Genomic DNA, 288,358 nt, shown 5'->3' with positions numbered 1-288,358 from the left:
AAATTTGCAGGCCAGAAAGGATTGGCAGGAAATATTCAAAGTGATGAAAACCAAGGACCCTCAACCAAGATGACTTTACCCAGCAAAGCTATCATTTAGAATCGAAGAACAGATAAAGAGCTTCCCAGACAAGAAAAAGCTAAAGGAGTTCATTGCCACCAAATCACTATTACAAGAAATGTTAAAGTAGTCCCTTATTTTAAGGAAATGTTAAAGTAGTCCCTTACTTTAAGGAGAAGAAGGAAAAAAAGATAAAATATATGAATAATAAAATGGTAACAACTACAAATCTATCAATAATTACTTTAAATATAAATGGATTAAATGCTCCAATCAAAAGATAGGGTGGACAAATGGGTAAGAAAACAATACCCTTACATATGCTACCTACAAGAGACTTCCTTCAGATCAAAAGATACACACAGACTGAAAGTAAAGGGATGGAAAGAGCTATTTCATAAAAACAAAAACAAACAAACAAAAAGCTGGAGTAGCAATACTCATACTAGACAAAATAGGCTTTAAAATAAAGGCTATGACAATAGACAAAGAAGGACCAGTAATCCCACTTCTGGGTATTTATCCAAGGAAACCCAAAATACCACTTCGAAGGGACATGTAAATCTATACGTTTATTGCAGCTTTAAATTCAATAGCCAGGATATGGAGGCAACCTGGTTGTCTATTAGTAGATGAATGGATAAAGAGGTGGTGCATATATACAATGGAATATTACTCAGCCATAAAAAAATAATAAAATCTTGCCATCTGCAACCTAGAGGGTATTACGCTGAGTGGACTAAGAGAGAGAAAGACAAATGCCACATGAGTTCACTTATGTGTGGAATCTAAATAAATGAATGAATAAAACAGAAACAAACTCATAGATACAGAGAACATTTTGATGGTTGCCAGATGGGAGGGGTTTGAGGTAGTGGATAAAAAAGCAGAAGAGATTAAGAAATACAAATTGGTAGTTCCAAAATAGTCACAGGGATGTAAAGTACAGCATAGGGAATATAGTCAATAATATAATAATAACTATGTATGATGTCAGATGGGTAGTAGATTTACTTTGTGATCACTTTGTAAGTTATATAAATGTCTAATCGCCATGTTGTACACCTGAAACTAATATAATATTGTGTACCAACTGTATTTGAAAAATAAAAACATATTTTTAAAAGCATATTTACTTCCTGCTTGAAATGCCTATAGCAGTTTCTGACTAAATCTTGACTTACAGAAACATTGACAAGCAAATCACAAAAAAGTAAATGGAAATGTCAAATAAATGTATGAAAATACATTCATGATTAAGGAATAAAAAATTTTGATAACTTTTTTTGCTTATCAGTTTGGCTAAGGTTTATTTCATTTATCTATGTTCACATACCTTTTTATCATAAATATTCAAGGTTGGCAAGAAGCAAAGAAAATCAAAATAGATTCTGCAATAACTATAGTTACGAGTTTACATTTTTCATTTACATTTGTAAAATCCTTCTAGGAAGTGGTATGTATTGTAACCTTTTAAATATTCATAAGTTTTGATCTTCTGATTTTACTTATAGAAGTTGATTTTAAGAAAAAATTAGAGTACATTATATATGAGTATTTATTACAGTAGAAGTCATAAAGCTGACAATTTCAAAAAACCTGAGTATCTAAATACTAAGCATCCAAATACTTAAATTTATTATGATATGTACATGCAATAGAATTGCTGTACAGCTGTTATAAATTATGTTTTGACAGAAATTTTAGTAATATAGGATGTGTTCATAAAATAATGTTAAATGAAAAAACAAAATATGTAACTATAGATACAGTATGATCATAGTATTGTATCTAATTTACATATATACGCACAATAAATGCACACATATATTTTATGTAGATATACATATGTTTCTATGTATATAATTTACACACATGAATAAAAAATGGGAAAAGGTATCAAATATTTAACACTGGCTATTTCTCCAGTGGTAGAATTACAGATAAGTTTTATTTTTATACATTTCAAACATTTCAAAATGTGATATTATGAGCATGTGTTTTATAATGAAATACAGGACAATAGCATTTTAATGTGCCTATAACAGCTCATCAACAGGTAAAGAAATGAGATAAAGAATTTCTATCTTTGGTATAGATATCGATTTAAGTGTTTCACTTCCCTTTCAGATGATATTTGACAAAGGTATTGAAAGAATTTTCTATGGCTCAACTGACATTTGCTATGCAAGAGCAACGTTTTATTGTTTAAAAGAAATAATTTACCTGATCTAGCTATAGGCTGACTTGACTCCACATTCCCCCCTAACATAAAATGTAAGGATGGAATGCCACAACTCGCAAGATGTGGAACAAGTTATTTTCTCAGGGAGATGCAAATGAACAGGAAGAATGATGCCAAAGACAGAATTATCTCGACCAAGAATTCCTTCAGCAGTGTCTGTGCACTGGACAGTTTTCTGAGTTCGATAACGCATTAGAACGCAATGCTTGTTTGGAAAATTGTGACTGGGGACTACATCAATATCATTCCTAGCCATGCTTTTCATTTTCCTCCACTTTAACTTTTTAAACCCTAGGGGAATTAGGTGAAAAGCCAGGTCTTTAGCATTAAGCCCTCTACTCTGTCACTTGGAATTATGTCCCAGAAAACAGCTCCTAATTCCATGTGTATTGTCTTCTAAGATAATAATTGACAGATTTTGAGGTTGCTTTTTTTTCCTTGAAGCCTCTCACACTTGGTGACTTTTCCACTAATCACTAATGGAGTCCTGCCAATCGAAAGCATTTGGTGTATGATTATTGCAAGCCCTTCTTCTCCGATTAGACTGGTTCCTCTAGTGTCTCTGAAACACACACACACACACACACACACACCACACACAACACACACACACACATTCATTTCCCCATTGTATAGCTATTGTTGATTCACCTTCCTAACTTTTGTCTACGAGCCTAAATCCTGTGTATCCTGCAAGCCCTCGATCAAGCAATATTGTCCTATGAGCCGTCCCCAAGCCTCCCCTACAGTGGATTTAACTTCCACTATACCTGAAATCTACAGTCGCACCCTTAGGTCCAGACAAAAGAATGCCTGCCTTGAGTTTTGGGCTTTGGAGAGCCCAACTCTGACTCCCTCTAGATGTGGCCCCTTCCGTGAGGCAGAGTCCACAGGACTGATATAATAGCCTTGCCTGAAGCCTGTGCATTTCCTTACAGATCAAGCTCTCAGACCCTGGATATCCTGCCCCAAATGGCCACACAACTGTTTTCAGGGCCTTTAGACCTGTTTCCTGGGCCCATTCTCTTAATGGCAGACCACATCACCAGTGTGCGCACTCTGAGGCACAAGAAGGGACAGCTGTCTGTATGTACGGACTGAAGCTTTCACACATATTTGCATAGCCCTTCACGAGGGGACTGGAAAGAAAAGAACGAGTAGCCAGTAGCCAGGGCCAGCTCTCCCATGCCACCATGCTGGGTCACTCTGCTTACATCAGTGGGCCCGGGTGTTATTCTTAGGTCATTTTGCACATTTCTCTAGCTGAATACATCGTGCTTATGTTAGCTATGGAATTTGAACCACTCTTGATTAGAAGTGTGTTTTACTTTAAAGTAGCACACAAAATGAGCAAAAAGAGAAAGGACTAATAAGATGAATAACACGAAGTTTGATAAACTTCATAAGATATAATCTCACTCAGTCCTAATAACCACCTGGGGGGTTTTAGTGTTTCCCTTTAGAATTTAGAAAACCAAGACTCAAAAAACCTGAGTCTTGCCCTGGTCTCTTAAAAGGGTAGGGACAGCATCTTCATGACTCCACAGCCTATTTTCTCTTCATCCCACTTCTCATGGGTCTAACTCAACATCTCTGGAACATCCATGTCAGCTGTTGACCTTAAACAAAAAATCAGCCAGATATTTCTCCAGTAAAATGGATTTATTTGAGAACAACAAAGATTTTTCGTTTTGAGCATGCAACCATGGCAGGCCATGTGCAAGTCTGCTAAAATAAAGTAGAAACTCTCATAGTGGGGAAGAGGAAGTTGGGAGGGCTATTACAAACAAAGAGTTCTCCCTGTTGCTTCCTGATAGATGCAGGACATGAGAGCTCCCCCTTTTGGCCTCCCTACTTCATTTTAAATGAGGTTTCTATTTACTAATTTATTATACAGCTATTCTTTAAAGAGTAACCAACAGATGGATAGTTTCCTGTTTGTGGGTCTATGATTAGCAAGGGAAACATTGGTTCGGAGAGTTAGTTTCTCAAAGATTGATGTTTACAGACCAAGAGCTGATTTGAAAGACCTACCTGGTAGCATAGGGGCTGGAAATAAGGTGCCACTCTTCCCAGTCTTGGCACTAGCTAGTTAGTTGCAAGGGAAGGGGGAGAACTGTGAGTATGCTTGTTTTGGGGGGGTTGGGAGATGGAAATTCCAAAGACTTTTGTACACGTTGACCTCGCAGAGCTGAGCAATTTTCAGTTGTGCTTCTTGCTGATAACAGTTTCCCTTACCCACCATGGAACGGATCTTAATAGAAAACTCTCATTCAGGGTATAAGGTTAATGAATATGAAACTAAACCATAATATCTCCCTCTAGAGAATGAGATTTCTGAAGGACAGACATTATTGTATACATATCTGGTGATATGATGTAAGAGTCATGGGCATAATAGTCCAGCCTTCTCCACCTGAGGGGACTGAATCCCAGACAGAGCAAATGACTTAATTATTCAAGTGAACCCAGATTTCCTGTCTCCTCACCCAGTATGCTTCTCCTACAATATAAAATTCAATTTATGAATGGGCAGGCCGTTTGTGTATATATTTGAAAAATATATTAAAGTCAAATTTAATCATATTAAAATCTAATCCAATGTGACAGGTGTAGGTACTATCCTTATAGATATGGAGAGTGGGGTGGAACTGTGTACAAAAGAGAAAAAAATCTAAATATCAGGTCCTCAATGAAGCAGGGCTCTCTGGTTCTACCATGGGCATTCCTCCAAGGCTTTTGTGGTATATTACTTAAAAGAGCCTTCCAAATATCTCCCTTAGAAAAGGCAATATTATTAATAAACTCTTGTTCAAGGGAAGGAATTCGAGTGCATACCACTACTCAAAGTTATCTTTTTGTAACTAGGTTTAAAGGAATCTAGTAAATATTTTAAGAACAATGTGTTTTGTCTCAATCAATAAAGATGAAAGAGATGAGTTAGGAGGTGAGAATCAGAGTGGAGAAGGTTTCTAGTACTTTCCCAATATTCCAAAACACGTATGTCTTAATTCAATTCTAAGTTAAACAGAATGTGGAATTTATCAAAAAGAAAAAGTAAGTAAGACCAGTAATGTTGGCTTTTTATACTCAATGAATTAAAGAGAATCAAAGAGAGTTAACTCTCCTTTAAAGGATACATTTTCTTATGAAAACTGGAAAAGAACGTGTGGCACTTTAAAAACTCTAAACCCTGTAAGAAACTACAGCAGGACTATAATGGTTTTTAAACCTATTTGTCTAAAGAAATGAATCATATTTAATAAGGTTTAGATATGCTAGCTTTATCTTCCTGGAATTATAATTTGATTAGTCAGGTTTATTGAATTTTATCTGATTTTACTTGCATCTTAAAACATCTGCAAATAACATAATTTACCTGCATATTTGGCATAACAATATGCTTCTTCCTGATTTTAACAGAACTTAGTCCAAGTGTTAACCGAATCAAGCTGTTCAAAAGGGCATTTCTTTGAACACACACAGTAATTAATATGTCTAAGGAATGTTTTTCGGTTTTTCTTTACTTGTAAAGTCAGATCATTTAAAGAAGTTATTTACTACAAATAAAAATATCCCTGCCACCTCCCCATACCTTTTAAAAAGAAAAGCAAGAATCCAAGCCTCTCGAGTCAAGAGAAAAAAAAAAAAATGCCGCTATGCGCATGTGCTTGTACTGCAGAGTAAAAGCGTAACTGCAGGAGATCCGCTACTCGCTACTCGCTGGGCTACTGCCTGTGTTACGTCAGCGAGAGCTGCAAAGTTCCTTGCGGTTCTTTGCTAATGCCAAGGAGCTGAATATTAAAAGGGTGAATGTGGAGTTGTTGGTTAGCTGGGTTTTCTTTTCCTATTTCACTCTTTATTTTAAAATATCCAGGTAAAGCGTAGAGAACCAAGAGCTTAAAGACCTCAGTGGTGGAGGGGTGAGTCAGCGGGTGCAAAAGAATCAGGACTTGGTTCCTCGGAGAGACGGAGAGACGGTCCCTTCTCCCCGAAGAGAGGAAGCGACAGAACTGCTGTGGGACCGAAACCCTGGCCGCTCCCGGCCGCGCGCGAGCGGGTGGCTCTGCGTTGCGCTCCAGGTGAGTGCGCGGCGACGCGGGGAGCGGGCGTCCCTCCGGGCCGAGGTTTGCGGGCAAATCGCCCTCCGCCTCCAGGTGAGCGGAGACCCCACGCTCTCCGAGCGCCTCCCGCTTTTTTCTCCCGCTCTGATACCAGCATTCCTGCCGCATCTTGTTTTCCTTAAATATTCTGCGAAGTTACCTCCTAGTTAACAAGTGCGTTTGACCCCGTATTTATCGCCCCGAGGTAGGGAATAGGGGTTTCCGCAGGTGCTTGCTTTTAGTACCACCTGTGAACTCTTGAACTTGTGATTTTCACAGTAGCCTTTGCCCGGGGGTCCCGCCTCTGGGCCTAACTCCAGAGTCCTTAGAAGGCAAGATGAGTACACTCCTTGTACTCCTGCCCGAGTCCCTGAGGTCGATTTGCAGCTGCGGAAACCTAGGTATTCTGTGCTGACCGTGGCCCCCATCCCAGACTATCCTGGGCGTCTCCTGTCCGCTGGCGCGCGGGCTCGATTTTTACGCCTACAAAATCCGCAGTGACTGACACTTGCAAAGCCCCTTCTGCAGAGTGACGCTTCCCCCCAACCCTCTCAAATCCCCACCCGCACCCCAGCAGCCCACCGGGGTGTGGCTGGAGGCTCGAGTCCTCCGCGACCGCTGACCCTGTGGTTTTAGAATGGAGTCCTGAACCGACCTAGGTCGCGCTCAGAGCTCGCGACCTGCTGCTGGGCTTTGCTCGGGACCTGGCTCCCAGGCCCGCTTGGCTGGTCCACAAACCCGCGCGCTCTGCACACCCAAGTGTGAATTCCTCCGGCGCGAGCGTGCGCGCGGCTCTGGCCCTGAGGTCCAGGGTCGCAGCGGTTCCCTCTCCCCGGCATGGCCCTCCAGGTGACTGCGAGGCAACCTGTTCCAATAGCAACCGGGCAGATCCAGCGGTTCCCACTGGTTCCCACCGGCTCGGCTCCGTGCGACACACTCTCCAGACGCACATCGCGGGCTTCGGGGATTTTAATTTCGCCGTAAGGGCGCTCGTCATCCGGCCACCAGGCGCTGCAGTTTGGGTTTTATTTGCTTCGGATTTGAACACTGCTAGAGGCCTCGTGGTAGAGCGCTCCAGAGCAGCTTCTCAGCGGCGGGGACACAGGCGCACGGCGACTCCGCGGCTGCAGGGCCAGCTGTTCTCGGACCGCAGAGTCGGCGGGGCTCCCAGCCCGGTCCGAACCGTCGAGCCCCGCGCGGCCTCGGTCCCCAGGACTCCCGGATTACACCCTGCCTTTCTCTTTGCGCTCTTTCAGGACAAGGACACACAACGCTCCTCGGCGCCTCAGTATTGGCAAACATGTCACATCCACGTCCCCCGACCTGCGCACCTAGAAGCTGAATCTAGCGCGAGTCCACCGCAGACCAGCCCTGCTGTGGGTAACTGCGGGCTGGGAGAAGTGCCCAGATGTCAGAGGTCCCTGCCTTCGAGAGTCGACGGCAGACCCGTACTTGCCTGTGGTTTGGGGGGAGACTGGCGCTGGATTTTTGAATTCCAAATTAGGTGCAGAATGCTGAATCTTCTAATCAGGACTGATCAGACACGGCAGAAAAGCCGACTCCCGTAATTTTGGGATTGCATTTTGCAACTTGTCTCCTCCAACTTGGCTCCAAGCCTTGGGGAGGCAGGCAGTTGGAGCCTGCGGCCAACGCAGCGGGTGGAGGGGGTCCGCAGGCAGCCCCGCGCACTCCTGACCATGTCGCCTTTAATGCCCTGCCCCTTTGCAAGGCCTTCTGAGGGTTTCCAGGGCTGGCCGGGGCTCCTTCCCACCCTCGAGCTCTCTGTCACCCCCAGCCAACCCCAGCGGGCTAGGCTGTCCGGAGCCGAGACCTTTTGACTCTCTGCTTCCTCGCTCCCGCCTCCACCCCCGCCCGGGGGTGGCCCTCGAGAGCCGGGCCTTGCCCGGCCGGGCAGAGACCATGGTGTTTTTCTCTGGAAATGTCTCTGACAGCTCCAACTGCACCCACCCAACGGCACCGGTGAACATTTCCAAGGCCATTCTGCTGGGGGTGATCTTGGGGGGCCTCATCATTTTCGGGGTACTAGGGAACATCCTAGTCATCCTCTCCGTGGCCTGCCACCGGCATCTGCACTCGGTCACTCACTACTACATTGTCAATCTGGCGGTGGCCGACCTTCTGCTAACCTCCACCGTGCTGCCCTTCTCCGCTATCTTCGAGATCCTGGGCTACTGGGCCTTTGGCAGGGTTTTCTGCAATATCTGGGCGGCGGTGGACGTCTTGTGCTGCACTGCGTCCATCATGGGACTCTGCATCATCTCCATCGACCGCTACATCGGCGTGAGCTACCCCCTGCGCTACCCCACCATCGTCACCCAGAAGAGGGGTCTCATGGCTCTGCTTTGCGTCTGGGCGCTCTCCCTCGTCATTTCCATCGGACCTCTGTTCGGCTGGAGGCAGCCGGCCCCGGAGGACGAGACCATCTGCCAGATCACCGAGGAGCCGGGCTACGTGCTCTTCTCTGCTCTGGGCTCCTTCTACTTGCCGCTGGCCATCATCCTGGTCATGTACTGCCGGGTCTACGTGGTGGCCAAGAGGGAGAGCCGGGGCCTCAAATCCGGCCTCAAGACCGACAAGTCGGACTCGGAGCAAGTGACGCTTCGCATCCATCGGAAAAATGCCCCAGTGGGAGGCAGCGGGGTGCCCAGCTCCAGGAACAAGACGCACTTCTCCGTGAGACTCCTCAAGTTTTCCCGGGAGAAGAAAGCGGCCAAAACACTGGGCATCGTGGTCGGCTGCTTCGTCCTCTGCTGGCTGCCTTTTTTCTTAGTGATGCCCATCGGTAAGTCTTGACTACACCTCATCTTAGTATTTAGGGTCTTCACCCTCTTCCCCTTCTGCTACTCCAAACTCACAGTAGGGGGTGAAGAGAAAGGATCTGCATTTCAAACAGCAAAGCTAGGAGGGAACTTAGGAAAGACTTCCTCGTAGGAAAGTGAATTTTCATTCTTTCTACTCCAGTCTCATTCGTACCATGTTACGTCCTAGGGCACTTTTTCAGCTACTGTAAAGTGGCTTCCAACTGATGCAGATTAATTGGTCTTTTTAATAAGAACATCAGCTTTTCTCAGTGCCCTTAATCGTGCGTTTAGTTTAAATACATCCGTCCTCCTTCAAGTCTCAGAGTCTCCACCACACACTTAGGCAGGGGCTGTGGAATGCCACTTCCACCTCTGCTTCTATGGAATGCAGATTCTCTTGGCCTAAAAATAAGCATCATGCTTTTTCTGAACAGATGTGTAATTTTATTATCAAATTAGATTATTTCTAAGGGTTAGCTATAATGATCTGCTTATGTTTTATATCTGTGTTAATTTTATGTTCTGCATTCAGTATGTAAGAAAGTGTAATGAGCCACTGACAAGAAAAAAATGATTTTGTGTCCAAACCAATTTAAGCTTTAAGGAATTCAACATAACGTTTCCAGTAAGTACTTTTCCCTGTACTTTAATAGTAAGTATTAAAGCAAACACTACTTTTATCCAAAATCATTTGGAAAGTTGCAGATGACACTGTTTGAAAATAATACAGTAATGTTACAAATCCAGTTTTTGCAAATGCCGAATTAGCCATTGTCAAAACTAATTAGCTCATTAGCAGTATCAGCAAACTGATCCACTCGCAATAGTCATCTATGGATGAAAGGCCGTCATGAGATCCCAAAATGGTTGTTAGCTATTTTTAGTTTGTGAACTCAAATATAGACCCACACATTGGTTATCCACAAACTCTGGTAAAAGTTATGATAAACAAAAAATTATGATAAAAATTAATAAAAATCTGTTTCCGGCACTTCGGAGCCACATTTAAATGGCATGTAATTAAAGTGGTTTAATTTGCAATGCGACGTAATCTTAGCAGCCATTATTTTTTGAGGACCAGCTTTGTTTCAGACATTTGACAAGGCTTTTTATTTCATTAGTTCTCTCAACAGCTCAGTGAGGTATGCATTATTATCCTGAAATCACAAGCAGGGAGAAGGGATTCTCCAGGTTCTAAAGTTTCACTGCCTAATTCCATAGCTACCAGCCACATGCGGCTATTTAATGTGAATTTAAATTGAAGAAAATTAATATTCAGTTACTCCTTTTAAGTGCTCAATAACCACATGTGGCTAGTGGCTACTGTTTTGGACAGCAGAGATATAGGACATTTTCATCATTGTGGAAATTTCTATCTGACAGAGCTTCTCCGGAGGCCTTTTAAGTTCACTAGCTGGCCGTCCATTGTGCCTGCCCGTCCTGATTGCTTACTCTGCTCCTAGAAATACATCACAGCCTTGAATTTATTTAAATAACACTTTTTACCTGAACTACTACTACCTGCTTACCTACCTTCCTACATCCCATCTCTTCTTCCCGAAGTTTGCACATTTATTCATGCATACATCACTCATCAAGTTATTTACTGTTTACTTGTTCTAGACACTTAGGATGAACAAGGCAGAAAAGTTTTTGACAGTAAGATGTTTGCATTCTTTTGAGAGAGATAGACATAAACAAATAAATATACACTAAGAATTCAAGATTAATAAGCACTATTTAAAAAGTCAACAGAATAAGAGACTAGAGAGTATCAGGACAATGGGAGTGGGTAGTCGGGAAAGTCCTCTCCGAAGAGATGATGTCTGAGCACACACTTGACTGAAGTGAGGAATAAGCCTTGCGAAGTCTAGGAGGAAAAGCTTTCTGAGCAGAGGGAACAGCTAATGCAAAGATGGGGAAGAACCTGACCTGTTCAAGGCAGAGTAAAGAAGCCAGTGTGGCTGAACCACAGAGAATGAGGGGGAAGACAAGTTCAAAAACAGGCTGAGACGATAAACAAGGTCAAGAGAATGTAGGTTTTTTTAAGTCAACGTAGAATTTGCATATTTTTCTAATTGTGATGAGAAGCCATCCAACTGGAGGGTTTTTAGAAGATGAGTGGCTAGTCTTATATCTTAAAGGATCTTTCTAGTTACTGGGTAGAAAGTGGGCTGTTTAGGGGTGAGAGTGGAAGCAGGGAGACCAGGTAGGAGACTGGTGGAGAAGTCAAGGGGATAAAGGTTGTGATACCTCACACTCAGGTGAGACAGATGGAGGTGATGAGAATTGATCACATTCAGCACTCATTTCAAAAGTAGAGCTGACAAGTTTGGACATAGGGTGTGAGAAAAAAGAGGAATTGAAGATAACTTCCTGGTCTGGGGTCTAAATAACTGGATAAATGGTGCATTTTACTGAGACTAGGAAAACCAGAGAATGACAAGGTTATAAGGAGCTGATGGGAGTATGAAGGACAAGTGTTTATTTTGTATAGCCTATGTTGGGAAGTGTCTATTAGGCATCTAAGTAGAGATGTTCAGTAGGTGATTAGATATATGAATTAAAGCTAAAAAGGGAAGTTAGGTTACTTTATAAACTTGGGACACATCAACGTATTTAAAGCCACAGAAATGGAAGGACCCTTGAGGCATCCTGGATATTTGAAGGGTGGGAAAAGGAGGAGAACCAGTTGGCCAAAGAAATTGAGAAGGAGTGGCCAGGGAGTAGAGCATGGTGTTCCCAAAGCCAAATGGAAATGCTTCAAGAAGGCAAGAGTAATCAACTGCGTCACATACAGTTCCCAGGCCCCGTCAGAAGAGGACAGAGAATTGACATTGGATTTGGCCATGTGGAGATCCCTGCAGATATGAAGAGATCCTTTGAGGATTTCAGTCTCAGTAGAGTGATGGAAACAAAATCCTGGTCGTGTGCTTTCTGGAGAGAATGGAAGATGAAGAAGTGGCAGCAGCGAAAGTAGACAGCTCTTTGGAAAGGTTTTGCCAGGCAGTGGAGCAGGGAAATTGAGTGTAGCTGAAAGAACCTAGAGAGAATTTTCAAAGGTGGAAGATTGGCTATCGTATTTATATTCTGATAGAAATGATGGGGTAGAGAGATGCTGATGATATAGGCAAGGGAGAAGATGGGACTCAGTTCCCAAGTGGAGAGTTGAGAAATAATGAGAAAATACAGTGGAAGGAGAGAGGTAAAGCTCTCTTTGGGATGTATTTAGATCTTCAATGAAATAAGTAGCAAGATCACCTATCAGAGAGGAAGGAATAGGAAATGATGGGGATTTAAGGAGAAAAAGAAGATGCAAAATATTAATCTTTCAGATGACAGAGTAAATAGATTATGGAAATGTAATAGAGTCACCAGGAATTCTTGAGGAGTCCTATTGAGACATGACCATAAATTTAAAGTAAGACCAGTCAAGAAGGTTGTATGTTACTCATTAACAGTTAAGAAGCTAAGGATTATAGGAATTGTTGCTGATTACTGACTAGATCTAGGGGCCACAGTGAGGAGGGGGTGTTTGTGCAGAGACATAAACTGGATCAGATTAGGGGTCATATAAGAGAAGTGGTAGAAAAAGCTCGGGCGATGATAGGTGACTAGGAGTTTGGAACTTCTGGTAATGACTGAGGATCAGGGAGATGAACAGAAGAGGCTGGGTCCTGAGGTCCTCTAGGGCAGGAGTCCCCAAGCCCCAGGCCACAGACCTGTTAGCAACTGGGCCACACAGCAAGAGGTGAGAGGCGGCTAGCAGAGAAGCTTCCTCTGTGTTTGCAGCCGCTCCCCAGTGCTAGCATCCCCGCCTCAGCTCCACCTCAGATCATCAGGTGTCAGATTCTCATAGGAGCACCGGTTCTTGGTGCCAAAAACGTTGGGGACCGCAGCTCTCGGTGAAGGTGGACTCTGGTCTTATCAGAGCCTTCCTCTCGAATCTGCTCTCTTGGGGAAGATGGAGCGAAGATGTTATAGTGCAGGGGAGTTGTGGTAAGAGAGGAGCTCCCAGAATCACTGGGCTTCCTTTAAATCCTAATAATGGGGTGTGACAGGAGGGAAATTGAAAATTTATGCTTAACAGTATCTGACCAAGCTGCTCAGTAGGGCGGAAGACCCCTAAACCTACCAAATCTGTGGTACACATTTTTTTCTTGACACTGAACAAGTAAGAGACTAAATCTTCCAAGATTTGTTGACTGTATAATCAGTACCAGGCACTGAGTTAAACAGAATAAAAAGATGACTAAAGCACATTCCTGGCCCACAAGGGCCTCACAGTCTAGTTAAGGAGACAAATAACAACAGTTATCACAAGTCTTTGAGATTGGTCCTCAAAGCGGTATTATAAGTGCTAAGGAATATAGCAGTTAACCCTGTCTGGAGGCCACCATGGAAGCTTCTAGAGATGTCCCTGTTGCCTGAGCAGGGACTTGAAGGCTGACTACTTCCACTGGGCCATTAATGAGATTTTATTTGTTTTTAGTTAACTATCTTAAGTACATTTTTCATGCAAAATGTAAACAGAAGAATAAATGTGCCATTATATTATCACACAGAAGGGACATGGGCTCTTAAGTACTCTCTTGGGAAAGAGAGGTTATCAATCTGCTCTAGGCTGCCAACACAGTGGGATTAGAAACTAAAACGAGAGTAGATATGAATGTGATATATAAAGCTAAAAAGTGAAGCACCCACATGCCGAGGACCCAGCCCAAGATAACCAGTTGAGTGAATGCTCTCCATTTCATCACCAAAGGCTGTGAAAACGCTGCCTCCTCATTGCATCCACACTCCCTCCCTCACCAGCCCCTTCTCACGAGGGCCAAGTTGGTTGCTGGACTGAACAGTTTGATTGCAGATAGGAACCTGACTTGCCTGCTCTCAAGTCTAAGTCTTGTTAGTCTTGTTTTCTTTTTGTATCCCAAATGTTTAGTTGAGATTCAGAACCCTTTCATGGGAGGGAGATCACGTTTGAGTTTACCAGTCATTTATACCTTGGAGTGAATGTGTTTTTTAAAAAACAGAAACAAGTTTTGAACATGGAGATGAATAGAGAGAATATGAAGATGTTAGCCTTCAACATATGAAAGAAAGAAGCGGTGAAAATGTGCCTCACCCAGAAGCCCTGGCACCTGAAGTGTGTACATCATCTTTGCCTATTTTACCCTTTGGTCTGGAGCCCACTAGTCCCAGAGGCAGTGTGCTGGGTGAAAAAGGTGTAAGCCTGAGATTTCAGCTGAGGCTTTATTAAATAGAGGGCGTTATACAAGTCAGCTGGTTATTTTATCAGACTTCATGTGATTCATAGACCATTACTGACATATACTGACATAAGATTGTTGCCATGAGCGGTAGATGCCCCTGGAGGCCTGAGAAAGAGAAAGCATCAGAGAGAAAGGGATGAAGGGAGCAAAATTTACTTAACACGTAGTTATGTGTCTGACGTCTGGATACGTTATCTGATTTAAATATAAAATAGGCATTATTATTGGACCTGGCCATTGCTATTATCTCTGGATTGAAGGAGGCAGCACTGGGCTGAGCTGTGGCTCATGTGGACACGGAATATTTGAGAATTACATTAAAATAAAAAAGATAGCAGATGTCATGGTGGTGAGCAGCGGGAATATGTTTGAAAGAGATGTTTGAGGAAGACAAACATGGCAAGGGGCTTATCAGGTGGTAGCAGTGAGGCAGAGAATGACTCATTCATTCATTCATCCAAATTTCTTTGAGCATGTACTATGTGTCAGGCAGCTAGAGAACCACTGTAGATGAAGGCGAACAGGTCCCTGCCCTAATGGAGCTGAAAATGCACAATTAAATACATAGCAAAGTTTCAGATGGTGATATGTGAAAAACAGCAAGGAAAAAGGGCAAGTACATGTAATGACATCTAAATGACTTATGATGGCTCTGACTGTTATAGATGCCCAAGATAACCAGAGACTGTGTTGCTTCCCTGCAAGTACAAAGGGATCAGTCCCCTGAGTCATATGGAAAAGGTTGATCTCTTAGAGATAATTGTGTGGAGAGAATCTAAGAGCCATTATAATTTTAAGATAAGAGACCAGTTTTTCAGTTATTCTTGCTGTACCACAAACCATCTCAAAACTTAGTGGCTTAAAGCAATACCATTTTATGGCTGGTGATTCTTTGGGTTGGGCATGAGCTAAAGCCCAGTTCATCCAGCTCTCTGGAGTGGCCATCAGAATCGGTAGCCTCTCTTCCTCCAGTGGTGTAGGCCAGCTTTCTTACAGAGTGCAGTTCTCTCCAAGAGAGCCAGGGCAGATGCTGCCAGGCTGTTGAAGTGCTAGATCCAGAGCTGGCCCGATGTCACTGCTGCCTCATCCTGCAGTGAAAGCAGGTCACAAGGCCAGCAAGTCCATAGGTTCCAGGAAATAGACTCATCTGATGGATGAGCAACAAAGAGTTGCAGAGAGGGTTGGAGGGATTACTGTGGCCATCCTGCACATCTACCTCACAGCCATTTCAAACAACAGTTCTCTTGTAAATTGCTTGTTTGTTTTTGAGAATTCCTATATTTGGGACTTTGTGCAATGCACCAACTGAAAACAGTTGGGGTCCTTGCTTTCCTGCAAGCTTCTAATCTTCGTGGGGAGATAGTCGTTAATCAGATAACCGCATAGAAATCCGCAACTACATACAGTAAAGCGGACGTGGGTGGAGCCTTGGAAACATATACTTGGGTGAGGCTGACCCTGAGCTGGGAGGACAGATCGTTTTGCTGGGAGGGAGAGCTTGACCTATGAGCCGAGATCTGTAAAATGAAGGGTGTTCAGTGGCCAAAGGGGGGAGGGAGGAAACAGAATGGGCAAAATTCTGACATGAGGATTTTCCAGAAGGCCGGTGTGGCCAGAACTGAAAGGCTAAGGTGTAACTGATGTCAAATGAAGCTGGAGAGAGAGGGTCCAGATTAAATAAGGCTTTAGAGCCATTTTATGAGTTTTGGTTTTTATCCAAAGATGATCAGGAACAGGGATGACATGATCAAGTCTACATTTCAAAATATCAAAGGATTAGTGAAAAGAAGACTGTGGCTAGACCAGTTGGGAGACCTTTACACAGGACAGGTGAGAGGCATCTTGCCAAGATAATCCTTCTCAATGTGGTTGAAAATATTTATTTCCGTGAGCTGTCACAGGATTCTGGAATGCTCTTTTGTCATTGCCTGCAGAGTACATTTATGAGAAAACCTTTCACTGATCATAAATAGTATAACCAGACTTGGCTTTAAATTAATTTGGGCTCTTTCCACAAGATGAGTCTGTCAATGGAGATTTACCATCATATTTAGAAGAATGTACTGCAGGCTCAGAAGACGTCCACAATGAGTTCTAACAATGCTTTGAACAATAGCTCAGTCTTTCGAATCAGGCTACAGACAAGCAGGTCATTACTTTGAAGGAGACAGCACTCAGCGACGAAGGCTTTGTTGTGTTTTGTTACTTCATGGTTTCGGGTTAGGATGTGAGGACGTTTTGCTAAGGCCTTTTCCTTGTCTAGCAGGTTCACTGTCTTTTAACCCTGCTATGTGGTTTGCCAGCTGGGCATTTGCATAGTGGCTTCTCATTTTTAAATTGCATATTTCTTTACTATTTAAAAAATTTCTCCCATATTTTTATTAGTAATTTGTATTTTGTCTTTTATGATGTGCAATTGCTGTCTGTGCTTTTTGGTCACATTTTATAAATCTGTTTCTTTTTATTTCTTTTCTATTTGTAAGCTCCTTTTACACATTGAAAGTATTAATCATTATTTATTGTATATTCTGAGTTGCCAGTTTTCTCATGCTACATTCAGATATACTGAGAAAATGTAACTTTTTTATTTTCCAAAACCAATGTGATCTTTTTCATAAACAACCATGAAAACACACACATACACTTTAGCTAAATCCAAGAAAGCTCAATCAGATCTGATTGTTTAAGCAATGTCTTTATATACTCAGCCTCTTTTGGATATCTCCTCCTTTCGGATTCACCTGCTAAGTTGTTGACCAGGCCCAGAGCCTCACCCAGCCTCCTGGTGGAGTGGAAGGGAGATAGATTAGGGCCCTCCATTGTAATTTTTAGTGTCCTGCGCTGGGGAGGTTGGTTCAGTCTAGTGACTCGTCCCTAAGCACTAGTCCCAGCCATCATGCTCTTGTCCCCTGACGAGTCTGAGCCTGCTCTCTGGGCACTGTTGTCCGCCCTGATGATGCAGCTCTACTCAGTTCTCACTGCTACAACGGACCCTCAAGTTTTGTCTGAGACTCCATTTGGAGTGACACCTGATCTGCTGCCATTGGCCAGGGAATCACTTTGTCTCCTCAGCTTCCACAATCACCTTTTACAAGCTCCTGAGCCAAGTCCTCAGCCACTTTCCATCTCTGTCTCAAGGCATAGAAAGCCCTTCCCTGTGGGTATGGGTTCCTTCCATACCACACATGCGCCTGCCTAAGCCTGCTCTCTGCCCAGCCACCCTGGCTGCCACTTTAACAGAAGCAGTAGCCCTTCTGTGTCACCTCCTAAAATGGAGAATGGGAAAAAACAACTTCACTCCTACCTTTATCTTCTGAAATGTCTCTATGGTCCTTGTTTAGAGGGTAGCTCAGTGCTAAACACCCGACTGCGTCTTCCCACTGCCTCCTTACCCATTTTCCCCAAGGTCCACCTACGGGAGGTAAATATCCCTTTTTCTGGCTAAATGGGACACTCTTCTGAATCATGTCCTCCTCCTTCCCAGTGTGGTGTCCACTTTTTATGGAATCACAATGGCAAACGGATTTCAGGCAGAAAGATGAGTTTATTAAAAAGGGAATAAAGATGAGGAGTATTTAGTAATGTTATAAACCTTATACATATTTAACAACTCTTTTTCCCATTTGGTTTTTTTTTTTTTTTTTGCATTGTATTGTTCTTGTGGCTTTTACCAATATGTGCACACTTACATTTTTTAATATAATCAGATATTTTAATCTTTTTTTCATGGATTGTGCCTTCTCAGGGATTCTTCACAAGATCTTCCCCGATGTAAGTCAGATAACCCTTATTTTCTCCTAGTTCTTTTAGAGCATCATTTGTAATCTACCTGGAATTTATTTTTGTGTGTTGGTAGATAATGTCTAACTGTATTTATTTTGAAATGATTAACCAGATATTCTTAAAAGACTTATTGAGTAACCTGCCCTTTCCTGTCTCATTTGGAAAACCACCTTCGTTGTGTTAGAATCTTGAATCTTTATAGGGAGTCTCGCTTGTGTCCCATTTATCTGTCTTTTTACTCTAGCATTGGTGCCACATTGTTTTAATTATTGTGGTTTCAAAATACATTTCAATATGTTCTGGTGTAACTTACCAGGATGAATATTCTTTTTCAAAATTATCTTGTCTGTCCTCATATGTTCATTCTTCCAGGAAAATTCTAGACTTGTTTTATCAAGTTACACTCCTCCCCCACCACACACGTGGCGTTACGCGTGCTGTTACGTGCCACACACACACACACACACACACACACACACACATACACACACGTCCTGTCATGTGTTAATCATAGTGTTTTAGGATATATCAATTAATTTGAAAAGTGACATTTTTTATCACACTGAGATCTCTTGTTAAGAAATGTAACACGTCTCTCCATTTGCTTCCCAAATTATTTTTGAACTATTGTTTATGCTTTACTTTTAATCGTACTTACTAATATATGCCGGAAAACTGTTTATGACAACAAAATTAGGCAATACTGCCTTGGTATTTCAACATTAGATATGATACTGATTGTTGGTTTTAGATCAACACACTGCATCATTTCACAGAAGTGTCTGTCTATAATTTATAGAACAAATTTATCAAAAATGATTTTTTAATTTTATCAAATGCTGCTTTTCTGATATTCATTATTATTAACATTTTTGTTTACATTGATTTGATATATGCAATTTCATAAAATTATCCTCTTCATGTATTCTTGGATTAAATTCTATCTGATCAGTTATTATTCTTTTTTATGTTATTGCATTATTCTAAATACTTTATTTCTGGTTTGCATCTATATTTCTATGTGAAATAACTGTGTTTTATTTCATTGTGCCGTCTTGGTCACATTTTGGTATAAATTCATGTTAACTTCATAAAGCAAATTGGGACACTTTTTATTTTTTCTACAATCTGGAACAGTTTAAATAGCATAAGAATTATGTGTTCCTTGAAGGTTTGAAAGAACTTGCCCATAAAACATTTGGGCATAGCTCCTTTTATGGATGAAATTCTTGGAGACTGGTTTCTATTTCTTCCATGGATAGTAGGCTATTCTGATTGTCAGATTTGATAATCTTTGTTTTCTTATTTTCCATTTTCCTTCTCATTGAGGTTTAACATTTTAGCTTAAGATTCTATATGAAATTTTGTAATTTTTCCTTTCTTTTCTATCTTTCTCATTCCCTATATCATGTACTCGTGTTTTCTTTCTTTTTGTCTTCACTGAGATGTCTTGGAAGATTGTCTATTTTATTAATTTTTTCAAAGAATCTATGTCCCAGATTTATTAATCAATTTCATCTGTTTTCCAGTGCACTAATTTAATCTCTAAAATTTCTTTCTTTTATTATTTGGGTTATATTTGTTCTTTTATATTGCTTTGAGCAGATTGTTTAGTTTATGTATTTTAATTCTTTCTTGTCTAAGATTAATAACAATCACAACTGTACATGCCTCTCTAACTAAACATGAGTTCCTTCTCTTATTGTTTTGCTAGGTAGTGCTTTCATCCAGTTGATCCATATTTCCACTTTTAATATGTCCTTTGTCCTATGTAGACAGGAGAGAATTCATTGTGTTATTGTTTGTTAATTTGAAAATAATTGATATTTTTATCTCCCACTTTAAAAAATTAATTTGAAATTTACTGCATTGTGGTCAGATGATGTGGAATTTATTGAAGGTTTCTTTATGACTTAATATGTGATCAATATTAGCATACTTAATATGTTTAATGTTTAATAGATATATAGTAGCCGAACTTTAATAATGGTGTTTTTAAGATCATCTTTATCCATTATTCTTTACCTTTATCCATCATCTACTTTATTTGTCAAATATTGACAGAGGTATGGTAAACCTTCTCACCACTACTGGGAATAATTCTTCCAATTATTTCTTATAATTTTAACAGGTTTTGCTTTGTATAGGTTGATGCTGTTGCTTGATATTTAAAGACTGAGTCAATAATATTTTTATTTGAAGATAGACATTTTTGTCCTACTTATTTTTTCTTAATAGTACATTTTTAAAAATATAATATAATTGCTAATATATTTTTATTTGCACTTGCCAACATATCTTTGCCCATCTTTTCATATATCAGCTTGTATATCTTGCATCAAATGGATTTTTCATAGTCTATGTATCTAATCTGGATATTTATCTCTTAATAAGGATTTAACTAATTTTCACTGATTGTAACATATACTTAGTTTGATTTTTGTCTTCTTGTTTTGTGCTTCCTGGCTTTATGCTTGCTTGCTTGCTTGCTTCCTTCCTTCCTTCCTTCCTTCCTTTCTTCCTTCCTTCCTTCCTTCCTTCCTTCCTTCCTTCTTTCCTTCCTTGATTGATTTATTGTCTCTTGCAAAATGGATCATTTTTTTCTTTGCTTTTTAATTTTTCAATGTTTTGGAAAGGTTGTCTCCTATTTTTAATTCTACTAGAAGTTTTATTAGAACTTTTCAAAGCACTTTTTTAATCTTCATTTCTCTTACCATCAGCTACCACCCACGTTTGCCCATGTAAAGGAAGAAGGTTGGCACATTTCTATTTTCTCTTCTCCCTGAAACCTACATCTTTGGGTTAATAAAATTTGTATTTTAAATCTAGATCATTTCTATTAAATGTTTGTATTACCTATTTTGTCTTTTGTATCTTTCTATAATTTAATTTAGTAATATTAATAGCCCTCTTATTATATACTGTGATTTACTCTCCCGAGCTCTGGATGTCACTTTATCTACCATGTGGAACTAAGGCCAGCAAACTATAGCCTATTTTTGTAAATAAAGTTTTATTGGAATACAGCCATGTCTGTTTGCTTACAAATCAGCCATGGCTGCCTCCATGCTACTGTGGCAGAGTTGAGTAATTGCTACAGAGACTGCATGGCTCATAAGGTTAAAAATATTTACTATTATATTAAAGAAAAATGTAACACCAAATAAAATTTTACCAATAAAGCTCTAAGCAAAATACGTTTTCTGAGCCCTTACATGCCTGAGCCTAAAACACATGAAAGACAATTTCTCTGAGTATAGAACTCAAGTTACATATATATTTTTTTAATTTCAAAATGCTGTTGTTACCTCTTTGTCTCTTGTTATTTAGCATTTTATAAATGACTTGAGGCCAACTTGCCAATTGCTTTTTGTCACATATTCTCTCTATGCATTCATTTTCTAGCCATGATGCTTATAGAATTTTTTCCCCCGATCAAATTAAAAATGTCTCCTGGAAATTTCTAGTTTGAGGGGTTAGGCTTTTATTGCTATTTCCTGGAACCCATTGCACATTTTTAGAACACAGTGCTAAAGACAATGTCCTTCAGTAACCACTTCTGCTTTACTCTTCTCTTGGAATTCCTATTAGCTGTATTTTGGATCTCCTACGTTTGCCCCCTTTTCTTTTGCTTTTTTTTTCTCATATTAGTCTTCTTTTCACTGATTTCTTCTGACTTCCATTTGAGTTTCTCATCTGGGTTGTATTTTACCTAGTTAGCTTTAGTATTATACAATCTCTTTCGTGTTCCCTCCACTTCACTCTATTTTACTGGCACATTGTTCCGTCTTCAATGTTGCTGATATTTGTTTTACAAACCCATTAGCTCCTTAAGTCTTATGTCATTGCACCTTAGAGATTTTTCCTATGTCACTCTTCAAAAGGTAGACTTTTGCTCTGATTCCTCAGATCGATGTCTTCTCCTGAACGGCTGAATCTTTTCAAGGGAACAGTAATTCTTTTCTTTGTTCAGCCTCGTAGAGGATGACCTAGTGATAAAATTTTAAATGGGCTCTGTTTGGAACTGGGTGGGTCCTTGTCCAATTTTTTCAGACTCAGGTTAAGGGGAGAAGGAAATAAGTGTCTTCATTGTAGTTTAGATTTGCCAGAGTACTCATCTATTTTTCCACGAGGAGCAGAGAAAGGGATAGAAGGAGAAGGTTTCGCTTTTACGCAGCAGAATTTTTGTTGTTTGCTTGGCCCAGCGGTGCAGCGGCCTCTCCTCCGGATGGCATGACTGGGCCCCTGGGACCCATGTCCCAAAGAGCCTCCCATTACTGTTTGTTGACCTTGCCTGGGAAAACCAAGGGACTTCCCACCCTGCGTGGACCTCGGCATCAGTATTCTTCTCGGATGCTTGAGTATAGCTAAGATTTGTCTTTGAAAAAGACCGCTGAGTCTGCCTGTGTCCCCACTGTGTATTATTCCAAGTCTCTGGGGGTGTCACCGAGCAGCAACGTGGAGCCATCTTACCTTTACCCCTGTTCTTGAGGTAAACTGAGGACTCATCTGTTTTTCATTCAGGCCGGTCATGTCCAAACTGTAGTTTCCAGAATTTTCTCAGAGGTTCTGGCTTATAGATATTGCCCTTCTCTAGTGTTTTTAGTGGTGATGTAAAATTTTACCCATATGTGTGTTCCTTTATATTTATTAAGACTTTAGAAAGGGGATGAGGAAGTTCAGCTTGATCTAGAAGTCACTGTCTCAGCTCAGGCAACTTTTCACGTTGATATCAAGGTGTGAAGCAGAAAATGAGGGTGATCTGAGGTGCGATCATTTCCTTTGGTACCATGGCAGTTTGTGGTTCAAGATAAAGCAGTTTGAAGAAGATACCTATAGGGTCAGACAGCGACAGAGTCCCTGTATATAAAGTTCGGTAAGCTAAGCCATCTCTTCTGGCCCTGAGCACAAGAGAATTAGATGAAATCATGAGAAATATTTAACAAGTTTCTTTCTAAGAAAAAGAAATAAAGTTTATATATCTGATGTGATAGGTGATTGTCTAGTTCAAGCTGACATGACGGAATACCACAGACTGAATTTTTTAAAGAACAGACATTTATTTCTTACAGTTTTGGAGACTGAGAAGTTCAAGATCAGTGTACAGCATGGTCAGGTTCTTGGTAAGGGCCCTCCTCCTGGTTCACAGTAGCCATTGTCTTGCTGTGTCCTCACATGGACGAGAGCGAGTGATCTCTGGTCCCTTCATTTCCTTATAAGGGCTTTAAGCCCATTATGGGGGTTCCACCCTCATGACCTCATCTAAACCTAATTATCTCCCCCACACCCCTACCTCCAAAAACCATCATATTGGCAGTTAGGGATTTAATGTATGAATTTAGGGGAGACACAAAAATGCAGTCCAAAGCATAAGTGCTTACACGCCACTTATTGCACCTAATTTAATTCCCAGAACAAGCCTATATTGAAGTTGCTATGCTCATACAGAGAAGTGGAAACTGAGGGACAGCAGGGATGAGGTGACATCTTTCTGGAGCTGCTCAGCTGCCTTTCCTGGAGTAGAGGAAAGGGGTCTGGCCATGAATTAAAAGCCCTTCTTGCATGAGGTCATTGGCTTTCAAACTTCTCAGCTTCAGAACTCCTTGTTCAAATAAAATCCTACCCAGAAGCCCAACATATAAAACACAAAAATGGCGCTGTGCAGGTTGAAACAACCAGAGGACGCTTTGTCCTGGATGCTCAGCCCTTACCTTCTTACCAGCAGTGGCTGCTGAAGGGGGTCTGGAATCCAGGTTGCTCTCTGCGCTGATGGCATCTGATTCCAGACCCAGTAAATGGTATCAGAAGATATTCTGGAAGGAGTTAAGGGTGCATTGTCACAGGAGAAGAGGGGAAAGTGGACAAGGGGCACACCAGCTGTCTTACTCTGGAATGCTGGCAGAGCAGTAGTCTTTGCCCACTCTTCCTTCCTTCCTTCCTTCCCTTCCTCCCTTCTTCCTTCCTTCTTTTCCTTCCTTCCTTCCCTTCCTTTCCTTCCTTCCTTCCTTCCTTCCTTCCTTCCATGTGCCATCTACATTAAGCTTATTGTCAGGGCATTTAGTTGCCAGTGAGAAACCTGTTGCTTACAAGTTGAGCATGTAATTTGATCCATTATAATGAGAAATGAGTTTTGAAGTTTACGTGCAATCTGCAATGTGCTGTTTTTTAAAAATTTTTTGCTATCATTAAGAAATAACTAAAGGACAATCTCAGAAATCGATTTGTTAAAAGGAAACTCTAGGAGACAATGAAATCCTAGAAGAACAAACCATTCCTAAAGAAGTCATAGCAGTAGTTCTCAACTAGGGGTGCGTTTGCCCCCTCAGGGGACAGTTGACAATATATAAAGACATTTTTGGTTGTCACAATGTCACCATTGGGGTGGATAGTTTTATCAGCCTCTAGCTAATCATGCTACAATGCACAGGACAGCCCCCCAGCACAAAGAATTATCCAGCTCAAATGACAGGAGAGCCAAGATTGATAAACTCTGGCTTATATTATAGAAATTCCTAAAATCTGTCAAAATCTTTAGAAACACTATATTTAAAGCAGAACATCAATTTTGATGATTATTCAGATTTTTTTTTACTGTGTTTCCAACATCTTGGCTAGTGATTACAGATAAATTGAGATTTCCAGATGTCTTAAGGTCCCTAAAAAAGGTAATAGACATTTATCCACTATGTCTTTGGTAAAATTTGCATGACAAAATTCACTGTTTTAACCATTTTAAAGTGTCTAATTCAATGTAGCATTTAGTACATTGACAGTGTTGTGCAACTATCACCACTATCTATTTCCAGAACATTTTTTCATCCCCAAATGAAACTTGATACTTATTAGCAGTCACTCTTCATTTCCTCCATTCCAAACCCCTGGCAACCATCAATCTGCTTTTCTCTGTATAGATTTGCCTTTTCTCAATATTACACATAATGGAATTATATAACATATGGTCTTTTGTGTCTGGCTTCTTTCACTTAGCATTATGTCTTCAAACTTCATCCGTGTCGTGGTGTGTATCAGTACTTCATCTCTTTTTATGAAAGAGTAATATTTAATTGTATGGGTACCATATTTTATTTATGCATTCATCAACTGATGGACACTTGAGTTGTTTCTACCATTTGGTTACTGTGAACACTGCTCCTATGAATATTCATGTAAAAGTTTTTTTCAAATACCTGTTTTTAATTCTTTTCAGTACATACCTAGGAGTGGAATTGTTGGGTCATGTGGAACTTCTTTGTTTAACTTATTGAGGAAGCAACAAACTTTTTCACAGCAGCTTCCCCAGTTTACATACCACCCAGCAATATATAAGGGTTCCAATTTCTCCACATTCTCACCAATACTTATTTTTCTTTTTTTTCTTTTAATAATTACCATCTTAGTGGATGTGAAGTAATATTTCATTGTGGTTTTGATTTGCAGTTCCTTAATGCATAATGATGTTGAGCATCTTTTTATGTACCTTTGGGCCATTTGCACATCTTCTTTGGGGTAATAGCTATTCAAGTCCTTTGCACATTTTAAAATTAGGTCGTTCATCTTTTTGTTGTTGAGTTCTGAAAGTTCTTTATATATTTATGATACTAGAACCTTATCAGAGTTATGGTTTGCACATATTTTCTCACATTCTCTCTGCAGATTGTCTTTTCAGTTTCTTGATAGTGTCTTTTGATGCACAAATTTCTTTAATTTCATCAAGTCCTATTTAACTGCTTTTTCTATTGATTGAGTTTTTGATGTCATATCTAAAAAATAATTGCCTAATCCAAGGTCACAAAGACTTATCACTATACTTTCTTCTAAGAGTCATATAGTTTTAGCTCTTACAGTTAGGCCTTTGATCTATTTTGAGTTAATTTTTTATATATGGTTTGAGGTAAAGTTCCAACTTCATTCTTCTTCATGTGGAAATCACCAAGCACCACTTGTTGAAGAGACTGTTCTTTCCCTCATTGAATGTTCTTGGCACCTTGTCAAAATTCCATTCACCGTAACTACATGGATCATTTCTGGACTCACAATTCTCTTCTATATTTCATATGTCTACTATTCTTATGTCAGTACCACACTGTTTTGATTACTGAAGCTTTATGGTAAGTTTTGATATTGCTACTCACTATTTTTTTTATATTTCCAAAAGCTTAATGGAAACTTTCAAAAAGGCTACCTCTTTTTAAAAACAACAACAACAACAACAAAATAGTAAAGGCACACAATTCCTTTGAAATTCCTAAGTTCAAAAGCTCTAAAGATGGAAAGTTCTGCATTACTAATTTGGGGCCAGTACCTGACCTGATCAGAACTCATTTGACAGCAAACCCAATCTGAACTCACATGAATCCACAGATGCTATGAGATCTATGAAAATATAGATTTCAGAATACATAGATTATAGAATGCAGAATATAAAATTTATATTCTAGATAATGCATCAAGTTGCAGAAAGGTGTATGTGTTTATGGGGTGCTGCGCCACACCCCATTGATGGTGTCATCCAGCATACAGTATATGACCCATATTACCTCCATAACATCTCAGACATCTGATTCCAAAGATTTTGGAAAAGGAATGGTGGACCTGTATCGTTCTACTAGGGCAACACTGGTTATCTCACGATGCTCAAAACTCTGATGACTTTCTATCTTTGATTAGACAAGTATGAGGAGAAACAAGTCATCATAATATGTTTTATGTAACTAACATTTATGGCACAAATGATCTGCATTAAGCAATGTATTAGACGCTTTACTTACTCTATCTCATTTTACATCTTTCAAAACAGATTCTGTAATGAAAAATAATAAAGTGACCCTTGGCAGTGAAAAGTTAAGCATGGTTTTCCTGAATCTCATTTTATGAATCAGGAGAAACTGTAGAGGAAAGCTCTGCCCTGAATTCAAGGTCCTGCTTAGATCCTGTGGGTAGAAAACCAAAGAAAAGTTTCCTTCTGCCGTTGGGTAGCTGGTGTCTGGTCTGGCCTCTGTCTAAGGACTACTCCTCTTCCTGTCACATATTTTCTTTAAGAATTTTATTTATATAAAGAATACTTTGAACACAGACCAGTCTCAACATGGCCTCTTCTTCATATCCTGAAAGAAGTTCCATTCGGCTGGTCTTCAGATGATTCTCTGGGTTGATTGTTCTATAATTTATTTGTAATTGTAATGTGGTCATGGGAGGTGGTGAGTACAGTGTTTATCTACTCTGCCATTTTTCCTGGAACCCTCTACTTTTACAGTTTTGTTCTGCCTCATCACTCCCGAGCAGAAGCAGACCTGCCCAGATTCCCTCTCGCTTCTGTGCGGCCCTCCACAGCCAGCATAGGCTGTTTGTGATTTCCGGAAAATCCTTCTCCTTCACATCAGTTTACACATTCTAGGATGTTGCACTTTCCTCAGTTTCTCTGGTTTAAACATTGCCCCTTGGGATCATTCTTTTAAAATGAAAATGCCTGGGCCTTCCATAAGGTGCATGTATTCTGCCTCTGGTTCCTCCAATCTTATATCCTTAGTCCATTTTTGAGTTTTGTTTGTTTGTTTGTTTGTTTGTTTTTTAACTCCATAGTTCCTCATAAGCTATGAGGAGGTATTTTTTATCCTTGTTTTACCTGCCTAAGAAATGAGGCTCAGAGAGGTTAAATAGTTTATCTAGTGCCACCAAGCTAGTAACAGAGGTCCATCATGACTGTTCCTCTATAGTGTGTTAACTTCCTCAATAGAACCATGTTGATTGAATGACAAACAAGGCATTAGCCATGGCCACCGTCTGCAGCAGAAAACATAAACTCCTACACTCCCAACCCTGATCCTGCCATGAATACTTCATATAATTTCCTGGTCGAAGGGGCGAAATAGACACATGAGAGGAATTGAAGCTAGAAAAAGACCAGGACAAATAGAGGCATGAGCAGAGAATGGGGGCTGCAGGGGCTAAATTATTAACAAGGTAAGTCTAATGTTCACTGAGTTCTCAGATGTTTTTATGTCTAGTTCTTATTCTGAACTTGCTGATTAGTCAAGGAGTGTTTAGGAAGCAATTAGCATCTACTATGTGCTCGGTTCTGAGCTAAGTCTTACAGAAGATACTGAAGAAGAGGGCACATTGCCTTCAACTCTAACTGAGGAAGATAGGATAACACCCATGGAACAATAGTTATCAGGACAAGAGAACACTGCTTATAAATGCTTATGAATGCTCTAGGAATTCAGAGACAAGATATGTCAGGCAGGGCTTAGATGGTCATAGAAACCTCTGTGGAGGGAGGCAGTCTTCCACTGGGACTTGAAAGGCAGGATTTGAAAAGCCAGGCTCCAAGGCAGGAGCGAGCATGGCATGTTCATGGGCTGGTGAGATAACTCCCCCGGAGAGGGTCTGAATGCATGTGTGCGGCCATGTGTGAGGGCATGCAGAGAGGGCCATGAAAGACTACATTGACTACGCTTGGTGTCTTTTCGTAAGAGAACGTGGGGAGTCACTGTGAGTTTGGGGCAGGTGAGTGACTTGGTGGAACAGGGTTAGAATAAGGTTAGATCGGCAGTGATGGCAAGATGTGTGACATGAGAGACTTGAGCTAATTGTTTGGTTGGAGAGACACCTACAGGGGTGTGGCCGTGGGACACAGAGGGTGGTGCAGAGAGCCAGAAGATTTCAAGGCAGAGTCGATGAAAATCAGAAGCTGTGTATGAGGAAGCTGAGCAAGATAACAAAAGGTAGCCTTTTAGCTATGAATGTGGGATGGGGTCATGGTGCCGTGGACGGAGATGCTGGAAGAAAAGAATGCATGCTGGGAGGCCTTTAGCTTCTACCGTATTCAGCCTGAATTCATGATGTTTAAGTGAAACTATCTAAAACTGTGCTTTTCAATACGAAGCCTCTAGCCACAAGTGGGGAGTTAAATTTAAATCCAAATTCATTGAAATTAGGTAAAATTAGAACTTTAGTTCCTCATTCAGGCTAACCACATTTCAAGTGTGCAGTAGCTACATGTGGCTAATGGCTATCACATCAGACAGTGCAGGTATGGAACAATTTCCATCATCTCAGAATGTTCTATTAAACAGGACCGAGCCAGAGATCAGTAACGAATGCTAGCATTTTGGTGAAGAGAGCTCTTGAGATGAGAATGCTAAGTCAATGGGTCATCTCTCAAGGAGGAGGGCCGAGGGCATGTATGAAATTGAGAGAAACAGGCAGAAGAAAAACAAACAACACCCTGAGGTTGGAGAATTAAAGGAATTCAACATAAAATCAACTCAAGAGCAATCGTGAAGAGGAAGTGGTGCAAAATCCATCTGAAGTCAAACAAGGCTGTTAGTGATCTGGGGTCATTGTGGTGACCATCAGACTCGATGGAGGAAGTGAGGAGAGATACAGTTAATATGCTTGAGACAGGTGGAAACTCAAGACGAGGTACAACATCCAACAGAAGGAGGCTGGGACACTTCTGGGCATCTGATTAGGGCTCTGAAATGCTTCTGGGAGAGAGAATAGGAGCCAGACCAATCATATCTTATCATTAATGTGTCCCTCTCAAAATCCCAAACAGAAAACTAGAAGAAGGAATCTGGGGGTTGGTTGAGGACAGCCGGATGAAGAGGGTGCCTGGGAAAGCCTCAACAGTTGGGATATGGATAAAAGAAAGGAGGCACGAGACAGGGATTTTAGTTTGAAGTTCAGGGGGCAGGGGGGAGGGTAACGGAAGCTGTGAGTGGGTTTGTGGCCGTCGTCTTCTGAGACTGAGATTGGAACAGATGCTTGAAGCGAGAGGATGTTTCAGCTCGCTCTGTTCACTGTTTGCTCTCCTGTCTTTCCACTTCTCTTCCACAGGATTCTTCCTTTTGATCTATTTCATTTTGATTTGCTTTTTCTAATGCATGAAACCTTAACATTTATGCAGTGTTACTACCTAGCTTTCTAAATTTCTCTAAAACCGTTGCAACTGTGCACATGCACTTATTATTTGTTCATGTCAGTGTCAGTTTTAGATTGTAAGAGTGAGGTCTGTTAAATTTGCGCTCTGCAGGGCTCATCATACTCCTATGTACATATAGGCAATTGATTTGATACTATTTCGTTATAAAGATCAGTAATTACACTCATATTTGAAGAGCTGGCTTTAAAAATAGATATATATAGTTGAGTATGTGTGTGTGCTTGTATGTGTGTGTATTGCCCACTCCACTGATCAGAGATAATCAGTCTTCCTTGCCACTAGGGTAAAGAGTTGTTAGACACTGATTGAATTTTGTATTTTAGTTTATTATGGGCTGATACTAAATGCTTTCTGTGCACAATTTCATTCAGTCCTTGCAAACATTTTGAGTAATAGGTATTCTAATTCTCATTTCAGGAGTGAGAAAATTGTGGCAGAGGCTGGTTAAGAAACTTGTTCAGGGTCATGCGGCAAGTACAAATGACAAAGTAGAAATTGGAAACTTATTCTCTCTGGAGCCCAATCTCATGCCCTTAATGTCCTCTGTGTTCTCAGGCAGTGTGCTAAAGTGACCAGTCTATTCCTGCCATCATGACTGGATTGGCCACAACTGTGATCATGCCCACATAAGGATGTGTTTGCTCTCTACAGTCATAAATCTCTTCTCATTCCTGAGAGGTGGAAAAACGGTTTGGGGGAAATAACACAAATAACACCTCCTAGTGTCAACCCAGCCTCAATGAGGACAAAAACGCTTAGCAACTCTTTCAAAGTATCCAAGACAAAACTTGACCTTTAAGCGGTTTCTCTATTTAGAGTTAAATTTGTCTTTGACAAATACGGTTTGAATAAATCAAGACCTCCTGTTTTAGCTATTTAACTGGGAAGGTAATATTTCCAATCTGATTTAAATTTTTTCTTTTGCCAAATTCCACAGGGCAAGACAAAAAAAAAGGCGGAATGCTGAAGTTCAGGATAAAAAGAAACTTCCCAGGAAGCACATTGGTACAAACCATAGCTGTGGTCATTGTAAATATCACTTTTACTTTCCAAACCAAAGTCTAAGGTTTCCATGGTAACTGCTTGTACCCCAGCTGGTTTGCATCATGTTTTCTGTATAGAAGCCAGTGGAATGGAACACAGCTATGTCACAAAGTTCAGGTGTCACTATCAAATGGATCTCTCCTGGGGCAAATACCAGAAAGAAAAATATTGCATGCAACATCCTCTCCCACCCAACCACCACCTTCCCAAACCCCTGCACTTTGCTACTGTGCTGACCAAGTGCCCAGAGCATCCCAGAAGGGACTGTCCTCTCAAAGTCAAACCATCGGCTGCGTCCAACTGTGACTTCTCTCTCAAACTGTGCATTGGAAGGGAATTAGAGCTGTGGCTTTTGATTTTCTAATGTTGCGTCCGTCGGAGTGTTCTTGGGCAATAGTGTTTCACAAGGGTCAGAATGCAGATTCAACAGTCCAGGCCAAGTGCAAACTGGAGAAATTGCATATTGCCTTCCTGTGACTCACCCAGGTTTCTGGATGGAAGTGATTTCCCAAGGTCACTGCAAAGCATAGTACAAAGGTGTCTTGTATGGAAAACATATGGTATGAAGGAGCGAGTGAAGTTATGCTGAGGGTCATGACTTTTGTTTCTTTTCTCACCCTTGACCTTGGCAGATGAGCCTGCCCCTGAGAACTTCTCTCTGATCGATCGTGGGACAATCATAGGAACATGTGCCTTTCTCTCCACCACACCCTTCCCACCACCCCCGCCCCAAGCTCCACTCCTATTTTCTAGGCGTAGTGAAGAAACTAAGGAAGAAATATGCCTCCTTCCACGAAATCATTTCCATTTCTTAAAATAAATCCCAGCTTTCCTATTCTGGGAGGCCACCCCAAAGTGGACTAGGCTCTCAAAATATCTTTTATTTACTTTATGCAAGAAACATGTTGGGCGGCAGATACCAGCAGACCATGACTCAAGGTGAAGACCAAGACGTAACAGAGCCCAATAAGAGCCATGATCATTACAGAGGCATGGGGAGAAGAGGTTGTTTTCCATTCTGGGGGCAGATCAAAAAAGGCTTCATAAAAGAAGTGACTTAACAAGCATGATCTGTAGCCTGTTAATATAATGAGCATGCACATAATTATAAGGTCAGTTTTAAATACCTCTGCATGCAAGTCTGTCTGGATATCTCTTTTGATTACAAAACTCTTGAATGTGAAAACCTGGTTTTTATTATACTGGGTTGACTATCTGATTTACTTAGAGCTGAGAGCATAGTGAGGGTCATCATGGCCTTGACTCTGCCTTCAGACACAGAAGGACAGATTGCAGGATCCACAGGCAGTTCGTGTGAGGGGGCGGCTCTGTGCCAACAGCAAGCATGCTGCGTCCAGGGTGGGAAGCATATTGACAGCTGAGTCCAAATCTACCAGAATAGGAGATTGGCATACAGTACTTCATCTTTTCTACCATTTCTTTGATAGTAATGGCACTTACATCTTAACTATGATTCAAACTTTTGAATTATTCTGGTTCAGAGGTATGACGTTTGAAGGTTCACACTAGCTTTTTGTGTGACTCTGGGAAGGTTATGTCTCTCCAGGAATCAACTCTTCATCAGCAGAGTGACAAGGTTGGCCCTCAGTGATCGTCTCTTAAGCTCTCTATTATACGCTACAGGCTTAACGTGAATAAGTCTAAATCAGCTTTGAATCCTCAGTACAGTAGTAACTGCTGAATAAATATTTGTCAGATTAAAGACACTCAAAGTCCAGTTCTACATGTGAAGTGAAAAGACTGTTTTTAATGAAGATGAGGAGATCTCGATCTGCTGTATGAAGAGCAGAACTCAAAGGTTTGAGCTCTACCTATCACAGAGACTTGGAAGGTGACTTGGATCTTTAAGCTGGTCCAACTTTGCTTCTTTAGATGTAGATTCAGGCAAAGACTAGCCTAGGCCTGGTGTTGTTAAAATTTAAATAAAAAAGGGAAAAAATGCAAGTATGCAAGTATCTAAAGTAGTCAAATATGGCCTTATAAACTACAGAAAGTTTCCAAGTTTCTTTTGGTGCCAGAAAAGAAAACATGGTGTGAAACATCTGTACGATTGAATGCCTGTCCTGGTTTGTACTCAGTTATTGGCTTCACTTTACACAGCCCTGAGAAATAGGAGTCTTGTGACCAGTATAGACAGCCAACGAGAACGACTCAAGCCAAAAAAAAAAAAAAAAAGGAGAAAAGAACAAAAAGAATCTGATTTGTCCTAATTCTATGTTGTAGTGCTTCTGTAACTTAAAGATGCTTCTATTTCCCTGTCCTCTGAGTGGCCTTGACAGAATAAAGTAATAGGGTAGGAATCAAAGCCAGCAAAGGCAGGAGATGTCTGAGCCATAAATACATCTTCATACCTGTTAGCTCGTTGGGATGGGCGTTGGCATAGCCTTTGCAAGATTGTTTCATAAAGCAAAATTTCTTCCTGTCCTTTAAAGCATCCCCATTATGGATGTCAGTCAGCCCTCAGGCTATCTTGTCGAGTACCCAAGGGCTATTGTAGACTTTAATGAGACTCTTACCACTTCTCCCTTTAACTGTAATTTTTTTTCAAGTAGATCCACACCCCACCTGAAGCTATTTTAATTTTATGTAATCAATGTGAAGCAAAAATAAATAAAAACCTTTTTAGAAGGGGCTGAAAAGATGCAGACAGATGCCTGATAAAAGAAGGTGAATTCTACGTGCTTTTTTCCTATTCTCAAAAGATAGGCATTTTCCAGTATTTGTGAGCTGAACCATTTTACATATGCTTTTGTTTAATATTCACAGTTGTCTTAGGCATAAGGAAGCCAAGGCCCATTGCCCAATTGGGAGTGGCGGAGCTGGGATTCAAACCCAGACCCTCTGACTCTGGAAGCAGGCACCTGCCCTGTACCACTCTGTCTTCTGGGGCTGGTCATTTGCTTCCCTGCAGCTCTCTGGAACTATCTGTAACTGCATGAAACCTGGGGTGATCCGGCACTTATCTTTGCTGTCACCCACCCCAAACACGACTGCTGGCTCCTCCTGCAGAAGACAGAGAAAAGTAACCCCTTTTGAATAATGACCAGAGATTCTGTTTGAAATTTCTGAGATCTCTTTGTGGTTTAATCTGCAAACTTGGCATTCAAAAAGCTACTCATTTGCTCTTATATAATGTACCTGCAGTTTTAGACAACAGGAAGTGAGCAATGCCATGTTGGTTATAGCCATGTAGCCACAATGATTTGTGACGCTTCTCTTCTTAATGGGATTAATGAGAGTTTTTAGTAACTTTGCTGCAGTTATATATTTGCTACTGTTTTTAAGAACTATGGATCATGAGAAATTTTTCTCCTAACATAGTGATACAGTCTAGCAAGTATTATTAGCCCAAGGACTCTGGACCATTTGATTGGCTTTCTCTTCAAAGATATGGGATCAAGAAATGTAGAAAGGGACTTTTGCAGTATGAACACTTAAAATGCTTTGTCGGCTGGAGCCATGAGGTTGGACTCACTGAGTAGGTCAGCATCCAGTTCATCGCCCCATATGTGGCTCCATTAAGGAGTGAAAAAAGCCCGAGTTCACGAATCAGAACACTTCAGGTGAGTTCCAGCTCTGTCACTACCCACTGTGGGCACATTACTGAATATCTCCACAAGGATCTGCATTTCTTGCCTGACAAATGAGATTTGTTTAAAAGCTGCTTCAATTACCTCAGAATAATATTGTTGGAGAGTCATGTGAGGGAAAAGATTTGAGGGCTATAAAAAGTTAAGTGTTATAAAAATGTAGGATCGTCTTGTTACATAGACGACAGGGTGTGAAGAAGCCTTAGCTAAAGTGGTAGCCAGTCTGTCAGTGATGAGGTTAGAACAGTGCGGTCGGTGGACAGGTGCCCAGTGGCCAACAGCTTATCACTGGTCTGTGACAAGAACAAGTGTTCAGAGACAGTTATAGCAATATGACAGTAATTTTATGTCTGTTGAATATAATAATAAAAATTGGACCTTGTACTTGCTTTTTTATTTCATTTTTAATCATTTAATTTTACTACATTTAAAAAAGTACTAGTGGGTTGGGAAAAACTTGGCCCTTCAAACGGATGACACAAGAAGCTACCACATGTGAGATGTCAAAAGACCAGGAGACGATTGGGAAATTACGAGTCTACATGTTGTACCTATCCAGAGAAAGGCCGACAGGAAGTGGAAAACATGAATCCATTCCCACTGGATGGGTTGCTTTCTCTCCCAGATGTTTGGTGTCCTGTAGACACAGAGGATATGCTCTAATGTCTGACCTTGGAGACTCACACAGTATCATCAAAAGGAATAAGGGTCCAATGCATAGGGCTTCAACTGCTTTTCCTAAGATGGAGCTGAGGACCATGGGGCTCATGGCTCTTTTCCTGGGCTGATGGGACCAGGTTGGAGATAGCCTCGAGACAAAATAATATTTACAAGGGGCCGTGGTCAACTGAGGAAGGAGAGAATGCTAATTTCTATGTCTGGACACATCAGCAGTGGCAGACAACCTGATTTTTGTTTTGATATTGATATTTATAAATTGGTATAATTTAAAAATATATCTTAGTATCGAATAGGATACACACACACCCATCTCATTTTGGCTTTTTATCCATATGTATTCCTCCAGATGAAATTTAGGATTGTCTAGTTCTAAATAAACTTGGTTAGAATTCTATTAACTTATACATTAAATGAGGAAAATTTATATCTTTACAATACAAAGACTTCCCATCAAGAATGAATCACTTCATTCAAGTTGTTTAATTCTTATAGCTTTCCCTTTGGTTAATCTATACATTTCTTGTTAAATGTTTCCCTGGGTATTTTATATTTTTATCATCACTGAGAATAGAATTCTGTCCCCCAATTACATTCTAATTCTAATTATTGCTGATATATAAGAAAGGTATAGATTTTAATATATTTAACGTTTAAATAGCTACCTTATTGTTCATTTATTACAGTTCTAATTCTTTTGGGTTATCCAGGTATAAAAAATTATTCATCTACATTTACTAACTCTGGTTCTCCTTTCCGATATGTATAACTCACCTTTTTCTTGGCTAATTGCATTAGCTATTATTTCCAGAACAATGTTAAGTAAATAAAGATATCTTTATTTATTGTTGGAACAAACTGCTGGATCTTCCATATCGCAAAAACACAGAACATTGAGGCTCTGTGCCCTGCCTCTTCCTCTCCATTGTTCTTCAAACACTTACTGATAGAAGTAAAATCTCATTCAGGTGACTGTGAAAGACACCTCGGAAGAAATATGCAAGTTTAATGCTTTGTCTCTGCTTTGCCTTAGTAATCTGGTACAAGAGGAAGATGAAATTGAGGGACTTGTTATATGTCTCATTAGAAAGTTCCTACGTTTTTTATTATAATTTCTTAATTGGTTTTAGGAGAGTCCCTAATGGAGTCACCACCTGGCTACCTAGTTAGGACTGGGTCAGAGCAATTGCCTCAATTTTACAGCCCCTGATAGTGCTCTGCCTCTCAGGGAGACAGCAGGGTGTCCTTCTGAGATCTTTACTTTGTATTTTATATTTGATTTCAATTCAAACCTATATTCAAGGTACCCACCCCTGACAAGCAAAAGGGAGGCAAGATATATCCCTTGGTTCTATTTCCAACCCATTCGAAAATAGAAGGCGATCAGAATTCTCAGGAGTGGACTGGGAGTGGACTTGCTCAGCTGGGAGGCTGGGCACCTGGTTTCCATTGTGACAAGGTCAAGGGAAACCATTAGGCATTAGTACCACTGAACTGGCCAAGCTGGAGTCACCTCTGTTTCCCCTTGGTATGGAGTCCAGTTAGGCTTAGATGTGTCAGTGTTAGAAATAAATGTAAAATCCGAGAATAAAAGAGGCCACTCTTTCCATCTGCTTACTCTTTTTCTTTATACAACTGCACACACACTAGTGCTATAATTTCATGAATGTGCATAAATGTGATCATGCAATGGATGCGGTTGTGCTGTTGGGTCCCTTCTCTCCAGGACTGACATGTTCATCCCCCTGGAGCTGGGAGTGCTGATGGCTCACAGCTCAGTGTCCCCCCACTGGTGATCACCTGCTGCTGTTGGGAGCTGCTTCCCTTCTGGGAGCAGCCCATGTCCAATGCCTGGTCTTCATCCTAATTTGGGACAATTGTCCAGGGCACTCCCAGTTCCACTGGGATCGGCTGAGGCCCAGTTTGCTTCATTTCCCACAGGCGTGATCCTGAAGGCTCATCCCATAAACCTCCTGCAGACAAACCTCAAAGTTGACTTTCCCATAGTCTATATCTCAGTCCACTTCCTTGACCTACACAATCTGCTTGAAGTTTTAGTGTCATCCTTGTGCTTTTTTTAGAGGGGGGAGGCCCAGCTGCTCCCCATCTCTTATCCTGCGCACCAATATCAGCCTCACTGACATCTCCCGAGAAAACAAGTGTTCACAACCTGTTTTGTCGCTGCTTGCCTTTTCCCTCTGTTCATTTAGTTCTCTAGGAAAGTCATCTGTAGTCTATCACGTTCATTCATTCCTCTGTCAATGGACACTTACTCAGTTTCCAGGGTTCTTCCTCCAAATGGTTCACGTTGTTTACAGAGATGCTTAGGTATATAGGTGCTTTAGCTTCTATGGGATAGACTTCTAAGTGGGGATTGCTGGCTTAAAGGGGATACATGCTTTCAAATTTAAAAGATGTTGCCAGCTAACCTTAAGACTGTTACACCATGTCACCAGCAATGCGGGAGAGTTCCCTGTTGCTTTATGTTCCCCCCTGAAGATCAAAGGCTTAATCTCTGACCAGGTCTTTGTTCAGGTCCTCGTCATTTCTTGCTGTAGACCCTCCTTGTCCCTTCCCTGTTGAAGGGGAAGAGAGTTTGGTGAGAGGAAGACAAGGTTGATGGGCTTGAGAAAGTCCCTTGGCCTCCAGGTGGCTCCTTCCTCCAAATGGATGAGAAGTACGGAGTGTAGACCAGCAGAAGCTCTTCTCCTGCTCTAAACCACCAGCCTGGAGCGCATGGCTGCACAAGGCAGGGAGCCCACAGTGCAGGGGCTGGTCTGCTGCCAGTGCAGCCCAGGGCAGTGAGAAGGAGCTCTGGAGGGCAAAGTTGGGGCAGGGATGGGCAGGGGAGGAAGCTGCATGCAGCATGCGTCCCCCATAGGGTTCTCCTCACTGCGGGTAGAATTATGCTCTTGTCTCTGAAAACAACAGGAAGAGAACTGGCATGTCGCTGATGTGCCCAGGCTAGAAAAGGGGAAAGACTGATGTGACTCTTCTTAAATTGAGGAAAATCCATCTAGGATATTTGGGCACACAGGTGTACCTCCTCCAATACCCAAGACATCGGAGGTGAACTGGCAACCCTGTGACCGCTACACCCTCTCCAAACTGGCCGTGATCAGCGATGGGTTGTGGTTGGGAGCTCGTTGCCAGGCGATATGTCTGCCTGCCTGGCTGGGTGCACGGTGAGAAGTGCTACAGACTGTCTCTCCCTGCTTCGGCATCATCCGCATCTCCTCTCTTTGGTGTGTGAAATTAGGCTGACCCTATACGCTGTTATTGTAACACAGAATCGTTATCTCTAATAAGCATTTTATAACTCAATCTATTTTTACCAATTGTTTTAAATCTTTCTTATTAGCTATATTAGGCATGCTATGATTTTAATCTTCTTAACGTCCATGTGAGAGGTTGACAAGTCAGCAGGATCTTGCCATAGCTGCCAAGGATACATGATTAGGTTACAGAGACTCATGCTCCAGAGCCTCCCCTCCCCCCATCCCAGACTCAACTCTGGAGCATTTTAAGAGACCTCAGTCCCCTGCAGTCCAGGAAGTAACAGTGTATCAGTGAGAACAAAGACACTTATGAAGATCAATACGTTGGGCTTTCATCGACTCATTTAATTTTGTGAAAATAAATAAATAAAGAGGAAAAGTGTATGTGTGTGTGTTTGAGAGACAGACAGGCTGACCCCCATCTGGGTGTCTACCGCAGAAACCCTAGTCAGTTTGAAGAGGCTGCAAAATCCTAATTTAATATTCTGAAGTAGTTAACACAAAGTCCAGTGGGAAGAATGTGGTAAAACTTGGACCATGCTTTTTGTAGGATCATCTCAGAGTAGGAAAATAATTGGGGTTTTGGCAGCTGAGATGACTGGGCAGAATAGCTATTTCTCAGTTAATTCTGTAAGTAAGCTATCATCTCTGCAAACTCTTGCCATAGCTACACCGATGAAGATTCAGCTGTGCCTTCCCTCTAGCCAAACCATGTTTGGTTTTACCTTCTGTTAATTCTTTCTCATTTTGCGTTAAAAGAATACTGTCTGGGTCCAGAGCTTCAGCCTTTCAGGGCTATTTCTCAGTGGTCCAGATGCATGTCATTCTCACACTCAAGAACAAAGGCGTCCTGATGACTAAGGTTGGGGTTCTGAAGGTAGCAGAAGAATTCACAGCCAAGTTCCTCCAGGTCCTTCCTTCTCTTTGAAAGAAAGGTATCCACGGCTGCCTCCAAGGTTCAAGTGCAGGTGCAGATGGAATGAGCCATGAAACATCTTTTGCTGATAATGGTCCTGAGTGTTGATCCAGTCTTCCACCTCCCAAAAGGGAGCCAGCGAGCTCTGCCCAAGAGCATCCTTCGTGTCTGGCAGGGACAGCTGTGGGTGGGAGATGATAAAGTAGTGATTCTCAAACTTTAGTGAGGAAGCTAATTGAATGCATAGATTCCCAGGGAGGCTGGGGCAGGTCCCTGTGGTTCTGACACAGAGAGCTGACTTGAGTGTATTTTAGGCTCACTCCTTCTCCCTGCAGTACCCCAATCCAGCACACCCTCAGCATTTAGGAACATCGAGACACCGTTTCCCCAACAAACCTGCCTCTGCTCAGCTTGTCTGCACTGTAGATCAGGATTTTTGGTATTTCCTCTGAAGACGCTTACCAGGAGTATGTGGGATTGTCTATAAATGGAGTGGCGTGTTGTGGAATTGCTGATCTTTTTCTAGGCTTAAATTTTCTGTTAGGCTGGTCTTCTGAGTCCCGTCACTGCCTCTTTGGCCATGTTCATAATAAACTCCAAATGCAGGCTCCCTATGTTAGAAGTGAGATCAAGGAGTATGTGACTTCTAGCTGCATTTCTTTCATAGGTGATTCGACATTTTATCATATTGCCTATTGTTCATTTGTTGTCATTGTTATTTTGTTTCTCCATTTATTGAATCATCCATCTTTTCCTTGCCATCTTTTATAAGGTGTAATTTATAACATATTTTTAAGTGCCAAGGAAAATTCCATTCAAATTCCATTTATTAAATACAAGATGAATCAGAATCTTTGCAACATTGTCCTTTGCTTTAAGAACCCGCATATCTCTTCCTTTTCTCATTTTTTAGAATGTTCTTCAGTAACCGTCTCATCTCCCTGTTCTTTTGCCAGGCAGCTCTATTTTATGGATACTACTAGTAGTCATTAGAATTTGCCTTGTTTTGTGGTCATTTTCTTTTCAAACCTATATTTCCTCCTCTTGTTACATGGCTTTGGATCCAGCAGGGTGTAGCCAGTCTCTGGTTTTGCCAGCAAGTACAGCAGACAGGTTGCTGGCGGCTCTACAGGTCAGTATGGATGATGGTTCAATTCCCAACTCAGGTGACAGCTGGAAGGCACTGCCATTCCTGGTGTGTTTCCAGCTTCCAGTGATCATTCATGCAGTGTGGCTCTGCTATACTGAGACGTGATGCTTTAGCAAAATTATCATGTGTCAGACACCATATACCTGACACACGCTGCCCCAAGTATACAGCCCAGTAAGGCAGGTGCTGTTATGATTCAACTTTAAAGGAAGAAATCGAAATGAAAGAATCACAAAATGAAGTGATATGGCTCTTAGAGCTGGTATGTGGCAAAGGCAGGACTGGGATCGGGTCCTGGGCTCTAACCCAGGATGCCTTGCATGTGGTTATGACATGTTTCTAGCTAAGGTAAGTGCTCACTAAGAAATAGAATTGATTGCCATTTCCGCTGTTGAGGTCAATTGACTATGAGGCCACTGACCACAGGGACTTGCAGAAATGAAATTCACACTCTATGACTTCGTTTAGTGGAGAAGTGTAGTCATTCTGAAACCAGGAGGACTTCATCATATCGTGGCCATGCCTGTATCGCTAGGAAAAATGTGTGTATACATAAAGAACAAAGTCAGGTCCTCAGCACCCCAGGCCTTCTGCCCTCAGCTCTGCATCCGTAAACCCTCCCTCCTTCTGCCAGCTGATGCAGCTGGAGATAAGCACGTTTGTGTTAAGGTAGTAGTGATTGATGAGAGACTTAGGCTTTCCCCTTCAAGGCATACCATGTTTCTGTTTGTTTGTCTTGTTTTTTTCTTTTTTGTTTGTTTTTTTTAAAAAAAAAAAACAAATAGAGAAAGGAAAAAAAATAAGAACAAGAGAAGGGAACTAGCATTTTTAAGCTTAGCACTAAGTTTCCTGGTCTTCCGTGAGGACTTTGAGGCTTTTGTAACTACAGGCAAGTGAAAGGTATTCATTTAGACACTAAACTTTTTCCTCAGCAAAAATGGAAGGCAGCCTAGTGATAGGAAATCCAAGGCAGTGTTTTACTACTTGTGAAGTAAGTGCTGTTATGATTTTATTTTACAGAGGAAAAAACAGAGTCTTCGAGAAAATAAATATGTGTCAAACTTCACCCAGGTGGATGAGCGGCAGAGTGGAGTTTAAATCCACATCTGTCTTATTCCAAAACCTTTCTGTTAAACCTCCACATTTTCCATAAATAAGCTTTGGCTTGCAATGAGACATGAAAACAATAGCCATGGCAGCATCCAGTGGCAATTCTTTGAAATCTCAAGTATTCTATGATTTATTGTCATATTAAATCATGATGATAAAAATGTTAACATTTATTTAGTGTATACTACGTGCCAGATGCTGCGTTAGCGTGAATCATCTCATTTCATCCTCACAGCAATACCATGAGGGGAATTCAAATCTAACACTCTGCTTTACGAGTGAGGTTTAGTGAGCCAAGGAAATTGCTCAATCGTGCACAGCTGTGCCATGGGTGCACAAAAAGCCTTAGCTGTAAGCAAAGCACTGTATGACGTGCTAGACAGCTCCAAAGATCCTGCCGTCAGTCAAGTGGGCAAAGCAAGGCAACATAAGCTGAGTGTCAAGGGCATGGGCAGACCAGCACTATGGAGGTTCAGACCGGGAAGACATTACAAGACATGAGCACAATTTCTAGGGACCATGATGCTTTTAAGGGCTCATGGAAATGTTTTAATTTCTTTAAAGTCAGAATTTAGAAATAAACCTTTAGGTCAAAGAAAATGTATTAATATACAATATAGTCATCTTCATATCAGCAGAAGCATAATTATCATTTTTAATATTTTGTATGAAAGAAAGGGCCCATGAAGTCAAAAGTAGCTAAAGCCACGAAGGTTCTAAGGTGGCACTGCCATTGCCTCCTAGATGCAAGGCACCCCGAGGCCTCGTGGGGTGGCAAAGCCATAGTGGAAGGAGCTTGGGTCCCTGACTATGATGTGCAGGAGAGCTACCTGTAAACTAGAAACATTCAGCTACCAAGTGGAAACAGATTCAAAATATCATCCCTTGAGATGACCAACTTACTCAAATACTCTAGCATTCCTTATTTCATTTTCTTAGGAAACACAGTCTGAGGTTATACAGTCTTATGACTACACAGTCCGAGGAAGGTCACAGAAGGAAATTGAACTTGAGCTGAGCTTGACAGCTGAGATACTGGCTCAGCTGGAATGCACCCTGTTTTCATTACCTCCATGATGAGAATAAGGCCAGCTCGTAGGTGAGTTGGCCATTTCCTTACAAAGACGAGGTAAAGACCACTCTAGACAGACTCTGTTTCTGATACAGCCAGTGGCCAACTCAGCACTGGAACGCTGGAGGAATTCAGGAAGTGTGTTCTGTGTTAGACTGAACCATTGCACCATGGAAAGCTGTTTCTGTGGTTAGCCAAACTCGTGCCCTCGTGCAACCACGTGTGGAACTCAGAAGTGGGTTTTCTGTTTTAAGCAGGTATCAAATAGGCAACCAGCTCTGTGCTGAGCATTGATCAGGACACCTGTGGAGGTTACAGGGAGTTGGGAGATTTGGTTCCCTCCCATAAGGACCGTTAAATCAGGATAGGGAGTCTAAATTACCTAACATTACAATTTGTATGTAATTATGAACTAAACTTTGTGTTTTTTTTTTCTAAAGAAGCAAAGGGAGTTGTGTGAAGGCTGATGTAGTTAAGGAAGACGTTTTGAGGAGCTGACATTTGACCTTGGACTTAGAGAATAAATAGGACTGAAGTAGAAGGGATTAGAAATTTTGACAAGAATGGCTGACAGCTTGCGGGTGGAGTAACGGGGCATTGGGGGGTGAGAGAGCCTAGGATGACCAATGCAAAGTGCTCATGGTCACTTTGCAGGTAAAGAAGAGGGCACAATTAGGAAATGAAGGACATCAGTCTTCCTCTTTGCCTTCCACCTTTTGTAAAACAATGAAACTCTCACTTTGGTGTAGAATGGAAGTTCGGTTGAAGGCAGGAAGGAGAGGAGAGAAGGAAACAAAGGTACAGTTGGAAAATGGAAGACAAGCAAGGGGGTGGGGAGTGTTGATTCACAGTAGCCCTCAGTGAAGGGATCTCATAAAACCCTCCTAAAGAAGGTGGTCTCTCCTCTCCGTCCCTCAGCATAGAAGTGGGGGCCCAGGCCCTGAAAGGTCTAGCAAGCTCGAGGTGAGACATGTGGGGGCCACCGGCTTCTCTGCAGCACGCAGGGAGTGCTGCTTTGTCCAGGGCTCGAATTCCAAAAAATCAAATGCCAACAAAACAGAGCTGGCACATTGTTACACTGGTAATTCGGTTCCACGCTGTAAATCTGCCAGTCAGCTTAAGAACAATCGCTGATGCAATTGAAACTTAATGTCCAATTGGAGATGGAAGCCACCCTCTCTTTCTGTGGAAGATGAAGCAGCAAGCATACTCGTGGATCAGAGAGCCTTGCTTTTCCCCAGAAATAAAGATGGGCTCGTTTAACATGATTTCTACCTGTTCTTTTGCAATTAGTGTTTAAGTGACTGTCTCTGGGTATTAGTCACTCCAAGGAAATGAAATGATGCTATGGTAATTGGCCATGTGGATTTCTTCACTTCCCTGGGAATTTCACTTGGCTCAAAGAGCATTTTTTACATAGGCCTTGTCTGCGTTCTTTATTTAGCTAATTAGGGGGCATAAGGGAATAAGCTGGCATCGGATTGGAGGGAGAGAAGAGAAGGGGCAGCATGTTACACAGGGAAGATCATTTGGTTGAAACAGAATATCTGAGTTCTAGTCCAAACTAATAAATTTTCTCTTCTATTATGCTCTTATCTTGGGCAGCCATATTATATACATTATCTCATTTAATCCTCACCAAAACCCTGTGTTATGGGTATCATGACTCCTTTACAGAGATGAGAAAAATATAGTTCAGAAAGCCTGCCCTGACTAAGCTGGGATCAGAACCCTAACTGGCCTTAATTCTCAGGCTCTGCTGTCCGTCATTAGTGTCTTCGTACTAAATAGACCTGTGTTACCTGGAACAAGTCACTTCACCTCTCCCTCTTCACTTTCTTTAACTGTTTGTGACTCTGTGAGGATGCTGACTCTTCTGGAAACTAAGTGCTTTTCTTTCTGTACAGATGAATCACCCTTCCTACTGTTCCCTATTTTATTTTGCACCCTATCTTTTTTATTCTGCTTTTCCTCTCTTTCCTACACATTCAAACTAGAGCTGGTGTTAACAGGTGTGGGGGTCCAGCAAGGAGGGGCAGGAGAAGGAGAGGAAAGCAGATCTATTCGTTAGGCACCCTGTTTTCCATCCCTGAGCATGCTTTCTCCCAAATGAGCTCAGAGCAACACGGTATGAGAAAAGCTCAAAGGCTTAGGGTGTAAGGATTTTGTTTCCAGTTCTGCCACCATCTAACTGTGAGGCTTTAACCAAATCATGGTCTTATTGCACTCTGGGTCCTCGTTGCTACATTCGTAATCGTAATACACATCAGGGAGTGGTCGTTTCCTTGAAATCTCAAAAATGTACAAAGGTCAGGTGTAAAATCACTTATATCAACCGATGCAGAAAGAGCACTCGACAAAATCCAAAAAACATTTATAATAACAACTCCCAGAAAACTGGGAATAGATGGGGGAATTTTCTTAATTTGATAGATTATCTACAACAAACCTATAGGTAACATTAATACAATGGTGAAAGAGTAAATGCTTTCTCCGTAAGATCAATAACAAGGCAAGGACGTCCACTCTCATTTCTCTTATTCAACGTAGCTGGAAGTTCTAGCCTATGTAGTAAGGCAAGAAAAGAAAAGATACAGATCAGATAGAAAGTAATAAAACTGTCATTATATGTAGATGATATAATATCTATGTTAAAAATTTCAAGGAATCTGTTTTTTTAAAAAACTTCTAGAACTAATAAATGAGTTCAGCAAGGTCTCAGGATACAAGGTAAACCAAAAAAAAAAAAAATTTAGTGATAAGTGATAAGCACATGTGATAGCACACAGGCACCAAATTAAAAATATAATACCATTTACAATTGCTTATAAATATAAAATACTTAGATTTAAATCTAACAATGTATGTACAGTATTTGTATGCTGAGAACAAAATGCCAATGAAAGTAATCAAAGAAGATGTAAATAAAGGAGAGACATATGTGTTCCTGGATTCAAAAGAGTCAAGATATCGATTCTCCCCAAATTGACATACAGGTTTAACATGATCACTGTCAAAATCCTAACAAGATTTTCTTATAGTTATATACAAGAGTCTTCTAAAATTTATATGGAAAGACAAAGGAACTAGAATAGCTAAAACTACTTGGAAAAAAGTTTAAGTTGAGAGGAATCACTCTATCCAATTTCAAAATTTACATGCGACAATAGTCAAGACTCTGTAGGTTGGCAGAGGGATAGACACACAGATCAAAGGAACAAAATGGAGAACCCAGACCCACACAAATACATTTAACTGGTTTTTGACCAAGATGCAAAAGCAATTCAATGGAGAAAAGATTGCCGGTTCAACAAATGGTACAAGAGCAACTGAACATCAATAGACAAAAATTGAAACTTGATCTAAACCTCACATTTTATACAAAATTGACTCGAAATAGATCATGGACTTAAATGTAAAACTTAAAACCATAAAACTTTGGGGGAAAAAAAGGAAAGATCTTTGGCATCTAGGTCTAGAAAAGGCTTGACATCAAAAGCACTGATCATAAAAGGAAAAATTAATACACTAGATTTTATCAAAATTAACAAAAAAAACTTCTCTTCAAAAGACTCTGTTAACAGGGCGAAAAGATAAATTACATAGTGGGAAACAATATTTGAAAACATATATCCAATAAAAGACTGGTGTCTAGAATACATAAGAAGTTCTCAAAGTTCAACATTAAAAAAAAAAAAACTACAAGTAGAACATAGGCAGAAGATACGAACAGACATTCTACTGAAGAGAATATACAGATGACAAATAAGTACATGGAAAGATGTTCAGTATCATTAGCCATTAGAGAAATGCAAATTAAAACAACAGTTAGATATCATTACACAACTGTCAGAATGGCTAAATTTAAAAAACAGTGACAACATCAGATGCTGATAATGATGTGAAGATACTAGATCACTCCTAAATTGCTGGTGACAATGTGAAATAATCCCGACACTGGAAAAGTTTGACGATTTTATAAAAATCTAAACATGCAACTACCATACAACCTAGTAATTACATTTCTGGGCATTTATCCCAGAGAAGTGAAAATTTATGCTCACATAAAAACCTGTACAGGAATATTTATAGCAGCTCTCTTTGTAGTAACCCTAAACCATAAACAACCCAGATGTTCTTCAAAGAATAAATGGTTAAACAAGCTGTGATACATTCCTACTCAGCAATTAAGAGGAAGGACTTATTGATACATACAGCATTCTCTGGATGAATCCCCAGAGTATTATGCTAAGTGAAAAAAAAAGCCAATTCCAAAATGATTACATACTTTATGACTCCATTGACATAACATTCTTAAAATTTCAAAATTATGGAATTAGAAAATAGATTGGTGGCAGCCAGAGGTTAAGGAGAAGGTAGAGCTGGGAGGTAGTAGAGGTGGTGCCTTGCAGAGGGAAACGTTCTTGATTGTGTCAACGTCGATACCCTGTTGGTAATATTGTACTGCGGTTTTGCAAGATGTTACCACTGGAGAAAACCTGGTAGTAAGACATCTCTCTGATTTCTTACAACAGTCTGTGAATCTACGGTTATCTCAAAATGAATTTTAACTTTTAAAAAATTTGGCTAGTTTTTTCTATTTTGCTTTTTAAATTTTTTAGTAGATTTATTGAGATAACGTTGGTTAATAACATTACCTAAATTTCAGGTGTACAACTTTATAACACGACATCTGTGTGCTCTGTTGTGCTCCCCACCCGGTCTAGTCTCCTTCCATCACCTTACATTTCACCACCTTCACCCTCTTGTCTTCCCCCCATTCTCCTTCCCTTCTGGTAACCACCATTTTTTTGTCTGTATCTATGAGTTTGTTTTTTGTTCATTTGTTTTGTTTGTTTACTTGTTGCTTTTTTATACACCTGTTGCTTATAGAAGCTGCATCTTTCCAGAATCTCAGTGTAAGAAAGCCACTCTCTTTTGTCAGTGTTCATGTATTGGTGTGTGCAGTGCAGGCATGATTTGGTAAGGTGGTAGGTGGTAGCAAAGAAGCAGAGAATGTTTGATATATACCTTAGAGAAGATGGTGAAAAGTCTAAGAAAGGAATGTTTATACTATCCAGCTGAGTGAATATGAAGTTGTAGGCCAAAGGAGATCAAGGATATTTAATCAAGAAATTACCCTTAGAGAGGAGATTTAAAGAATTTTCTAAAAGAATTTAACCAACTTTGCAGAATAAAAGAAACTGCTAAATTATTCCATCTCTCCTAATCTTTTTCACTTAAATAATTATAGTATCTGTTTTATAAAATGACTGTGGAAAAATTAAATGAAAGGATGCATGTAGACATGCTAATCATAGTGCCTGGCACATACAGAGATTAATAATAGTTAGTTATTATTTTTTTACAGAAAGTTCCCTGCACGCATTGTATTGAGGTATAATTTATATACAATAAACTTCATTCTTTTTTGCTGCACAGTTCTGTGAGTTTTAACAAACAGATACAGTTGTGTAACCTCCAGCACAATGAAGGTATTGAAAAGTTCCATCATCCCCAAAACTTTTTCATGCTCCTTGATAGGCAACCTCTCTCCCTACCCCCAGCTCCCGGCAACCACATCTATTTTCTGTCCCTATAGTTTTGCCATTGCAAGAATGCCATATAGATGGCATTCAGAATGTAGCCTTTTGAATTTGTTTTCTTTCACTTAGCATAATCCATTTGAGATTCATTCATTTTATTGCATGAGTCAGTAGCATATGAATATAAAACAAGGTCTTTGATCCACCTGGAATTAATTTTTATGTATGACACGAGATTGGAATCCAATTTAACTTTTTCCCCATTTGGATAAACAATTGTTTTAGGACCCTTTATTGAAGTATCTTTCTTTCCCCCCTAATCTGCAATGCAATGTCTGTCATACATTAAGATTCCATATAAATGGGACTGTTTCTGGGCTCTCCATTCTTTTCTCTGAATCAGTTCGTCTATTCCTAAACCAATATACAGCACTAGCTTATTTTATAAAAACATTATAATATATCTCGATATTTAGAAAATTGAGTTCCTTCATCCACCATCTTCTGTTTCAAAATTTTCTGGCTATTCATGGCCCTTCACTTGACTATGAAATAGTCTGTTGATTCTCATTATAGATTAATTTGGAGAGAATTGATATATTTGCAATAATGAGTCCTTCCATGATATAACTCTGAGGGTTAAGTTTATATGACAACTTAGCCATGGGATGTCCAGATAGCTGGTAAAAAAACATTGTTTCTGGGTGTGTCTATGAGAGTATCTCCAGAAGAGACTAGCATTTGAGTCAGTAGACCTCACCAGGGCAGACGGGCATCAATCATCCAATCCATTAAAAGCCTGAATAGAACAAAAAGGTGGAGGAAGGATGATTTCACCCTCTGTCTTTGTTCATGAAAGATACTTATCTGTCGTTATCATTTCTTATAATGTCTTTATCTGGTATCAGGATAATGCTGACTCCCCTCAAAAAATAAGCTGGGAATTATTCCCTCCTATATTTTGGACGAGTCTGTATGTAATTAATACTATTTATTACTTAAAAGTTTGGTAGAAATTTCCAGCGAAGTCATCTAGACCTGGATTTTTCTTTGTTGTAAGGTTTTTAACTGCACATTGAATTTCTTTTGCAGGTAGTTAATTTATTTATTTCTTCTTGGATAAGTTTAGCAGGTTGTGTCTTTCAAGGACTTTGCCATGGCATCTAAGTTGTTGAAGTTATGATCATAGAGTTATTTGCAGAATTTCCTCACTATCAATTTTTAATACCTGTAGTTCTAAGTACTGCTTTAGCTTCAACCCATATTTTTTTAATGTTATGTTTTCATTTTCATTCAGATAAGAGTTTATAGATTCTTTGCAATTTCCTCTTTGATTCACGAGGTATCTATAAGTGAATCGTTTGCGTTCTTAGATTTGTAGATTTTTCAGTTATCTTCCTGTAATTGAGGTTTATTTTAACTCTATTATGATCTGCAAACATATGTAGTATATTTTCAATTATTCTAAAATTGTTAAGGTTTATAGTCTATCTTTGGGAATGTTCCATGTTCACTGGAAAAGAATGTATATTCTGCTTTTGTTGGGTGGAGTGTTCTATAAATTAGGTCAAGTTGTTTGAAAGTGTTATCCAGGTCTTTTATATTCTGACTTATTATCTCTTTACTTGAGAGGAGTGTTGAAGTCTCCAGCTATAGTTGTGGATTTGTCTATTTCTTCTGTCAGTTTTTACTTATGTATTTTAAAGCTCTGTGATTAAGTGCATACACCTTAAGGACTGTAATAGCTTCTTTAAAAAGCAACTATGTAATGTCTACATTTTACCCCTTGGATGAAAGCTACTTTTTCTAACTTTAATATAACTCCTCCAGCATTGTTTTGATTGGTATTTCCCTAGTGTATCTTTTTCATCCTTTTACTTTTAACATATTTACTTTATATTTAAAATTAGTTTCTTATAAACAGCATATAGTTAGGTCTTGCTTTTTAACCATTCTGATAATTTATGTGTTTTAATTTTTTTAGTATTTACATTTATATAATTATTGATATGTTACAATTAAAATATACTACTTTACTAGCCATTTTCTATTTATTCCATCTTTGTGTTTTTAACTCCTTTTGCCTTCTCTTGGATTCATTGAGTATGTTTTATTATTTCAATTCATCTCCACTATTGACTTATTTATGCTTCTTTTAAAAATTTTACTGGATACTCTAGCATTTACATTATACATCTTTAACTAATCATACTCTTCCCTCGAATAATTTTATATGTTACCACTAATGTAAGGACCCTACAACAGTATACTCCTAATTCCTTTCTCCTATTCTTTGTGCTAATATTGTCATACATATTTACTTTTACAAATGGTATAAACATACGATATTTGCTATATTTGCTTTAGTCGGTTATATTTAGAACAATTGAAAATAAGAAGAAATAAATTTATATTTACTTTCACTTATTCCATTTCCAGTGTTCTTCATTTTTTAAAGTAGATTCAGATTTCTACCCGAATAATTTCCTGTTACATATCTTATATTGCGGGACTGTTGGCAATAAATTCTCTTAATTTTCATTGGTCTGAGAAAGTATTCGTTTTTGCCTTCACTTTTTGAGAGATATTTTCTCGGTATGAAATTCTAGAGTGACTTTTTTGGTCAGCACTTTAGAGAAATCATTTCTTTATCTTCTGGCTTGCATTATTTCTGATAAGAACTCTGCTGTAATTCCTATTTTTGATCTTCTATATGTAATGGGTTTTTTTTCCTGTATGTGTTCAAAATTTTCTCTTTGTCTCTGGTTATCAGCAGTTTTTGCTGTTTTATCGTGTTTATCTTGCTTGGCTTTTTCCAATGTTTTAAGGGTGACAGGGGTCGTTGCCTTTCCCACATGAGTTTAAGGCTTTTGTTCCGCTGAAGATATAAAAAAGAAGGGTCCAGGTAGTGTTCTATGCCTTTCCTGCAAGGGCTACTGTTACCTTCCCCAGTTCTCTGGATAGTCTATTTGGAGACACAACAGTGTGTCCAAATTGATACATCTGTCAGGCAATCAGCTGAATCTTATCATGGCTTATAACAAATCGATGGCAAGGGTACTAACAAATCACCTTTCGTTGCTTGCTGTCTTTCTGATCTCGCTTCCCTTTCTCCTCAGTCTCTCAGCCCTGGGAGTGGACCTTCCAAATAAAGCATCAGCACTTAATCCTTATGTCAATCCCAATTTAAAGGGAATAGAGACTTTGCTCATTATTTTTCAGCTTTCTTCTTTTCTAATAGATGTATTTAAGCCTGTAAATTTTCCTCTAACTACTGTTTTGGTTGCATCCTTTAAGTTTGCATTTATCTAACTTCTGTTTTGGTTCAGGTCTCAGCACTGACTTTTCTCTCCCACTGTCAGAATCCATACTGAGACTAATCCCAGTCTCTAGATTTTCATGGAAGGCCCAGCCCTTTGAGGGTTCCATGTTTCTTTTGGGGATCTATGTTTATATTCCCCCCCAATCTTATGCTCACCTGAGACCTCATCTTCTGTCCCCATGGTATTCATAAAACCCATATCTCTTAACAATCAAGAACAACAAATGCCCATAAGGCAGCTTTAGGTTAGTATTAGGTTAACATTCTTTTTTCAGCTACCTCATGTTGCTGGTCTTGGAGAAATTTTTGCTATCTTGCAACTTAACTATGTACTTAAAGAGGACTTATTAAGTTTTATCCATTATATCTAAGTGCTCTCTTACAGGAGGGTTTTCAGTATATCTTGCCTGTCTTATTTCCAGAACTAGAAGTCTATATGTGATCTTTAACTCTCTTTAAGAGTATTATTTTCCTATCTTTTACTGTAGAATTTAATCCAATATGTCTTGATGAAAATTTGGTAGTAAAAATTTTTGATATTTTGGCCCATATGTCTAAATGATATTGACCAATAAAAGGAATAAAACACATACCTTTCTAAATAATGAAAATGAATTAAATATATAAAGGTTGGTTTTAAAGGAGGAAGCTATCCAACAGAGAAACTCTGGGTTTTTTCTTATAATCTGAAAAAACAACATTCATTATTAATTTAGATCTCACTGAATCCCATCTATTAAAGTTCAGTTCAAGAGATAAAAGAAAAGAGATACATTTGAATTTTTAAAAATTTTTAAGTGACAATGACTATTGTTATGTAAAAATGATATGTTGAATATTAAATGACAGCAACTTAGAAAATACAAAAAAAGAAGGTTAAAGGCCATCTAAAATTCCACCATCCAGAAATAACCACCATTATCATTTGATCACACTCTAGCTATCTCTCTAAATTGGAAAATAGATGAATGGATGGATGGATGGATGGATGGATGGATGGATGGAAAGAAAGAAAAAAAATTTTAAATGATGTCATACATGCTTTTTTTATTTTAAAATGTTAAATTTAATTTATTTAGCAGGAGAAAAAATACACTAAAGCTAAATCAAAGGAATTATTTAATTTAGGGAATGTTTCTACACTATATCAGGTAGTAATCATTAAAGATATTCTTTTAAAGTTAAAGAAAAAAAGATCATAAATTCATTAAGTATATACTTTTTGTTAAGATAGGCCAGACTCAAGATTTATGTGATATGATCTAATGTTAAAATTTATCAATTGATTCATTATTTTAGAAATATTGTGCTGTCCAAACAAAACACATCTGTGAGCCCCAGGCTATAAAACTTGACCTAATGAGAATCAGGAACATGTCACTTCTAGAGAAATTATTCTCCTGCTCAGAATCGTATTAAAATTTCAGTTCTCAGAATTGCCCCTCATATTGTCTAGGATTTAGAGTCCGGTCTTAAAAGACCTTTACGTGTAAAATTGCCTTTTGTTTTTAATACTCCATTGCCCAGTGGTTAAAACTATTAGAATGGAGGCAGAAGGGGAGGATGACGCAGGAGTGGGAGCACCAAAGGCAGAATAACACAATTTTTCAGAGGTTACCTCTGGACTCATCTGATCAGAGTCCAGTTTCTTAGCTTCCCATTTCAATAGATGACATTTTTTTTCTTCCAAAAAGAAAATACATAAAATATATCTAATTTATCAAATCAGACATTTTTGTTTTTTCACAAAGGCATTTATCTTCCAAAGTATATTTATAAGAATGTTCGTAGCTGTTTTACTTATAATAGCCCAACGATAAGAAACAATACAAATATCTGTCACCTATTAATTGGATAAATACATTGTGTTTAATTCCTACAGTGGAATACAATACAGCAATAAAAAATAAACTACAGTTACATATAACAATATGAATGAATCACACAGACACGATGTTGAGTGAACAAAGTCAGAGTCAACAAACTGCGTGACTCCATTTCTGTGAAGTTCAAAAGCGGGTAAAACTAAGCTACAGTGTTAGAGGTTGGAAAAGTCATGACCTTTGTGGGAAGTGTTGACCGGGAGCAGGCACAAGGGAGCCTTCTGAGGTGCTGGAAATGTTCTGTATCTGTATCTCAGTAGCAATTTCCTGTGTTTATATATATGTATAAAACCATTGAGCTGAACACTGAAGATTTGGAAACTTTACAATCTTAAATTATATCTCGATTTTTTAAAATGCAAGAAAGTTGAGAGTTGACCCCCAATTATGTGCTCCCATGGCTTGACAAAAGTTGTGTGAGTGGGCTCTGAATGGACTTGAGTTTAGTGGCAATGACCAGAGAGATTGGTACAAGGACCAGTTTGTCTTTAGATAGCTAGATAGTGACCACCCCCCGCCTGCCCCAACACACACACACAGACAAGATCAGCCTTCTATCTCTGTTTGTTCCTCAAAAGCCTCACACAAAATGATGACGAACAAGTAAATGCCCACAGAGTGAGTCTATGTTTGTTAGTGGACTTGGTGTTTGATATAGAATGTCTTGTATGTTTTCGAAGCATTTCCTTTAAATTCATGTTTTCATATTAGTTAACTCCAAAAACTGGTTGACCATAGAAGCATTTGGATGAAATGATGAAAGAATAAAATGTCATGCCAGGTGAATCATAATTTTTTTTCAGGTACTTGTTCAAATAATTGGTTAATCACAGTTTAAATTAAGTTGGCTCTTTTATTTTACTTTCAGACTTTTTGGGGTCAGCGAAGTAGGGAACATAGTAGTTAAAAATAATTGCAAAACCTGCCATCCAAGGAACAAAGATATGTTGGCCATACATTGTTACAATGGAGTGGGTATGTCAGGTTTGGAAGGCAGACCTGAAATATGGGTTCTGGTCTCTGCTAAAGTCTCCATGCCACCTCTCTAATGAACTCATTGATTTTCTGCAAGGCTGGGCATATTTTAGGCTGGTACATGCTAGGTCTACTTTGCCAGTGTATCTTGGGAGAAGGTATTAGTAACAGCTTGTCTTATTTGAGATACTTTAGATCATCCCCAAAATACTCAGTTATCTTTAACTGAGCTTCTTGAAAGATTTCCTACCATTTTCTTCCTTAGCACACTGCTGGGAGATTCTAACAGATGGTTTCATTCAGAGTATACATGTAGCCTCTCTCCCTAGTGAAACAGAGTGGCTGTTTTAAGCTTGTTGCCTGTCACCAACTCTTAGGATGGAGCAAGGAAAAAATCCACAATCATGATTACATTCAGTAGAAATTGCAGTGGGAATTCAGAAATGCAGTGTGAAATTAACCCAAAGTAAAATTTGCCTGAATTACTAGAACTTGTAGAACCATTTTTTATAAAAATTGCTTTGATCCTTGAGATGACCACATCTCAAGCTGGTCAAGATTTTGGCTTTATTGACTTGACCTCTGACTTTAAAATATTAAGTTTAAAAAAATATATGTGCACATGTCAGTGGAGCTCGATTAAGGGAAGGGCAGAGGGTTTTCTACAGGAGATCTCCCTCTTAAAACCAGAGTTTCACTGCTGTGCTGAAAGTTGGAAGCTGAAACATGAAACAGAGTGTAATAATCTAGGAAAAAAGTTTCATTAACTATCGAGTAAATCTGATGACCAAATTGCTCAAGAGACTTTGCAAAAATTATACAGCTAGCCATTTACAGAGGTAAGCCATGACCAGGATTGCCACTCTTTTATCTTTGTTTGAGTAGGTGACACAGTTTTGCATTTTATCAGGCTAAATCAGTGGCCATAAATATGTCTCTCAGTGGCCATAAATGTCTCTCAGCCTTCTGAGGGAAGAGACCATCTCTGCCTTTTATGAATATAGCACAGTGTATAATAGAGGTAGGAGAATTTAAGTGTACTATATTACTTCACTAAAGTAGATAAGATTTTGTGTTTTTACAAATGGTTATTATCACTTCTTCCACGGGATCTTCCCTATTCTCCAATAAAATTGCAAGGCAAGTATCAGTCTAGCCATCTGGGGGCAGGATGACATGGTTCGCTGAGAAATGGAAATGAGTAGTCCCCAATCTTAGAGTCTCTACTGTTTCTTGGCTCATGGAAGCTGAGATACCAGGATTCTGGTTCGATTTTCTCTACTGAGTAAATTGCTTCCTTTGGGGCCTCAGAGTAATCAGATAGCACTTCTCAGAGATGCTGGGCCTTGGAGACTAGTGGGCATTCACTATGTGGCCAGAGTGGCATGTGAGGGAAGAGGAAAGGCTATGCCAGGCAGAGAGGATGGCATAATCCAAGTCATGAAAGCCAAGAAGGCATGTTTTACAGTAGTTCAAGGTGGCTTTGGTATATAGTCCATTTGGGAGATTAGTGACTGGTAAGATTGGAAATGCCCACTGAAATAATTTAACAGTTATTTACTTAACACTTACCATATGCCTCACCTCATAGGAAATGATAGGGATAAGATGGTGAAAAGACAGAGCTTACAGATCAACAGAGAGACATCTGAATTGCTGATTACAAACAGAGATGTAAACTTTCTTCACTAGGGAGTGGGACATGCCTAATTGCAGGAAATAATCCCTTCATAATTGTGGGGACTTGCCTCCCAAAGCGTTCTAGATGTTTATAATGGAAAAACTAATTAAATATTGTTTTTTAGTTTTTTAAATTAAATTTATGGGCATGACACTGGTTATATTACATTCAATATAATATATTACATATTTATTATAATACATCATCTGTATGTTGCATTGTGTGCTCATCAACCAAAGTCTAGTCTCCTTCCATCACTGTATATTTGATGCCCTTTACCCTCTTCGGCCTCTCCCAACCCCTTCCCCTCTGGTAACCACCATAGTGTTGTCTGTTTCATATCCTACATATGAGTGAATCATATGATTCTTGTCCTTTTCCATCTGTTTTATTTTGCTCAGCATGATATTCTCAAAATCCATCCATGTTGTCACAAATGGCAGTATTTCATCTTTTCTCATGGCTGAGCACACCTTCTTTATCCAATCATCTGAAATATTGTTTTTAAAAATGTTAAAGCATGAGTTAACAAAGACCTGGACTAAATAGTAGCAACCAGAATAATGTACGGCCCAAAATCTTGTACGAGAAAAAAAAAATTGAGTTTGTTGCCTATGCATGTAGAGGTCGAGAAAGGGAAGAATCACAGGCAAAAGATGTTTCGCATCTTAGTGAATAAGAGAGTGAGCGGGACACCTCAGTGTGTACTTTTTTATTAGGAAAACCTACTGAGCAAAGGAAGGCAGCAGGAGAAAATGAGGTAAGTTTTAGAGTTGCATTTTATCAGATGTTTGTTAGATTACAACCTTATAATATTACATAGGCAGCTGAAGCAGGAGAGGGGACACACAACAGCAAGAAGTTTTGGTCATCAGTGTGAAAGTCATTTGTGGAGTCCTGAGAGTGGCCGAGATCAATAGGAGACAAAAGGCAACAAGTAGAAGATCAAATTCAAAACTCTTTGAAATGACTGTGTTGTACATTTTCGCAGTGTATATAGTAGGAAAAATAGGTGCCAAGTATTCAGCAATAGGGAATTGGTTTAATAAACTATGCTAAATATACGTAATGGAATACTATGCAGCTATAAAAAAGGGTGAAAAGATCTTTACACATTGATAGGGAAATGAGTACCAAAATGTATTAAGTGAAAAAAGCAAAGTGTAGAAATATATAATATTATACTGTCTTTTGTGTAGGAAATATAAGCAAATAAGACCATATAAACATAATTTCTTAGATTTGCATAAAAAATTGGAAGAATAAACATGAAAATAATAAAATATTTACCTGTAAGGGTTGAAGGGGAATAGATTAGATGGAGTCTAGGTGTATGACATTTCAATGCATACCTTGTTATATTGTTTTAATTTTTGAACCAAGTAAATATATTAGCTATTCAATGAATTCACTTAAAAAATAGGGAAGTGCAAAGTGCATAACCCTGTGTCTAGCATAAGGGATCCTGAAACTGGTGATTTCCAGAGAGGAACAGGAAGGGATGACGGAGAGAATCAGTTATTTTGTGAGGCCTTGAAAAGGAAGGAGGGAACAGAATTTACAGGTTAGGAGTAAAAGCGGGTGGGTCTTGGCCTCTTTGGTGGATCTCTTTCTCAGTACTCCCCAGACTCTGTTCTCTGGCCAGGCCACCCTCTCTCCTCTTCTGAATATTCTAAGTATGTTCCTGCTTTTGTTCATGCGACATTCTCACCAAAGGAAACGCTCTTCCCAATGTTTCCCATCAACACAAATCTTCATTCATTCCTTTGTTCAATAAATATCCAGGCACCTCTGTTCACTAGGCACAGTGGCAAGCCCCACACCCGAATGAGGCACAGTCCCTCTCCTGAAGGGGTTCACTGTCTGTGAAGAGGGACAGACACTGAGGTTAATAATGTAGCATGGCATTCTGGAACAGCTTCTTGGGTAGGTGGCATTGACCCTAAAGAGTGAAAATTAGTAAGCACTGATCAGGGGTGAGATTCCCTCTGGTCAAATCAGGAAGAATCAGAGTGATGCCGCAACTCATTCTAATTTAATGGCACTGATCATTTGAATATCATTAATTTCTTAAATTAGTATTTTTAGCCACCTATGTGCTCTGTCACCTACTTGATTCTTGTATATACATTGTTATTGGATTGCTAAAAGTAGCCCCGTGAAAATAGCTATGGTCATTTCATCTTCATTGTATTTTGATAAAGAAGGGAGACCTGGAGAGGTAAGTGGTTTGCCCAAGGCCAAAGTTAATTCCTCTTAGGAAGCTATGCTTAATAGAAGGAGGTTAAGTTTATGATATTTATTAAGGAAAATAATTTTTGTTCTGAAATCTATTATAAATCTCTTTCTTCTTATATTGGTTTCACTTGATTATAGGATCTTGAGGAGCCAAAGGGTTTCTGGAATTTTAACCTTGTTCAGCAAATACATTTATTTTTGTAGCATATCCCCTACATAAATTTCACATCAGGAGCTAAATCAAAGTCCAGCCCTGTAGGTCCTCAGTAAAGAAGCAGATAGTCACACACTTGAGCCCGTCCCTCCTCCGTCCCATTCATCTGCTCTCCACACTCACGAATGTCTGCCCCCTCCCCATCCACTCTGGTGACCCGAGCTGGTGGGCTCTGCCTGTTTCTCCCTTTACTTCTCTCTAGTGGAGTCTAGAATGTCACTCTCCTTTCTGTGGACCCCTAACATATTCATTCTCTTTTTCCAGTACTTTCTCTTGGGCCAACTGCACATTCTCTCTCTTTCATCCTTCAGGGCATGTGGCAACGTTATGTGATGACTGAACTCTCAGTTAATCCGGAGTAGAGAGACTCAGGGAGAAACCCAGGATTTTTTGGCAATACCAGCGGTTCCACTTAGACATGACATCTTCTCACTAATTAATAGCACCCCTTTTCAATTGTGAGTTACTATCTGGATTCCCAAGCACCATCTGGAGAAGAGCCTGGACACCTCAGAGTTTCTATTTTTATCAGGCTCTGTCTGGCATTGCTCTTGCATTCGGTTAAACCTGAGCCAGAAACCACAGAAAACTTGAATTGGGCCCTTATTTTCCACCTAGGGCCGCTTTATTAACTTGATAAAGAGCTTTTACACCCTCTTAAGTATCTTACTACAAGGGAGGAGCAAACAAAAGCCTGTTTTCATTTTCAAAATAAACTCTTTAGCATAAACACTCAGCTTCTGGGGCCAGTTTTACTGCATCTGAAGGAAGGCCGCTGTAGGAGAAATTATTTTGATACAGAGTCAGGAGGCTGAATGAATTGCAGCCCAGTTAAAAAAGGAGAACAGTAAATAACTCCCCACAGTAGGTCACACTTGGGATGGGGGGAAAGCAGAGGTGGGGGTGGGGGTAGTGGGGACATGGTAGAGAAACTGTTTGGATAAACATGCCAGCTCATTCTCTGAACAAAAAAAGACTGTGGCCACTCGCGGCGAGGCCAAAGATGTAGAGACTAAGAGCTGGGGTTCCCCAGCTGGCTTGCAGGAATTCAAATCCACTTCTTCTATTTCCTTCTTCTGTGGTGTCAGGAAAGTTACTTAGCCTCTCGTGCCTGTTTCCTCATCTGTAATAATATTTTACCTCTTAGGATTTGGGGGGAATTAAATGAGATAATACATGGAAAGCATTTAGAAAGTATCAGGCACATAGTGAACATGCAATGTGTTAAGTCTTGATTGATCTAGAGTCTCGGTTCCCTTCTCTACAGCAAGGAACTTGCCTCATTTTTAAAGTGGATTTATACCCACCTTGCAGATCTCAACCAGAAAATATTAATTCAACGTTAAATTCTTGTCCAGTCCAGGATACTTTGGAGAATAAAAGTACTATAAATAATTTTGCTGAGACAACAGGCATGAACTGGTATACTGCCCTGGGCACAAGAAGGTCACTTTAAGAGATAAGTAGGCAAAAGTGACCCTCATTTTCAGTGGTCACAATAAAGTGACATCTAACAATCTTTTAAGATTTGATTCCTAGCCTAAAATAAGCATCTGACTCACCAGTGACATTAGAAAAAAAATTTCAGAGCCATGCCCCAGATCTCCAGAAACAACGTCTATGGAATCTTCATCTAGTCAAGTCTTTTGTCTATTTTTTTATTTCATTCTTAGCTTTTTATTATTGAGTCTCTTCATATATTCTGGATACAAGTATTTTCTCTGATATTTATATTCCATATATTTCCCCGGGCTATATTTTGTCTATTCATTTTCTTAATCTTGTCTTTTGCTGAGCAGAAGTATTAATTTTAATGAAGCTTGTTTATCTGCTTTTATGGTTATTGCTTTTTATTCCTCTCTGGAATGTTTCCTTGCTCTAAAGTCTCTCAAAGGTATTTTGCTATGTTTTCCTCTAAAAGCTTTATAGTTTTAGCTTTTATGTTTAAGTTCATAATCCAAATCAAATTATTTGTTGTTTGTGGTATAAGGTATAATCAAGGTGCTTTTTTTCCATATAGGTATCCAATTATTCCTGCACCATTTGTTGAAAAGACTTTCTTTCATTGAATTGTTTGTACTTTTGTTGAAAATCAGTTGACTATGTGTGTGGTTGATTCTGGAATCTCTATTCTCTTCCATTTATCTATTAGCCTACCCCTACACTCATACAATACAATTGTATCTTCGTAGTAAATCATGATTTTAAGTAACATAACTTATCCAACTTCGTTCTTCTTTTCCAAGTTGTATTGGCAATTTTAGATTATTAATATTTCCATATAAGTTGTTATATTTAAATCTTCTATTCATACATCAAGTCTGAAATTTTTCTATATTAAGATTTATCCATTTCACCTAGATTGTTTAATTTATTGGCATAAAGTCCAAATAAATTCACTTATTATCCCTGGGCTCAACATAGATTCAGGATCACACATGAACAGACATATTAAAGGTGAAACCAGCTAGAGTGGAGACCTTTTTCCATACTCTGGGCTTAATTGAGACCCCAGAAAAACATAACTTAGGAGCAGGGCTACACTAGCCCTACAAGTGATGACAAAGCCTAAAGACAATGCAACAAAATCAAATTGATCTGCCTGTCAAGTCTTCTTACAGGGACCTGCCCTAGGCTTACACAGCTAAATATTTGACCATGGATTCAAGGGACCCATCTGCAGATTGCTGGGGCTTTCCTGCACAGCCTTCTTCTCTCTGGACCCTGCCTTGCAGATTTCATTCATCTCACTATCCCTGAGTAATAACCTGTTTTCTCCAGAGAGATGCTCTCTGTTTGAGCTTCACTTCCCTGTGCCACAGTTTAGAAAATGCCCTCAGAGAGAAAGCCAGGTGAATGTGAAGCACATCTCCTGCTTTTTCTTCTCTCAAGGATCAAAATCTAAATGGCTTTACACAGGTGCTTTATATGTGTCCAGTTCTGTCATTTTTCATGCCAGGGTACTATGTCGTTCATTCCCTGTCACTATGCAATAGTTGGAATCCAATAATAAACTTTTGAACAACTACATACATTAAATAAACAAATGGAATGTAGATAATGCTCAGGATTTTTTTTTTTTTTAGCTAATTAAATTCCATTATTGAAACTTGGTACCATATAAGACATTGTTGAGAATCATATGTGAATAAAGTAAAAGACCTTCTCTGAAGGATCTCCCTGGGCAGGGAGGTAAAGCAGAAAGAAGCATAACGATTTGTCATACATCAAAGGTTAATAAAATACCAATAAGATGAAAATCAAAATGCTCAGAGGAGCGCAAGGGGAGAGTTTAACTTTGACATGGAGGTGGTGGTGAGTCATGTTTTGGAAAAATTTCTTTAGAAAGTAACCTTTCATTTGAATATTGAAGAATGGTAACCTACATAACCCCAAAAGTATTCTTTTTGCAAACTTTAGAATATTTCATAAGCTTTGTATCTTTTTTTCAGGCAGATATCATCCTAGCTCTATTATTCATTAGACTCCAGATAATCGAATGAGTAGGCTTTCCCTATATCCACATTAAATGACATGTCAAGGTAACTGAGTTATTATCTCTGTCTGGGGAAATAATTTGGGAATGAAAAATGTCCTTAGAACTAAAGTAAATGAAAATAAGCAGGAGGTCGGTGGAAGTTGACAGGACTTATGACTTGTGTAAGCAAAGGGATAAGTATATTTGCATCTGCTTAATATAGTAAGAGTCCTTTTTAGAACATGTTCTTGCTATATGGGCTAATAAAGCTATGCTTTTCTGAGTGAGAGAGGTTCAAAACTTTGCACATTCACTCAGCTAAAAGAGCAGATAATTTGGAGCATCGCTAGAAGTTATTCAAAACTAATTTACTTGTCAGTGCAGATAACTGTTTGTGTCTGACTTTAAATCAAACAGACAGCCAGTCTGAGAACCTGGAGACATCTTTTATTCCTCTGTTTCATTTCAGAACCTTGGACATAGTGAACGGTTAATGATTATTTATTGAAGTAATCATCATGTCTTGACCATTTTTCCTTTGAAATTCCCCTTGAACCTCTTTCTTCCTCCATGTCCTTAATCAATACTCAAATACAACGGTTCTTAGACTTTTTGGTCTCAGGCTTCCTTTACACTCTTCAAACTTGTTGAGATCCTTAAAGTATTTTTGTTTATGTGGATTACATCTGTTGGTGTTGTGTTAGAAATTAAAACTCGGAAATTTTAAAAGTACTTATTCTTTTAAAATAACAATAATAAACCCATTACATGTTGACATAAGTAAAACATTTTTGTGCAAAGAAACTATGCTTTCCAAACTAAAAAGGAATAGTGAAAAGAATAATATTGCTTTACACTTTTGCAAATCTCTTCTATACCTGGCTATAAAAGACAGCTGGACCCTCAAACCTGTTTCTGAATTCAATCTGTCGCAACAACACATATCGTGTCACTTCTGGAACATTCCACCATACTCTCGCAAGAAGATGACATTGAAAAGGCAATTAATTAGCTTCGGTATCATTATTATGAATGCATTTCCCACCTTGCAGCCCCTTTGGATGAGAGCTTTGAGAAACAATGTTCTAATATGACTCTATTTCACATTTGACTGTAGTCTCATCTCTATAACTATTTGCTCAGTGAGTGAATAAACCTCTCCAATATATCCTGAACATATCTGCCTTAAAAACAAGACTATATCCAAGAGTTTTCTGTGATCACACAATGCAGAAGCTACTGGATTATCATTGTATCAAATTACATGCCTTTGTCTGATTTCCTGGGCCTCCTTTCGTCTCAGCCCACCCTTTCTCATTTAATCATGTTTCCACTCAGATTGATTGTGATCATCTTTTTGCCTGGTTCCCTGCACTCAAAACGCCCTCCCCTCCCTTGTCTCATAAGTCTGCGTGTTACCTATTCACCGAGGCCGCCGATAGGGTTCATTTGCACTGGAGCCCATCCTCTGTGAATACTTTCACTGACCATCCCCTCTGACATCTCCATGGCATTTACGCCATGACTCGCTGGTGGATCTCTACGAGTCTTCGTTCAAAATGGATCCAGGAGGTCAGAACGAATTCTTACCTCTTTGTATTTCTCAGAGCCTGAATGCATTTGGTCTTCAAGCAGGCTGAACTGAAGAGCAAACTCGCTTAAGAGTTTTAGGTAATAAATAAACTCTTTTTATAGTTACATGCTTTCACTTTTTAAATTTTTATATAGAAAGTATCAAATATACACAAAAGTAGAGAATAGTGTAATGAGGCTGCTGTACGTATCATGTAATCTAAACAATTATAAATAGATAAGTAGGCAATTTTAATCAAATTCCCACTCCACTCAAACTCTTTGGAAGCTAACCGTAGACAGCACATCACTTCATCTGTAAATATTTCACTATGTGCCTCTAAACAATACTCTTTTTTTGAAAACTCTAACCATCATACTGTTATCATTTCTAAGACAAAAAGTCAATAATAATTACTTATTATCAAATATGCAGTCAGTGTTCACATTTCTCCATTTTCTTACAATAATTTTAAATTCCTTTTCTGTTTTTTGAATCTTAGTGATCACATTTATTAGAAAGGTTGGAGAAAAATAAAAATGCCATTTAGCTTAAGAATTTGTGAGTTAACAACAAATCAACTCATTTCAGAGTAGAAGAATCCTTGGTCATTTCTTAATACCAAAATTTCTGCAGGTTTCTCTTTTGAATATCTTCTACATTTAAAGAAGCAACCATACAAAGTCTCCTGTTTTCCACACAGGATGAATTCTTTGTTTCAGCCAACTCTCAATGGAGGGGCAACTAGTACAACACCATCTCCCCGGACAAAGAGCATCGGAATATTCCGTTTTCTTGATTAGTATATCTCTTCATATGTTTCTTCATCAATTTCTATAGTAATCACAGTTTCTTCCACATCTCCCAGCATCATATTTAAAAGCTGATCATAAGCATGTAATCTACCTCGACGCTCTCTGTCATTTCTCCTTTTCACATAAATTCGCTCACCTAGGCTGAGCCTGATGAGATCCGAGGGCTCTTCTGTGGTGTCAGTAGTTTGTTGCTGGTCCACGTCTTCTGCCATGTTTCCAATTTTAGATTCTTTTTGTTTGAATTGAGATCCAAATAAAGTCAATGCATTATGGTTGGTTTTATGTCTTTTAAGTCTTTTTTAATCTACGGTTTCTCCCTTCTTCTCTCTCTTTTTTCATTTTCCTTGATTTTTTTTTTTAATTTTTATTTGAACAAACAGTTTTCCACAGTTTGAATTTTGCTGACTTCATCCCTTTAGTGTCATTTAATATGTTCCTTTTCTCTTTGTATTTCCTGGAAATTGGTCATTAGATCCAGAAGGCTTTATCAGATGTTTGTTTGTTTGTTTAAAACTAATGCTTAGATGGTGTGTACTTCCATCAGGAGGTACATAATGTTTTATTGACTCTCTATTTAAGGTATCAGTAATGATGACCATTCCCTAAATTCATGAATTTGCTTTATTAATTAGTTGCAAATAGTAATGTCTGTCATTCTAATTTTATTTACTGTTAGCTGGAAAACAAAGGAACAAATTCCATTAACAACTATTTTACAAGACAAGAAGAATAAATACTTGATTCTTTACTTACCAATTTAAAAAATAGTAAGTGGTTATTTAGCTTCCTTCTAAGGCAATTAATAAGGATCTACCCAACCCCACCTCCAGCATAATTAAAACTTATGATTAAAACATATTATCAATCCTTATTGGGATCATTAATACTTCTTACATCCCTATTGAGCCTCAGACTATAGTAACTTCGTCCAGCAGTAACTTCCTCAGGTTGTTAGCTCACGAGTCCTTTTGACATCATCCTGTGGTCTCACGTGACCTCCTGCTTGTGTCTGTGTTTGTCTGTCTGCCCAGACCTGGAATCAGCTGTTCTCTAAGAATCATTGGTTCTTTTTAGGGGGAAACAACATTTAAAGAACTAGATCAAGTGGGGTGTTTATTACAACTGCATTGATCATTATTTCCATGTCTTTTTAGTAGTCAGATCTAGGAAATATGATTTTTTTAAAGATAAAATACACCATCTTTTTTTCCAGGTCACAAATCATTAGTATACAGTATATGAAAGATAATAGGTTTGCTTTTCCATTATTTATATCTCTCATTCTTTTTTCTGTCATTGCATTGACTTAGTCTTGTAAAACATTGTTTATTCATTTTCATTTTACACATCTTTGTCTTGTTCATAATAAACATCTATAATAATTGATGGACAGAAAAATTACTTCTCTCAAACAAATTTGCCTTAAAGTGAGGGATAAATTCTACTTAGGTTTTAGCACACTATGGCCCATAAGTCAAATCCAATCTGCCTCCTTTTTTTGTATGGCCTGTGAATCAAGAATAATATTTACATTTTAAATGATTGAAAAAAATTGACAAAACTATACTCAAAGTAGAATGACTAAAATATAGACAAAACAAAATATCTATTGATAATTTTTCAGTTAAGGAGTAAATCAAAACTGTATTCACAACTTAGAAAACACTGAAATTTGAATTTCATATAATTTTCATGTGTCACAAAATATGTATTTTTTTATTCTTTTCAATCATTTCAAACTATTTTGGTGCCTAAATACAAATAAACTAATTCCAAAAAGAGAGTCACTATAAATTTTTACATTAGAAAGTTTCTAGCAATTTCTTAATAATCAATTCAATACTGCTTTGTTTTTGTTGCCTAAATCAGGACGTAATTCTGCCTCCGAAAATTTAGCAGTAAACAACCAGCACTGCACAGCGGTAGAGAAACCAGACAGTTAGTGGTGCAGATTCTCAGCAAGTTCAATATCAGGGAGTTCAGTATCAGAGGGTACAGTGCAGGATCTGGAGCCAGGCAGAGTTAAGTTTGAACCCAACTTTATTTTTACTGATGTTACAGGATCATGAAGCTTTAATACCTTTAGAGCTTTAAAAACAAAACAAAGCAAAAAAAAAAAAAAACAAAACTATGTCTAACTCCTAGGAGGCATTTCATCTAAAACAGATAAAAATAAGAGACAAAGTGCCAGATGTGGTAGAAAGGCCAGATGTTCCTTCATGAGGAAGGAATTCTAGTGAGAAATGCAATATAATAAACACATGGCCCAAGCTCAAGCCTGGACACAGCGCAACTTGGAAAAGCACCAATTATTTACCTATCGGACTCAACTTAGTCCAGAAAAATTCTCAAATGAACAAAAGTATACCATTACTTTTTGTAGCCAAAATTAGATATTATCAGACAACAGGCTGTTCAAGAAATGTTAATACATGTCAATGCTAATATACCTTTTCCCCAAAACACTGAGAGTCAAAGTTCTCTCAAAATACAGAGATCTCAGAGCAGCTGCTCTGAGAAAATGACAGGTGACATACCTGGCTGATCATTGTCTAAGGAGATGATCAAGTGCACAAGTCATCAGGGAGCTCATAGGTGTCCAGAGCTGTAGAACCAAAACAAGGATCCCAGACACATCTCGACAGGAAGATACACTCATGAATAGGCAGAAGGTCTGATTTCTGACCTCAGAAAGTATCTCGGAAGGTTCAAAATAGACAAGATGAACACTAAGAATGAGTAGCATACCCTAAAAGCAGATTGAGAACTAATATATATTGAAGAAGAAATAGTCCAAATGTAATGAATGCTTCTAGCCAGGAACTGTACCCACAAATGTGAGGAAACTGAGGCACAGAGTAGGTAGGAAACTTGCCCTGGTCAGTGGACTAGCAAATGAGCTATCAGGGTTTCCCTCCCAGGAAAGGGCATATCTTAATATGTGTGTGCCTCTTAAAGTGCTCCTAATGCACAATTTCTTTATTGCAATAGTAAAAAGGAAGTAAGACATTCAGAACAACCAACCTTTTCTCCATAAATGATGTTTGCTTTCTCAGGATGTTCTAAAGCTTCAGGATAAGAATGCACCTTAAAGAGTTTTTAATAGGAGGCTTTATGATGCTTGAATCCCCAGTATGATATCTGAGTAGTTATGCATCCTATCCTAGATACTTTCAGTAATGGGAAGGTTAGCTTCCAGGGCAGCCCAAATCCGTCCTACAGCTTTTAGCCTTTGGTCAGAATTCTATGCTAAACCAATATGCTAGTCTCCTAGTTGGCCTCCCTGCCCCTAGCAGCCTCTCTCTTCAATTTTTCTTGATAAATGTAAGTCTTATGAAAAAAATTAAGAGAATGAAAACCCGCCAAAGCCCCACAGGTTCTAATACGTTCCTAAGCCAGCCACTTGCTGACACTGATATCTGTCTTGAGATGTAAAGTGTAACAAACTTCTAACTCACCGGAATTGAATTGGAATAAACAAAAACAATGACAATCATTATTTTCAGCTACAAACTATGGTAGCTTCTTTCTCTTCCCATGTAAATTTTTCTGAGTGAGACAGAGACAAATAGACAACTGGAGCCAGGTAAAATTCCTGCTGTTTTGACACTTAACTTAGGGAATAAACACAGCTGTGCTGGATTTTCTGAAGAAGACTATTGTTCCAAACAGAAAGTATTTCTATCCAGAAAATACTGTTTGTGCTTTCTGATGTGTTCTGAATCAATCACCTAATTTGAGCAAATACTGGGTGGACATTTCAGAGGGGAGTCACAACAGTGGAGGACAACCTTTTCTTAGAAACACGACTGTTTTGGGTAACAAGAACACACCATGCAACAGGAAATAGTTCTATTCAGGCAGCTTCGGATGCACTTGTCTCTGTCTTTGGTTTTTCTTCACCACTTTCCATGTTTATCCTCTAGGGATCGTCACTCCTGACTTAGGCCGTTCAGGTTTTGTAAAACTTTCTGAACCGTTGTCATCACGACCACTGGAACAATAGGAAATTCATGATGCGTTCCTAGTCTTTGGAAAGGCTGTTTAGTGGACACACTGCCTTCTGGAAGACATATATTTATTACTTAAGATTAAGCTATGGTATATCAAACACTATAATCCTAAACCACATCCTGGTGAACTGAAGATGCTGTATCACTCAGTCAAATTAATAATTTCTCAAATGTCCAAATCCTGTTGATTATAAATTTCTACTTTTTTATAGTACTAATTTTTGAATGGGCACTTGAATCACCATACTCTACTGACTAGTTATCGAAGTGTATTTTAAGTCTTCTAGACCTGTGGACCTAATAAGTCCTAGTGCAGAATTTGTACTTGATCTTGAATTCAGTAAAGAGTCATTGAAATGATTCCATCAAGGAAGATATGGAAGATATAAGATCAGGTTTGTTTCCTCAGAATCAAACTTATATCTCTCTGGCCAATCTGTGAGCAGTACGTTGGAAGTAGATGAGACTAGAAGCAAGAAGCTCAATTAATAAGCTGAAACAGGGTCTTAGCTAAAGATAATGGTGACCTGAACTAGGATGGATGATGACAAAGGTAATGAAGGTTCATTGGTCTTGACTGGATGATTGGATATAGTAGACGAGGTAGGACAATGAGAGGTTGAGTATGACAGTGGTTTTTTGGCTAGCACAACTTAGGGGAAGGGATTCCATCTACTGAGGGTGGAGCAGAGAAGAAAGAGTAGGTTTTGTGAGAGACAATGAGTTCAGTCTGATTATGTTAAGGCTGAAATGGTTTGGGACCATCAGAAAAGATATTTGATAATAGTCGTATATGCAGAATTGGAGCTCAGGAGCCAGATATGGCCTAGAGATAGAGATTTGAGAGTCGTCAAGGTCAGGAAGGAAATTGAAGCCATAAAATGGTTGAGCTTCCCTGACCTTTATCTTTCCCTTAGAGTATCAGACAGTTCTCAGTTGAGACTGCAGAAGGCTTGGTTAAGTTGGAAAAGAATGACGATGTCCCCTGCAGGAAAAACTGAGATTTCTCAATATTGCATTTATTATGAAAGATGGAGGCATGGTCAGTTTTTTTTTCAAAGATATCTATAATCAAAAGAGTGTCATACTCTGTTGCCTTTTAAAATTAAAGAGTAAATTTCTCCGATCTCTTTCTGCATTTTAAAACTAGTTGGCCCAGTTGTATTTAGAAGCCATATTATAGCTTCCAAAAAGACACCTTTTATTTTGAAAATAAGCTATGAAATGCCTATGCATATATGTTATGCCAGTTTTAATACCACCCACTTTTAATGGAGGTCAGGTATTCTGCTGGTCTGGCCCAGCTTGAGCCTAAGGCTGGGGAGAAGTAACAGGGGTCCACACACAGTCTCCATCCCAGGCAGGGGAAGAGGTATGCAGGAGCTGGAAGTAGAGAGCAAAGTGTTATTCATACTCTACCCTAAACTCTCCCCTAAAGAGCTAGATGAAGTTCCCAGAGGATGGCTACAGTATCAGGGGACATGCCTCAGGGTGACCTGGTGGCCAGTGAAAGGACCTGGTATGTCATTGCCAAGTAGGGAATTACCCAAAGAACTCAGATTTGGCATCTTTACCAGAAGTCCAGAACTAAAAGTTCATCTGTCTGCTACCCTGTTCACCTCTTATTGCATAAGCTCCAGCCAACTTACCCATGTCCTGGCTGGCAAGATTCTGGAATGGAACCTGCCTTAGCCTTTAAGCTGAATGTGAGGGGACAGTGCCCTGAAAAACTCCCATGCTGCCTCCCAGGGTGACCAATTTGAGTTGTTTATGTCACTGCTTCAGATTTGTAGTGTTGGACCTGAAATGCAAATCTCACAAATATGAGAGGCTATCATATCTTAATTACAGCCTTCAACCTTTCCTACAGGACCCCATAAAGTGTCTTTATAAGTACTAGAAGTAATAATTTCATGAAGTGCCTGCGACTTAGCTGTATAAAATTATTTGTAGAATCATTTTGTTTTTATGTAAACATGAGTGTCTTGGAGATCAGGAAGATAAAATGTTGGAATGTGAGTTAAGACAGGCTTTCTTTCTCCATTTAAGAGTGTATTTCCAGCTGTAAGTAGTTGAAGCAGGAGTTTTATTCAAAATGCCATTGTCTTCCATCAACAAATGCCACCTATTAATTCAATAAACATTCATTGAAAATTGTTCGTCAATGAGGGAGATAAAAATAAAGGATAAGAAGTAGTGTGTGTCTTTAAAAAGACTAAAATCACGAGGATTGAATGTGTTATTCATTCAACAGTCTTTGTGTGAGCCTACTATATGCTATAAACTGTTATAGGTGTTGAGGATACAGCAGTGAAATAATAATACATAAACCTCCGACTTCAAGGAGTTTATATTCAAGAAAAAGGACAAAAAAGAAATACGTATAGAAGATGGTGATAAGTGCTATAGAGAAAAGTAACTAAGGTTAGATGCTTAAGGGAAACGGCGAGAAAACAAGTTAGACTGCAAAGGAGGGAGTTCATGAATGAGGCAGATTTGAACATAGCTTCGAAGGTAGGGAATTTGAATAGATTCAAGTTTGATTTGCTGCAGGGTAGAGGGAGAAGTCACTGAGAAAGGAGCAGGAGAATGAAGAGGAGAGCCACATAAGCTAAGACATAGTCACCTTAGTGGATTAACACAGTTACAGCGAAAAGTCTACCACAGCAAGAAGAAAGTCTTGGTGTTGGAAATTCACAATTCAATTTAAGAAGCATTTATTGGAAATATTCATAGAATGTAAACTCCAAGGGCAGGATTCTTAATGCATTTTTCTAACTATTCTATCTCCAGTATTTACAACAATTGCCTGTCTCATGGAAGGTGCTAAGCAAATTATTTGTCAAGTGAATAAATAATGTCAGAGAAGGATGTGTAAGGCTGGTGAAACCAAATGATGGAGGGCCTTGAATGATAAGGTGATGAGGTTGAACTTGATCTTATCGGCAATAAGAGGATAATGCACAACTCATATCTTGGCAGATTTCACTATTAGGAGGTTCCCTTAATATATTACTGAGACCCTCGAAAAACTTCCCTTTTCTTTAGTTATTTCTAGGAATTTTTCCTCATAGCTTCATTCACTTTCTTGCCTTTGTGTCCCATTCCCTTAAAGATGACAAGATGGCCATTACCTCTCAGGCCCTAGATGTGCATATGTGCAGCCCCCATATTACCAAGAAGCATGGGAGCTCTGGGCCATGCTGTGCTCCATGCAGAAGAAAAACAAATGCTGTTCCTACTCAGTGCACCCCACTGTCGGTGGGCCTCGGAGTATTGCATATGCCCCTCCACAGGTGTGTCTCATGACAATGGCCCTCGGCTATGTCCTCCCAGCCCTTCTTTTCCTCCAGCTCAGACACAAATCTCCAGATGGACATCAGAATGTCCTCCCCAAAACCTAACCCAAAACCTTGGGTTTCCTTCCTTCTTGTCTGCCCTCTTCCCTTCTGACCAACTTTCCCCAGGGTCCCTCAACCATCCTGCCTGACATGGGCCTGTTTTCCACTTTTCTGTTTTCCTAGAAGCATATGCGTTTACATGAGGAAGAGGTAGTAATGGTTACTTAGTCCAAATCTTTTATTTTGCAAATGAGGCTCAAGAAGTGATTCACCCAGCTTTTCACAGCCAATTCTTTTCTGATTCCTGGTTCTGATCTCTCCCTTGATTTCTGAGCAGGAAAGTGGCACCATCCTGACAAGTCTTGCAGGGTGATGAGTAGAGCACCATCAACCTAACAGTAAGCAAGGCTGTAAGTGAAGAGACCCTTCCAGCTCTGCTGCCTCAAGGCAGGGGTGCTGGGAATGGGCGTGGAGGCGAAAGGCAAGTCTGAAAGATGTTTCCAAGGAAAACGTCAGCGGGGCTCAGTGACTGCTTGGAATGTAAGGAACAAAGAGGGAGGAAGTCAAACACATGTTCTTTCAGGATCTGAGGCAGGCCCTGCCCTCGCACGGCGGCAAAAAGGACAGCCTGGGCCCCTGCCATTGTAGAGCTTATTTCATACTCTCGAGGATGAGACAATCAAAGAAAACAAGTAAACAAGAAAACTTACATGGGGTGGGTAAAATGAGTGCAGGGATTAAAAGGTACTAACTCCCAGTTATAAGACAAACAAGTCCTGGGGATGTAATGCACAACATGACTACAGTTAATAATGTTATATGCATACCTGAAAGTTGCTAAGAGACTAAATCTGAAAAGTCTCCACCACAAAGAAAAAAGGAAAAAATGTTTTGAAAAAGAAAGAAAACTTACAAACTATATGTGCTATGAAAAATATACCACGCTAACAGGTGTGTGTGTTTGAACGCTACTCTTCTGTAGAGTGAGTGGCTGAGGAAAGCTTTTGTGTAGCAGTGATAAAAAGATGCTTCAAATGTGAGACTCGTGTGACAACGATGATCTAAATGAAAGTGACAAAGTTTGGAAAATAAGCTGGTTTATGAAAGGAGATTGCTTTTAAGGGAACAATGTATAAAAGAACATGATGACTTAATTGCTAGCATTTTCCTGAATCGAATCTGGAATTTTTGTTAACTAAAGGGGAAAAACTGGTACTATCTTTTGAAAATGTTTGAATTATGCATTCATTTCGAAAGGAAACACACATCACTGGGAGCTCTTCCCAGGAAATGTGCACGGTGAGTCTATCAAGTTATCATGGGTGTTTTTGGGCTGGACGTGCGTGTTCTGGGAGGCCCGGTCCCCATTTCTAAAAAAAGAAACGCAGTTTGGGGCTTTGGTCACTGGTGAGAGAAGCCTTTTGAAGAGCTTTACTTTAGCAGCTTGGACTCATCCAAGGTGAAATCCCCAGTTCTGCAGAACTGCGCCCGGCCAGACAGACAGATCCTGTAGTTTCCCACTTGCAGAAGTATGAGGTATGAGAGAATGTCTTCCCGACTGACCTTGTTCCTTGCATGGGTTGGAAGAAGCAGTGGTTCTTGACAACAATAACCACAGGGCAATATAAACCAGTCCCTGGATAAAGGGAAAAGGGACAATGCTCCCATCCCTCACTGGACAGTCTGAGATGCCTTGGGTTTGTTCTGTTCAGTGCAGTGTACCCAGCACACAATAGGCATCTTTTCCTGTACTTGCTGCACCCTCTCACACCTCCATCCTTCCTCGACTTGACTACTATTCAAGCTTCCTGCCAGAAAGTTCAGAAAAGAACCAACATGTTACCTCTGACCAGAGAGCAACCGTATCACTTCCCTCAGAGGTACAGGAGAACTGTGCTATTTCAAGCCCTAGTTAAATAAGAGAAGAATAGAGCAGGTCCTTCTAAAGAGGTGTTGAACTAACATCTTCTTGCCATTTGTAACCTTGATGCTTGCATCAGGACATAAAGTAAGGTCTGCCAGCCAGAGGTGTAGCTCATTCTCAGGAGCTAGGAGCCAGGCTTAGCCATCTTCGGTGTCCCTAAGACCACTGTGAGAGGCCAACAGAAACTGAAGTCCTCTTCTCAGGAAAATGAATCCCTGTACATGCAGAGCACACGTGTATTTCAGTGCATGGGAAGTCTATCCGTGAATACTGTGTTGAGGACCTGGGATCCTAGTGCATCGTTAACCTAGTCAGCGTTCTTAGAGATTCCTAACCACTATTCCAGACAGATAACCTAAAGACTACTTACCTGGCTGAGAACTGCCGCAAGGCGGCCCTTGCATAAACCTCAGGAGGACTCAAGCAAGTTACTATGACACAGCCAAACCAGCAGCCCAGTGCGGAGGCATCTGGTAGACTCTAGGACAATTAAACTCAGGTCTATGTTTACACTCCGAATCCTACAGGTGTCCCCTGGGGTTTAGTTCAATGGGGCAGAGTTTTCTTCCCAGCAAGAAGATGCCAACTGACCTGTTATGAATGGGGCTTGGCACTAGACTTCCTTGGCCTGGGGAACTGGCTGCCTATTCGTGTGACAGTTTGTGTCTCTCTTCCGTCCATTGGCTATTTACCAATCACATTTGGACTGGTACCACAGACACACGGAGACTCCATTGGTTGGACAAAGAGAAACAATTAAAGGTTATTTTCTCCCCTGGTCACATACCATTAGCTTCTCCTTTGGAGTTTGCATTGTTTTAATTGGAGTCATTTAGACTTTAATTTTCAGAATGTGATACCCTGCAGATAAGCCCTTCCAAGGGCAACACCCACTGTTCTTTTTCTAGTGTCTGAATAGCACATTACGACTTTTTAAAAGATGTAGTTATTTATGATGCTACTATCCTCCCCCTTCTTTCTCATTATCTCTGCAAAACTTGTGTTCATCCTATGACAATAGCTAGACATATTGCCATTAACACTACCCATGCCATTGTGGCATTGCTGAATAACACAAAGATCAGGAGCAGAAATGGATGAATCAGAGAAGAGTCTGGCTCTACTCCTGATGGGACCATGAATCAACCAGGTGATTTTGCGGAAACCACTTCTCCTCCTCAGCCTTACTATCTGCATTTATAAAGGACGGACTGACAGTGCTTTCTGCCAGTCTTTACATTCTAGCATTCTGTGACTCTGGCTAATTAGAGTTTATCATAACTCAGTGTCTCTCATAGTTGTCATAAAGATGCCACATTTTCAGGGAGGCGGAATGGAGCTTGGAAGCTGGGAGGCTAGGATGGAGGAGATTGACTCATAGTTTTCTCCGGCCCTACTGAGTCACCCTGATTCTGAAAGAGTTGAACTAAAGAGGAAACTTCTAATTACGAGTGCTGGGCTAGAATTTTTGTCTTCACTGTGTTTTAGAGTGAACTAGAGCACTGTGGAGAAAACTTACTTAGGAGAACGGCATTAGCAGAAAAAAAAAAATGGTTTTCTCTCGTACTGAGGTCATTGAGAGCAAACTTTGCTGTAACTTTGTACCTAAAATGTAACTATAGTGGCAAAGCTGGACAGAAGTTGTTAAGGAGCACCATGTACCTTCAGTGACAAGAGAAAGAAGAGTCCCTATGCTCAAGTGGACAATTCAAAAATCTGGTTCTTTCTATGAAGCATGATAAGGAAAGTTGGTGTTAGCTACCAGATATCGCAGCGAGGGAAAAAGACAAAATATCACAGAGAAAACCAGAGGATTAAACAGAAACTGGGCAGAAAAAGGGAAAGAAACAACAGAAGGAAGTGTCAGCAGGAAGAGAAATACAGGGCTACAGCTGTCAGGCTGAAAAGGAAGCCAGGCCACACTGTGAGATGGAGTCATGGAGAGGACAGGGAGATGCATTCATTCATTGTCAGTCAGTTAGTGAGCCATTCATTCACTCAGTAAGAACTGACAGGATGCTTTTGAGATGCCAGCACCGTGCTAGGTTCTGGAGCTCCATAAATGAGCAAAACTGACATGGTACCAGCTCTGATGGAGTTTACCCCCTAAACTTCAGGTCAGAGGTGCCAACCCCTAAACCAGGCAGGTTCGACCTTGGTACTCCGTGCCATGATGGGCGGAGGAGAGGGGGAAGCATGGCCCGTGGTTGCCTTCTCATTCTATAAAGCATCATGGTCATCATTGAGAAGGGATCTGAGAAGTGGTCTTAGTCACTTTTTCCACTTCTCAGATGAAGTTTGGAAATGCATCCTTCCAATTTAGCTTCTACCAACTTTACCACCCTCCATACACTATCTTCCTTCCCAAGAGATGTATCATTCCAATCTACTTTTAGATTCCATAAAGGAACATAGGCCCTAAAATCAGATTGTTCGATTTCAAATTCCAGCTCTATCGGCAACCATCTGCCTGAGTGACCTTAGTTAAGTTATTCAACCTCATTACACCACTGTTGCCTCATTTGTACAATGGGGATGTTGTTGATAGGAGTCATATAACTCTTGATGTTGCTGATGATGATTATTTTGTATTTGGACCGTTTAGCACAGAGCCTGGCTCAAACTAGGCATTCAATATGAGTAAATTCTATTATAATTATAGGACAATGTTAAGAGTTTTGGAGCTAAAGAATAATACTTTCTCACTTAATAACCTTCGCAAAAAAAAATGTGTGTGTGTGTGTGTGTAAAAAGTGTGTGTGTGTGCGTGCGTATGGTTTAATTCCTTTCGAGATATTGGAATAATGAACTGAAGTAAGAGGTATATGCCTCTCGGGTAGATAATAAATGCTCCCCATTGACCACCACACTATTCTGTCTTCTTTGCAGTATTTAAGTTTAATCTTTGTTTACATTTATAAAATCCTCTACTAAATTTTAGGGCACTGTTTGCTACAGTGGATTTTAAGGACACCCATTAGTTTGTCATGACTCTGATGGGTCTGTGAAGCAGAGAGAAAAAGGAAGACATAAAATCAAGGCCTTAGGCTAAAGCAAAAGAAAAAAGTTACCCAGAGAATAAGGACCACTGGACTGGGCGTTCTAGATCCCTTTATCCATCACTATATTAGTACTATAGCTATCGAGTTTGTGACAACCTCTTTAATCATCATGTTTTAATTTGGACATTGAGTAATTGAATAAGAGAATACCTAAGACTGTTCCCGCTTTAAGTTTCCATGGGTTTATTATTCTGCTACCAAGAGTTATGTATAGGATGTAAAGAGGCCTGAAACGTGATTCCTGCTGTGTCGATTCATGGATAAGACTTGAGTAATAAAGAGGATGAGAAAGGGCATTTTAGACTTCAGGACTCAACTCGAGAAGACAAGAAAAATTAGCAATGACTTGGAAAAAGTTTGTAGTGACTCTGATTAGAGTAAAATATTAGTGTTAGAAAGCGAGATTAGATTCAATTCTGTGGAGGATCCTGAATGTTGAGCAACTGGCAAGCATTTTATAAGCATTTGGCAGCCATTGGAGTATGTTGAGCAGATGAGTATACTGTAACATCAAAAGGCATCATCAAAGAAAAATATAGATGCTCCTCAGCTTACGATAGGCTTACATCCTGATAAACTTATCATAGCTGAAAACATCATAAATCAAAAATTCACTTAATACACCTAACCTACCGAACATCATAGCTTAGCCTTGCCTACCTTAAATGTGTTCACGACACTTACATTAGCCTGCGATTGGACAAAAGTATCTTGCTACCTCTGCCCAGCATCACAAGAGAGTAGCATACTGCATATCATTAGCCCAGGAAAGGATCAAAATTCAAAATTCAAAATGTGGTTTCTACTGAACGTGTATCACCTTCTTGCCATTGTAAAGTTGAAAATATTAAGTCAAAACATCAGAAGTAGGAGGCCATTCTTAACAATCTTAATAATTTTAATAATTGAAAATCACTAGCCAAAAGTTGGCAAAGCCAATATTTTGTAAATTTGGGATTCTCATTAAAATATACAATTCCAATGTTCAGAAGGGAAGGAATTTATAACTATTTAGGATGTGTCTGTATAATATTGCTTTAAAGAACAAATGGAGTATTCAGATAACCTCATTTTTATTTGGATTATTTGAATGAATTCCAACTTATTTTTAAATTCAGGCAAAACGATTTGCATACATAGCCTAAGTTTCATGTTCTCATTGTTTAAAACTACATAGCAGGCATCAAGGGATGTTTTATCACTGACACCCAGTGCAACCCTACCCACTGGGCCTGCTCTCGTAACTGATGTTGCACATGTGGACCAGTGAGAATGGTCTTGGAGAATATTACACAGGGGCTATATTCTTAGGAGCCAGTCGGTAAAATGTGAGACACTCTAATGTATTTGGAACTTTTAAAATATGTAAAAAGATGTTTGTTGGTTTGTTTGCTTGTTTTCCTAGCCAACTGGCCTTTTGGCTTGCAAATAATATGTATGAATCTGTGTGTTTTCTTCCAGGGTCTTTCTTCCCTGATTTCAAGCCCTCAGAAACAGTTTTTAAAATAGTTTTTTGGCTCGGATACATGAACAGCTGCATCAATCCCATTATATACCCCTGCTCCAGTCAAGAGTTTAAAAAGGCTTTTCAGAATGTCTTGAGAATTCAGTGTCTCCGCAGAAAGCAGTCTTCCAAAGGTGCCCTGGGCTACACCCTGCACCCACCCAGCCACGCCCTGGAGGGGCAGCACAGGGACCTGGTGCGCATCCCTGTGGGCTCAGGAGAGACCTTCTATAAAATCTCCAAGACGGATGGGGTCTGTGAATGGAAGTTTTTCTCTTCCCTGCCCCGTGGATCGGCCAGGACTGCAGTGCCCAAAGACCGATCAGCCTGCACCACGGCCCGGGTGAGGAGCAAAAGCTTTTTGCAGGTCTGCTGCTGCACGGGGCTCTCGACTCCCAGCCATGGAGAGAACCATCCAACTCCAACCATTAAGGTCCACACCATCTCCCTCAGTGAAAACGGGGAGGAAGTCTAGAGGACAGGAAAGGTCAGAAGGAAGGGGAGATAATCTTAGGCACCCACTCCACTTCCTACTCGAAAGGCCAGTTTGCTCTTCCTGGATGACAAGACAGGACCCGCAAACCAGGGACCATCTGGGAATGGGTTGGGGGTCAGGGAGGAGGGAGGATGTCACAACCGTCCAGTTCAAAATGAGGATAACAGCACGTCCTTGAGGCTAATGCTCTCTCGGGCATCCTCCGAGCCGCTCTCTACGTCTGGCCCTTTCAACGAGAAACACCATGGGAAACAGAATTTCATACACAATCCAAAAGACTATAAATATAAGATTATGATTTCATCATGAATATTTTCAGCACACACTCTAAGTTTGGAGCTATTTCTTGATGGAGTGAGGGGATTTTATTTTCAGGCTAAACTTGCTGACAGCCACGTTGGGTATTTATGGGGAGAGGTCCTGGAGAGGAAGAGCCCTTAAGATGGTGGCCGATATCCAGGCACATTATTTTTAGAGCAAGTTTTAAACTTCACCATGTCTGATACAGCTGATATATCTATCAGCTCGGGGGAACTTGACAGTGAAATTTACCTTTTGTTGCAATTTGATGGGATACTGTTCTTAATTCCTTCTAAGGATGAGAGTGGAGGGCAACTCATTATGTCTTTGAACCAATGAAAGCGTATCCTCTATGCCTGGTCTAGAGAGTGTTGAAACAATCAGTCAGCGAAAGTTTGGCTTTTCCTAATGGAAGACAGTAGAGATGAGGGTCATTTTTTTAACTGAACTGCTAGGGGCAAAATTCCACTAAGTAGTTCCGAGATCAGATGGAGGAAGGCTTCTCGTGTAACATATTTAAAGATCAAGAGGTTGGGGTGGGACAGGTGCTAATTTCATGCTAAAGTAGAGGCTGCAAAATTACTCCACAGCCTTTTTAATATGGTCTTGTAATGCCTTTCTTGGTAAATCACTCACCTTTTCTATAACATCATTATGAAAATCCATAATTTATAGCATTTTGAAAGGCACATCTTGACTTCTATTTTTTCTCAGTGATTCACTATCGCGTAATGAAGTTCAAGGTTCCCAGTGCACCCATAGCATGTTGGAATGAGCCTTATAATCCAGATGAATCTTTTCTGAATTCGAGAGATACGTATGCTTAGCTTTGAACTGATTAATCACCAAAAATCCGTCGAAAGCAGAAGTTTGCAAAGAGTTTTTGACAGACATCCGCTTATTCTGGTAAAATACCCAGTGGCCATTCACTTCACCTCTTCCCACTTTCTATAGGGACTTGCTATTTTTGCTATATGTATACCAAATTTTGGTAAAGTTCAATAACTCGGTTTATTACTAAAGATGAAGATGCTAAATATATGTAAAACTTACAATATTTTTCACATTCCACAATAAGAATTTAAAATAAAATTTATGTTTTTGGATTAATTCTTGACTAAAATCACTGATCTAAAACTACTGACCATTTTGGTGGCCTCTTTCCCCATATTTGAGTAATTTCCTCTAAGAATTTTGGAGCATATTGTAGCCATTATTTAACCTTCATGGCAAAGGTAGTGGCCCCATCATCTTTTCCTTCTTTCCTTGCAACAAAATGATAATTTCCTTAAATCCTTCTGAAAAGCTAATATCTTTGCACACTTACGTGGAAGGTATGTTTGCATGCAGATTTGAGTTGGTTTGTTGTTGTGTTTGGATATAGAATATTTCTACTTTCTCAGCCCTTTCTGGAGAATGTCTTCTTTTTGATCAGATAGACACTCTGCCTTATGCTCATAATTTGGATTCTGGCATTAGATGTTGGCTGGATTTTTAGACTCTTCTGGTCTGTCTGCATGTCCCATAACAGCTCTACCAGATGTGGGTGTCCTATTATGGATGTAGGCACCAGGGAAGGACTTGAATATGCAAACCTCGTTTCTCTTCTGCCTTAATAGGAAAGACAAGTTTCATTGTTGAGAAGAACTTCTTTTGGAATCTGAATTTTAAACAAAAAACAAAAAACACTGTTGCCAGGCTCCCCCTTACAGGAAGAACATCCCTGCAAAAGAAAGGTAACAGTTTTTCTTCAGGATATTTGGCTTCATGTTTGAGATGATCTTTAAACACCTTTACAGACAAATTTAAATGTTAGATATTAGAAAGCTTAAGATCACCAGAAAGCTAGCATTAATGCCACTGCCAATCAAAATAAACAACTGGAGAATCTTTCCCTCCTCAGATAAAAGCCATGACAATTGTATTCGTGTAAAACTATCCATAAATAATTGTCTACTACACTCTTCTCCAACCCTACTCCCTCCAGGGAGGCAAACTTTAACATTTTTTTCCTTTCCCATAACATGATATTATGTGTAAACATGCCAATTTTACAAGAAATTGATAATGTCGCCCAAGACTTAGTCAAAGTGGGATAAACAATATACAAGTTATTTTTTACTCATCCACAAAAATCTCTGTACCTTTGAGCATGCCAAAAAACTATCTAAAATTGTCACAGTTAAACAAGTGATTGTCATATTTATACTCACATGTTTACTGCTTCTATTTGGAGTTTGAAGAATTTACCCAGAGCAACAGTGGTCAAAATGTCTTCTCTGATATGTTATAAAAAGTAGTTGCTTTGGGATTGTCTAAACATCACAAAAAGTCAACTTGACATTATGGGATAGGCAAAATCTGAGTTTCTTCTGCAATTCAAACTGCATGCATTTAGAGAGACTTGGAATCTCTTTATTCAAAAATGTCCCCTAACTTTTGCAAGGATTTCAGAAAAGTTTTTTCACTTGTCACAGTTTTCTTCCTTTTGCCTCTGTCATGTCTCATCCAAGGCCTCTTCTGCCTGTAATCACTCAGAGTATGCTAACACCCTCCCAAATACTAATGTTTCTAACTCTCTCACCACCTACTTGAATTGGTCCATCTATGGTAGACAGTGATATTTGGGTAAATAAGTATTTTCTTAAGGCTTTTTTCTTAGGTGCTACTGCGTGCCTGGCATCTTGTACCCATTGCTGCTAAACCTCATAGCAACTCCACTATTCATATTGTAGAGATAAAAATCTGATAGTCACGAGTGATTAAGGACTGGCTGACGGCCAAGGAGGAACTGGGATTCAATCCCAGGTCTCCCTGAGACTAAAGTCTGCAGAGTTTTAAACAGCATCCCTGCCTCATAAACAATGGAGGTAAAAGCTCCCATTCGAGACTGGGTATGCTGAGAATACTAAACCGTACCGAAACATTTCAATGTTTTGTTTCTTTGGGATTTGCCTTCTAATTAACCTTGGTAAATATGCTGCCAAATCTTCATTCCAGCTAAACCTAAGAGCAGGTCATAAATGAAAGGGTTTGGTGCCAACAATTCTATCAGACTGCATCATTTTCTCAGGGATCGTGGGCTGCAATGTTATCCAGGCCTTGCAAGAAGGATGAACTGTATCAAACTGGGAGAAGATGAACATATAGGAGAATGCAGAAGAGGCTGCATTGGCCTAGAACAGCAAAGCACAGTTGTGGATATGAAATACATTTGTGTAGCGTGCCAAAGTTATTGATTACCAGTTAATTAGCAGACTTTCAGGAAGTATATCCTTTTCTAAAGTAAATAAAAACAAATACGACATCACTTTCAACTGTATTTCAACGTTTTTTTGTTGTTGTTGTTTTTTGAGTTGGAGAAAGAGAGCAGGAAGTATAGGTATTTCACCAAGATTACATAGAGCTCAGAGAGTGTGTCAAACATGTGAATGTCATGTCTGTCACTGTAGAGACATAGTTCAGAATGCTGATCTCCAGGCAGCCAAAGACCTAGACAATCTTTGAAAAGGAAGAATCGGTTGGCAGCCGTGGCTACTTCTTAGATGGTATCACTTTGCTCCTGGGTTTCCTTTCGCAGGTGAAAGCTTTATGTCCTGAATATCTCGGCTACCCTGTCTCTTCACAGTGAACCATCACACAGACCTCCTAGCCCCGTGGGTTCTGTGGTTATGGCCTGGGAGTGAGAACGTTTTAAAGAGTATTTGCTTGGGAAGGTAATTATTCAGTCTTTAATCACAGCTACTTAATCCCAGCTTGACATACATTCTCACTTGTTTCTGGGGCTGGTTCTGCTCATGTCCTCTTGCCAAAAGAGATGCTGCCTCTGCAGAGGGAGTACTTGTTGACTTAATTAACAGCTCTGCTCATCAGCAAAGGGAGAAGGGAGCCCAAGCCCAAGCACATGGAAGGTAAACTCTGCAAGCAAAATCAGGGTGATGAAAAAGAAGGCAGAGGTGGTAACCATGGAGACAACATGAGAGATATGCTCACTTGTTACTCTGATTTCTTTTTACACTACTAGGACTTTTAACCATGAAACCACCCGAACACAGCTCCAGTTGAACCCAGTTGGAATACCATTGGCATCTGCTCCTTGACTACAAACTGTGCTGTGGAGCAGGGCTGAGCCCAGGCTGCTGTGGGGTCCACCGTCTTCAAAAAGCAATGGCTACAGTGGCCTCCTGGCCTCCAAAGTCCGTGCAAGATGAGTGAGTGAAGGTGACTGTTGTGGGGCTGGGCTGGCAACAGCAAGTCAGGATTTCAGCAGAGGACACCCAGCCCCTGGCCAGTGCTCCCATCAGTGTTACCTCTTTCATAATCCCCCAGACCCAAATGTCACGGGGCTGAGGATGGACCTGATCTGCTCTGTGCAGGAAAATGCCATTTTTCCTTTGCTCCTGCGACATGGATTACTGAGTCTCTCACCTAAAAGGAAGATTATGGAAGTTGGGGTAGAGGCTGTTGAGAAGGAGGAGGAAGGCTTACCATGGACATTGCTCAGAGCAGGATGGATGTTTCAGAAATACATTGCTGCAACTGATAAGCAAGGATGTGCCCTAAAGCTGATGCTTATGCATTTCCAAAGACAAAGTACTCGTCTTCCCTTTTCATGTGGCTCAGGTGTTATCACATTACTTTCCCCCATATCGTAGTTAATATTGCCACGTTATAAGCTGGAAATGATTATGAGAAATACAGACTTAATTAGGTTAAAAAAATCTAAGAGCAAATTTATACTGTATTTGGAAAGAAAAAATAATAAAAGCACTATTAAAAAGCCTGAATAGAGTAGGCGCATTCGGATAAAATATTAAAGAAGTGAAGACAGAAAATCTTGATGTGAGCTTAATATTTCCTTCTATCTATACAATACTTTACACTTGTTAAAGTATTATCTCAAGTCATTACTGAGTATTATTCCATAACATAGATTATCTGTACTTAGCATGTGAAGAAATGGGGAGCAGGTAGGGAGAGGTTTAAGGATTTCTTTAATAGCCCCAAATCCAGCCTCTAACTCCTTTTCTCATGAGCTTCCACATCCCCAAGGTCCATTATATTTCTTGAGACTCTGACTTTCATATTTCACTCATTCATCTCTTATCTGTATTTTCAGCTCAATAGGTACATTCTCTCCTGTTACAGTTCTGCCAGCAGCTGGGCAGTACGAGATTGTTCTAGGAGCCGAGTGCATATTTATCTATGCTTCTCTCATTGGCTAAAAGACAAGCCAATGTAATTCTGCTCTTTCTCCCTAGATAGGCAGCAATAGAGCTAAAGAAATAAGCAGGTTAGGGGGCTCTTGGCTTGCCCTACAGGGTGACGTGTAAAGCAAAGCCAGCAGTGATTGACACCTTGAGGACCTCAAGAATGCAAAGGTCTCAAAGGGAGTTTCAGGACACTCCTTTCCCAGGGACCCCAGGGGTCATTGTATATGCCCTGACCATCACCATCAGCAAGCCACTCACTTTCTCTCCCGCACCAGGATGCGCTTGGCACAAAAAAATACAGAGGCACATACAGTCCCAAGCTTTTAAACTGGGTGTATTCCAAGCTCATCTGTGGCAAGTCAAGAATGCATTCTTCCAAGAAGCATTTATTATTATAAATGAGGGAAGGGAAAGATGCTTCCAGATGAACCAAAGAATAAAGATCTAATTAATGTATACCAGGGGCTGGCAAACTTTTTCTCTAAATGACTGGATAGTAAATATTTTAGGCATTGTGGGCCAAATAGTTTCTGTCATATCGTCTTCTTTTTCTTTTTTTCTTTTCTTTGCGGGGGAGGGAAGGGACAATCCTCTAAAAATGTAGAAATCATTCCTAGTTCACAGGCATGAGCCAGATTTAGCCCATGGCCATTATTTGCCATCCCTAGTCTATTCAGATAAGGCTAAGCAGTGGATTTTAACGTTCAACATACAAGCATCTTTTTCTTTTTTTTCTTTTTTTTTTTTTACTATGCCATGGACAGACACATCTCCACTTGAGTACCTTAATGTTCCCAACCCGCTCAAGTTGTTAGGTAAAGTGACAAGTTCATATTCACAGATGGAATCTGCTAATATGACCTTTCCACCAAAAAGATACACTTTGGTATATCAGTGATTTTCTACATAAGCATCAGGGAAACCCACCACTCCCTCCCACTTCTGTATTCTGTAGAACAGGCGGGTCAGCAGAGCCCAGGGCAGTCCACAGGGGTCTCTCAGCTCACCACCTCATCAGTGATATCCCCCCGCACAACCTGGTCACCTCTCAGAGTGACAACCAGCAGGTGCCATTTGACCAGGGCCAATGTGAAGTCCCTCCCGGCCCCCTACAGCCTGCTCACCCCCACATGCTTTCTGGCCACACGCGGTTCCCCAGGAAGGCCCCCCAAGCACAGTCCGCTGCCCAGGGGCCTTGGAGGGCGTGCCCTGGAGCCCCCTAGCCCCGAAGTGGGGCACAGAAAGAGGTGCTGAGGGCAGGGCCGTCTTCCCACAGACAAACACTAGTTTTTCACGGGTTTCTTCTCTTTCTCCTTTTCCTGTTTCTCCTTTTTGTCTAAGTCAGGGATCACCTAACTAGATTCAAAATGATGTTACTATAGGAAAACGTTTAGCCCTCCCTGGGGATGACGAAGCCTTATTCCTCGGAGCCAGCACTTTGTTGGCGGGACCTCCTTTCCTGTCCTCTCTCCAGTGCTGACAGGCAGTAAGGCAAGGGAGATGTCCTCGTGGCCTGGGGCCCGGCCGGCTTGAGCCGGAGCCTGGGATGGTAGTGGGTGCAGAACATAGCGATATGGAAGGACCTGGAAGGATCGAGGCCAGTAATAGTGCCACTGCCTACGCTGGGCAGAAAGAGGAAGGGTCGGGCCACCGCAGTGGGGCAGCTTCTCTTCCCTTCTCCTGTCCTGTCTGTCTTGGTCCTTTCTCTTTCTTCTTTCCAGCCTCTTTTCCTTACTTCTTCCACTCTTTCCATAACTTCACCTTCACTTCTTGTGGGCCAAATAGTTTCTGTCATATCGTCTTCTTTTTCTTTTTTTCTTTTCTTTGCGGGGGAGGGAAGGGACAATCCTCTAAAAATGTAGAAATCATTCCTAGTTCACAGGCATGAGCCAGATTTAGCCCATGGCCGATGCTTTCTCCAGTGGGTGCCAGTTCCCGTGGGGCACAGTGTTCCAGGTGTAGGCCTGAGTGACAAGGCGGGGCTTCCCTCGGCACCCCCATCCCCTCCCCGCTTCGGGCATCAGGCTGGCACAGCGAGCTCAGCCTCCAGTCAGCCCAGGGCAGGAGACAGGCCTGCAAGGTGAGGGCGCACGCAGGGGCCTCTCCATGGACTTTTACCCTCGGCCATATGGCTCTCTTTCTGTTCTTATACTGTTAGCTCCAAATGAAGGGTACAAGCACGTGTGCAGCCACATTCAGAACGAGCTGGTGGTCAGGAGTGGAGTGGTATTTGCCCCCTTCCCCAGATGTGCACCTCTGCTTATCAGCTGCCACTCTCACACCCTGGCAATTTAAAGCCCTCTGACAGTATCCCGAGCCCCACAAAGTCACCTTCTCTCTCTCTTCTTCCTTACCCGTTGTCTCTTGCTTCTGTGGTTTTTTTCCCTTCCATCTTCCTCAAGCCTTGACTAACCTTGTAGAGTAAACTTGGTTTCGTGTTAGCACTAAGCAGTGATTAACCCCTCAGGAGGCACAGCCCGCTGGGTGAAGCTGCTCCTTCTCTCCGGGTGTTCCCGCTCCCTGTCCCTGCCCCACAGGTCCATCTGCTCCTGGAACTTTTTCGCGGGCCCCCTCTATCCTCTTATCATATCCTTGCACTGGAGCCTTTCAACTCCAAGCAAAGGGTCTTCCCCTCCCAAACGTGCTCCTGCTTCTGCTGACACGGCCCCCACACATTTGTGATTGCCTCATGGTAGTGCGCTCGGACTATGATAACAAAGGACCACAGGCTGGGTGACTTAATGTATTCTGTCACAGTTCTGGAGCCTGGAAGTCTGAAATCAAGGTGTAGTGAGGGTGGTCTTCTCTGAGGCCTCTCTCTTTGGCTTGTGGATGGCTGCCTTCTTCCTGTGTCTTCACATCGCCTTCCCTCTGTGTGTCTGTGACGTAACCCTCCCTTCTCGCAAGGACACCTGTCGGATTGGATCAGGGCCCACCCTAATGACCTCGTTTAACCTTAATTACCTCTTTCAAGGCCCTATCTCCAAATATAGTCACGTTCTGAGGTCTTGGGAGTTAGGAATCCAATGTACGAAATTTAAGGGACACAATTCAGGCCATAACACTTTTCTCTCACTTTCTCCTTTTAGCTCATAAAAATTTATCCACAATTCTTTTCCTAGACCAGAAGGTCAAATTCAGCCCTTCTTGATCAACTTCTCCAAGCTCTTATAGCAATCGTCTATAAAACGCATTTGGAAACTAATTTTGTACACTTTATTGTAATCTTTCTGTATATCCATTTTTTCACTTTAAAACATACTGTACACTGTACCTGTATAGGTGCTGTCTTTTCAGCAACTGGAGGGCATGAACTGTCATATTATTTTGTTTGCCCATAGCAGTCCTCCGCCCTGGGTGGTCATATCTAAGGACCAGGACCCCTCCTGAGAAAGAAGGAGAGGATGAAGAATAACAAGGGACAAAAGCCAAGCACTAGTTATAAGCATGGGCTGGGAGACCAGATCCACAGGCTGGTCTAAAGGTACCAGACGACCTGCCAGGACTTCCAATACCAGGTGACTCACTAGCTTCTGAAAAGTTACGGGGAGATTCTCATCAGGGGTGCAGAGCACAGCAGTGGGGATCCCAGCTTAGTACCATCATGAGTCAGGCAGATCACAGGATCCCCCAAGAGACATCTGTACCCAGGAAAGTAAAACTCCATCACTGAATGAGACAGATCCCAGACCCTGAGATCAAGGTGAATCAGCAAGATGAGATCAGGAACCAATGGCAGAACCTAGTCCTGGGAGATGGGTCAGAAAGAAGCACATGGGAGGCTGTGATCACATGGCAGGATGGGGTCCCAATCCAGCAATGGGAGAGGACATGCTGTTTCAGTGACATCCACCTTACGTCAGGATTAGCTTGGAAAGTGGGTGCTAAAAGCCTTCCTTTGTCTCACAGCCTAAGAGAGTAGAGGAGAGGAAGCTATGCTAACCACATCGGCTATGAGGATGTAGATGGCCATTTCCTAATGAAAGGCATTTGAATTCAGACCTTCCGAAGTCGGCCTCACACTAGACTGCCTAAGCCCTCAGTGACTACGATGGTACAGTCTTAGCTTCTGCTCCACCTGCCTCTTGGTGCTGCTGCCCGTTCTGCATGGTCTTAGGGTATCTTGGCCTGGTCACCTTGCTTCTCTCAAAAATTCTGTCTCATTTCTGTTTCTTCAACCAGCCCGACCCCCTCATCACAGACAAATGTACTGCCACATGGTGTGCTTCCCTGACTGCCTTAGAGCGATGTCTTCTCTTCTGCCTGCTTTCTGCTGAGAAGCAAAGAGCACTTATTCTCATGTGGAAGAATCGAGACTGCTCTAACTGCAGAGCATCTGCTGTCTTTGTCTTGCTTTTTGGGCAAAGAATAATGCTGCTTTGGTTTCCTGTCCCTTTCCCCCGCCCCGCCCCCACCCCCACAGGGACTCCCATATTGGAAGTGTTTCTGGTCTATCATAAGGGAACCCCCTTGTTGTCTAGAATAATGTGGTTCACCAGCTTCAGTCCAATCTAGAAATTACAAGAGGAAAAATCACGTGAAAAGGCAGGGCCTATAAAAGTATTAAATATATTTAAGCCAAAACCATCCAAAAACATGTTCAAATGAGTGTAGCAATGGTTTATTGATTTAGCCACTAAAAAAAAACTTGTCTCTCTTCCTCACTGTGGTCCCCATTTCTTTTGCTAAACCCAGCCTTATCTTTCATAATGAAAAGATTTCAGCTCTGCAGCTTGGTAATTAAAGTCTCAAGGGCTGGAAGGCCCTTGGCCCATTAATCAAAAGCTGAGCATCAGAATGAATGCTTCTGGGTTCAGTGCCTCTTTCACCCAGCCCTTGTGTCATAGCAGAAGTGACAGTCATTGTAAAGAGCAGGGAAAGAGGAAGCATTGATGAATGGGGAGGCAAGCGAGCAGCTTTAATCAAAAATAAGGATGCCAGATTCAGTCTGACAAATAGGAAGGCTATTAAAAAGTAAGCCAATGAAGTATTTTTAAGAGCAAAACAAGCAAGTATGACAAATATTTAAATAACGATTTGTCGTTAGTTTTCTATATACTTTCTTAAAAGGGTTAAACATTCATTGGGGATCCATTGAATAAAAAGTAAGTGGGGTCCCATGCTTGCTGTTGTCTCCAGCAGCTCAGCAGACCCCCTGCCTCCCTATTCGGAACATTACACACAACCCCAATACCTAAACTTCAGCACGCACATGTGCACTGACATTTTGCAACAGAAATTTTGCTTCAGCCTTTAAAGCCTGAATCCGAACACATACTATCCTCATCAGATGTGGAAAATAGCTCTTTTTGTCTCTGGGGCATAACAAGTCACAAGCAGTGCGCACCTATTTAACCCAACATTGCAGACAACGAAATGAGTCCACTCCAGATGATGCACCGTGGTGAAGGATTCAGAGATAAAGCTGAAATTGTAAAAAACACATTTTTGGAGCATCTACTATGTGCCAAGCCCTTTGCACATTTTGCTATGGTAAAATGTAAGATCTTACAGTTCCATTACAAAAGAAATGTTTTCACAGAGAACTCGTACGGTGATATGGGTCCGAGAAGAGCAAAGACGGTAACTTTTGTAGGGACTTCAAGGAAAAGAGAAAGATTTCTGTTTACCTCTTCCTGGAGTTCACCTGTGCTGGCCACCCAGCTTGCTGAACCTCAGCCTGACCTTACCAGCTTCACCCGGAGCCAGTCATAGGAGAGGATCTCGTGGTGTCTTGTGAGTGATGTTTGGGAAGAGCAGTGGCCTGGGAGCCACAGGCCTGGGCCTCACTTCAGGCCCCATCTCTGTACCTAACTAAGGGATGCTGGACAAGTCATTCGGCCTCTCTCGGTCCCATTTTCCTTGCCTGTGAAATGGGATAGGCAAATGGAATGGAGTTAACTGCATGAAGTCATAGTAGGTCCCAGGAAATGCTAGCACTCTTTCCCGCTCTGCATGTTCCCTCCCAAATGCTATGCAAATAAAACATTATTATAAATTAGATCACCTTTAAGGGATCTTAAAGCACCGAAAACACCACATGCAAGAAACAACAGAATCAGTCTTTTTGTTTCCTTCGCTCTTTCTCCTCGTTAAATTTCCAAAAGTTGGTCATCACCAGTCCAAGACACAAACTGCCTTGTCATTAGAAAGGAAGTACCAAATGGGGGTGTTGTAGCATTGTTTAGGTGCTATCATTCCTAGATTTAGGGTGCTAGGCACTGAGTTCCAAGTTCTAGTTATTTCTCCTCCCTCCACCCCACTGTGCAATTTTCTTTGGGTTAGAAATAACCCCGCCAGGACATTTGTTTTAATTTTTAAAAATCAGACTCATCGTATTACTCTGAAGCTTTCCACCAAGCTCCCAGACAAGGGTAGCAGGACCAGCATTTGTGATCTTTTTTGCCTTGACTACTTACTTGGCATAGGAAGTATTTTGTTATCATAGCTGTTTTTTGAAAGACACTGTATAGAATGCTGTCATTATATAAAAGATGTGTGTGTGTTGGTAGAACCAATAGTATGAGAAAGAAATAATTTTGACCACGGGAAGACACTAGAGCATTTGAAGCAAAGCTTGGGTTTAGAATCATCTTGGTGAATAGGGCTAGGCCATGCTTGGCCTGGGTAACTGTCAGGAGTAAGTGTTTACAAGACAAAACAACAAATTCCTAGGCATGATCCATAAGCAGTTTTAACTTCAGCTGGAATTTAAACCAATATCACGGGAACACCAGCTCGCAGTCTCAGTTCCAATTTCAAGTGCTGCCTGTGAGAGCCTGACATTTCTGCAGACCCCTTCAAATGATCTCCAGGACCCTCTGGTCAGGTGGCTTGACAGGAAGTCCGTAGCACACGCCCAGCTCATCGTGACTCAGTCTGCTGAAGGCAGTCAGCCACACCGGAAGGCTGTGTTTGGCAGGGACCTGACACCATCTCCCCGCCAAATGATCTCTCGTGACTCAGGATCTCAAACTTGTTTTAAACGTAGGGGAAAAGTCATTTTAGGGGATGAGGTTTCTGGCCCAAATCTGCTTTGTATAAACACGGTCTATGTCTAGTTCAATCTCCTGGGTTTCGAGAAGCAGCTGCAGAGTTGTGGCGAAGGTGAGCGAGTTGGTAGTGGCCCAAATTAAAAAGAAGAGTTTTCTGTTCTTTCGGTGCTGGGAGAAGGACAGCAGAGCGTCACCTCACAGGAAGCAGAAAGCAACGGGGCTGGCGAACAGGGAAATGTGTGGGCCTCGATTTACAAAGAACCCGCTCTACCAAGTCTGAACTTATGAAAATGGATACACTGGATTTGGAGTAAAAATTCTTACTCTTCAGAAGGATAAAATTTTGGTCATGTTGATGCGTGATGCCTAGTATATTAAAAGTATTAATATCATTCATTAAAGATCAATCTGCTTGACTTTTGAGGGGACATACACCCACTGCACGAAGGCAGCTTCATGTCCACGATGCTGCACTTATGACCCATTGAAGAAGGATATCCGGCCCAGCCCCCTTTCCGGCTACCACCATTCTTTGCATCTAATTCAGGAGCCTGTGTGTCTTCCCTGCCACATGGATTTACTTCTTTACCAAGCATTCATCTAAGACACAAATTTGACATTCTACTGTTGTCAACACTAGGGCAAAAGTGATTTAAGGACTGTGAGTGTAAAAAAAAAGGGAAAACAGGTTTGGGAGACAAACAGCTCAATTTTTTGAGAGTCGGCTTAGTACAACCTCCCCTGTTGCTTTCTTAAAAGTTAAACACTAAAGTTCCCTTCATGTCCGTCAAATCCGTCAAATTCTAGGACATCCACAGAAGTAGAAAAAGTCACACTGCAAAACAAAATCGCTTTCTTCCGAGGGAAGCTGCCGGTGCACACAGCGGCCCTCTCACTCATTTATCCATCTGCAACATCAGTGAGGCTCCAAGCACAGGTCCGGAGGGTGGAGAAAAACAACGGTGAACATATGGCCCTCACCTTCAAGGCCCCTATGGTCTGCGGAGAGCACGGCCAAGCCAACAATTACAGTAGAGCGTGGTACGCGCTGTGACACGAATATTCACTCAGTACCATGGGAGTTTGGTGGATGACACCCGGCCCAGCCTCAGAGTCAGGCTTCTCTCAAAAGTGGTGACCTCTGAGTTGGATCCTGGAGGACGAAATGGAGTGGGACAGAAAGAACTGTTTAGAGCAAGGCAGAAATGAACATGTGCAAAGGCCCAGGGGCTGCAAACTGCAGGCATGTGCTGGGATTTCCTTCTCCCCTAGACGGTCAAGACCTAGAAGGAAGTCGGCCTTGCTTATCAGGGTTGCCACTTGGCTTTGAAGGCCCTCATCCCTCACATTCCCGGCGGGCAAACCACACCTGCTTTTCTTCTCACTCTTTTTTTAAGACAAGCAACAACCAAGGAAGTGCCAGCAAATGATGATGAGTCCAGGGGCTCTCCTGACAGAGCTCCCATGTTTGGCTTGGCTGAAGATGGAAAGGTCTTGGTTTCTCAGTCTTCTGATTCTCGAGGCTTAGCGCAGCATTACGATGAGATGGCTAACCCAAAACAAAGTCTATTTCTTTCTCTTCATTCAAAGAAATATTTGCTCGAACATGAAGAGGCTAAGCCATAAGAATAACCAAAGGCTTGGAAGTCTTAAGAAGCAAACCTTACGCAATGTAATTTGGTGTTCTTAAAATTGAGGAATTGCTTTTTTCAAGAAAGCGTTGTACAGTAAGTCCTAAGAGAGATTTTTTTCTTATCCCTCCTCCCCCACAAAAATAAATAAATAAATAAATGCAGAAAATAATTGGATCACTACAGCTTTCACATCGTCCATCATGAAAGGGTCAGTATCGTACGCTCTGTACAATACGAGAAAGGTTACCTGGTAATTTATTATAGACTAAGAGCAGCAGAGGTGGTGGGAGAAACTGAAATAAAAGCAAAGGCCTTGGAGCTACTCCTTGACAACCGATGAACAATTAGGGAGGGCGTGACTTGCTGGGGCAAAGGGAAACAAATTTAGAGGTTCGTCTAGTCTGTGAAATTAAAACTATTTTAGTAAATAAAGCCGATGTCATTAAAACATGAATCCCATGACATTTCCTGGCTTACTGCAGCTTTTCTGCTTGTCTTCTTATTGAATCTGTTCAAAATACAAACACGGCATTTCCACATTGCCAGAGAAGCAAATGTGGGCTGACTAGCCGATTTTAGCTGCTGTGCTTTTCCTATAACCATTATGATTGTGGCGGCAAATAAGATCTCTGTGAGGTACAACTGCTAACTATGTCCTGTTTGTGAACCACGCCTTCCTTCTCCGGGTTTTGATATTTGGGCGGCCTTACCACCTTTCCCTCCATGGTACAAACAAAGTTCCTCTGTATCGTGCTAAGATTTGGAATGTGTTCTATGCTATAAGAGGGAGAATATTCTCCTAAGTCAGAAAAATATGCTTATTCGTGTGAATTGTTATACTTGAATTTGCTGCAACATTTTGTATTGACGCATATATATGACACCCAGGCTGACTGCAATAGCTTCTAAAGCATTTAATTCCTTTTAAATGAACTCAATATCTTTGGGATGTGCTGTTTAAGTGTTTCCGAATTTTCTATATGCCATTTTTACAGATCCATTTGTTTATGATGTGATGTGGTGAAGAATCACATTGGTTGTGTTTTGTTTTGTTTTTTTTTTTGAAGAAAATTAATGTATATATTACTAACATGATGAATACATTGTTGAAAATATACTTTATGGATCATGCAACCCACTGTTAAAAAAGAATATATTTTATTTGTTTAAAAAAGTGACTGTTCAAATTATAAGCATTATTCTTCTAAATATGGATGCCATAAAATTTAAGTATTACTCAATATTGATCTACGCTCTCTAATAAAATATTTTAAACCTCTTTCTTTAAATACATAATGCCCTAGTTCTTCAACCACAAGAAGTTGTTAATATGTCTGTTGAGAAGTGGAGTGGGCAGCTCAGCGAGGAGAGCTGGTGTCTTTGGCCTGCTGAATAGGGTAGATAGTACGTAAGGTATGCTGGCTGGCAACATTCAGGGCTCAGGTAGGAGCCCAGTACGACTGCGGTATCAGGTTTAGAGGCAGCGGCAGGTGACTTCTCTTATTAACTCATTTATTTTTCACTTGAGGATATAGACTCTGGAAAAGAGAGAAGGTGAAGATATTATCAGTGTCGCCATTCACTGCTTCTTATGAAAGTAGAGAAATCATTTTAAATAGATGGCTATAATGACATTTAGGCCACATCTCTGCTGTGAATTCTTCCATGGCTAATATTTACCATGGAAAACCCTGTTCCAACTGGTTCAAATACATCATCTCATTTAATCCTCACAATCCAATAAGAAAATGCTAGGAATCAGTTAGAGTGCATTTGGTTGGAAGTAACAGAATACCTAAATAAAAGTGGCTCGCACAATAAGGAAACTTATGATACTATTATCAATAATTTGGCAAGAAAGCATTCACTTCTGCCAAAATCCTCTGGAAACAAACTCCCCGGGTTTGAGTCCTAACCAGTGATATATCAGCTAAATGTTCAGCAACCATCTCTCTGGGAAAAAATTAAGCAAACAAAAAACACAGAATTTATGGCACTTGTCAATTCCTGTGGTGTAACTTCTCTGACAGTGACCCATATCGAGCGGCCAACATGACGTCACTGAACACGGTGTTAAGGAGAGATATACACAATCGCTCTTTACGAGCCAGCTTCAGCACACTACCCCTCCCTTCTCCTTAGTAGTGTGTGGCCTAAGCCCACCTCTGAGTTCATTTCTTCATCTGTAAAATGGGCTAACAATAGTACGTTCCTCATTGGATTAATACACGTAAAGAATTCCTTGTGCTTTGATCACAGTCAGTTACTATGGTTGTTATTATTGTTACCATTAATATAGGCACAAAGCAGAAACTATCTCAGAATAGCAAAAGGGCTCATCTTTACTCAGTTCCTAGGGCAACAACTCTTCTGAAATATGTGTGGAGCATGTCGATCCTTTCTCAGACATTACACAGCACTGACCCGTCGCCCCCGCCCTCATCAAATTCGTTAGTCTCTGTTTCAGACTCCAAAGTTTTTCAATGACAATTCTGTTTCTTTGTATTTTTACTTTAACCAAAGTATTTAAAGATTCTATAAACCGATTTTTTCAAAGAGCCTCTTAATGCCAAGTCCTTCTGCCAGCCAACGATTATTCTCTCTCCTGTTTATAAATGCAAATTGCCTCCAACAGAGTTTACAAAAAATAATTATTCTGTTGTGCGGATGGACAGAAAAATCACTATCCCCATGCTCCCTCCTCATTTTGTTATTGTGTTCTGATACATATGCTCTTTGCAAATGTAATATATGCACATATTAAACTGAGTGAGTAAGAATGCCACAGCATCGTGGGATTGGGGTAAACTTTGGGGTTCTGAGTGCTACCAACCCAGCCTGCAGTTCTCTTTTGCAGGAACTATATGTATGAGACAAGAACCAAAGGGAAACAAAGGACAATGTTTTTTAATCCCCAGGAGAGCTCTGTTTCCGCTAAAGGTTTCTCATACCCACTTGCTTGATTCTAAAATGTCCATGTTTGAAGAGCAAACTCCGACATCCCCAGCCACCCAGCTCTATGAGCCAGACACCAATAGGAAATCTGAAATCGAGAGCATAATTATGGCCATAACTATTTTTGGAAGTGAGGCCCCAATCATAATGCAGCGAGATGGGAAATGGGCGAGGAAGAGTGGAATCCTGCACGCTAGGTATATGAGGTCCAAGAACAGCCGGCTAAAATACACATTTCTCTTCAGTCTGGCCAGTGGGAACTGGGGGGTCATAAGGACAAAGGACAACAGTGAAACAAGGGCAGCTTCTTCCTCTCTACGGGCAAAGGATAGAAGCAGATGTTCTTCCCGCCCTCCCCACATAAACACCACACACAGGTATAAATTAGAAAGCAAGGGTTCCATCAACCTCCAGTTCTAGTCCCCAGAGGTAACCACCTTTACCATTTTCTAGTAAATTCATCCATCCAACACATATCTATTGAACACCTCTTATATATCAGGCATCATCTCACAATACATTAATGAACAGAGCAGGGGGAAAAAAGACTTGACCCATAAGCTTACATTTTAGGGCATCTTACAGAAATACTCTATGCACATGCAAACATATGGGTCCTTTAAATTTCTTTAAAATAGCAGAATGAACCAGATATTCTGATTGGTTACATTAGATGCATTTTTAGAGGTGAGTCACTGAACAATTGGTCAATCCCTGGTTACCTTAGATCTGTGAGGTTTTGCTTTAATGAACACCCCCACAAAGTTAATAAGCCAAGTCCAGTCTCCTGTTCTTTGGAAAGTTAGTTTGATATTATAAGTCCTACAAAAAGACTTAGAGAGCTTATTTTAGAACGTCTAGCCTTTTTAAGAGCCATAAACTTATTTTAATGGTATTTCCACTGTTTAAAATATTTTTGGAATTCTTTAGAGATGGCTTATGTAGTCAACTTATGTGTGGTACCTCCCCTAATAAATCCCATGTTACTTACTTATTACCTCAAATAATACTAGCCTAGACCACCACAGGTCTTTCTCAAACACAGAGGCAAGCCTTTCGGCTGAGGGGATGACTTCAGAGAACCCTTCTGTTTGACTCTGCGGGTGACTGGTGCCAAAGGCTTGGCCAGATGCTCCGTAATCCTGTTAGCCAAACACAAACTGGGAGGGTTGAACCACTATAAAAAGTCATTCTGAATAAATTTAGTGGGAAAAATTAGGTCAATGGTTTTCAAACTTTTTTTTTTTAAAGTGCAGTCTTTCCTTTGGACTCTTACCCAGAAGCCCAATATGCAAAACAAAGAAAAGCACGCAGTTCTGGACTGGTGTAAGGAGTAGGGCAAAACCTCAACCACTCAGACGCCAAGACGCCACCACCAGACACACGCTCTCTCTGGTGACCCCTGAAGGGTCTCTACACCCTGTAGCAGGGTTTAAGCACCACTGAATTACATATCCTTCTGGGGCAATGAGTATCTCACCTTCCCATAGACCTGGCACATAGCGGTCAGTCAGTTAAGGTTTCTCAGGAGAAGGAGGGAACCAGGTGGTAAAAGGCTGTTGGGAGTGAGATATTTCCTCAAAGAGTTCAGTGTTTAAAGAAGCTTAACAAAGGGTCTCTAACCAAAGATAATTATCAAACGGGGGCTCATATCTGCAAGAACAGTTTCCTGAAGGTTGAAATCCAAAGCAAGCACAAGTCTATGAAGCATGCCAAGAAATTCAGAAGGTGAGCACTAGCTCTCTCTGCATCAATAATGTAGGTGAGCAGGGGACAGGCCCACGGCCTGGCTGAATGGTTCACTGATAACTGAGGACAGAGGAAAAGACACTCAATTTCCATTTTGTTCTCTTCTTCTCCAACAGAGAGAATAATCTATTTAAAAACTAGGAAAGTAATGCACAAGTACTTAAGCAGAAATTCATGGGAATTATAGCCAGGCAGGTGGATGGTCAGGAGAGGCCTTGGCTCAGGAGCAGCGGCAGCTCTGGGGGACCTGTGGAAGAGGACGGTCTGGGACCAGGTCTCTGAGGGGCCCAGCACCCACCTGAGCAGGGCCTGAAGAAACCAGTAAATATAACCAAAGAGTGGCAATTAGTTAACACTCGTTGACTACTTACTGGGGGCAGGTATTATTCTAAATGTTTTACGTATATTAACTCACCTAATACTCCCAATAAGTCCATGAAGTAGGTTTTATTGTTTCCTGCCTTTCACAGAAGAAAAACTGAAGAATTAAGGGTTTGCAAAATTTACATAGCAGTTGGTGGCAGAGTTACGATTCAAACCCACAGATGCTGGGTCCAGACACCAGCCTCTTAACCAATATGCCATGACGCTTCTGGAAGACACGCTATCAGTTTTATTGTTGAAAAAGCTTCATGTGGGAGCACACGGCTTGTATCTGTAGGCAAATGAGCTTTGCGAGGGGCCACCCTGTGGGCAGCGCAGGCTCAGGGCACGTGGGTAGGGGTGCTGCCCAGGAATGACACAGCCTGCGAGAACAAGAGGAAACTGCGGTACTCCCAGGATAAAAAAAAAGTCCAAACTGAGCCTGCCCAGCTTGGTGTCTCCAACTTCTCCAACCAGACTAAGCTACTCCTCGGAATGGAGAGAAGGAAGGAAGGTAAGTGAGAAGGAGCCACTCTCTCCAACGCGGGGAGCACACAGGAAGTTTGGAAAGGACAGGGAAGCGAGGGGCCTTGAAGTCCAGAAAGAAGCAAAATTCAGGGCAGTGTGAAGACCTAGCGATACAGCACAGTGGAGGGGCTGACTTCCTGTGAGTGGTCTAAAACCGGGAGATATCCCAGGTAAAGAGTCAGCAACTCCGACATTCGTTTTGTGACTCCAAACACGATTATGTGACAGGTAGGTTACACACACAGCGCAGCCTGCTCTTGACAGCCAACTTTAAAGCACATAGTAGGTATGCTCCTTTGACAGATAAGGAAACTGAGGCAGAGCAAGACTGAGCACCTGTTCGCAATTTCCCAGCTGTTGAATGCCAGAGTCATGTTTCCTCTGCTGCTAATTAACCTCACTTTTTTTGCAAACAAGGAAACTTGCTGCAATGCAAAATACTCAAATGCGACCTTAATTAAAACATTGCTTTTAAAATTCTCCCTGTGTATAATTAAGCTTTTAATAAAATGTTTAATGTGGCTTCTCTACAAAAGCACATTTGCAACCCACAGTTGACAATATTCTCTGATTCCAAAATTAGGACACGCGGTTTTCAAAACAGGACAGGATATTTAGATGTGGGGCATCTCTGGACACATGGTTGCTTAATTTCGTGGGTCCCCAGTTTCCAAAGACAGAACAGTCAATTTAACACTCTCCTATGCTCAACGACATTAAGTAGCCCCTAAACTAATTCCACGATCCCATGAGAGAATTGATATAATCCAATTTCCTGACTTTCTGATAAGGAAGCCAATGAGAGACGCGACACCAATAACATGCGGACACCAGCATGGAGGCATTGAAATGATTTTGCCTTTTGCAGCTGGAAGTGTCCTATAGGACTCAGATCTTGAAATTCAGATAGTAAATATTGCTTCCAGAAAATTTTTCTCCTAGAACTCATCTCAGGAACATTCTTTTTAATTACTTGCAAAAATAGCACCCGACTTAATACCCTCGTCTCCTGTTAGCTGGTAATTGGAGAGTTGCTGATTTAATCACTGCTTGCTACCCACAAGAAGGACAAGAGGAGTCCTGTCACATTATGACACATATTTAGTAAGAAAAAAAAAGAGACAAAGAGACTGTCCTGTCCAGGCTCAGCGCTCTGTGGACACTTGGGAATTCAAGGTGTGAGGAGGCATCGTCAAGCTGTGCCTGTAGTCATAAACTTAGAGGAGAAAATACTAGAACAAATCAGAAAAGATAAGATTTTCATGCCTCAGGCACAAGGTTCCTGTGCTCTGCTTTGGACTGCAACCACCTGAAAAATAATCAACAGAAAATGAAGAAAAATTACGCTGATTGACAAGCGTCACTTTCCCACTTACCTAGGGTGAAAAGCTGTCTAGACTGGCAGTTGGGTCCTCATCCTCCACCTTCAGAGGCCTCACTTTGGAAGTGGCAAGAAATTTGTGAAGCCAGGGTGAGTCCTCCCCCGACCTAAAAGACCCCATTCCAGGGTCGCTGCCCTGATGGTCCAGAGATTGCCTCCAAATATTGCACAAGCCTCTTTCCCAGTCTGTCCACTCAAGCCCAGGCCGTAGTCAAGGAGGCTGTGCGCAGGGCAGAGCCTGGATCTGCAGCCAGGGGAGTCAGACACAGCCACACGATGGAACTGGAGGTAGAAAGGGAAAAGGGAGCTACAGGCCAGGGGCGGGCTCTCCAGCACAGATTCTCCTGCCTTCCACATCATTCCGAATGTATATTTTCATGGTAGGAGGAAGAACATACAATTTATTCTCGTTATGGGGGTGGAAGTCAGTCTAGGCAAAGATGTATATATTTCTTTAAGTGGAAATGTTGGGGTTGGGGGTACATCCTTCCAAACACTTAACCATGCCAGCCTCATGGAGAGAGAGAAGACCAGCACAAAGCCACCTGAGACAGGAACAGAGCCAGGGGAGCTCTTAGTCCAGCTGAGCTCTATTTCCAGTCCTTCCACCCCTCTCAGGGGAACTACCATCCCAAGCCTAGAGGCACACAGTCCAGGACCTGCATATTATTCTAAGGGCTTCAGTTCAATAAATACTTACAATTAACCTATGACATACACACTACTATTGTTCTCCAATTTACAGATGAAGAAATCAAGTCACAGACAGGTTAAGTAACTTGCTGAAGCTCACACAGTCAGCAAGAAATAGAGCTTAGGCTCAACATCTGGTGGTCTGACTCCAGAGTTTGCCCTCCTAATCACATCCATCTATTATGAAGTCAGTAAATAGGACACAGAACTAATTCTTAATAGCTACAGAGTTTTATGTTATATGTTCAGAGCCTGAGTTTCTTAACCAAGGCCCATTGTTAGATATTTAGGTTATTTCCAATTTTTGCCTATTTATAAAACACTTCCATAAACAGCTTTACGGCTAAATCTTTGCACATATCCACTATCACTTCCTTGACATAATAAATGGAAGTAAAATCTCTGGTTGAAAACATATGCATATTTTAAAGTTTGATACAGATGACTGAGCTGCTCTCCGGAATATTATGTAAATTCACCTTTCTGCCGACAGTGTTCACGAGCACAGATGTTCCCATGCTCTCACACCACTCATTCTAGTGTCACCATTCTATCTTCTTTTTCAATCTGACGGACCAAAATGGCATCTTGCTATGTAAGTGTATTTCATTCCTGAGAAGGCAAAACATTACTACATAAATTTATTGACGATCTGTATGTCTTCTTTTCTTTTTATATCCTTTGTCTATTTTCCCCACTGTAGTGTTTGCCTTTTCTTATTAAATTGTAAGAACTCTTTACTTACTAAGAAAGCATATTACATATGCTGCAAATATATTCTAAGTGTTTTTTTTTTTATCTTTAAACTTTGTCTGTATTGTGCATTTATGTAATGTGCTTCTATTTTGTTTCATTTTTTAATTTTAGGCAGTCTGTGATTTCTCACTCGGATTATGTGTGGAGAGGCCTTTACCACCTCATAATTTTCAACTGCATTTTCTTCTTATTCTTTTAAGTATTTATGAGTTATATTTAACTCTTCTCTTCAGTTTGAATTTTGTTTTGGTTTATGATGTAATGTCAAGCTCTAAATTTTTTTATTTATTTTTTGTAAATAGTTACCTAATTATTCCAACAAATTCCAGCATCTGACTTCCAGTTCTTACTGCTGCTTCTATAAACCCACCTGGAATAAAGGAGATAGGCTTCCAGTCCCTCAGAACTTTGATAGATGTGTCTTTTCTCTTTTGCCCAGAAATCTTTGAACTTGATTTATCCCAGTGTTACAATAAATACTGAATCAAGAAGCCACTTCATTTATTTTCCATTTCCAATTATACTCAGTTGTCTCACCACCCACACTCAACAGATTAGCTAATTCATTGTGCTCCAGATGTTTAAAATGTCTCATCGCCATATAAAATTTTATATTTTAACTTTATTTTTCTACTGATTCGATGCCTGAGTCCATATAGAAATCATGGCCTTACGAAATGAATCTTCCTCTATGCCTCTAACAGAAATTATAGAATATGAGTCAGAACGGGCCCCATTCTCGTCTTCTCCTGCTCGTCCAGGCACCTGGGCCTTGAGTCTGCTCCTCAGCAGCCAAGCCAGGCCATCCTGCCTTTCAGAACCTCTAAAATTGGAGCAGACCAACCCTAGCCATTCATGAGTCACACTTTTCCAAAGCTCTGTATTTCCTTCCAGCCTCGGAATTTGATAAACAGAAGCAATTTCAGAACCATATGTGAGTCTTTGCAGCAGCTTCCAAAACAAGCTCTCTTTCCTTTATTTGGTCGAATATCCCACACGTAAGTGGGGTTCGAGACTACACATTTCTAGTACCGGCCATGGATCATAATCAACATTTGGTGTTTCTCAAGAAGAATAAGTAGACAGAAAATGGAGAGAAGAAAAAGGAAAAGAATTTATGGCTTCTCTTTCTCCAGGCTATTGGTAAATCTAAAGGAGTGCTCCTGGGAACTACGACTCATTTAGGAGATATTGCCCAAAAATGGGTTAATTTGTACTCAGGGTTCGTTTTGTCTTTGTTTTTGTTTTTGTTTTTCATTTTCCACATTTTCCATCTGTGCAAATAAAATTTGAATTAAGCAAAAACTGTTAACATTTTCAACTGCATCTTCATACTAATAAATCAAATTCTAATTCCCCAAAATATTAAGTGCAAATCCCTCTACAAATTTTACACTATTGCCTCAATTCATTTTCTGGTTAGTTGGTTGAATGATTTTAACATGGAAAGCAGAGAACATTTTATAATGAATCCGAAACTGCTATCTTCTTCTTGGAGGCAGGGATGGGGCAGGGGTAGGGGAAATTCATGGACTAAAGTAACTCCTCTGTCATAAAGGGATACTTACTGTGATTACTTAAAATTTTTAGTAAAGGGAATTGTGACTTTTCTAGTTCTCAAGTCATTTCTGAGGACCCTTATTCCTTGCAGTGTCTCTTCCAATTAAATTTCATTTTCAATATTTCAGAACTTCTCTTCATCTTCTTCTTGATCATTGAGTCCCTGGTACCTCAAAACCAAGTTCAACACATGCTCTCTCCAATGACACAGTTTCCGCTCTGACTTACAAACAGGTCATTATGCTCTAAATGTTTGTGTCTCTCCAGGGATGGTTCAACATATGCAAATTTATTAATGTGATACACCACATAAACACATTAAAAAATAAGAATCATATGATCATATCAATAGATGCAGAAAAAGCCTTCAACAAAATACAGCACACATTTATGATCAAAACACTTAACAAAATCGGTATAGAAGGAAAATATCTTACTATAATAAAGGCCATATATGACAAGCCCTCAGCCAACATTATACTTACTGGTTAAAATCTCTAAAATCAGGAACAAGGCATGGCTGTCCACTATCACCACTGTTATTCAATATGACATTGGAGGTCCTAGTGAATGCAATCAGGCAAGAGAAAGATATAAAAGGCATCCGAATAGGAAACAAAGAAGTCAAACTGTCACTATTTGTGGATGACATGATTCTCTACATAGAAAATCCTAAAGACTCCACAAGAACACTGCTAGAAACAATAAGTAAATACAGTGAAGTTTCTGCATACAAAATCAACATTCAAAAATCCATAGCGTTCCTATATTCTAATAATGAAGTGTCAGAAAAAGAAGTGGAAAAACTAATTCTTTTGCAATTGCAACAAAAGGAATAAAATACCTAGGAATAAATCTAACAAAACATGTGAAGGACCCATATAATTAAAACTACAGGACCATATTAAAAGAAATCGAAGAAGATACAAAGAAATGCAAAGATATTCGTATTCTTGAATTGGAAGAATCAACATAGTTAAAATGACCTTATTACCTAAAGCATTATTTAAAGTATTATTTATTGCATTATTTAATGCAATCCCCATTAAAATCTCATCGGCATTTTTAAAGAAATAGAACAAAAACATCATTAGATTTGTATGGAAGCACAAAAGACCCCGAATTGCCAAAGCCATCCTGAGAAAAAAAGAATGAGGCTGGAGGCATCACTCTGCCCGACTTCAAATTATACTATAAAGTGACAGTAATCAAAACGGCATGGTAATCAAAACAGTAATCAAAACAGACATAGAGACCAGTGGAACAGAATCGAGAGTCCAGAAGTAAATCCATATTTATATGGGCAAATAATTTTTGACAAAGAAGCCAAAAACACACAGTGGGGAAAGGAAAGCCTCTTCAATAAATAGTGCTGGGAAAACTGGAAAGCCACCTGCAAAAGAATGAAACTGAACTGTTGTCTATCACCACACACCAAAATTAACTCAAAATGGATTAAGGGCATGAATTTAAGACCTGAAATAATAAAATATATAGAAGAAAACAGGAATTAAACTCCAGGACCTTGGACTTAAAGAGGATTTTATGAATTTGACCTCAAAGGCAAGAGAAGTAAAAACAAAAGTAAATGAATGGGACTACATCAAACTAAAAAGCTTCTGCTCAGTGAAAGAAACCATCAACAAGGTAAAGAGACAACCATCCAAATGGGAAAATATATTTGCTTGCAACTCCTCCAACAAGGGCCTAATATTCAAAATATACAAAGAACTCATGCAACTCAATAACAACAACAACAACAAAAAAACAAACAAATAATCCAATCAAAAAATGGGCAGAGGATCTGAACAGACACTTCTCCCTAGAGGACATACAAATGGCCAAAATTTATGAAAAGATGCTCAGCATCGCTAGCTATTAGGGAAATGCAAATCAAAACCACAATGAGATACCATCTCACACCTATTAGAATGGCTATAATCAACAGGACAAGCAATAACAAATGTTAGAGAGGATGTGGAGAATTAGGAACCTTACATACACTGCTGGTGGGACTGTAAATTGGTACAGGCACTGTGGAAAACTGCATGGAAGTTCCTCAAAAAACTAAGAATTGATCTACCATATGATCCTGCAATCCTTCTACTGGGTATTTACCCCAAGGACTTGAAAACTCATATCCAAAAAAATGTTTGCGCCTAATGTTCATAAAATGTTTAAAAAATAATTTAAAAATTTTTTTTAAATATTAATAAAAAATAAATGTTAGTGTCTCTCAAAACATTTATGAATGCCCAAGGTGATGTTTTTAGAAGGTGAGGCTTTTGGAAGGTGATTAGGTCATGAGGGTGGAGCCCCCAAGAATGGGATTAATGCCCTTATTAAAGAGGCCCCAGAGAGCTCTCTCTCTCCTCCCAGCATGTGAAGACACAGCAAGAAGTCAGTAGTCTACACCTGGAAGGAGGCCTGCACCAGAACCCAACCACGGTGGCACCCTCCTGATCTTGGAGTACAGCCTCCAGAAACTGTGAGAAATACATTTCTTCTGTTTATAAGCTACCGAGTCTTGTTAGAGCAGCCCAAATAAACTAAGACATAAGGCATCTACCATTTATAAGAAGCACTCTACAAAATGGATGACCACAAGCCCAGTCCCAACTCCTCATTCTAGAGAGACATATAGTAGAGTGTTTGATATCATGGCCTTCGGTATCCAACTGCCTGAGATCAGATCATAGTTCTGCCTCTAATGGACAGTGAAGTGTCTACTCTGTGCCTTAGTTTCCTCATCTGGGAAGTGTGATTGATAATAATAACAACTACTTAGTAGGGTTATTGTAGGAATTAAATGAGCTAATATATGTGAGCTTAGACACATAGGTAGCCTGACATATAAAAAGCACTATATGAGTATTTGCTATCATTCCAGTCAGTCTCTAAGTAGAAAACAAATTCCAAGGTTGTCTAAGCTCTGTGCTGCTTCTGTTCCCTTCTGTCCCAGATGCCACCAAGCCTGTGTCTCAGTATCTATCTTCTATACCACGCCTCTCTAGAAAGCCATGCTACTCTGTGAGTTCAATTTCTGGACATAACTAGCTTATCAGGAACATAAACGTCTATTTTTTTAAAATTTCTGTACTACAGTAGTAACCATCTAAATTTCTTCCTTCTGGAGTACCAGATTAAGAAATTGTCTGACGGCTTAAAGAGAATATAAAGAAATAAAGAGATGAGGGAGATAAATGCCAGAGCCTTCCCCAACTTTAAAAGCTGGCACTCTGGAGCTCTATCTGAGCTGAGCCCACCAAGGCCTTCAAATGGACTCTCTGTTTCCCCAGGGCCAGATCTCTCCTCCTTCTTGGGAGGAAACGCCCTACAGAAAGTGATTGTCCAGGCCAACTCACTGTGGTCCTGGAATCAATGGCTTGTCCCCAACAATACTACTTCTTCCTTCAAGAGCTTCCCTACCACAAACGCCCGCTCTCTTCTCATGGGAATTTATCAAAGACAAGAGCATCTGGTTCCACACCGGCAGGACCAGGAAGAACAACACTGAACTTGTCACAGGTCCCTGAGCAGATGCTCCCGCCACCCTGCAGTATAGGTGAAGGCTATGATTCTATTGAGAGTGTGGTCAGGATCCAGAAAACTGGCACCCGATTTTGTCTACAGCTATTCCTATGGGGCTTCCAAGACTTTTAGGCAAAAAGGACGAGGAAGTGACAACTAGTCACTAATAATGAGGATTTGGGCCAAACCCCTCTGTGGTCTCCTGCCAAATCAGTCATGACGTTCCCTGCTTAAAATCCTCAGATGACTTCTCATTGCTCTTAGGATGAAATACAAAGTCCTGAACAAGTCCCCAGCTGAACAGGCCTCCCTTCCCCTTCACCTCGCTCTCTAGTCGCTCTGCATTACCACGCCTGGAACTCACCCACTCCCTCCTGCCTTCATCTAGAAAGCTCCTCCCTCTCTACTCTGCCTCTTTCTACTCATTCTTCTGATCTCAGCTTCACCTCAACCCCAAGACTAGGTCAGATCCTCTTAGCATACGGTCTGGTAGCATCCCATACTTCTTGGTGGCACTTGTTAAATTATAATTATATAATGAATTTGTAATTATTCAGCCAATTTTTGTAATTATTTGTCTTCCTGTCTAGTCTGTGAGCTCCGTGCAGGCGGGGACCATGTCCATCAGAATTCTTGTAGCAGCATCTCTGTATCTAGTACAGTGCCTGTCACATAGCGATAGCTCAAAAACATCTGTTGACTGGTGAATAAATTTAGTGGGGTTTCAGTTTTAATACTAACTAAAGAGTTCTTTTCTTCCCCTATTCTGGCTTTTAAATGTGCTATCCTTCTTGTAAATGACAGTCTCAGTCTCCCTGAATGACTTGAACATTCTCTTAGGCCTCCCTAACCAGGCTTACACGAACAAGCACTGAAATACAATCAGCCAAGCTACATTATTTTATTCCTCATTGTCATTCTTAAACCACATTTTCTGTTCCAATTCCCATAAATCAATCTGTCCTGCTCTTCCCACAAGGCATCAGCCTTGACCTTTGAATTGGCTGCTATTTTTCCTAGAAAGCTCTTTGCTCTTAAAAGAAAAATGAATGCCATTAAATCCTCCCCGTGCTTTTGCAAAACTAAACTGTGCAGAATATGTCTTTACTGGTAAGCCCTGGATCCTGGTGCCAGATCAGATGAAACCACACTCTGAGGCCTTGGTGTGTGAGCAAACCTCACCCCCAAACCAGATGATCTCCAATAGCACTTCCAGCATTAACGCTCGGCAATTCCATAGTTATAAGATTACTCACAGGACCAATGGATAAGAGTTAGACAAGCCTTTGGAGTTGGACAAATTTAGATTCTAATTCTGGCAGTCATTATCAGATATGTGACCCTGACCAGTCTGTTAATCTCTCAAAGCCCGGATGCCTTCCTCTGAAATAAGAGGATAGTAACACATTTCACAAAGTCACTGGGGGAATAAAATGCAATGGTATTTGTGAATGTTCAGAACAATTCCTAGTCCTCAAAAAGGTAGTTGTAGATGTCAGAAACATCATTATTTTTCTGGGCCATTGTCATTATTTTCCTCGTCCCAGGTCACAGAGGCTCCATCCTAACTCCTGTAGGAGGTCTCGGTAGATGCCTCCAGAATGACCATGGGGATGGGCTGCACGAAAAAGGAGGAGGGGCCAAAACAGGCCTATTCGTAGGAGTTGGTCCTTAAGGATTCATCCATTCAAAGATATCATCTCGCATTTAGTTAAACACAGCTGCATTAGTCAGGGTTCTCCAGAGAAATAGATCAATAGGATGTATATATATAAAGATTTATTATATTATTATAAAAGGATCTATTATAAGATATTAACTCATACAGTTATAGAGTCCGAGAAGTTTTACAATCAGTCGTCCGCAAGCTAGAGGCCAAAGAAGGCCAGCGGAGTAATTCACAGGCCTGAAAGCTGAAAAGCCGATGGTGTAGATTGTAGATTCCAGCCTGGAACTGAAGGCTTGAGAACCAGGAGAGCAGAGGACAGGAGAATATTGATGTCCCAGCTCAAGCGATCAGGTGGAGAGAGCGTATCAAATCTTTCCTTACCTTTTTGTTCTATTTGGGCCCTCGACAGATTGGATGAGGCCCACCTGCCATCTGCTTTATTCAGTTCACCAATACAAATGCTACTGTCTTCCAGAAACACCCACACAGACACCCCCAGAAATTATATTTGACCAAATTCCTGGGCACCTATGTCCTACTCAAATCGACACATAAAATTAACCATCACAAAAATAATTACAAGCATTAGGTTATATTTTTTTTAATTTTCAGTTGGGATTTAGATTTTATGATACCTGAAATTCTGACTATTCTTTTTTCTTTTAACCAGTAGTATTTATGCCATGTAGAGAGAGTTTATGAGAAATCAACACAGGGATTGTTGATCAAGTAGAGCTCACAGAAATAACTTGGGCTGTCAAAATATTCTAATAACTAGTTGCTCTACCTCTAGGCTTATTGTCCTATATAATCTACCTGCACCCTCCCACTGCATCTGTTTCATAATCTTTCCTAGATTCTTGTACTTGCTGGAAATGCTTGATGTTCCTTGGTTTATAGCTGCATCACTACAATCTCTGCCTCCATCTTCACAGCCCTCTGTATGTCTGTCTTCTCTTTTCTGTCTCTTATAAGGATACTTGACATTGGATTTAGGGTCCAACCTGATCCAGGATGATCTCAAGATCCTAAGCTAATAACACCTGCAAAGAACCTTATTCCAAACAAGGCACTCACATTCTGAAAATTCGAGTAGACACATCCTTTAGTGGGGGATACTATTCAATCTACTACACTAATTTTTCTGGAGTATTGTTTGGAAGGCAAATCTTCACTATAAAGTCTATAAAATTAATTGCAGACTGGTTTTCAGTGCCCTCCACAATCTTAACTCAGCCTGCGTTTCAATCTTATTTCTCCTTTTTTCTTTGCAATGAGTCAACCCTTCTCTCAGAATTTTCTACTCATTGCCAGGCCACAATTTCCTTTTCCACATGCATACATAGAAAACCCTCTCTTGTCTTTCTCGTCCTTGTGACACCTATTAAACCCCAACTTCTCCAAAAACGCTTCTCTGATGATATCTGCATGAACGGTATGTACTTGTTTGTACTTTCCACTTGAGGGGCTCTTGTACTGCCTTTTGATAGCTTTTGTGTTAGTATTTCAGCAGTTACTTAAATTATAGTGTTATTTAACTTTTTGTATGTTTCTATTTTGTCTCCTCATATTTTAAGTTCTTTGAGGTAGGACAACCTTTGCTTAAATTCCTAGCATCCCTTCCCAACCTTTTTTAGTTTGATTTAAAGAATGTATTACTCAGGGTTCTCTAGAGTGAGTGTGCATGTGTGTGTGTGTGTGTGAGAGAGAGAGAGAGAGAGACAGAGAGAGAGAGACAGAGAGACAGAGAGACAGAGACAGAGAGACAGAGAGACAGAGAGAGAGAGAGAGAGAGAGAGAGAGAATTTTTTATTAGGAATTAGCTCATCGATTATAGAGGCTGAGAAATCCCAGTATCTGCAGTGGGCAAGCTGGAAACCAAAGAGAACTAATGTTTCAGTCTGAGTCCAAAGGCCAAAAAAGACCAAAGTCCTGACTCACGCATTCAGGCAGGAGGAATTCCCTCTTATTCAGCCTTTTTGTTCTATTTATTCCTTCAACTGATTGGATGAGGCCCACCCTCACTGGAGATGGCAATCTACTTTGCTCAGTCTATTGACTCATATATTAATTTCATCAAAAAATACCCTCACAGATACACCCAGAATATTGTTTGAACAAATATCTAGGCATCCTGTGACCCAATCAAATTAACACATAAAATTAACCATCACAGAGAGACACATAGGGGTAGCAATTAGTCCCAACTCTGTTAATGAATAATGCACCACAGATCCCTAAAGTCAGAGACTCGGTAACTTGGAACCACTAAATCTTCCTGCATGGTTTCTCTAGCTACAATTTGAGTGAGATTTTTTCCAGAATCCCCTCTTTGTAATGGGAGGCTGTTGCTCTTCCCCTAGAGGCTCCTGAAACAGGAGCAATGAAATAAAGCAATATTTATTAGCAAACCAAATAACAAGGTAGATAACAGTTGGTCTCTTAGCTTCCCAACCCATATCCCACATGCAATTAGCTCTGAGGATTTATGCTTGAGAGAGACTGAGGAACCAAACACATAGGTTCCAAAAGGGATGTTTTAAGATCCCTTCGAGCGTCATTAAATTTACACTGATATACTACATTTGAAAGATCACTTTACTCTAGTAAAACATTCCTAAAACCCTGTACTTCGCACATAACACATAATAAATATTGTTGAGTCGGTGACTGCAGAATATTCATTTTTACTTTTATGCTCATAGTGTTAAAATATTTTTCTCCTATAAATGTAATATTGTATTTCATTTTATCATTTGGGGAGGTTTCTAGAGGAGATGAACACTTCGATCCTATGATCGACCTTACAAATGAAAATGTAATGAAAATAAAATAAGCTCTTTCAGTCCAATAATCTATCTCCCAACTGCCTCTACTTCTGAGCTATACATAACGTCTTATCTAACACCACCTTTTTTTATAGGCTCAAAAATGTTCTCCTGTGACATCCCCCACGACCTGATTCCCATTTATTTTAGGATAATGTTATCCTGTATCTGTACCTATGAATCTCCAGCAATAATTTAATTCACTTTAAGTAAGCATTTCTTATTCACTCATTACATGCTGAGCACTGGGCTATCCTGATAAGCTTATTTATCAGGAAGCTGTCACCATAGCTATATCTGTCCTCGTCTGGCCAGGAAAATAAGCATCACGCTAAATAATCCAAAAAGGAATATAACGCAGAAAATTAGTTTGAAATGCGTTGTACTGGATGGAAGGGTCAGGAATAAGGGAGTGAAAGGGAGACTAGGAGAGCAAAAGAGAAAGAGAATTGTCACCCAAACATCAGGGAGTTGGCCTGGAAGCCCCGGCCCACACTAGTGCTGAGCTGCTTGAGGCAGGGCCGGTGCTACAGGAGGAGCCATGCTGCTGGCTCAGGCCACCAGCAGCCGAGGACATGGTTACCAGTGAAAAGTCTCTCTGCTTCTGGAGCCTGCAGTTCCTCAGCCACCCTCCAATGCTGCTGCTACTGTCCCCATGGGTCTGTCATTGTCCTGTGTACCAGATCTGCCAAGGACGCAAGGCTTTGACCACCAGCTAACACAGATAAGCTGGTGTTCATGCAGTGTTTGCGCCTGGGTTTGTCGGCTTTAGCAAATAAAAGTACAGGATGCCAAGTTAAATTTTAATTTGACATAAACAACAAATAGCTTTTTAGTGTAAGTATGAGCCAGGAATAATAAAGTTCTTCATCTCTGACTCAGGAGGCTTGTGTCTTCTGCCAGATGCTATGAACGAGTAACAGGCTAACTTCTTAGCTTGAAAGGAGGGTAGAGCCAGATGGGTAATTGAGTAATCAAGGTGTCGTTTCATAAACTATATAAACATCTAGTCAGTGTACCGTAGACTTGAAACTAATAAAATAAAATTAAATGCTTGAAAAAATCAAATCCCAGACCCAACCTTAGGCAGCCCTCAGCACTAGGGCCCTCCAGATCTCCAAATCTGATCTTCATATTCAAACATGCTATATAAATTTCTGAAGCTAAATAATCAGCACATTCCCAAATCCAATTACCCAATTCTCTTGTAGAGAGGAATCTGGGGACGAGGCTCACACTACAGCATATATGTACACATCGCCAGTCATACCATCAACTCTAGAAGAAAACTACTTCAAACAAATTGAAAATTTAAGTGAATTCGTTGGCCGAGTCTTTCACTCTTCAAATAATTGCTACTCCGTGGTACAAACCACCTTAGTTTGCAGACTCTTTAGCCTGATTTCAGTGCTCTTCACAATCTGACCTCAAGCTCCCAATAGAGGTTCTAGATCGTTTGACTCAGGTCCAAGTACAGCCAGTACATCTGAACTGAGCTCAGCATGGGCTAGACCATACCAAGTGTGGCAGACAGAATTCTTGACTGCAAGCCACAGAAACCAACTCTCATGAACTTGAAATTTATTAGAAAGCTATCAACAGGCTCGGAGAATTGGCAGAAAAGCTGGAGAGAACCAGACTAATAAAATGAGCAGGATCCATCAAAGGAATCCAGGCAGAAACATGGATTAGGTGGTGGCACAGAATCAGTCAGGCAAGGACATCATTCCTGACTCATTCCTGTGCTGCCACCAACAGCAGTTTTCACTAGATAACCAACCATCCCTATGCTAGACCGGCGATGCCACCATCATCACCTTGAACAATTTGTCAGCTCCTTTTTTTTTTTTCCTCAGACTCCATGTTTTATTTCAACAAACATCCCTGGTTTAAAAATAATAAATAAAAAAAAGCTGGAGGGCGGGGTTCAACATTTCATCACACTCAACAGGGAGCAAAACTCCCACCCAAGAACTTGGAGCCCCTTCTGAGCCGTCTGGAGTCTGCTAGCTCCAAGGCGGAAAGGAGCTCAATTTTCTAACATTTGTTAGTACGAACAAATATGTTCGTTCTCGTAGAGGCGAGGGCTGGGTCCTCAGGCAACAAGGTCCTGGGCTCGGGGCTGCTGGGGCGCCAGACCTGGAGCTGCTGCCGGGCTGCGGGTGCTCCGGGGGCTCCGGGACGTGCGGCCAGTGCAGGGACCTAGAACCTGTAGTTGGCCTGTGTCTGCCGGTGGTACTCTGCAAATTCAAAGTTCCAGGCCGGCTAAGCTTAGGTTGTGCGACTGCATGTATCTGCTGGGCAGGGAGAGAAAGAGTTTCTGGCCTTTTCAGCTCCATTGGAGGGCAGTTGTCTTCCACCGAGACTCACATAATTTATATTTCCCCCATAATAAGGAGAGAATTGGTTTAGTTACCAGAAAGACAAATATGACAAATGGGGATACCAAGGGTATGACACGAATCTCGCTCTAAAGTAATTTAGTTCTCAATGCCCATGACAAAAAGAAGAAGAAAAGAAGAAGAAGAAAGGAGGAGGAGGAGAGGAGAGGAGGAGGAGGAGGAGGAGGAGGAGAAGAAGAAGAAAAAGAACTATGATCTTACCCCTAGAGAACTAGGTAGAAGGACTGAAAGAACTATGAGAAAAGGGAGAGATTAGTGCGAGCCGGAGCAGCCAGGAAGGTCTCACAGAAGAGCTCTGTCATCATCCAGGATGAGAAAGACAGGCAGACTCTGGCAGGTAGAGAAGAGATGGAAGGAAGGTACTTCATGTGGAGTGAAAAATAATAAAAATTAAAAAAAGGAAATATGTAAAATATAAGAATGAGCAAAAGCTGTGTAGGGATAGCGGAAGGCCTGGCCGGGCCGGGAATCTGTGGTAAATCGGCTGCAGGGCCCAGGAGGGAGTCCAGAACCGACGTGGGCTTGATGCAGGCGGCAATGAGGACACATGAACGTTGTAGTCAGGGAAATTCTACAGTAAAAACAGTGATGCTTCAGAAAGATGTATCTGGCATTAATGGGCAGAATGGGTTGGACAAAGAAAGCGCAGACATTAAGGTCTGTGTGTTAAGGGGGAATCTCTTTTTCTGAATTTATGTTAAAATACCCACTAGCATAATACTTCTGTCCTCCTTCCCCCTCGCCCCACTTTGGCTGCAGGTGTGCTTAGTGCATTTGGATCTAGAAGCTGAGCGTTCAAGGCTCAGTCACTTTCTTTAGCTTTCACTTGGGAGTTCTTCTTGGCTCCTCCGTGCCCTAAGTTTCACAAGAGGAGGCCCCTACAGGGATGCCTGTCATTGTCAATGCCACCTGTGACTGTGGGCAAACCTGGCTCATTCAGGAATGCCCTGTGAGCCAACCTTTTGGGCCTTCAGACCCAAAGTCTTATTCCTGGTCCTATCTTTTTTTGGTCCAGAACTCAAGCAGGCAAAAGTAGATGATATCTACCAAACCCCAAAAACATTGTGCTGAAGGGCAATGCATTAACACAAGAGGAATATAAGGAACATTTGGATCACAGTATTTATGACATGGATCTGCGATTAGGATTTGAAAGGTGTGGAATTTGGTGATAGCTAAATGACAAAATGACTATGCAGCCTTCATTTAGCTTCTCTGAACCTCAACTTCCTCATCTGCAAAATGTGACTAACTCCTGATCTCATCTCTCAGGACTGTTATGATGGTCAGGCAGCAAAGGCTGGTTTCCATCACTCAGTGCCTGAGTCTCCCTCCCTCCCATGAGCCAGAGACTTGGTCAAAGTAGGGACTCCACGATGGCCCTCTAAATTACTGACGCCTCAAAAGCTGGCATTAGGAATGTAATTGCAAGTAGCTTCTGCACTTTCAGCGAAAGAACAAAATTGTCTTCAAAACAGAGTTCCTTTTTGTTCTGGAAGAGTCCACTGTGAGATCTGTTTAGTTCTGCAGATGTTTCTGTAGATGCTCTGGACACTGGGAAATAAGTCACACACAGGTGCTTCATCTCAGATGCTTAAAGTGTTTCATTCAGTAAGTTCGCTTGGGTAACTTTGGAGCATGACCATGCTTGCATCTGTGAAATCCAAAAAGGTTTTCCTTAAATTTTTATTTTGACTTTCCAATCCTTGACAATTATCATTTGCCCTTAAGAAATGTGTGTGTGTCATTTTGTCCAGGCATTTGCTCACCAGCAATAAGAACCTGAGCCTGGAAGGCAGCAGGAGAAAATTTAGACTTGGTCTTCTCTGGAGGAAGGATTATAGAAAAGCCTTCATGGAAATTTGTGCAAAGCACACAGACCTAGACTGTTGGCATCATGCACAAGTAATTATTTAGAAGAAAATAAGCTACAGTTTGAGAAATCTCTAGCATGATTGCCTTATCTGGGCCTGGGGATAGGATGAGAGTCAAGGTGTCCTCCTCAGGAACTGGGCTACAATAGTCAGTCATCCTGGAGAGGAGTTAATCCTGGGGCAGTTAGAGGAATCTGGGCCAGGGGAGGTGACCCAGCTTGGACTCTGGGCAGTAGAGTTGCTCCAGATATAGGCACATCGTGACCAGGCCAGGCAGGTTTGGGCCTGTTGTCTCCGAGATCAGCCGTCTCTGTCCATTGTTGTAGGTTATTCTCAGCTCTTTGGTTAGCCCTGAACTTTCGATCCCCATGCGGGGAGGCACAGCTTGGCCGCAGTTGTGCTGGAGGGAAAGAGGAAGGACGTTGCTTCTTGTAAAGGCCAGAGTGGGGGGTGTCCGTGGGAGTCACAAACAGAGACAAGAGTTCCCAGCAGAAGATGGGCGTGTGAGGCAGCAGCATGAAGGCGAGTGAGGAGCCAAGAAAGCTGAGGTGCTGGTTCTGACAATCCCAAGTCAGTGCCCCGGGGAACCCTCAGAAACAGCTCTGGGAGAATGCGGTTGACATTTTCAGGGCATAATGTTTCCAAAAAATGTTAGTATACAAGAAGTTTAAGTAATCCCGTTTCGCAGGCTCAAGACGGTGAGACTGAAAAGGTAAAAGTGTGAGGCACTGCACTAAGCACTTAATATATTTATTGATACCACGTAATAATTTGATTCTTACCACAACGCTACGAGATTGTATTGCTATTCTTATTATACAGGTGAGGAAATTGAAGCTTAAAGGCGTTAAGTAAGTCGTACAAGGCCACGTGCCTGCTAAAGGGAACAGCTGCGACTCTGACACAGACATGTCTAACACTAGAACCTGTGCTCCTGACGACCACGCTGGGGTGCATGCTGGAGCAGATCTTTCCTCAAAGGTTCCAGGACATCGAAGTCAAAAGGACATGCAGATCAGAGACTTGGCCAGGATTCTTGTCTAGTAAGTCAGAGAGTGAAATTGCAACAGGCCATCGTAACTGAAGTGAAACGCCTCACACACTGAGAGCCCGTGAAGCTGGGGACATGGAAGGGAGTGACTGAACTCACAATGGGAGACAAGGGCAAATGTGGGGTCGTGCTGGGCCACCTAGGCCAGACATTGTCTTGAGCCATCCTATTTGTTCTCTCTCCCCATTGAGATAGGACTGAGACTTTCCTGGTTTGCCAAGCAAATGGCCTTGCGATGGTTAATTTTATGTATTAACTTGGCTGGATTGGGGGTATCCAGATATTTGGCTAAATATTATTTCTAGATGTGTCTGTGTGGGTGTTTCTGGAATTAATAGCATTTGAATCAGTAGACTCAGTAAAGCAGACAGGCTTCCCCAGTGTGGGCCTCATCCGATCCACAGAAGGCCTGAATAGAGCAACATGGTAGAAGGGTGAATCTGCCCTCTCTGCCTGGCTGAGCTGGAACATCGGTCTTCTGCACTCGGCTGGGACTCACACCAATGGCTCCCTTAGTTCTCAGGCCTTCAGACTCAGGCTGAAGCACATCACTCACTTTCGTGAGTCTCCAAGTTGTAATGACAGATCATGGGATTTCTCAGCCTCCGAAATCATATGAGCTATTCATCATAATAAATCTCTTTCTCTCTCGATAGACATGAGATGTGCTCCTGTATTGCTTAAACTTTTGTCATGTGCATATTTTATAATAAATAAAAGTGTTTAACCTCTTTAAAAGAAGATAGAATACAAAAGTCTTTAACAACTGGTCATTCCCTATAAATCTTCCTTCCCAGAAGTTCCCTCCCTTATTCAGTACTTCTCTATCCAGGCATTTTAGAAATGTGTGGAAGCAGGCTTTGTCTGGTTGGGTGGGTGGGTGGGTGGTTGGTTGGTTTGTTAGATCTGAGCTGTCAGAACAACTGGGAGGAGCTTCTACTGGCACTCTATGGGTGGTTATGCTAATATCTTACAATCCAATGGGAGATTTCTGCACAAAACACCAAAAGTGCTTGTCTTGAGAAACTCCAAATTCTGTTTTAGAGCATCAGTTCTATTTCTTTTTGCTCTGGCTTTTGGTCTCAGCCTTTCGCCATTATTAACCATGGACATACAAGACCGCAGCATCACTTGCTTCTTGATACACAAGTGTACAGATTTCAGACAAGAGGAAAACACCAACGACCAGGCTATTGAACTGAATCTGTAAGTGCTCAGGTCACCACTGACAATGTGCATGGCTAAGCATCCGGGAAGATGGCCAGCCCCACTACATTATGTGACTGGCTCTTGTTAAAGCAATCCAATCCATGTAATCATTTCAGCACTTGCCCATTATGATGATTGAAAAGTAAATGAATTAAAAATCATCCATACCAAATTTCAGCCCAATGAGAGATTCACACAAAAAAGAAGAAATTTTATTTCCTAATAGAGCAGCAATAATACACTAATAGTCCTTTGACCTCAAATGTAGAGTCACGGGACAGGAAGTCAGGACACTTACAGAGAGAATAAGATCATCCCAACCCAGAAACTTCCTGGTAAATACCACAATCGATATCCCACATTTTCAATAAAACAGCACACACAACTTATTCTATTATTGAAAGACTATCATCCTTGTTGTCAGGAGGATATCTTCCACAGTCTCAGGTCTGCAGTCTGGCTATTTTTAAGTGAACCTAAAACTGTAATATTACTGGTTCCCCTGATACATTCCACAAAACCAAAAGAGGCAGTTAAATTAAATTCTGAAGCTTAATTTTCTATTAAGCTTAATTTTCTATTCCTAGCCTCCTCATATTACCCAAAGAGGCTTCTATTTTATTAGGGAATACTCATCTATAACGCTCACTCCTAAATACATTTGCATATGGCTCTGTGGACACTGATGGCCTCCAGGGGCTCCTTCAAAATTACCCTCAACTTGTGTCTGAATTTCAGTACTCTTCCTGGTGCTGCCTGAGGTTGGGATTGATAGCAAGAAGGAAATGTCCACGGAGGGGACAAAAAGGAGGGGACATGGTCCAAGGAAGGCAGGCAATCCCGTCATCACAACCAGCTCATAAGAGGGAGATGGAGGCTTTCATTTCTCCATGGCGAGCCCCTGACACAGAGGAGTACGGTAAAGACCCACAATTTTCTCCTCAAAAGCGTCTGAGATTTCTCCCACGGTGAACTGGCTCTGTGGTAGACAGCACCTTAATTAGAATCTCACCATTGTAATCGTCCTAGTTCAGTGACAATCTTATGAAGAAATGCCACAAAAAGAGACAGGCTTCATCGTTTGCTTGAAATTCTGTTTTTGCCTAGGGACATCTGGCAGCAATCATAATTTACTCATTATGACTGAATGAATGGTGTTCTATTTCCTCCCCTATATGCAAACCTCAAATGTGGCCATTAGAGGAAGCAGAGTTCTCACATGTCATCCAAAGCTGCTCTTTGCCAAAAAAATGTTAATCCCTATTTTTAAGCTCTTAGAATAATCTCATTTTAGGATTTTTTTTTTTTTTACTCTGGACTAGCTTTTTGATAATTTGCATCACCTGTTTTCCTTTAGAGACAATTTATCTTCTCTCCATATAGTTGTCTCCAAATCTCTTATTGCTTTGTTCTTGGGTCTCTATCTAATGTTCCTGCTCATTCAGTTAAGAAGGAAGCAGCCCTCACACTAACTGAAGAGACAACCTACAAAGACTAGTCTGTGATTCTCAACCTCGGCAGCACATTAGAATCACCTGGAGAGCTTTTTAAAATCCCAGTGCTCCATACATATGATTATATGATTCCATTTACATGACATTCTTAAAAGCGGGTGGGGGAGCATGGAGGGACAAAGAACAGATCAATAGTTGCCAGAGTCCGGGGCTGGTGGTAAAAATGGGGAAATCTCAAAGGACAAACCACAGAAATTTGGGGAGTGTTAGAATTATTCTCTGTCCCGATTGTGGTGGGTGTTATGAGCCTATGCATATGTGAAAACTCATAGATACATACATCAAAAAAAGTGAATATTACTGTATATATTTTATTTTAAATCCCAAAGCCCAAGCCATATCCAGACTAATTAATTCAGAATTTTTGGGTGGGATCGAGGCATCCATATTTTTTAAAGCTCTCCGAGGGTTTCCAGCGTGCGGTCAAGGTTAAGGAACACAGATCTATGTGAGTAATGTGTGTTTGACATGGAAAGTTGTTGCTTTGTCAGCAGCTCACTCCCCACCTCTCAGAGGCACTCTATCAGTCAGGATCCTCCTGGCACAGTTTTGGGTGGGAGGTAGGTTTTTTGCGATTCAATTCTCAAAGAGAAGATTTTCCTTATGAAGAGTGCAGATTTCTGTCTCTGGAGCCCCTTCCCAATGCCCAGAAGCAGTTCTACATAGAAAAAATAGGGTTCTGTGTTTCTGGAGTATTCCATATGCATTCTGGTTCCCATTTCCCTAACCAAAAAAGAGAAAAGACATTAAAAATTGGCATATATGATCAGAGACAGACAAGAGTTTTGTGATGGCTAATTTTATATGTCAACTTGACCGGGCCATGGGGTGCCCAAACATTATTCTAGGTATTCCTATGAAGGGGTTTTTTGATGAGATTAACATTTAAATCAGTGGACTGAGTAAAGCAGATTTTTTTCCCTCATGTGGGTGGGCCTCATCCAATCAGATTGGTGTTCCAATCTGACTGGAACACCAAGGCTGACCCCCTCATGAGTAAGAAAGAATTCCTCCTTCTTGCCTGTTTTCAAACTGGAACATCAGCTTTTTCCTGCCTTCAGAATACAACTGAAACATCAGCTCTTCCTGGATCTGGAGCCAGGCAGCCTGTTAGCCCAATGGGCTGGAACTACATCATCAGCTCTGCTGGTTCCCAGGTCTTTCGACCTGGACTAAAATAACACATCAGTTCTCCTACTCTCCATCCTAGGGACTCACCCCGCTGATCTTGAAACTGGTCAGCCTCCATAATTGCATGAGCCAATTCCTTTAATAAATAGGTGATAGACGAGTAGATGATAAATAAATAGATAGATAGATAGATATTAATGCATATATTAATACATACATGAATGTATGTATTTGTATACAGCAATCCTCCCCTATCCAAAGCGGGCAGGTTCCAAGACCCCCAATGGATGCCTGAGACTGCGGATAGTACCAAACTCTCTCTCTAGATATACTATTTTTCCTATACATACATACCTATGATAAAGTTTAATTTATAAATTAGGAGCAGTAAGGGATTAACAACAATAACTAATAACAAAATAGAATGATTATAATAATATACAGTAATAAAAGTTATGTAAATATGGTCTCTCTCTCAAATTATCTTATACTGTCTATACTCAACTTTTCCCTTAAAGGAAGCATTTTATGGCTTCTCTTTGACATACTTGAACTGCCAGCATCACGACCCTTGCACTTTGGGGACATTATTAAGTACAATAAGGATCACTTGAACACAAGCACTGCAATACCATGACGGTCAATCTGATAACCAAGGCGGCTACTGAGTGACTAAGGGAGGGGTGGGCAAGCGTATACAGCATGGAGACACTGGACAGAGGAATGTTCTGGGCAGGACAGAGTGGGACAACACGCGGTTTCATCACGCTACTCAGCACGGGATGCAAGTTAAAAATCATGAGTTCTTTATTTCTGGAATTTCCTATTTAATGTTTTCAGAACAAATATTGTGTGTTCTAAACCCACCAAAAGTGAAACCACAGCTAAGGGGAGATTATTGTATGCATGTGCATATGTATATGTATGTGTATATGTGTATATATATATACATATCTATACCTCCTATTGAATTTGTTCTGCTTCTCTGGAGAACCTGACTAAAACAGATTTCTTAAAATTTGGAGCCAACGGCCCGGTAGGCCTAAGCTGCACCAGTTTAAAGGTAACTAGAAGCCACTGACATTACACTTTTCTAGAAATACCACAGATGACTTACAGGCCCTATCATTATGCACTTCTGTTCTTAGGCACTGCCTCCAATCCTCGGAATATGGACCTCACCTGCTCATATGCCCCTACAGAGCACTACTCAAAAATTAAGAGCAGAAGGGAGAAGAAGTGAGACCTTTCACTGCTTTTGCCTGGAACATGGTGAATACGCCCTCAATGGAACAAACTCAGGAAGGTTGGTTCAAGCAGATATTTGATTATTGCTTCCATTTCAGTTGTTTTGTTTCCCCCCTGGAAATATCTGAAATTCTGAGGTTGGCTCTCTACAATTTTCAGTAGCTATTATCCACTCCCGCATCATCTCGTTTAAAAGTCCTTGTACTTTTCCTCTGCATTGCAGACAAGATGAGAGCGTTTGTTCTCCACCTCAGTGGTTCCATTGTTTTCTGTCCACCCTGCGGTTTGCTGCCTTTGGTGTGGATAGCAATTCAGCCGTTGCATTTTGTAATTGCTGTGCGATCATTCCTTAATTTACCCAACTCCTTTCTTGTCTCATCCTCTTATATCTCCATGGTGGCATGTTCTCCTATAATGAATTTCTATCCCTTCATCGTGGAAGCCATGTCTTTCTGCATCTTGTTATGCAAATGTTTCCCTAAAATGTTCCTCTACTGCTGCAGGAGGTTGTTTCAGACTTTACATTCCATTCAGACATTCAGGAAGATATTACCTCTCTTTTCTTCTGCAGAAGGATTTCATAAGCCCCATGACGAAATGTTTCCTGTTGCTTTATTCAATAAAGAGAAGATATCCATCTGGACTCAATGTTTACTAAAATTCAAGATGTGTGGACTGTCCTTGGCCCTAAACTCTCTCCACTGGGGTGCCGACTGAATTTTATTCGCAAATATGCAGCTGGAGAGTAGTCAATGTACTCAGCTTCTGGATCAATTTTTATGTCTAGGAAGCTTTTATCTGATATGATTCTGTTAAGTAAAAATGTAATCAAATTTTATTTCCAGTACCTGACTCTCTGATGCTGTGAATAGATGAAGCACATATAAAACTGCAATCCCTAAAATGACCTAGTCCTGAGCTCTTTTAACCTCTGATTCTCCAACAGAATGCTTAATTATCGGGGGGAGGGGGGACAAGAAAGGGGTTGTTAAATTCTTCATGATGCAATTGCATCCTTCCATCTCCTTCCCTCTTCTTTACGCAGTCTGTGAGTGGAAGCGGGACAGGTAAAGTAGAGGTAAAGACAGGAGGAGGGTGCCCAGCAGTAAGAAGCCACTCAGTGTAACATTTTTCATTCTTTCTTTCACTGGATAGTTAGTGAACATCCACCCTGTGCTTGGCATTCTTGCAGATGGCGAGGGTGCAGTAGCGGACAAAGCTCCCTCCTCATGTTCTATGTTCTGGTGGGTATAGGGCTGATGATGACCAGCTAAAAAATGTATCAGATGGGTAAGTGCTATGAAGAGCAAAGGGCTGGAAAGTGATGGGGGGCTTAAGGTTTTAGGGAGGGCATCTCATAAATTGATTTTTACCAGGTTTTCCCCCCAAATTAAATATTAAATAGAATCCCAGTAGAGAAAACACAAAATGTCCAGTTAAAAGGGCTCTCAGCTTCCTTTTGTCCCCCTCAAGGGTCCTCGGTATGTCCACAGGGCTTCAAGGGACACAGCTGGAAACCCACTAAATGAACCCATGAGGTAGATTTTCAAAAATTTTAGTCAAATTTTTAATTTTTGAAACAACTGATAATCATTCAGAATGGAGCTAGTTCCGAAAGTGGATGAAAAATCTGGGGAATATCATTCGGATTCCAAAAAAAATGAGAAAAATTTAATTTAGTAAGACTATCTTTTTATGAAGTTTATAAACTGTTTTGTGTTCAGGCAAACCTGAGTTTGAAGCCCAGATCTGCTACATAATACTCATGTAACTATAGGCAAAATATTTACACTCTTTGGGCCTAATTTTTTCCATCTGTAAAATGGGAGTAAAGAGACATTTTACATAAGAGGAAATACACATAGCCAATGAACATGTGGAGATATTCAACAACATCTTGTTCAGAGAAATGTAAATCATAATTACTAGATGCCATTTTACACCAATTTGATCAGGTAAAAATCAATTTATGAGATGCCCTCCCTCATCTTGTTCAGAGAAATGTAAATCATAATTACTAGATGCCATTTTACACCAATTTGATCAGGAAAAATCTGACAATACCCTAAACATACACACACATGCACACTCATACACAACACAACTCTCTTAGACAACCCTCAAATCTGTCTGAAGAAGTTCATGTTCCTCCCAAAAAACTAGGTAAATGCACGACAATATTTTATTTCTTCAAGATAGCACCGTAATGGATATGAGAAGTATTTCAGTCACTAATTCAGTCTCTTGATCAGTTCTGCAGCATATTTACTGAGTATCTACTATAAAAAAATATCACTACTCAACTAGATGCAGTAAGGTATATAAAGAAGGGAGTTGAGTGTCTGACTCATGGAAGATGTGACAACAAACAGAAGGAAGGGAAGGAGGATAAAGAGGAAGGGAGAGAGAAGAGAAAGAAGAAGGAATTTTCATATACTGCTGGTGAGAGAGGAAATTGATTTAATCACTTTGGAAAATAGTTTGTCATTATCTAATAAAGTTTAAGATGCATACGTCTACAACCCCAACATTCCACTCCTAAGTAATCACTCTACAGAAATATATCCTTATGTATGTGCTTCAGAATATTGTTTTAGTAACATCGTAGTTGGTAATAGCCTCAAATTGGAGAAACAAAATGCCCACAAAAGAATAGTTAAAGTGCAGCATGTTTGTCTAGTAGAATACTATACAGCAATGGAAATAAAAGCACTACAGCTACACACAGCAATGATGACATGGGTGAATTTTAAAAAACATAATGTTGAACAAAACAAGCTAGACAAAGAAATATTCATTCTGTACAACCCCATTTATAAAGCTCAACATCAGGATGCATATATAAAGGATAAAATTATAAAGCAAAACAAAGAAGGAAACAAAGGGATTATGATCTATGTGATGGTTAATTTTATGTGTCAACCTGCTTAGGCTGTGGATCCCAGATATTTAGTCCAACACTAGTCTAGATATTGCTGTGAAGGCATTTCTTATATACGAATAACATTCAAATCAGTAAACTGAGTAAATCAGATTGCCCTCCATAATGTGAGTGGGCCTCATTCCGTCAGTTGAAGACCTTAATGGAAAAAGACTGAGATGCCCAAAAGAAAAAAGGAATTCTGCCTCTAGACTGCCTTCAGAGTCAGCCTGCAGCGTAAGTTCTTCCCGGGGTCACTACACTATGGGCCGGCTTGCCCTGCAAGTTTCGGACTTGCCAGCCCCACAATTGCATGAACCAGTTCTTAAAATCTCTCTCTCTCTCTTCTCTCTCTCTCTCTCTCTCTCTCTCCATATATGTGTGTGTATCTGTGTGTGTGTACATGTGTGTCTGCATCCTATTGATTCTGTTTCTCTGAAGAACTCTGATTAAAACAATCTAGAATGGCCTTTGGGTTGCTAGAAATATTCTATATCTTGTGACTAGTGGTATTACACAGATGTACACTTCTCAATAATTTATTAAATTGTACATTTATATGTACTCTTCTATATACATACCATGTTTTACAACAAAAAAGTTTTATAAAAGTATTTCTTTCCAGTTAGCATTGAGAAGTTCACAAGAAAACAAAAGAAATTATGTCTAGCACCCAATGGCATAGCTTATAACCAGATAGCTAGGGAGTCATAGAATAACCAAATGTCATTTATGTCATATTTTCTTCCAGTGATTTATCTTTAACTCCTCCCATTCTCTAAAAATTTGAATCTCCTTCTTATGGATTCCTACAGTACTTTATCTATACCTTATTCTACCTTTACGTGTCTCCTCAATTAGACTCAGCACCTTAAGGGAAAGACTTATGTCTCTTTCATTTTTGCACTTGGGAGCACAGCAGACAGTAGGAGCTTAGTAATAATTTCTCAGATGAATTAATGAACCAGTTCATTAATAAATAAATGACAATTTTCAGAATAATGGACCCCAAAATAAGATTTGGTATGGTTCTGAATAATAAAGGAATAGTATAGACTAGAATGATCCAAAAATTTTAATGGAAAAGATGGGTCTTCTGCTAGATTCTAAAGAATGGTAGAATTTAAGCAGGAAAGCCTAAAAGATAGGCATTTTCTTCATAGTTTAGAGAATTTGTAAAGACAAGTGAACGTGGAAGGCTCACAGAATAATGGGGATATCTGCAGGGATGGGGTAGAACATACGAACTGAGAAGTAGAGCAAAACTGGTCAAATAAATTAATCCAAGTAAGGTGACTGAGTCTCATTCTCTGTGAAAAGAGAACCAATTATTTTTTTCTATCCTTTTTACCTTACAGGAAGACTCCAGTTTCAGAAAGGGGAATCTGCAAACTCTACACCTATTTTTGGAACTGTAATGCAGTTCCAAAGCTACTGATCAAAGCTACTGAAACACTAGATTTGCTCTTTTGCTTTGGTTTTCAGCCGGGGAGAAATGTAATTGTTACTAAAGCATTAACGGAGGACTTTAAAACAGAAACGATCCTCTTAGAATAAAGGCCTTTGGCTTCCATCATGTAAGCATGGGACCCAAGCTCTTACATCGAATTACTGGACACAGGAAATAAAAGGTTAAGACCTCAAAATTGGTTAGATTGAGTTTTGTCCACAAAGTTGAGTAATATTTTTGAATTACTTAAATGGTTATTTTGACATCAAGTAGACTTAACCAGTAACAAATTAGACTTTCACTTTTTGTGCTCTGAGTTTTAGTAGAAAAAAAAGTATAACCTTTACGATAATGCCAGTAATATCATAGAGAGATTGACCCATAATTTCTGTCATCTCTGTGCCATTGTTCTGTACAAAAATGTCCTCATTGCTTTTCTTTTTTCTTTAGATATACATGGACTTCTAATGCAGCTTCACTCTATAGCTTTTTTCCCCTTTAGTTTATCACATTCATAAAAGAAAGATAAATCAGCCCTCCATAATTGAATCTTATGTTAACAACAACAAAAAAAAGAAAATAGAATTAAGAAAAAGCAGAGAAAATGGGAGATGAAGAAAGTGTCTAAACAAATGATTGAAATCGTGGGTAATTTTCTAGCTTGATTTATGCTGCTTTTAATTGCCGATTCCCAGGAGCCTCTTCTGCTTGTTCTTTAATAGAAGAGGGGGTGATCTATGCCTCAACCCGGAGCGAACCTGAAATGATGAATGGCATGGGCATTCAACAGCTAGGCTCTGTGCATGTGAAGGAAACTTGCCCTGCCTAGGCTGAAAGCTTAGCTCAGTTGGTTAGTAATTTTCATAAAGGCCAGAGAGCACAATTGGAGTGCATTTGAATGCCACGGTGTCACTTCATCTACTTCAAAGGATGGTATGTGTGGTTAATTCTTTGTCCTGGAATTCATAGAGAAGGTTTCATACCTCTATGCAAAACTGAGGGCAAAACACATTTGGAGATCATTATTCAAATGTAAGATGTAACAGCATGTGTTCCCTGATAGAAAAATAAAATTTATTTTAAAAAATATATAAATATGCAAAAGTACATCACCGCTCATCCTACTACACAGGATAACCACTGTTAATTTGTTCACATATATTCTTCCAACACTTTATAGGTGAAGATGTTAGGGACTGAATGTTTGTGCCCCGCACCCCAAATTCATACACCGAAGTCTAATCCCCAATGTGATGATATTAAGAGCCTTTGGGAGGGATTAAGGTTAGATGAGATCATGAGGATGAATTCCCAGTGTGGGATTAGTGTCCTCATAAGAAGAAGAAGAGACTAGAGCTCTTTCTCTCTCTCTACGAGCACAAAGAAATGGTCACGTGAGGACACAAAAGGAGGCAGGTGACTACAAGCCAGGAAACAAGTCTCGCCAGGAATCAGATCAGCTGGCACCTTGAAAATTTTGCTGCTGTTATTATTCTCATTACTACTATGGACTTCTCGGGTTGAGCACCACCAGATGCAGCTGGAACTCGAAGAGAAGGTCAGAGAGACAGAGGGCAACGTAGCGGGAAGAGCAAAAAGGAAGAAAAACCAGAGAGAGAAGCGTATTCCAAGACAACCATCTGCTTCCATAAGGACTGATAAGCAACGTAAAAGAAAAATCGTCCTTAGCCCATTCTCGGACAGAACCTTTTGTGTGATGTAATTCACAACTCATTCTGAAAAGAAATAGTATTTCTGATCAAATGCTTGAGCAATTTTCTGATAAATTTTAATGAGATTAACACTTGTTCTGGGAAACCAGTCTCTGTGCTGTCAGTCAAGTGCAGTGGCCCTGCACCCAGGGTGCGGGTAAAGTCCCAGGTTCATCTCAGTGTAATCATTAACAGTATGTCCTTGCTCTCTCAGATATGTGCCAGATGGGACAATAAATTCCTTGGACAAGTATTCTTTATATATTCTAACTTTTTGTATACAGTTTAATAATGATTATCTAACTATTCTATTTTCCTTTAAATAGGCCTTACAAAAGTGCATCTTTAGAATATGTTAAAGCCTTCTCCTTTGCAGCAAGATTAAAATAAAACCTTGACACATGTTCTTAACCAAACTGTCAGAAAATATTTTTTACTTGACAACAACCTGATAGGTAAGAGAAAAGGTATCTGGTCCCATCCTCCTGTATGCTTGTGATCCATTAGAAATAATTGATCAGCAATGAACAATTGGAATTTGAAATTAAAAATACGATAGCATCATACGTCATTAAGGAAATACAAACTATAACAATGAGAAAACACTGCCATGCCTACTAGAATAACCAAAATCCAAAAACACTAAAACACCAAGTGGCGGCAAAGATGTAAAGCAATAGGAAATTTCATTCATTGATGGTGAAAATCAAAACAGTACAGCTGCTTTGGAAAATAGTTTGGCTGTTTCTTACAAAACTAAAATACTCTTACCATAAGACTGTAATCACATTCCTTGGTATTTACCCAAAGGAGTTGAAAACTTATGCCCCCACAAAAAACTGCACATGGATGTTTATAACAGCTTTATTCATAATTACCAAAACTTGGAATCAACCAAGATGTCTTTCAGTGGGTGAATGGATAAACAAACTGTGGTCCATCCAGACAATGGCATATTATTCAGCATTAAAAAGAAGTACACCATCCATGGACAATGGACTAGTGGTTACCAGAAGGGAGGGGGGAAATAAAAAAATAAAATATTTTTTAAAAAAAAGAAGAAGTACACTATCAAGGCATGAAAAAACATGGAGAAACATTCAATGCATATTACTGAGTGAAAGAAGCCAATTCGAAAAGCCTACATACTGTATGTTTTCAACTATATGACACTCTGAAGAAGGCCAAAAACTTATGATGACAGTAAAGATCAATGGTTGCCAGAGACTTGGGGAAGGGGAGGAAGGAACGACTAGGTGGGATCCAAGGAGTTTGGGGTGGGGAGTGGGGGGGTGGGGGCAGTAAAACCACTCTGTATGATACTGTAATGTGGATACGTGCCATATGTTTGTCAAAACTCGGAATGCAAAAACAAGGAGTGAACCCTGATACAAACTATGAACTTTACAAATAATATATTAAAATTGGTTCATTAGTTGTAACCAAGGCACTACACTAAAGCAAAATGTTAGTAATGGTGGGAAACAGGGGTAAACGAGCACATGGGAAGTCTCTGTGCTTTCTGCTCATTTTTCCAGAAATTAAAACTTCTTTAAAAAAAGTAAAGTCTATTCATGAAAAAAAAAGTTTGCTTTTTTCTGGCAATGGACTGTGCCTGCACATCCTCCCAGACTCTTCCTTGCATAAATGAAAACTGAAATGGACAACAATGGAATATTATCAATAATCTTTTGTAGACTTTCTCTTTTTTATAACTGTATACTATGAAGATTTTTCTAAAATACTAAATATTCTACAACACTATTTTAGCTATACTGATTTCCATTTAGAAATACAATAACTGATTACAGCCAATTTCTTGTTTTAGATATTTAGATTGGTCCCAACAACTGGTAAATAAATAGTACTGTGATAACATTCTTTCAATTACATTCTTTCAAACATGAGTGATTCTTTGGTTGAGATAAGCTCTTAAAAGCAGAACTGTTTCATAAAATCAAATGTATAGCTAAGGCTTTTCAAATTTATTGCAAAATTTCACTCCTACCAGTCTATTCCCTCACCAACACTGAGTATTATCATTATGTCAAATTGGTGCTAATTCCATAGGCAAAAGATACCTCATTATTGTTAGTTTTAATTTATGTTTTAATACTAATGACCTCAAATATATTCTAATATGTTTTTGACCATCTAGAATTCATTATGATTTAACTGAAAGGTATTTTTAAATTTATTAATATATTAAAGAAATGTTAGCCAGGGACTCAGTTTTATTTTTTAAAGACCTACTAAATCTCTGAAGTACAGACTCACATATTTAATAATGATAATTAATTTTTTAAATGCTTTTAAGTGTAAAACAAGAGGATTAATCCAATTTCTTCAAAGAATTTTAGATTTATAATTTCCAATTCTGTTAGTGACTACTGACTTAAAAAAAAAAAAGTAGCACTTACGAAGCATTTCTGTATCAGTTGGAAATTTTTTAAATACGATTTTGTTATAGTACATCTAGTAGGAAAAAATAAATCTACAGGAAGACAGTAGAAACAAAGGAAATGGCCAAAAGCAGAAAGCTACTTCTACCCACAGACCTTTCCATTCACCACCACAGTGGCGAGTCTCTGCTAACTGGTGTGAATGAGCAGTGATGCTGTGTAGAGCTGGCCTGGATTCCTTGAAGTCTTAGAACCATCCCCCAGAATGCAGTAGAATAAGAAACTTCCATTTTACTTTCTTTTGAAACCCACCACCCTGCTACTAATAGGCTTATAGCCAAATCCTTAAAGTTTTAGAAAGAAGATGGCAGAAATTTCAACAGTTGATGAAAGATCTCAGTACCTCTCTGAAAGATGAGAAGTAAATGGAGGCGGGCAGCCGACAAATCAGAGGAGAGCAACCATGGCCTTGAACTCAGTCTGCCCAGCAAACAAGGAGGATGGGGCTAGAAATGGGGCCTTAATGGAAGGTCTGTGTATGTCACAGTTCACCATCCTTACAACCACCCCAGAGCGAGCAGAGAAAGCATGTGTCTACATAGGTCTCCTCCCAATATACTACCAAAGAAGACGGAAGGAAAAACAAAACATAAACCAGGGATGCTCTTTTTCAAAATACACCGGCTGCCTTGCTGCCTTCCTCAACCAAGGATAATGACAATTCGAAGGGCATCCCTGCCTCTCAACGATTTAGCAGGTCACTTTTTGTCAATTTTTTTATCGCCTCATATTTAGATATGAACCAGCAATCCAAGTTTTCCAGACATTTGAGGAAAACCTACACCATGAAAAAGAGAGACAGATCAAAATAAATCTACTAGGTCCAAGTTTTCATGAGACTTGATGCCTCTTTTATTTCACCTGCTACAAACTATGAGCACAACTGCGAGTGTGTTTGCAAATTCCCAGTGAATAGCTGGTGCTGCTTCTATAAAGACTCAGAGAGCCAAGATATCAGTCAGTTTTAATATGTCGAGTCTGATCATAAACAGAGTCACCCAACCAGAGGTTTCTACTAATATCCATGACTAATACTAGAGAGCATTTCAGTTTGCTAAGTACCTCAATACTTCACTTCATACAAATAATATCAGAGTAGTACTCGCAAAATGTTTACAAGAACTGGACTCACATCGAGTAGCTGCTTCGAAGTTTGGGGGCGGAAGTAAATGCTATTATTCAGAACTCAGTGAAAAGCAAGAGTAGTTTGGCTGCACCTGTGCGGAGAAACTATAGTATGACAAACCTTCATTTCCTTTCCTTAAGGTTTACATACTGCTACCATTTTAATCATGGGAAACAGGCATGGAGTGAGATGCTGGTGAAGATTCCTTCAAGTTTCATAGAGAACTAAGCCACCACACTCCCATGATTACATTTGTGTCCTAGGCATTCAAAATGATGGGCATTCCTGCCAAAGGCCATTATTTTTGAGAGAAGCCAGAAAATGTTATTCCTTTGACCCTTTTGATTTATCTTCCTTCCCCTAGTTCAGGGTTTTATGGTGCTGCTTTATTTTGCTTTCAAAAATAGAACCTGAAGAAGTGTCCAATATGTTTCCTTAATGTTTTATAGCAAACAGTTGAAAACAAACTCTTGTATTGGTAATTATTAGTGGACATTGTGGAGGTTTCTGTCAGTGCTCAGTATAGCTGCTGCTAACTTGCTTTCAGTGGAATGACGAGTTCTTGCTTAAGGCTGGTGCACGCCGCACAATCAGGATACTATTTATTTACACGAAGTAGACATATTAGAATGAGTTCTCAGAAAGAAGAACTGAAAGACACAGGCTCCAGTGTCTCAATTCCAATCAGAGAAAGCGAAAGCAACTTTTGGAGGCCAGGAGAGAATACAATTCATGAGTCACTCCTGCCTTGCAATTGCTAAGTAAGATATAGTAGTAGAGGTATCATATTTTTAGGATATGAAATTGAAGCGAGTAGTCAGAGATATCAATGGGTGAGCATAAAACCTGGCTGAATTTCAGCCCCGGCCATGACTGAGGGTGTTGCTGACATTGCTATCAATGTCTGGAACCAGGTCTCTTGTGATTTCAACAGGTTCCCACAGAAAGGACATGAGACACATACTAGACACTCCTCTAACACACAAGAAATCCGCCTGAGATCAAATGTGACCCAGTCTGTATCCTTGACTATGATCAACCTTTATCAAGTTGGAGAGGCACAGGGGGAAACCCTTCCCCAACTGTTAACATTTATAAATGATGCCCACAACTCCAATTTTTATCAAATCAGTGCTATCAGAGGCATGAGTGTCAATGAAACATAATATAATATCTTGTTGCAGTTCAGCCGTAATCATAGTCACCAAGGAAAGAAACTTCCAAACGCTGATTTCTCAGCTCTTCCTTAAGTCATAAGGAATCCGTTCCAGGTGTCCAGTGTGAATGTACTTCCTATGAGAAAGGCAAAGTCTTGTGGCTGATAGAAGGGACAAGTGTGTTCTCACACTCTAACTTGAACTCGACCCTAACTTATTAACTCAACATTGGTCTGGATTTCTAGAACTGTAATTTAAGTTCTATTTGTAAGTTCTAGAGATCTACAGGAGCAAACAATCCAAATTATCTGTGTGACCTTTTTAATACTAAAACAATAGTGGTTAGCAAACTAATTTACTACGCTTAAAAGCTGGTTATGATGAGGAGAAGCGAGACCACGTAACCGCAGCCATGACTGAGGCGGGTGTCAATCCGAAGGCCTACCCTCTCGCAGATGCCTGCCTCGCCAAGAAGCTATTGGACCTCGTTCATCAGTCACGTAACTACAAGCGGCTTTGGAAAGAACCAGTGAGGCCACAAAGCCCTCAACAGGAGCATCTCTGGGTTCATTGTGATGGCTGCACACACTGAGCCCCTGGAGATTGTTCTGCACCTCCCGCTGCTGTGCGAAGACAAGAAGGTGCCCCACGTGTCTGTGCGCTCCAAGCAGGCCCTAGGGCGGGCTTGTGGGGTCTCCAGACCTGTCATTGCCTGTTCCGTCACCATCGAAGAAGGTTCACAGCTGGAGCAGCAGATCCAATCCATTCAGCAGATATGGAAAGGCTCTTAGTCTAAACCAGTGGCCTCCGCCACGCTCTCCCACTGACTCCTCCCCCCGGGTTGTGTATCACATTTTCTGTTAGCATGTAGTATTTCCAGCTACTTTCTATTGTTATAAAATATAGTAGTACTAAAACTTAAAAATAAAAAATAAAAAATTTAAAAAAAAAGCTGGTTATAATGAGCATTCTGAGAAGCTTTTAAATGATTTCATATTATCGAAGCCTGGAATCAAAGCTCTGAGTCTTGTGCAATCCTCCCTGAAATGTCAACGAATCCACACCAACAATTTCTTGTGTTTTTATGTTCTGCCAAGAAATAAGTCACAAGACTATGAATTTTCTATCGGCAGAAATAAAAATTAAGCCTACTGCAGTATTGAAAAGTTTTTCTTGAGATTGCATTAAATCCAGACCAAAATCCTGTGTGTTTTGTAGACACATCTGCACTAATTACAAATTTTATCGGGTGATATAGCGTGAGCTTCCTGCATAACTGCATTTTTTTAACTGTATCCCTTTCTGACAAATGTTTTTAGCAACGTCTAGAATGCGAAGTAAACACTTGAGCTGTATGACTTGGTTCTCCCTGAATCTCCCAGAAATTGAGATGAGATACTCAACATTTTAACAAATTGAGGTCTGCAACAGGAGCTCCAAAATATGAGTATTAATGCCACAGCGCCATGCCTCGGTTCTCCTTGATGCTGCAAAAATTTGTTACTTTACACACAGCAAGTCCATTTGCTACTAACAAACTAGTAGCAATGCTCTGTGCTATGAGCTTTAAGCAAGAAAAATGGACTTCATTAGAGCTATAACAAGTGTAGACAGAAATATGCAAACATTAGTGTCCTTGTCTAAGGGCTAAAAGTGTGACCTCTATTTCTCCTTAAACTTCAAGGGATCTGCTGCAGTTAGTTTCTGCCATTTTGCTTCCCGAGAGCAAAAGGGTATCTTTTGTTTTTATTTTTAGCCTCATGGCAGGGACATGGAAGGCACTAACATCCCTGGATAGCCAGCATTCAAAAAAGCATCCACATGTTGGCCCTCATCATTTGGAGCCAGCTTCAAAGCTCCAGAGCATCTTCCAACTTTTGAAAAGCACACCAAGTTGTATTAAGTCTCCTTCAGAAAATTTGTTTTCAAAGTTTTGTAGCTTCTCAAATGAAGACATTAGCATATTTTCTTTGTCCAACAGCCCTAACTATGGCGACCCTTCAAAGAAGCTTCTAGACATTGCTGTCACTCACCAGGTGGACAGCACAGGTGGAAGTGGTTGTTCATCCAGTTCTCAGGGAATCTCCAAGGAATTGACTCTAGCTGCTTCCCTGGAAATTGAATTACAAGAGCAAACATGCTTGGGGCAATAAAATGAAGGTATTGGCATGCTTTCTACTTAGTCATCAGCCTAACAGACATCAGCTAAGACCCTGCAGTATTGGATTGTAAGCTCAGTTATTTCTCTCGCCGCAGTAGCCTAAATACTTCCATGAATCCCTACTAGCTTCTACTATGAACAAACAGAATTACGGGTATAAAAAGTGATACATTCCATAAAGGTAATAAACAGGGGGTGGGGTATGAGAGAGAAACATTTGGGGGATCAGGGAGGGGCTGGGAAATCTGGCTTGAGTCACTACAATGGAAAAAGCTTTTACTCCAGCTTCTATATTCAATCCATTTCATTCAATGCAATTAAAGAGGAGACTAGGTCACCTTCAGGAAAGACCTCGCAACATTGTCACAAGTATATATTCCTTCCAGCCTTCTCCCAAAAGTCATGTAACCCTAACAAATGCACTAGGAAAGGAGACTGCCCAGATTTGGGGGTATTATAAGACACTGGCTTAGAACCAATGCTTATTCCTAAGGACTTGAAACATCTCTGTGATCCACAAATCAATGTGGGGCATTATAATGAACGGCAAGCTGACCAGTGGAATTTTAGCTCAAGTCTAAGTCACAGGGGCCCAGTAGGTCCGAAGCCCTTCCTCACAGTCATTTCTTCAATTCCCGAATGTGCAATTAGAACAATTCTCACATCGGCTCTCTGGCCCATAAGGTGAGAGCTACTATGGCAGGAAGGACTAAGCAGAGTCCCAGAAACATCCCCTCTCTGCTTGGATGGTAAACCCAAAGCGTGCTACATCCTGAGAGGAATTTGCAGAATTTGGTGCCTCTGACAGACTTGAAGGAAGAAGGACTAGTGATACCACTTTTTTCTTCTAACAGGTCTGTTTGTCCTGCCAGGAGGTGGCTAGATCTCGGAGAATGTCAGTTACTGTAGGCTTAAATGGGTGTTGGCTTCTAGGGCAGCTGCTGCTCCACGTGTGAAAACTTGCCTGGAGCAAATCCAAACAACTCACAGCATCTCGTGTGCAGTGCTCGACGTAGGTGGCAGATGCTTGGTTTTCTCCATGCCGGCTTCCAAGGACTGCCAGAGGCAATCCGCTTTGATTGGCGGAGCCAACAGTACACCTTCAAATTTGGCCAAAGGGTAGAAATATTGATAGTCTTGACATCCCACAAAAATCATGCTGGCCCACTGTACTGAAGACATTACGCAGATTGGACATGATGCCCAAGAAATACCTAGCAAGTACCTTCGCTGCCCTAGTAAGAAGACAAATGCAAACCAGAGGATGAGACATGAGTCCTGTGGTCAAAGCAGGTGTCGGGATACCCTCTCCACAATGAAGACACATCATTGCCCCTTTTACCTCTTGCCACTGGGGGGGAAAAAAAGATGATAATGCTTAGCAAGTCTTTTTTTTTTTTCTTTTAAGAAGGGAACATGTCACATTAAATGTGCTGTTCTGATCCAGCAGGCGTCTGGTTTTGAGTAGAGACCAGAGGCCAGGGGGGTGTCTGCAGCAGGCCCAGGCACCAGAGCAAGCTGCTCTGTCGCTTGCCTCTAATGACCCAGAAGATCCATCATGCATGAAGTTTCTATGGAAACTGACACTGTGGTATGAAGCCTGTGACAAGCTTCAATGGAGGAGTCATAGTGCAGAACCTTAAGGTTTATGAGCAAAACCTTGTCCTCATCCACAAATAAATATTCTCCTTTTGAGAAATGGCTTCTGGCTTTCTTCTGGGCCTGATAGGGACCAAATACCTAGCCATGGGATAGCATATGGTTATGGTCCTGAGCGTCCCATCATGAACCGGTATTATCCAATACACTGAGTCATAACATCAAAGATGCACATTTCCAGGTAGAAATGGCACAGGTACTTGCATGAGCAAACATCTCAGACTCCCTTGACATTTGCTCCCATTCAGTCTGTTCTTAGAACCTTGTGCGGATTTGCTTGGGACTCATTGACTGAGAAGGGAAAAGGCTCTGCCCTTGTTTCAGCTGGATCCGTACAATATGTGCCCCTGCAATAGACTGCTGCTTACTATAACCCACTCAGGAGTGTCTCTGAAAAAAGTCAGGAAGAACACTGATCAGAACATGCATTGCCCTCTTTGGAGAGGTAGCCAGTGGCACAAGTCTACTCTGGTTCACGGGGAAGGGCTGATGGCTTGGTGGTTGGACAGGGACTTAGAAAGAACAGGTTTGGAAAATTGGTGACAAGGCTGTCTGGTGACAAGACGTATATGGGTGGATCTCTGAGAATGAGCATGGGGTGTGGAGATATATGTATCCCATATGAATGCTAATTATAGGGCATCACTGCAGTGGAGGTTCTTAATAATTTGGTGAGAGTCAGCGACCACTTTCCCAGCCACCCAGCTCTTTCTCTATATGTGCATGTGCAAGAGGCTCTGGTGTTGGAGGTGGAGGCTGTCTTAGTGAGTCTGTGCTGCTATAACAAAATGCCATAGACTAGGTGACTTAAACAACAAAGATTCATTTCTCACAGTTCTGGAGCCTGGAAGTCTAAGATCAAAGAGCCAGAACATTCAAGATCTGATGAGGGCCCTCTTTCAAATTGAAGATGGCCACCTTCTTGCCAGTGACCTCATGTGGTGAAAAGACAGTGAGCTAGCTCTCTGGCCTCTTCTTCAAAAGACACTAATCTCATTCATGACGTCTCCACCCTCATGACCTAATCACCTCCCAAAGGCCCCATCTCGAAATAGCACCACATTGTGGATTAGATTTCAACAAATGGATTGGAGGCAGGGGGCCACAAACATTCAATCCACAACTGGGGCTATGCCTGAACCCACTAACATGGGCTTCTCTCCACCAAGGCTGACAGAGCTGCTGTCACTGCCTAACCTGTCAATCATAGAGATCTGTCTTATGCCACCTTTTCCTGGGAAGGCCAAGCAGCTGCTTGGCAGCAGTTCATTATATTGTGAATTTATTGTTTAGGTTACAGAATATTCCAGGAGGACTCTAACTAAATTTGGGGAGTAATAGACATCACTCAGAGATGGATGCCATCCATAATTGACTCCCAGGAGGAGGTGCTCTTCAGATTTCGGGTTCTCCTCAAAGTGGGGAGGAGGCCAGAGTCACAGCAACTTTATTTACATGAAAGATCATTGCGTCTGATTAGGAGGAAGCATAAAAAATGTTTTTGTTGTCATTCAGCAGTTCAAATGTGTGTAGAAAGCTGTGTATGTGGCTACTGAGTACCCAAGAGGCAATTTGTAATATTACGCTTTTATCTTTTCCAAATCACACTTCATATTCTGCTCTGTGAGGCTAGGACTGGAACTCTGCAAACTAAATTTCAGCAGGCTCCGTTAGGTTCCACCAGAGGGACCAGGAGAAGGAAACTAGAAGGCTGGCGGAGGAAAAGGGCCACGCGCTGTCCGCCCACGTTCCCCGCACGCCCCACGGAGCCCTGGCATCAACCGCTCTGCTTCTGTCTTCTTTCCAAATGTCCAGAACCAGCCACGGGTGGCCCCTCGTCAGAGAGCGAGCCCCGGTCCACAGAGACGCCCCTCCAAGTTCCTGTTTGCTGATGATCTCACCCCCTCCCCTTCCTCGCCAGGCCCTAGATGTCATAGCTGCTCCCTGCCGTTGTTTCTGGCCGAGTGTCACCTTAGTTCCTCCTTTTGGCCTTGTCACTTCTCCAACTCCTGGTTAGTTCTCTGTGGGGATTTTCTCTGTCGAAGCAACGAATATCGTTTCTGTTTTCCCACCTGGACCCTCACAGATACTGAACAAAATATATAAGCATGTGACTAAAAGACCACGAGCACTATGCAAGGGGGAAGGGTTGCTTCGGTGTGGCGACCTCATGGGTGCTCTGTATCTTTCTCCAAATATTTCTAAAGTCCTGGTATGATCGGTTTCATAACTCTGAGCCCTTTACAGAGGACAGTGTGTACCCTGTGTACCAGGGCAAGCTGTCCGATGCGTAATTATAGGTAAGGAGGTCAATTTATGTAACTCACTGATGGTAATGCCAGACGGGAGGGGACAGAAGGCAAGCACTAGGAGAAAAAGCAAATAGAATATTGAGAGATGCTATCGAATGGAGGAAAAAAATGTTTTCTGGTAACAGAAAAACGATCCCAGCACTGCGTTTTATTACATTAAACGCTCTGTCTCTCTCTTTTTCTTTCACTGCCATTTGGAAGTGGATGGAGGACGCAAGTAAACGGGTACTCCCAAGAGAAGCTGCGTTTCCAGAAGCTCTCTGCGAGGCAGCCTGCTGATCTGGCTTGACCCTTCGTGGGGGCAGGACTGCAAACATTAGCGCCCTCTGTTGGTCAGGACTCTGAAGATGCATGAGTGTTAAGGGCTGAATTGTGTCCTCTCCAAAATTCATGGGTTGAGGTCTTAACCGCAGTATCTCAGCTATGACCTTTAAAAAGGTCATTAAGATTAAATGAGGTCATTTGTCTGGGCCTTGGTCATTTGTGGTGTCCTTATGAGAAGAGGAGATTAGGACACAGACATACACACACAGAGAAAAGATGCTGTGAGGACACAGGGAGAAGATGGCCATCTACACGGCAAAGAGAGAGAGGCCTCAGAAGAAACCTTGATACCTTGATATCAGGTATCTTGATATCAATACCAGAACTGTGAGAAAGTAAATATCTCTGATTTAAGCCCCCGAGCCTGTAGTATTTGTTATGGCAGCCCTGGCAAACTCATGTACTATATCTTTGATTATCATGGCCAGTGCACTCGATTTAACCCGTCCAGAAAAAAAAAAAAAATGCATGTTTTGTTATTGGACAGGGCTGCGGCCCCAAACTCTACCAAGTCTCCTGCTCTGAGAATTGGGCTGGATAATGAACTGCAAGGACTTGTCATCAGGTTGCCTCAAGTCCGAGGTGGACTGGCTTTCTATTCCAAGAATGAGCAACGTGAGGCAATGTGGCAGAAGGCGCCCAGCTTTGGAGTCAGGCAGATCTGGTTTCAATCCCAACTGTGACACTTGTTGCATGAGAAAGCAAATCAATTCCTCACGGATTCCTTTCCTGTAAAATAATGATACTAATATTTACTCTACTGTTATGGACTGAATGTTTGTGTCTTCCCTCGAATTTATACATCAAAGTCATAACTTGCAGTGACATTCTGTTTGGAGACGAGGCCATTAAGGAAGTAATAAAGGTTAAATGAATTCATAAAGGCAGGGATCTGATCCAATAGAATTAGTGCCCTTGTAAGAAGAGACCCTAGAGACACCGCTCCCCCTCCAGCCCTCTGTCTCCCCTCTCCACCTCCCTCCAACGACGCACGCTGAGGAAATGCCATGTGAAGACATAGTAAGGAAACAGCCGTCTAAAAGCCAGGCAGAGAATGCATACCAAAAACCAAACCAGCTGGACCTTGATCTTGCACCTCCAGCCTCCAGTACTGTGAGAAAATGAATTTGTTTTTTAGCCACTCAGTCTATGATATTTTGTTATGGCAGCCCAAGTTAACTAATACACCCATAGAGATACATTAAGGGTTAAATAAGAGAACATCTAGCCATCTAACCCAATGTTAATAAATACTAGCAGTGCTTATTAAAAATCTGAGATTAGCAGTTAGAAGTGAAAGGTGACTTTATTTTCTAATGGCCAGAGTTACTCAAAATTGAAGGGGATGCCTTGCAGATGTGACTGCCAGCATGGAGAAGTTCAGGCATAGGCCAGAATACCTTTAGGGGGCATTGACACAGAGATGATTCAAGCATTGAAAAATGGTTGGAGAACACGTCTTTTCAGCTTCTTTTCAACCCCAGGGGTTTTTGAAAGTTTGCACTGGGATTTTAAAGTCTTTCCATGCAGACTTAATATTCATTTTCTCCAGATAATAGACACTCAAATCTATAAAGTGATGGTCAATGCCATAAAAAATTATCAGAAAAGATGTCTTTGTTGAGCTATCCTCCTGTGTGTGTGTGTGTGTGTGTGTGTGTGTACGCGCGCGCGCGCTCACGTGCGCGCTTGTAGTTTTGAAAATTCCTGCTTTTGTATTTCTCTAATCTCGGTGTAGCAAATTTTTCACAGACTGCCTGTGTGGTGATGGTAATATCACATACACATACACACAAGGAAAAAGGCCAATGAAACAGTTAATCTGTGACTTCCTTAACTACCTGCAACACACCAGGGCTGCCCTAACAAATCTCCCCCTTTTTGGCTTATCACAAAAACGTCTTCCCCACCTGAAGTTCTGCATGAGTGTTAAGGGTTGATTTTATTATTTAGCAACCGGGGGTCTTAGTCCAGCGGCCACATCTTAGCCCCAAACGTGTCTTGACATCTTCCTCCTGCAGGGAGACCACTGCACAGCCAGCGCATGCCCATCACCCTGTCCTGGTGTGCGCCTGCGGGACATCCAACTTAGGCTCTCATTCTGGAATCCCCCTCACAGGACAAAGAATCATCACCGCGAGTCAGACTTACGTATTTTTCTCCGTGTGGCTTCTTCTCCTTTATAAAAGCCACAAACAGAACACTGTACTAAGCAGAACTCCATCGGTTTTAGTGCCTCTCGTATCTATAACCCGTTTGGAGTGGTGATTCCTTCGTACGTGACTTGAACACCTTTGAATTGTGTCAAAGATGGACAACTGTGTGAGGCTGGCCGCTGTCAGCCCTAGATAATTGCACGGACCAAATCTGTTAGAACCTTGAGACTGAGAACCATGAATTGTGCTTGAAGCGCCCTCTGGTGGACAAAGAGAATGCTGCCTCTTGGTGTCGTCAAAATTGCTTTTAAAAAAAGTATTAAACTGCATTAAATCCATTTGATAAATAAATTTAATCAAGACAAGCATACTGCCTTGTCTTCCAAAATTAATCAGTAAGTTTATTTAACATTATTTAAGTACAGGTACGGGATTAAAGACACCTTGGGTTTGACTCCCAGCAAAGCCATTTTCCAGATGTATAAACCCAGGCAAATTATTTAAACTCTCTATGCCTCGGCTTCCTACTCTATCAAATATCTCATTTTATTGTTTATCGTTGTGATAATTAAATGGGTAAATATACCCAAAGTGCTTAGAACAGAGCCTAGCACTAAAATAAATGTTAATTCTTAATCTTAAAAGGTGCTGAGAAGTCAGGTGTCTGATTGAAAGTTACCTTATCCAGAAATCTTCTTTTGTTAACCAAGGGCCCTGCTTTGATCAGTCCCATAACGGCCAAATTCTCTACCTCTGAAACTGACACAAATAATATAAATAAATAATAGTAAGTGTCTGAGTAAGGCTATTGAGACAGCAGCATTCTTGAATCAAATAGATAAAAAGCCAACTATTTTTCAGGGAGTTATACTACCAAATGAACAGCCGGCCCAGACTAAAAGGGACTGTGACCGTTCAAGACTTAAGAAGATTCTTAGGCTGATTTGGGACCCAGTTGATGTAGCTCCTCAAACAACCTGCTCATGAAACCCCAGCCACCGCCCCATTGATTCATCTTTTCTTCTCATATATTTTTTATTGAGACGTAATTCACATACTATAAAATTCATCCATTCAAAGAGTACAATTTGGTGGGTTTTAGTATATTCACAAAGTTGAGTAACCATCAACACTAATTCCAGAACATTTTCATCACCCCAAAAAGAAACTTTGCACTCATTAGCAGTCACGCCCACCTTCTCCCCTCCCCACAGCCTCGGAGGGGTACTAATCTACTTTCTGTTTCTGTGAATTTGCCTCTCCTGGGCATCTCATATAGATCGTACAATAACTGGCCGTTGTGTCCGGCTTCTTTTGCTCAGTGTAATGTTTTCAGTGTTCACCCATGTTGTAGCACATATCAGAACTTTGTTCTTTATATGTCTGAATAATACTCCATTGAATGGATATGCCACATTTTGCTTATCCATTCAACAGTTGATGGACCTTTGGGTTGTTTCCACTTTGGAGCTAATATGAATGAGTAATGTGCATTCATGTATGTGTTTTTATGTGGACATATGTTTTCAATTCCCATGGGTATACATACCTAGCAGTGGAATTGCTGGGCCTTATGGTACCTTTATGTTTAAGCTTTTGAGGAACCACCATACTGTTTTGCTTAGTAATTGCACCATTTTACATTCCCAACAACAGTGTATGAGGGCTCCAATTTCTCGACATCTTCGCCACAACTTGTTATTGTCTTTTTGTTTATAGCCATCTTGGTGACTGTACAGTAGTATCTTATTGTGGTTTTGATTTGCATTTCTCTAATGAATAATGATGTTGAGTATCTTTTAGTGCTTGTTGACCACTTTTAGATCTTCTTTAGAGACATGTCTATTCAAGTCCTTTGCCGATTTTTGAAAATTGAGTTATTTGTCTTTTTCTTGCCGAGTTTTTTAGAATAGAAATGTTGCACACTGCATGTTTGGGCACAGGAAGCCGGAAATAAGAGAGGACTAGGGACCAATACCAGAAAAGTGGCAGCTGAATGTTTAATGAGCAAATGGTGGAACTGAGGCGTGGGGTCAGGGTCAGTGACTAGGTGTCAGCTTCAAAACACAAATGTGGTTGGTGGCATTAAGGGTCATACCTGAGCCATAAAAACCACAGTGGCCAAGGTTGAGTAGAGCAGAGCTTGGCTTCAGAAGTCCGTGGCCCCCTGTCCAAGCACCTTTGTCCAGCTGACACACTCTGATCTGAGTCTGTCTGCATCGGGAGGTAATTTGCATATGGTGTCAGTCAATAATCAGGAGAACAGAAACGGCTCTGGATGTTTAGAGTAGACTGGGGTTTCATGCAGTGAATTGGTTACAAATGTGTTGGCAGAACTGGAGAAATACAATAGGATAAGGGGGTGGGAATTCTCCAAAGACCGGACAGCTGCTACCTGAGCTGAAGCCACACTTACTCCTGCTATGGTTTCTGAAACTCTGTCACTGTAGCTTCAAGTGACACTGCCAGTGCCTACCATCACTTGATACTGCTTCTGTTTCCTGAGCCAGAAACAGAGAGAGGCTGCTCTCTATCTTGTGTTTTCTGGTTTCCCACAAGTGCCTTCCATTGACAGACTTTCCCTGGAAAGCAGTTAACAAGGGAGTCTGCAAATGCAAATTTTGGACTTCCCGCCCCCAGTAAAACAGAGGAGAGACAGAGGGCAGCAGCGATGCTGAGCACCAGCAGACAGCATCTCACACACACGTTGTGCTCTTATCGTTCCAACCGGCTAGAAGACTAGGGAAAATATTGTTGTGATGGACACCTTGCAGAGAAATGTGGACAAAAGAGATGCCATTACATCTGTTCTCACCTAGTCACATGAACTGATTTTGATCCATCCTGGAGCAAAGAGGGAAAGTAGCTGCAGAAGCTGTTTTCCTGAAAGTCTTTCTGAACACAAGCCAGTAAGGCCCAAGTGATGGAGCATAACAAATCTGGAGGATCAGGTTTGTTGGACTGTGTGCCAGTGCTTAAATTCCTAGGAGCACGAGAAGCCTGCATGAACAGCCCACGTTAGCTATAAGGATACGAAGGGTCGGACCCTTGTAGGGATCTGAAGGGAATCAAGCTGCCAGATCATAAAAGTTAGGTCTGTGTCAGAGCAAACCAAAGCCACCTGCAAATCTAAGTGTGCAAGGGAGCCAGGGAGGAGACTGGCGAACACGGGCAGAAAGAAGCGGACACAGAGACGTCTGATTACGAAAAGCAGGAAGGGGGCCGCCCACGAGCCATCTCATTTTCTCACCTCGGATTCCTATGAAAATGAGAGCTTTATAATCAAATTCTGTGGAGTGAGGGGTTCCCCGGAAGGGTGAGCTGTTGGCCTAGAGTGGGGTGCTAGTGAATTTCTCCTCTCTTCTCCACAGGGCTCCTTTCCACCACCCCCATCCAAACCAGGGGTGAGCGGCGGGAGACAAGCTCACCGAGATCACGCCCCTGACAGGAGAGACAGGGCTCTTTCCCACGCCTGCGCACCTGCGAAGCTGCAAGAATTCACAGACCTTACGCCTGCTTGCCCCTCTGCCTGCACCAGAGCACAGCGAGGGAATTCCTGGGATGACCTGACACGCGTCCCTCTAAGTGTAAGAGATGCACGAGACATGGAGACAAGCGGGACCTGCTTCTCGCCGAGATCCTTCTGCCGCAGGAGGCTGGCTGGAGCAGTCCAGAGCTGCAGGATGATGGAGAGAGCAGCAGAGCACAGGACACGAGAGTTTTGTAATGCTCAGTAAACACCACAGAAGGTGGCCAGGCCGAAGCTGTCTTTGAGGTGCCCAGCCCAGGAGGGGGCCAGCTGACATGAGGGGAGGCAAACCCAGAGGCTGTGGGGTGCACTCCAGAGGAGAAGGGCTGGGGGAGAGTAGGATGCCAACCAGGTAGTGCACCCCTCCACGTCAGGAAACGGGGTGGGGTGTTTTTCCCACGTCCCCAGCTCAGTCTCTGAAGAAGCCACACCTGAGAACCACAGAAGAGCCAGAATTTGAATGCCTGCCCCAGAGAAAGCCTGCCACTGTTGCAAGCTAGTGTTAGCCAGGAGCAAACTGTAGCAACTAAATCAAAAAAACACTTTTTAATCCTTTCCTCTAAGCTCTCTTCCCTCTATCCCTTACATCACGATCCTGAAAACAACAGAGACAAAAGGAAATGAAGGAAGAAAGAGGAGAAATAGAGAAAGAAGTGACCGTGCTTCTTCCCCCACCACGGGTCCTGTTGTGGACTGAATTGTGTCCCCCACCCCCAAAAAACTCGTATGTCAAAGTTCTAACCCCTAAGACCTCAGAATGTGACTACATTTGGAGACTGGGACTTTAAAGAGGTAATAAAGTTAAAAATGAAGTGATTACGGTGGGCCCTAAACCAATAATAGAGAGTCCTATAAGAAAGAGATTAAGACACACACACACACACACACACACACACACACACACACACACACACACACACAGAGGGAAGACCCCGTGAAGACACAGGGAGAAAATGGCTACCTATAAGCCAAGGAGAGAGCCCTCGGGAGAAACCTTGACACCTTGATCTTGGACTTCCAGCCTCCAGAATTTTGAGGAAATAAATTTCTGTTGTGTAACCCACTCGGTGTGTGGTACTTCGTTATGTCACCAGAGCAAACGAATTCAATCCCTGAACCACAGACCAGTCTAGAACTAGGAGGGAGGGTAAAACTGAGATGGATGTGGAGTTTGGGGTTGGTCCTTTTCATTGTGAAATGAGGTTGTAGCTAGCAAAATGAGACTCGTTTCTGTTACTGAAAGCAGCCTAAATGCTATAGGTGCTGCAGGAGATCCCGTCAAAGGGCAGGAAGCAGGTCGCAGAGCCCGTCTGACGGCTGTGACGGAGGACAGACAGCCCGTTCCTGTTTGCGCCCCGCGAGCTCAGCTGTTCAGTGAACCTGTTGCACTCAGAAGAGTGTAGTGTCTTTCTGTTGCCTCTTTCTCTTCCGAGTCTTTCTTCTCTAATTATATATTTTCAGAAATTCTTTGGCTCAATTTTTCTGATTCCCAGAATGCTTTCAAAGAGAAAGGAGTCTTTAAAAGGCCATAACTTTTAAGAGCTGAATGTTTTTATGTCATTTCTGAATTGTGAGTATTCACCCATCTGAGAGTAAACAGGACATCACATCTCCACAAATTTTTCGCCATCAATTTCCTATCGGAACACCTCTTCTGAGCTATTTAAAGCCCTAGTTTATTGGACTATGGGTTCAATTTACAGAGCCATTTCAGGTATAAAGGCATCTGTATAAATCTGGACAGCGGTATACTCCCAGCCATGAAAGAAGGATGGTGCTAGCTCACTGGTGATCAATCTCAGTGACATTCCCTGGATGAAATGTATCCTAGGTCACAGTACTTAAGGCTCTTCTATTATGAGTAACAGATTCTGGTTAACTTTTGAAAGGGGAGGAGGAGTTTATTGGGAAACATGGAATAATTCTCAGAATCAAAATAAGAATTAAGGAGCCAAACCTAAGGAAAGCTTGACCCCAGGAACACACGGAGCAGGAATGCCCTGAACTCGTCCATGTGTGCTACGTTACTGTGACTCAGCTCCAGGGACTTCCTGGTTGGAAGTCTGCGTCATCAACATCAGAAAAAGGACGACAGGTAAAAACTAGGAGAGATGAGTAGACTTTGGTTATTAATAATGTATCAGTCTTGGTTCATTAAATGTAACAAACGTACAATAATTGTGTGAGATGTTAATGTTAGAGAACACTAGGTGTGGGGTGTATGGGAAGACTCTGTACTAACTTCACAGGACAGCCACAGGAAACACCAGAACAGGCTGCCACGGACCATGAAGAGTCCAAATCCTGTTGTGTCTGGTTGGCTCAATGACAACACTGCTGTAAACCATTAGAACATGGGCCACCTGTAACAGAAAGACCATCTTACCATAATGAGACTTTGGCCCCTAGTAATCAACTTTTTTAGTGACTCTTGTTAAATCTACACACCCACTTTATATTAATACGTAACTCTCCAAGTCATCCATTGCTCTCCTCATACACAGAATACAGCCCATATTTCTATGTAGCTGCCCGGGTGCTTGTTTAGGAGTGGGTTTTCACTGACCTTGGTGTTGCATTCTGTTCTCTTTTCATGCTGTTTCAAGGACTTAGAAACTTGCTCTTGCACAGCTCGTACACGGCTGCCACCTAATGGGAAAACTGTGTAACTGCCAGAACCAAGTTTTTAACTCTTCATTCCAAACTCTCAACAAATATTTTGTCAGCAAAGGCTGAGGTCTTAGGCCTGTCATCCAGGAGGAAAAGGGCATGGTGAGAGCAGATAGGACCCCACAGTAAACTGGAATTAAACATTTAAAGGCAAGCAAGTGAAAGACCACTCACTCATCTAAGTAAGAACCTGAATGACAGGATGCCAATTCTGGAATGGGTGGGGTGTGAAGAAGATGGAGAACTGGAAATGAGGGAGAGGACGAGCAGGAAGAATTCCAACGGAGTAATCCTTTGTGAACATTATAACATTTCAACAAGTAGCGCCATATAAGATATGCAAATGATTCACTAAGAACTGATAGAAACTTCTTGGAGAAGGAACAGACAGACCAGAGAGATAGAACACCTGGTCGCCTTGGTCTTAAGACAGTTTACATAAAAAGCTCACGTTCAACGATCAGTTTAGTGCCTTTGGAGTTGAACTGGGCCTGAGATATACAGAGAATGGGCCTCTGAGAAACCACTCTGCAGTAGCCGATTTCTCTATTTTTTTCTTTCTTCTATTTTCATGTTTTAAGACTCAATTCTTTGTGAAATCTCTCCCATTCCCTCAATTAGCTGCAACCTCCTGCTTGTGTGTCTTGCGGGTTATAGTTCCATCACAACCCTAATCACAATTATTTGTGCCCCTCTGTGGTGAGACCTCATTTGATCCATTTTCTATTGTCTTAAACATGCCCCAAACACCTGGGTTTAGTGGAGATCCACAAACTGTTCACTAGAGGGAGAATCATGGAGGTGTGTAAGTATAATTCATATCACACTGCCCTTTCCTCTCTGTCATGTAAGCCCCCAGCGAAGGGAATTTATAGATGAACACTGAAGACAACTGTGTTCAAAGCGAAGGCCATAACCAAGAGATCTCTGAGATGCCAGAATCCACAGTCTGTCATACATAACTGTACCACTTTGAGAATCAATTCCACATTATTCTTAAGATAAAAGTGGTAAGATTATCATCAAGTGGAGAGACACCTGGGCCTTGCAAGTAATCTTGTAATTAATCTGAGGGTGGCGACATAATAGCATTCTCCCTCCCACTTCTGTTTCTATCACCCCGAATTTCCTTTGAGGAACTACCTCTTCCCTAGTGTGGCAGAGACGACCTCTCTTGCTGTCCTGCGTCACCTCTCATAGCATAAGTCCAGAACATTTTTTTTTTTTTTTGCCTAAAGTTCCCCTTCACACCAGGCATGAGAATAGGATGAAACAAAGAAAGTGAAGGGGACAGGCATGTTTGGATAACAATAAGGACACTAGTGTGAAGCAGATTTCATTTAGATAACATAAAGAATTTAGTGAAAAAAAAACCTAAGAAATACAAAGTTGAAATCGGCAGACGAGGCCTAGGGAGGAGAAACCATTTTTATAACCAAAGCGGCTCATTAGATCTACTGATGCATCTGCCAACCTCAGTACCGGGTCCCCACCCGATGGGGTCTGGCACATGATGTGGACTGCCAGGGAGCCACTGCTCGGGAGGCCCTTCACCGTGATGGGCTGTTCCCGTCCTCTGGAGCTGGTGCTCTGGATGCGGACAGATGCAGGGGCTGCTGGCTGGCAGGGTTGCTACGGTGGGAGGTCAAAGCTGGGGTTTGTTCGACAGGTAAAACGGGAGGGCACGGGTTCAAGAAAATAGAAAGAACTAGTAAGAGAGCTAAAGTGCCTGCCATGGGGACCTAGTAAGATGCTAGGGGGAGGCTAATAGCTGGACGACAACCGAGTCGCAAGATTGAAGGTGCAGGGTGTCAAATAGTGGGTGTCGTGGGAGGGCCGGTCAGATAGGAAAGCTGGTCAGACCGGATGATAAAACTGAGAGCCCATCTCCCTACAGGTCGGCGGGACGCCCAGTCTGTCCCAGCAGGTGGCTAGCCCTTCTCGGACAATGCGGTCCTTGACTACATTCTGGGCTCTCTCCCCTCTTAGTATGTAGGCAAAGATAAAAGATGCGTGTCTCCAGCAGAGGGAGTGCAACCCCACGAATGAGTTGACCTCTGGTAATAGGCTTACTGTGAACTCGGAGACCTCTTGAATTGCTGAGGGTAAAAATGGTGAACCTTTGGAGTGATAGGAAAAATCAAGGGAAATAACAATCAGAAATGGAAAGTCCACTGTATATCGAGTCTTCTCTAGGGACGGATGGACCCTGAAGAGCTGTGAACAGCAGAACAGTAAGTTTTCCCCTCCTGCCTTCTTCTTGCCCGGGTTCCACACTTGGACCCTATTAAGGGTCCCCAGAGTCACAAGATAAAGCTGGAAAGAGCCAGTCCTGGGCAAGGTCATTCCTGCACGAGTGCAGCCCACTTCCCTCTGACCTCCACCCCATTGCCATCACACACAACAGGTTGCCAGATAGTTCTGTGCTGTGGGATGAAGTTTATTGGGATGAGGACTGTGTGTAACTACAGCACAGCTTAGCTGCTGAAGCTCATCACATAATCTCAATGTAATAAACTATATGAACCGTAAATCTTTACATAGCATAGTGTCTGGTCTTCAACCCCCCAAGTGTTCCTTCCACAGGCCCCTCACATCATGTTCAGTCCTGTGAGGAGGCCACGCTCCTCACTGCTAGGGGTGGCACCTGACTCCCCTTCCTCACATCAAATCTTCATAAAATGACAACATAGCCGAGTCCCTTTGCTCCTTTCCAAGCTGTTTTCAATAGGCATCATTTTATTCACTCTTGCAAGATTCTTATAAAAATTATGCGTAATTTACGTATATACTCATTTGTAATTTTTTCATCGAATCAACACCATTTCCCGAAATCTTGTATATAAAACTTAATGTGTTTAAATTATTAGTTTTCCTTTGCATTTTTTGTTTTTCTCTAAACCATTTTTCTCTTACATCTGTTTTATAGGTCTCTCCTTTCTTCTTACCTAGAGTCCATATATCCCCAAATTTGTGTTGGCTTCATGAGATCACTGTATTCTCTTCTGCAAAGCTCATTTGTCCACAATTTTCTGCCATGTGTCTGCCTACCTACCTGCACAGCCGTATTCTCTGCCGCTTCCCATCTCTCTCTTCCCCACACCTTCTAGGTGGGAGCTTCTTCATAGTAGAATAACAACGATTAAACACGTGGCCACCAGCCCCACTGAACAGGTTCAAAGCCTAGTTCTGAGCAAGTTGCTTAACTCTGCGCTTCTGTCTTATTTGTACAACAGCAAAATAATGGCATCGCTTTCTGGGTTGCTGCAAAGATTGAATTAATATGTGACATACACTTAGAGCGATGCCAGCACTTAATAATGTTAGCTATTATCGGTGACCTTGACCAATGCACTTTAACAATTGACACCATCTCTGATGTCTCGGAGTTCTGTGATCTCTGCAGTCAACTAAAGACCTTTGCAGACATCAGTCTTCTATTTCTATTTCATGAGAGACACTCGGGACACTATTTCCATCGTTCCTTTGCAGTCCTCTGCTCTGCGCCATATGGCTTCTTGCCCTTTTCGATCTGGACCTAAGCTGAGAGTAAGGCTGGGTAATGACATCTCTACCTTGCAGAGAATATATAAAGCACAGAGAAGATCAACAACTCTCCAAAAGACACATGCCTAATCTCAGTAGCGCCATCAAAACTTATCTCCACACCTGTCGATGGGAAAGGAAAAATCTGCCTCTTCTTAGAGTAACCATACTACAGAAATTTGCCAGAGAATCTAACTTTCAACTCATGGCAATACAAGACTAAAACACTTCCTAAAGGATATGTATTCCGCTTTTTCCAGATGCTCGAAAATCTTTGGATTAAATCACACCACCAGAGTTATGTATCTGGCTCTGTTGTTTAGCCACGTGGCACTCATGGGACTCCTCCGTCATTAGAGGACCTGCCCTCTGGCCATTCTCCTCCCTGCTCGGATGGACCCAAGCCCACTGCCAGTGCCTACACGGGCCTCCCTGTTGGGTCACCCTAGGGGGTAGAATTCACAGCTGGTGTGGACGGCCCTCAGAGTATCTGCACGCTAGGAGCAGGGCAACACGTGCCAAGGTGTCCACGGGCGTGAGGCCCATCTTGGGGTGGGATGAGGCCAAGGTGGTAGGAGGAGGATGGGCTGTGGACCTGGGATTTCTAACTCTTGTCGTAGGTCTTATAAATGTTAGCATGAACTTTGTGCTCCTGCCCATATTGCCGCTCCCGCCCACACACTGGACGGATTCGATTTTCCTGCATCACGGTGCTCTGCCATTGTCCTAGTGAAGGCCGCGTAAGAGCCAGCTGTAGGCACACAACTCTTGATTACTGGGGGTCCCCACATTTGCCCATGGGACTGAGGGCCAGGAATCTCTGAATTTCTTCTCAAGTACAAATTTAGCTTCTGATCACTATATTATACAGTCACCTGGCTCCGTCTCCTATTTTGTGGCTGTCACTAGAATGCTCAGATCTCCCTCAGAACTTGCCACCCTATGGCAGGTGGGTTGCACTAAACCCAGTCAGGCCTTATCTTGTTTTTCCTACTGTTATTTTCCCTTCACTCAAACACTCTGTTTACAACAGCCTGGTATAGTGTGTATGTTTTTGTAAATCACCTCATATCCTATTCGGATAGGGCTGGACAGAAAGAAAGGAAAAAAAAAATTTCATCAACCATACGATGGGCCCGGGGAGGCCCCGCACACACCCTCTTCACTCTGTTCGCAGAACCAGCAACGCCAGCACCAGGGAGCCATGGGGACCGAGCGCCTGGCCTGGCCTCGTGCCCGACATGCGCTCGTGGCACTTGCTTGGGGTGGAAGAACATGTGCTTTGTGTCCCAGTTTCCTACAAGCTCCTGGACAGAGGTCGGGATCCTACTCAACACGCATTAGTCTCCCATCTTCCATACCCCCATATAGCTTGAGACTTTTCCAGGGGAATAAGCCATAAGGACGCAGAAAGCCTGGGGGTCACCCACACTAGCCTATATGGCCCCACCCAGTTCAACACCCGATTCGGTTCACAGCTCGCTTCTGGAGCCCTCATAGCCTAAGATACAGTCTATGAATTTCTGACACTTAGCTCAGCCATGCCAAGCTCTGTCAGGGTTCAGATCTCAGTGGTCTGGACATAACAACCTGGGCATGCAGGAAAAACTTGTGAAGCAGGACAGTCCCCAAAACGAGGCCGAAGACGCCCGCGAATGCTTCAGGAAGGGAGGTTTTGCTGGAAGGCCGGGCCAAGCAGCTGCCTCCTTGAACATCTGCACACAGACACACCCCTGAAACGACCACATTTTGCTTTATTAGGTGTTCCATGGTAATATAACACAGAGTGCTTAAGGAATAATAAACACGAGACTTGTTTTTTTACCATAATTATTTTGCCATTAAGACAGTGGTTACAAAAAAAAAAAAAAAAAAAGTACTCTTCTGGCTACACACATTATCAGCTTTAGCACTGAAAGTTCCTCCATTCATGGGTCACAATCACAATTCCAAGGATTAAAAACCATCTACTGTTAAATCCTACACTGTTTTAGAGCATCAAGTCACTGCAGTTATTCAGTTCTGAGACACTGTCGATTTATTTTAGCATTTACATATGACGTTCATTTAACAGACACACAAAGCAAGCCAACAGGTAAACATGCTTACACAGCCTGCGGAAATCTTCAGGTTGTAAGTTGTTATAAGAAAACAATCAAAGTAAACAACCAAAATTACCAGGACCTGGTACAGGAAAAACAGGAAGACTCAAGTGAATACTAAAGAGCTGCGAGTGTTTCTTAGAATTGAAACAAAATTTTTTTTTCCAACTGGTTCAAATTTTCTCTAAGTGCAGGTGAGAGAAAAAGCAAATATATTAAGTTAACCAATTATTCTTTAAAAGTGCAATTTACTTTTCAAATAACAAATAAACAACAATAACAACAAAAAATAAACCCCAAAGGCAAAACGTGTGGAGACCAGTGGGATGGGGGATGACCTACTTGTTCTCTGTTATGCTTTTCAAGAGCAGATCTGGTTTTACACAAGCCCGCAGACACAGTATCGCTTCGGAGAACCGGTAAACACGCTGAGAAGGAAATGCGACACAAATCGGCAAAGACAGGAACCGGCACAAAGGCAGTGAGTGGAAAGGGTCACTGAGAGGAAGGACGCTGACACGAGGTCGCCTCGGTCTCTAAGGGGCCACATGTTTGATTTGTAAAGTTTTTCCCCCAGAACAGCTCTGACGTGACGTATCACTCATTAAATAGATGTTTCCCCTTGCAAAGTAAAATGGCCTTTCAGACTCCAACGTCCCAAGAATTGTCTGAGTTTAGAAGGCCTCCCTGTATTACATGCTGTCTTTTGAAATAATTGGACAAAATATATATATATATATGTTTTCCCCCCAAAGTGAAAAGCCCCAGGGTATTCTGCAATCCCAAAAGATACTTAGCTGGGAAACAGCTGGTTGTCGGGGGCCAGTCTCAACACCTCTGAGCTGGTGACAGGCTTGAGCCTGGTTGATTCACTGTGGTTTAGGGGCTCATTTTTCAGATGTGTCTGTGTCTTTACCAGTTAGCACTGCACAGAGGAAAAACTCTCACATCCTGTAGCCTCAGGCCTCTGTAACATCTCGGCACTGTCTGAGGGTCTATTCTGAACTCACGTGTGATGGTGTAGGTGGTAACTAGGTCCTTCCTGGCACCCGGGACGCGTCTCAAAATCACACGCATCCTCGCAATGGTGGGTGGGTAGCACCAGTCTTTTAGGGACTAGGACAGTGGGATTACTCGGTTGTGATGACAAAGCTCACATCCTCCCAGGCAGGTTCTTATGACCACAACAGAAATGGTAGACCTGGTCATTTGAAAAAACAATGGGGGAAGGAGAAAATAACAACGCCTCAGAGACAAGGGCTACAGGAAACACAAAGAAAGAGACCGATGTGTGAAAATAGTCATGGATGAAAAAGCTAGAGAGAGCTCAAGCTGGCTCAGAGAAGAGGCGAAGTGAGGAAAAGAGAATCGTCCAAAGATTTAATCTGCAGCAAAATCTAGGCCAAAAAAACCTACCCTTTATCAACAGTTGACCCAGCAGACTACGGAATGGTGATGTGGGCATTCTGGAACCTCACAGGAGGGACTCAACGAGTTTGCCAACCACCCTGAATCGGCCTGATGGTTACGGAATTGCATCATTAGGATGTCCAGTTCAAACCCCTTGTTTTAATAGTGAATTAGGCTTTCCAATTTAATATTAAAAAAAAAACTCTCCCCCTCCCCCACCACCCTTCTCCAGCCCCACCAAAAAAAAAAACTTTTTTTTTTAATTTAAAAAGAAAAAGGCAGCTCTGGGCATTTCACTTTATCTTCCCCCACAACAAAAAGGAAGGTGATAAGTACAGCAGAGGTTGGAGATGGAAAACACCCTCGGGCGAGTTGCTGCTTCGCATGTCTGAGTGTTGGATGCAGTCCCATGTGTGGGGTTGGTGGACAGACGTGGTGTGATGTTCGCAGATGTGTAGGGAAGTGGGTGAGCAAAATCAGTGACTCCGGGTGAGGGACGGAGTGCGGGGCCCAAGAGGGAGCCCCATGAACTGGCTGCCCCACAGTAACTATCACAGGCTCTTAAAGAAAAAAAAAGGAAGGAAGGAAGGAAGAAAGTCTCAGAATGTCCTCAGATGTCCCATCCCCCATCCCCCATCCCCAAGTAGACTGTGGCCCAGGACCTCTAGCCCAGGCTGGTGATGTTGGCACGGCCACCAGGGGGCGCCACGATGCGCTGGGTGGTGCGGCGAGGGATGTTGTCATCAATCTGAGCGCCTGTAGAGGAGAGAGGAGTGAGGGTCAAAACCAGTGACAGGAGCTCCCTCTTTAAACGGGAGTATAATACAGTTTGAGAGCAAATGGGCCAGGCCCATCCCCCATCCCCTCAAAAACTCACCAAAAGCTTAAACTACAAAGAAGGGATGGGCTTAAGATGGCCAAAGAATCAGACGGCACACATAATTCAGTCCTTGCAGAAGCCAGTTAGATCCGTTACTTGAAAAAGTAAAACTACATGTAAAATAATACTATGTTTCAGGCTTTCGACTGACTCATAGACTACAACCTGTCCCTATTCTCATTAGTCAAATTGAGTGTGGCTTTTCTGAAGGTATGGCCCTCTCTCTGGCATTCAGTTCCTCTGATATTATACAACTGTATAATCAAAAGCAGAAGGAACGACGGTTCCTTATACTTGAATGGACTGGTGACACAAGATAGCATGGACACAGTAAATTTTTTGAAAATTGGTAATCCATACCATGGCAACATTCTAAAAACCAATATATCTAACCAGAAAAAAATCTACCTGATTAACTGTTTAACATGGCATAGAAATCTGAATACCTATCTGTGGCTTGGAGCTGGAAAGGTGGAAGGGTTCTAGTCATGGGCCAAATGAAGGACTGGAAGGAAGTTTCAAGTAAGGAAGTTCTAAAATCTGGACCCTTTCCTCTCATCGTCCCTGACATCACATATTTTATCCAAGCAAATGGCTAACAATTCTCAAATGACTCTATTCTAAGCACCTTACACGCATATTAACTCATTTAATCCTCACAACCCCATGAGGTAGCTATTACTATTATACCCATTCTACAGATGAGACTGAGGCACCGCTAAGCAAGCATCTGGACTACGAAGTTAAGCTGTTGAAAGTTAAACTCCAGACCTCATAAGATGAACTACTACCATATACAGTTGACCTTGAACAATGCAGAAGTTGGCGGGGGGCGGTGGGAGGCAACCCCCTGTGCATTCAAAAATCCACATATAATTTTGACTCCCCAAAAATGTAATTCTGGTCAGCCCTTTGCATCTGCGGATTCAGCCAAACACAGATCAAAAACAGTATTTTTGATCTGCATTTGGGAATCTACAGTTGAGTTTGTGAAAACGTTTTTGATCCACGGTTGGTTAAATCCACAGATGATTCCACGGATGCAAAGGGCCAACTGTATTTATTGAACAAATCCTCATTTAAGTGGACTTGCACAGTTCAAACCCATTTTGTTCAAGAGTCAACTGTACTGCATATGCAGGGAAGAGAAGTCCTAAAATACCATCATATGCTTCTTTAGGACGGCCACGGGACATCGAATAAAGGTCCTCTAAATATACTGGGTATTCCACATAGCATATGCATCATGCCATTACATGTGATAGAAACTGATATCAAGATTATGAAACCCAATCGGCCATTTGCCGTGAATTACATCTCTGCTGATATTAGTATTTCCCACTTGGGAACATGGGAATGCCATTCATTCCTGCTGCTTCTCCTTCTACAAAAGGGATTCCAGACTCATCAGCCCCACCAAGCATGGCCTGCAAGAACTGGGTCCTCAGCAAACCATAACCATACCAGACAAGCTGAATCCAGACTGGTGCAGGTTCCGGACAGGTGGGGCCTGCTGCTTGGCCGGAGACGTCTTAGCCGAGGAGGCTGGAGTGACTGTCTTGGGTGTCACAGACACTTCACACACAGGTCCGTCGTACAGGCCACGAGGAACCCCTCTCAGCTCCGCCAGCTGCAAAATACGAGAGCCCCTCGACTTAGGCCATGTTCACAGAGGCTGCCTCCCTGACAACACTCCTGATGTGGCAGGCCTGTGACGTCTGGGAATGGGGGGCTCATCTTATAGAGGAGTACAGCGGGGGCAGATGTCGGCATGGGGCCAGCCCCAAGGCTCCAGGCCAAAGCTTCCCATAAGGTAGGTCATGGGTAACTGATTACTCTAAAAACTAAGTAACATTTCTTACTATTTTCCCCCAAGACACTTCCAAACATGTTATGAAGAAGATCTGGTCTCATGTTTTAAGATCTGGCCCCAAACTTTCTTTCCAGCCTCTCTCCCTCTAATTCCCTTACAGTGCCATCCATCCTGGCCTCACAGCCCCCAAGCTCTGGTGCTACATGTAGACTGTTCACCATGCCTGAAGCACACTGTACATTTTCTATGCTCATGACATTTTCTCTATCTAATTTCCTTATCTCCCTTCTCTGACCTGTCAAATGTCTACTTAACCCACAAGACCCAACTCAAAGTGCCCTCTCCCCATGACACATTCCCCCATGACTCCACAATGGTTCCTTCCTGTGAACCCCATCACAGCACATGTCACAGTCTCACTTGATTCTGGCTAGCTGTGGACGCGCCTGACTCCTCCGCTGGTATTCTGGGCTCCAGGAATAAAAAGACCATGTTTCCTTACCCCCAAATCCTCCGTACTCATCTTGATGTTCTGACTCAAAGTGCTTAGTACGTGTTTAAGAAAGCGAACTTAATCCATGACAAAACGATCCGTAAGATCAGAGCTACTCACTCTGCTCCTCGCCTTGATACGCTTATAAACAAAATCGGGGAAGGGCTTTCGAGGGATGTAGCGCCCAGAGCCTTCGGTGACGTGAAGGGTGCCGTCTTCTAGGACAATCTTCCCCTGGCTAATGACGACCAGCGGAGAGCCGCGGCACTCCATGCCTTCGAAGATGTTGTACTCGAGAGCCTGGAGGAAGGGAGCACAGTGAACCCCACAGGACACGCCCGGCCGTCCAGTCTGGCAGCATGCACTCCCTGACAGCGGACGAGAGAAAGGCCCAGGGCTGCAGTCCCTGTCCCAAGTGGCCACACCAGCAGCCACTTAATCTCTATGTCTTCATTTCCCTGTCCAGAATATGGAATAATCTTTTACCACCTCTCGAAAACTGGGGGGCACAAAAACTGAACAGAAAAATTGTATGGAAAAGCGTGAGGGTTTGTAAATGCCACACAAATAGAAGGAAAAGATTCCGCGTATTAGCAGCGACTTTGTTCTAACTCGAGCTCCAATCAAGTTCAAATGCAAAGGCCCTCTGTGACCGAGTTCTAAATTTAACTTTGAAATGGGTCATCCACAGTAGGTTTTCCCACTGGTTTGCCTGGTTTTCCAATCCGTTAACGATGTGGTGAAACTGAAGTCTCTAAATGAAAGGACTGTGGTGATTTAAGAGGCACGCCTTCAATAAGATGTTTGAGGTTTAATTTCCCAAACAACACAGCAGTCCTTTTGGTTTCAAGCTTTTCAGGGTAAAAAGAGCGACCTATCTGTGGGCCCTCTGGGAAAATATACTGGGTCTCTATAGGCAGTGAGTTTGTTTTTGGACAATAAGGCAACAGAGACCCGGGGCACTGTGTTCCACATTAAAAACTCCATGTGTCACAGCCCCATCTCACAGCTTCGGCTCACCCAGGACTGTCCCTAGATTCCAGAAGGCCTTCTGCCTGACCCGCTCGCAGGCACCAATGTCTGTGCTGCGCTCAGGACTGGACCATGAAGCGGAGGCTCCAACCATGAAAAGTGACTCAGGCTTCTGGGGGAATTCAGGCCAGGTTATCGGCACTAAGAGTCAGCCTGTGAACAGACAGCTGCAGCAGCGCCCTGCACTGCAGGATAACGTCTCTGCTCAGCGCGCTGGCTGGGAAGTATGGAGAGGCCCCGGCTGGCTCCTCGGCTAGTTCAATGTCAAAATGCAGAAGTACTGATTGAAAATGGCAATGAAGGGCTGTCAGCACCGCTCTGAAACTCTGAAGAGTCATGTGGAAGCTACCAAAAGGAATGAGGCAGAAAGACACTTGAGAGGAAGGCAGGGACTCTACATGGGGACTCCCAAGGCCCAAGTGTGTGTCCCCAGCGCCTTCATCGATTCTAGGACACTCCTCCCTGAAGTCAGAACGTGTCTTGCCGCAGATGGACCTGTGCAGTGGCCATCAGTGTAGACTGAACCAAGTCCTTCCAGGGGGACATGGGTTTGTTTTCCCCTGTAGCCAAGGGGATTTCCACACTAAAGCCATTTTACATTAATCTCTCAGCTGCAGGTTTTTCTGGACCCTGCGGGCATCAGGAACTCACACCTCCAACCTGCATGAGCAGCAGCTTTCAGTTTATATTCTCCAAGGAGACATTTTGTCCTCTCTGAACCCAAAGTCAAAGTCGAGGCGCATAAGATATTTGCCACCCCTTCTACATGGCAGATTCACCTCTCATTTACCCTACACTAAGCACAAGCTTGGTGGCACAACACCTTTTCACGAGTTTCCTAATACTCTCGTCTTGGGTGTCTTTTCCTTCATGGTGGTACATAAACTAATGGCATCTTAGATTTGGTGAACTCCAGAAGCTGTTTGCCTCTGGGCAAATCATTTGAGCCCCGCCGCAGAACTTCAATTTCTCCATCTGCCTCTCTCACAAAGCTTTGTGAAGATGACAACATAGAAAGCATCACATGTGTGTAGATCCCCATCAGGGAAATGTCAGCTGTGAAATGACGTTTGAAAGGGTGTGCATCACCCTTTAAGGGCTGGATGAAGCCCCATCTCTGCCATGTTACTCCACAGCTAACTGTCCATATTTGGACAAACTGCTCTTAAGCCCCGCTGGAGTAACGGAGACAACCTTCGACACGCTGCCATCTGCTCTGGGTCCCCACCCCACATCTGCCACTCGCCAGCTGTGTGACTCTGGATAAGTCCCTTACACTCCTCCAAGCCGCGGCTTCCTCATCTGTAAGAGGAAATGGCCCACTTCGCAGGAACGATGCTGAGATCGCAAAAACTAAGAGGGACAGAAGCGTTTAGCAAGCTGCTTGGCACAAAGTAGGCATTTAGAACATGTTCACTCATTCATTGTTTTTACTGCACCTTCCCAACAGGATTGCAAGCCTTTTCGTGTCAAAGAATTGTTAAGACACATATATCAAGTTTAGTTGCCTAAAAACTGATCATTAACACCTAGAAGAGCTTTGGGCCAACACCCATTTTTAATAAATGGAGGGAACCAGCCCCATGACTCTAAGTGACTTCAAATTGACAGGTCCAATGGTCAGATCTAGGTGTTTGGAGCCTCCTCTCTGTCAACCACGAAGGCAGTCAGGCTTCGTCACTCACCAGGTATAGATATTTTTAACCTACATCCACACGGGTTCCCTAAAATTACTCATCTGGCTGGATGCCTGGAAAATCCAAGCAGAGGCTTAACAACAGGGCCATCAATAATAGTTAGCTAAGTGCTCCAAATTAAAGCTAATTAGCCCTGTAGTAGAAAATACTGTATTACATGGGAAAGCCTCCTATTAGTATTCTCCCAAATGATTGATGCTGCATAAACGTGCTTAGTGTGGGCTCTTGAACACAGGTGAGGACGGAAGTTAGCATTTCCCACATGGGGTTGCCTGGAGTTAAAGGCAGGGCAATGCTATTGCCTGGAAAGGTTTGGGTGGAATGTCTGGAGGGCAGAATCTGTCTTCCCGAACCATCGCTCCTTCACATCCTCTCTTCTGCCAGGTTAAGGGCTCCAAATGCAAGCTCCCTGGCCAGGTCACCTACAGCTTAGATAATGAGTCCAGTTCCTCCTCTGTGTTACCTCTGGAGGAGACCCTGCAAGGAAGGGGAAGAATTCTCTCCATCTAAGTCTGACCAAGAGGCTGTATATGCAGTCTGGCAGGGAACAGCCATGGACAATTTTGGGTTCTAATTCTGGCTCTACCGCAAAATAGCTATGTAACATTAGACTGGTCACTTAAGCTCTCTATGCCTGAGTTTATTTATCCTCCCAATTGGGATAATAATATCATCCCTTTATTGAAAAGGCCAAATGAAAGAATAAATTGGAATATGATGTTAAATGCCTATGAACAGAAGGGTTCACTGGGCTAGGACCCCTGCCTGTAAAGAAGCCATCCTGGATCCCCAAAAGGTTTTGATCTAAGTTACAAGTTGGCGTGGCCGCAGGCTATGCTGCAAAGCTAAGCAAATCAGTGGGAAAAGATGGGGAAACGTCACCTAGAAATAAATACTGAGAGCTGAGCAGCCTTCCCGGAAGGCATCCACCATCCTGACATCCACAGGTGCCAGCAGAAATGAGAGGCGAGCCCCTCTGCCCAAATGGGAGAGGGCTAGGATATGGCAAAGGGCCCAAGGCTGTGCCAGAGAAATGCCAGGGGCCCACTCCTGAGCTGTCATGACACCTCAGGGAGATGTGAGAACTCGCTGGTCCAGGCTAACTAGGGTGGGCAACCTAGAATCAGATTCCCTACTGAGCCAGCTTTCAGTTTAGAACTTGGTCTAGAATATCCTCATCATTCATTAAGAATTCACTTCGAGATTCATATGAGTTCCTGACATAGAACACTTCTGCCCTACGCCCATTTCTTTTTCAAAGCTGCCCCTTTGTCCATATTCTTGCAATATTATATCTATATCAATATACATAGATATAGCAATATAGATACACAGACGTGCACACATAGTTTTTCCTATGAAGAACCAATGGTATCTAACACCTCTGCCCAATGCCCCGGACCTCAGCGTCACAGGACACTCAGAGACATTGTTTAAACCCTGGATTCATTCTCAGCCAAGGAGCCTGACACATGACATGAAGTCACTTGCCCAGAGTCCTATTAACAAGACGGGGTATCCCCAAGCTCTGTATTCTAGCCTGAAGACAACAGATACCCTAAAACTGCAGATCCTAAAATCATGGTCAAAATGGCTGCCAGGGATATTTCTTCCATTTAAGGATAAGTCTAAGTCAATTAATTCCTTGAAGACAATAAAAGCAACTGTTATTTATAAGTTGCTATACAGCAACAATGATATGAGAAAACAATGGCTTATAAGAATAAAAGTACCGGTGGGCATCTCAAGAGTAAATGTTTGGATGTTTCATTTAAGTCCCTTGCACCAAGCACTGCCATGAGAGGTGCTGCATCCAACTATAAAAAACGGGATGGTGCCTGACTTCTAGAAGTTTCTGATGTCCTGGCATGATACGGGAGGCTCTAAAGGTCTACCAACAGAGACCTCTATGTATAAGACAGTCTCTGGAACTCCAAAATGATGATAAGAGTGACTTATTATCAGTCTTACTGACCTCAGTAAAGGAAAAAAAAATTTTTTTTTTTTTTTTTTTTTTTAGCAAATTGCAATTTATAATATATCCTGGAAAAAATTTCACTCCTATCAGGGGGAATTCTTTTCATAAATCCTGAGGACTTTTCTGTCTCTGTCTCTTTCTGCGATTGTGATTTGTTTGGATTGGGTCCATGCAGTTAACAGGCCTTACGCTGTTGTGGGTCTTGGCAGAGATGGTTTTCACACTGTCGGGGTCCCAGATGACCAGGTCAGCATCGGATCCCACGGCAATGCGGCCTTTTCGAGGGTAAAGGTTGAAGACTTTGGCTGCATTGGTGCTGGTCACAGCCACAAACTGGTTCTCATCCATCTTTCCAGTGACCTGAGGAGTATAATAAAGTACCAAAAAGTTGAAGTGGGGAACATGACTTAGCAATAAAAAGAAAACACACTTTTGATACAACCTAGATGGATGTTAACGGCACTATGCTGAGTGAAACAATCCATCTCAAAAAGTCACACACCATATGATTTCCTTTATATAAACATTCTCAAAATAACAAAGGTAAAGAGATGAAAAACAGACTAGGAGCGACACAGAGATCCCTCTCAGGGTAGGGGTGGGTGACTATAAAGGGGCAGCATAAAGGAGGTCTTCGTGATGACAGAGGACATCTGTATTTTGATTGTGGTTACATGAATCTACATAGGACAAAATGACACAGAACCATACACACACACCGCACCATCGTCGATCTCCGGGTGTTAATGTCGTACTGTAATCATGGGAGATGCAACCAAGGCGATTAAATGGGGGAAAGATACATGGGGGAGGGAGACGCCTTCTCCGTCCTATCTTTAAAACTTCTCTTGAATCTATAATTACTTCAAAGTGAAAACTAAAAACAAAAAGCTGAAGGGGCTGCAATGCCTTCAAGAAACAACATTCGGCTTGAACGGCTGTCCTTTTCAGAGATACACGTACAGACCTAAGGCTTCTGGTCCAGCCCACTTAGAAGGCTCAGCCCCAGGTCTGGGTTTCCGCAGCCATAGGTGCCAATCACGTTTCCTCAAGTCCTTCTTGCACTTTCTCATCTCTACCACCTGTGTTCCACTCTCCTTCAAATGCAAAATTTGAGGAAGTGACTGCATATCTCTGAGTTAGGAGATGCACTCAAAAGCCAGCAGAAAAATGGGCAAAGGAAATCAGTGGGTATGAGAGAGAGAAAAAAATACAAATGGCCCCATTAGCATATGAAAAAATATTCACTCTTATCAATAACTGAAGAGATTAAATATAAAATAAAATTCCCCAATCAAATTAGCAATACTTTTGTGTTTTTTTGATAACACCAATTTGGACCCGGTAGAAGAAACTGAGAACATCATATACTGCTGGTGGCATACAAACTGATGCAATCTTTCTGGAACTTTGACAATATACATCAGAAGTCTTACATGCCCTTTGACCAGCTATACCACTTCTAGAAATTTCTCCTATAAACATAATTAAATATGTGTCCAAGATGTGTTTACAAGGATGTTTATTCCCAGTAACAAAATCAGAAATAGCATAAAGAACTGCAAATGAATTACAGTCCAGCATTAAAATGGAACAACAATCTGCTATTAAAAAACAAGCTTTTCAAGTATATTTAAGGATATGGAAACTTTTTTATGATATGTTGTTTTAATAAAACAGCCCACAAAATAGTATGTATGATGCCAATGTTATTTACACACTCACACACATACATATAACATATACACACTTGTGCATTCTTGCATTGGCAAAAAATGAAGACGTTTGGCCAAAAATGATGGTATTGTAAGAAGTTTTTATTTACTTCCTTATTCTTTTTGAATAAAGATCTATTGTTTACATAATGTAAAAACTTCATTTTAAAAAAAGACAACCTGTTCTGTTAATATGTTTTATAACACTGAAAATGGAAAAGCCCAGAGATCATTGAAGATCTATGTAAGTTCAAAGCAGACCTGCCCAAAGCCTGTAGTGGGGAAATGCTAAGCCCAGGGAGCCCTAAAAGACAGTTTCAAGGAAATTGAGTCCATTTTCAAGTATAAGATTAACTGAGAAAGTCATCAGGTTGCTAAGGAAGCTTTTTCCAGACTGATCAAAGAAGAGTCATGTTTTAAAGACTCTGTGGGTTATTTTTTCAGTGTCTACTGATCCACAGATGATAATGATAGGAAATACAAATGGAATATTTAGAAGGAAATGATCTATAAGAAATGGTCTTGGATTCCCTAACGTAAGAAATATTGTCACGCAAGAAGTACTAACTCCTAGAATTTTCTCAACTGCCATTTCAAGGCCCGCATGCGACCTATGACCCTCAGACAAGGAGGCAGGGGAAGGCTGAGATGAACCCATGAGTGAGACCATGCCCCTTACCACAGCCTTGTCCCAGATGACGGACATCCGCTCCTCAGTGCCATTGGTGCCTTCAGGGATCAGGGTGAAGTTGTCCTTCCCCACAGCCTTCTGAGCAGTGTTGAAAGTACAGTGGGCACTGCCAGTGACCTGGAGATCTCCACTGGAAGGAAAGCATAGGACGGCTTTTAACTAACCTTTGACTTCAAATCATCACATTTGAATATATTATTTTTAATGTGCCAGGCCACTGACAGTTTTTAAAATAACCTTTCCTCCCCTCAAGAGATAGGAAATTTGGGAAGATGTGACATGATACTGAAACCTCATTATTATGCTGTTCCTCTGAATCTATTTCGGGAGGCATCTTAAGGGGGTACAATACACCACACACGGTGGAATCCTTTTGATACCCTATTCATCCCCATTTCAAGATGGCTTAGGTTTTATTCAGAACTCCCCCAAAATGGTGTCAAAGTGATAATTCCCTGTTCCTACTTGTCGATCTGAGTTTGGAGAGCAAGGGTCTGTTTGTTTGCAAGCCTGCTTTCGCCCACCGTGTTGTAACCCCCCCAGGTCAGCTGGGTCTAAGGAAAGGTTGAGAATAGGAAGTGTGAACAAGTCACCAAGACTCACCAGGACAGCAAGGAGTTCAGAAAGTCTGGAGTGGTAGGGTCGGGGCTCAGGGGTGGGGAGGTGACAAAAGCAGCAGCCTTGGCCCAGTTCTTACTCCAGTAGTGGGAGCCATCAGTTCCCAAGCTGGCAGTGATGGGCTCGCCGTACACCACGGTTCCTGGCAAAAAGAACAACAAAGCTGAATACGGTACAATGGGGGAGAAAGGAAATCGCCCTCGTTGGAGTAGCTACCCTCCCGGCAGCATGCCAAGGGCTCTCACCAGCCCTTCAAGGAAGGCACCAGCCTCACCTCACAGGTGAGGACACCGATGCCAATGAGGTCAAATACTTCCAAAGTCAAGGATCCAATATGTGCTCCCTAAGATTTCACCTTTGGACCCTGCTCTTCTAACTCAACACACTCTGTGTGGTCCCAAACAGTCTGCCTCCTACGCTGTTGATTCCCAAATCCATTAATAATCTCAGACTGCATTCAAGTACCCAGTCCCCAGCGCCACATAAACTCTTATCTTTGGGTGATCCGTGGCATCTCAAACTTAACCTTACTGCTCACCGAACACTCCCCCTGCTCTCCTGACATTTCCCAGTGCCCCTTGCAAGTGTCTACGTCTGGCTAATGGGCTGAGAGAGGAAATCAGATGTGATATCGGTGGGCTGGAGCATTTGAGAGCAAGTACTAATCTGATTAAGCGACAGCCTGGGTCCCTGAGTCATCACCTGAAAGGAGCTGCCCCTAGTCCCACCAGATTCACCGCCAACTTTGTCAGAGTGAAAAATAAAGGAGTCTGCAGTTATGCTACTGAGGTTTCAGATTTTCCAGAAGCCTGGTGAACTTAACTAATACATTGCCAAGAAAGAACGTCAGTTCCCTGGTGCTCTGTCTATTCCTGTGCCAGCCAGAAAGGTGGGAATCATTTACGCCCATCCAGTAAATGCCAACGCTTTAATGCCTTAAATGCATCCTTTCCTTTCCATTCCTCCCCTTAAATCAGGCCTTTATCATTTCTCCCTAGCTCATTCCAACAGAGCCTCCCAGTTAGAGTTTAGATTTATATTTGTTTTCCCAACCTTCTTCCCACCTCTCCATCCGTACATTCTCCATGACACTTCCAGAATAATCTTCCTAAAACATAATCTTCCCTAGGCCATTCTCTTGCATAAAATCCTCCCAAGGAGCATTCTGCCTTCAAGGACAAAAACAAACTCCTCTCTGACGTATCTGATGGCCTTCATTGTCCAGCCACCTATGAAAGCTGATCTCTTTAGCATCATCCAAAACTCAATCCCATTCTCCACTCTGATAATCCAATAATCACCCCGTTTTGAATTTTTTGATTCTCCACTAGACGGAGATACCCTGAAGAAAATGAAATCTGCCAGCACACAGGAGGCACTCAATAAATATGTGTCAAATTAATTACTGGGTGTACTCTTTTATTAATGAACCGTATCAGAGCTGGAATTTGACCTCGGGCCAGCCTTCCTAACACCAGGAATTCAGCTCTCCTCACCTCCTTCCATCACAAACATCCGGTCAAATGTTCCCTTTTCTCCAAACACAGGGCCCTCAGGGCCAAACACTTCTCAGTCAGGAATGTGTCTCCTTTCCACCTCCACAGCCTTTCCAAGGTCTTATCTCTTGATAATAACCCACAACACCCTCTATGCTGCAGTTGCCACTCAGGGCTGGCTCCTCGGAGCTGCCCCCTCCAGCCTCAGGAATTTCACAAAGGAGCCACTGTTTAGCCAGGGAGTGTTAGAGGCCACGGCAGGCAGCTCACTTGAGGAAACCAGTAACAATCCTGAAGCAGGAGGGAGGGCTCCGAACAGGAAAGCCTACCCCAGAAGGAAGCCCCCGGCGGGGGGAAGGGCCAACGCTCAGCATCACCTGGGAGGCCTCCTGGCTTCCTGACCTACTCAAAGCCTCCCAGGTAGGATTTGGGGAGCCAGCTGGGCAGCTGCACAAACCACTCCTCTAGCTCACCCCGAAGTGGAAAAACACCGCATAATGAGCAGGCCTCTGCTGCTGCCAAGTCTGTTTATAAAATGCAAATGGCTGAGCAGGACCCGGCCTGGGCTCTGGTTCTCACAGGACCTCCGCTCCCAGCTTTTGGTTTGAGTACCAGTCGGAACTGACTGAGCCGATGGTGGCTCTTCTGCCCAGCCAGGTCTGGAGGTCCCGCTGGCTATTGTCTGAGCACACAGAGAGTTTGGTGCCAGTCATTAGGAAAACAAAGGACTTGTAACCCTAAAGGTTTCCTGGTTTTGTCAACATAAAAAAAAGTTCAAGAGAGCAGAATTGCTTGGAGGAAAAAGAGCAGCTTGCTGGTCTTTGAAAATCCCTGGACAAGCACCAACGGTTTCCTGACTTTCCTACAACCTGCCGCTGCTCATCCTCTCTCTGACTTTGGAATCTAGGGGACAAGGAGGGGCTGGTTCCTGGAACCCATCCTGAATCCCAACGTGTGAGTGCCCTTGCCGTGGCCTTCATCTCACTCTGTGAAATACAACTGTGATGGGGTGGGAAGCTGGTGCCCAGGGGCTGAGTCCTGTTCGTGCATAGAACATGCATCTCACCACAGAGGAATGAACTCGGCCTTCAGCCTCTAGAAAACACAAACTGGGTTGGAGCTTCAAGGCCACTGCTGACCAGAACTGCCTCCTCCTTAGACGAAGGCGGAGCCAGGACCCTTGGGCCAGGGCCAAGCTGAGATAAGGGCATTTAGAGAAGAAGGAAGGCATCATTGTTGCTTCGCCCTGTTCAATTCCAAGGAATTCAGAGGTCCTTGCTGTCTTTTGGTTTATTCCTTTTCTTCACCCCACAAAGGCAGGGCAGGAGTTAAACCACCCTATGGGAGACCCTCGCCTCCAGAAGAATGTGAGTCCACAGGTGGGGGCTGTACTTCCCAGCACCTATGGCCTCCCCAGGATGCCTCTCCTCGTTTTATAAACGCTGTACCTGAGGGGACCGTGGATGAGCTTCTGACCTCAGTCAGGCCACAGACACCACTGAGCTGTGCACCAGAAATCATCACCACTAATAATAAACAACCATAGAATCGGCTTAATTGGTCTTTCTGCACTCCTCTAAACATACTGCTGACACTTTCTTGGAGGAGGTTAGACCTTCATGATTTTCTTCTCCAGGGAAAATTCTAAACTGAAAGATGTGACTCAGAGCCAGCAGCTGGCAGGCCTGGCCCGGAACTGCAGGAGCCTTGGGGGCGGTGTTCATCCACAACAGGCCTGGGGTCTGAGCGCATTCGTGAGGAATAATAAATGGATGGCTGGGCTGAGAAATGTTTGACAGCTCTCCCACAAATGAGAAGCAGGACAAATTCAGAGTAGAAACAATGGAAAATCAGGTATATGTTTTTCAAAAAGCACAATGAAACACTGACTAGGACATTCTCTCTCTCTCTCTCTCTCTCTCTCTCTCAAACACTGACTAGGACATTCTCTCTCTCTCTCCACTGCCCCTCCTCTCAGAGAACCTGTGCCAGAACCCACCAGCCAGGGCCTACCCATGGGTAACCATCTTAGACTTTGGTATCAAGAGTGGTTCTAGAGAAAGAGAGAATCAAAGTTTTCTGAATAGGCCGGGGTTTCAGGAATTGGCTCTCTGATCTGATCTGATTTAAGGACACTAATGACTCATTTCCAGTAGTACAGAGAGCACTGACAGTCCATGGTGTGTTAGGGCAAAAGCGAAGCAAAATATGTCACCATAGGATACTCCTAATCAAATACTTATTACAGAGGCAATGATTGGGCTGACCATGTGTTTTCTGAAACCTTAGAATATTTTTGTCAATCTGACTATAACAAAATTGGCTGGTTGTTCCTAATTATGCTGGACAAAGTGGGGAAAGAAAGGATGAGCTCAGGGCAGCCCCAGTGCCACCCCACCCGTGACCCCAAAGTTTCTGTCTGCCCTGATGGTGATCCTTATCTGCAATAGCCTGAGTTCAGATGGCTGAAAAACAAACCCAGTAGCTCATCTTGCCAAGTGTCTGAATTACAATGCAAATTGAATTCCCAAAGTCTCACTGTCTGCTTTTAAAGTGAGGGCATTGATTGGGAAAGAATGCCTCAAGGAATGACAGCCTTGGGGCCCCAGCTGCAACGCCAATTCCTTAAGTTATCTCTCGTTATCTCTCTCTCTCTCCACACACACACACACGCACGCATACTTGCGCACACACCACCCTCTATATATGTTTCTGTTGTTTCTTTGAAGAGCCCTGATTAATAACAGATTTTGATGAGATTTTATGATATTCATAAGCCAATCTATATGCCACTCTCTGGGTTCAAAATGACTAGGTTGTGCATTAGCTTAACACTGAGGATTCATTCCCAGGTTGGGATGGTCCCCATGGCCCCAGGCCATGTGCTTCTAATTTTTCTGAATCACTTCTATTGCCCTACAGGACATAGGAAGTCTTGTCTCAGTTTCGGTTCCCATTTCTGCATCTGGGTGACGCGGGGGGTGGGGGGAGTGGTAAGGAGGAGGACGAAGAAGATTGTCCACCAGATGAGGTCACCAGGCACTGCCTACATGCCATCCACACAAGGAAGACATCAGCAGCCATACTCGGTTTCACATGTGGACAAATGCAAGCTGAGGGAGCCATTCCAGAAAAAACCCGCAATAGACTCTCAGCGGAAAGAGAGCTGGCCGGGAGTCTAGAACCTTGTGTTCTGCTCCCCATGGGCTGGATGTTCTGGAGCAAGATTTTCAATTTTCACATTTCAGTGTCTCTGTCATGATATGAGCCCATTAAATCAACCAATGTCTAAGTTCTTTTGAAGAGTAAAAACTGCTCGAGGTATTCTGATGCTGGCTGTGATGTCATTTCCTTCTCTGCAGGATGGGGTCGATGACACGCTGCCCGGCTGGATGGCACAGAATGGAGGCAGCATGGGCAACGCTGTCTCTGGGGCAAGACGCATGGCTGTTGTGTTGGATCAAGCAGGCATGTGGAAATATTCTCATCTACACTTTACCTCATACCCTCGCTTATCCGAACACCTCCTGCCTTCAATCAGGACCAGCAGGTCTCCAGGTGGGGAATACATGGGGATCAGCAAGAGAAGGAGATGTAGGCTTATGATCTGCAGAGAAATATTGGGTCCTGTTCCGCAGCCTGAGACAGGCGGGGGTGTGTCTGTAAACAGTGGCACTTCCTCTGTGTTCTTACCATACTTGGCTGCACCTCTTTGCTAATATTTGCCATTGTGACTTTCTGCGCCTGTGTCCCGCCCCTGCTAGTGAAAGAGCTGAGGGCTGGGACCATTTCTTGTCTCCCACACAAAGGCCTGAAGTATCACATCATAAAAGGCAAAGTAAATAGGGAAGGTCATGAATTAATGAAGGTTCTCTCCAATTCACAGATGAAGAAATGGAGCAGCAGAAAGTTGGCTGTGCCTCATTTGTGCCTTTAGGGGCTAGAAGACCCCACCTGAAGAAGCAAAGAATCCTTAGCAGGAAACTCTTACCTTAGGTCAGGAGGCATCTTTTCTAACCAGCCCTTCACTCGCTACTCATGATAATAGCGTGTACCGTTATGATATATATCTTTATGAATGTTCTCTCATTTAAGCATCGCCATCGCTCTGTGACATGAGTCACTGTTGCTGCCCTCCCTTTGCAGATGGGAAAATGAAACACAGAGATGATACAGAACTTGCTCAGCATCACGTACTAGTGCACAGTGGACCTGGGGTTTGATCCAGGACAGGATATTGATCCTGGAGCACTAACGCTTAATACAGGCTTGTATTGTTTTTCTTCTCAGTCAGTACCACCCACGACCGTGCTAGGTGTCAGGCTCCCGTTTACCAGGTTTGTTGAGGAACTAAACCCCAACACACACTGACAAGGAGATGGTCACAGTGTTTCCCATATTAAAATAATCCCGAGGCATAAAGTCAGACGTTAACATGGATGGATATTCATGGCCTGACGTCAGATGCGTTATGATCAGAGCCCAATTCCACCCTTCGCCAGCTCTGAGCTTCCGTTTACTCAGCTGCAAAGTAAAACAAAGTACAAACCCCCGGCCTGCGCTGCCCACGTTGCTGCGAAGCTCCAGCAAGACGGCAGGAGCCTTGAGAGCCGGCGCAGCAAGCTGGGGTTTCACATTCTTGCTCACGAGCAGCCAAATGCACTGGAAATTCTTTCCTAACAGCTCAGGTTCCTCTAAAGCGAAGGCTTTAAGGACTACAGAGTGAGAGCTGGAATGCAAGAGCCACCCTGAGAACCACGGTGGGGGCGCGGCTGGACTCGCACCTGGAAGGTTCTGGAGCAAACAGCTGAAACAGTCCCTTCATTGTGCCCACCCGCCAATGCTCACAAAGGACCAAAGACGTAAAGGCAACAGAAGGACATTATCAGGCACTGAGTCACTGGGTATTTGAGTGAGACTGGACTCTGTAGTAACATGTTCCAGCTCCACATCTACAGATGGGGAAACTGAGGCACTGAAAGGAGAAGGGGCTGGTCCAGAGCCCAGCGTTCTGCAACCCAGACCCGGGCCAGCTCCGCCTGCTCCGATCGGGGTCTGGTGAGAGGCCCAACTCCTCCATCCTCCAATTTGGGCAAGTGACAGTCTGAATCAGAAAACAAGGCCTCAGTTTTTAAATTATGTCCGATTGCTTAGTTATATTAAAATTATGTTAAAACATTTAACTTTCTATTTCTTATTATCATCTGGATACAGTATGGTTGTTAAAACGAACAAAAAAGTAAGTTTCCCCTTAACTTCTTTTCAGACACTGTGCCCACTGTCTCCATGTTGCACGGAGCAACAGTTCTGTGATTACTGTTGAGTGCTGTTGCCCAGCCGTATTGAAAATGGGTACCTGGGTGTGACAGAGGACCCGGGTGAGGAAGGGACACCAACAGTCATCATCCACAATGTCTCCTAGAAACAACTCAAAAATTTTGAGCAGATGATGTTATTTTAGGTGAATGCTCTTTTATTTCAAAAAGGCAATTCCCTCCAGCTGCCAGGAGAGGGCAGACTTCCAGGAAGATGGCAAGGCCGCAACCTTTTGATTCAGAGCCTGGGGACAAAGGCCCCGGGAGAGGTCCAAGGAACAGGGCCATTTCCACCCTCCCTTGGGACCAGCCAACTCAGTGGTCACTGAGGTCTTGCACCAAGTCACCCACCAGTGAAGAAATCCTATAGTCCTCCTTATCCATGTGGCTTCCATCACGCAGAAAACTAGAAACCGAACCACAGAGGTCAAACTGCTCCCTTCTTCACAGAGAAAGGACAGAGAGAGAAAGAGATGAATGGAAAGAAAGAGAATGAAAGAGAGACCGAGAAAGATCCAGAGACCAAGAGAAAGGGGACAGAAATCAAGAGAGAAATGGAGACGTACAGAAATGGAGATCCAGAAAGACAAGTGTCAGGGGACATAGTGGGGAGAAAGGAAGAAGGGAGGGAGGGACAAAGGTCCTTTTATGATATTCATGTTCACATCAAGCCAAGAGCCACCCTCAAAGTCCACTACTGGTGACCAGGCTCTCTGTGCACAAAGCTACACTCCCAAGCATAGAACACGTGGTGTGATCATGCAAATTCATGGCCAAGGGCAGGATACAGCAGGGCTCTGCTGCATCCATAATGGATAAGGTGCGCCGCAGAACAACCTCTGGAAGCAGCACCGGAAGCTGCACTTAGTAAATTAGTTTCTAAGAACATTTTCCATGGACTCCCAGTAATAAGAGGGTCGGCCTCAGCCCAGAATGTATCAATATAATTTAGCAGGAGTGACTCGAGTACTAGGAGGTCTAGGCTTGGCGGGCCCCAGAGCAGCATCCACCAACCCATGCCCCCACATGGCTCTCTCTTACTTACCCCAGCGGAAATCACTCCCAGCCACGAGGGGAAACACATTTTGCAATAGAAAGTTCCCCAGAAGGATGACTGACTCTGTGGCGGATGGAAACTGACATCATCTGTGTATGTGCCCTGTTTATTTAGACTGCATCGAATTAAATCCAACCTTTATATAGAAGGGGGGTGGGCAGGAGAAAAATGTGCCTGCCCACCCACTCTTTGCTGTATGCGGCTTTAAATAGATGCTAACAAGGCCGCAGCGGTGGAACAGAGAGAGAAACTGGAGCTCCCTGCCTTGCTCAGCTGTAATTAGGTTAATGCTGGAACGTGATGAAAGCAGCCCACTTGGCATGAGGTTCTGGAAAAGGAGCCCTCCTCGCTTTCGAACCTGCCTGCAGTTAGAAGCCAGCGACACTTACCCTTTTTCCGGGCCTGGGCAATGACTTCGGCCGCGCTCTTGCTCATCACCTTGGTGACGTACAGGGGGCAGTTGGTCTGGTTGGCAATGGTAATCGAACGATTCACGGCTTCAGCCTCAACCTACAGAAGATCATCTGAACATGAGAACTGTGCCCACTCCACAAGTCGATCTTTACCCTCCACCCGCCGAGAAAGGCTGATGAATGAGAGAACACCGTGTCCTCAGGTGCTACCCTGAATGGCACTGCAGGAGGGATGTGACCTGCCTAGTGTCACTCCACATTGATTGGTCGAAATCAGGGGCCATTCCTTCCTGGCCCTTCTGCCTGGTTATAAGTCTGGTCGGCAGGCCTGCAGCATCAGCATCAGCCTGGCGTTTAAGAAATGCAGATTCTCGGGACCTGCTGAGGACTTAGCAATACCTCTTGGGTGTGGGACCCAGAAATGTGGGTCTTACCTACTCTTCGTGGTGCTTGTGCTTGCTAATGTTGGAGAACCACCGTTCATGGAAACACTGCTCTCAATTTGGTGCATTCATTACAGTTGCATGGTCTCGAGTCATGACCTTTAGTGATGTGATTTTGTGCTAGGCTTCAGTCCGATGCCCACAGAGGAAGCCAGCACTACCCAAGGAACAATGCGGGCTCACAGCTCTGGGAATGGAGCAAGCAGCGTTTGTGTAAACCAAGGGCCCTCTGTGTGTGAAACATGACCACGGCCAGCCGCAGACTGGTACGACCTTCGGCACGAGATGCGAAAGAGTTGCTCTAAGTAATAATCTGATTCTTGAAACCCGATGCTTCAGTGGATGAAATTTCAAAGACCCCATGTGATGACTGCTAAATAAATACCTGATCAGGTAAGACTGCTTAGATCAAGCTGTATCTTACAGAGGAATCAGCCAATTGTGTTTAGAACAGGCGACTGAAAGAACAAGTTACAGAATGACAGAGCTCAAGAAGTCATTTGCTCCTTCCCAAATCCTAGCAAGAGGCTGGAGCTTCTATTCTTTGAGGCAAGGGGCCGGGTCTACTTTTTTTTTTGTATCCTCCACACCCCAACCCCCACAGTTCCCAACGTAGTGCTCGGTACACAGCAGGTGCTCAAGAACACTTACCGAACAAATACATGACTTCATTTTATGTGATTGGTAAAGCTAGGCTGTTCCATAAGGAGCTGCTCTTTTTCACAAGAAATGACTGGACCCCTAACTGAATCGTCTTAGCTAACCGTGTCTCTACAGGAGCTTGGCCAAGAGCGGAAGTTCTCTAATTGCATTAACTGGTAACCTAATTTAATAAACTAAGACAGTCCTCCCGTCCCCCGTTTGGCCTTTCAGGCATCAAATACGTAAAGAGAGATGTCTAGAACTCTAAAACCAAACTAATGGCTCTTGAAAAAGCTCATTAAACATCCAAATGGTTTTCATTCCTGGAATAGCTGAACCATGGCTCTCTCTCTCCTTGGCTCCAGCGACAACCGCAGTGCCCCTGGCCTGGGCAGCACAGAAGGGGGACCAACGTCCTGAATCTCTGCGGTCACCTCAGAAGTCCACAGTAAAGTGTGAAAAGGACTCCACTAGAATCCTCATCGCTTCCCGCTGGTGCCGGTGACTTCCCAACTTACTGTCCCAACCCAGGCGTTCTGAAGGCAAACAGAGGCCCTATTCATAACTACCCAGGGGGGATGGACCGTCCCGGGTGAACTGGAATGTGTCATTGTCCTAATTAGGGAGTAAACGGAGCGAAAGTGCCAGTTCTATCGGGGTCATACCCTGGAGGACTGGCTTCCATGAAGATGCTTTGGACTGAAGAATCCGGGTCCCAGGGCCCTGTCTGGATCTGCTCATCCACCACTGTGAAGTGAGTTTTGACCCCTCCCTGGCCCCAGCCCCGCACAGGCATAGAGCAAAGGCAGGGGCCGAACTACAAGGTCACCTCATGGACAGAGAAGGTCATTTAAACCCCAGCTCTCCATATTCCACCCAGGACCATGCCAGGGTCCACATTTTAACCCTCTTTGTGTATAAGTGTATGCCTCTGACATTCAATATGAACCATCTTACACAACCTGAGTTCTGCTTTAAATACTATTGCTTTAAAATATTATGAAAATAGTATTACAGTTTAAACGTAAAAACTTATTTTTATTTGCTTCATTATAGAGCTATCGGGACGGGGAGTCATCAAGGCTTACTCTCTGATTTTAAACATAAGGCACCCAAAGGTCCAGAGAGAAAAGCAAACTATATAGGAACACTCAACAGTCAGCACACACACCACCGCCAGTACGCACACCAGCAGCAGGACACACAACAGTATCAGCACACGACATGCCTTTACAGCCCAGTCCTCCGACTGTCTGCATACCCTGGTCACACTTTTCTGCCAGGCCCAGCTAGAGCACTCAGTAAATGCTGGCTCTGAATGGGGCTCACAAGGAAAAGCAAGCAAGCACCCTGAGGGCCATGCCATCCCTCTGCGGAGTCCTCGTGACTCAAACATCTGACCCCAAAACTCTTTAAGATTGAACGCAAGACCAATCCACCCTGAGGAGGGCGGGGCTGAGGGCCACCATGGCCTGTTCCCTCCTTCCCTCTCCAACAGCTTTATCCAGGGAAACTGAGTTACAGTGGTCACCAAGGCCAGCCTGGAAGGGACACAAAGCCATAGAAGGGAATCTTCAGGGCATCTGTCTAAGTGAGATGGTTTCTACATGTGTGCACACATGTGTGCACAGCACTGCATTGTTTGAATGTATGTACACATGTACATGAGTGTGATCATATGTCAAGTATACGTGTGCACTTATGTCTGTACATGTGTTTGTATACACTTCTGCATAAAACCAGCCTCAGGTACTGTTAGCATCACTACTGAAACTGTCTCCCTCTCTCTTACAAGCTGCCTCCCTGAATCACTGTCTACCAGCCACAGTCATAGCACAGGGCTCCCTGCAGCGAATGCAGGGGCCTAAAGAAATCACCTTCAGCCTCCTTCACCCTCGTGCTAGCTTCCGGCTCATGCCTTCAGGATTTTAGCATTCATGGGAAGGTCAGATGGTTATGAAAGGACCTATATCCCATGGCCTGGAGAGGACCATACAATACTGAGGAGGAGAAAATGTCTCCAGGGCGTCAGATGGTCTGATGGTGCCCTGGTGTGCATGTGTATGTCTGTGTGTGACTCAGTATCTGTGACTTGTAAGTGTGTGTGTGTCTGTCTGTGTGTCTGTCTGACTGTGTGTGTTCACAGTATGAAGGGCAGAACAAGAAAGTGTAAGTCCTCAATGTGTGTTAGACATTTTCCAAGTGGTTTCTATCTTCACTTTTTTCTGTCTTTCTTACATTATTTTTGCTTTTTCCAACCTCACTCTTTCCTCAAAACCTGAGAAGACTCCGTGGATGCCGTGTCACCTCGCCCTCACCACAGGCGGCCTACTGGGGGCACCTTCACTGCAACCCTTGTGAATCCATTTTCTCCTTAGGGGGAGCAGAACACCTGCACCCATGGGCCCCAACGTGCACACTTCCTGGATTCAGCAGGAATATCCCAGTTCTAAAGAAGTTCTGTGGTTTGGGGCCCTGGTCCCATTCATACGCCTCTTGTTAAGCATCTCCTTCCACTTGTGTCTGGAAGGAAAATTCCTAATTTCAGGCTACATCCAGTTGCCTGATGATTTTATCTGCCTTTCTCTGCACTCAACCCTCTCCGCTACTTCTTTCTCATAATGAGAAAATCTGTTTGCCCCCAGGAGAATCCTGAGCATTCTCTTTGCTTGGAGCCACCAGGTCCTCAAAAGCCTGACCTGAGCCTTTTGTTAAGGAGCTAACTCCTGAGAAGCACTGAAAGGCCACAAATTCTAACTTAGAAAAAGTTACTGTGTCACATTTGATGTAAGCACCTTCTAACTTACAAGCCTCGCCACCCAAGACAGTGATGACTCAACCTTTGTGCCAATAAGGCCCCTATTCTTAATTTTCCTTCCTTGATTTTGAAAGATTGTCTACCAAACTCTGCTGACTATGTTATCATCTGTGCAGACTCATCATGGGAAAATTCACAATTATCTGATGCTTTTAGACATTTAGAAGCACTTTCAGAACCCCATGACTATGTTTTGGCGACTGGTGAGATTTTGGAGGCTCTAAGTTATGAACCACGAAACCCGGACTGCAGGATGCTGATAAAACGCTGTTGGTGCCTCACCAAGAAAGGGCTGGAGAATTAGAGACAGAGAGGGGAGTGTTCAGGCTGAACAAGCCACACCGCTTTACCCCACGGCTCAGGCTACCCCTTCACTTTGCTTGAGTAGACACACACGTAGGTAACCTGTGACTTCTCATAAGGACCAAAATCAGCATCTGAGAAGCCCCATTCTCAACAGGCAGGAGGGTGGGTCCTATGTGGCTCTGGCAGCCCAAGGGACATGCATTCCATTCAGCGATGTTCACCTCCTCAGGCCGGCTCAGCACATGTCCCTCGGGGCCCGTGATGCCCAGATCCAGGATCCTCTGCTGTTCCTGCAATGTTTAAAGAAAGCCAGGCTGTCAAGGTGAGCACTTTGTGTGTCTGTGGGTGTGTATGTCTCTGTGTGTGACTTCAGGTGGCTATGACTGCTGGAGACCTGGGTTAAACTTACTCAGGTAAGATGTGAAAATGGCGTTGCTAACCACTCAGCCTTCATCTCAAGACCCCATTAAGAGAAGGTACCCTGTTCTCAGTCCTGCCTAAGCTATGGCGAATCAATCACGGCCTCCCAGGCACATGGAGCTCCTCCTCCGGGATGCTACAGTATAACCGTCTATAGGTAGGCGTCCATGCCCCACCCCCACAAGAGGTGCATCGGCATCACAGCACTGAGAGAAATGACCTGTCTGTGAAAAGGGAACAGGCTGTGTGTCCTGCAGAACACACTGGGAGGCGCCTGCGTCACCGACATTCATGCTGTCGGGGAGGCTGTCCGTACACCACCCAAGGAAGCTCACGCCAGGTTCCCCTGCTTTTCCAAACCTGGGAGCGGAGCTCCAAAAGTCCCTTCCCTTTCTGGAGGCTGCCTCTCCCCTTGTGGGTCATGCAGAAACGACAGAGGGGAAGGCATCGTACCTCTGCGATGATGTCACCATTCTCTGCGTGGACTTGGGCGATGGCACCGATATCCCGGATCACGCTCAGCACTTCGTAGATCTGAGAGAGGAGGGGAGCGAGAGGAGAGACAGGGACGTCCATCTCCCTGTCCGCAAGCCCGCCCTTCTCCCTGTCGGCCACAGGGATCGCAAACAGCACGCCTCGGCTACTTCTGTGAAGCCCTGCTCTTCTGCCGTGTCCCAAGGGCAACATTTCTGGCCACATGGGGCAGAGCAGGATCTCTCAGTAATTAACAGAAGCAGCATAACCTAAAAGGATGTGGATTAGGACTGAGAAGCTCACGGATGACAATGGCTCTGAGTACACCTCTCAGCCACGCCGTCCATGGCGGGCCAACTCCAGAGCCTGGTGGAATGGAACGCCGGCGCTGGGGGCCAGGGCACTAGGTTCATTCCCTCCCTAAAGGTAACGTTGCATCAGGGACTTCATCTGCCACCATTTCCCATGGAGCTGAGAGAGGTATATATGCTGGAGGCAGCTTTCAAGACAATAGCAGTGGCCTGAATGTACCAAATGTCCGTGAGCCTGCTCAGAAGAGCCAACTTTTCTTACCTGGGAATCCGTTAGCTGGAAGCGATCTTTGAAAGCCATGTACACGAGGAAAGAATTTACCCCTGGAGGACAGACAAAATAGGGAGATGTGACTTTAGTAGATAAACCAAATAATCTGGAAAGGAATGTGTGTGTGTATATATATATATATGTGTGTATATATATATATATATACACACATCCATGAGAGAGAGGAGAGAAAGAGAGAGAGAGAAGAGGAATGATAAAGCAAATGGGGTAAAATATAAACAACCTGTAAATGTAGGAGTAAGGTGCAAAAGTCCTTTTTAGTATTCTTATAATTTTTCTCTAAGTTTAGAACTATATCAAAATTAAAAGTGGCTTGTATTTGTATACCCATACAGATATACGGCATTATTCACAATAGCCAAAAAGTGGAATCGGCCAACTGTCCACTGACAGGTGAATGGATAAACAAAACGTGGCATATCCGTAAACGGAATATCATTCAGCCTTCAGCAGGAAGGAAAGTCTGACACAAGCTGCAACATGGACCAACCCTGAGGACATTATGCTAAGAAAAAGACAAATACTGTAGGATTCTACTTCTACGTCAAATTCATAGCAACAGAAAATAGGATGGGGTTTGTCAGGGCTGGGGGAAGGAGGGAGTGGAGAGTGAGCGGTCGAATGGGTACAGGGTCTCAGTTGGGGAAGATGAAAAGTTCCAGAGATGGGTGATGGTTACACAACAATGTGAAACGTACCTAAGGCCACTGAACTGAACGTACACTCAACAACGGTTGAGATGGTAAATTTTATGTGATGTTATATTTTACCACAATTAAAAGTTAAATATTAAACAAAAAAGTTTATCCCAACTGTTGGGACTTCATGAAGAAAACGAATTAGAACATCCTGTTGAGAAGATCTATAATATAATAACTGTCTTTTCTTTGGTAAACATACTGTCCTACATGCTGATTTTTAAGAAATGATTTTAAATAAGAAACATTCCATGAGTGGGACAAGCAGATGTCACAATTCTCATCCTGGCATTTTAGAGTTCTTGCCTCCCTGGGGACAGGACCAAATATCTCTGCCTAACATCCATCACAATTGTAAACAATTGTACTGACAACCTTCTGGTCTGGGCACTTAATTCAAGCCACTGGGCGTGCTGGAAGCTGCCTAAATTCAAGCCCCAGGACATCTCAGCCCTTCTCCCCCACTAGGCAACAGTTGCTATGTGGTAACCTCTTGGCTGATTGTGAGTAGATTCACAATAAGTATCTAAAGTTAAATGTGGGTATTCTTAAAAGTGAGAAAGATTAAGCTACTTTCTTTTACGGGGTACTTTCACACTAGAAAGAATCTTAGGATATCTAGTCCAATAACCTCCTGTGAGGAATTTTTTTTAATCCGAGACTCATAAAATTTAAGCGATTTGTCCAAACTCATACAGCTAGTTTGTAGAAGAATAGAGAAATGAACTCGAAACTATAGATTTTTATTCTGGGCTTTTTCTACCATATCTATGCCTAGCAATTTCCCTCCTGTCATTTTACTCACAGTTCATGGGACTTCTGAGCTTAGAAGTCTCCAAACCCTAAAGCAATAGGTGTTTCTTTGACAATTACGATCCAGTGAGGTTAACTTGTGACCCAGGAGTCAAGTCTACAGCCAAGTTCGAAGGGACCCCAGAAGATGATGTGATTTGGCAAAACCACCTAACCCCCAAGGTTCATGTGGACGAGAGGGTCCCAGAGGCACCTGAGGTAGTCAAGATTCCTCCAGCCTCCCTGGAAATCTTTCAGAACCCAATCCCTGGAATCTTACTCCCTAAAATAGCCCTATGGACCAAAAGAGACCCCTCAAGTTGTCCCGGGGCTTCCTCAAATCTGTCCTGGTTCTCCCAGGTTTGGCAGGAAGAAACTCCCCAAATCCTCTACTCCAAGTCCCGGGCACTCTCCTACGACCGCCCAGAATCCCCACCAGGATACGCATTTTACCTTTTGAGGGCAAGTCACTCTCATAGCCCCTAGCTAGGGCGCAAGGTTCTCTCAAACCAATAAACTGAAAGCAGATGTTATATAGGAACAGATCCCTGGAATAAGGCTCAGATTGGTTCTCATATCAGCGAAAGCTTCTGTTGTCGGACTGGGTTTGGCCCCCTCCAATCAGCATGAACTGCAGCCCAAGCCTTGTCTCCTTAAATGGCCAGGATGAGGATCAAAAGAGATTTAAAAGCATCATTCACAGAGCTTGTCTCCAAGGGCTGTGCCAGCTCATAGACTAAGGATACTGGGTTGGTGCAACCTACCGTGGTCCTTCACCAGAGCTTCCATCTCCTCTTGGATACCCTTGTGCCACTCGGTAATGTCCACGTGCAGAGAGTAGTCACAGCAGGACTTGCTGTCGGCCCATTCCCTCCACTGGTCAAAGGCGGCCAGCAGGCTTGTCCCAGGCTCAGGCACAACATGGTCAACTAGAAAGGAACAGATATTTGTCGTCATGAACAGAAGCCTCAAGGGCCACAGGCCAGCAGCTGTTTTCTCAACAAAGCTTCTTGGGTTCAAAGTCCAGATGGTGATCTCTACAACCAGCTTCTAAGGATCCACTTAAACCAGCTGACTACCCAAGAGAGGGAAAGCAGAAACTTGGCATGGCGTGGCTACTCCGGTGAAACCACGCATGAGTTGCCCAGATCTGATTTCCCAGCTCAAAGTCCCTGAAAGCACACACCTCGGGCACATTTCTCAGACAATGAGTCATTATGGACAATGGCGGTGTCAAATGGCCAGGCAGAGCTGCCAAACCGCTCTTTATGCTGATAGCTGCTTGCAAGGAGACGCCCCCATCAGACGGCGAGGAACTTGAAGATGTTGGACCCGAGCCATGCAGACCAAGCCTTCAGAGGTCCCCAGCATATCCACTCATTACCACTCACAATTCTGCAGCATAATACCACTTTGTAATTTAAGGGAGAGCTTTCATCTTAAGAGTTCAAAGCATTTTAAAACTGTGGTTATTGCTATATTATTTTTGAGCTCAGCTGATATGAAGACAGAGAGGAGTCAGGCTGACCTGGGTTTGCTTCCTGGCTTAACCACCTACCGGCAAGGTACTCCTGGGCCAGCTACTTAACTTCCAGTACTCTAAGTTTCTGTGCTAGTTTAAAACAAGGATATTGCCTACCATATACATTTGCCTACCATGTCCATTAAATGAGACAGCATATCAATCGAAAGTTGCTTCCCTATTTAAACCTACTGATGGATTCTCCTTGCTCTTCAGATATAGATTAAAGTCCCCAACAAGGTCTGCATGATCCTGCCCAGCTTGGCCCATGACTGCCACCACAACATCACCCTGGACCATCTCCCCCTCACGCTCTGCTCTCCCAACACACCAGCTGCCTTTCACTTCCTACGATAACATCCTGCTCCCTTCTGCCACAGGGCCTTTGCACATGCTGTCTCTCCTAGGTCTTGGAGAGCTCTCACCCAGTTACCACGAGAATAGGTTTACCAGAACTATTAGTACCTATCTTCTGCACAGACACTAAACTACAAACTGAAATGATTTGTCCAAGGTTAAAACAAATTTGTGCAACAAAGATAAAACCCAGGACTCTTGACACCCTAAGCAATGAATCATTCTCCTAAATAAAATATTAGATTTTGTACGGCCAGGTAAGCAGTTCTTAGCTAAGAAAATGCCAGCCCAAGCAATGCTAGTGAGCTCAGATTTCTAAAATGGATCAAATCTTACAGATGCTGCTAAATGGTAATCAACTAAACTTGGTTCCATATGTCTCAAAAATATAACATCCAAGCTAAATTTTCTTTTGACAAAATTTACTTTTTATAAGTAGTAGTATACGCAAGTAAGTGGGTACAAACATAGCTGGTGTAATATAATATTGTCTAATGAAAGCAATGACGATGTGTACTTCTAATAAGAGTCTGTTCCGCCTGCAAGATGCTAACACAGAAACCCTGACAAAACGATTCTAATATCTCTTCTAAAATTGCGTCCCCTGCCTCCTCAAGAAAAAAAAAAAAGAGAGAGAGAGAGAGAGAGAGAAAACATGACTTTGTAGTAATCACAGTTTGAACAGAAGCTCCCGACCCCACAGCCCCTGACGTCATCTCCTGCCCTCCTCCAAATCAGGATCTTAAACCTTTCATCAGACCCTGTCATTCTCTGATGAAATCCTTCAGTTGCTGTCCTCCATTTTAGAGTAAAATTCAAACTCCTCTGGGCCCTGCGGACCCAGCCGTGGCTCACCTCTCCCACGGACTGTCATCCGCCCCCTGCTCACCACCATCAGGCCACGCAGGCTGTTTTTCACCCTCTGACCTAACCAACTCCTCCCCACCTCCAGGTCTTTGCACAAACAGTTCCCTCTCTCTCTGGAAATCCATTCTCGTCACTCTTTACTCAGGCATCTCCTCCTCCTCCTCCTCCTCCTCCTCTTCCTCCTTCACATGGGGCTAAATGTCACCATCCCAGGGTCACGTCCCCATTTGCAGCCATTTCTGTATCGGTTTTCCTAGTTACTATCTGACTCCTCGACTAGGATGTACACTCCCTCACAGCAGGGAGTGAGTGCCTAGAAACAGTAAGTGCTCAATAAATGTTTTAAACAAATGAATGACTGTTCCCTTCCAGCTCATATTTCACCCTGCAAGATGAGGTCAAGCACAGAAGGAGGTATCCTCCCGGGAACACAACCAGATTTTCCTGCTTAACCCCAAAAGTGTGTAACAACATCTGGCGCTATGCTCCTCCAACTTCGGGGTGTAGAAAAGTTATCTGGAGAGCTTAGTAAAACACAGGTCCCTGGCCATGACACCCAGGATTTCAGATTCCATAGATCCGGGCTGGGCCTGAGAATCTTCATTTTAATAAGCTCCCTGGGAGCTCATGAGTCGGCCCGGACCACCTGAACATCACTAATTAAGTGTAAATCTTTTCCCATGTGTCTCCTGCCATCTCCACTCACTCATCCCCATTTTACCAGGAGGGACAACATTATCACTTAGGAAAAATATCGGGTTTCCTAGCTGTAATACTGTGGCTTCCCTCCGTATCTACAAACAGCTCCTAGAATTATGAACTCGAAAATTCAGGAAACACACAAAGCTAAAGGCTTGAGGGAAATAAACATGTTTCCTCCAAAAGCTAATGACACTCAGAGATGTGTCCGCGAAAAGCCTCCACATGTTTTCCCACAGTTCTCTTTCCATCACCGGTCCCCAGGGAAGGGCTGCTCCAGGAACAGAGCAGAATGTCATTCTCACTTCCGGAGGAAGCAGAGATTCCCCACTGAGGACACAGCCTGAAAACGACTTGCACAGAACTCAGGGGCTTTTTCTCGGGTGACTTTCCTAAGCTACCTGTCCCTGCAAGAGCCTGGCTTTTGCCTTGCAGCTGACTTCTCTCCACTCATGTAAGACATGAGGGAAAGCTCGTCCACCCAACCGTCTAACAGCCATGTGGAAAGAGGATGGCCTTGGGGGTCAATGGGCCCCAAGTTCTGATTCTGGGTCTTGCTGCAGCACTCCCTTGCTGCACGGATTCTCTGAGACCTCTAGTTCTTCATCTATGAAACATGGGCATGAAACTACCTACCGTCCAGGGCCGCAAGAAGTTTAAGAAAGCGTGTGTGAAAGCAACATGGCTGCCACACACTGAGTGTTCATCCGTCAGGATCAGCCACTGTGGTTTCGGCGGTAGGCCTGTGAATCTGTTTATGAGGGAGCCAAGAACATGCTGGGGACACTGTCCTGAACTCAGGAATTACGACCGGTATCCAGAAGTGCTTTCACCAGAAGACACCAGCTATTTCCAAAGGGCTGTTTTTACTTCCCTTAAAACCGTCAAAGGACACTAACTTTTCAACAGCTTTATTGAGATATAATTCACACATATACAATTCACCCATTTAAACTGTACAATTCAATGGTTTTTTAGTCTAGTCACGGAATTGTGCAATCATCACCACGATCTACTTGTATGACGTCACCCAAAAAAAAAAACCCCGGACCCATCGGCCGTCCCTCCCCATTCCCTCCTGACCCTACTATTTCCAGCCCTACGCAATCACTAATTTGCTTCCTGTCTCTATAGATTTGCCTGTTCTGGACATTTCATATAAACAGAATCATACAATATGTGGTCTTTTGTGTCTGGCTTCTTTCACTCTGCATAAGGTTCATCCACGTTGTAGTGCGTATCAGCACTTCATTCCTTTGTGTTACTTTCAGTGGTTTTGGTATCCTGTTTTTATGTTTATTGGATATTGGCAGTGAATGTTAAGCCACAGAGTAAACAGGCTGCTCCTAGAAAATTCAATTATAGAACTCCTCTGGAGTTTGTAGTGTTTAAAAGACTCTACTTTTTAAAAACTTTTTATTCTGAGGTCATCGTAGATTCACATGCAGGAGTAAGAAATGACACAGAGAGATCCTAGGACCCACTGCCCAGCCTGACTTCAGCACATCACAACCGGGAAGTCAACACTGACATAAACCAAGACCCCAAGTTTTAAAAGGCCAGTAGCTGGTGTGTCTGATCAGCTCTCAAAGGGCCCTTCGTATTTAAAACACAGAGATGCCAGAGGTCATCGTCACAGGCCCGGCTCTGGAACTGAAGAGGCGAAGCAGGAACCATATTCTGAAAGTCTGCTGCAGGATAAGCATGTGGGGCAGAAGGAAGCGGGAGACAGCCCTTCTCCTTGGTCCTCCACCACCGCCTCTCCGAAGCATCACACACAGTCCCATGCAGGGGAAGTTCCAGAAACTCCTGTAAGTACACACACCACCCTCACTCCCTGGGGTACTTACTCCATCGAAATTGCCCATCTCCTATTTCCCGTTCCAGAATTATCACTGCCTCTTTCTCTAGTCTTGAATTTAATTGTGTGCAGCAGCCTCTCCCCTTTTCATCTTGGATAAATTAACAGACTTGAATTAAGAGCAAACCATCGGGGAGATGACAACATACACCACTGCTGGCTTATCTATGGTGCTCCCAAGCTGGCATCTACCCAGTGAAATGCCAGGAGACCTTTCTCAACAGGGAGAGGCTGTTGTTGGTGGACAGATAAGAGCCTTTGGGAGACAGGCCTGCCAGTTAGGATAAGATGGTTTTGTTCTGGGAGGCGGGGGGGGAGGCAGAAAGAGAAGAGTAATTAGCTGTCCCTGGGAACACATGAAGTGCCCAGAGGAGAGGTCGTGGAGGACAGACCAGGCTCAGACACCTGAGGATCTGGACAGTTCTGCCCATTACTCATCATGTGTTTTTGGACAAGACATTCAACCTCTCTGGCCTTCAGAAGGCTCGTCTGTAAAATGGGGCTAACACTCGTATCTCGTCCTTAGGGTTCCAGTGAGGTAAAAATGAATTGACACGGGAACTACACAAGAATATCTGCTCCAGGGACACGGTCAATAAACACTAGCAGGAAGACAGTTATACCCTTTATAAAGAGAGCAACCCCACATAAACCCCTGTGGGAAGTATTCAGGGGCCCCTAAAGCACATGCTGACAGGGCTAGCTACTCACCAAGTACAGCTGATCCTTGAACAACACGGGTTTGAACGGTGTGGGTCCAGTTACATGTGGCTTTTTTTCAATAAATAAGTAAATGTATTTTCTCTTCCCTATGATTTCCTTAAAAATACTTTCTTTTTCTAGCTTACTGTAGTGGAAGAATACAGTATATAATACATATAATATACGAAATGTTTTCATTGCTAATGTTATCAATAAGGCTTCTTGTCAACAATAGGCTATCAGTGGTTAAGTTCTGGGGGAGTCCAAAGTTATACGTGGATTTCTGGCCGAGAGGGGGGCGGTCAGACCTCTAGTCCCCATGTTGTTCAAGGGACAACTGTATACTGTTTTTCCTGCAATACAAAGAAGTATTTTCCTAAAAGCTGAATCTAGAATGTTTTTGCCTGATTTTCTCATCTATAAACTGGCAAAAAACAATGTGCCTCACAACATGTTTATAAATGTTTGATAAGAAGGTATTTGTAAAGTACAAAGTGCTGGTCAAATCGGCCCAATTATCCTTCGTTGTCTCTTCACAGCCCCATCGAGCAGGAGGGCTGGCACACAGAAGGTGCTCAATAAGCACGGGAGAGACCGAACATCAGTCCCAGGAACACATGGCAATCTCGTCCACCTACCAGAGACCTCGCTGTAGCCAGTTTTAAAATCCCAGCCCTCCTGAATGCTGGCGAGGGGCCCTGCTACCTTCGGTTAACGCCAGCCAAAGAAAGAGCGGCTAACTTTATTTAGTGTAAGTGTAATTGGTATACTTCGAAGATGAGAGTAACAGTAAAAAATAATTCACATGTATTGAACACTTCCTATGTGTCTGGTACTATTCTGTGCATCTTCCATGAATCACCTCCTTTAATCTTTACACCAACTTCCTGAGGTCAAAGCCAGTGTTGGCCTCAGTTTTCAGCTGAAGATGCTGAGGGATGGTGAGATTACATAACCTGCTCAACATTACTTAAAATGCACTCCACAGAGGGCCTGGCAGACAGGTGTGCAACATTTATACCACCGTGCTTCGGCCAAGTCAGCCCTTGGGAGAACTCTGGAAGATGGTCAACAACGTGTCTGTCCTTAGCTGATGTGACCACTGCTGGGCAGCCGCGGACTGTGACCCCAGAGCCCCTACTCTTAACCACCCCTGCTTGAGAGAGAACAGGGAGTGAGGGGTTGAGAAGTAAAATGCGGCCTTATCCCTTTATTGTTTATAACTACAGCTAGCAGTTCAGTAAGTCAATAAACACAGAGGAAAACTGTATAATTAGCAAAACGATCACAAGCGCATTAACACACGCTCCCAACTGCTCAAACCTTGAGGCACTTCGGTAATCCCCTTATTTCTCTTTCCCACACTTTCTCTAAAGTAATCTCGCTGTTAAAACTGGACAACTATATTCATATAACCCAAGCTGAGCTCTAAGCAATTGTTCAGCATCCAGCGATCACTGCTAGAATCATGATGCCAGAATCTGGCGGGAATAGGGGCTGAAGCAAGATCCAGTAAGATATATTTATAAAACAAACAACCTCTTATGTGAGCTGATATCAGCCAACTTTGGAGAAAACAAAGAGGCAGAAGATATGAACTATGCCCTTAAAATATTTAAAATCTAGTTGGGGAAAGAATGCATTAAAACATAACATGAGAAATGATTCTATTTGATCTTTGGGCTCTGCTCTCTTCCACTTGGCCTCCCCACCAACCCCTGAAGAACTGAATGCTATTGACACCCTAATTTCTAGCCTCCCACTCCCTCTTGGCCCACTTCAGCCTTGGCTCCACCCTGCCCCGCAACATGCTCCTGGTTCAACCTATCCCTGTCCCCACCACCCTGACCGCCTTCCGTGGCCATGTGGCGACTGCCCACAGCATCACTGCCCCTCCTGCCCACACCCACCCCAGAACCAGGACAGCACTCAGCAAGTCTGCCTCCGCCCCTTGGAATAATGTTGCCCTGGCTCCTCCTTCTCCCTCACATTTTCAATGCTGGTGTCCCCACGAGCTCTGTCCTACTTCATTAGATTCCATTCACATTTCTGACATTTATTTAAAAGGTCTTGAGCTGGGGATCTGAACAGGGGAATGGCAGGTCCTTCTCTGACTGGCCCACATGGGACTCCTGATTCCTCATTTTTGTCGGTCTTTTCTTCTCTCATTCCTCCCAGGCATATCCTCTTTTCTTCCTCCTGATCTCCTTCCTCCCAACTCTTCTACTTCCCACCGTCTTCTGCAGGGCATCTTGGTCCCATCACTCATCAGTTGATAGATTTGGGAACCAGAGCCCTCTTCAGTCTCAGGCAAATCCCCATGATGAGCAGCTGGAAGCAGCGGGGGAAACCCACAGGATGCAGCATCTCCCCGGCTTGGTTCCTGCTGCACGAAGGGAGCTGCCCATCCGGAAGCCAGGAGTGGGAACCTGGGGCTGTTCACACCTGCAGCCCACGCCCCCTACCCACCAGCTTTCCCTGCCCATGGGCCTGGGCCTGCTGGAAGGAGGTTGCCCATTCCTTCCAGGATGCTGGAACAAGACTCTGAGGAACCAGGAGTCAGAGCCAGAACTGAAGGTGGGAAAGGGGAAGTGGGGAACAGGGCAGAGAGAAGGCCCAGATTCCAAACTCAGTGCTACTTCTGATTCTAAAGATGACTTTGGAAAGGTATCTTCAGCTTTTCACATTTTCACAGTTTAACTCAGGCATAACCAGAGCTCCCTGCTTTAGGGAAATATATGTACCCCTCCAGAAATATTTTTAAATGGGAATGGGATGATTGAAGCATGTTATAATTTCATACCACTGATTGCATTTATTTGACAGCAACGATATCGACCTCACATGGGTATGCAGCTGTTTAGTGGTTCACAAAGGGCTATCGTGTGCTTTATCTCATTGGATGCTCCAACTAGATGGCAGGGCAGGTTCACGATGCTCGCGTCACAGATAAGAAAATCGGGGCCATGAGACTCACCTGCAGTCATGCAGACACTAAGTGACAGAGCTGGACCTAAATCTACCTTGTTTTATAGCCTTTCCTAACCATTGCCTTCTTGGTATTTCTATGAACGGCACTCACCTCAACCTTCTATACCTAAACTCTTTTCTATCATCGAAAATATATGAAGGTTCACATAACTGGACAGCTAATGACCTTAACCCAATGGACAGAGCGGGAAATAGCCAATGCGAGTCAGTGAAAGTTAATTTGGGGCACCAGATAAAGAGCTTGTCAAAATGTCAGCACCTCATAAAACCCTTTTCTTCGAGGCTTGGGGAAGCTTGCACATGGCCTCCTTGCATGCAAGATCAAAGTCCAGGCTAATGAAATCTGTGTGTGGAGATGAAGGGTCATTTATAATGTGTAAATTCTAACAGTGACAAACCAAACATTGGGCAGAAAGAAACCCTCTCCCTGACTCATCAAAAGCAGCCGTGGAGAGACTGGGAGAGCAGAATGCCCATCTGTAGGCTGCATGGGGTCAACCTTCCCAGGGCAGGGTCCACCAGCATCAACCAGCGGGCAGGCGAGGGAGGGCACTTCACCAGAACCGGCTTTACGTGAAAATCAGCCTCTGCAGCAGGATTCGGTAGTTTGTTCTCCACTCTCCTCAGACTGTTGGGCGGCTGAGTAGTTCACTGAGGAAGATGTTGTCAAACCTTAAATAGCAGCAGCACTGTCTAACCACCAGAAGTGCTTAAAAGACTTCAGTCGCCTACGCACAATGACACAACTAATTGCCCAGGAATCTCGCTTACTGATATAAGCAAGTCTGGCAAACTACTTGAAGAGATTGTTAGTGGCTAGAATCAGGTTCAGACCCAGGGACCCTAAGAAATTGCTTTATCTTTTCACTGATGAGGAATCTGAGTCCCAGGGAAGTTTCAAGAGTTGTGAAAAGACACATAATGAGATGTGTCAATACCGGAATTAATCCAAAGTCTAAATCCAAAATCTGTACTGCTTCCTTTATTTTTTTTTTTTTATAATAGGAGAAAATATTACCTATAATCCTGCCATCTTACCAGTGACTATTAATCTTTTTTTTTATGTCATCCAGATCCGCCATGTGCATATATTTTATGTGGGCATAATCACAGGGCACGCTAAGTTTTAATTGTCTTTTTTCTTAATACCATACTGTCTTAGACTTCATAATTCAATTTTTTTATGTAAGAGCTATTCTTGGGGGAATCTACTACAACTTTCTTAACCATTACCCAATGTTGAACCTATAGATCGCTTCCAATTTTCCTCTATTATACATAATGTTCTTATGAACATAATCACGTAAATAATTTTTCCCCTATTTTAAATGGTTTTCTCTAGAGAGGGTTCTAGAATTGGGATAATTAGATGAGCTATGGTTCGTAATACAGATGACCACATTGCATTCCAAAGTGTCGCTACTTTATGCTACCACCAGCAATGCATCTGGATATCACCCCAACTACTGCTGGTATTTTCATTTTATTTGCTTACTATTTAAGGAGTTTAAAAAAAAATGAAACAAACAAACAAACAAACAAAACGCTCTTTCACTAGAGTAGGCTATCTCTGTTTCAGATAAATGGCCACCTTCCAGAAAGACCCAAATAGCGGACTGAGTAATCCGTGACAAATCAGATCAACCAGCTGCACATAGGAGTTACTGACAATTTAGCAGAAACATGATTAACTTGCTACATCTGCCATGTTAGTTCTAGCACCCTCTCGGCCTTCCTCCAGCTTTGCCCACCGAGCCCCACAATGATCCCCACCAACGCCGCCTTGTTCGTCGGACAAGATGTAGTCCAGGCAGCACAGACATAGAGGGAGCCCCGGGCCCTGGGCCCCAGGTGGACAGAGAGATGCTGTGCTTTGTCTCAGCTCCTTGTATGTTCACAGGCACTTAAGAGGAAGTGTCATCCCCAAAGCAGAATGATGAAATCATGGCCGGGGAGAAGGCAAGGAGAGCCAAAGGTGAAAATCCCAGCCAAACTCGTTAGAATACAAAGCTTTAAACTTCAGGTCCATGTACAATTTCTCCAAGAGATGTTGAAATCGTTGGCTAACTGTGGGACAGGGTTCTGTTTCCTGTAATCAGAGTAGGAGTCTGAAAAGGAGCCAAGTTTATGGCATCTCATATCCATGCATCAGTGGGAGAAACACAAAGTTTACCTCAGGCCAGCATTTCCACCCAAATTCCTCCTCGAAGCATCCTGAAGTGCTGGGGAGTGACTGGTTGCTCAGGGACAGGGGCTTCACACACCCTCCACTTGCCAGCACTCAAACTGCCCTACTCAGAAAGCTGGGCCTCAACTCCACCTTCTGAAAAGCTGACCTGAAATACACTCTCATCCACGAAAGGAATGTAAGAGAACCGGAAAAAACAGTGCTGTGTGAGAATGGCCCCCCAGTGCTGTCAACTGTCCACGCGGACTGTGCCGGAAACAGAGCATGACGAAAGCCCATGGGGAGTGTACTGCAAGGCTCAGAGCTTGTGGCTCCTGCGCTCACCTGCCTGGGCGGAATCTGGGCTCCGCCACTGACTAGTTCTAGGAACTCAGGCAAGTGACTTAACCCCCAGTGCCTCAGTTTCCCCATCTGCAAAATAAGAATAGCAACAGTGCCTACTTCATAGCGGAAGGGTTAAAAGTGAACTCTGGAGTCAGACTGCCCGAGCTGGCATCCAGCTCTGCCACCCACTAGCGATATAACTTCAGGTCCTTTACCCTCTCTGGGCCTCAGTTTTCTTATGTGTAAAAATGGAGATAATAATAGTACCCACTAACAGGGTTGTTATAAAACGGTATTTGTAAAAGGCTTCCAACAGAACCTGGCACAGTTGGTCCTATACAAGCATTCATTAAGTAAATAAAAAATAACACTGGACTACTTGAGGATGTAAGGCTGTTTGACCCAATTCCCGGCACCAAGTCCCAAACGTTCACTTTCACACTGAGGTATAGTGCGAAGGGAGTCAGCACTTGGGGGGCTTCGGGGGCACAGAACCTAGGAGGCCAAGGGCACCCTCCAGTGCTGCTGTGAGCCAGGTGGCAGAGGCAGGGCTCAGAAGCATGAGAAATAACAGGTGTTGGAAGGAACCAGACAAAGGTGCTATTAAGAGGAGGAGGCCCAAAGCCCCTAGTGCTGCCACAAGAAAGGCATGGAACTCTGAGCCATTCATCTAGCAGAAGTCCCGAGTTAAGACCAAAACAAGCAGAACAAATCTGTCCTGTTTACACAGCAAGGAGGCACCGATGGCAAAATAAAAGACAGTAAGACACACCCGTGAACAGACATAAATGCAGACTTCCACCTCCCAGGAAACCTCCCCCGATGCCCCAAGTAACCCCTGGACAGCATCATGGAAACAATCCCATTAAATGGAATATAGTAAGAATGAATAAATTCATCCCCCATTTTATTATGAATCAAATGCAAGAAAACCTGTCAGTCGGAGTGGAAATACAAACTAATCATCATTAACAGAGTTCATGTAATTCCAATTACAAGCAAAGAATCCTGATCTACCCTGAAAACATCACCTCAGTTCAGTCTCCAGCAGGCCTTTAGAATACTGAAACTCTTCATATTTTAAAAACTGCCTAGGGATACGGGAGCCACAGGCTGGGGTGGATGACCTGGTTCTCTCTTTTCTCTTCCCACATGGGGAGGAGAGAACCTAGCAGGAGATGCGTTTCCTAAGAGTTGCTGGCACAGGGCAGCCCGAGGCTCCACAGATTTCCTGAGCAGACCCTCCTGCCATCAGCATCCCTTACCAAGGAAAGGCCCTGGATGTTGCCCAGGGAGTGTGTGCATGTGTGCGCACATGTGTGCACAGGTGTATGCAGGTGCATGTGTGCACGCGTGTGTAACCTGTGAGTGTGACAGAACTGAAAGGCTAGGAGGTGAGCTTTCAGGCCTCCGGTGGCTTTCAGGCTGCTTTAAGGAAATGGAGGCATCCCAGCTTTCACTGCAAAGTCTGCCATAAAATAAATGTCAGACTACAAACCAATTATAGAAAGAGTGCAGGAAAGTCACGAACAACAGACTTTGCAGGAGTGCGGGACAACCTAAAAGGACCCGACATGCCGCCAGGTCAAACTCAGCTCTGAGGAGCTCCAATTTGAAAAAGGGGGTGGGGGCCAGCTGGCTGTGTAGGCCAAGATGAGGTGGCTGGGAAACATGTGAGTAGTGATGCTTCCTCTGTTTGTCTCGGCTTTCGGTTGCCTGGGACTACCAGACCACAGATTCGGTGCAGGCCTGCCAAAAAACAAGAGATCACAGGGCTGTGTGGAACATCACAAAAAAAAGAAATGACAATCACACCACAGGCTTTCACGTGCAAAGACTGGGTTCGTCGCAGTTTTCCTTCACGATGGCTCCCTGTTGGGAAGGGAATCCAGAGAAACTCAAGGACTTTGCAGCTTCCTGATCAGAGAGCGACAGAAGCGCATCCATAATGTTCAAAACTATGTTAGAAATGCTCCAGCCAAAGCCCCAAGGTCATTGTCAACAACAGGAAAAAACAAGGAACAAATTAATGAAACAGGGTTGTTTACATTCCTGGAGAAGTAGATAAACAAACTCTATGATCTGATGACAATAATCCTTCTGTGAAAACATGGACTGAAATAAATGATGTGAGGTTCACACTTACTATATTTCGGGACATCGTATATGGACACACAGCAAATCATATCATAAAGACACGGGCGCCTAGTTCAAATAAGAACTGATTTATATACAGGATTCTAACTAACTAATAAGCAACTAACTGTTCCACCCTTGCACAAAGAATGCCTCTGGCTCTCAAATGTCCTGCTCAGCAGCATTTGTATAGATGGTAAAAAAGTTATCAGCTATCTGACTGGAGCTCGACCCAGAAACAAAAGCATGAGGAGCCTGGTCTCTGTTCTGTTTATTTCAATGTTGCACAATTCTCTTTGCATCCCCTCCAAATAAAGTTGGGCAGGGAAGGAAGAGTTGGTGATGTCATATGTTGACTGGAATATCTAAAGCCAACATAACTGACGGGTGTTTTCCTCCTAGGAACCTGGACTGAATTCAAAAACACAGCATAACATCTCTGGAGTCTGAACCATGGCCATCATGCTATCATGAGCTCGCTATCTTGGCTGAGGGCTAATTGTTCAATGGGTCTTTTTTTCCCCACTGGATTATTAAGCCTAAATAAAAAGCCAATGTATCTGGACAATAAGGTTTAAGTCTGATAAGGGACCCAGTTGTTCAGGGAGCCTTTAATGACCCTTTCCAACAGGGTGGACAGTTGAGAGCTCAGGTTCCACAAAAAACGCCAGCCCGCACCGCGGGACATAAATTCAAGCACTTCCTCACATTATGTTCTCTTCCTTCCCAGGAATGACAGGGGTAAGAAATAGTAACCCAGATGCAAAGGAGCGCTCCAAAGGGACTTTTCATTTTATAAAATCCCTTTAAGTGCAAAAGTACTTAAATGCCAAAAGATTTGGAAAACCAGAAAGAACAGAATTATCCATTATTCCATCACCCAAAGAAAATTACTATTAATATACTGATGTATGTCTATCCAATCGTTTTTCCTACCCACTTATACACACATATATATTCTTTACAAAAGTAGTATCATAATTTTATAGTATGTAAATTATACTTCAAAAAAGCTCTTTAAAAAAGTAGTATCAAATCAGACATAGTGACCATGGCCTTTCTTCCATCAATATATTGTGAATATGTTCATATTAGTATTTTGCATGATGGTTTCCAAAAAACACACTGTTTTTTCTTAGAGATGGCTAAAATTCACTTAACCAAACACCTATTTTGATCATTTAGGTTGGTCCTAATTTTTTCTCATCATAAATAATGTTAGAATGAACATCCTTAAAACTAAATGTTTGCACATTGATTATTCTGGGTCAAGGGGTATGAATGTTTCTTGTTTATAAATATTTTAAGCTCATTAGATATTGTCTTAATACCCTCCAAAAAGGTTATACCAGGGTAAACACCTACCAGCAGGTTATGAGTGCCCATTTCACTATAACCTAGCCAACACCAGGTATTATAACTCCTTTTAATATCTGAAAATTTAGTAGACAAAAACTTAGGTCATTGTTATTTCATTTTGTATGTCTTTTATTACTCATTCAGTTAAATATTTTTTCATGAGTCTAAATAGTAGAATTCTTTCTTCCTTTGTGAATCTTGTTCGTACCCTTTTTGTATTAAAGTGCTCATCTTTTTATCAAAATGTTATGATTTCACATTTCAAATGCATCAGTCCTTTATTATATATTGCAAATCTAATTTCCAACTTCTCGTGTTTCTTTTAATTACTTTATTCTACTGGTGTTTTTAATTTCTGTATAGTCGAGCACCTCCATCTTTTCTGATTTCTCCCTCTGATGAAATATCTAAATTATATGACTTTTCATCTGTTATTTTCTTCTGGTTCTCTTTGGCCTTAGTTATTTAAATTTAACTTTAACCCATCTTAAAGGTATTTTGGTACAGGATGTGAGGTAAGGAGTTTATCTTTCTTTGTTCTTCGAATGGTTAACTATTCCAGCATAATACTGTGACTAGGTCACCATTTCATCATGAGTTTGAAATGTTATTTTTTTCATACACTAAATCCTTAGATACAGGTGGTTCCACTTAATGGATTTTCTACTTTATCCTATCGATGTAGATGTCTCTTCTGGAGCTAGTGTCATCCCATTTTATTATATTTGTCTAACTTTTTAAATATCCAGCCAGTAGTGACCTCCTGCCCTTCTTTATTATGTTCTTTTTAAATGTTTTCTTGGTTCTTATCATTTGTTGATTCTTCCACTGAACTTCAGAATCACTCAGTCCAGTGTCAACAAACAGAACACCTTTTGAGGTTTTGGTTGAAATCACACTGAATTTATAGAATTTGCTTCTTTATAGTATTGGGTCTTTCCATTCACTAACATAGCATCTTTTTTCACTTACTGTCTCCTCTCATCTTCCCATATATAAGAACATATTCTTGTAATTCCAAGTTATTTTGTATTTTGTGTTGTTATTGTGAATGGGTTTTTTAATTATTTTTTCTTATTGGTTATTTCTGACATATGGAAAAACTATTGATTTTGAATATACATATTTTGAAACTGGTCATCATAATAAGCTTTCTTCTTAGATCCAATATTTGACTGACAATTCCTTTGAATATTTCAGGTAGGTAAACTATCTAACAAATAACAATCATTTTGTTTTTCCTTTCAAATATTTTTACTTATTCTTGTCTTATTACATTGGCTAGCCCTTCCAGAACAATGGAATAATAGAATAATGGAGATAATCACTGGCATTCTGGTCCCTAATTCATCAGAAAGGAAGAACTTGAAATATTTGTTGAGTGCTAGTGCTCCTGCTCAAAGTCCACGGCCCAGAGACCTGGTGCAAAACATAAGTTCAAGGCAAAGCAAAGACAGCAGTCTCTATACATTTTCCACAACCCAACAAAATGCCTTAAGAAACACATACAATATTAGATACTAAAACAGACCAAACGAAGACAATGCTAACATTTCCTGTGATAAATGCAAGATTTGACAGGGAGGGGACTGGGGTAGAGATGGTCAGATGTCAGACTTTTCGTTTGTCCCGCAGTGAAGGAGTGTTCAAAGCATGGTGGCCCTGGAGCCCAGGGGGCAGCCAGCAGCTGATTTCTTACCTCTGTGCTGCCTCTGGTTCTCTCAAAAGCAGAGAGGCAGATTCCCTCACTCATTCCTTCACCTTCTCTTCCTCCAACTAGATCCATTTCCCCCTCCTCCAGGAAACCTTCAAGACTATCTAGATAGAAGCTGACCCCTTGCCCTTCAGACCTGGCAGAGTACTCATCTGGCTTTCGCCTTCTCCCTGGCACGACTTTCTAGAACACAATGACAACCTCACTATCCAAATCTGACCACCTGACTTCTCACTTAAAATCCACAAAATTGCCAAAAAAAGACTTCCATTCAGTCAGAGCAAATTCCTCTCAGTTAAGGGTGGTTATAGATCCTCACTCAGGGCCTGTATCTTCCTACTTTCACACAATGGTAATGATCTCAAGCCATCTGGTCCCCCAGCAGAAAGACCTGAAATGTGCGGTTAAATGAGGGAGGGCAGCAACCACAGGCAGGTCCACTAAGAGCGCTAATAAGTGAGAGAAGACAGGAAGGGAGGAGGCAGGAAAATGATGAAATGGAGACAAATATTCCCAATAGCGAGAAAGCATTTGGGGGCGGGGGGTTTAAAAGCCCAAAACTCTGAAAGGAAGCGTAGTACTATAACAAACTCAAAACAATAACTTTGTGTCATCAAGAAAGGCTTAAATGACGTTTCACTCCCTTCGCTTAGAAAGAACCATGCACTACTCCTGGAAAGGTAATTTTCTTTGTTTTAAAGGGTAAATTTTTCAGGAAAGGGTCAAAGAGGTCTTTTAGGAAGGAAGGCACTTAACATTTATTAAGTTCCGGGTACATGCTTGATACTTTGCACACTCTACGAAATTCAAGTTGCACGGTAACCATGAAACATCATCTTACAAATCAGAAAACTGTGGCTCAGAATTACCATGATTCAGCAATTCCACTTCTGGGTACAGACACACAAAAATAAAAAGCAGGGAGTGGAACAGCAGTATTATTCACAATAGCCAAAAGACGGAAATAAACCAAGTGTCCATCGACAGATGAATAGATTGAAAAATGTGGTATCCACATACAATGGAATATTATTCGGCCTTAGAAAGAAAGGAAATTCTGACACATGCTACAACATGGATGGACCTTGAAGACATTAAGCTAAGTGATATAAGCCCACCACAAAAGATAAATACTACATGATTCTATTTATATGAGGGACCTAGAGTCGTCAAATTCACAGAACAGAAAGTGGAAAGGTGGCTGCCAGGGGCTGAGGGGAGGCAGAATGGAGAGTTAGTGTTTAATTAGTATGGAGCTTCAGTTTTGCAAGATGAAGAAAGTCCTGGAGATGGATGGTGGTGATGGTTGCAGAGCAATGTGAATGCATTTACTGCCACTGAACTGCGTACTTAAAATGGTTAAAATGGTAAACTTTATGCCATGTATATGGTTACCACAATTTTAAAAAATGGGCATGGGGGAGAAAACTGTGGCTCAGAGAAATGAAAAATATTGCCCAGCTGGAAAGCAGCAAAAGGCAGGTAGAACTCAAACACCTGCCAGGCCACACGTGGCCAGGGGTCCCTCAGCATTGTCTGTGAGACACTGGCTGGACTGTGACAGTAGACAGAAGGGACCGAAGACTGCAGAGGAGCTGAGAGAACAGGCAGCAGGGGCTGACCCTCAACCACAGTGAACGGTGGACGCCACTCGTGCCTCGGCTCTTCCCACTAAACCTCTTCTTTTAAATACCCAGCAGTATTGATTTACTTATAAATGTAAACCATACCAGACTCTTACTTACCAAATCCCACAAGCTTCAATCCATCTACAATCCATCCACTCCTCTGTTGGCTGCCACCCCACAGTCAGGCTCTAGGGCAAACCCCGACGGGCTGGCAAGTCAGCTCACTCAGGGAAGCCTCCCCTGACTCTCTCAGGCAAAATTTAAAGATTTCTTCTTCTCTGTTGCCCCTGAACCTTAGTATAGAAATTACCATGTCTTATGGTCATCTTTAATTTGTATGTCTCCCCAATAGCCTGCAAAGTCCCTTGAGAACAGGGAGCATATCCGCAGTTCTCATGCCTAGACCAGGAACTTCCACGTGGCCTAGCAAACACCAGCCGAGCACATGGGTGACGGAGTGAATGAACGGGGGTTTCTTAGCAGTGAAAACGACAGTGCTCATTAACTGTGTTTAAACAGAGCAATGGCTATGATGCGCACGGAAAGTGGCCACATCCTTTGCTCTCGCTGTCAGCCACCATCATCCCGCATCAATGCAGCCTCAGCCGTCTAGCACAATGTTCTCAGCTCTCAGCTCTATCAGGTGCTAGCCACTGTTACACCCCAAAAACATCCGGAAACAAGGATGGAGTCACCTCAAAGCACATGGACTGAAATCACGCTTCACACCTGAGGTCCCCCTGATGACAAAGGCCCAGCAATATGCCCAGCAGGACCGGTGCTGACCAGGGAGCCAGAGGGCCAAGGTTTCCATCCTCCTTTGGCCTTGTGATTAGTTGGGCGGCCTTAGGCAAGTCACTTAACCTTTCTATTCTGCAATTTCCTCATGGGAAGTGGGGGATATTTCCGGCCTTATCTATTTTACAAAGGGAAGGTCCCTGGAGAGAGCAGCTATAAATGCAGAATGTGATGAGTGTGATGAGTCCTCTTACTCTGGCCTATGGAGAGGGCGCATGGCCACCCGAGGCAGGAACGAACTGGCCTAGGAGATCCCTAGCACTAGGCCGGGAGCATCCGGGCCTGGCAGGCTACAGTATGCTATGTCAGAAGATGGACACTGGAGCAAAGAGGCAACAAAGAACTCTGCCTAGTTCCTTCCCTGGCCCAGGACCGTTTACCTGCCCACCTCACCAGAAAGCAGAATGAAGAATGGTCATAAAAGACGGCAAAACAGGACTCACTCTGGGCCACATGGTAAGAGGGAAACAAGTCTGGAGGGGACAGAGGCAGCCATTCCAACTAGCTAGGGACAGGGAACCCAGAGAGAGGGCTCCAGTGGTTGTTGATGCAGTGCTGGCTGATTCTTGCTTCTCTGGAGCACCCCTGATTTCAATTCTTTCTCGTCACTATGAACATCCTGATACTTTTCGCATCAGATGTCTCCATGCAGGATTAGAAAAACATACTCAAAACCGAGTTCTCATATCATAGCTCAAGATAAGTGTGACTAGGAGTGAGTGAATGAGTGACTAGCCTTAAAATAAAGCCTAAAGTCAAAACCACAATGACATACTCACTCTCCCAGATGGCTGTGATCAAAACAATGGACGATAACAAGTGTTGGCAAGGACGTGCAGAGACTGGAGCCCTCTCATACACGGCTAGTGGGAATGTAAAACGGTGCCACTGTGGAAAACAGTTTGGCAGGTCCTCAAAAAGTTAAAGATAGTATACCATAAGACCCAGCAATTCCACTCCAAGAGAGATGAAAACATATGTACACACAAAAACTTGTCCACAAATGAACATTATTCATTCACAATAGTCAAAAAGTGCAAACAACCCAAATGCTATCAACTGATCAATAGACAAGCAAAGTGTAGTACATTCATACAACATAACATTATTCAGCCATAAAAAAGGAATAAAGTACTGATTCATGCTATAAAATGCATGAGCCTTGAAAACGTTATGCTCAGCAAAAGAAGCCAGACACAAAAGGCCATATATTGTAGGATTCCATTCATATGAAATATCTAGAATAGGCAAATCCATGGAGACATCAAGTCGTAATCTATGGTGCTTGGCATGGGCTGAGGAACAGGGAGTAGCTGTGAACTGGTCTGGAGTTCCTTGTTGGGGGGGTAAGAAGGTTCTGAAACTAGATGGAAGGGACACTTATGCAACTCTGTGAGCACACTAAAAACCGCTGAATTGTACAATTTAAAAGAGTGGATTTTATGGTATGTAAATAATAAATTTTTAAAGAGTCAATACAGTTTGTGTAGCCAACAGATAACATAAACAATGAACGAATAAATGAATGAATGCCGCAAACCTAAGCCAATACGACTCTGTTACTCAGCATCTTTTCTTGAGGAAATTCTTAAGAATGAGCAAGAAGAATAAGCTGTTTTTGCAAATTGCTTGAAGGACAAAGAGAATGAAGAAAAGAAAGGGCCAAGCCAATACATGAAGAAGGAGAACAATCAGAAAAATCACATTTTCTGGCACAATGATGGATGTAAAATCTATTGGTCACTAGAGACCACCTTTAACTGGCAAGGAGACAATGGAAGTAGGGGATTTATGTCAGAGAAACAGAAATTTTACACAGAGCATGGCTTCTGGATCACGTGACTCTCTCAGAATGCAGACACTAAAGTTCAAATGCCTGTTTGCATAAGCCAAAGGACCCAGAAAATACAGCTGAGTGAGAACTCTCCAGCCCCCTAACACAGGAGAAGCTATTTTTTTTATTGATCAGCTTTTCCAGTCTGTCTTTCATGAAGAGGTCTTGCCATTTAATGAAAATCCACATTTCACCACAAAGATGAGAGCACCTTCCTCAGCTGTTCTCTGGAAAGTAAGCTTTTTCTTAGACATGAGTTTTGCAGTGAGTTTCACATCACCAAGCACTCACTATCGGTAATGAGCTACAAGGCACAAAGCAGCAGTAGTACACATATAAACATGCACCACGGGAGAAAAGGGCACAGAAGTGGCCTCAGTCCTACCCCCAAGGTCACGCCACCTCCTGGGCCTTAGGTTCTCCACTGCAAAATGAGGAGATTGCAATAAACAATCTCTAAGTCCCAGGCACAGGCCTCATCCAGAGCTTGCAATCAGGTGTCAGGCTACCATCCATTCCCCAGTAATAAAGAGTATTGAAGCTTTACCTGCTTTTCAAACCAATCATTATTTAAAACTACCTTTTTCTATAATATAAAAGGAGAAACAATCAGAGATCTTGGATCTCCCACTAAGCAGGATATAAAATTCAGCAAAGCAAATCTCCCTTTTCCAGAGTAAGCTGGAAAGTGCATGTTCACAGAGGAGTGGGGAAATAAACAGAGCTGAAAGCTTTCAGCAAGAAATTCAGGTGATGGTAAAGATGTGCCTCTGCAACATCGAAAAAAGAATTCAGAGCTATGCTGACCATTTTAATTGTTTCTTGATGAAAGAAGAACAAGAAAAAAGGTGTATGATGAAATGAGAGGGTTGCTGAAGTCAATCACACAAAAATGCATTTAGCCCTTCAAATATCCAGTATCCAGGAGTCATGATAAAAAAAAAGTTTTGACCTGTCAGGAGCAAAAATGGGCTGAAGGGCCTACCCAACCCTGTACCCACCGTAAAGGTAACTGCCCAAGCCCTGTCCTACCCACCATCTCCCTGAACCCTTACAGCAACCCTATTAGGCAAGAAAGGCCAATCCAGGCCCTTCTGACAATTGACAAAAGCAAGACAGAGACGTGGGGCAATGTGGCTGAACGAATAAGCAGCAGAGTGGAGACCAGAATTAAGGTCTCCTCATTCCTAGCTTCATGAAGATGTGTCGTCAAGAAGTTTAGGCCTCAAATTCTTTCCATTACACCTCATTCTTCCCCTTGGATCGTATCCATGAAGGAAAAAACAATGCACAGAACAGCAAACCCAACTCTGAGAAATTGTTTGATTTTCCTCCCTGTCCCTGTGCCTCCTCAAAAAAATGCCATCTGCCTGAGGTGTTTCCCAACCAGAGAGCGGAGCCTAATGAACCTCGGTGAAAGATGAGATGCAGACAAGAAGGCCTTTGAAGCTGCGTGCGTGACGGAGCTCAGCCCAATCTGGCCCTCGTGGAAAAGGGCTCCTGGGCCTCCCGGAAAAGGCATTAAGTTCAGTCGATGAACACATGACATCAGTTACTCCTCCCAACTGCTCTCCAAATCCCCCTGGGAGGCAGGGGGAAATCTCGGTCATCAATCCAGGGCTTCTGTTGGGAGACCAGAGATAACACACCACCATCTTGACAAGCATCTTCTTCCCCTACTGGGTACAGCCTCTTGCTTATTGACAGCTGTTGACTATCTGATCACTTTCCCCCATTACACTACAGAGAAAAAAAATACTTTGAAATTAAAGTTGGATCAAAGGGCAGAATAAAGCTCGAACACCAAAATCTTTCTGTTTCTTAGAGATGGATCTAAGCCCAACACCTGATCACAAACTCCAGGTGGGAACTATATCTGGGATGTCTGTGAAACACCTGGCACAATGCTGGACACAGAGCAGCATTCACGAGAACACTTTTGCATTGTTAAAAAGCAAACAGTGCTCCTCTACCCTGTGATCTGTGAGTGCCGTTGGCCAAAAGCTTGGATCAGAATCCCAGCCCTAACTCTTGCAAGCTTTGTGGCTTTAGGCGAGTAACCCAGCTTCTCCGGGCTTCCCATGTCCTCATTTATGGCATGGGAAGAAGCTCACCTATCTTCAGGGTTGACATAAGGATTAAAAATGGTGTGTATAGGGCTCTTGTGGCACAGATCCCCAATAAATGGTATCAATTATCTGCTCCCTGCAAGTTACCTTTCCTTTAACCATCTCATGGGCAGAGAACGGAGCCACGCAGCTCCTCTCTGTGATTCCTTGCACGTCAGTGGAGGGGTATACAGAGAGCGGCCATGGGCCATTCCCTTTCAGAGATCATCAGAGGACAAAAGAATTCAACACAAGCCTCTAAAAGGAAGAGTGATATACACATCTGGGTTTACCTGGGATGACCCTGGTTTGCATAGTTGTCTTGGGGTAAAAATTAGCAACATCCCCTTTCACTCTCAAAAGTGCATCCATCCGGACAGAAACTTAAATGCCCATCCTACTTATAGAGCTGAAGCCCCCATCTAATGGTGTAAAATGACACTTAAAACACACATCACCAATACTGGGCCCAAGCTGCAACACTCTGCTGGGTTTGCATCTAAAGCACTAAAGCAAAAACTGCATTTCCTCCAATATACTAAGTCCAACCCCTCCCGCTTGGCTCAGAGTGGCCCCCAAATATCTGTCAACCCCTAGGGCATAGTCTTCCAACTCAACTCTCTTCTCACGTTAACTATGGATCTGTTCTTCCTGCCTTTTTATCCCCATGATTTGTGTAGCCAATAAACCAGGACAAAATAAATAACAATAATAGAGACTGCCTGCCAGCTGAAAGAAGCATGAGCTATGCAGCTCGAAGAAAAAGCAGCTGTTTGTCTCTGCCAGAACTGGCCAATAATGGATCAGGGATTGGCGCTTTTCATCTGAGGGGTGCAACACAGTCCTCTATTTGATGCCACGAAAGAGGAACAAGTCACGCGCCACACCTGCACGAAGGAGAGAGACCTGCATTCTGCCAGGACGGTCACGCCACCTCTCTCTGGGTGGTACGCGCTGTATGACTAAATGCTTCCTTAGCTGACATACCCACTGGGGGAAGATTTGTCACCAATGCTGCCAGAGGAATGGCCCCAGGCCATGCGCTGGCAGCTCCGCGGCTGCAGGGCTATGGGGAGGAAAAGGCTGGTACCCGGTCAGCGAGGAACACAGACCTCTTTGAAGAGACCGTAATGAATCGATCCGCTGGGAGAAACGGAGGGGTCCGGGTTTTCCACAGCACAGCAAGGACCAATTATAAAGTTGGCCTCATTTGAATTCCTTTTTTGGCTGACAAGTCAAATCTAGAACAAGTTATTGACTTGACGAGCTGTTTCCTGATGACACTGCTTTGCATCTGCGGGGTCGGGTGTGTTGTCAAGAAATTTAGGCCCCAGATTCTCTAGCAATTATTTGGAGTGGAAAAAGATAAAGTGAAAGTTTTTATTTTTTTGTATGAGAAGCCAGATTATAGAGCTTATTACACAGAGCTGTTTTTCCTGCTATGTTCAAAACACAAACTCCATTACATTGGTTTGAAGATGAAGCAAGCCTGGAACTCTCTTCCCGATCTCACCAAGTGTCAAGAAAGGAAGATTACTCATCTGGAATCGGTTAGCATATGACTGCATCCTTGGATCAGGAAAGATGACCATTAGGTATAGGTAGGCAGGTAGGAAGGTATGAAGACAGACAGACAGACAGCTATTAGAAAGATTAGATAGATGACAGATATTAAATAGATGATACAGATTTAGATATAGAACAGACAGTAGGTTAGATAGCTAGCTGTATAAACTAGACAAGATTGATGATAAATTGGATATATATGATAGATTAGATAGATAATTGAGATAAACAGATAATAGACAAAACAGACAGATGGACAGATTCACACATGTACCAAAAGTGTCACAATAATCATTTTCAAATAATATGGCACAAGCACTCTCACTTACTTTTCATAAAGTCCTAAAAAATAGGAATCTATCGTCACCGTTTTGTAGATGTGGCAATAGATATCTAGAAATATATTAGAGGTTCACACTCAAACAGAAAGTACTAGAAAGAGAAAATAAACTTAGATCTTCTGATTCTTGGAACATTCCCAACCTGTCCTGTAGTGTTACTTGCAATCTCATCCTCTGCAGCATGGGCCAGTAACCTTCACCCAGCTGGGAAAGAAGCTGGGACAGAAGATCCCAATGGTTGCCTTATGAGCCTATGATTCCATGTTATTACCAGGCGCTTTTGATTTTTCCTTCGCCGGCTCCCCACAAGGAAGGATTCCAGTGCTGACCTATCATTAGAGGGAGATTAGGTCATAAACACTATTGATTCAACCTAAAGACTGTAGGGTTTTCTCAGGGAAACCAGCACAGCAGGTGGCCCGCAGAGCTGGGGCCGGCAGTCCTGTGCCAGCCGCATTCTGCCTTCCGCACTCCCTCTCCTGCACCACCAGGCCTTATTCCTGGTCACCACCTCTCATCCCACTAACTTCAAGTCCTAACCGGTGCCCTATTTAGCCAAGTGAAACCTCGGGACCCCACGAACAGCAACTGAAGGAGGAGGCTCTTTCCGGTGACATAACTCTGCCCACCCTGCTTCATAAGCTTCTGGAGGGCACCTGGCTACAGAACCCACCCACCCCAGGTCATAACAGTGTAATCCTCCTCCCTTGGCAAAGAAGACAGGTCACAGCAGGCAACAGAGGGCAGAGGTGTGACACCTCTAGTTTTTAAAAAACCTTGCAGACATTCAGTTTCAACAGAAGTCCAACAGTTGGAACAAGCAAAGAGATCCGTGGCTCTTCATGCTGGCCGTCCCCTAGAAGCTTAAAACTACCAACACCCAGGCCCACCAGAAGTTCTGTTCTCTGTACTTTGCGAACACTCCCCAGGGGATTCCAGTGTGCACTTGAGGTTTGTAACTAATGCCCTGGTTCGCTGTAAAATTCCCTCCACCAGAGAGTCAGCCTCGGCCACAGAGACCCAACCCCCGCCGAACCCTCTCTATCATTAGGGGAACATTTAGTCACAGTCAAAGAAAGCTGCCTCCCAAATGGGTTAACCAGAAAGAACTCTAATTTCTACTCACTGTAATGCCCCTGTATCATTACCATGGCAGTTAAGACAGACTAAAAGCAAAGAATTTGGGTAAATGGCTTCACCCAACAACAGCAGCAAGTCAGAGGCAAAGCCCTCAAAACCCAAAGAAATAAATAATCATTTTCCCAAGAAGAAACAGGAAGATCTTTTCAAAGACAGAAAAAGGGAAAGAAGGGGAGAAGGCCCCAAATGGGGCCAGAGCTATGGGCAATAGGTAGAAAAATGCAAGTCCCTTGGCCAACCACCACCCCCTAAGACAGTCACTTTTCCTTTAAAACACTATGTACCATTAACTTTTTAAAGACAGAGTATTCACCTATCACGGGCTCTCATGAAAAATAAAGCAAACCAATGCAAACCTAGGTAGGGAAAATGAAATGAGTCTCTGTCCTGGTTTCTGTCTTGAACAGAAGGAGGAATATTAAACAAAACCACTGAAACCTGACAGTGTGGTTCGTTTTCTTAAGTGACTAAGTGGTTATGTCCTCTTACTAATCAACTCTTTTCCCCTACAGTTCAACATGGGAGCCATGCAGAGACCGTGCTTTGAAGTAGTTTCCCAGCTGTGCTTCCCCAGGCCCTAGGATTCCCCAGAGGCGAGGGGCTGCCCAGAGCGGGAAGACAGGGAGAAAAGGAGTGAGGATCTGGGCTCTCCAACAGCCCACCTTTCCAGCCAGGGCAACTCTGCTTTCATCAGTCTTACCTGCCAGGTAGGGGAGTCCCAGGTAAGGTTTCATGTGAAAAAAAAAGTGGCCCCAGGAAAATAACGTTAGAGCTATCAACAGCAGAAGGAGCAACGGGGTCAAAGCTTTTTGGTCCAGACTCATTCGGCTGCTCATCAGGAAGCCAACACGGGCAGCTTCCACGTATGCTGGGGGGTCATATAAACACAGAGAGGGCACGACCTGTGAGCTCCAGAAGTCTCCGCCCAGCTCACTCGGCCGAGACACAGAACGAGGGCAAACCTGGACGTCAGAGTGTCATGCAGGCTCTAATCTAGCCACGCGGAACCCTGAGTCCGTGGGATGCTGACCACTGGAAGCCTGACCCTCACGTCCAAAGACTAGAAAGATTTTGTGGAGCCCCACATTTCCACCTCTCCTATGACCTCTCCTGACTCTAGCAGTCACTCTAGACAACAGGAGTGACAGGAAGTTCCCACAGTCTGCACATCCTGGTCTACGAAAAGTCAGAGGTAGGCTCTGAAGACATCTAAGTACTGAGACTCTCCAAGCTCTGTGAACAACATGCACAGGCAGAGCCAGATCTGGATCAGAGAGGATGCAGATGCCGTCCTACGAGATGAAAACCCATCCCCTACGTGGAGTGGGGTGATGTCCAAAGCTGCCAGCTCGCAGGCCAGGAGCCAGGTAAGAAACCGCTAGGCAGATTAGGATAACTGCCTCAATGTCCATAACACAGGGGGTAAGGACCCAAACGGGAATGTCCTTGGATATGGAAGGACCTAGTAGGCCCTAAATCCAATGGGCTAAAGGCTGACAAATCGAGCCCAACCCAGCAGCCTGGATCATGAGAAAAGCATTTAGCAAAGTGTGCATGCCGGGCCTCCAAAACCAGCTGCGCCATTTCTCAGGATGCGTCATCTTTTTCACTGTCTTCCTCCATTCTGCTCAGCACCAGGTATTAGGTGACAAGGCCGAAATATCCCTCGGAGTGGACGGATTCTTCCAGTCCTGCCACTCGTGGTCAAGATTTGCACCGTAACACCTGAGCAAGCCCAGTCCCGTGGTGTCTGCTGGAAGAAGGCGCACGTGTCCGTAGGCGAAATGCGTGACCTCGCCCTAGGGAGAATGAAGGAGGAGCAGACAGGAAGAGCCACTCCAACAGCCATCGGATAACGTGGCTTTCTAATCGCCAGACCACGGGCAGATCTTGTGGTGACAACTCTGGTCCTGGACTTTGAAACTTTAGTTTGATGTGGTCAGGCTTTTTTGTAAACACTTTCTAACCCGAGTCAAATGAATGATGCAAAGGGAATAATCAAAGTATCAATTACAGACACATTCATATTACAGTGTGTGTGTTCACACATGTGTACCCATCAGAAGCAGGGAGCAAACCCAAATGCCACATGGATGAAAAAATGACAAGCAGTGGATGTGCCACAGTAACACTGAGCCACGTCTCCTCAGGAAAGCCCGGCCAGCAAGGCGTGGGAAGCCACTTCCCCTGTGTCTCGGTCCTCCTGCCTCCACAGGCGAGGCTCTCCAGAAAGAGCTGGACAAGCCCAAGGGGTTTTAGGGAATGACCACTGAGCATGCCATGGTGCTCGGTGCCACTTCTCCAAACAGATCTGACCCTATGCACTCAGAGGCAAGGTTCTCACAGGAGGACCAGCGTGAGAGCTGCCATTCCCACCACCTTCCAAAAAGACAATCCAGACGGAGCACGTGGTCCCCATCCCTGACTGCAGGCTGAGGCTTGAGCTCTGGGCAATCCCCTCCTGCCTCTCTCCCCCAGTGCTGCAGTGCAGCAGGTGGCTCACTGCAGGGGCCAGGGGGCTGGGCAGCAGGAAGCGGGACACTGCTGAAGAGGCAGCGAACACAGTTAACACCAGACTGGAAAAACCCTCCTCCCACCCAGGATCCTCAGTCTCCTAGCATCACACTCATATGAAGCAGAAAACCAGGTCTCATTAGTGTATTCATTCGTTCATTCATTCGAAAGTAGATATTAATGGCATGCCCCAACAGTGACACTGCTGGGCGGATGGGGCATATTAAACAAAAGAGGCAGAGGAGGCTTGATTAAACTGTAACACAGAATGAATGTCACAAGAGCCATGGTATGTCACAAAAGCCCAATGTTTGTCAAGGTAGAAAGCAGCAGTAGATAACAGTGAAAGAGGCTGAGCAGGGGCTTTGGAACAGAGGTGGCATCTAGGCTGGGCCTTGAAGGGCTAACAAAGATTCCTGGGGGGAAGAGGAAAGAAGGGAAGGGTATCCCTGGCTTAGGTGACCTGAGTCCAGGCTGGGTAGCAGCACTGAGCTGAGTCACAGAGGGCTCTGCACTTGGGCTGCATTCTCTGAGCAGAGGGGAGGCTGAGGGCCTCAGGGGAGGGAGGAGCATGGTCAACACTGCGCCCTGCCGTGCGGGAGAAGAGCCTGGGCTGCAGAGACAGCGTATTAGAGCAGTGAGACCCCTCAGAAGGCTGGGAAACGGCAGAAGTCTGAGTCAGGGGCAGTAAAGGAATGGTGTGAGGCAATACAGACAAAATTAACTCGGTTCAGCACAGGATGACCCTGTGGGTTCGAGCCAGCATGACCATGAGGGCAGCCCTCTCTGGGGTCGGCACCAGGAGAGAGGCAGGAATGTGGGAGAAATGGCAAGTTTGACTGCAGCTGGCTACATGGAGGTGCCCGAGGCACATCTGGGAGCCACAGCTAGAAGATAAGTGACAAGTCCTGAGTTCAAGAGAGAGGGCCCTTCCAGAGCTGTGGCCACAGTCTGTCTTCGCCTTCCCCGTGCTCAAGTCTGACCTTGATCCCTGCTGTATGGTGGCCCCGAGGGGAGGGGAGGAAGCCCCCTTGGTGGGGCTGTGCCCTGGACTCCACGCCCCCTAGTAAAAGCCTTGAGTTCAGGTTAGCGGACATGACAGTGAGGCTCGCATCTGAGCTGTGGCTCCTGGTCCTTGGAGATGCAGAGTCCAGATCGGCATGGACCTTCGTACTTTCAAAAAAACAATTACCAGATTCAAATGCAGATTCATGGGTCCCACCCACACTCTCTACTACTTTAATAGGTTGAGCGGGGCCCAGGATGCACCCCAGGTGACACCAGGGTACACAGCCTGCTGACCAGCTTGCAGAAGCCTGATCCAAGGAAACGTTAGGGTCAGATCCGCCTGCAGCTGGAGCCTCTTTTTTCTGTCTCTGCTGAGAACGTAGAGATGGGAGGGCCTGGGGGACTCTACAGAGATGGGAGGTTGCCGGCACCCAATACGAGATGGAATAATAATAACTACCACATCTGAGTGCTTACGACTATGGCCAGGTGTTGTTCTGATGCCTCCGAGTCGATCTTTGTAACAATTTTCTTCATTTTGCAGATGACGTGACTGAGACTTAAAGTCAAATCACCCGAGTGGCAAGCAGTGGAGCCCAAGCCGCAGGTATATATTCCATGCCTGCCACGGGCACTGAAGCACAGGGTAAGTGTTGGCAAGTCACAGCCTTCCCTCAGGCCTCAGTCTTCCCCTCTATGTACTGGAGAGAACCATTCCCACTGGCTTTCTGGAGACTCTGGGTCTTAACGAGTCTGATGATCGTAACGCCCCCAGGAAGCCAGCAGCATTTTCCCCAAGCAGCACCCCTGCCACGTCTGGGACGCCACAGCCGGTCTGGGTACCGCCGGCTGGGCACGTCTGGAGCTTCTGCCCACCCATCGCTGGATGGAAAGGGCAAAGGGCACTCCTTCTGCCCTGTGCTGTGTGCTCCTTACAAAGGTCTCACTGTGCAAGTCTCAATAGGAGGCTCTGTTTGGCGGCAATAATATTATTTCCTGCTGCTGCGTCACCTCCATTTTTAAACTGGGAATATTCAGCTGCATTTTCCTCTGCAGGCAGTGCCATTTCAGACCGATATGAAGCTTCCAGGTCCCATAACCTGGGAAACACACAGCAGGGGGCAGGTGACATAGTTGAAGAAACTGAGAAAGACGGGCAGAAGGTAGTGACGGCTGCACTGTACTAATTTACTTCACTTCAGTGGCTTGTTTCTGCAGGTTTCCACTTAAATTTCTTCAAAGTGTCCTAAGCATTTATTTCTGGCCTCGATACTCATTAAAGAACCTGCAATCTCATTGAAGGAACAGGTCATAGGTTCCAGTGAAGTCACATTAAACGATCCTTTGCAAAGCTCCCTCTCTGAAAAGAGGGCCCTGGCCACTCACTCACCCGAAGCAACACAGACTGTATGATCAGAACGCAGGAAGAAACCCTGATTTCCTCATCCGCATTCTACCGCCCATCTCCTGAGGGAAGAGCAGGCTAGTGGAAATTCTACAGAGGTCGGTAACCTTGGGTAAGGTTATTTGCAGAAGTAGTTAGTATTTTTCTCAGGCTGTAAAAGCAGTGAGTTTAGGGTGTGAAAACTCTGACCACATCCCTGCCACCTCTGATAACTTTTATTCTTCGGGGTTTGCTCATTTCATCCCCCTACTCTTTAACCTAACTGACTACGTCGCATACCCCACGTTATTAACATGTGGTTGCATTCTGTCCAACTGAGCCAGGGAAGGCAGTCTGACTTTGCAAGTCTTTTTCATTCCCACCTGCCATAAAGCCATCTGCTGACTATTCCGAGTCCCCTGAGCCAGGGTATTCCGAGTCCCCTGGGCCAGGCGCTAGACTCATGAAGATGTCCCTCATCCCTAAAAAGAAGGAACCACCTGGAATAAAGGGAAAGAAACCCACGGCCGCTGAGAAAGAAGGCCGAAGAGAAAGTCAGAGCACTGGCAAGAAGGGATGTGCCCACTGGGTAAAGGTGGCAGGGGAGGGAAGGCAGAAAAGGGACCAGAAGCAAGAAAGGGGCCATAGAATGGGACAAGTGTGATGAGTGCAGAGGGACATTCAGGAATGATAAAGAGGAAAAACAGACTGATGGGGTCTCTTGAGTATGTCTGAGAGAAAAAACAGAGCTTTTCTGTATTTGTTGAACGAAGTGCCTCTGATTAGAGGCTCTGTCTCCAATCTCAGTGAACTGCCAGTGCGGGGGCTAGAAAGGACATCCGGTGACATCTACTGCAAATCATTGCGCAGATGAGCAGCGAAAGCCCAAAGAAGTGAGGTGACTGGTCCAAGGTCACTCGGCAAGTTAGTGATGGAGGGCAACAAGAACTGAACGCTCCTGGCTGGGTGCATTTCCAACAAGAAGGGCTCCCCGCCAGCAATTCCCCCGGTGACAAACGTCACTGACCAGTCACTTGGGAACTATTAGTCGTGGCTTACTAACACTCTGCGACCAATCCAAGGGCCTACAGGGCCCCATGTGAACTCCAAAACCAAGGCAGATTATAATCTTGACTTCACCTTCCAGGCTGATGCCAAACAGTCTATGTTTCTCCAAGTTCCAGTGTGACTCCACAGCTGGTGGAATGCCCACTGGTGCCAAGTGACAGACTCCACTGACCAAACAGCAGGCCAGCGTCTGCAGGTATATGTAGAGAGCCCCCTTGAGAGTGGTACCCTAAGTTAGAAGGTATGCATCAAGAAAGAAGTACTAAGGCTTAAACTTGGAGGCTTTTTCTGGACAATGATGAGAGAGCTGTTATTAACAAGTGGTCCCCGATCCTTCAGACACTCAGAAGTCCAGAACTAAGAAAACATGAGAAGGTGAGTGTGTGATTAAAATGCAGGGAAGCTCAGACTAGAAGGGATGGCTGGGCAACATTCTTATAGGTGGTAGGATAGAAAAAATTAAGCTTAGAGACAAACCCCAAAGCCACAGGTAAAGAGACCATCATTTTGAAACGTAACCAGTTAAGATAGGTTTTTCTAAAGCATTAAATAGCTAAGTTCCTTCTATTTTGATCCTCTTCAGAAATGAACTGCTGGCTCTTGAGACAGACTTTATGTTGACTTTCACTCTTGGATGAAATCTTTACACACACACACACACACACACACACACACACGTCTCTGGTGTGAGTGTGTGCGTGTGTGTGTGTGTCTGATGGGCCACTGTGCAGCTTGCCTAGCACTTCAAAAACAAAATATTTGTCAAAGGGACATTCAGTAGGCATGCTGGAAACAGACCATTTGCAAGCAAACTCCTAATATGTGCTATGACTCCAGGAACTATATTTTAGATTTGGCTACATGAAAAGCATAAATCCTTCAGAGCAAGATACGAAGGGCACTTTAATGGCTTGCTTTTGCGTGTCTGTACTCCAGTTGTTGGTGGGAGCAATTTTCTCATCTAAACGACAATTAATATTATCTGTGGATCCTTCGCCAAGCAGGACTGCCCAAACCCAGGCCAGGAAGTATTATCCCCATTTGATTTTCGATCAGAAGAGAGATTCCTGGTTGAACATTTGCCACACCCCATCCTCATTTCTAGAAGACTCATCCCTCAGGAATGTTTTAAAACCAAAATCAAATACTTACGAGTAAAGGCTCAAAATTGATAGCTCTGGAGATTACCTTAAATGCTGTGTTTTCAAAATAACCACAATCAGATCACAATTCAGGTTAAAGGGAGACAAAAGTCCTGAAGCAGGGAAAGCAAGAAGCCACTCCTTCTATCCTACCAAAACTCTCTAGAACCATATTCTCAAGTGCAACAAGAGTACTAGGAGTTGGACAGAAAAATGTAAGGAAACAAGACAACCACTGGCCCACCCCTACCCCCTTATGTGATAGATCAAGCCATCACTTGATTCAGCAACTTTTAGAAGGAAAGAATCAAACAGCACGGACTCATTTTCAAATGATACAGGCTCCCGAGTACTAAGATTATTATTTTTAAGCTGTCTTACTGATCATGGTGGTTCCCCCAGCCAGGGCTGCTTTGGTGCCTTGAAAGAAGTCATCAGCAGAAGTCATTCCCTGGTCAGGCATCTGAAAGCGGGTGTGGACGTCGATCCCTCCAGGAATCACCATCCTAGAATGGGCCTCGATGGTCTTCACCCCTCCTGGCACAATCAGGTTTTCTCCTATTTGCCTAAATAAACAGGGTGGGTGAGAATGGTGATAAATAAAATGTCTCCAAATCAAATGGGATCTGACGGACATTTCCACCAAGCCCTAAACTATCCTTCCCTATGTTCCCTAGACTGTTCCAGTTACTGCGATTACTTATAATACGTACACTCCCCACTTCCTACCCACCAACTATGAGGCAATGCAGCCCTTACTAGAAAACAAAATTTAAATAAGGTATCAGAGGCCCGATCAAAAGGCTTAGTTACTAGAAAACCCCTAAGATCAAATGATAACAAGGACCCAGGATATTTACATAAAATGCCACTACACTTTCTCTGTAACACACACAGTTGAGCTAATTATCCTACAGCAATTTTCTCCAGAGCTGTTTGCCTTTACAAACATGTCTTCACCAGATCCTTTGCAATTTAGAGACAATAGGAGTGTGGAAGGGTGGAGGTAGAGCAAAACAAAGCAAAAAAAATAAATAAGTAAACACTATGATTGAAACTATTTAAAATTTTGGAAACGTGGATTAGCAACTCAGGTAATAAAGGCAGAAAAATTAATATTTATTACGTTAGGGGATGTGGATTCATTTCCAATTTTTTGAAAAGGTCTCTGTTACATCTTTCTATCAGTTTTTTTAAAAGGAAAAAGTAATCAAGGAGGAGTTGATAAAGTTGAAAAACAAATTAGTGATGACTAAAAATAGCACCCAGGCTTGCTCACTTCTAGGCCAGTGTCTTTCTGGTAGAACAGAGGAAAATGGAACAGGCAAGTCATGGTATTTGAGAGCCTGGAGCTGAGACTGTCACAAGCAAACACACATGGAGAAAACATTAAACATGAAAATGGTAAGACCTATTTTAGGTTCATAAATCAGGATGTGAGTTTCCAGGCAACAGACACATCCACTCCAGTTTTCCACTCCTCAGGACTGGTTTACTGTAGCACTTGATGAATGCTGCTTATTCAAAAGATGTCATTTGCTACAGTGTTTGTCTTTAAACAGATGTGCTGTTTCTCCAGAACCCTATGAGCTGTCCCAGTTGGAAGGGCATGAGGACACTGGTATGCACTCAGCTCACTTAACCCTCTGGAGTCCAAAAATACCCTAATGCAGTAACTGCTCTGTTGTTAGTAACACAATACACAATAAACACAAGGGCAGCCTTCTTGGTGTTTGTGGGCACTTAAAGAATGAAACGTAAAATTCCCTCAGGATGAGGCAGTAATTTGTCAGTGTTATTACTTGGTAATTAATTTGCTGTCCTTTGGCCCCAAACACTTGGATTCTTGATTCAGAAAGCAGATGCGCTATCTTAATAGAATTGCAAGCCATCCAAACAACAACATTCAAAGAAAACCTTTAATATATTCAATAGATCATAAACCAAATAATTGAGCTAGCAATAAGAAGATATTGTGTCACCTGGGTTAAAAATAGTAAATTACATAAGGCCTAAGGAAATGGGTGTGCATTTAATTGTGGCTTTCGAATTCACCAATTACCACATTCAAAATGGGCTTAAATAGATACTAAGTCACTCTCTGAAATCACAGAAGATTGATACTATGTGTGTGAATTGTAGGTAATGCTTAGGAATACTGGAAGGTACACATCTACACAATGAGTTACACTTACTTGATCAACCCATCTTCCATGTATATATCTGCATAGAATGACTGGTCATCATTAACGATTTTACCTCCTTTGATCAGAAGACGATCACTCTGAAACGAAGACGTAATAAGGTCACAATGCATACCTGACCCATGAGAAACATAGATAAATCAGCTAAAGACATATTTTCACTATTCAAAAGTGATGCTCAAAATGAGCCAATTTGGAAAGGTTCAATGACAAAGGTGAACCTGTATGGTGGCAACCTATTCATCACCCAATGAGTCAGAACATACTGGCAAAGCTCAAAGTTTATCATAGGTTTAAAAGAAAAGAAAACTTCTTTCCAGAAGACAATACTTTTTAAATGTCTTTAGGCTAAACTTCATTTAAAAAAAAAAAAAATACACCCACATGGAGGGAAGTCAATTCTTGGCAAGGTTTGTGTCGGGAAAATTAACCAAAAGTCTGTTGTCATGGGAAAGTCTACACAAACATACTTGGTTCCTCCATAACAAGTTTCCAATTCAGTATGTTCTTTATATTTGCATTTCTCTTTAAAGTAAATCACAAAGAGTGTAGTAAAGCAGGAAAAACATTTCAAATGTGCACCATTTTAACTATTAAGCTGTTAAGAAAAAGGTGAAGATTTATAATTAAGTAGACGAGATGGCAAGTTCTCAAATCTAACACCACTATAGACTGTTGATACACTTATATTTTAAATGATGCAAAAAAAACCTTGACAAGCACATATGAAGACCAGGAATACAACCAAAATGTCACTTTATGACTCATCTCTATGCCAAAGGCTGTTGATGAATGAAATGTTAAAATTCTGCATTCAATGTATACACACCTGTGCTATTCCAGAACAGGTTGAAACATTGTAAATTGAACCACAAATTGCACTTTTAATATGCAAAACATTTCAAAGGCTGGCATTCACTTTGACAATGGTTTACTCAAAATTCAGTTGCAAAACAACATTCTAGGGAAGTACTATTTATATCTAGGGAAGTACTATTTATATTTAGCACCTACCAAGAAAAAAATTACAGCCAATTTGTAATAAAAAAGATTTATAAACTATGAGAGACCCAGAGAATATATACTTATATATAAATGCAAACATGGGGTTAGAAAGTGTTTATTGTTTCTCTAATATAATGAAAACCAGTAAGACCACTTAAATTTTGTACACTGTAGGGTACAAAGTCATCCTGCCATAGGCTTTGGAAAGTCTAGTTGTTGGAAAGCCAACAACTCTTGTAGTTGTATAAGATAAATGTAAAGACCTTTACAAAATCCTATGTGTACACCATGTCAAAACAAATCTATGAGGCAGATGGCACCAGATTATTTCCATGACACAAAAAGAAACTGAGGCTCAGAGAGGTTAGGCCACATAGCTCTCCCTCTCTCCATCAGTTCCAGCCTTGGCAGGGTAAATATTGCCTGGGAGGCAAGGAGAAGCCCTGCCCTTCACCACCTGCTCCCTTAGTAGCTGAGGTACCTGATCCCGCTATCACTGTGAATTCCAGAGCCAACACCACGCCAAGAAAAAAAAATGAAACATCACAGTCTGGTTGGGTCTAGTGCCTTCCAGAAGGCTTCTTACATAAGAGGCTGGCCGTGATGATCGACGGAGGGAAACCATGCTACACAGGTCCTACATAATGCAACCAAATTTTTTAAAGGGTAGAGGGGGCGCTCTTTCAAAAATCAGTCTTGTTTGCTTTTTAAATTTTTTCTCCCCACAATGTCAAAACGAAACTGCCTTTTTCATTCACGAAGACAGCAAATTATTTGAGGCTCGCAGCAGATCTGCTCTCCACCCCCACTCCCCAGACTCTCTTCTCCCATCAGGAAACACACGACGTCGGGTTCCCCCGGCGCCCGGCCCTTTGGGATGTTGGGTCTTTAGCCTTCCAGAAAAAGCTAGTACCCACCCTCGCTGTAGAACTGCCTAGCTCATCCTACAAAATCCACCCGAGCACACGCCCCCTCCCCTGTGCATTTTGTTTCCACATCTCTCTCCTGCGGATGGGTGTGCCCTTGTGCATCCAGAGGAAGCTGGGGAACCCGTGGCTACGGAGGAAACCAGAGCGAAAGCGCGCCCTCAAATCCAGCCCTGAACACATCACACTTTTCAAAGATTCTTTCGGTCTCTGCCTCAGCTCTGGGTTCTCTACCCAGCAGTCAGCTGGCCATTTGCAATTGCACATCATTATATAACAATGAATTTCCCTCGCCTTCCTCCCTTCCTCCCCAGGATTTCACTTGGGGTGTAGAGAACTAGGACTGAAGAGATTTTTCCAAGAAAGATGGGGAGAGGGTTGGGGGCAGGGGAGCGGTGGGAGCAAGAACCTGTGTTCATCGCTGAAGCAGCGCCAATTCATCACTTAGATGTTTTTCTTGTGATTTACAAACTAATCACTGGAGGCTGCAGAACTGCGCGGACACCACCGGCCACGGCGATCATTGTCTGGCCGAGGCCGGACCGGGCCATCTGCTCCTCGCGTCGTGCAGCGCCATTACCTCCCCGATCCTGTCTCGGCGTTGTCCCCAACGCCCACCCTTCCAGCCTGCTTTGTTGCACCAATAAGGGACAGGAAGACACAAGAAAGCGAGCCCAGAGCCTTACCAGGGTCCCAGCCTCCAACCAGAAGGCGAGAACACCAAGAGGGCCACAAAAAAAAACGGTCCCTGGTCAACAAAAAGCCAACGCCTGGCCCCTACCCTCCTCTGCTCATCACTGTGTCCCTGTTTTTCCTTCACGTTTCCAAATTATCCTGGTACGCCCTGCCCTTTCAGCATCCCTCTGCTGTCATTACGCCTCCAGGCGAAACCCGCTCGTTTTTCTAAAGAGCTGGAGGAAGGCTCCAGAAAGCCCTTTATGGTGTGGGAGGGAGGCACAGGGAGAATCCATTTCCCATCTCCCCAACCAGCTCCCAGAGTCCAGTCTCGCAGCACGCAGTCCAGAGAACAATATCCGAGCTTCAACCATGCATATTCAATCTGGCATCCATTTGCTTACACCCCGCAGGCCAGCACTGCAGCATCACGCTCTGACAATAAAAGGATACAGCGGATCTGGCGCGCTATCCAGGACGACCTTAATGCACACACGCTCCTATTTTAATGCCTTACAAATCATGTGGCTTATAATTCTATATGATTGCGTCTCCCACCATCACGATCGCCTTTAGCAACGGGGGGATGGGGGGAGAGTTGGGTCTCTCTTCCTCCCTCTCCTTTTAAAAAATTCCTTCGATGCTCTGTGCCACAAAAGGTATGCAGGCCGACCGCAGATTTCCCAAGTACCAAACTCACCGTGATGCGTGGAATATTTTTCTTCCCCTGATAAGACATCTCTCTCCTGGGAAAAAAAAGATAATTTCAAGAGGGCAGCTTTAAAGCAAAAATTGCCAGGAAAGAGACTTGGTATTTTTTGCAGTACTGAAAAAGGTGCAACCGCTTAGCTGGTCTTGCTGATAGCGAATTCCAGGAACGTAAAGGATAAATGCAATCCTCTGCCTTTCTTCCTCTCCTCCAACACAGCCCCAGCTAGGGCGGAAAAAAAAAAGAAAGAGAGAGAGAACGGGAGGGAAGGGGGTGGAAATAAACTACAGCAATAAAAGCCTCGGTTCAAGTCGCCCACCGCGGCGCATGCGCTACCAGCCACTCCCTTTCCTCTCCGGCAAAAGCCATCCGCTTCGAGAGAGACGAGCTCTGATTGGCCACAATCGTGGGATATGTAAATGATGCAGGCGGGGAGGGGAGCGGCGCGAGAGCGCGAAAATGCTGCAGTGTGCGGCGGAGGGCGGCGGTCCCTGCCGGCGCCCGAACGGGGAGCGCGCCTTTCGCGCCCTTTCTTTGGGCTGGGGCATCGGGGATCGTGGCTGGCGGCAATCCCAAATGCAGCATCCGCAACGCAGGGCCAATGGCGGGGTGATCATTACGGACAGGGAGAGCCCAACCCGGAGTCGGTGGGCTTCGGTGCAGCCCGGGCGGCACGCACCCGCTCGCGCGTGCCCCGGTGGATGCCCGACCGCGCGCCAATCCGCGGAGGCCGCCGCTGCAGCCCCGCGTGGGGTGACTGCGCGGAGCCAATGGCTTCGCTGGCGGCGAGCGCGCGACTGCACCGCCGACCGGCGCCGCGCCGCCCGGGAGGGGCGCCCGAGCCCTCCTCCTGCCGCCCTCGCCTTTCGCGAAGGCTCGCTCAGCCTCCGCCCAGGAGTCGACGAGGGAATTCAAATGGCAGCGAGCGGAGGGAAGGGAGCGGGGAGGGCTCGCCGCGGCGCCGCCCAGCCCCAGAGGGGGGAGTCTGGACGCGAGCCTGCGAGTGGAGCGGCGCTGGGGCGTCCCGCGGGGCTCCCCGGGGGCGGGGAGGGGTGCGGGCTCGAGGCGAGGCTGGAAATCTAGCCTGCGGTCAGGCGCTGGGCTGCAAGCATCCGCGCGGCCTGGCACCTGGGAACTAAAAGTCCGAAGGCTTTCCTCCTCTGAGTAGGGAAGGACGGAGCCGGGGAAGGCCGCAGTCTGCTGCTGGGGATGGGAAACCCTTCCCTGAACAGTCCCTTTGTGTTTTCGGGTCGCAAGGAACTTGGGGGCTAGGGAGAGTAGCAGCCGCACGTTGAGGCAAAAAATGGCCCGATTTAGGGCCCTGTTCTCTAACACTCATGCCCACCTAGGCCATTTTGGGGACATTTCGCTGGTGCCTGCAGATCTGTCACGGAAAAGCTGTTAGGATCACAGCACCCAAGGAGCCCAAAGAATAGACAGACCCTCACCCACATAATGAGGCAGAAAGCGAGATGAACAGGAGATGCAGGAGGAATGAAAGAAAGGAAAGCTGTTCCAAAAGAAGGGGAAATGGAGTCATGGAGAAAACCTCCCGGAATCGGAGTTTAAAACACGGAGTCCTCACTCCCCAGAGATCCTCATCGCACCTAAAACGGCATTCAAGGCCTCTCTTGGCTCTAGAAATTGAATAGGCCTAAGATCCCTCGGCTTTGTCACGATACCCGTGGGGCGAGGCAGGAGGGGAGGGAGCTGGGGAAGCTGGTCCAGTGGATCCCGAGCAAGCTACCATGGGTCATTTCTTTGAAAGGTTGTCCACGCTGGTGCACAGACTAAAATCAAAGTCTTGTGACTTTGGGCTTCTCTGCTTGAGAACAAACAATAGAATCCCCTACATTGTCGAGGCCCGCAAGCAGCCCTGAAAAAAAAAAAAAAGGATATGTGTAATTGGCTCACACTTGCTCAGCAAAGATTAGCCAGATAAGTACAAAATAATCCTGGGGCTATTGTGGGCCTATGTTCTGATGTCTTTCTGCATCTGGCCACTTTGGATAGTTATCTCCAGAAGATGTGAAATGCATCCTTTAACTCCTGTAAATTCTAAATTCCCAGAAAGGAGCTGTGAGGCATGCAGCAAGCTTCCAGGCTGGTTAATTCATTCAAGTTCCAATTAGCTATGCATCTTGAAAATAAAATAGAAGCGCCTTTTCCTCTAACATGTGATGTGCTAAGAACAAAGTGAGTTGTTATCAGCAAGTATTGGTGTCAGCCTCTAGGGTTCAAGTCGCAAGTTTGAGAAAGCATAAAATGGGCCCTTCTACCTGGGAAAGCCAACAGCATGTTTCAAATTGGGGGGAGGAGAGCAGAGCAGGAGAGTGGCAGAGGGTCTAGTGTCCTATTAAATCATAAGAAAAATAACACTTGGCAAGCAAGTAAATAATAAGATTCAAATTAATTTAAAACAAAATGACTTCTAATTATATTGTTTGTTCATATTTTTGTTCTGCTTTCCTGCTCCCGAATTGTTTGATCTTAACAAATGTAACTATCTTGTTATTTATCAATTCGCCATTGAATATTTTGCTTTGCAATAAAAGCTCCAAAGAGTCTTTGTGTCTTATTTCTATAGCCATTGATATGAGGTTCCTAGTCCATGATAATTGACATTTCCACTCATAAAAATCAGAGATGTAAGGTTTAGATTGATTGGTCTGTTCTGACTAGATACAGCCTAAGAGTATTTGGCACATAGAAGATAGCAAATAATTTTAATGGATCTAGGAAAAGAACTGTGTACAATCTGCATTTCTTACCATACTTATTGCTCAGTGCAATGAAAAAAATAGACTTGTTCATATACACTATTTTTTTAACTCTGTCTTTAGATAAACACTCCATGAAAATTTCCTGTAAACTTTCGAATCATTATTCCTCTACCATATATTTGAACCTAGTCTCAGGTATGATTTTTCTGATTTTTTAAAATAATTAAATGCATGTCAAGGATGAAAAAGCATTGTATCATGGCCTATTCCATACTATGGCACTTTCCCATACTCCTCCCCCCACACCCAGGGAGGCAAGATGTGGTGATTAAATGACGGTTTAATGAAATGGTTCTTTCCAGGGCATTCCGGATGTTATAGGGGAAGGGAGAACCCGCCATAAGCATGAGGAGTGAGTTCTACCCAGGTATCAGACTCCGACCGCAGCCTCATCTGCAGCTTCATCTTCCATCCCTGACACCCATGCCCTTATCCCCATGCTCAGGGGGTGCATGTAAACTCGTACCGACACACACGCTGCCCCTTCTCAAATCTGAGCTCTGCCATCGTCTCTGACTGCTATTCCTTTCACCTCCCTCTTCCCTCAACACTTTCTGTAAACGTGACCTTACATATCGCCTTCTCAATAAAGTCTGTCCCTAAAGCCTTAAGCACAATCTCCTGTATTCACCTCTACTGTAACATACACCCTGCCATATGTAATCATCTGTCCATTTCTTCTCTCAAAGCATGACTCCAAGAAGCTCAGAGTTTTGCATATTCCTCTTTTTCCGGGAACCAGCATACTGTCTGATTCATGGCAGGGGCCCTCAACATTTGGTGAATAAATAAATGCTGTCGTTGCTATGGCAAGAGAAAAAAAGATTTTTCCAAGTCACCACCATGGTGAGTTTTGATGGCAACAATAGCCCCAACTCAGGCATTTCTCTTAGCACTAGTGCCTTGCTGGATCTTCCTTCTTGGCAGCTCAGCTCATCTCCTGCAAGTCCCTGAAACCAAGAGAACCTTGTCATCATGCAGCTTATTATTCCTTGCATGGGTGTAGCTGCCTGAATTTTAAGCTATGTCTCACTTAAATAAAACTGCCACATACCAACAAACCTGAGAAAACACAGGGAGAGAGCATCCAATCCTAAAATGAACTCCAGAAGCAACTCCAGTAATTTTTTCTCAGCACCACTTGCTTAAATCGTTCCCTCTCCAGCCACCCATTATTTTTTGGACATGCCTACATTATACCAGTTATCATACCACTCACAGTATACTATCCTGACCTATACCATGAGTAGGTGAGCATCACTTTTCTTCCATTTAAAAGTGGAGCTCACAGAGACTAGGAACTCTTTCAAGGGTCTTACTCATGTCTGTCTTACCCTCATACAGGGCCCGACAGGGATGCATGGGTGGGTGTCTAAGTGATGACCTCCAGTCAGGATTTTTAAGATGTTTGCATCATACGGACCTGCCAGGAACTGGGGGTGGGGAGACAGAGTGCTGTCTCTCCAGCGCTGGGGGGGGGACCGGCTGCTTTCAGTTCCTCAGCACCCTGCACAGGATGCGTCCTGTTCTGGACCAGACTCACCACTCTGCTGGGTTTCATGTTCCCCCTTTTGGGAAGCAGGAGTTACCATTTCTGCTTCTGAGGCCCCGCCTGAGCCTCTGCAGAAGTGCGACATTCAACATGTCACAGAGTAGGGAAGCTCCAAAACAGAAATTGCTGACAGAAAGAACGGAGCCTAGATGTGGCAGAGAAAAGAGACCCCCGAGGCCCCACATTGCTGCAGGACTGACAGCAAAGGCTGTGGCCTCAGCTGCAGCCTTTAGAGGAGTTAAAGTTAATGCAGTGGAAATGGGAAGATACTGAATTCCTTACCAAAAACTGAGGGCATTGTCCAGGACACTTGAGCTGGAAGTGATACCCTCTTCTCTGCAGATGGAGCCAGGCCATGACAGCCATTTTCTTTGTGCATGCAAACCTGAAGGGACAGAGTCTGTAGAGCGACAGCCAAGGGCCGCTGACGCAAGTCTGCCCACAGCCTTTCCCAGTGGGTGCATCCTTTACCGGGTATGAAGTGGTGACCGATGAGAGTCAGGAGTGACTGGCCCTCTGAGCCAGATGCCTCTTGTGCTTAAACTGAAAAGACTATTGGTCAACTCAGTGGGAGCTGAGAAAGCATCCTGAAGAAGTCTTGACTGCATATGGACACGAGGCTCATCTGTCCACATCCGCCAGGGCACAGAGGAAAGCGTGCACTTCACAGAATCTGGTAGACTTGGCTTTCTCCTCTTATCTCGTTAGCACACAGCCTTCCCAAATGCCCCTGTGTTACTTACCTTGCACATCATCCATCCTCCGTGTGACCACAGATTTTCCCTGGGGTTTTTCTGCAGAGCGGAAGACAGCATCTTGCTCTGGCGGTCATACCTCAGGCCCGCCCTCTGGTGGCTAATGAGAAAACTGCACTGGGTCCCCTCTGTCCTTATCTGGAGGGTGACTCAGGACTAGGAAAGGGCCTCGTTCCAGGGTTCCTGGGTCTGAATCACCAGTAGTGATTTTGGCTCTGCGTTAGAATCATCTGGGACTCCAGCTCAGATCTTCTGCTCAGACTCCCCAGAGATAAGGCCCAGGAATGTTTTTTAACTAGTCTGCCTCTGTACTACCACCCCTAGCCTCCTCCTTTTACAGACGAGAAAGCTAGGAGAACATGGACAAAAACACAGGTCTCACCTAGGACTTTTCCCACTTCCCAAAGTACATCAACAGCCCTGCTTTTTACCCAACGGGAACATCTTACAAAAAAGTGGTAAATATTATAATCATAGTCCTCTACTTGTCTGCCTTCTAGTAAAACACTCATGTAGTCAGTAAGGAGAGAATCAGCATTTAATGAGCACCTACTATAGTCTAGGTACAGTGCTGAATACTTCAAATACATCTTATTTAATCTTCCCCAAAATCTTACTAGATAAGTCTTCTTACCTTTATTTTATAGACGGGAGAGTACACCTCAAAAGAACCTCCTGTTCCAGGCCCAGAGCTGGACTATAATGCAGATCTGTGTGATAGCCTCAAGCCCAAGGGGCTAGTCCATTAAATGGTAAAGTACTTGTTTAACAGGAAGCAGGACTTGCCTTGTGAAAGATGTGGGCCTAGGATATCTGTCATCTCTTTCTTTACCTCTTTCACAGTTCCTGGCTGCCACACGAGGCTCCTAGAACTTTCAGCAGTCCACTGGGACCTGCACGTGTTCATTCTTTAGACACTTCATTTTGTCCCCAAATTAATTCTCCATCTCTTTCTTCACCGGAAACATGATCGATTAACACTAAAGTTTAAATGAGCTATGAACCCTTAATGTGCTTGTCCTATGCTAAAAGGGAAAGACCCTGATTGGCAGAATTTCGGACGACAAAGCAGGCTGCTTGCAGAAATCAATGCCAGCTGTTTATCAAGACTGCCGTCCTGTCCAGCCTCATCCTGTGCTCCCAGCACCACGTACTCTGCAGCTCTCGGTTTCCTTCTGTTTCCTCCCAGTGCTGTCTGCTGCTGCTGTTCCCTCTTCTCCTGGCTCCTTCTCATCTTTCGATGTCCTCTTCGGGGAGACCCTCCCTGACCACCCTATCTGAAGTCCAGCCACAGATTCTCCAAGGAAAATCCCCTATCCTTAACAGCAACGATCACAAGTTGACAGTACTTTTATGTACGTGTTTACTTGGGTATTTTTAGTCTCTGCCTCTCAATTGCGAGCTCCCTAAGCCACCTTGTTCTCCACTTACTTAGCAAGGACCTCATGACACTCAATCAATACACAGGAGCTGAATAAGCGAAGCAAGGCAGAGCCTCTCCAGTGACCCCATGTGGATTTCACCCCGGGCCTGCCCACCGAGCTAGCCCCTGGCCTAGGTGACCCAGGCCTCACCTTCCACCTCTGCCCCCCCTGAAGTAAACCTGTTTTAAAATGTCAGATGGCAAGAATTCACCTTACTGGATTGGGTCATATGGCCTGGGGTCCAATTATCCACGACAGAGAATGCAGACCCCACTGGGATGTGTCCCCCAAAGCATCAGGCCTGACATTCACAAAGCTCAGCCCTGCCTGCAGCTCCAGCTTGCTAACTGCAGTTGGAGTCCTCTGCTCGGCCCATACTGCAGGCTCAGGCTCCACCACACCCAGGAAACATAGCAGAATAGCAGACCCTCACCAAGCCGGGACTTCCTTGATTCAGAAGTTGCGTCAGTTCCAAAAAGGGTCAAGAAAAAGTGTGAACTATGTGCCCAGAGAATGTAAACTATATGGCAGGAGTTTGTCTCTTAAAAGAATTGGCCATGTTCAAACACTGGGGAACTGCTCACTTATTCAAAAACCCTCCGTGCCTTTTGCCCATTCCTTCAGACAGGTTTGCTAGAGTCCTCATTGGGGAGATTTATTAGCTCGTCTATGAATTCTTGGAAGTCGTCCCATTCGGATAATGTAAAGAGTTAAAGAAGCTGAATTTCCCCTCACTCAGATTGGTCTTCCTTCCTAACTCCCCTCTCCCCTGTCCGCTCTCCATTTCTTTGTAAGTTAGTGGGAGTTTATCCCCCATGTGCCAGCCCAAAGAGACTATAGGGCTGTCAGGAGGTTATCGCACGCTCCTCACACTGCCACTCCATGTGCTACAAGGTGTTATGAGCGGCAAAGCCATGGGGTGATAGCACATGGACACCGAGTGCTTCACCAGCTCCGAAGAAACTGTGCTCCTCTGCCTCGAGCCTGGGGGCCCTGTGCCAAGAGTGCCGCTCATCCAAAGACTGACCACCACCCCACTTCTGAGCAATCGAGTCTCCCTCAAGAAACAGACTAGGACCTCAGGAGGACACACAGATAAGGAAGTCATTGAAAGGATAAACGACCAACTGGAGTTGTGCTGGGAGCAGGTTGCCCATTGCGTATGTGGTCCTTCAAACCAGAATCTACATCTTTTGGACATGCTATCAGTCCGGGGAAGGAATTAGAGTGTCTGCATTCGTCTGTGAGACTCAGGAGTTCCCTTCTGTTCCTCCGGAATTGAGAAATAAAGTTAAATTGGTGAAATGGACACTTTAAGGTGATTGGACTGAGAGGAAGAAAGTAATCTCCGGGGGCCTGTCAGGAGTCAAAGTCAGGGGAGTGCCCTTTCTCCCTCCTCCTTTCTCCTCTCCACTCGAGACCACTGTCTTCATCTGAGGTGTCACCATCTTTCCCAGTTAATCAACTAGGGCCCTGCTTCTGGGTTTTATTCTGTCCTGAAGTCAGGGTACTTTTTCAAAAGTGCAAATCTGACCATGTTACTCTTCTGCTTATAATGTGTTAAAGACTTCGCAATACCTGTGTGATAAAGTCCAAAATCCTTCGCGTGGTCTCCAGGCTTTTTGAATACTCCAGCCCCTGCCTATTTCTCTTGCTTCCCTTAGTGCTCTCTGCGTCTCTGTTGCACGCTCCATACTGCAGCCACATCAAACTTTGCGTTCCCTGAATGCGTCGAGTCGTTTGTAGCCTCTGCGTCTGTACTCACGTCTCTACCTCTCCCAGCGCACCCATCTCCTCTCTGACGGCTCGCACTATCACCTCCTCTGCGGCCATTCCTGAGCCTTCAAGTAGGCTGACCACTCCTTCTGTTATGCACCACAGGGCCCGATACAGACGTGTGGCTGAACGCCTGAGACAGTTTCCTGCACTGTTTCTTTATACATTTTCTCCTCCTCCTAGACGATAAGCTTCTTGAGGTCAGAAGCTATACTTGCCTTCTTCAGCACAGAACATAGAGCCTTGCATATAACAGGCACACGACGAATTCTGAAAGAATGGAGGAATGGGTAGATGGATGGGTGGATGGATGGATGGATGGATGGGTAGGTAAAGAATAAATAAATGAATTAATGAATAAGATCCTTGGACAAAGGTCCTAGTTATGAAATACTGAGACTTAAGTCTAAAATGAACTTCCAGGGCATAAAATTCATAGCCGGTCTGTCTTGGGCCCCATCCACTTAGTTAAAGTTCCCAGGAGAACTGATGGGCACTCGTGACAACCATTCTTTCCAACTAGAGGAGACCATGAAACTGTCGCTAAGGTCTGGGTGCCTCTTACTTGCTACCAGCACCACCCTGTACTCATATATTAGGCCGTCTCTGGGACACACTCTCTATGTTACAGAAACGTCTAGAATCTTCAGACATATCTCCAGATACTTGTCCTTAATGGGAATGGGATAGGAGAGCCTAAACAAAGGACACTTTCACAGCACTGGCACTCTGCAGTGTGACAAATATCCATCTTGGGTGATATGGAGGAAGTTAAGATAGGCAAAGGCAGGATGATCAAGTTGACCTGGTGAAATGTTCTTTCAAGTCAGTATTGAGACAAATGCTCTTTATCTTTCTTGCTTCCTCCCACTATTTTTCTTTTCTTTCTTTCTTTCTTTCTTTTTTTTTTTTTTTTAGTTAAATGAAGTCATCTGGCCGTTTGGCCTGCAGAATGTCAGAAGTAGTCATGGCCAGGTGGATGGCCCAGGTTGTCACCAGAACTTCAGGTGACCCCTGGGGAGCCAACAGTGTGAGCCCTTCCTTTTCAGCCCCCCTCGGGGTCAAGGCCAAAGCTGAGAGACAGGATGTGAGCCTCACGCAGCACCTTTCCTGAGTCTTCCTGTGCCGGGGAGGCCAGGTCTGCGCATTTGTAAGATGACCTCCGAATCAGAATGGAGAAGAGCAGTGGGAATCTGCATTTCATTCTTTCTGAATTTTTATTCTTTTTTTTCTTTCTGCATTTTAGTTTTGAAAGTTTCTATTGACATTTTTTGAGCTCACTGACTCTTTGGCTGTCTAGTCTATTGGTAAGCCCATCAAAGGTATTCATTTTTGTTACAGGGTTTTTATTTTCTAGAATTTCTTTTCGACTCTTTCCCACAATTTCCACCACTCTGCTAACATTATCCATCTGTTCTTGCATGTTTTCCATTTTTTCCAATAGAGCCCTTGGTACATTACTCATAGTCATTTTAAATTTCCTGTTCGACAACTTCAGAATCTCTGTCATGAGTAGTTATGCTCTGTATCTTCAAACTATGTTTTTTTGTCCTTAACATGCCTTGCAATTTTTGACTGAAACTGGCCACGATGCACGGGGTAAAAGTACACAGTGCTCACTCCAGTGGTGGGCTTCTGCTCCAATAAACTCCGGTTCTCTGCATTAGCCTGTCTCTCCAACTGCAGCTGCAGCAGTTTGCCCTGTGACTTCACTTATCTCATGGATCTAAGAAGAGTTGTTGATTTTCAGTTCGTTCAGCATTTTTCTTGTGAGAATAAGAGTCGTGACTTCCAAGCTCCTAACATGTCAGCCTTCTCATCTGATCCCACTCATTAAAATATGCACAGCACATATAGACAATAAATGTAAATAAATGCATGTGTATGAATTTTTTTAAGACTCTAGCATAGGATATACACCAACATTTTAATAGCATTGATATTTATGAGCAATTTCTGTGTGCCAGATAGTGTTTTAAGCTCTTCACAACCATGATTATTCTACTAATGTTATAATATATTACATAATTACTATTAATAATAATCGATTGAAGTAATTCATTTAAATGATTTAATTATTTAAATAACTATTTAAATAGTAATTTAATAATTTAATTAAATAGTTATTTAAATAAATAAATGGTTCATTTATTCCTCACGACAATCCTAGAGAAAAATAAGAGTGACTTCTTTATACCTTTCTCGATGTCTGAATTTTGCACAATGAGCATATATCACTTCTATAATAAAATAAATAAAGATATTGTCTTTCAGAAAAACAAACAGGAATGCAAAGCAGCCAGGGGAGGACATCACAGAAAACTTTTAAGTCAAATCTAAACTGCTCTTGTATCATCACGTCGCTGCTCGTCTCCATCAAGGGCTATGGCCCATAGACTCTATCTAGAGAAGACTTGAGACCAGCATTTTGCAAACATTTGGACCAAGATCCTTAGCAAAAGTACATTTTACATCATGACCTAGCATACATACGTGTCTATGCAACTAGAATACAACCAAAAGTCTTCTTTTTTCGTAACTATAGTGGGTCTCAACTCACTACAGTGATTTTGCGACCCACTCACCCCAACTGAAAGAGTCTTAGACGACTCTAACGAAGCAGTAACTGGTATAACTGACGATGTGACTCTAAGGCCCTCTCACTGACTTTTAACTAAACTTGGTGTCAGGAGTTTAGAGGGTTATTCTACTTACATATTTTGACTTCACAACTCATCTGCCACAGAGCTTGTACTTCTATTCAGGTGGCCAATGTTCAAAACTGGAGAAACCTCATAGCCTTTTGAAGTTCTGGGGTACCATGCAGCAGGCAACCGCTGCAAAGCTCAACAGCTCCTGGGACCATTCAGTTTTATGTGTCATCTTGGCTGGACCACAGTACCCAGATATTTGATTCATTGTTATTCTAGATGTTTCTGTGAAGGTATTTTTAGATGAGAGTGACGCTGAAGTCAGTAAACTTTGAGTAAAGCAGTTAGCCTCCATTACGTGAGTGGGCCTCGTCCAATCAGTTGAAGGCTTTAAGAGAAAGGGACTGACTGCCCCTGAGAACGAGGAGGAAATTCTGCCAGCAGCACCTTCAGACTCAAACTGCAACATCAGCTCTTTCCTGGGTCTGCAGTGTTTCAGCCCACTCTGCAGACGGCAGGTGGACATGCCAGCCTCCATAATCACATGAGCCTATTCTGTAAAATAATTTTTTCTCTTTATATGTGCACTGGTTCTGTTTCTCTGGAGAACTCTGACAAATAAAGTGATTGAGTTACAAAAGATAATAGCTTCATCTTATTAGCATACTCTTTCAGTTGCCTTCTCTGCTTGCATGCTTTGATGAAGCAATCTGCCACGTTGGAAAGACGCATCTAACCAGTAAATGAGGGCTTGCCAAAAGCCAGTGAGGAAGTGAGACTCTCACTCCAGTAACTCATGAGGAAATGAATCCTTCTGACAACCAGGTGAGTGAGCTTGGAAGCAGACTCAGTCGAAGTGAGAGATGACTGCAATGCTGGCTGACATCTCGATCACACAGCTTGTGAGAGACCCTAAAGCAGAAACTCGACTAAGCTGTGCCTGGAGTTCCGATCCACGGAAACCTAGACAGCGAGTGTTGTTTTCAGCCACTAAATATTGAGGTAATTTTTCATGCAGCAATAGATAACTAATACATTATTAATAGTAATAGTAGCATAAAAACATAAATCCAAAATTACCATTATTAGCATTGGGAATAAGGGTTTTTTAATGTGGAAAAAGCCAATGGAGGTTTTTCAAATTAGCAAATACTTGTGAAACAGCAAGAATTGGGGCAAAAAATCTAAATATCTATTTTTCTAAGTGTCCAAGCGATTCTCATACCCAGCCTCCTTGGGAACCCTTGACATGACCCCATGCCCTTAGTTCCATGAAGTTATTTCCTAATGAAGGATGCTAAGCCGGGGGCTCTGTTGCTCTGGGCAACCCACTGGACCACTATTTCCCAGTGTAAATGTACCCAAGGTGGCATCCAAATAAACACTTTTATTGGAATAGTTTTATGTTTATTGTGCTAGTTGTTGTTATTGACAACAACTAGCATGTCAACCCCATATTTTTACAGATATTATTGCTTAGACCAAAGTTAAAGTAAAAAAATATATATGCAGGTTACTTCCCCTTTCTTCTCCCTCCCTTTGTTCAGGACATGTCCTGGTGAGTATTCAGTCAGTGCACCCGGCAGGAGTGGAAGACAAGGGGGAAGGCATCCCAAGCTGAATAAATGGCTCCCGTGACCAGGATATCAGTTGCATACAAGGGTGTTGAAAAAAATAAGTAATAATATTGAGGATAACGGAAGTCTCATCGCTTAGTGTCAGAAAAGAAAAAGGAGAAAGCTAGAATAAATTCTCCAGTTTGGAATTGGAAGGATCAGTTTTCAGTATACAGAGACATAGAAAGATAAATATATAGATATGGATGTGTGTGTCTACATGTCTGTCAGTATTTACACACATACATATATTTCCTAGCCCTGTCCAATGAGAGAGCTCAGAAACAACTCAGCAGCACTAGGCACATCTAGCACCCTGAGCTTCAGCCATATCTGATTTACATGATATTTAGATGAAATTTTGGACTTTAGACTTTAGCACTGATGCTAGAACAAGTTAAGACTTTGAGGGCTGTTGAGATTGAATAAAGATATTTCGCATGAGAGAGGGACATGAATTTTAGGGAGCCAGGGACTGAATGTCTGTGTCTCCAGAGAATTCATATATTGAAATCAAATCCCCAATGACTAAGGTAGGTTGTCATGTCAAAAAAGCATAAATCATGAAGAAACACCAAACCGGTCCAAACTGAGAGACATTCTACAAAATAATTAGTTTGTGATCTTCATTAAGTGTCAAGAAAAGTCAAGGAAAAGGGAACTGTTCCAGATTGAAGAGTATAAAAGAGACATGAAAACTAAATGTAAATCCTGACTTGCATGTTGGATCCACAAATGATGTTACTGGACGACTGGCAAAGTTTGAGTAGAGTCGGGATTAGGTGGTACAACTGTGTCAATGTTCATTTTCCAATTTTATGGTTATAATTTGATTATGGAGAGAAGTGCCCTTATCTTTTAGGAAATATATGCTTAAGTATTAAGGGGTAATGGAGCATCATTATCTGCAACTTATGCTCAAATGATTCAGAAAAAAATATATGGTCGTGCTTGTATTAGAGAGAGAGAGAGAGAGAGAGAGAGAAGCAGATGTGATAGAATGCCAATAATGTAAGGAAACCAGGTGAAAGATATACAGAAATTCTGTACTATTTTTACAACTGTCTTATTTTTTTATTATTTTTAAAAATTATTTCAAAATGTAAAATTAAAAATAAGCTTAAGAGGCAGAAATCAATTTGTCTAAAATATTAAATAAATGATATGAAAGACTGTGTGCAGATATTGGCAAAAACTGACTATCGTTAGGGACCCAGCACTGAGTCATCCTGCAGCTCCTGAACTTGCCTTGACTTTGCAAAGCTGGGGCGAATCGGGCTCCACTACTGTGAAAGTGGAGAATCCAGGCCATTCTCGGGCTTCTCCCACAATATGTGATTTGGCCCTAATTATCCAAATATTTAAGCAGTAGTGAGGAAACTATTGCCTTCTATAGGAATTATGTCTGAGACCCACAGCTGTAAACAAATCTATTTGTCACTATTCAGAAAATCAATTTAAAAATTTTTCTATCAAATAAATATATCCTTAATATCTATCATAACCTTCATTTTTATGCCTCTCAGCGATGAAGGGACATCAGGCTTAATAGACATTTTCTCCCCTCGGGGGCTGGGCCGGGTGGTGGTTCATCCTCCTCACCATCCTTTCACTGTCTTTCTCATCAACAAAGCTGCATTTAGAATCTTCACCATTTTTCTATCACATGCAGACATTTCTCTTTTGTTTCTACTTTGCTTCTTTTAGACTTATCGTCTAATTCTTCCTTGTTCAAACCCAATTTACTCCCCTTCACACATCTACTATTCACATCTTGCTCACCTAATCATTTATTTTTGAAAAATGTTACTCATAGAGCACTTATCTGGAGAGGCAGAAAGCTATCTGAACTTGTAAAGACATTGCGCACGGCTGACGGCATTGGGTGTTAACCTGAAGTTTCTGTCGTCGAAGCGGAACATGCTGGCACTATGTCCTGGCACATTCATTACAAGGTAACGTGTACATGTTACCTTGTACAAGCTCATCTTGACCAGCCCATCTAATTAAATAATTAGTTTCCATCGAATTCATAATATTGACCTATATGACCCCTACACTGAAAAAAATCCAAATCTCAGTATCCAATTTTGCATAAACAGGCCTGAAATCTAGTATATATTCCCCTCATTTGTTTTTTACCATAATCTCCATACCTATATTCTGTAAAATGAATTCAGGTTTCTGGATAGAAAAAAGTCATGCCATATCACAGGTAATATTTTGGTTTCTTACTATATGCTAGTTCCTGCTCTAAAAACTGTATATGTATAACACATTCGATCCCCCTAAACAACCTTAATGTTAGGGACTGAATGCTTATATCCGCCAAAATTCATCTGCTGAAATCCTAACCCCCAACATGATGTTATTAGGAGGTGGGGCCTTTGGGAGGTGATGAGTTCACGAGGGTAGGACCCTCATCAATGAGATCAGTGCCCTTAGAAGAGGCCAGAGAGCGCTCTCGCCCCCTCTGCCCCGTCCTCCATGTAAGGACACACAGAGAAGTCGGCTGTCTGTACCTTGGAAGCGGGCTCTCGCCAATACCTTCCAAAGTGACACCCTGATCTCAGAGTTCCTGCCTCCAGAACTATGAGGAAATAAATGTTTGGTGTTTAAGCCACAGCAGCCCAGACTGGCTAAGGCACCTAAAGACTTAGACTTTGACAAAGAAATAACCAGTACCAGATAAAATACAGGATGTCCAGTTAAATTTGGATTTCAGATAAACGATGAATAATTTTTTTAGTATAACTGTGTCCCAAATATTTCATGGGATATACTTATACTAAACAAAGTAAAAAAGTATTGAGTGTTTATCTGAAAATCAAAATGAACTGGATGTCCTATATTTTTATTTGCTAAAACTGGCAACAATACATAGAAAGGGTAGGTAAGTTGGCCAAGGTCACACGGCTGGTAAGCAGTAGCAACTGCCAATATAAAGCCAGGCAGCTGACTCCAGAGCTCACACTTTTATCTCATGGATCTTTGAAACAGTTAAATGAGATAATCCACATAAATGGCTTAGCATAGTGTCTGGCACCTAGTAAGGATAATAATATTAATAACCAGTATTGTTGTCATTAGTAGTCCTAATATTTCCAACTCTAAAGAACACTATCAAGAAGTAAAAAGACAACCAACAGGATGGGAAAAAAGTATCTGCAAACCATAATCCTAATAAGGGGCTAGTATTCAGAATATATGAAGAACTACAACTCAACAAGAAAAAGACGAACAACTCATTTCTTTTAAATTGGCACAGGACTTGAATAGACATTTCTCTAAAGAAGATATACAAATAGCCAACAAGTACATGAAAAGATGCTCAACATCATTAGTCATTAGAGAAATGCAAATCCAAACCACAATGAGATACCACCCCACACACAGTAGGTTGGCTATAATCAGAAAGGCAATAACAAGCATTGATGAGGATGTAGGGAAATTGGAACCCTCACACATTGCTAATGGGAACGTAAAATGGGGCAGCCACTGTAGAAAACAGTTTGGCAGTTCCTTAAGGAGTTAAACATAGAGTTAGCATATGACCCAACAATTCCACTCCTAAATATATACCTAAGAGAATTGAAAACATATGTCTACAAAAAACCTGTACATAAATATTCATAGCAGCACTATTCATACTGGCTAAAAAGTGGAAACAACCCAATGTCTGAAAAAGTGGTATATCCATACAATGAAATATCATTCAGCCATAAAAAAAAACCATATTACAACATGTAATAATACATATTACGACATGGCTGGACTTTGACAACACTATGCTAAGTGTCTTAGTTCAGCCTGCTTTAGCAGAATGCCACACCATGGGTGGCTTAGGCAACATTTACTTCCCACAGATCTAGAAGCTGGAAGATCAGGACGTCAGCATGATCGGGCTCTGGCGAGAGTCCTTCTCCCGGCTCACAGGCAGCCGTTTACTCATTGTATCCTCATATGGTGGAGAGAGAGGGAGGGCTAGCTCTCGATCTCCTTTTATAAGGACACAAATTGCATCATGGGGGCTCCACCCTCCTGACCTACTCACCTCCCAAACGCCCCTTCTCCTACCACGATCCCGTTGGGGGTTACGGTTTCAACATGTGAATTTTGGGGGTACCCAAACATGCAGTACATTAAGAAAATTAAGTAAAAGAAGCCAGCCGCAAACAGCTTCATATTGTGTGATTCCATTTACATGAAATGCCCAGAATAGGTAAAACCATAGAGACAGAAAGCAAATTAGTGGTTTCCAGGGGTTTTGAGTGGAGAGAATAGAGAGTAACCACCTAATGAGTTTCCCTTCAGTTGATGAAAATGCCTTGAAAGTAGTGTGATGGTTGCACAACTTGTAAATAAACTAAAACGACTGAATTGCATCATTTAAAGGAGTGAAATTTTATGGTATGTGAATTATATCTCAGTAAAAAAATGCTTTATCAAAACTCACTCCTTTCTTGAAGTCCACCCTGGTTCCACTTACCCTTGGAAAATACTCTCCCCGCCTTCTACCTAAAAATAAAACCCATCCACATCTCAAGTGCCCTCCCTTCACCTTCGATCCCATTAATGGAGTTACGGTCTCTTCTAGCTGCAAGAGAAAGCCCAGACCATCTCGGAGCAACCACGGGCACCTCTGCACTTGAAGCCAGTCGCTCCTACCTTGTCAGGGAAGCACAGCGCCCCTCTCTACGAGTCCTGCCCTCCCACTGGGCCTTCCTCTCACTGAGCAAACACGATTAGCCTTGGGGAAAGCAAATGAACTTAACAAATGCACGAGGGCCCTCCCTGTACCTGCCTCCCCAGCAAACTACCCATCTTCCCTAAGGACACCAAGAGGAGATCACCCCACCCACGCCCACCACCTCACATCCCCATCTCTCACCTTCGCAGCACATAGCTGCTGCCACCCACCCTGAGCCAAGGCTGCTCGTACAAAGACCGGTGCCTGATGACCAACCAGTGGCCTCTCAGGCTTTACTCTACCTCATTTTATTCTGCTTTGGACACTATTGACCATCCTGCACCTTCTGAAATTTCCTTCTCTCCCTCCCTATCTTAACTTTTATGATATTAATTAACATAAAACAGCCACTAGTTAAGCACCTGCTAATACCACGCACTGCACTCCCACCAACTCTCTTGGCCAGGATTTATGCTGAACGGTGCTGCGGAATCAGGATTGTCTCTATCTTCTCATGTGGCTCCAGAGCCAGTAGATCAGTTATGCTGAGGCCCGGAATTCAATAACTGACTCAGCCCCAGCTCCAGCTGGCTCCGGAATCGGTGCTCTATCTACCATGCCACCACCCTCGCCTGCAATTGTCTTATTCCTCTGACTGACGTTGCTTAATTTTTCTGGTCATTTTGCCACCAGACTCTTCCTCCCTCTCTTAAATTCTTCCCTCTCCTGCCAGAACAATCTTTCCACAACAGACACCCTCCAGGAATGTTTCATCAGACCTGCCAAGAACAGGTAAACCTGAGTTATGTCAACCAATCCAGAGCAGAAAGAAGAAAAGGCTCTAAATTCTATAAAGTCAGAATAATATTTTAACAGTAAAACTTGGGGGACCCATGTAAGAAAAGAAAAATCTACAACTACATTATTTAAAATATTACAGGAAAAAATCTAGACAGAAATGCTACCATTGGCACTCCGCCCCCCATAAGCTATATGACACCTTAGCATGCATGGCCTTCCCGGCCCTCCACCATCTGGCCTCAACTGCTCTTGCAGCTGCATTCCCTGATGGGTCACTCTTTCTTGCTCCCTCCATATCCCTTGACCCCACTGGGCCTCTGTCTATTCAAATTCATCCAACAAAAATATATCGAGCACGTCTATATCTCCAGCACAGGAAATATAAAAGTTAAAGGAGACGTGACTTCTGCCTTCAAGAAGTGTATAATCCTATGCTGCATCTATTTGGATTATGTTTACTGCAATATAACTTAGGTCTGTTGAAACTATTACTTAATAAAAATTTATCACTTAAAAAAAGTTTATAATCTAGGTGAGGAAGACCAATATTGAGCAAGTAAATAATAACAGCTAACATTTATGTAGAATTCCTGTATACGGGCACAGTTTTAAGCATTGACATCTGTACAGCAACACTCTAAGATAGGGACTATTCTATGTTAAGTTACTAGATAAGGAAACCAAGGCACAGAAATGTTAACTTTCTCAGAGATCATGCAACAGGAAAATGGTCGAATCAGAATTTGAATTCATTTGGTCTAGTTCTGAAGTCCATAATCTAACTCCTCTGAGTACCCCCAGGACTATGGCTATGAAAGAATTAAACAGCAATGTGATCAAGAACTGGGACAAGGAGAAGAAGTGTCACATTAAGGCCATGATATCCAATACAGTTTCCACTGGCCATATGTGGCTACGGACCGCTGGAAATGTGGCTAGTCCAAACTGAGATGTGTTGTAAGCATAAATAGAACGTGTACCAGATTTCAAAGACTTAGCACGGAGGGATAGCAACAAGATGATCAAATAAGACTCCTTTCGCTTGTTTCCTTCCTCAATAACAATAATTTGACATCCATCTACAGACAAAAGGGCCCTTGCGAGAGTTGCGGGATCCAACGCCATATGCCAAGGGATCCAGGAGGAGTCTCGCCCACCTGTGCATCAGGTAATAGGTAGACAGACCTCAGTTCCAGCTATGAACTCTGCAGTGGCTCGTGAACCAGCTCCAGCCCCTGTCAGCCACGGGCCAGGAGTCCCTGGAGAACACTGCCTTAGATAATCACTCATGAGTGAGAGCCTTTATGGAAACCCAGGTTTCCAGTAAAAGCATCCAGTACACCACTGGAGAAAAAAAATATGAGTTTGGATGCACTGGAGTGGGTAAGAGGAACAGGCTTGACCTGCATTATCCCTCCCTTAAGGCAGCACAGTTCAATGCCAAGAGCCCTTTTTGGTCCATGATTTCTACCATGGACCAAAAGTGAGAATGTGTGAGTGGGCACCCAGATTCCCCAAATGTGTGGGATACTGCCACAGTGGCCCATTTCTCTCTCACCCCATTCAGAGTACTAAGTAATGAGCTGAATGCGGGAGGGGGGGGCGGGGGGGCGGGGATTGGAAACGCTGAGAGAGCAGCAGATAGGACACTTGCAGGACATTAAAGTAGAATATGGATCCTACTAACTGCATCATGTACTCTACCAAGAAGCCAACCCAGGAGCCACTGGGGATGCCTCACTTGCAGATTCTCTCAACAGGCTCACCGATATCTGTAGTGCTCCGAACACCTCAACCACACACCCCACCCTGTGACCAGCTTCCTGTACATGCTCTTGACAGTGGCAAGAGTGGTGAGAGCAAGTTTTGGTAGACAGCTAGTGAGCACCCACAGACAGCTAGTGAGCACCCGCAGACAAGTTTTGGTAGACAGCTAGTGAGCACCCACAGCCTAAATCTGTGGGCCAGGAGGAGATCACAAACTTGAGATTTAGCTCCACTCTTCGAAAAGCAAAAAAGACTCTATCAGCACGTGGCCTGGTACACTGCAGAACTGAGAGAGATACAAGCTTAAGAATTCTGCCACAAGAGGGAGCAAGAAACACGAAGCAAGTGTATCCATAGAAGAGCTGAGAAGCCTCTGAATCACTAGTAAGGCTGACAGAAAGCATTTCTCTCCTAAAGTCAGCCGGTAAAGACTAGAGGAGGTGACTGATAATTCAAATGTGAAGACAGCAACCCAAGTCTTCAAAGGACATGAAAAATCAAGGAAATGTGACACTACCAGAGGATCACAATCTCCCAGTACCCAACCAACCCCATACGCATGGAGATCTGTGATTTATCCAATAAAGAATTCAAAATAGATGTTCTAAGGACATTCAATGAGCTACAAGAAAACACAGAAAGACAAATTCTGGTACTGATGAATACAATGAATAAAAATTTTAAAAATGCAATAAAGAGCAGCAACAACAGAATAGATAAAGCAGAAGATATAATTTGTGAATTAGAATACAGAACATTTGAAATTATGCTGTCAGAGGAGAATAAAGATAAAGAATGAAAAAGAGTGAAGAAAGCCCATGTGATCTATGGAAAACCATTGAAGAAAATAATCTATGAATTGTTCAAATCCCAGAAAGAGAAGAGAGGGAGGATGGGGCAGAAAGCTTATTTTAAAAAATAATGACTGATACTGTTGATGGGAATGTAAATCGGAACAGCCAATGAAAAAAAGTATGGAGATTCCTCAAAAAATTAAAAGTAGAGCTATCATATGATCCAGCAATTCTACTTCTGGGATTTATTGAAGAAGATTAAATCACTATCTGACAAAGACATCTGCACTCCAAGGTTTGTTGCAGCATTATTCACAATAGCCAAGATATGGAAACAACGTGCCTGCCTATTATTGAATACACATGGAAGATGTGAGATATATATATATGTGACTATAATGTGATATGTGTGATATGTATGTATATATAAATACTATTCAGCCATGAGAACGAAGAAAATCTGGCCATTTGCAACAACATGGATGGACCTCGAGAGCTTTATAATGCTCAGTGAAATTAGATGGATAAATACTATATATCACTTATATGTGAAATCTAAAAAGACCAAACTCATAGAAAAAGAAAGTAGAATGGTGGCTTCCAGGGGCTATGGGTTGGGGAAATAGTAGAGATGTTGGTCAAAGGGCACAAACTTCCTGTTATAAGATGAATAAGTTCTGATGACCTAATGTACAAAATGGTAACAATACTGTATTATGTACTTGAAAGTTGCTACTAGAGATCATAAATGTCCCCACCACAACAAAGAAATGGAAATTATGTGAGTTAATAAAGATCTTAACTAATCCGAATGTTGTAATCATTTTGCAATATATATCAAATCATGATGTAGTATACCTTAAGTTACACAGTGTTACGTCAATTATATTTCAACAAAGCTGGGGGAAAAAGACTTAGTATGAAAGCAAAGAATGTAAAAGATGTCATTAATAATTTTATACTGATTGCATGTTGAAATGACAATATTTTTGGATACATTTGGATTAAATAAAATATATTAAAATTAACTTTACATAGTAGTGTTTTGGGTTTCTTCAGATAGATACTCAGAAGTGGAATAACTGGCTCCTTCTTTGTCTCTTGTTACAGCCTCTGTTTTAAAGTCTATTTTGTCTGGTGTAAGTATTATTACTCCGGCTTTTTTGTATGTTTGTTTGTATCCATTTTCATGAAACATCTTTTTTCAGCCCTTTACTTTCAGTCTGCGTGTCTTTTGATCTGAAGTGAGTCTCTTGTAGGCAGCATATGTAAGGGTCTTGTTTTCTTACCCATTTGGCCACCTTATCTTTTGATTGGAGCATTTAATCCATTTACATTTAAAGTAATTGTTGCTAAATATGTAGTTATTGCCATTTTATGTGCATATTTTTTACTTTTTTTTTTCTTTTTTCTTCTTCTCCTTAATGAAGTCCCTCTAACATTTCCTGTAATACTGGCTTGGTGATGATATACATATAATGGGATATTACTCAGTCATAAAAAAGAATGACAACTTGCCATCTGCAACAACATGGATGGACTAGAGAGTATTGTGCAAAGTGGAGTAAGTCAGACAAAGATAAATATCCTATATGGAATCTAGAGATCAGGATAAACAAACAAACAATAGAAACAAGCTCATAGATACAAAGAGGATTTTGATGGTTGTCAGATTGGAAATTAAGAGGTACAAATTGGTAGTTACAAAATAGTCGTGGAGATGTAGAGTATAGCATGGGGAATACAGTCAGTAGTATTGTCATAACTATGTATGGTGTCAGATGGGTACTGGATTTATCGGGGTGATCACATCATAAGTTATGTAAATGTCTAATCACGGTGTTGTACACCTGAAATTAATATAATATTGTAGGTTAACTATAATTGAAAAAATAAAAATATAATTTTTTTAAAAAAGAATTGCTTTGACTTGTGAAAAACTTAATTTTACATATTTCTTTTTACTTTTTCAATGTGGCTACTAGAAAGTATATCTATGTGGCTGTCATCATATTTCTATTGGACAGCACTGCTTTAGATAAATCCTTTCTGTAGGACTTTCTGTGGGGAACTTCAATGTAAAAGTGACATTTAAATTGCTACCTGAAGTATAAGAAGGAGTCATTCATGCAAATAGGTGGGGAAAGAAAAATCCAAGTAGAAGGAAGTGACAATACAAAGACTGAGCGATGAGAAGGAGATTGCCATGCTCAAGGAGTAGAAAAGAATCTTGAATGACTCTCAGAGAATAATGAAGAGGATGAGCAGTCTAAATGAAGTTGGAGAAGAAGGCAAGTGCCACAAAACGAAGTCTTTGAGAAATTAAAACTAAAGCCGGAACTACTTTAGGCAAAAGAATGACACGATCTAATTTACATTTTTAAAGAATCACTCTAGCTGCTGTGGAACAGATGTAAATCAATGGTGATGATCAGAAAGCTGTTACTGTGGTCCACACGAAACACGATGGTCCCTGGGACTAAATATTAAGAGTAGAGATGAATGGAGAAGCGTCAATGGATTTGAGATGTTTTACAGGTAAACCCTACAGCTTGCTGATGGGATTGAGATGAGGGAAGAGGGGCAGGGAGACACCATGGATGTGTTCTGAGATTTTCGACTTATGCAACCAGGTAGGTGGTATCATGCATTGCGGAAGACCTGGAGATGAGCATATTTAGGAAAACAATCGAAAGTTCTATTTTGGACATGTCAATTTGAAAATGTCTATTAAATATATAAGTGAAACTGTTGAGTAGGGAAGCAGATAAGTCTAAGTTGGACATATAAATTTGAGTCATCAGCACATGTAATTTAAAGTCGTGGGATTGGATGGCATCATCTAGGTAAACATAGAAGATTTGAGCCTGAGTTGGAGTCCTAAAGCACTCATTCCAACACTGGGAAGTTTCAGAGATGGAAACTCTTATCACAATAATACTAAGATGAGCTTCGCCTTTTTCAATTTCATTCTCTCTAGTTTTCCAAAGGCAACATGATGTCTAATCACATCATGGCTCCAACACCTAATGGAATATGTTCTCGTGTATCCTTATGTTTTCTGGAATTGTCTAAAGTAGGAGATTGAGGTTATAACTATGTGTGTTTTCAGAGATTAACTCTGTTCTCAGGACTTCTTCTCTGTTCTTACCAGCTATCTTCAGTTAGACCTGCTGTGATCTCTATGCAGTATCATCCTTTAAGAAGCAACTACTTTGAAATCCCAATGTTTTCTTGAGCCTATGTGGAAACATAACTAGAACCAAGTATACTTCGTTGCTTGTTTTGAGAAATGTTTTTAAATTTTGAAATCTTTTCTAAATTAAAAAAAATTACCTCACTGTTATTATTTAGAATATTCTAAAATAAAAGAATGCCCATTTATAATATTAATATATTTAAAGACGGATCATTGGCTTTAAAGAAAAGAGATTAGAAGATCCAATTTCTAAACACATAGTTATATTGTCTACATTTAAAGATGATGAAGATGAAACTGACATACCAGAAGTTTCTTTCAGTCACTTTTCATGTAAAAGAAATGTTATTTATGTTAACCTGTAATGGATTTATTGTTATTTTTAAATAAATAAATTTTTTCAACTCCCAGTTTTAATTTCTAATATGGCAAATAGAGAAATATATAACCTACAGAAACAAAGGCTCTTAGATCCTTAATAATTTTTAAAAATATAAAGACATATTGAATCTAAAAAGCTTGAGAACCACCAGTTTAGAGGACAGATAGAAGAGTGTGAGTAAGCAAAGAGAAATGAGTGAGAGGCTGGTGATTAGGAGGAAAACCAGGAGGTTGTGGCATTCCAGAAGGCAGAAGAAGACTGTTTCAAAAACAGAGTTAGATAAATGGATTAAAGATAGCACTTAAATATTAGCTCTAATGCTGTTTACTTCTTCATGGTACAGTATTGGCTCAAAGCCCGCTCCCCAGCACCAAACTCAATCTTACGCATCCAATTGCTTTAAACATAGCCCGAATAAGCATATTTTTAGCCATTTAGAGCCCGCCTGCTTCGCATATCCTGTAAAACTGTACCCAATATCTGCTAGCCATGGATAAAACAAACCTTGTGACTATAATAGAAGCCAAGCTGCTGCTGCCCTTTAGAGCCTGTGACCCAGAGACACCCACCGTGCTACACACTTAAGCTCCTAATTCCCACCCTGTATGATGTCCCTTTCTCCCAGGAGTTCTCTTCTGGGTGTGGCCCACACCTCTGTCCCAGGAAGGTGTCCTGCTGTAAGAGACTTTCCCCTCTCAAGCAACTGTCAAAAGTGCTGCCCAAAAAAACCTGGCTGTGTGCTACTGCCATCCTGGGGTCATGTTTTTTTCCTTTACCAGCTCTGATACCCTTATGGGCAGGGTCATAAATGACTGGGTTGTGGATTAAGACAATGACAGGGAAGGTTCACTGAATCCACTACATGGAGGATACTACGACCTTGACAAGTTTCAGTAGAGATAGCAACCATATTGGAAAGGGCTGAAGGGTAAGTCATGGTATCACAAACGTATAATAACTCTTGCAAACCAAAAGAAAAAGGTAAACATTTCCACAGAAAAACAGGTAAAGATTATAAACAGGCTATTCACAAAAGAAGCACTATCAATAACCAGTAACTGTATGAAAAGATATTTTATCCATTAGCACTTAGATAAAGGCAAGTGAATATTGAGATACCATTTCTAACCTATAAGATTGGTAAATTTTTAAAAAATTTATCAAGTATTGGTGAAATCATGGGAAAACAGATATGCTCTTATATGGCCGATGGGAGTGTAAAATGGACAGCCCCTTTGTGTCCATTTCCGACATTATCTATAATAATGTTAAATGTGCTTACCCCATGACCCAGGAGTTTCACTAGCCAGCGTCTACCACAAAGAAACACTCACACTCCTGCAGACGAGAGTGTGCAAGATGCTTCCAGTTTTATTATCAATTACAACTGGAAACAACAGAAAAATGGCTAAATACGCCAATGTGTGTTCAAACTGCTGGACAATGTAGTGATTAAAAACACATACTCTGGAGTCGAACGCCTAATTTTATATCCCAACTTCATCACTTACTGAGCACATAACCTTAAGCAAATTACTTGGTCTCTTTCTGTCCCAATTTCCTTATTAAAATGGAGACAATAATATCCACTCCCCAGGGTTATAGAAAGGCCTAAATAAGTAACCACATGTAAAATAATTAGAATTGTGCTTGGGACATGGTCGGCACATAATAAATATTAGCAATTATTAGTATCAGCAGTTAAAAGAATGTGTTTACATGAATTAATATAATATATATATACTAACCTAAACCTCTGAAACACAGAGAAACAAAAGAACAAGTTGCTGATACATAGTGATATCATTTATGTAAAAAACAAACACACGTGTATGCACGCATACACACACACATGGAAGCACATAAATAATACTACACATTTTCCCCAAGGACATATACACATATAAATATGTAAAAGAGGTCTAAAAGGTGACAAAGGAATGAATAAACCTTGGTTATGGTTTATCCAGGAGGAGATGGGGCCAGGATGGGGAGGGTAGTTAAAGCGTGCTTTTGCCATATCTCTATGTTTAATAATATATTTCTGTGTGATATATATAAGTTCATTTTTAAAAACAGTGAATGGGAGATGAAGAAGCACAGCAAATATAGGTAAGTCTTTAGAAAAGTTTGGTAAGAAAAGGAATAGAAAAATAGTAGGATCCGGAGGGGATTACAAGGTCAACAGGGGATTTTGTGAGTTTTATTGTTGTTATTTTATAACGGCGATGCTAAAAGACTTTGTATCCTGATAGAAATTATCCAGTAGATGGTGAGGTGGTAGACAGTGTCTGGATGCGGGGAGTGATGTATTCAGGGCATAGAGGAGCCAATAGCCACAGGCAGAGTAGGGACCTTCCTTCTGCTGTGAGCTGCGGGGAGGGGAAGGCAGTGCCAGTGACAGATGACAAATTTTATAGCGAGAAATGAGCAGGCTCCTCTCTGAAGACTTGTTCCTCCCACTATGTCTTAGTGAATTAACTAGAGTCATCCAGTGAGAGAAGGTAGATGGAAAGGCGTGTGAAATTTGAGTGGAGAAGAGAAGGTGTGGAGCATTTGTCTTTGCACCTGAAAGGGTGAATGTCCATTTGTAGGTTGTGGGACCCCTGCTGTACAATAATTTCATAGTCCATACTTAATTAGGATGTGACCGAAAATTCCGCTGACCAGTTAAAGGTTATGTAGAGAAAACCATTACAGAGCGATAGTTTTGCTCGTGTACTAGATAAGCTAGGATGGCTGTGACGACGCAGTGATCAGGGCGCTCACTGTTACTGGATGCATTCATGGTCAGGAGGTAAAGCTGATCCTTCCCGGAAACCCTGCTTTTGCTGATTCTCTCACTGAAATTGGAGGAGAATGAGTGAGCAGAGCTGTAGATGATAGTTTTTTGCAGGTGACTTTTTTCTAGCCATCTTCATTACCAGCTCTGGCATAATCATATGCCCCGTAAGAAATGTAGTTGATTTACATAAATAAATTTTTTAAAATCCAGCAGTGTAATGGACAAGTTTTGGCTCCACTGCTTTCAGTGATTGTAACTATAACTCTGAACATGCATCCAGCCTTGAAAAGGCCTTGGGCCAGGGACCCCAGATAGAACACTTTAACTAAAATACCAATGAAGCTCATACAAATACAAAAGGGCCCAATAAGTCTGTAAACCTAAGACCAACAAACACCTAAGGCCAGAATCTTGTAAGACTCTTAGGTCCACTATTGCCAACTAATATTGTTATATTAATCATTCCTTTTTATGTTCCATATTTCTGATGCTAGGACATCTGGGACCATGACAACCCTGGAGAAGCTGCCCCTCCCAGGGCTGGTTAATTTCTAGATTCCTAAACTCTCCCAGGTGTGCACCTTTCATATGTACACCACTCAATGCAGAGCCCATACCCCCTCTACCTTCTCGTTGGAACGCTTAAACTCAGGGCCACTATCCCCCTGCCCGGATCACCCCAGGGTTAGATACCAACTAGGAACAGTCCCTGTGCCCTTAAGGCCCACTAAAATTCTCCAGACTAGCCAATCCTATGCTTGTTGGCCCGACCTTGCCTGTTTCTTCCCAGAAACTACAACAATGACTCTTGGCCATGTCTGCTCCTCACTCCTACTGCCTTTTGACCCCAGCCTTCCCTGTGTTGCCCTGCATGCATGCTCTGTCTGTTTCTAGGGATATGTGAGTGTGAAAACGTCATCCTTCATGACAGTCATTTCTATCCATGTCTGTGTGGTCTTACCATACCTGCTTAAAATCTATCCCAGTGATTTAAAACAATTGCCCATACTGGCCTGTGAGGGGTCATATCTCTTTATGCAGCAGAGATAATAACTCCCAGAAAGAGACTGTGCAAGAAGGGACAGGTAAGGAGAAGTAAGAGAGATGCGATTTCAACCACTGCTGGTCTGGCAGCTGATGACAGGCTGCCTAAGGCAAAGTGTTCACAAATCTAGGTCAAAATTAGAAAAATATGACAATACACTTACTTAATTTGTTATAAAGTTCAATTTATGCATATTTTTTAAATTCTAAAGTTATTTTCTCTTTAATTGTTTTGGTACTAAAATAGTCTTCATTTTATAATATTCCGCAGTAATTTTTTTACCAGTATCCCTATTTTGGCGACAGAACAATTTGATAACCCTTAAGTCATTCCCCAAATTTATTTTTGAAATTTAACTGAAGTGTACAAGCCAAAGTCTGCAGCCTAATCACCAAAAAATAGAAATTGGACAAGTGGCTGGCGCCTGAATCAATCCTCGAACTGTAAGCCTAATGAAAAGATTCAATTGCACACATGGTCAGGGAGTGGGGCCAAAGACAGTCACACACTCCTCTGCCAAAAACATGGCTCCTGAAGGGATCTCACCTGAATTGTAGGTAAATCCAAAGGAAAAAATAACAAGCTTATGAAAAAACTATTACAGGACCAGAGATAAGAGATATCGCCCTTGGAGCAGGCAGAGTTCAGGAAACTATTTGACATCTTCAGGGGAGGATAGAGAGATATCTCTAAAACAAACAAACAAAAAAAGATGTAAAACGCCACAGAATATAAGCTTATCACCTCAAATCCTAATTTTAACAGCTTTAGGAGAAACAGAAAATAGTTGCCAACAGCTGGCCTGGCATTCACAGCGAGGCCTGTGTGTTCTCCTGTTGAAAGTAAATTTCACAGAACATCAACATCAGACAAGACCACTCGGTGACCGCAACGGATCGAAACAAAAACAAGATCCCTCCATAATCACATCTCATAAAATATAAACATTGTTCAAATCACAAAATTCCAAACACCCCCTCTTTTAACTAATATGAGTGCTTGCTACTTATTTACCAATCACAGCTTTGGCTTCAGTCTAATCTGCCTTTCTATAGAAAAGTTTTCTCAGTCATAGAATAGTCCCCCCTTTATGACAACTCCCAGTCCAGAGGGAATCCTCGCTTCCTTGGGCCCTGCCCCAAAATCACCCCACCACCGAGACAACCCACAATTCCCCATGGCCTGTGCTCTCCCCTGATGCAACAAGTAAAAAATGTCACTTGTTCAACTTCAGTTGTGGTCCTGGTGGTCACTGGTTGAAGGTCATTGACAGTATGCACAAGCAGGAAGTGAGTGATTATTTAACAGGATTGAGAGTAACTCTCTCAAACAATAATGAAAACATAGAGATCTCATTAGAGCCAGAAATCGAACAGGAAACCCTAATATTACCACTATTATCCAACATGTTTCTAGAAGGGCTAGCTAATGTAACCAGACAAAGAAGAGAAATAATTAATAAAGGCATTGGCGAAAAAAAAAAGACATAAAAGTAACATTAAATAATAAAACTGTCCCAAGAGAATCAACTGAAAACTATTAGAACTAAGAGTGAATTTAGTAAGGCAAAAATCTATATTAATGAATCAAGAGTCACCCAGAATGTAAATTTCAAAATATAATGAGGAAATTTCCTATTCACAATAGCAAGGAAACATCTGGGAATAAATGTAACAAAAAATTTCAGAGAAAAAGAACAAAATATATGAAAAAAAGGGCAAAACATACCATAAACTTAGGTAGAAAGGCTTACTATCTTAAAAATAAATATTTCTTATAATTCAACATGAAAATTCGATATAATCATGGTAAAAAATCATGTCAGGTTTCTGTAATTGAAAATATCTTTTATGAAAAATACAGATGAATGATGAAAATATAAACATTAGTGAAGATACTTAAAAATTACAGTAACTAAAGTGGTACTCAATGACCACGAATCAGTAAAGCAGATCAGTGAGGGAAAGCAAGAAGCCATCGTATACAAAAAGTTGACTAGATCAGAACTAAGTGAAGAAACATCAATCATTCAATAAATGCCATTAAGATAACTGACTAACTATTTGAAAATTTGTTATACCTTATTTCAAGTTTCAGATAAAAAATGAATTGCCAGATTTAAATACAATTAAACACAAAACCCAAAAAGGTTTTAGAAGAAAATATAAGTAAATAATAACCTTGAAAGGCAAAAAAAGTCAGAAAAGATTAACTGACTCAACCATGTAAAATTTAAATCTGGATGTCAAAAAATAAAAGCCATACCAAAAAAAAAAATGCAAACTAGGAAAAAAATATGTAACAAATGACATTAAAATAAATACATTTTAACATATAAATTTTACAAATCAATGTTTAAAATATGAATACATTAATAGGAAAATGGGCAAAAAGCAGGATACCATTGTCACCTATAAATCTGGGAACATCATTAAGAACTATAATACCCAGTGCTGTCAGGAATACTAAAAAGCAGCATTTTTTATTCTTTTTTGGTGGAAGTGTAAAGACTGGAAAAAACAATACAACACAATGCTATCGGTGGTTATTTCTAAATAACAAGATTATCAATTATTTCTTTCTTCTAAAAAAATTGCTTATCAGCATAAACTACAATAAAATGATACTTTGTCATGTTACCTCTAAAAATACAACAAAATAAAAATTAAATTCGATTAGTTCCTCAATTTATTTTTCCTAAATTCAGCTTGTTAGTCACTGCCCTTCTCAACACCATCCTACCACTCTCAAATCACTGGTTTGGAAAGCAAGTTATCAACTTCATTAAAATTATATATACACCACATGTATGTGTGAATACACGAACACACACAAGAAGGAATTTTCTTGGTACGAACACAATCATGAGATAGAAAGATCAAATTCATGCAGTATCAGAAACACTCAAGAATCCTAACCTATTCCCAATGTCAAAGCTCCCATAAAAAATAAAACAATAGGATTTAGTTACATGAAAATCATTCTAGAAAATGAGGCCCTGGAACTTTGCTCGATTTCAGTTGATCCAGCAGTTCTGAGAACAGCCAGGGTTGATATGACATCAGAAGCATAAGCAACAAAGGAAAATATAAGTTGAACTTCTTCAAAATTAAAAGCTTTTGTGCATCAAAGGAGAATATCAAGAAAGTAAAAAGAGAACCCATAGAATAGGAGAAGATAGTTGCAAATTTTTATCTGATAAGGGAGGGGCTAATCTCCAGCATATATAAAGAACTCCTATAACTCAACAAGAAAAAGACAAACGCTCAATTTTTAAAAATTGTCAAAGGACTGGAATAAACATTTTTCCAAAGAAGATATACGAATGGCCAACGAGCACAGGAAAAGATGCTCAATATCATTAGTATTTAGGGAAATGCAAATCCAAACCCCAAAGAGATGCCATTTCACATCCACTAAGATGGTTACAGTTTTTAAAAGGAGAGGAAATAACCAGTGTTGTGGAGGATGCGCAGAAATTGGAACCCTTGTACATTGTCAATGGGAATGTAAAAAGGTGGTAAAATTGTGGGAAACAGTTTGGCAGTTCTTCAAAAGGCTAAACAGAGATACCGCGTGATCTAGCCATTCCCCTCCTAGGTTTATACCTCAGAGAACTGAAAACATATGTTTAGACCAAAACTTTTAAAAGGAGGTTAATAGCAGTATAATTCATAATAGCCAGAAACTGGAACCAACCCAAATGTCCATCAAGTGGTGAATGGATAAATGTGCTATACAAAAACAATGGCATATTGCTCAGCGATAAAATGGAACGAAGGACTGACTCATGCTGCATTGTAGATGGACCTTGAAAACATCACAATAAATGAAAGAAGCCAAACACAAAAGGCCACATATTGTGTGATTCCATTTATGCAAAATGCCTAGAACAGGTACATTCACAGAGACAGAAAGTAGACTCATGGTTGCCATAGGCAGGGGTGAGGGGGTGATAGGGAAGGACCGCTTGATGGATAAAGGATTTCTTTTCGGAGGGATAAAAATGTCCCGGAAATAGACAGTAGTGATGGTTGCACGACACCGTGAATGTACTAAAGTCACTGAATCGTAGACTAAAATGGTTAAATTGAGAATTTTAAGTTATGTAAATTTTACCTCAATTAAAAAAAGAAAAAGAAAAACAGCCAGGGACAGCAGAGCTCTCTTTCAGAGCCTTTAGTAAAAATGGAATAAGGAGCCTTACAGATTAAGGCCCAGCCCGGTGACAGCTCCGGGTTAGGTAACTACAGGCAACACAGCTAGTTAACAACACAGCCAGGATGGCAAGACAGGCTTCCCGACTCTTAGCCCAGTCGAGCTCTCTATACATGTCTCAAAGACAAGGCCAAACCACCAGGTCCTTCCACTTCGAGGCACTCTCTGTGTGCAGCTCTTGGCCTGTGCTACCAAGCAACCAAACTCAATTGTCCACCAGCCCACTTGCCAATGCTTTTACTGACGGCTCCCTCATTATTTGCTTGTCGTTTATGATTTACATCAAGTGGAAAAATTATATTGTCATCACATTGCTCTAATCTTAGAAAAGCATGTCATTCACATTCTCAGAGTTGGCCTCTGTCCCAGTGATATTTGAAGACATCTCCTGTGTTTAAAAAAAAATCATGCACAGACTGTCTACAGTTTAGGATACGTTCATAACGACAGATCAACAGTTCTCTTAACAAATGGCTTCAAAGAGTACACTGCATAACAGAAAACAAAAGAAGTAGGCACAGCACCTTTTTGCAATAGTTAACTCTGGTGATAAAATAAGAAAAGAATAATTAACATGGAAAGCAATTCAGTACATCACAGTGATTAAAGGCTCTTAAGGCATGTAGACCTGGACTCAAATCCTACCTCTGGCTTTTAATTAGCAAGTTGTTTTGCAGGTTTCTCTTACCTTCAGATACTTCTTTTGCAAAATAAGGATAACAGTAATACAAGTTTAATAGAGTTGTCTTTACATTAATAAGATGGTGCATATAAAGCATTTACCACAGGATATATATGAAGTTTAATGGGATGTGAAATATTTTGGCCGCAAAACTAAACTGTACCCTTAAGTTCACTATCTCTGGCAGCAAAGCCACAAAACAGCAAGAAAAATGGAACTGAGTCAGGAAACATTTGTTCAAATCTTAGTCCACGTACTTACTAAATAGAAAGACCTTGAGTTCAGTCAGTAAATTGCTAAGGCTCAGTGTCCTTATTAACACAAAAGGAATAATGCCTATATTAGAAGGTGTTGGGGCAAGTTTTAAAATAATACATTATAAACATTCTAAAATACAGGATCTAGAATGTATATGTACGTACTAGAGTTATATAATGCTACATAAACAACATTTTGTTGGTATAGGACTGCATTGGGACTGAGCAGTTAGAGGCCTTCGCCCAAGAGTTGGCACCGTCACCTGAGTTCCACAGGTGACAGTGAGGCACTGTTTTCCTGGGCTCACTTTCTCCACTTCTAGAATGAGGTGATTAAATAATCATGAAGCCTCTTTCAATGGTAGCGCACACAATCAATTGACTCCCCCTTCTTTCTCAAAGAAGGAGAGAGGGACACAGGGACCAAAGGACCCATAAGAATACCTGGCTTGTCTTTATCAAGGGTAGGAAAATGCCCCAGCCCTATCTGGATTTCATGGCCCACAAGTTCGTGACCTATGCAACATTCAAGAGGTCATGGCCAGATGTTGTCACTGGCGGTTCAATGACAGCAATTCTCCTCTCCACCCTTGAGCTACAAGGGAAAAAGATGGTAGAGGTTGTTCAGCTGGTGGGAGTTTTCTTCTATTCAGGCCTTGGGTCCCAGGTGGGTGGGCAAGAGGGTCTATCTCATGCCAAATGCGACCCTTCTTACTTCCTCCCACAATTAATTCTTTGCAGGTTTATTAATTGAGCGACAATTTTCCAATACCAATGACTCATTAAAATGTATAGGAATATTATTCGCCCTCGAAAAAGAAAGAAATCCTGTCACGTGCTACATGGATGAACCTTAAGGACATTATGCGAAATGAAGTAAGCCAGTCACAAAAAGACAAACACTGTAAAATTCCACTTAGATGAGGTACCTTGAATAGTTGTAGAATGGTGGTTGCCAGGGGCTGGGGGGAAGGGGATATGGGGAGTTATTGTTTAATGGACACAGAGTTTCAGTTTTATAAGATGAGAAAGTTCTAGAGATGGGTTGCCTAACAATACAAATATATTTCGCACTATTGAACTGTACACCTAAAAATGGTTAAGATGGTAAATTTTATGTTATGTGTATTTTACCACAATTAGAAGGTTGTTTTTTTTTTTAATTTAACTAATTATAGGATTAGTTAAATAATCGTTTGGGAAATCAAGAGCAACCAATAATTATAGATTATCACCATTTCTTTCACCTCCCCAAGCACCCCTTTCCTTTTGAACACAGATGGTTCATAGGTATTTTGGAATCCTGAACACAAAAAGGTTCATATTTATGTCTCTTCTTTTGAAACAATGTGGCCTCTAAAGTATCAAATTAATGCCCCTATTCTAGGCTCTCAGCCAAATATCTACCACACATCCTGCTAACTAGACATTTATTTTGTTGAACAGTCTAGTCTATTATCAAACAAGTATCTCTGGGGACAACTTGTGTATCAGTCATTTATGGAAGAGATCGATGCCTCAATCACTGGGATTTCTCTCTAGCTAAGATTAACACAAGGAAGCGATTTTGAATGGGAGAAGGGAGGTGAAGAGAATGATTTCAGAACTCATTGCTTTTGGAGAAAGAAAGATATAGAAACAGCATCACCATTAGGAGTGGCATTGAACAGTAAGAGGGCAGCTGAGTCCCTGGGCACCCGGTGCTGGGAGAGAATCAACATGGGGAGAGGGGATGGCGACACAGAGTGGAAAGGAATATCAGAAAGCATTTTGCAGACTAGGTGAGCATTTTATTAAGTCCAACAGCACTCTAGTGTAGTTCACTGACTGGTATCTGCCCTGGAAAAATGGAGAATCACTTCCCTGCCACTCTAGCAAATACAGGTCGTTTGCTGCTGGGCGAAAGACCTGGGAGCCCCCTTGGAAGAGATGCTTATGATCCAGTTTCCCTAGTGGAAGAGCTGGTTCTACTCAACTGTGTCTGAGGTGGAATGGAGAGAATTCCCAGGAGGGAGGGAGGAGGCCGAGGGGCCCCTGGTCACTGGCAAGGGAGAATAAGGCCAACGGTGCTGCCCTTCTATTGCAAGCTCTCTAATGCAAGAGGCTCAGAGTCCTTCACAGGCGGTCACCAATTTAACCTCACAGCAGCCCAAGGTGGGCTTCCCCAACGATGCAAAAGAAAAAGAGAGTAATGAGATAGCAGCTTTCCTTATCTGCACTGACACTGGCTCTTTCCCTTCACCAAAAGCTAACATCCCAGCCCAAGCCACATCCAGTGCTTTCTGGTGCTGACCTGCTGACGCCTGCAAATGCAAAAGCAGACTCTGGACCTCTCCCAGTCTCCCACAAACCATGTGGCAGACACCTGGTCTCAGGAAGCACGTTTCCTCCCTTCCCACAGCCTTGCTAGAGGAACAGCAGAATCCCTAGTGCAACAGGTGGACAAAGCTACTTCTGACCGTGCGTTAATAACACCTATAAACACAGATTGAGGGGAGGGGGAAGGATGTAAGTCAGGGCCCCCGAGATCTACTCCCACTGGTTCTCCCCGCCTTTCTCTGTGCTGGGGCTTCAGATAGGAACGATTTGAGATGTTGGCAGTCACCTGGCTCATTAGCTGAAAACTAAGAAATGGCTACTGATTTCAGTCAAAATGGTGGGCTCAATTGTGCTTATGGAAATCATTGTTACACATACACACTCTCACACACACACACCAAATGCCATCTCTTCCTTGTATAGACATGAAATATTCAAACACTGTAAGTACCCACACTGGTAAATCTCTTAGTCATGAATGAAACAAATCCCACAAGAAGAGCCCTTATGTGATAAGGCAAGATTGAAAATGAAAATTCAAGGACAGTTGCAGAAAGACCAAGCCAGAATCACCCTCAGCTACTAATAACCAAGCAACTGAAGCACATTGGGATTTGCATAGGCTAAAACCGCCCGGGGTTCTGTTTGGGTATTTCTTCTTCGAATCTCCTCCTCCATGTGCTCTAGGTTTATAATTTCTATTAAATTTGGAGAGTGTTCAAACAAGTAGCTCTGATGTCCAAATATCTAAGCTTCTAAATGGACAGGAAAAGAGGTGTGTTAGTCAACCCAGTGAAACTTTGTCTTTCAAACCTGAGTTTTAATTCACTGCCATAATTATCAGGGTGGCCACTCTCAACCTCTGTCCCCTGAGCTGCCATTTTTTAAAGCGATCCCTTCCTTATCTCAAGGCATTTGTCTGCTCCCCTTAAGACATCAGAATTATGCACACAGCTTGTTTAAGATGAGGATACTCACATAACCACGTGAGTCGCAGTAGGGGTTCTGCTGTTCATGCCAAATGATCATGGTTTGGCCTTCGCCTAAGGTACTCACATAGAGAAGTATAGTTCACGCTCAGCTTTCAGTGTAAGTTACATTATTAGAAACTTCTACTTCAATTGTCTGATCACTTGAAACAAAGTGAGCTTTTTGGATTAAGTTCTTCTGGTTGACTCATAGTGAAATACAACTTACCAGGTATCCGTCTCTATGAATAAATCAGAAGACAGGGCTGGGAAAGGAGGAATCAATTAAGTAAGTAGTTCCCTCACCTTTGAAAAATGACAGCAAATGGTTTATCTTTCCTAGAATTGGTCCTACAAAAATGAAAAGCTGCCAAACTCTATGCCACATCAGGAAACAGTAACATGTTTGGGCCATTATCACCAACACTTAATTGTTCTCCAATGAGTTCACTGTAAGCGCACAGCCTAAAGCCCAGACAAATAAATGCTTGTGGGATCACTCAGTGAATGTGTACAGACAACTCCCAACTACTCTGGAAGCCCCTTAAGAAGAGATCACCTTGAACTTTTTAAATAGCTAAACTTCCCTCTGCCCCACAATGTAAGGCACACAATAGGTATTCAATAAATAATCAATCTCATTTTCACCAACTGGCCTGAGAAAGAGCAAACAAGTGTTAAAACATTTCACTGTAATTTGTCAGTTGAGAAATTAAGTCTGTGAGGGGGTAGAAATGCACAAGTATGAAGGTCACCCTGATAAAGACAAAACCGTGGTGTGAGAAGATCGCACTTCAAATGCACAGTTTTTATTCGTCAGAAATGACGAACCTTTTCTAAAATCAAGGTTTACCAAATTAGTTCTCTTTGTTTCCTCCATTAACACAGTATGGGGGGCGGGGGTCCAAACCATCTTTGACAATCTATTCAAAATATGAAGATGTTTTTCTTTTTTCTTTTTGACCTTTGAACATAATCCACTTAGTCCCCATCCCCAAAGCGCCTCCCGAATAGGGCAGGCGGAGTGGGGAGCGCTCTGGGAAGCCCTTGCTAAGATACTTAGCGGAACTTTGTCCTCCACATGGACAATTTAGGAGCGTCTGGGTTTCCTCGGGTGACTCCACCACCTCCCTGGTTCTTCTCACTCTGCGAACTGGAGTCAGGGTGATGAGGTTCTCCAAGGCGGTCCGGAAGGCGCTGACCATGGTCCTGGCCTCCGACTCGGAACGCGAACGTGAAGGGAGCCGCAGGAGGTGCCGTGGATCAGCGCTCGGGGCGCGGCGGGGAGCAGCCGTCGAAGCCCCCGCCCCTCCCGAACCCCAGGGAGCCCGTGGGCCTTCACGCGAACCCTCCACCACACGCTCCGAGCTGCATCACAAAAGGGTGGGGCACCCAGCCGCAGCGGCAGCAATCGGAAGCCGCCCGGGAGGATTTAAGAAGAATAGAACCACGGCCCATCCCCATCCCCCACCTTGCGACCCCCAGCCAGTTATCTGCCCATCCTGTACCTCAACCCCATCCCCCTCCTCACGCCCAGGGAGGTGAAGGCAGCCTTTGTAGGCGCACAGCCGCCCACAGCTGAGCCCGAGCCTTTCCGGGTAGGGTGGGGTGCGTGTACAGATGCGGGGAGGGGCAGGACCGTGGGCACGCTGGGATGCTCGTTTCTCCACCGAGCTAGGAGGGGGACGAGGGAAGGACGATCCCTGAGCCTAGCCCTCGGTCTCAAACACCCGCCCTCCCCACAATACCAACCTGGTCGTAGATGTTCTGCAAGGCTTCTTTGCCCGAGGCCCGCCGGATCTCCACCTTCCGGCCCGATTCAACAGATGGCTCCCCTCCGACACGCCGGCTCTGTCGCGAGTACGGCGGCTGCGGGTCGGGGCCCAAGTGGGCGACGTCCCGCTGCTGAGCCACCACCTGCCCCGAGCCCCGGCCCACCGACAGCGAGTCGAAGTCGATGGTCTTGTTTTCCGAGGACCCTTCCACGGGGCAGAACATGCCACAGAATTTCTGCCGGGGCTTGGGGCTGCCCGAGCCCAGGTTTTTAAAAAAGGCAGGGACCTCTTCGTCCTCTGCTGCCTTCCCAGATTGCTTCCTCTCGGCCATGACGCGGGGTCTCGGGAGGGTCCTCTCGGTCTGTCCGTCCGTCAGCAGTCCCTAAGTCCGCCTCTCAGTGCACAACCCGCTGGCTGCTGCAGCGGCTGCCGCTCTTCGCCTACCGCAAGGTGCACAGAAAGGAAGGAGGGCTGGCGAGCGGGCGACCCTCCCTCCGGGTCCCTCCCCCTGACCCCGCTTTCTCCTCTCCCTGCCCACGCCCCCCGCCGCCGCGCGAGCTCCCGCGAGCTGCAAAGTTGGGTCTGGGAGAGAGGCCGCTGCGGCAGCGGGAGCGAGAGACTGCCAGTTCCCGGCAGCGGCAGGCGGAGGGAGGCGCGGGCGGGGCGGGGGCGGGGCGCGGCGCCTGGCGCCCGGCAGGGGAGCGGAGCGCTGGGAGAGGGGAGGGCCGCGCCGCCCAGAGCCCCGCGCTCCGGAAGTGAAGCGGCCAGACCACTGGCTAATGGATGCGGAGAGAAGGGTCCGCTGACCGCTCTCGGCTCCAGGGTGAGTATGGGGCAGGCATGCTGGGACGAAGATCCGAGGGCGCAGCCTCTGGCCCCCGCGCCCTTGTCGCCTACCTGCCTGATCCAGACGCCTTTCTCCCACCGTATTGCGGAGGTGGGCCAGGGGAGAGGGCCCGCCGTGGGGAGGGCCCCCTCCCCCTTACCCGGAGCGTGAGCTGATGGATGGGGAAAGGGGAACAAATTGGTTGGCGCCAAGACACCCGGGAGAAGGGAATGAGCCGCAGTGAGGAGGGGGAAGGGATGGCGCAGGCCACATGGAGGACTGGGGGGCCATACGATGCGCAGGACACCAAAGCTTCAGTCTACCCACGGGCGTTGGTAGGCTGTTGGGAGCAAAGATTGAAAGGAGAAGGTTCTCACTTAGTGCATCCACAGTGGTGAGGGGCGCACAGCATGGCGGGGAGAAATGCAGAAGGGCATAGCAACTGATGGTGGGGTGTAGTATAAAGAGAGACATAGGTCTATGGTCCGTGGGAGGGTAGCGAAGAGTGCAGTCTGCAAATTCTGGCCCAGCACGACAACTAATAATATATAGTGAGAGAGGGTGCAGACATGGTGCCCAAGGGCGCCACGTACCATAACTGCGCCACTGCGCCAAGAAGAGCGAGCCCAGGAGAATATCTTGATTTAGTATCCTCCGCCTCCTACCCCAAAGAAAGGCGCATTGCAACCCTCCCCAAATCTTCAGCCCTTACTGTCCCCACCCCACCCGCTGCGCACTGCGCCAGAAGCTCATGCCAGGGACGTTAGTGCGCGCGCGCGCGCGTCCAGTGTGGGCCGGGAGACGGAGTGCTGGCTGTGACTGAGTGCTTTGAATTGTGTGAAACCAAGCAAGGAAAAAATGTGTGAGGATTTAGTATGTGTGTGCGAGTAGACCAGCCACAGCCACCGCGGGTTGGTGGGCATCCAGAGAGCATTTTGATTTGTGCCAGTAATCCGGTCTCTGAGCGTGCTTCATTGCTTACTCCCACCCGCACGCCCTTTCCTTGTATCAATCTTTGCAGCCCTGGCCCTCTTTCCACAGTGGCAAAATCTTGCAGAGATGATGCCCATCCTTTGGCAGCTGAAGAGGGAAGTCTGGGCATGCTCAGTAGCCAGGGTGGGTTTGGGCTAAAAAAGGTTGTTTACCGCAGGGTTGTCGCGCCGGACAGTGTGACCAAGGTTTCTGTCCCATTGTCAGCTCTTGCCATGGAAGGATTAAATCGAATACCCACCTTCCCCCCCCAATTGTGAGGGATAGTTTGGGGAATGGAGTTAAATTTGGAAGACAATCAGCACAGTTTTAAGATGAGCCCACCATGATAGCTGGGAAGGAGTTTCCGGGTGACAAGGGGATAGGGAGGAAGGAGAGCAATACACGTGTGGGGGCTGAGAGACCCAGAAGCGGACATTCAGACTCAGCACCAGATGTGCTCGAATCTGAGTAAAGTGCTTCCACACGAAATACATCATTTCCTACACACAGCAGCCTGTGAAATGAGTGCTTTACCATCACCGCTTCCCAGGATAGGAAAGTGAGATCTAGAGAGATTATTAAGGCGCTCTGCCCAAGGTCACTATCTAATTAAATATCCAACAATTCCAGTGCTGGTGCTGGTGGGATCTTCCACATGAAAGTCTGGTTCCTTTTCCAACTTATCCTATCTTTATGTTAGAAAATGCAAAATTTTCACATTTTTTCCCATATCGAAATATTTTCATCCATGGATTTACTGTGTATCAAGGATGATTGTTCACTTGCCATCTTTTTTATTTGAAAGTTGCCTTGCAGGTAGGGACTTCCTTTGGAGGAAGAGGCCATGGCAATTATTACGAATACCTTGGAAATGTTTCTTCCTGCACATCCGATGTCTTTCTACATCTCATGTTTCCTCTAAATATTACAATGGGAGAGGGAAGTCACCTCCATATCTTAGAAGGAGAAAGTGAGGCATGGAAACGTCACTGGGTTCAGATCCCTGGGGCAGCTGGGCCGGGGCATGATCCAGCATTTTGCCCTTCTGGCTCCTAGGCACGTGCCATGCTTTCAGCCCCTTCCAGAAGGACTGGAGAAATGTGCTTGCAGCAGAAGCAACTGCATCTATGGCTGCAGGTTGGCATCTGTGGCACATGCACCCCACTTGGCTTGATGGAGATTTTCAGGCTTAGGGAAGAATGGTGGTGGCCCCTTAACACCCACTCCACAGCAGAACTGGGAGACTTTAGGAACTCTTCCCTTCTTACATCACTCAGTCTCGACCAGCTCTCCATAGATGTGCTTTCTCTCTTTTCCTTTTCCTTTAAATGACCCATTCAAGTTCAAATGCTGCAAAGATAGTGTCATGTTCGTGACTTAACATTTATAGCAAAAGAAACACCTACTTGTGCATTTGCAAAGCCTGACTAGACATAACAAAAGAGAATGAATTCATAATTCTAAGTTTAACTTATTTGGCCCTGAGATTTTTAAAAATTGTTAAGCCTATATTAAATTGTTATACCTCTATTATTAAAGTATATTATATAAGTTATATTGTTATACCGATATTAACTGGTTATAAATACTCGAGTGATTTCTAATTGGATTTTTTAATCGAAAAACTGAATCAACTATATTCAGTGGTTTAATTGTGGAGGATTGTCATATTTTTTAATAAGCACATGAACGGTCTTCATCATTGGATATTACTGAGCCATAAAAATACACCATTATTATTAATGTATAACAGGTCAGCTTGGCTTGGCTGGAGCTGAGAAGGACCCAGACACGCCATTGTGTGGAGCTGAGTGACATCTTGCTGCACTAGAAGCAGAATAAATAAGCTCCTTGACTCTTACGGAACGTTGGAACACATAAACAGGTATCTGACCACATCTCCTGATTTCATTCTTCACATGGGAAGGATCTTGAGTCCTGGCCAGAACTAGGCTCAGACATTAATTAGCATGTCTGATGAGCAGACAGTGGGGAAGCCAGATTGCAGGAGGGTCTCCAAGAGGGAAAAGAAAAGTCACCGTAAGCAAAGGAGATCTGACAGAGTCGGGTAGCGCAAACATAGTGGGAGGCAGAACCCCCATCTATTCCACTTCCATCCCTAAGTAGTGTGTGGATGCTTCCTGGGAAACAGGGCTGTGTGGTAACTAACTGTTGTTTCACTAGGAGTCCAAGCCACTCTTCTGTGAGACTTCTCTCCAGGACTCCTGGGTGCCAGAGTGGAGGCGTTTCCCCACTGACTAGAGAGAGGTGAGGCCGAGGCAGCAGACCCAGACAGTGTGAAAGCAGCTCGCACAGGTGCCTCCGTTGGTCAGAGAGGGTCGACACCACCACGTGGCTGCTGGCATCCAGGAGAGAAACAGCAGCCACAGGACTACAGAGCCACAGGCAGTGGCGCTGTCGTAACCGACACTAATCACCCACCTTGGGTCAGTTCTAGAGACAACTGGAAGTGCTGAGTTCTTGCCACTGGAAAATTAAGGGTTACTGGTCCAGAAGACTTTGAGACTGTTGTCGGAGTGACCTGACCTGAACCCATTCACTCGTGGGTTATAGTTTCAGGAGCTCATCCAGGATACTTTAAATCCTAAGGCAGCGCCTGTCTGTGCCACAAATTGGTACCTGTAGAGTTAGAGCAAATAAATACTCGTGACGATGGCACTGGCGCTATTTGAGGACTGGTGCCGGATAATGAGTGTGGATGATCAGAAGTCATTGATGGTTATGGGGATACCAGTAGAGTGTGATGAGACTGAGATTCAGGAGGTTCTCCAGGAGACTTTAAAGTCTCTGGGAAGGTATAGACTGCTCGGCAAAATATTCAGGAAGCAGGAGAATGCCAACGCTGTCTTATTAGAGCTCATGGAGGATATTGATGTCTCAGTGATTCCCAGTGAGGTTCAGGGAAGGGGGGGTATCTGGAAAGTGGTCTTTAAGACCCCTAACCAGGACACTGAATTCCTTGAACGACTGAACCTCTTTCTAGAAAAAGAGGGGCAAACAGTCTCGGGTATGTTCCGAGCCCTGGGGCATGAGGGAATGTCTCCGGCTGCAGTGCCCTGCATATCACCGGAGTTATTGGCCCATTTGTTGGGACAGGCAATAGCACATGCCCCTCAGCCCCTGCTGCCCATGAGGTACCGGAAACTGAGAGTGTTCTCAGGGAGCGCTACTCCTGCCCCTGAGGAAGAGCCCTTTGAAATCTGGTTGGAACAGGCCACCGAAATAGTCAAAGAGTGGCCAGTGGCAGAGGCAGAAAAGAAAAGGTGGTTGATGGAAAGCTTGCGTGGCCCTGCCCTGGACCTCATGCATATAGTGCAGGCAGACAATCCGTCCATAAGCGTGGAAGAGTGTTTGGAGGCATTTAAGCAAGTGTTTGGGAGCCTGGAGAGCCGCAGAACGTCACAGGTGAAATATCTGAAGACCTATCAGGAGGAGGGAGAGAAAGTCTCAGCCTATGTGTTGCGGTTAGAGACTCTGCTCCGGAGGGCTGTGGAGAAACGGGCCATTCCCAGGAATATTGCAGATCAGGTCCGCTTGGAGCAAGTCATGGCGGGGGCGAGCCTCAGTGAGATCCTGTGGTGCAGGCTTAGGGAGCTGAAAGACCAGGGACCACCCCCCAGCTTCCTCGAGTTAATGAAGGTGATCCGGGAAGAGGAGGAGGAAGAGGCCTCTTTTGAAAATGAAAATATCGAAGAGCCAGATGAAGGGGACGGCTATGGCCACTGGGATAACGAGGCAGATGACTAAAAGCCAACTCAAAGCAGAACCCGTAGCCTGTGGGCCTGGGGATATTTGCTTCACCAGGCTAAGACCTTTCCCATATTATTTTCTTTAACAAATGCAATTGAAATCAAAGCGTTCAAGCCAGGTCTTGATTCTTTCTAAGAAAAAATTATCCAAGAGTTTCTCGAACCCTTCATAGATCACCAATAAACAAAAGATTAAATTTAAAATATGACATTATAAGCCTAAAGGAAACTTCAGGTTTCCTTTAAATACCCATAAGTAGACCAAAATTTACCCATATCACAGAAGAAAGAATTGATAAGAATAATTCATAAACTTGATAAGAATAATTCATAAACTATCTAAAAATCTTAAGTTTTTTGACTTGTCAGGTGTTTTCCTTTCTCAAATCGACAAATTCTACATACCTAGCAGTGTGAGGCACTGTTCAAAGGAGGTAACAGTCAAACATCTATGGCCGTGATCTCAGGGAGCCACAGTCTCATTGAGGACATGGCCTCCACATGTGGAAGCTAAATAACCTGATGTGTAAGTACAAGGCCAGTAGAAGCCAATAAAAGTGTCTAGTGTCATTGCCAAATGAATACAACCATCTCCGCCTACAGGCTTCTTTCCCTCCTTCCTCGGGAAGCCCTACTCCCATTCCTCTGCTGGGTGTCAGATAGACAGTTCCAGGCACTGCGTTAGGCCCTGAAGACACCAATGACCAAGACTAATTCCTGTTTTCTAAGAGGTTCACGGTGTGAGAGGCATCCTCAAGAAAAGGCAGACATTACAGGAGGGCATGCTGGAGAGTTTGGAGTTAGCAAACGGGCTGGTCTGGTTAGAGAAGACTCTTAGTGGCAACAGAGGGCAAAGAGGAGAGGAGGAGAACTCACGTTTATTGAGACCTATGCTCTGTGCCAGGTATTGTGGGCATGTCTCATTGAAGGTGTACAGCAACCCTGAAGTGGCATAATTTTGCCCTTTCTGAAAGAAAGAAGCTGAAGTTCTGATGGGTTAAGTGGTCTCCATATCAAATTACTAACAAGCGACGGAGCAAAGATCGGGGTCCAGAACTCTCTGGCTCTTGCTAATTCGCCCTCCATCGTGATCATGGTTTTCAAATTGTGCAGAGAATTTTCAGCAGTTCTATCTTTTAAATGTATTTTAAACTCTTAAATCTCTAATAAATAACAAATCGACGCAAGTATAGTGATATCCAAATATTAAAACCTAGACAAACATTCACCAGCAAGCTCACTTTTGTTTCCAAATTGACTCATTTTGTGCAGACCTTGGCTAAAACGTTCCCTTGCAAAATATGAGCACATATCTGAACTTCTCTTAAGGTTCATCGATTAAGGGAGCTGTAACACCTCATGGGTGTTTAAATCAGGCCCATGGGTGTCCTGTGAGGTAAAGTGTACAAGTAAAGCATAAATGAGCACCATTCGGTGAAATGCTGGTTGATGTATCTCATCCTGGTAGCTTTGTGTATACAACAAACAAGTTGCTTAACTTCTCCAAGCATCAGTTCCCTCATCAGAAAAATGGGAAGATAACAGAATAGGGCTGTTATGTTAGGATGAAGTGACATAATGCCTTTTAAGCACTTAGCATGATGTCTGGAAGATAGCCCTCAATACATTGTAAGACTCATTATTTTCATGATGCTTACAGGCTGGTCTGCTCAATGCATGCTCTCTTTACTGTTCTAACAGTTGTGCAGTAACAAGTAAATATATAATCTGTCAGTCAAGTCGTGACAACATTGCATTAGAAACCGTTTTAGTTCTTATGGTAAGTTTGAGTGTTTGTTGTCTGTTATTTTGTGATAAGTATTCCAGCAAGTGCTGACTATTCTTAGTGATTCGACTTTGAAACAATAAATTATTCTTTCTGGTGGTGGATAATTTTAACTGAAGAATATCCTGAGATTGTAAGAAAAGCATTTTTTTAAAGATACTATTTGTGATCATTTATCTGTTATATTTTTCAGTACTGTTCAACCAAAATGATACAATTAATCATCTAATACATCCTGATTTCATGTGTTTTTGTATTCATGAAAATGGTCTTGTTCTTATTTATTGACAGTATATAAAGTAAAATGTTATAAATGTGAAGTCATAAAATAAATACATGCTAATAAAATTCTGAGTTTTTCTGTTTCATGCATTGTGGTTTTGTATAAGCTATTGCTTCAAGGATTTTTATTACTGAAAGAAAAATGGTAGCCAAGGTTAGAAAGTCAATCCAAAGCCAAAAGGTCTTGAACTCTACTAGACACGAAAGCCTAACAGGAAAATGCTGGAATAAGGATACTAGGACTTTGTCTCCAGGGACGAATGAGGGCTCAGTCCACCCATTATTGATTTCTCTTTTAAAATATAAGAAATGACAGATGGAGGCCAGTTCCCTCAGAGACCTCCAGCACATTTGCTTAAGCAAGTAGCTGTACAGAGAAATCACCAGCCTCTTTATTCTGCCAAGGGTGAAATGACCTAAAGCTGAAATACTTTATTTTTTGGGTGAGGTCATTTTTTGCTATATAAATGTGTAGACGGAAAAATTCCTCTCAACTTTGGCTCTCTTGAAAAATTTTTTTCCTCTTTTCTGCAGTGCAATGGGGGAGCATACCTCACTGGGCTGTATATAGTGCAGATCAACCCATTGCAGGTATCCTGAGGGCTGTCCAACCCCCTGTCTCATTCACTAGAGCAAAAACCTTACAGGATATTGGTCTCACCTTGTACTTAATATGTCTCCAGCCCTGATCTCAGAGATTAAGGCTGCCAAGCCTATATAGCCCACTGCTAAAGGTAACTTTTCAGCAGGGGTTGTCAGAGTCTTCAGGCCTCAGGTGTCACTTGACATCTCCACTTCTACCAGCCAGTGCTGCCAAGTCTCTCATCCTGTTTTCTTCTGCTGGCCATCCTAAATGCAGACCCCGATTATCAGTTCTCATCTTTACTCTCTTTTCCATGCTACCCTGCGCTTCTTCCCAGTGCTGATCTTTATGGTTCTCCAACATGCCTACTGGATATTCCATGACGTCCTAAACAAACTAGCCCATATCATCAGCTTCCTTGCAGAATACCCTGTCATCATCGTCCTTAATTGACCACTGGTCCTCCTAGTAGTCTTCTGCCCTCCAGCCTGCTGAGTGGAACCTGCTCAGTCTCCCCTCCTCAGGAGAGGCTGGGGAGTGGCGGTAGCCTTTCTTTTGCCTCATCATCATCATTCCCCTACTTCTAATCACATTCCCTCCTTCCCAGAATATGCTCACCCACTCTGCCATGCCGCCCGCCGTGGTCCAGTCCTGACAGAGCGTTGGCAACAAAACTAATGTGGGGAGGGGCCCATTTAGGGCAATCTGGCGGGGTGTCATCGAACAATAAAAGGGAAGAAAAAGATAATAAATATGAGACATATCCAAGAGAGTCCTGTGAGTCAAGACTGGAAAAGCAAAAAGAGGGTTGGAAGCTAGAGTTTTGAAGGAGCGGAGCCTGAAACGAAACATTGACGTGAAGTAAGAGGATCTGAGACGGAATTGTCAAACGCACTCGAGGTTTGTTTTTTGTTGACCATCAGCATAAGCCCTGATGGTTTAAAGGCCCAGGATGAGGGCAGACATCTCTCTGATCCCCTTCCTGTCAGGGTGGGCCAGGAGCTCCTCGAGTTTGCCCAGGGAAGACACCCTCACCAAGAAGCTCACTTAGGGTAGAAGATGGTGTCCCTAAGTGGGCTTCTCAGAAGCTACCTTTGCCACTATAGCAGCTCCTGGAGTTGTCCCTGCTTCAAACATGCATCGCATAACTCACTGCCCTGTCCAAGTGGTCCTTGACATCCTAAATGGACATTTTCTTAAAACCTAGAGTAATTCCAAGAGTGTATGTCAAAGTCAATTCTATAATAAGGAAAAAAGGTGTAGAATTTCAGTCTGTCTTTCAGGACGCCAGCTGGAGTTGCCCATTAATTTCCTGGGCTGCTCTGAGCAGCAGCTGAGACTTTTTCCCAGTCTGCCCCACCCCCACCCACCCTTGAAGGGAAAAGTTCCCAGAGGAAGGAGTTACCCAGACTGCAGTGGTGCTGAGGCTGGGAGCCCCTGCAGGAAGTGCCCAAAGAAGGCAGGAGAAGCTTACCTCTATCCCATCCCCCAACCTGGCCCTGCTCTGCGTGGCCTGAAGGCAGACCCACTAAAGGCCTTTCCTGCTTCTTGGCAGAACAGCTTGGCCAACAAACCCAACAACTAAAATGAAGTTTTCTTAAAATAACAAGCAATTGTCATAAAACTAAACTTTGTTTTTTTCCAGCTTTATTAAGGTATAATAGACAAATACAAATTGTGTATATTTAAGGAGTACAATGTGATATTTTGATATACGTATACACTGTGAAATGATCTCCACAATCAAGCCAACTAACATATCCATCAACTCACATAGATACTGTTGTGTGTGAGTATGTCTGTGTGTGGTGAGAACACTTAAGAGCTATTCTCAGCAAATTTCAAGTACACAATATAGATTACCACGCTGTACATTAGGTTTCAGAACTTATCCTACGTTAGTGAAAGTTTGTACTCTTTGACCAAATAGCTCCCCACTTCTACTCACCCCCCGGTCCCTGGCAGCCACCTTCTACTGTCTGCTTTTCTGAGTTAGACTTTTTTAGATTCCACATATAAGTGAGATCATACAGTACTCGTTTTTCTGTGTCTGGCTTATTTCACTTAGCATAAGACCTTCCAGGCTCATTCATGTTGTCACAAATGGCAGGATTTCCTTCCATTAAAGTAAACTTTATGATGTAAGTGAACATAACTGAGACAGTGAAAATCAGGTGGGTGAATAAGGGACACTGCGTTCTGCTGACCAGCCATCATATCACATTCCCTGGCAACATCCCAAGCAATGGCATCAGCCTCTGATGACACTCATCAAGTTTGGGGACTCTGCTATTCCATAGTGGCTAGTGGACACTTTAAAGGTTCCAAATGCAAAGGTTCTAAATGAGCCTAAGGCACCTGTAAACGTCTAGGACTGGGTGTGCTGCCATCTACGGAGAAACAGCTACCTATGCAGAGTCGCCAGGGCTGTTTTGGGGTGATTTATGGATCTGAAACTAAGGTAGTAATTCTTTGGAGTCCTAAGCCCTGTCACTGGCTGAGTTGATGGCCAAAAAGTGGCAATGTGGGGTGAGGACCCAGGCTGCAGAGGTGCCAAAGGCCATACTCAGGGTGTTGTTTGGGCCCTCGGTAGATCAGCAGAGCTGTGGAATCTCTAGGTTGTATTTCCTCACCGGAACCACCCGGTTTTAGCAGCTGCACTTCTTTGACCAGGGCCCATGTGAAAGTTTTCGAATGCTTCAGAACAGGCGATGCCATGGATCTGAAGTGCATTCTTCTGGTAACTAGAATATTTTGGGCTCAACTGAGGAATTTACTAAAGTTGTAATGCAAGAGATAAGTGCTGGGGGCATCTACCTCCTCTGAGCTGTGCCGTTTTCCAGGAGCGCACACGTTAACTTGGGCATCTGCTTATGAGGTAGACAAAGCCCACATAGGCATGGGGAGGGGAACTGATATATACTGAGGAATAAGGAAAGAGGCAGAGGCGGCCATGCATGCCTCCTACCCATCTACCCCCACTCCTGGCACTTCCAACCTATGTCTGAAATAAAGGATAGAGCACCAGAAATTAAAATCTAGAAATAGACAAGGAGTGGAACAAAACACAAGCACGAGAACAACAACCCCGAACAGAATAAATAGGAAGAAAATCACACATAGGCACATCATAGTCAAACTGCTGTAACCAAAGATGAACTGCTAAAAACCAAGAAAATGTTGAAAACGGCTATAGGAAAAAGGCACATTACAAAGAAATTACTGCTGACTTCTCAAGAAAACAGAAGTCAAAAGACAGGGCAATAACATCTTTAAACCACTGAACAGAGATTTTTTTTCTGACAATGTTTAGTAAAAATTGGCCTTTTAAAGCCATCTGAGCCTGGAATATCTTTGGAGGTGGCTGGCAGCATGGAGAGCCGGGCAGCTGGGGAGAGACGTCTAACTCATGACTGGATTTCTTTCATTGTAAGTGGAATAGTCAGGTTTTCTATTTTCTTCTGGAGTCAATATTAGCTCAGATTTTCTAAATTTTTTTCCATTTTATTTAAGTTTTTCAAAAAATGTAGTTATAAATTTGTCAGTATTCTCTTCAGATGTTTTAAATTATCCATGCTTCTATAGTTGTGGCTCCTTTTTTATTCCTAATATTATTTATGGTTTTTTTCTCTTTCTTTCTGGGTTAACGTTCCCAAAAGTTTAGCTATTTCATTGATGTTTTTCAAAGAATCGGCTTTTGGGCTTCTTTATCCTCTTCATCATTATTTTATTAATTTCTGTTATTATTTATTACAGTCATGTGCCACATAATGACTTTTTGGTCAACAATGGTCCACGTATGAAACGGTGGTCCCATAAGATTATAATGGAGCTGAAAAATTGCTATCACCTAGGGATTTCATAGCCCTCGTAACTTCATAGTACACACATTACTCAAAGATTTGTGGCGACACTGATGTAAACAGACCTACTGTGCTGCCAGTCACATAAGAGTATAGCATATAATATAGGTAATACGTAAACCGGTGACAGCTGTTTATTATCATGATAATAAACAGTAATTTATTATCATGATAATAAATTATTATCATGATAATAAACAGTAATTTATTATCATGATAATAAACAGCTGTCACCGGTTTACGTATTACCTATATTATATTTTTTATCATTACTTCAAAGTGTACTTTTCTACTTGTAAAAAAAAAAAAGTTTGCTGTAAAACAGTATGCCGTGTTTTACACCAGCAGAGCCTCATACATTTCATGTTTACCATATCTCTTGACTGCATCGTTTTCTATTGTGCTTCATTTAAACTCATGTGATTTTCTTCGTCATGGCCCCTAAGTGTATAAAATTCACTGCTAATGTTGCCAGTAAGAGGCCATGTCGAATGATTGACCCAGAAACAAATTAAAAGTGATTAAGAATTCCAAAGGTGGAAAATCAGTGATGGTTATTGCTCGCCAGTCAGGCACGGCCCATTCCACTATAGCTACAACCTTGAAGAACAAGAGCAAAGTGACAGAAGCTGTTAAAGAATCTGCTTAACTGAAGACTAACAAACATCGGAGAAGAGCCTGTACCAGATGGAGAGAAACATCTAATGACCTGGACTGAAGACCAGACACAGAACTGTGTCCCTCTCAGCACCATGATGATCACGGTCAAAGCAAAAAGGTTGTTTGCTACTCAGCCATTAAAAAAAAATGAAATCCTACCATTTGCAATGACATGGATGGACCTAGAGGTTATTACGCTGAGTGAAATAAGTCAGACAGAGAAAGATAAATACCATATGATTTTACTTATATGTGGAATCTAAGGAACAAAAAGAACAAACTAATCAAAAACAGACTCAAATATAGTGGACAATTTGGTGACGGACAGAGAGGAGGGAGGTTGGGGGGCTGGGAGAATGGGGTGAAGGATTAAAGAAGTACAAATTAATAGTCGATCGTTTGGGCACAAAGATGGGGAGCACGGCACAGGGAATACAGTTAACATTAATATGATGGCTAGCTGGAGGGCCAGGGGAGGGAGGAGCAATTGGGGGGATCGTTTTACAAACAATATAGATGTCTAACCAATGTACTATATAATTGAAACTAATTTAAATAAATAAATTTAATTAAAAAAAAAGTTTGTTCGTGATGTTGAAAGAAAAGGCTGGACCTGACTACAATGTTGAATTTTGTTGAATTTACTGCTAGCTCGGGGTAGTTTAAATGATTCAAGAATCGTTATTCATTGCATAATGTGAAAGCAAGTGGTGAGTACATGAGTGCTGATATGAAAGTAGCGGAAGAATTTTTAAAAAGTCTAGACAAGCTAATTATGGACAAAAATTACCCGCCAGAGCAAATATTCAATATGGATGAAAGCTCTCTATTCTGGAAATGGATTCCTGAAAAGATTTTCATCCATAAGGAGGGCAGGTCGGTGCCAGGTTTCAAGGCTTTTGAGGACAGGGTAACAGTCTTGCTTAGGGGCAATGTTTCAGGCTACAAATTGAAACCCTTTGTGATCAGGCACAGTTTCAAGCAATTTTACTATTATGCATCTTGTAGATTATATTTCTTGTGCTTGGAGTTCATTGAATATCTTTGATCTAGCTATAAGAATATAGCTTTTATTAAATTTGGAAAAACTTTGGACATGTTTTCAAATATTGTTTTCTGTTTCCTCCCTCCTTTGGTGATTCTAATTATACATATGTTAAAGCACATAAAGTTGTGCTCCAAATTACTGTTGCTCCATCATTTTGGGGGGGGTCTTTTTTCTCTGGTTTCTTTTTGGCTTATTTCTATTGCTATATCTTCTGGTTCATTAATCTTTTCTTCTGAAATGAATAATCTTTAATAAATCTCATTCCACATATTTTTTATTTCAGACATTATAGGTTTCCATGTCTAGAAATTTGATTTGGGTTTTTTTAAAATCTCTTCCATATTTCTACTTATCATGGTTAATCTTTTCTTTAGCTTCTTAAACATATGGAATACAGTCATAATACTTGTTTTAATAATCTCTTCTACTGATTCTATCTTCTGAATCTTTTCTGGGTCAGTTTCCATTTATTTTCTGCTTATTATGAGTCATATTTTTCTGTTTCTGTGCATGCCAGGTGACTTTTGCCAGACATTGTAAATTTTGCCTGCTGGATGTGTTTTGTTTGTTTTTTAAATCTTATAAATATTCTTGAGCTTTCATCTGGGATGTAGATAAGTTACTTGGTAACGACTTTATCCTTTTGATTCGTACTTTTAAGCATTGTTAGGCAGCACCAGTATAGAATTTAATCTAGGTCGACTTTAACCCAATACTGTGACAAGATCTTTATGAGTACTCCACCCAGTGCCCTATAAATTATGAGGCTTTCCACTCTGGTTGGTGTGTGTGTGTGTGTGTGTGTGTGTGTGTGTGTGTGTGTGTGTGTGTGTGTGTAAATCTAATCCCTGTTATTCCATCTTGGCTGAAAACAAAAGTCTTCTGTGTTCAATTTTCTTTTAAAAAGATTTAAAAATTAGAAGAAATAGCTTTTACATTTTCTCACCCATTTAGTATTTCTAGTACTCTTCATTTTTTGTGTACCTTTGAGTTTCCATCTAATACAATTTTCCTTCAGCTTGAAGAATCTCCTTTAACAATTTCTTATAATGCCAGTCTGTTGGCAATGAATTATCTCAAGTTGTTTGTATGAAAAAAAGTCTTTATTTTATCTCTACTTTTTAAGAATATTTTCACTACATGTAGAATTCTAGGTTGGCATTTTTTCCCCAGCACATTAGATGTCATTCCTATATCTTCTGGCTTGCACTATTTCTGACAAAAAAAAATCTGTAGTACATCTCATTTTTGTTCTGTTGTTATATATAATGTGTCTTTTTTCTAGTTTAAGATTTTCTCTTTCTCATTGGTTTTCATCAATTAGAATATGATGTACTTTGATGTGGTATTTATTTATTCTGTTTGGTGTCTTCTATTGACCTTCTTGAATATCAAGGTTTATATTTTTTAACAAATTTGGAAAAATTTTGACTTTTCTTTTAATTATTTCCTGATCTCACTCTCTTTTTGTGACTCTAACTGCAAATAAGTTAGACCACTTGATGTTGTCTTATCAGTCACTAAGTTCGTTTTTGTTCCAGCCTTTTTTCTGTTTGCTTCTGCTTAGAGAGTTTCTTTACTATGTCTTCAATTTCACAGATTTTTTTTTGTCTGTGGTATCTAATCTACAATTAAGCCCATTTGATGATTTTTTTTCACTTTAGGTATTTTAATTTTCAGCTCTAGATGTTCCTTTTTATACATTCTATTTATCTCCTCATCATCTTCAGATTTTCCTTTCTATTCTTGAGAAGGTTTATGATGGCTCTTTTAAAGTCCTTTTCTATTAATTCCATTGTCCCTGTCATGTCTGGTTCGGTTTATATTTCTATCCCAGTTATGGGTTCCATTTTCCTGCATCATTGCATGTCTAATAATTTGTTTTATATTGGATGCTAAATGCAATGGCTTTGTGATATGTTAACCTGGGTAAGCTGAATTACAGTCCCCAGGATTCCTTTTCTAGTATGTTTCCAGTTAGGATAGATTATAAGGGGTAATTCTCTCATGAGAGTTTCAAGATGGAAGAAAAGAACAGAAATTTTGTCACAGTAATTCAATTAAACACACTGCCTCCATGAGGGCCAAGCAAAGCTAAATGTTCACTGGTCACAAGGATGAGGGACAGAGGCCAGAGTCAGCTCTCCTCTGGGGGGAAAGCACTGCCCATAGGCCAAGGCCAACAAAGAACAAAAAAATAAATAAAATAAAATAAAAAATAAGAAGCCATGGCAGGCACTGCTGCTCAAAATGTGCAAACATGGCCCTTTTCCAAATTTAGAGAACTCTGCGCTATGCTACTGTGTTGCTCTAAATAGCGCCAGTTAATGTTGCTGTCAGCTTTTTTCAGACCTCAACGCTGGCATCTTTTAATCCCTTGGTGATGAGCAGTGTGTCCCTGCAGAGAGAGACACGGAGATCTGCCCTCCTGGGCCTGCGAAGGCCGCCTGCCGTCCTGTCTGGATATTCTCTCCTTGTCTCCTCCGACCTCATTTTCCATGCTGGCCATGACTCCCCAGAAGAGAAAGGTGGGGGTCTGGCAAACCAAACAAGAAATTCTTTCGAAGAAAGCCTGTTGCCATGGGAACCGGTTGTCAAACGATTTTCTGCGCGGGAGGTGTCAAGAGTGGGGCCGCAGCTTTTCCTAAGCACTGCCTGCTTTTCTCTTTAGTTTTCTACCAGAACAATGAATGACTAGAGAGATGGCTGAGAAGGAAAGTGCTCCTCTGTCAGAAATGCACCCTGAGAGACAGCCAGGGGCTTAAGGTATGGCCTGTTCTAATGGAGCCTTCAAATTGCAGTGCTTGGGGATGGAACAGGGGACGCACAGGAAACCAGATGAGGAAGCACTGAGAAGCCAAGTTGGATGGATCGGAAAGTGTCCCCAGGGCTTTCACTCTGTGCTCAGACTTAATCTGTAGCTTTGGAGAGCTCACACCTTGTTGGGGAAGGGGAACCAAGATACATAGGATGAGAGAAATGACACAAATCAATGTGTGATATTGACATGTGTTGCTACTCTAAAGATGCCCCATCTCCATGGGCAATACTGCCTGGCATGGATGCAGACTCTGAGAATGACAAGTCTGCACTTGACCCATAACCTTGAAGGGCCAAAGCTAGCATGGCAGGAATAGAAATGCGCTGCTGGGATTGCCCTTCATGGAAGCACTGACCCAGCCACCAGGCCTGTGATTAAGCGACAGACTCTGGTCGTTAACTCCTTTGGGTCCACCTCAGCTTTGGAGTCAAAGTCGCCCTCTTCCCGGGGCGGCCAAGACAATGAGCATGATGCGCAGGAGTGCCTGGGCATTCCCAGCCCACCCGCTCCCCTGGCAGGTGTGTGCTCTGGAGCCCCCGTCTCCCGTCTCCTATAGGCTGGCAGAGACTCACATCTGCGCCGCATTCGGTTACCCGCCCTGCCCCCTCCCGCTTCCTACTTTTCCTTTCACAGGTGTTACCACCAATAAACCTTTTGCATTCATAACTCATCCTAGTGTCTTTTTTCCTGAGGACCCCTAGCAGAGCTACATTTTCACTGGTCACAAGACGAGTATTGGAATCTACAGCCAATGCTAGAATATTGGTAGTAACAGGGCCTTAGAAAGCTGTAGTGCAGATGTGTTGTCCTTATGGGCCCGGGGACTCCTCGGAATCTGGGGTGGGGAGACTATGTTTCTATGCTGGTGTGGACGAAAAAGGGGCCACATACTAGACCTGTCAAGCTCAGAGGAGGCCAGCGTGGCGGGCCCTACAAACTCGGAGAAGGAAAGTAACCACATAGGATGGTCTGAACATAAAAATTTCTAACTAAAAGCGAGTTGTGGCAGGTAGTCACATCCTAGGCCTGTAGCTTCCTTGACATAGGTCAGTCTTTACCTTAAGTGAGTCCGTCTACTGTCTTTTTGCATCTAAGATAACACACTTTTGAAATGTCTGAGTGATCTCCTTTCCCGACCCCTCAGGGCACAACCACCAGAGTTGGAGACCACAGACCCCTCATTGTTGTCTTGTTCCCCACGTACCATCTCTCCTTGCTGTGGATGTTAATTATTAACTATCCTGTACCCACTAAAGTAAAAGAAGTATGTGTCTCTCCATTTTGTTTTTTATCCTGTCCCAGAGGTTTCCCCGCTTTGCTTCCTCCAGCCCCCTTCATCGGCCACCAGCGGGTTTCACGGAACCCTCCTTAGGGCTCCTCCTTTGATTCCAATGTGTAAAATAAGCTGCACAAGTGCCATTCCCCGGAGCATTTTCTCAGTTTGCTGAGATTTTGCATCCCAGCAATTGTCATTAGTCTGGCTCAAATAAATTCATTAATATTCTCTACAGGTTTAGACGTTTCTTATGTCAACACTGGCGTGAAAATTAATAAATGGAAACCTCATTGAAACTAGAGTCCAGAGGCTAGAAGAGAAGACTCTCATGCTCGCATCACTCAACACACACCACGGACCCCAACAGGAAGAGACGTATCTTGTACCTCCGACAGGAGGTGATAGTACTTTGTTACCTCTGCAGGCAGAAGAAAGAGTCCAGTAACAGCCCAGCCAATGGGAGATGGCCACAACTCAGCCAATGAAAAAAATGGCAGGCTCCACTCCTTAGGAGGAGGCCTCCTAACTATTGGACCAAAATACTCACGTCGCCAGGGCAAGAAGCAAAAGGCTGATCATTAATGAAAATGTCCTGAAGGTTGATTTATAACATGCAAGACTGGACTTGCTTGAATTGCTCCTGCCTCAGATCCGGATTCGCCTGTAACTTAGAATTTTCCCACTATTTGTCTTCTTTACTATGCTGTGAGTTCCTTAAGTGTTGTGTCCCTAGCGGGTCTGGTGCTCCATAAATGATGGTGGAATGAATGAATGAATGAATGAATGAATGAGTCCTTGGACGAGGAGCAGCACTGCAGACACTGCTAAATCAGACAGTGACTAAGCAAACGAGGTGTCAGAGAGAAGCCAGGGTCCCCCCAAAACCTTGCAGGAACCAAAGCTGTCGATTGTTAGAATTTTCTCCTAGGATTCTTTGTACTTCTAAGTGAGTTTGATGGATGTGAGTTTTAAAAACCCACACACACTTAGTTTACTAAATAAACATGGGGTTTATTTTCTTCTACACATTGAAGCTGAATTGACTTAATTTTTCATTTCTCTTGCTTTGTGTATGTGTGGTAGGATAGGCTGTAAACAGTGTTTCAGACGGTAAACGGAAGGTTTGGGGCTTCTCAAAATCATGCAATCTATTGTTTATCCAAGGCCACAAAGAGCCTGGAATCCTAGCATCCTCCTCCTGAGATGTTCCCATGGAAACCATGCTTGTGCCTTGCATACAGAAGGGCAACTTCTAGTCTGATTAGCCTTGGCTTCTGAGAGAATGTAGTGCCTGAGGTAGGAAACTGCAAATTATCAAGAAGGAAAAGCAAAAAGATTTCTGCTCCACAACCAGAACATACACCTTCCTCCTCCTTCCTCTTGCTCCTACTTTCCCAGGCACCCTGATGGGAAATGTGCCAGTCCCTTGACGACATGGAGTAAGACCACCACTGGCCTGAGTGACAGGTCAAACAGGCATCTGCCTAGAAAGGCTCGGATGTTAGTTGTACCCTGTCATGTCAGAAGAGGAAACGAGCCAAGACTGAGGGGCAGAGAAGGAATTTTGCTTGGGCAATGTCCTTGATGAACTCTAAAGCATGGATAAGTGATGGCGGGGAGTAACCAGGACAAGAGAGAAAAAGGGCTGCCGCTTCCCTGGACAGGGAGATATTGGCCACCCCACCATCCTCCCGACTCCTGGTCAGCTGGTCAGTCTTTCAAGGAGAAACAACTGGAGTTGCCATCTTTGCTTCTGATGCCAGCTCCATATCTGCTTCTATGCCACTTAGTAGTTGTGCGACTTGGGGACATTGCATGACCTCTCTGAGCCTCTGTTTCTTTGCCTGACAAATGAGGATTATAAGACCTGCTGCATAAGGTTCTTGCAAGTGAAAAAGGAGGGGCTACACAGGAGGCTCCTTGCACAGTTCCGGGCATGAACAGGCATTCGGCGTGCCCGCTTCCTTCCATGAGCACACCGATGCCCACTCTGCCAAGAGAACTGGCATTTCTTCCTTTGAAATATCTCTCAGCATACCTCTCCTCCCCGTCTTATCTCTGTATCTGTTTATATAGACCATTCACAACTGCAAATTAGAATCTCTTGGAAGGATGCAGGGGTATCTCATAAAATATCGGGATGGGAAACATAGCCAGGCCTCATAAGGGCCTGGAACCGGGAATTGGGGCCAAATGGTCCCTTGTTCTCTCACAGTTTTGCCTCTCACTCTCCCTCTGCTTGTCAGGTTGCCTCACCTCTCTGTGCATGTGGAAGAAATGATCGTGCCAGCCTTGACTCCACATGGCCTTTTGACTTGTATGTTTAATAGGAACTAGAAGAGTCTTCATGCCAGCCCTCAATTCCAGGAAGATCATTTCATTTACCCACATACAGTCAGGTGTCTCATTCGACTATGACCAGAGACGATGCCCGGGGTCAGACCCTCCCTTTCCACAAGGGGAATCCTCAAGAAGGAAGCATGGGATAAGCAGACACTCAAAGTGTGTTCTTCAGTTCCCCGAAGAACTGAAGAACACTTTGTGGGCTTGTGCCAAAATCTTTGGACAGATGACTCAGTGGGAGGTTGTGGTCCAGACTTTCTCCTAACACACATTCGGTCCTGGATAAGATAGACCGTGAGTCCCTGGGAGAAATACAGGTCTCTGACTGTGCCCATTATATGGCCTCATCAATCATGCACAAGGAGACAGACAGAGCTTAGCTCAGGAACTTCCTTCCTGCTATGGTAGGGTGAGGAAATTCAGATCTTACAAGTGTGTCCAGATTCTGGTATCTGGAATGCTGAGAGCTTCCTTTGAGCTCTAAGGAAATGGCGATGATGTGAAATATGAGCTAGATATCAGGCCTCGCTGTATGCTGGGAGAAAGAAACATTATTTACTGGATCCTTTCCCGGAAAGTCAAAAGCCATTCTCCATAGCTGAATATAATAGGATTCATCTGTTTTAGAGTCACTCACATTTGGGGGCAGTTTTTTATCTCTATTATTATGCCAGCCTTAGAAGGAGGCAACCAGGAGGATCGGTCTGTATCAAGAATCCTATATTTATTGAGTGCTAAATTATGAGGATGTTTATGGATTAAGCACTGGGGACAAAATGGTGAGCAAAAGCAGGCAAAATCCCCAGCCGCATGGAGTTCACCATCTAAGGGTGAAACAAACACTATGCAAATCACACGAGCTGTATAAAACGGCAACTGTGACAGATGTCCCACAGGAAAGAGGCTATGCTGTAAGTGGAAGGTTTGTCCCACTCAGAGAGTCAGCTTCCTTGCTGAGTGATGCTTTGAATACCGAGTAGGTGTTCCCAGGGGTCAAGGCAGGATAAAGCTGCACGCGCAAAAGGCCTGAGGTGTGAGGTGTGAGGGGCGTGGAGAGTAGGAGGGACTAAATCAGGCCAGTGTGAGTGGAATGGGACTGAGGATTTTGTGAGGTGGGGACCATGGTAGGAGTTTACCTATTGTGGAAGCAGGAGGATAACATGAAGAGATTTGCATGTTGAAAAGGTCACTCTAGCTATTGTCCCATTTGCGGTACTTAGGGTAACAAAAAAATGTAGCCAAAACTGGGTTGTTACTGTTTGGTGCGGGGGGGTGGGGGAGGAGGGTGGCGGTGGAAAGAAGTGAATAGATTTGAGAAATATTTTGGACCCACTGTTACAGGGCTTGGAGAAGAGGATGAGGGAAGGGAAGGGAGAGGTGAGGGGTGACCCCGACTTGTCCAAGTCAGTGCTGACATGCACGGAAACAGGGACTGCTGGGAGAGGACCAGGATGGGGTTCAAGTCCGAGGTTTGTTTTAGGGCATGTTAACTTTGAGGAAAACGCTGAGCTGTCCAAAAGATGATACTAGTCTGGAGTTAAAAGGATATATTTGGACCAGAGATCATTTTGGTGTTTTCTGTAGTTATGTGAGAATTGTAGATGTGGCTGAATGGTGGGGGCAGGGGGAGATTATGGAGTAAGAGGAGCTCTTAGGACTCTGCCTTTAGAAAAAGCAGCTATGGCGTCCACGCAGAGCAAGCGGAGCCTGCAAGGATGTCGCATAAGGAGCATCTCCAAGGCTGCAGAAGTCCAGAGCAATGCTGGCTTACTAAGGCCAAGGGAAAGAAAATATCAAGAAGAAGGAGAATGATCGATAATGTTAAGTTCTGCCAAGAAGTCAAGTCTGATGAGGACTGAAATCAGTGTTGCATTGAACAACATGGATATCACTGATGGATCTATCAGAAGCTGTTTTGGTCCAAATCTAGTGCTAATCGGAATACACATCATTGCCCCAAATGCTCTCAGTATGGACAGAGTGGAATTAATGACTTTGAGTTTGGAGGCCTTTATTAAAGATACATCTTCTGTCATTTCAAGGGACTTGGGATAGAAGAAGAAATAGATGCATGTTGACATAGCATTTTGATTCAATCTCTATTATTTTATTACAAAGGAGAAAGCAATTGAGAAAGCTTATTTTAAAACAAAAAGATGAGAAGAAAGCAGAGAATGATGCTCAAAGAAAAGGGATGATCTGGTGAAGGAAAAGTTTTAGGCATCAGAGTGCAGTTTATTTGGGGACTTGGAGCCTCTCTAGGGCAACCCAAACTACCACATGAAGGTAAACTTCTCTTCTAAGCATAAGTTCAGCTCTGCTAGTTGTTTCCAGTTTGACATTTGCCAGAGAGAAATGAAAACAGATAACCTGATGACAGACTTAATCTTTGGCTAAAAAATCAAAGCCAGGAGCAAGGAACCAAGTTCCACTCTGAGTGTCACCAGGAATTCCCAAGGTTTGAATCAAAAAAAGGCTATAAGTTGTTGTAAGTTGTACCCAGTATTATTTTAATCGGTATGGTAAAACATACAGACACAAAAGTGACTGTCATAGAGGAAGTTTTTTATACTCACACATATCTAAAAACAGGGGCATGGCATGCCATGCAGGGCCCCATAGGAAGCGCCAGGATCAGTCAGGTGGCAGAGGAGAGAGGGGGAAATAAGGGCAAGTGTCTTTATTGTGGCTTTATTGTGGCTTTATTGTGGCTTTATTGTGGTTTTATTGTGGGAAAGGCAAGGCAGGGGAAGCAGATTTAGGATCGGCTTCATTTGAATAATTTCACGGTCCTTCCCTAGCTGTCTGGTCCTGGGGCAATTAGGGCAGGTGGATAGTAGTCCAGAGTGTGAGAGCGGATAAAGGAAGTGGCTGGGGTGAGGGCTTTGGGTGGGTCGCACTGCATATGAAAGATGCTCTTGCAGAGGAGTCTACTCTAGGAAATGGCTAACCCCAGGAAGAGCAGTCTCTCCAGCATCAGCAAGGCCTCAGATGGCAAAGCACCAAAAAATACAGGAAACAAAAAGGCACGATTGATGGCAAAGTCCCAGTTCAAAGTGGGAATTGAGGATCAAGAATCAAGAACAAGGTCAAGGTGCTGGCAAGTTGGAAGATAAGAAATCACTATGTGGGACCTACTGTTCTCCAAAGAGGACCTTACAGTGGCTTTCAGAAGGCTGCCCACAAGTGGGCTAACTCCAGCCTTCTGTCTCATGTCTAATGTCTTAATGGCAATGCCTGATGTTGCTCAGAACAGAAAATTGTGTCCCCGGCTGGAACATTTTGCCTCTCAGTTTCCCCATAGCCCACGGAACTCAAAAGTAAGGGCAAGTGGCAGTCCAAAAGATTATTTTAACTAGTGAATTTACACAAAAAACTTTACAAAGATGTAAAATTTACATCACATTTAACTGTTAATTTAGCACTTCACCTCCATTCTAATGAATCAAATCATGATAACCTGAACTATTCCAGAATAACTCAGCCTATTCCTCTACAAACATGAAGTCTGGTTCCCATCAGGGAGTGGATGGATCCAGCTCCCTCTGCGGATGAGTTCCCAAGGAGAAGGAAGAAGAGGAGGGATGCTGCCAGGCCTGCGGACAGGCACACGTACAGGATGCCAACGTGCTGATCCACCAAAGTGGACCAGCCATCTTCCCTGAGCTCTCCAACTCAGCCAAATCCAGCTGAGACATTAAACAGAGTCCACCAGGGACAGGAAGCCTGGCCAGCCAAGAGCCAACGCATCTGGTCTAATGAAAAGGCCTTTGGCTACTGGCACTAGAGGCAACAAGTACAATCCTCTGAGATGGCCAAGGAGACTCCTTCATCCCCTTCCTCTGCCGCCTTGGCAGCTGCACCTGCTTCAGCACAAAGAGATGCTGAAGCAGGACAGCAAGGACCAGAGTTTATAATTCATGGAAGGCAAGAGAAAGATGAGCTCTGTCAATCCTTCTCAGCGTCCCACCAGGGAGAGAGGCAGCGCAGCCATTGGCTATGGATTCACATTCATTTTTATAAACATCAAACATTCATGCAGCCCCTCAGAGCCAGACAAGAGGCAAGGTGCTGTGGGATATGCATAAAACCCAGGCTCTGCCCTTTGAGCACTCACCCACCAGAAAGGGGACAAGGTCAGCACACAAGGTCCAGACAGATGGGGAAAGAGAGTCAGAAACAGCCTCAAGGGGGAGCAAGGAGTCCCCCCAAACTACCTACTGCTGGTTGGACCAGATTGTGCTGGGAGCCAGGGACAAATATATCCTCTTCCCCTTGGGGAAGTCAGTGTAGTGTGCAGAGCAATGGAAGGAATGCAAACAGACACTTCGGAGACAGTGCCGTATATACAATAATAGCAGTGCATATGAAGCACCGAAATAGCACTGTGGAGCATTGGAGCTGGGTTTTCAAAGCGTAGGCAGGATTTCAACTGAGTGGGAAGGAGAGAAAATCAGTGTTCTAGCCAGAGGGAGCACTGAATGGCAACGGGAAGAGGCAGGCACGATCTGAGCGTGTCCAGCTCAGGTAAGCAGAGAGATCAAGTGTGGGAGGCCTCAAAAGCCAGGGTGCAGAGGTTAGATTTAGTCAGTTCATCCACCAGTCGTTTTTTTTAAATTGCAGCAAAAAGCACATAACATAAAATGTATCGTCTTGATCATATTTAAGTTCAGTAATGTTAAGTGGATTTACGTTGTTGCGAATCAGATTTCCAGAATTTCTTTATGTTGCAAATCTGAAACTCTGTACCTGATAAACAACTCCCCTCTACCTGCCCCCAGTTCCAGGTAACTCCCATTTTACTTTCTGTCTCTATGAATTTGACCACCCTAGGTACCTCATTTATATGGAATCATACATACAGCATTTGTCGTTTTTGTGATTGGCTTAACATAATGTCTTCAATGCTCATCCATGTGATAACGTGTGACAGGATTTCCTTCCTTTTTGAGACTAAATAATAGTCCATTGTGTGTATCATGTGTTGTTCATCCATCTGTTGATAGACACTTGAGATGCTTCCACCTTTTAGCTATTGAGAATAATGCTGCTATGAAATAGGTGTACAAATATCTCTGAGTCCCTGCTTTCAATTATTTTGAATAAATACTCAGAAGTAGAATCGCTGGACCATAATGGTAGTTCTGTTTTTAATTTTTTGAGGCAGGACCATACTGTTTTCCATAGTAGGCGCACCATTTTCTATTCCCACCAATAGTGTACAAGGGTCCAATGTCTCCATATCCTCACCAACACTTGTTATTTTCTGGTTTTTTTGGTAGCAGCCATGCTGAAGAAGGGCCCGGTTGGGACCCCCAGAGTAGAGGCCTCACAGCCTCCCTGGCTTCATTGCCGTATAGCTTAACCATAGATTGTCCCCAGGGCTTGACCCAGACCTTGGAACGTCCCTGCCATAGAAAGTTGCCCTGAAAGTTATAATTAATGCCTTTATTATGGTTACTGATCACAATCCTTCTGGTCTAGCATTCTTTCCAGATGACTCCCATCTTTGTTCCTGAGTCGCTAATGCCACCAGAGGACCATGTTGCCAGAGGACTGGCCCCATGAACCATAACAGACTCCCTGAACCATCACACAGCCTCTGGAATAATGCCCAGATTTCTCCTTAAATACCCTAAGCTGGACTGAGAGGGCAAGACAGTTTTGAAGGTGTTAACTGATGCCATCTCAGATCACCAGTGCTCTGATGATGAATGCTTATCTTAACTATCTCAGCTCCTGTGTCAGTCTTTTGGCTAAGTGGTGCAAGGAGCTCAAGCCCCAGACCGGGTTGCCCTCCGGCTACAATCCCAGTGTGTGTGAGCATCTATTGGACATTTTTGAGTAGGGGGATGACCAGAGCTGTGCTTTAGAGGCTCTCTCTGACAGCAGAAAAGTCAAGAGACAGCAGATGGTCAAGGCTTTGCTAATGGTCAGATAGAAGGGAGGGACTCCTGACCAGGGGTGCTGGCAGAAGAAGCAAGGGCCACAAAAGAGAAGACGCAGACAGATTTATGGCAAGAAAGGGGGCTTAGGGAGAGGGAGAGGAGACATGATTCAAGCTTCAAGCCCAAAAAACTGCAAAAATAGCAATACAATGAGAAAAAATAGGAAATTGGAAGGGATGGCTGCTCGTTGGGGGTACTGAGATCTGACAGGTGCCCAAAGGTGGAAAGTTAGTTGTTGATGTAGGGCTGGTACTCTGAAGGGATGCAAGGCTAGAGACAATCATGACTTCCATTTGTACAGCAGTTTTATTTACATGATCCCCACCCCATGCTCATGACGCCTGTGAGGTCAGCCCAAGCAGGTGTCATTTCCACCAGCTGAGCAATGAGAAACCAGGAAGTACAAATAACAAACAAAGGTCACACGCATGTTAGAATCAGAGCTGAGTAAGCTCCAGAATCTGTTTCTAGTCCAGCAGCCTCTTCTTTCCCTGAGATAAGACTTATCTAGGAGCACACAGAGGGTCTAATCAATAGAAGACTCATTCGTTCATTGAAAAATATTTTGAGTGCCAGGTAGTGTTCTAGGAGTTGGAGATTCGCTAGTTAATAAAATAGACAGAATTGACATGAATGATCCTGCCATCATGGAATCTATATTCTTGTAAATGATAGAACAGACCCATTGGCCTTTTAGAAGTTTTCCTAGAAGCCTAGAGAACTTCCCAGAAGTGTCCCAAGGTGAATCTGTGCCTCACAGACAGAAGCTGCTCTCTGCCTATCTTTCATAACTTGAGTTGACACACATGCAGCCAAGAAAGGAAGGCTTCCTGGAGGAAGGGACATTTGATGGAAGAGGAAGGGGAGTAGGGGGCCATGAGACGAGGGAGAATGTGTCTTAGAGTGAAGAGAAGAGCATGTGTGACTGGCTGGGAACAAACTAGAACATGGCACATTTGAACAACTGAGCTTCAGAGTGGCTGGGTGATAGCATGAGATACAGAGAGAGACAAGATTTGACACTGATTTTTAGCTCTCTTTGTGGCAGCTTAGAGAATGGAGGGTGAACCCTGTTGATTTGATGGTGAAATTCTGTCTACCAGGCATCTGCTTATTGTGGTTACCATGGAAACATTAAACCACAGACCCAGAAGCATCTAGTCAACCTCTCTCATTAAAAATGAGAGCACTAACGACAAGACCGAGGAAGAGATTTTGCTGGCTTTTCTACTGGCAGTGTGGGACACCCCTCCTCGCCTTTTTAAAAAACATATATCGTGGTAAAATATACATAACATAAAATTTACCATTTTAGCCATTTTAAAGTGTGCGGTACAGTGAGATTACGTACATTCATAGTATTGTACATCCATCGCCACTTTTCATTTCCAGAATTTTTCAACATCTCAGATTGAGGCTCTGCACCCATTATAACTTGTGGACTTGAATTATTGGTATTTAGTGAAGGAGACAGACATTTGCTGATGAGTTTTGAGTAAAAGGAAAGGAGAATAGAGAGAAAAGAATAATAAGTTTTCCCTGAACGTCAACCAAAAGTACCCTTCGTTCCCGAAGCTTTAAGGACTCATTCAGTCACTGCTCTCCTTTGCTATCATGCAACCATAACTACCATCCATCTGCAGAACTCTTTAATCATCTCGAATCAAAACTGTGCTCATTAAACACTAACTCCCTATTCTCTCTTCTCCCCAGTCCCTGGCAACCACCATTCTTTCTGTTACTATAAATTTGACTACTCCAGATACCTGAAATGGATCATACAGTATTTGTCTTTTTGTGTCTGGCTCATTTCACCTAGCATAACGTCCTTGAGGTTCATCCACGTTGTAGCCTCAGTCGGGATTCCCTGCCTTTTTTTTTTTATGCCTACAGCACCTGGTCTTCCTAGATGGTCTCCCATCCAAGTACTAACCAGGCCCGACCCTGCTTAGCTTGCAAGATCAGATGGGCTCGGGCTTGTTCAGGGTGTCATGGCCGTAGACTTTCCGCCTTTTTAAGGCTGAATAACATTGCGTTGTATGTATATACACATTTTGTTTACCCATTCATCCATTAGTGGACTCTTGGGTTGCTTCCATGTTCTGGCTATTATAAATAATGCTTCTACAAACATAGATGTACAAATACCTGTTGAGTCTCTTATTAATTATATTTTTAATTTTTAATATATTTTTAATTAATTGCATTTTAATGGTATATGCCATTGCCTACAATAGTGCCTGACACATAGCAAGCATTTAATAAATATGTGAAATTAACAGCTAAATGAATGAATGGATGAATAAATGAAAAAGCGAATCTCGAATTAGATACCAACACAGACAGAGCTATATCACTTGTCCTGTAGGTGCCAGACATGGTGTCCTAACACCAGGATGCTGAGTCGATTAAGAAACTAATGTCTTCGGATCCCATCCAAGAAGTGAAGAAAATACTCCCCTTGCCTTGGTTTGTCACCTTTCCCTCCAATTGTTGCACCACGGGAATTCCAGCTGCTTGCAGTCTCTGGGTTAGTCACAAGATACCAATTCTGAGGGAGGCATAGCTGAGGCCACTCACAGAAGAAGGAATTCTTTACTCTGAGACATCTGAGGAACCACTCATTGCATTCTTTCCCATTAAATAATAATAACACTAACTGCTAATGTTTTCATATTCTTACTCTGTGCCAGGTGCTTTATAAGCGGTATTTCATTTAATTGCTAAATAATCCCGAATTAGGAACTGTAAGATTCCTCATTTTACAAAACAAACAAACAAACAAAGGCATGGAGAAGTTAATTAACTTGCCCATGGTCACCCAGTTGGAATATGGCAGAGCCAGAGTTTGGATCCAGGTACTCTTGACTCCAGACTCTGTCAGGCAGAAGGAGGCACCACCAACCACTCAGGCTGAGAGCAGCTTTCAATCAGTTATGTTAAAGTTAACCAGCGTCATTTTAAAATAATTTTTTCTAAGTTTGAGTAATATTTATTGAATAAGTTTTGGAAAACATACAAAAAAATTTTAAGTTACATCTCACCAAAAACGATAACCACTTTTAGCATACTAGAATGTTTTCTCCCAGTAATTTCTCCTTATTTACATATTTTAATTTAGTCGATATACAGTCAGCCCTCCATATTCTCGAGTTCAACCAACCACAGTTGGAAAATCTATTTTTTTAAATGTTACATTGTTGCTGACATGTACTATGTAGTTCAGCCTACGATGGTTGCATCTATACTGAAGACATACAGACTTTTTTTCTTTTCATTATTCCTTAAACAATACAGTATAACAACTATTTACATAGCATTTACATTGTATTAGGTATTATAAGTAATCTAGAGATGATTTAAAGTATATGGGAGGATTGCATAAGTTATATGCAAATACTGTGTCATTTTTTAAAGTTTTTAAAGCCAGAATTTATTTCTATTTAAAAATGCTCAAGAGACTTTAAAAAGGTTCACAGGCCCAGAGACATTCAAGTTTAATATAAGATCAGGCTGTGATTCTATCTATCGATTTCTGCGATACTAAGGCATCAATTTGATCCTGGCTAATGAAACATCCCAATAATTCTCCTCATTGGGTAGTGGTGATTTCCTCTGCCCTCAGTATCTTTCATAAATAGCCATCAGCTCATGAACGAGAAAAAAATGCAATACTGGAAATAATTACAAAATGTCTGCAGATTCTACTTGAATATCCCTTCTGCATTATTCTTCGAAACTAGGTCCAAGGATTATCAGTTCGAGTAGTGGTGAGCCTGATGAGGGTCATCTGCAACAACTGGTATTAAATGCAGCTCTTCCAGAACCGAACAGAAACCAGCAAACACCCTTCAAGCTGAAACATCCCTGTCATTTTATATAAGGGACTTGAGCGTCTACAGACAATAACTACATCTCTATCAACAATTACTTTAAATGTAAATGGATTAAATGCTCTAATCAAAAGACATAGGGTGGCTACATGGATAAGTGCATTTAGCCCTTACAAGACCCTTACATGTTCTGCCTACAAGACTCACTTCAGATTCAAAAACACACACAGACTGAAAGTAAAGGGATGAAGAAAGATATTTCATGAAAATGGAAATGAAAAAAAGCAGCTGGGGTAGCAATACTTATACCAGTCAAGAAAGACTTTAAAACAAAGGCTATAACAATAGACAATGAAGGGCCCTGTAATCCCACTTTTCGGTATTTATCTGAAGAAACCCAAAACACTACTTAAAAAGGATGTTTGCATCCAGTATGTTCATCGCAGCTTTATTTAAAATAACCGAGATATGGAGGCAACCTGGGTGTCCATCAATGAATGGATAAAG

General features: G+C 42.6%; 3 protein-coding genes, 1 long non-coding RNA gene and 2 pseudogenes across 15 annotated transcripts; 3 read left to right on the top strand and 3 right to left on the bottom strand.

Moving 5' to 3' along the window:
• Positions 1 to 7,702: 7,702 nt before the first annotated feature.
• ADRA1A (adrenoceptor alpha 1A) lies at positions 7,703 to 85,454 on the top strand. Of its 11 annotated transcripts, XM_039876157.1 has the most exons (5): positions 7,899 to 9,211; positions 78,619 to 79,094; positions 81,077 to 81,193; positions 83,038 to 83,173; positions 83,482 to 85,454. In XM_039876157.1, exons 1-3 carry the CDS (start codon positions 8,329 to 8,331, stop codon positions 81,119 to 81,121), a joined length of 1,404 nt encoding a protein of 467 aa, XP_039732091.1. In that variant the 5' UTR covers positions 7,899 to 8,328; the 3' UTR covers positions 81,122 to 81,193; positions 83,038 to 83,173; positions 83,482 to 85,454. The 11 variants fall into 11 exon arrangements, with proteins under 11 accessions (XP_039732092.1, XP_039732091.1, XP_039732089.1 ...); XM_039876155.1 differs by lacking the exon at positions 81,077 to 81,193; XM_039876156.1 differs by lacking the exon at positions 83,038 to 83,173.
• Positions 85,455 to 132,980: 47,526 nt separating this feature from the next.
• Positions 132,981 to 133,364, top strand: LOC120613498 (NHP2-like protein 1; annotated as a pseudogene).
• Positions 133,365 to 146,819: 13,455 nt separating this feature from the next.
• Positions 146,820 to 151,589, bottom strand: LOC120613406 (uncharacterized). Its single transcript, XR_005655696.1, has 2 exons — positions 147,276 to 151,589; positions 146,820 to 147,072 (listed from the first exon to the last, which is right to left on the bottom strand). It is a non-coding gene; the product is annotated as an uncharacterized LOC120613406 (long non-coding RNA).
• A 1,070-nt stretch (positions 151,590 to 152,659) lies between these two features.
• On the bottom strand, positions 152,660 to 258,255 carry DPYSL2 (dihydropyrimidinase like 2). 2 transcript variants are annotated; one of them, XM_039876152.1, is made up of 14 exons: positions 257,818 to 258,255; positions 216,278 to 216,366; positions 214,464 to 214,648; positions 181,596 to 181,760; positions 179,312 to 179,373; positions 178,718 to 178,798; positions 178,066 to 178,134; positions 173,612 to 173,732; positions 165,340 to 165,496; positions 164,725 to 164,866; positions 162,520 to 162,690; positions 157,744 to 157,923; positions 156,782 to 156,947; positions 152,660 to 155,193 (listed from the first exon to the last, which is right to left on the bottom strand). In XM_039876152.1, the coding sequence occupies exons 1-14, from the start codon at positions 258,169 to 258,171 to the stop codon at positions 155,102 to 155,104; spliced, it is 2,034 nt and encodes a 677-aa protein (XP_039732086.1). In that variant the 5' UTR covers positions 258,172 to 258,255; the 3' UTR covers positions 152,660 to 155,101. The 2 variants fall into 2 exon arrangements, with proteins under 2 accessions (XP_039732086.1, XP_039732087.1); XM_039876153.1 differs by lacking the exon at positions 257,818 to 258,255 and adding an exon at positions 219,593 to 219,938.
• A 250-nt stretch (positions 258,256 to 258,505) lies between these two features.
• Positions 258,506 to 265,542, top strand: PNMA2 (PNMA family member 2). Its single transcript, XM_039876154.1, has 3 exons — positions 258,506 to 258,663; positions 261,392 to 261,523; positions 261,823 to 265,542. Exon 3 carries the CDS (start codon positions 262,312 to 262,314, stop codon positions 263,404 to 263,406), a length of 1,095 nt encoding a protein of 364 aa, XP_039732088.1. The 5' UTR covers positions 258,506 to 258,663; positions 261,392 to 261,523; positions 261,823 to 262,311; the 3' UTR covers positions 263,407 to 265,542.
• A 20,360-nt stretch (positions 265,543 to 285,902) lies between these two features.
• Positions 285,903 to 286,021, bottom strand: LOC120613526 (uncharacterized; annotated as a pseudogene).
• Between the last annotated feature and the right edge of the window lie 2,337 nt (positions 286,022 to 288,358).

This window comes from Pteropus medius, unplaced genomic scaffold, assembly GCF_902729225.1.
Source record: "Pteropus medius unplaced genomic scaffold, Ma_sr-lr_union100, whole genome shotgun sequence".
NCBI classification, from domain to species: Eukaryota; Metazoa; Chordata; class Mammalia; order Chiroptera; family Pteropodidae; genus Pteropus; species Pteropus medius.
The sequence above is the reverse complement of the archived record's forward strand: the minus strand, read 5'-3'. Positions and strand labels throughout refer to the sequence as shown.

Excerpts from the sequence above, each read along its gene's own strand:
- ADRA1A (XM_039876155.1), top strand. The coding sequence starts at position 8,329 with ATGGTGTTTTTCTCTGGAAATGTCTCTGACAGCTCCAACTGCACCCAC. Across the intron at positions 9,212-78,618 it reads TTTCTTAGTGATGCCCATCG|GGTCTTTCTTCCCTGATTTC; the intron begins GTAAGTCTTGAC and ends GTTTTCTTCCAG. Across the intron at positions 79,095-83,037 it reads ATCCAACTCCAACCATTAAG|GTGAAAGCTTTATGTCCTGA; the intron begins GTCCACACCATC and ends TTCCTTTCGCAG.
- DPYSL2 (XM_039876152.1), bottom strand. The coding sequence starts at position 258,171 with ATGGCCGAGAGGAAGCAATCTGGGAAGGCAGCAGAGGACGAAGAGGTC. Across the intron at positions 173,733-178,065 it reads TGCTGAGCCGGCCTGAGGAG|GTTGAGGCTGAAGCCGTGAA; the intron begins GTGAACATCGCT and ends GATCTTCTGTAG. Across the intron at positions 155,194-156,781 it reads GTCTGGATTCAGCTTGTCTG|GCGCTCAGATTGATGACAAC; the intron begins GTATGGTTATGG and ends TCTCCTCTACAG.
- PNMA2 (XM_039876154.1), top strand. The coding sequence starts at position 262,312 with ATGGCACTGGCGCTATTTGAGGACTGGTGCCGGATAATGAGTGTGGAT.